Source organism: Apostichopus japonicus, chromosome 13 (assembly GCF_037975245.1).
Source record: "Apostichopus japonicus isolate 1M-3 chromosome 13, ASM3797524v1, whole genome shotgun sequence".
NCBI classification, from domain to species: Eukaryota; Metazoa; Echinodermata; class Holothuroidea; order Aspidochirotida; family Stichopodidae; genus Apostichopus; species Apostichopus japonicus.
The window spans coordinates 6,020,171-6,235,000 of NC_092573.1; the positions used below are offsets into that span (position 1 = coordinate 6,020,171).

At 35.9% G+C, this 214,830-nt stretch overlaps 7 protein-coding genes across 37 annotated transcripts; 2 read left to right on the forward strand and 5 right to left on the reverse strand.

Moving 5' to 3' along the window:
• Window positions 1-604: 604 nt before the first annotated feature.
• On the reverse strand, window positions 605-20,017 carry LOC139978378 (E-selectin-like). Of its 3 annotated transcripts, none has more exons than XM_071988561.1 (6): window positions 19,571-19,754; window positions 9,586-9,615; window positions 3,503-3,670; window positions 2,609-2,788; window positions 1,998-2,180; window positions 605-1,678 (listed from the first exon to the last, which is right to left on the reverse strand). In XM_071988561.1, the coding sequence occupies exons 1-6, from the start codon at window positions 19,620-19,622 to the stop codon at window positions 1,605-1,607; spliced, it is 687 nt and encodes a 228-aa protein (XP_071844662.1). In that variant the 5' UTR covers window positions 19,623-19,754; the 3' UTR covers window positions 605-1,604. The 3 variants fall into 3 exon arrangements, with proteins under 3 accessions (XP_071844662.1, XP_071844661.1, XP_071844664.1); XM_071988560.1 differs by lacking the exon at window positions 19,571-19,754 and adding an exon at window positions 11,300-11,466; XM_071988563.1 differs by lacking the exons at window positions 605-1,678; window positions 1,998-2,180; window positions 2,609-2,788; window positions 3,503-3,670; window positions 9,586-9,615 and adding exons at window positions 12,620-13,848; window positions 14,172-14,354; window positions 14,781-14,957; window positions 15,317-15,481; window positions 17,915-17,944 and having other exon boundaries at window positions 19,571-20,017.
• A 154-nt stretch (window positions 20,018-20,171) lies between these two features.
• LOC139978376 (uncharacterized) lies at window positions 20,172-42,779 on the reverse strand. 26 transcript variants are annotated; one of them, XM_071988533.1, is made up of 34 exons: window positions 42,505-42,779; window positions 41,727-41,756; window positions 40,617-40,781; window positions 39,543-39,722; window positions 39,062-39,235; window positions 38,375-38,542; window positions 36,891-37,067; window positions 36,061-36,240; window positions 35,363-35,530; window positions 34,578-34,667; window positions 34,154-34,198; window positions 33,710-33,805; window positions 33,292-33,336; window positions 32,851-32,946; window positions 32,433-32,477; window positions 31,992-32,087; window positions 31,574-31,618; window positions 31,133-31,228; window positions 30,715-30,759; window positions 30,274-30,369; window positions 29,856-29,900; window positions 29,410-29,511; window positions 28,998-29,042; window positions 28,570-28,659; window positions 27,783-27,965; window positions 27,292-27,332; window positions 26,664-26,828; window positions 25,847-26,210; window positions 25,434-25,621; window positions 24,714-24,881; window positions 24,183-24,280; window positions 23,660-23,922; window positions 22,887-22,956; window positions 20,172-21,682 (listed from the first exon to the last, which is right to left on the reverse strand). In XM_071988533.1, exons 1-34 carry the CDS (start codon window positions 42,563-42,565, stop codon window positions 21,181-21,183), a joined length of 4,422 nt encoding a protein of 1,473 aa, XP_071844634.1. In that variant the 5' UTR covers window positions 42,566-42,779; the 3' UTR covers window positions 20,172-21,180. The 26 variants fall into 26 exon arrangements, with proteins under 26 accessions (XP_071844634.1, XP_071844640.1, XP_071844638.1 ...); XM_071988539.1 differs by having other exon boundaries at window positions 33,716-33,805; window positions 34,572-34,667; XM_071988537.1 differs by having other exon boundaries at window positions 32,857-32,946; window positions 34,572-34,667.
• A 2,185-nt stretch (window positions 42,780-44,964) lies between these two features.
• LOC139978732 (uncharacterized) lies at window positions 44,965-64,883 on the forward strand. Its single transcript, XM_071989190.1, has 20 exons — window positions 44,965-45,559; window positions 46,058-46,087; window positions 47,741-47,905; window positions 48,221-48,400; window positions 49,351-49,524; window positions 49,841-50,017; window positions 50,381-50,551; window positions 51,583-51,759; window positions 52,979-53,155; window positions 53,408-53,578; window positions 53,723-53,905; window positions 54,100-54,140; window positions 54,576-54,737; window positions 54,992-55,361; window positions 56,447-56,679; window positions 57,371-57,538; window positions 57,739-57,854; window positions 58,203-58,471; window positions 60,349-60,418; window positions 61,648-64,883. The coding sequence occupies exons 1-20, from the start codon at window positions 45,475-45,477 to the stop codon at window positions 62,111-62,113; spliced, it is 3,585 nt and encodes a 1,194-aa protein (XP_071845291.1). The 5' UTR covers window positions 44,965-45,474; the 3' UTR covers window positions 62,114-64,883.
• Window positions 64,884-65,028: 145 nt separating this feature from the next.
• Window positions 65,029-84,247, reverse strand: LOC139978733 (uncharacterized). Of its 3 annotated transcripts, none has more exons than XM_071989192.1 (22): window positions 84,176-84,247; window positions 83,030-83,172; window positions 81,848-81,983; window positions 80,853-80,924; window positions 80,198-80,257; window positions 79,734-79,802; window positions 79,386-79,457; window positions 78,310-78,381; window positions 77,321-77,395; window positions 76,356-76,445; window positions 76,019-76,081; window positions 73,902-73,979; window positions 73,105-73,173; window positions 72,137-72,280; window positions 71,153-71,221; window positions 70,355-70,429; window positions 70,053-70,124; window positions 69,753-69,812; window positions 68,635-68,822; window positions 66,423-68,020; window positions 65,821-65,968; window positions 65,029-65,455 (listed from the first exon to the last, which is right to left on the reverse strand). In XM_071989192.1, exons 2-22 carry the CDS (start codon window positions 83,154-83,156, stop codon window positions 65,379-65,381), a joined length of 3,414 nt encoding a protein of 1,137 aa, XP_071845293.1. In that variant the 5' UTR covers window positions 83,157-83,172; window positions 84,176-84,247; the 3' UTR covers window positions 65,029-65,378. The 3 variants fall into 3 exon arrangements, with proteins under 3 accessions (XP_071845293.1, XP_071845294.1, XP_071845292.1); XM_071989193.1 differs by lacking the exon at window positions 84,176-84,247 and adding an exon at window positions 83,970-83,985; XM_071989191.1 differs by lacking the exon at window positions 84,176-84,247 and having other exon boundaries at window positions 83,030-83,496.
• Window positions 84,248-85,949: 1,702 nt separating this feature from the next.
• LOC139978413 (uncharacterized) lies at window positions 85,950-96,828 on the reverse strand. Its single transcript, XM_071988626.1, has 3 exons — window positions 96,555-96,828; window positions 94,662-94,803; window positions 85,950-88,417 (listed from the first exon to the last, which is right to left on the reverse strand). Exons 1-3 carry the CDS (start codon window positions 96,699-96,701, stop codon window positions 86,787-86,789), a joined length of 1,920 nt encoding a protein of 639 aa, XP_071844727.1. The 5' UTR covers window positions 96,702-96,828; the 3' UTR covers window positions 85,950-86,786.
• An 18,887-nt stretch (window positions 96,829-115,715) lies between these two features.
• On the forward strand, window positions 115,716-151,900 carry LOC139978415 (protein dead ringer homolog). Its single transcript, XM_071988629.1, has 7 exons — window positions 115,716-116,382; window positions 117,682-118,284; window positions 127,545-127,617; window positions 140,394-140,577; window positions 142,565-142,809; window positions 144,832-145,017; window positions 145,705-151,900. The coding sequence occupies exons 1-7, from the start codon at window positions 116,344-116,346 to the stop codon at window positions 145,878-145,880; spliced, it is 1,506 nt and encodes a 501-aa protein (XP_071844730.1). The 5' UTR covers window positions 115,716-116,343; the 3' UTR covers window positions 145,881-151,900.
• Window positions 146,315-199,550, reverse strand: LOC139978414 (transient receptor potential cation channel subfamily M member 3-like). 2 transcript variants are annotated; one of them, XM_071988627.1, is made up of 25 exons: window positions 199,002-199,550; window positions 191,885-191,970; window positions 188,186-188,336; window positions 187,666-187,879; window positions 185,758-185,900; window positions 184,964-185,138; window positions 181,505-181,676; window positions 177,471-177,594; window positions 175,959-176,031; window positions 174,903-175,003; window positions 172,441-172,575; window positions 170,546-170,608; window positions 169,610-169,756; window positions 168,809-168,838; window positions 166,323-166,558; window positions 165,460-165,682; window positions 164,684-164,833; window positions 163,748-163,906; window positions 163,077-163,205; window positions 161,571-161,834; window positions 160,344-160,518; window positions 159,477-159,606; window positions 158,002-158,189; window positions 156,599-156,731; window positions 146,315-156,146 (listed from the first exon to the last, which is right to left on the reverse strand). In XM_071988627.1, the coding sequence occupies exons 1-25, from the start codon at window positions 199,077-199,079 to the stop codon at window positions 155,915-155,917; spliced, it is 3,711 nt and encodes a 1,236-aa protein (XP_071844728.1). In that variant the 5' UTR covers window positions 199,080-199,550; the 3' UTR covers window positions 146,315-155,914. The 2 variants fall into 2 exon arrangements, with proteins under 2 accessions (XP_071844728.1, XP_071844729.1); XM_071988628.1 differs by lacking the exon at window positions 168,809-168,838.
• Window positions 199,551-214,830: the final 15,280 nt, after the last annotated feature.

A 214,830-nucleotide genomic window follows, 5' to 3' on the forward strand; every position in this document is an offset into this window, starting at 1 on the left:
TTGTCTGTCTGTCTGTCTATCCATCCATCCATCCATCTATATATATATATATATATAAATATATATATATATATATATATACATACATTTATACATATAGATAGATAGATCGATAGATAGACAGACAGACAGATAGACAGACAGATAGATATATAGATAGATGTGTATGTATATATATACATGTAAATGTATACATTTCCCTGTACAAATTAATTTCTTTGTGGGACAGGTTGGTGGGTTGGTAGAGATTTGTGGGCCTAGCCCCTCCCCCTTACCCCCCCCCCTCTCCTTTGACTAGGCCACTGGCATTAATTCTTTTGTTCTTTGTCCGTTGAGGGTCTCCGTGCACAGGTATACGAAGTCAAATATTTCTTCAAATTTCGTTATAGGTCTCCCTGGAGTGTAACACATACACATGCACAAGAAATTTAATGCTGGATATGCCAATAGAATGGACATAGAGTTGTTTATTGAGTGACAAAATCTGAACCATATTGCTTCATTGTATAGTCCACTGTAAGTTTGTACATCCAATCTAAGTTTGTACAATTGCGTAATCAGTTTTCGGCACACTTAAAGCAGAAGAAATACACAAAAAAGAAACTTTCAAATCAACCGGGAGGTTTTATTTTAAGAAGCTGAAAAAGTACAATTTGAATAAGATAATGAGCAAAATATACAGAAGTATACTTTAAATTTTCTTAAGCCTTTTTTTTTAAATTTGTTAGCTGGAAAGTTTTTATTTGTGGCTACTTTTAATGTTAACTTTTGAAATCTGTGATCAATATATGATCACCAAAAATACATTATATTGGATTAACGTGTATACTTTTATTTAATCCCGCAAATGATATTTATCAGTCACTATGCGGTACTTTTACAACATGTTTACATGTGACGTTAGCTTGAGAGAAGTTAAAGTTTTGAATGGGACGTTAGCCCTATATAGCTGCTATATGGAATGAGAGTATAGACACTTCTTGTTTTCAGGTTTTGTTTTAAGACTGTCACAAGTCACAGAAAACAAAATATTTACTCAAACTTACGGTTGATAAACTGTCAATTAACGCACAAGATGATACACTTTGTTGCATCGATTAGTTTCTCGTTGATTCTGAGAAAAAGTATTTAGTTTATAGATAATACAGCCCCAGAACCTCTTGAAGCAAATTTATATTGGACGTAACAATAGCTTTCTACGGTTAAAGCTTTAGATATTAGAATGTCCACCACCTCAGTTATACAAATATGATAATAAGGTATGTTCTGAATTAAATCAAGTTCATTGCGTCAAATCACCACTTTGATAGATAAAAATGAAATTGCGACTCAGTTTAGATTCAAATTCACGTAGTCCTCCGAGCAAGTTTTGTTAGGCTGCTCTTCATATGGACCTAATCAAACTTCAGTCTCTAAGCTACCTTGAAAATGCAGATAATAATTATCTATTCACTTGAAGTATACATAAAAAAAATATTAAAAATTAGATACCGGCAGACTACATGAAAACTGTGTAATACTAGAAACATACAAATATAAAATTATATGGAGCAACCATAAATTTCTGCAAGTTTCGCAAGGTATGCGGGCTACAGCTGGACCCGTTACATGTTACTCGTCACGAGGCCCATCGCGAGAGAGACTGTGACCAGATACAATGCACCAAAAAGGATATTACCTAACAAAGAAAGAAAAGAGAGAAGTTGCTATATGTTGTAAGCTTATCGTAATTAATATTCAAGTTTATAAAGCTCTTTGCACATTTCAAAGTGTTATTTATCTATCATATGATTATCATTTCGATGACAATTGGTCTTTGTAATCATGGTCACAAGCATTAGGGGATGGGATAGGGGGAGGGGGTGGAAAGGAGACCGGAATACCGTAACAAGAATTTTTCTCCTTATATCTTCAGAGGATTCGTTCATCCCTCATATTGATCTATATACGGGATATGTTGAATGATTGGTTATGTTTTGCCTTTGACTATCACTCACCTGCACTGCATTTTGGTTCGTTGTTCCATAAACCAGTATCCTGACATGTTATAACTTCGGTAGTGATGTCACCGCCATCTCCAATAGTGAAACCTTCATCACATTCCACCGTTGTTGTATCATTTGCGTAGACAAAAGCAGTCGGACCTTTCCCATTTTCAATGTCAAAGGTTCCACATATTACTAATTTAACAATAAAAAAGAAATCATTTTTTTCCCACACTGAATGTTATTACTGACTGTAACATGTATAACACAACGCGTGTAAACAATATATAATCTTGACAAGTGTTCCTTAAACCTTCACTTTATATAATTACGTTCCTGTTGCAGCCTTTTTACCATTATACGCTTTGAGCATAACTTTATTACTTATGCATACAGCTCTCTACCACGTGGAGTCCCTTTCTAGCCAGTGCCCAGGGGAAGGGGTGGGGTGCGTTGTACCCCAGGTTATAAGACAGACTGCTCGAGACTAACCATTAGTGGTGGTCCTATTTAGCACTATTAACCGTTTGCGTTCCTCGATGCAAGGTTGTACCTTTAGTGAGATGCTCCTAGACAGTTACTAAATGTATATTATTATTCAAATCATTTGCAAAATATCTCACCGATACACTTCGGCAAATCTACAGGATCCCATACACCTGGGGCTTTGCATGTTGCATTGGTTGGACGGCTTTGTTTGTTTTCACCACTGCAAGTAAATTGCACCACTACGTCAAAGTCAATCACGTCACCACTGGGATTTATCGTGACGTCATCACCGAAGTCACTTGTTGAGCAATTGCCTATCAAGAAAGGAATATTATTACAAAGTGAATGTATAATTATATATATATATATATATATATATATATATATATATATATATATATATATATATATATATATAAATATATATATATATATAGGCTATACACAGGCTATATAAAGCACACACACATATATATATATATATATATATATATATATATATATATATATATATATATATATATATTTATATCGGCGATCATCAGACAACTCGAGTTACAACATGCTGTAAATTACAGTATAGGTATACAATATTATATTTTCTATACATCTATGTAATGCGCACTATTGCAGCAGGAAGTGAATTGAATCTTTGTTATAAATAAGATATATATAAAATATACTATAAATATTATATATATATATATATATATATACATATATATATATATCATATATATATATATGTATGTATATATATATATATATATATATATATATCCGTTAAGATTCTATTCATTCGTATTGACATTATACAATTCGTTAACAAAAAATAAACCTCCTTATTAAACAGGGAAAAGTTGATCACATCATCTTGGCTACGTTTGTATGACTAAACGGCACGTGATTGTCGGCTCAGTACTATAATCGTGCAACATTGTAGTATTCTAAAATATCCAGGCTATGTTTAAATGTGTGTAATGATTACAACAGTAGAGTGACAATGATGTTATAAAGCTTATACTTACCACATGATGTGCTCAGGTTTACTGACCATGTACCTTCTAGACATTGTATGGGCACGACTTCGGCTGATACACCCCTACAAGTAGCATTAGCATTAGCTTGGTCGGCGTAACAAGCGTCAACGATTGGATCGAGCGTGTAACTCGAGTGTACAGCGGTCTTTGAACATCCTTTTCAAAAGGGGGATACAGAAGTTGGCAAAATGTTTGAAATGATAATGTATTTGACCATATTCTCTTGCCGACACACCATTGCATGTAAATTTTCGTTAACAATAAATCAAGGGACTATATGGACGCAATAAGAAACACAACTACCCTTACTCAAATTCCATATCTGGTTTTATATCTGGCTATATCTGGATAGATAAAGTTTGATATGGCCATATAAAGCCAGATATATCTTGATATAATTGTAATCCAGATATCCATATCAAGTTTGATATGGCCATATAAAGCCAGATATAACTGGATATAGAGTCAATCCAGATACGCATATAAAGTTTGATATGGCCATATAAAGCCAGATATATCTTGGTATAATTGTATTCCAGATATCCATATCAAGTTTGATATGGCCATATAAAGCCAGATATATATTGGTATAATTGTAATCCAGATATCCATATCAAGTTTGATATGGCCATATAAAGCCAGATATATATTGGTATAATTGTAATCCAGATATCCATATCAAGTTTGATATGGCCATATAAAGCCAGATATAGCTGGATATAGAGTCAATCCAGATGCGCATATAAAGTTTGATATACAGTAGCCATATAAAGCCAGATATTGGTATAATTGTAATCCAGATATCCATATCAAGTTTGATATGGCCATATAAAGCCAGATATAACTGGATATAGAGTCAATCCAGATACGCATATAAAGTTTGATATGGCCATATAAAGCCAGATATAACTGGATATAATTGTAATCCAGATATCCATATACATTTTGATATGGCCATATAAAGCCAGATATAACTGGATATAGAGTCAATCCAGATACGCATATAAAGTTTGATATGGCCATATAAAGCCAGATATATCTTGGTATAATTGTATTCCAGATATCCATATCAAGTTTGATATGGCCATATAAAAGCCAGATATATATTGGTAAAATTGTAATCCAGATATCCATATCAAGTTTGATATGGCCATATAAAGCCAGATATATATTGGTAAAATTGTAATCCAGATATCCATATCAAGTTTGATATGGCCATATAAAGCCAAATATATCTTGGTATAATTGTATTCCAGATATCCATATCAAGTTTGATATGGCCATATGAAGCCAGATATATCTTGATATAATTGTATTCCAGATATCCATATCAAGTTTGATATGGCCATATAAAGCCAGATATAACTGGATATAGAGTCAATCCAGATACACATATTAAGTTTATCTGGCCATATAAAGCCAGATATATCTTGATATAATTGTTAGCTAGATATCCATATCAAGTTTGATATGGCCATATAAAGCCAGATATAACTTGATATAATTGTAAGCCAGATATGCATATAAAGTTTGATATGGCCATATAAAGCCAGATATATCTAGACAATCCAGATAGGCATATAAAATTTTATCTGGCCTAATAAAGATATAAAGCCAGATATAACTGGACATAGAGTCTATCCAGATATGCAGATAAAGTTTTATCTAGCCATATATAGCGAGATATAACTGAATATACATTTAAGACTGTGTGCTCTTACATAGTGTATTTATACAGAGATATACCATGCCCTATGTTTAGTACTGCACATATTTTAATGGTAAAGCACCTACAGTGCACACTACTAGTCAGAGGGGGTATAAATTGGTTACTTGATCTATCTGGGTTGCTAGGCAACCACAGGATGATGGAAAAAGGATGACTCAGAGGGTAATTAAGCGTGAACATGGAGGTAAAAACAGACCTCCATGGTGTGAAAACCTTCTTTGGAACAAAGGACATATGTGTATTGATACTCTGGGATCGAGTGAGATAGGAAAACAGTTTACACATGGAAGGGGTAGAGAACAGAAGGAAATTTAATAGAAAGAATTGGAAGGGTGACTGGGTGATGGAGATTCGTAAAAAATAACCTATTGAGTTAGGACATTGGCAAAGGATTCTATAGTGAACTGAACAGTCAGAAGTAAGGAAGAATATTTTTGGAACGGATGGAAACAACATATTTGGGACTGATCTTCAATACTGAATGGAACATATATCGCCCTCCTGGAACTTATTTACTAAAGCAAATATATCAAATACGGAAAGAGCACACTGCAATTTAATATCAACCTCTACAGGACCACAGAAGAATAAAGAACTCAGCCTTCAAGTATTTTATTGAACAGCAGTCAGTTTATGACCATAGCAGTCGGATTAGGTAACAGCAAGGAGCTTTTTGAGCGATATGTTTGAGGCCAAAACTGCAGATTCTTAAGTCCAAGATAAGTTGATCTTTACCTCCAAGTAAGCCCTGCTTTTTTTGGTCTAATTGTCTGGAGATGGGTTTTTTCAGACACAATTTGAAATGATTTTGAAATCTCTCTCTAGTTGGAAGCATTGTGAGTCATAAATAAAACTATGTGTCACAAAAAAAAGTTATGTACACAATTGGGTTTGGAATGTGCTGGGAATAAAGTAATCCCAACTTTATGTCTACTCTTCGTCATTGTTTTGAAAGTTGTGTCGATGAAAAGGACTCGCAGACCTTGCAGAGACTGAAGACAGCATAGAGACGGCAGAGTGATGGGCATTTTGTCATGAAGCAAGCTTTCGAGTGCCAATTTATTCGTGGACCACTTTATCATGCCAGGATATTTTATTCTCTTAACCATGTATTTTTGTTCTGACGGTCATATTGCCTCAATAATCGTCTGAACAGAAGACCCTTTTTTAATATTAGTTTATTATTTGTAAAGGCTTGGACATACTGTGGGTAAGGTGAAACAAGAAAAAGAAAAATACCTGCTGATGGATCAAACAGGAAATGTAATTAATGGCCAGATAATTAAGCAGTAAATAAAGAGTTGCTTTATATGAGCCATATATTGCCCTTATTTGGTTTCAAATTATATTTCTTTACAATCGCCAGATGAAGTTCTGGCACGGATGAAGCCACTTTTTTTAACTAGTTCAATCTGGATTTATCATAATATGGGACAGTAATGGATTTGCCAAGGGCAATATATATGGATGTGGCATATATGAGCCAGATATGGATTTGCCATATATGAGCCAGATATGGATTTGCCATATATGGGCCAGATATGGATTTGCCATATATGGACCATATCTGGTCCAGATAAAAAGTGACCCATATAAAGTTTTATCTGAGGCAGATATGGCCTTTATCTTATATCAAGTTATATCTGCCCAATTCTTGATATGGCCAGATATAAATTCCATATATGGCACAGATATGGGCCAGATACAAATTGCAATATATGGGCCAGATATGGATTTGCCATATATAAGCCATATATGGATCTGCTATATATGGGCCAGATATGGATTTGCCATATATGGGCCAGATATGGATTTGCCATATATGGGCCAGATATGGATTTGCCATATATGGACCATATCTGGTCCAGATAAAAAGTGACCCATATAAAGTTTTATCTGAGGCAGATATGGCCTTTATCTTATATCAAGTTATATCTGCCCAATTCTTGATATGGCCAGATATAAATTCCATATATGGCACAGATATGGGCCAGATACAAATTGCCATATATGGGCCATATATGGATTTTGAGTAAGGGTATTTAATAATAAAACAACAAATACATGATCAAAAACCTGGCTTGTCAGACTTGTGTCACTGTAACAACAATTGGAAAGCAAGGTTTTCTCTACTTAAAAAAAATAAATAAATAATTAAATAAAACAAAAAGAGAAACACAACCACGACAAACAAAGACGAACTCAAATACACACAAAACCAAACGATGCTATATGTTGTTATACTGCTTCATCACACGAGGGATAAAATTATTCCGGGACGAATTGTCTTCAGTTTAGCATACTTATATAGCAAATTTAGTGGGCGCTATAATGGTCTCTCCAAATATTTCCTCTCGTTAAAGTCTCAATGTGTGTTTGCCAAATTTTTCCTTAGACCATTCCAGCTAACTGCACTGATTGCTCAGTGAAAATAACACCGTTCTTTGCAATTTTTATATAAATAATCCTTAATTTTATTGAGTTATTAGTCCCTTAATATTTTGAGCTGAATTAAATTCGCCAGATTATTTAACGAGTCCGTAGAATCTGCAATTTCAATCAAAATTTGCAAGCCCCGCCCAACAGATCATGCGCCAATCAAATCTCTCTGTTTTGTTTACGACCGTTATAGGCTAGGCTAATTTTAACTTTCGTGGTTAGTCTATGTTAGGTCAATTCTTTTGAATAGTATCTTTCTTTCGGTCTTTACCGATGTAGATTGAGAAATTGTGTCATTTCCTTCCATTGCAAGGAATAAACAGGTGTTTTCAAACGTTTCCTCCGTGAAATTGGGTCAAAACTGGACGATACGAGTATATATAATATAGGTTACATTTGTGTAATGAACATGCTGATATGGGCGGTCGCAGTGATCTTACCGTAAAACGTTCGCGCCATAAGGGCAACAGAAAATAAATTCCTTTCTTTCGATTGCGACAGCTTTTCTCCATTAAACCCACCTAGTCAGAGTGCATTAAGAATAAGAAACATTGAATCTGCTTCGGAAGTTTGTTTTCCGAAATTCATCAGAAAACACGTATTGTTATCATTACATTGTATAGAGACTGGATAATGTTAACGCAGTTCGAATCATATACGCATCATAGCCTATATATATATATAATACTTCATAGCGAAGAGGGAGTGGCCTTAAGGTTGCTGGAAAAGACTCCCGTATAGGGGATCGGGTAAGAGATCGAGAAAAGGGTCATCCGCAGCATTGGTTCCAAATTTATTGTAATTTTCTGTCTTTCTTTGAGCTACAAATGTTAGATTGTACGGTGTGAGTGGTATACGATGTCTCAGAACCGTGGAAATATAGTGTAAATTGACATGTTTGGTCGACATTTCGATTAACTTTGATGAAATTTCCGCATTTGATATGAAACTTTGTTTCTTCTATCCAAAAATTTTCTTTTGTTTGATCCCAAGATTTCAAAATTCTCCATCTCAAAAATTTTGGAATTTGCTATTTGAATTTTGATTAAAACGTTTGATCTGAAACTCTCGATTCTTATTATCTCGAAATTAAGAATAACATCTCGGAATGTTAAACATTTTTATCTCAAAATTCCTTTTTTCTTCTTTCATTCTTTCACTTACAAGTACATTAAAATCGAGCAGGTGATTTTGGTAAATTCGATGCTTCTAACCGAAGAATCTCCGAAAATTATCTTCCTAGTTACAAAAGTGGAGAAAGACTCTCCACTCTTCCCTAACCACCACCCCCCCCCTACCCTCGCTGCTATCCAGCCCGTGTCTACGTCAATAGGCAGGGATGGGATGATGTGTGAAAGTGGGGGGGGGGAGGGGCACCTGGTGTAGATGTTAAGAAGAGGGGGTGAGAATTGTTTGGATTTAATCAAGCCAGTATAAGATGTGATATGGTGCGATATTTATAGGTTATTTACCAGTACTATAGTTGTGTATTAAAAATGTAATTATGCTATCTGCATAAAAGTGTTGCCAGATTTATTAAGCGACAGAAAAAAAGTAACAAATGATTTTAAATAAGAATCGTCACAATGGGTCGATCATTTTTTGTAGCTTTTTATCGCAGAGTTGTCAGTATCGCTGTGGCATAACCAACCAACTAACCGACCGAATTGGATAACAAAGCCAACTCCAGGTCTTGGGGACATTGGGAGGGTAAAGTGCCTTGACCACCCCCCCCCCCTCCCCCCTCGTAATCCCACTTTCAGAATACACATTTTGTTGCAGTTATACCGGCAGATAATTGATAGTGCAGTTAGCTTAACATAGCAGCCTCTCGAAATGGTGAAATCCAAACTTTGAAGAAAAAAATTAACAAAGATAAAAGCAGATTTTGAGTGTTCCTTACCTCCATCTGGACAGTCTCCTTCACTGGTAGCTGTGACAGCAGAAAACAAAGCATTTATTAATAAGGCTCTCAAAGTTCAATACATAAAGGGGGAGACAAATTTCAAATACCCCGACCGAGTATGGAAGGAACTTGAAGATTTATGGAAAAGCCAGGGTCAACAGGAAGGGTGTTATGTGATCTTTAGTGATCCACCCCCCCCCCCCAAAAAAAAGAAAAAAAAAACAACATGAAAAGTTTAGACGTCAAATGATGCATACTGAGACACATTCAGAATATACATTGTACTAATAAATACTTTAGAATGTTTGAGTGAGATTAAAGGAGTTAAGAGGAGGAGGGAGGATCAACCATTGGAACAGCGCCTCATGGCGTCCAGGGCCTGATCGATGTCGAGGAGAGGGCGGGAGGGAAAGGCCATCTGCACTATACCTTTTAAGCATGTCACTGCAATGCCACTGGATATATCATCGTTTTTTTAATTTTCTTTTACTTTGATCTCATTACTTTTATGCAATCTACCGTATATAAGAATGACCGTTTACAACCGACCTTAACGGAAACGAATTTCCTAACATTTTTCAATGTCAAATATGTAACTATGCTAACCGAACGACGGGGAACTCGTCAGAATATGTCATGCGGGAAACATCAGCTTAGAACATTTTAGTGCCGACGTGTCTATTGCAAATTCCACATAGACCTTCGTGTCTACTGCAATCTCCATATAGACCTATGCTAAAAATGTAGCGGTTCAATGTGTAACATTCATAACAGCTGTAATGTCATTTTAAGCAGAAACATAATATTTTGTTTTTAATTTGATCCGTGAAGGGCAGCTGTAAATATCTGATATTAAAATATTGATCTGTTTGAATGCCTTCTTTTTTTATGGGGGGGGGGGGGTGGGGGACCACAGTAGATTGGCTAGTCCTTGACAAGTTTGATACTAAATAAACAGAACTAAAAAATGTGATTTTTTATGTAGAAAATTTAGAAGGTTTAATGACTAATTCATTTCGTCAATGAACTGAAAAAAAGGTAGGGTTATAGACTTATTAAGAAATTGAGATTTGAAAAATATGTGGAAACTCGAAACCTTATTCGTCAAAATCATGAAAATAGATCGTCAGAAAGAACTTGATTTATTAATCTAATAACATTTCATTGCCTTTTTATTCTTAATGTTCATGTTTGGCTATAAATATTATCATTACATGAAAGATTGAGTTTATGCAGTGCCCACCCCCACCCCGTCCCCCTCACAATCAACCAAACAAACACACGCACACAAGCGTTAATGACACGTATTCTTAAAACGTGTATCATCTTATCACCCATCTGAAACAGAATCAACGTTAGTAACATTTCCAGTGTAACCGCATAGTCGCATGGTGTATATACTATTCTACCATTTCTCTTTAAGTGCACAGAAACTTTCAAATCATCGTTTCATAATAACATCAACTATTTTCAAGCATGGTTCTATATTCACATCAACATTTTTAAAAATGACAGTCTTATCAGTGACCGGCTTTAACACTAAATATCTCGTTTCTAGTTTACACAACGAAACAAACCTGTTGCCATATATTCTATAACGTTGCTGAAGGTTGATTTTTTAACATTGGAGATTGGTATAACTTTCATAGATAATATCTATTAAAATCCATATCAAAGATACGAGAAAAAAAAGAAGGAATTCTTTACTCACCAAAAGTGCCGAACAGAATAAAGACGACGGATACACAAAACTGAAGATTCATGATTTTAATTTTATTGTTGACTTGTTTTGTTTTGTTTGAAAGACAAAAACGTGTGTACACTTCTTGCTAAGTTATTGCAATGCGTTCGCTCCTGATGTTTCGATACGAATGATTTAAGTTTCAATAACGCATTTACAAACCGTAGACGAATAATTTATAATAGGTTATTTTTGAATATGACATATGGATATATGGTGGCCGTGTGCAAAAAACAGGGTTAGTTGAGGGCGCAATAAGTTTAGACATCAATAGTTAAGATTTGCACCGAACAGAACTATCTATATATGTTTGTTTGTCTGTCTGTCTATCAAAAAACAGGGTTAGTTGAGGGCGCAATCAGTTTAGACATCAATAGTTAAGATTTGCACCGAACAGAACTATCTATATATGTTTGTTTGTCTGTCTGTCTATCAAAAAACAGGGTTAGTTGAGGGCGCAATAAGTTTAGACATCAATAGTTAAGATTTGCACCGAACAGAACTATCTATATATGTTTGTTTGTCTGTCTGTCTATCAAAAAACAGGGTTAGTTGAGGGCGCAATATGTTTAGACATCGATAATTAAGATTTGCACCGAACAGAACTATCTATATAAGTCTATCTGTCTGTCTGTCTATCTATCTGTCTGTCTGTCTGTCTGTCTTTCTGTCTGTCTATCTATCTATCTATCTATCTATCTATCTATCTATCTATCTATCTATCTGTCTGTCTATCTATCTATCTGTCTATCTATCTAGCTATCTATCTATCTGTCTGTCTGTCTGTCTGTCGGTCGGTCTGTCGGTCTGTCTATCTGTCTGTCTATCTGACTGACAGACAGACAGACATAAGTATAGATTTTCCCAGTACAATTTAATTTCTTTGTGGGAGGGGGATTGGTTGGTAAAGATTTGTGGGCCTAGCACGCCCCCTACTCCGCCCCACCCCCCCCCCCCTTGACTAGGCCACTGGCATGCATACTTTTGTTCTTGTCTGTTGAGGATCTCAGTGCGCAGGTATTCGAAACCAAATATTTCTTCGAATTTTGGTAAAGGTGTCTCTGAAGTGTAACACATACACATGCACAAGAAATAAAATGCTGGATATGCCAATAGAATGGACATAGAGTTGTTTATTGAGTGACAATAGCTGAACCATATGAACTTTTACGTGCATCTGCTTCATTGTATAGTCCACTGTAAGTTTGTACATCCACTGTTAGTTTGTACAATTGCGTAATCAGTTTTCAACACATTTAAAGCAGAAGAAATACCAAAAAAAAAAGAAACTTTCAAATCAACTGGGAGGTTTTATTTTAAGAAGCTGAAAAAGTACAATTTGAATAAGAAAATGAGCAAAATATACAGAAGTATACTTTAAATTTTCTTAAGCTTTTTTTTTTTTTAATTTGATAGCTGGAAAATATCTATTTGTGGCTACTTTTAATGTTAACTTTTGAAATCTGTGATCAATATTTGATCACCAAAAATACATTATATTGGATTAACGTGTATACTTTATACCTAATAATAAAATTGCCACTACAACAAAAGGTAGGAAAATACATTCAATGTTTACATGGTAACCAGTGTACTATTTACCAGTCGGTACATAAGTAATGACATTTACATCGACTTTGAAAACCTCATTCACTGCACCTTATTGTCTTCAATGCCTTTCAAGCTGTAAATTTTCTCTCAATTTTCCTTCTCATTATAACCGAAAAAGTTTAATGTACACTATTAACCTAAGAAATATTGGAAGAGTAATCTGACCCGCATAATATTCACCAAAGTATAGGCCTATATATATGTATCTATGCGCTGGACATTATACTATCCCACGAAATGACAAAAATGATATATAGTTCCATTGGTGTCAAACCAACTCACTTCAGTATCTGCCAGTTTGTCCCATGTAAAATGTCATTTTGTTACCTGAAACGAAGAGTGCATCAAGTCTGTCCCGCTCATACGGGAGAATTGGGGGGGGGGGGTAAGGAGAACGTGCCCCTAAGTTCATCATTTAGAAGTGCCATTTTTTTTAATGAAATGTACCTTTGTCCAGCACCTCATTTATACGAATATGATAATATGGTATGTTCTGAAATTAAATCAAGTTCATTGCGTCAAATCACCACTTTGATAGATAAAAATGAAATTGCGACTCAGTTTAGATTCAAATTCACGTAGTCCTCCGAGCAAGTTTTGTTAGGCTGCTCTTCATATGGACCTAATCAAACTTCAGTCTCTAAGCTACCTTGAAAATGCAGATAATTAAGTTATCTATTCACTTGAAGTATACATAAAATTAAAATTAAAATTTAGATACCGGCAGACTACATGAAAACTGTGTAATACTAGAAACAGACAAATATAAAATTATATGGAGCAACCATAATTTTCTGCAAGTTTCGCAAGACATGCGGGCTACAGCTAGACCCGTTACATGTTACTCGTCACGAGGCCCATCGCGAGAGAGACTGTGACCAGATACAATGCACCAAAAAGGATATTACCTAACAAAGAAAGAAAAGAGAGAAGTTGCTATATATGTTGTAAGCTTATCGTAATTAATATTCAAGTTTATAAAGCTCTTTGCACATTTAAAACTGTCATTTATCTATCATATGATGATCATTTCGATGACAATTTGTCTTTGTAATCATGGTCACAAGCATTTAGGGGGATGGGATAGGGGGGTGGGTTGGAAAGGAGACCGGAATACCGTAACAAGAACTTTTCTCCTTATATCTTCAGAGGATTCGCTCAACCCTCATATTTATATATATACGGGATATGTTGAATGATTGGTTATGCTTTGCCTTTAACTATCACTTACCTGCACTGCATGTTGGTTCGTTGTACCATAGACCAATATCCAGACATGTTATAACTTCGGTAGTGGTGTAACCGTCACCTCCAAAAGTGAAACCTTCATTACATGACACCGTTGTTGTATTACTTTCGTAGGCAACAGCAGTCGGACCCACTCCATTGTCAATTTCAAAGGTTTCACATTTTGCTAATTCAACAATAAAAAAGAAATCATTTTTTCCCACACTGAATGTTATTACTGACTGTAACATGTATAACACAACGCATGTAAACAATATATAATCTTGACAAGTGTTTCTTAAACCTCCACTTTATATAATTACGTTCCTGTTGCAGCCTCTTTACCATTATACGCTTTGAGCATAACTTTATTACTTTTGCATACAGCTCTCTACCACGTCGAGTCCCTGTGTAGCATGCCAACGGGAAGTGGGTGGGGTGCGTTGTACCCCAGGTTATAAGACAAGCTGCTCGAGACTAACCATTAGTGGTAGTTCTTTTAAGCACTATTGACCGTTTGCGTTCCTCGAAGCAAGGTTGTACCTTAGGTGAGATGCTCCTAGACAGTTACTAAATGTATATTATTATTCAAATCAATTGCAAAATATCTCACCGATACATTTCGGCAAATCTACAGGATCCCATACACCTTGGGTTGTGCATGTTGCACTGGTTGGACCGCTTTGATTGAATCCATTACTGCAAGTGAAGTTCACCATTACGTCAAAGTCAATCACGTCACCACTGGGATTTATCGTGACGTCAGCATCGAAGCTACTTGTTAAGCAGCCTATAAAGATAGGAATATTATTCCAAAGTTAATGTATAAATATATATATATATATATATATATATATAGCATATATATATTTATATATATTTATATATATTCATATATATATTCATATATATTTGTATGACATTATACCATTCAGTAACAAAATTTAGACATTCCTTATTAAACCAGGAACAATTGATCACATGCACGTCATCTTTGCTACGTTTGTATGACTAAACGGCACGTGATTGTCGGTTCAGTACTTTAATCGTGCAACATGGTAATATTCTAAATCATCCAGGCTACTAGTTTAAAGGTGTGTAATGATTACAACAGTAGAGTGACAATGATGTTACAAAGCTTATACTTACCACATGATCTGCTCAGGTTTACTGACCATGTACCTGCTAGACATTGTATGGGCACGACTTCGGCTGATACACCCCTACAAGTAGCAGTAGCTTTTTCTTGATCGGCGTAACAATCTAACTCTGGAACGAGCATGTAACTCGAGTGTACATCGGTCATTGAACATTCTTTTCAAAAGGGGGAAACAGAAATTGGCAAAATTTTTGAAATGATGAATGTATTTGAACATATTCTCTTGCCGACACACCATTACATGTAAATTTCGTTAGCAATAAATCAAGGAACTATATGGACGCAATAGGAAACACGACTATTTAATAATAGGACAACAAATACATGATCAAAAACCGGGCTTGTCAGACTTGTGTCACTGTAACAACAATTGGAAAGCAAGGTTTTCTCTACTTCAAAAATAAATAAATAATTAAATAAAACAAACAAAGAAACACAAACAAAGACGAACTCAAATACACACAAAACCAAACGATGCTATTTGTTGTTATACTGCTTCATCACACGACGGATAAAATAATTCCCGTGACGAATTGTCTTCAGTTTAGCATACTTATATAGCAAATTTAGTGGGCGCTATAATGGTCTCTCAAAATATTTCCTCTCGTTAAAGTCTCAATGTGTGTTTTCCAAATATTTCCTTAGACCATTCCAGCTTACTGCACTGAATGCTCAGTGAAAATAACACCGTTCTATGCAATTTTTATATAAATAATCCTTATTTTTATTACAAGTTATTTGTCGTTAAATATTTTGAGCTGAATAAAATTCGCCAGATTATTAAACGAGTCCGTAGATTCTGCAATTTCAATCAAAATTTGCAAGCCCCGCCCAACAGATCATGCGCCAATCAAATCTCTCTGTTTTGTTTACGACCGTTATAGGCTAGGCTTATTTTAACTTTCGTGGTTAGTCTATGTTAGGTCAATTCTTTTGAATAGTATCTTTCTTTCGGTCTTTACCGATGTAGATTGAGTAATTGTGTCATTTCCTTCCATTGCAAGGAATAAACAGGTGTTATCAAACGTTTCCTCCGTGAAAATGGGTCAAAAATGGACGTTACGAGTATATATAGGTTACATTTGTGTAATGAACATGCTGATATGGGCGGTCGCAGTGATTTTACGGTAGAACGTTCGCGCCATAAGGGCAACAGAAAATAAATTCCTTTCTTTCGATTGCGACAGCTTTTCTCCATTAAACCCACCTAGTCAGAGTGCATTAAGAATAAGAAACATTGAATCTGCTTCGGAAGTTTGTTTTCCGAAATTCATCAGAAAACACGTATTGTTATCATTACATTGTATAGAGACTGGATAATGTTAACGCAGTTCGAATCATATACGCATCATAGCCTATATATATATTATATATAATACTTCATAGCGAAGAGGGAGTGGCCTTAAGGTTGCTGGAAAAGACTCCCGTATAGGGGATCGGGTAAGAGATCGAGAAAAGGGTCATCCGCAGCATTGGTTCCAAATTTATTGTAATTTTCTGTCTTTCTTTGAGCTACAAATGTTAGATTGTACGGTGTGAGTGGTATACGATGTCTCAGAACCGTGGAAATATAGTGTAAATTGACATGTTTGGTCGACATTTCGATTAACTTTGATGAAATTTCCGCATTTGATATGAAACTTTGTTTCTTCTATCCAAAAATTTTCTTTTGTTTGATCCCAAGATTTCAAAATTCTCCATCTCAAAAATTTTGGAATTTGCTATTTGAATTTTGATTAAAACGTTTGATCTGAAACTCTCGATTCTTATTACCTCGAAATTTAGAAAAACAACTCGGAATGTTAAACATTTTTATCTCAAAATTCCTTTTTTCTTCTTTCATTCTTTCACTTACAAGTACATTAAAATCGAGCAGGTGATTTTGGTAAATTCGATGCATCTAACCGAAGAATCTCCGAAAATTATCTTCCTAGTTAAAAAAGTGGAGAAAGACTCTCCACTCTTCCCTAACCACCACCCCACCCCCCACACTTGCTGCTATCCAGCCCGTGTCTACGTCAATTAGGCAGGGTGGGATATGATGTGTAAAAGTGGGGGAGGGGCACCTGGTGTAGATGTTAAGAAGAGGGGGTGAGAATTGTTTGGATTTAATCAGAACCCTATAAAATGTGATATGGTGCGATATTTATAGGTTATTTACCAGTACTATAGTTGTGTATTAAAAATGTAATTATGCTATCTGCATAAAATTGTGGCCACATTTATTAAGCGACAGAAAAAGTAACAAATGATTTTAAATAAGAATCGTCACAATGGGTCGATCGTTTTTGTAGCTTTTTATCGCAGAGTTGTCAGTATCGCTGTGGCATAACCAACCAACTAACCGACCGAATTGGATAACAAAGCCAACTCCAGGTCTTGGGGACAGTGGGAGGGTAAAGTGTCCCCTGACCACCACCGGGCCCCTCCCCTCCTAATCCCACCTTCAAAATACACATTTTTTGCATTTTACCGGCAGATAATTGATTGTGCAGTTAGCTTAACATAGCAGCCTCTCGAAATGGTGAAATCCAAACTTTGAAGAAAAAAATTAACAAAGATAAAAGCAGATTTTGAGTGTTCCTTACCTCCATCTGGGCAGTTTCCTTCACTGGTAGCTGTGACAGCAGAAAACAAAACATTTATAAATAAGGCTCTCAAAGTTCAATATATAAAGGGGGAGACAAATTTGAAATACCCCGATCGAGTATGGAAGGGACTTGAAGATTTATGGAAAGGCCACCAATAAACAACATGAAAAGTTTAAGTCGTCAAATGATGCATAATGAAATACATTCAGAATATACATTGTACTAATAAATACTTTAGAATGTTTGAGTGAGATTAAAGGAGTTAAGAGGAGGGGGAGGATCAACCATTGGAACAGCGCCTTATGACGTCCAGAGCCTGATCGATCTCGAGGAGAAGACGGGAACTTTGGAAAGGCCATCTGCCCCTACCCTTTGGGCATGCCACTGCAATGGATATATCATCGTTTTTGACTTTTCTTTTACTTTGATCTCATTTCTTTTATGCAATGTACCGTATATAAAAACGACCTTTTGCAACCGGCCTTAACGGAAACGAATTTCCTAACATTTTTCAATGTCAAATATGTAACTATGCCAACCGAACGACGGGGACCTCGTCAGAATATGTCATGCGGGAAACATCAGCTTAGAGCATTTTAGTGCCGACGTGTCTATTGCAAATTCCACATAGACCTTCGTGTGTACTACAATCTCCATACAGACCTATGCTAAAATATGTAGCGGTTCAATGTGTAACATTCATAACAGCTGTAATGTCATTTTAATTAAAGCAGAAACATAATATTTTGTTTTTAATTTGATCCGTGAAGGGCAGCTGTAAATATCTGATATTAAAATATTGATCTGTTTGAATGCCTTTTTTTTATGGGGGAGGAGGGGGGGGGAGGTGGGGGACCACAGTAGATTGGCTAGTCCTTGACAAGTTTGATACTAAATAAACAGAATTTAAAAAATTGATTTTTGACGTAGAAAATTTAGAAGGTTTATTGACTAATTCATTTCGTCAATGAACTGTAAAAAGGGTAAGGTTATAGACTTATTAAGAAATTGAGATTTGAAAAAAATATGGAAACTCGAAACCTTATTCGTCAAAATCATGAAAATAGATCGTCAGAAAGAACTTGATTTATTAATCTAATAACATTTCATTGCCTTTTTATTCTTACTCTTCATGTTTGGTTATAAATATGATCATTACATGAAAGATTGAGTTTATGCAGTGCCCAACCCCACCCCTTCCCCTTCACAATCAGCCAAACAAACACACGCACACAAGCGTTAATGACACGTATTCTTAAAACGTGTATCATGTTATCACCCATCCGAAACAGAATCAACGTTAGTAACATTTCCAGTGTAGCCGCATAGTCGCATGGTTTATATACTATTCTACCATTTGTCTTTAAGTACACAGAAACTTTCAAATCATCGTTTCATAATAACATCAACTATTTTCAAGCATGGTTCTATATTCACATCAATATTTTTAAAAATGACAGCATTATCAGTGACGGGCTTTAACACTAAAAATCTCGTTTCTAGTTCACACAACGAAATAAACCTGATGCCTTATATTCTGTAACGTTGCTGAATGTTGATTTTTAACATGGAGATTGGTATAACGTTCATAGATAATATCTATTAAAATCCATATCAAAGATACGAGAAAAAAAGAAGGAATTCTTTACTCACCAAAAGTGCCGAACAGAATAAAGACGACGGATACACAAAAGTGAAGATTCATGATTTTAGTTTTATTGTTGTTTTGTTTTGTTTGAAAGAAAAAATCGTGTGTACACTTCTTGCTAGGTTATTGTAATGCGTTCGCTCCTGATGTTTCGATACGAATGATTTAAGTTTCAATAACGCATTTACAAACCGTAGACGAATAATTTATTATAGGTTATTTTTTAATATGACATATGCATGGATGTATGGTGACCGTGTGCAAAAAAATACAGGGTTAGTTGAGGGCGCTATATTTTTATTCATCGATTGTTAAGATATTCACCGAAAAGAACACAAACCGAACATATTTATATGCTACTGTACACTAAAGACTTGCATAAGTTAGCAGGCTGTGTAGGCGGTAGTTTTAACTTGATAAGAGATAAACCAATAAAAACTTGTTAAATGAGTGCAGGATTCATTACTCTACTAGTTTAAGGTTTTGAGATACGACCTTTTAAACATGAAAGGCTCATCAATCAACATGAATGGGGGTATCCTGTTTGACATTTAGCTTTTCATAAATAACTCAGTACAAATAAATTAAGTAATAAACAGACTTGCACGATCTCAACATAAAATGAATTTATTTGTAACAAAATCAAGTAGAAGAACTATTAAAACAAAAATGGTGTTTCATCACATTGTTTGGTTCATTATTTATTTGTGTGAAATAAGGAAAGCTTTCTGGAAAGTTAAAGCATAATGAACAGACATATAAGTGTTAGCAATTGACTTAATGAACCCTCGATACAACCAATTTGACATTAATAAATATTCCAGTTATTCCAAAGACGAATATCTGAATAGCCATGGAAACACTTCTTGACGGTAGTTCTTTTTTGTTTTGACTAAATAAACACGAAAATGCTTAGATTTAGTGATGGGGCTATTCATACATCTTATGTAGTGCTATATATATTTCATGCATTCCAGCTTGCGTAGGCCTATATATGATCCTATATGGACAACCCAATAGCAGATGTTCGCCCCAATTTTTCGCCAGCTTTAAACATATAATTTATTCATCAAGTAGGTTTTCTAATTGAGCTAAAGATAGTGACTATACATAATGTGCAATTAATTGTGTAATTATAGCAAAACGTTGCGTAGTTTGAATATTCATGAGTTTTCAGAATGTTTAGAAAGTGAAACCCTGCTTATAATGACAGGCGTTTGTTATTAACACCAACAACCTTATTTCACCATCAGGTCCGTACACACACACACACACATATATATATATATATATATATATATATATATATATATATATATATATATATATATATATATATATATATATATATAGATATAGATAGATATAGATATATTCATATCTATTTCATATATATATTCATATATATATTCATTCATATCTTTCTGAGAACTAGTACCTTTCTTATATAATACTAAAGTTCCCTTCACAATAAAACATTATAATCATATGCCATTATACGCATCATGTACTGGATTCCTTTGCCTATAGAACCATTAAAAAAAGGCTATGTAATCATAATAGATACTATATTAACACATATAGCTACGTTACTCGATTAACTCAGCAAGTTGGATTAATTACAAATTTTGGGTCTTGGAATCATTCCGGAACCAAGTTGATTCATGGGAATATGATCATCCATCGATTCCGCCCGTTCTGACCCAAATGTGTCGTCATCACCGTCTCTGACGTCACCTTGTGAGCCCGTTGCATTCACTTTCAAAACTTGTTTGCTATTTTGATAATTTGCAAAACAAAACATTATAAATATCGCAAGAGATTGTACAGAAATGGAAATGGCATAGAGATATTCCAACGCATAAGAATCGGGATAAATATAGACCGAGTAACCGAATGCCGAGGATAGAATCGTCATCAGCCATAGGAGAATTCCGTTACGTACTCTCGCATAAGTCTGCATGCGTCTCATGAGCTCTTTCTGTGACGTCACTGACAAAGATACGCGCAACCCTTTTCTAATGATAAAAAAGAACATGGCGCAGCTTAGCAACAGAAGGACGACATCTATTATCAGGAGACCAGAAATAAGGGTTGGACCATCCGAGATGAAACAACTGCAAGAAAGAAACGAAATACAAAAAAAAAAAAAACAAACAGAAATTATCAACTACGGTAGTGATGTTTCCGTTTGATATTTACCTTTATTATTTCTATTCACTCATTAGGCATCTATTTTACTGGAAATGGAAATGATCTCTTCTGTTTGAATTTTCTTTCTAAGCTTTCTCGTCTTAAAAAGTGCTTAAGTGTTTGGGCATGGAGATCCCGATCCCAGTTCAGATGTATTCATAGAATTGTTGCAACGAACAGGCTTCTTTCATTGATGGGTAAAAGTAATTCCGATCTTTGTACTTTTTGTAAAATTGAAAATGAAAATATTGAGCACTTGTTTTGGAAATGTCCTGTTACTGACTCTTTCATTTTAGATGTTGAAAATAAGTTGCTGAAGAAGCAGTTCTTTTTTTTCAAAGCAGGATATCTTTTTGGTTACAACAACGGGAGATGACATTCCTACAATTTTTTCATACTTCATGATATGAAATACTATATGATTGCAAAAGAAATGAACCTAATCCAATTATCGAAAAGTTTTTGTTTGAATTCAAATTCACAATAAGTATTGAAAGTTGCAACTATTTAAGAATTTGCATGTAAAGAAAACATTAAGTTACTTTTGTGATGGAGCCGTGGCACGCTTATCCCAATATTTTCTGATTTATTCAATAAGGCTTTTTTCCGATTCTGTTTCCTTTAACCTATCTGTTTGCTACTTGTACATGTACTCGAAAGTGTTGTTTGGTGTAATATACTTCAAAAATGAAGAATTTATGTTACAAATAAAAAGCAAATTTCTGATCACATTGATGAAAAACGATAAATAAACGGAGGAAGAATAAAATAATCTAAAATAAAGCAATCTTATACGCATCTCGGTATTGCCCTATAGTACCGAAATATTGCAATTTTTTTTCTTTCAGAAAACGAAATGCTTTTTTTGTACAATAACACTCTTAATTTTCTTCCAATTTAGATGCAATAAAATGTATATCATTGAAACAAAATGTGATTGAAGCTCATAAAGCTGACAAAAGTTATCACTTTCTTTGTGTAACATTATTTGAATATTAAGAAGGAGACTTAAATAACTTAAACTATGAAATAAATCAAGCTGAAAATATGTCACGAGCCAACTTAAATTTCGTACAACTATTATTTATCATTAGTTCCTTTTATTCTATACTATTTTCCGCTACTTACAATTCGGGATCAGTGGTGTTAAAAATTCGAGCGTAAACAGCAACTAGAATCACAGGCAGTAAAGGTAACCCTGTGTGAGGTGAAAGAAATGTATCCCATCACGTTGTCGTTTTCATGTTATTAAAACGAAAGAAAGAAATAAGTTAGAGGTTTAAAGTCTTGTTCAAGGCCAAGACCCTCTCACACGACTTTACAACTTAATCAGTACACGTATGGGTACTAGTACGAGTATGGGTACTAGTACGAGTACACGTATGTGAACTAGTACGAGTATGGGTACTAGTACGAGTATGGGTACTACTACGAGTACTGGTATGGGTACTAGTAAGATTACAGGTATGAGTACTAGTACGAGTACAACTATGGGTACTAGTACGAGTACACGTATGTGAACTAGTACGAGTACTGGTATGGGTACTAGTACGAGTTCAAGTATGGGTACTAGTACGAGTACAAGTATGGGTACTAGTACGAGAACAAGTATGGGTACGAAGATCCCAGGGGGACCGAAAATTCCGATTTACTTTCTAAAACTATTCTCCTTATCTGTCAATTATGAGTCATATCTTATTTCTCTGGTTTTCTGTAATAATAATAATAATAATATATATATATATATATATGTACACATATATATATATACATATATATAAATATATATATTTATATATATATATATCTCAATATATATATCAATATATATATGTATATACATATATATATATATATATATATATATATTTAAATGAATGTCTTAATTTGAGTAAACTCACCGTAGGCGATGAAGCATGAAACAGAGCTGAACTGCCTGATGGCTGTATAAGCAGGTCTGACGAACAGCAAGTACATATGAATTGAATCTACGCTTAACCATGTCACAGTAGCGAGGCAAAAGTAATGAACTGCAGCCGAAGCAACTCCACAGGCGATATCGTGAAGCACCGCTTCAAAACTTAGTATATATGAAATCAAAAGTCCCAGAAGGCAAATACAAATGTTGATGTAGATGAAAGTTGACTGTTTGAATCTCGAAGTCCTGCAACAGTTTAAATAGATGAATGATTCGTTAAGCTTAAGCACGGAGATTATGGATCTACGTTTAATATATCAAATACTAAAAATATACCAATTTGGCAAGCAGATCTCAAGAGGGGAAATGGTATCATATTTTGTTGATTGTGATTTGTTTAAATTTTATACATATACATATATACTTTAATAAATGGTGAGGAAAAAGGAACAAAACATAGCAAGGTCTACTAGCATATATGCTCATAATTAATTGTCATAACTTACCTGAAACATGATGCCAAGGTACAAACAGTAAGAATAAGCAATATTGTTGAAAATATAGAACCTATCAGAATAACCCAGTTGATTTCTCTTTCTACGGTCTACAAGCAAACATGAAACATAAATAACAATCATTATTCATCTTTAACATGAAAAAAATAAAAACAGATGTAATTATAAAGATCAATTCATACACCAACAGAATCACAGTGGCCAAGTGGTACGGACTTTGGTCTGTGAAACAACAAGCGCATATGTACATATATACGTATAGTTATATAAGTAAATAAAAAACAAACACCATTGTGATACCAGAATAGGGATGTTTGTTTTGAAAATGAAGAAATTGTAATAACCTTGGCCACATAAGACGTTTAGAACTATGTCAATCTCAAAGATTCCGTTTGAAAAACTCTACTATATGCACACATGAGTACTGGATTATCTATTCACTTGAAACTGATTCAAACTTTTCCGAAGGGTATGTGTACTTTAAACACTTTTGTTTTAGGCTTTGTAGCAAACTTTACTTACAGCTAAGATGGCAAAACTTGTAAGATGATCGCATGAACACACAGTTAGATCGAATTCACCGATATTAGTGGTGCAGCCCTCTACCGACCAAGTACCTTCATTGTTGTCGTTATCATAGCTCCAGAATACACATTTTCTAGATGTAATAACCTCCCGTTTCGTTAATATCTGTAGGAAATGAAATTATCTTTGAATATCTCTTTGAATATATGAACACTCGTAATTTTTGGTTTACAGATTGTAACTTCATTGTTTATCACCAAAGAGCCGTTAGTAGTGATTTTTATCGGCTGCCTTCATTTTGCTTTTAGTTTTGTAATTGTATCTTAATTCATTAATGAATACAAAAAATAGATAATCAGTAACCGATTCAGCATTTTTTGAACTGCAAAGGAGGAAGAGGGGGGGGGGGGGGGGGGCGGGGCGTGCGGGATTGTGGAAATATCGGTGCATAGGAGAGGATCAATCCAAAGTAAGGAATGCCTGGGTGGAAACTAGGTTAAAGATTTTCACTGTAGGTGCCTTAGTTGGATGGAAATGATGTCTGCATGTAAATTATGTTTAGTGTTAGAGGATTTTCAAAATGGTCCGGCACCTCTCTGGGTTTGCCCTTGCTATTAATAAACGAAATTTGCACAAGAAAAGTAACATATTTATACGATGAGAAAGGAATTAACAGTTTGTGATAAAACGGTATTCATCAAATGAACTTCCACAAACCACATTTGTCAGAAATTTTGCCGTGATGGTAGATGTTCTCGGAAGTTTTTCAATTTTCGGAGCTCCTTCAACTTTGGCTGAAATGATTTGACTAGCGATTCTGTCTTCTTTGGACATGTTCGAAGACATAAATAACTTTGAACTTGTGTAGACTGCGAAGCTTACAGGTAATTCCAATGCTGGCAGACCTGCACGGAAATGTAACAAAAATAACGTAATATACCTCATGTTGTAATAAAGAATATATATATATATATATATATATATATATATATATGTATATATATATATATATATATATATATATATATATATATATATATATATATATATATATATATATTGGTAGAGGTCTCAGTTATTATTAAACGTGTGATCTCAAGCAATGTAATACCTTGGTGTGAATGGTTTACCTGTACTTTCTAGGACAGATTTTGGAATTGATATTGAAGACGCAGTATTTCGGTCTGGCACTTTATCTCCACTGGCAAAAAGACGCGTATTGTCTCTTATCAAATCACCATCCAAGCTTGGGGATTGCTCGTCGGGAAATATGTAACCAAACCCAAAACTATCTCCGAAGGCATTCAAGTTCAGTTTAGCGGTTTTGATACCAATGTTGTTTAGTACCAAGCTATAGTTGCCACTTTCTCCACTGCTTTGGAATGAAGATATTTGTTGTTCTAGTGCATCTACGACTCTTCCAGAGATGTTTAGTAGGGAGCTTTCATCAAATTCCATTAAGTTATTCGCGATGTTTATGACGGGCGTGGTAACCTGGTGAGAAGATGTTCAACACATTTATGCAATCATTAAAAATCAGCGACAGTTCCTCCGGTAAAAATAATAGCCCACCCCCCTCTCCCTCTCCCCCTCATAACATTACGGATTGTATGGTGTATAGCTCTACATTAAAACCTGCTAGCAGACTTTGTTAACTGCAAATATTGATGGAAGTCAAACATGTTTCATTAGCTGTATTGATTTCAGTTTACTCTTTAAAAATGTTCTGTTTTTATAGAACTCTCCCTCAATTAGTTGCTCGGGGTTAAAAATAAACTGGAATACAATTACATACATTAAAAAAGAATAAATGGTTTTAAACTAATTTACTTTTCATGTAGCTTAGGTTTTCATTTCGTTATTGAAACGTTCAGAGTTCTCGTTATATTTTGTTTCCAGTTAAACTTAAACTTAATAGGTAATAGTTGTTGGATACCATGTACGTACGTTCATGGAAACATCGTTCGTGTCCACCACATTTTCTAGGGATTGGATAATCAGTTGTAGTCTGGTAGGGTCATTCCGTGTAAAGCTGTCATCACTGGTAGCAAACTGAATAGTTTCAGCTGCGTCTCTAACTTCTTCAGTAGTAGTATTTGTTGTAAAGGTTGTCTGTGAATGATTTACAATGTTTTTCCATATATCCTTTTTAATAACCTCATCAGCGGGTGTTCAGGAAAATCGTCTTTAGTAGTTATTTCATTCTTTAGACACTTCAGCATTGAATAATGGTCTTGCCAAAGTTGCCGTTACGGTTAAATTTTAGCACAATCTTGCAGTATCGTATACCTGACCATTAAGTACATGTGAAGTGCCATAAAATTAACCCTCATGGAAAATCAAATTTCCAAAATAAAATAAATGTAAAGTGTTACATTAACTATGATGTAAGACATATTAACATTAGCGTAGATGCGTTAGATGAATCAGAGGAGATATCAATAATTGTCAATAATGAAAATAATCGTTGTGTGAGTTTGTGATTTAAGATGTCGTTATTCGACAAAATATTGAGGAATCTAACAATTATCTAAAGGTTACACTATATAGTTCAAACTAATAAGTAAAATTCCACCTCAATGATTTCAATGAGTTCTTCTTCAACGGAGTCGAAAGCTGAAAACAGATTGAAGTACATAAGAAGTTATTGTTAACAATTTGTTAATGAAAACGAGGGTACATACATTTGTATCTGATGAATACTGAGCACCGCACCTACTTAGCATCGTGGTAACATTTGCATTCAATCCAAAATGAAACATGTTGTGTCGGTTTGAAACTATGGCATATTCCAAGCTGTCTCACTTCTGATCCATATTCAACAATTTCAACTAATAAAACCTCCACATTTTCAACAGGATGTTAACTAATATGTATTTATTTACCACCACAAATATAATAAGCTTGTTGAAAAATCCAAGCCCAGTAATATAAGTATTCACTCGTTTGAATATTGTGAAGTGATGGTACCCGGCGTCCGAATGTATTCTAAAACAAATTTTGTTTATATCAAAGAAAGTCTTCGCGATGCAAAGCGTGAGAATGTTTGTTAATCTAGCAACTTACCCACACAGGTGGGGTAGTTCTGCGAAACCCATATACCATGGACACAGGTGGAAGTCAAAATCCCTTTCAAAATGAAGTCACCGAGGCATGAGAAGGTAACAATGGTTTCATGAGGATATTCATCAAGCTCTATATCTATCCGACTATTTAGGTCCGTAAGAACTGGAGGAGGGCACGGTATCGCTACGAGGAAAATGAAAATGGTTTAAAACATTTTAATTAATCTCATTTTATTCATATTTTAAGATTAGGGGCGCCTTCTCGAGATGAGAAAGGTAATTTGGGCAATTTATGCAAATAAATGCAATGAAATGTCCAGTTTCTATTCATGACAATTGTACATTTTCCAATTTCAAAAAAACATACATATTGTAAACAAACAGGAGAGAATTGGAATTGGTTCGCGTGATGTTGATACATCAAACTCTAAATAAATCAAAAAAGTTCTAATTTCGAAGGGAATTTGGGTTATACATTGATAACATTAAAACAAAAACAATATTTATTAGGTGTGGAATGCTCGGAGACAAAATATCAACATTTAAGTCATATAATCAATATAAACCATCTGTATCATGTTTTATATCAATCTCTATGATGGAATTGTTTTACAGTACTCTTTTGATCCACGGAACAGCAACGGAAATGTTTTAAATCAATGTTGCCAATTGGAATTTTCTTAGCATGAACTGGTCAAGTCAATATGTTGTTTATCTACAAGGTAAAATTTCGAATATTATGACTGAGATATGTTGATGTTTAAGATAGAAAAAACTTGCACTTGTACCACGAGACGGCGTTGTTTCATTAGTCAATGGCGGTGTCCCGTCTGAAACCGTTGAAACTGTCGTCGAACCCACTGGACTACTACTGGGACCTACATGATAAAGCAAAAACAGTTTCATAAAAAACTTAATATTCATATTTGAATTTACATGGAAATCAAATACTCTCAATGAATCAAAGTTATACATTCTGTCGGTAGATGTAAAACGCAACGTACACGAATAACCAGTCCAGCTTATGCTTAGGTTATCAATGTCAACAACCAATAGTAACTCCGTCCGCATCGGTAATGCAAACATGCTCGTCACATGTGTCTACAGTTACTATAGTATATCTAAGTTGGCATAAATATCAAAAGGGTCATTGAGAAACATTTTATGAAGGAAATCAAATTATCTGCATTTATAATGCTAAGAATGAAATGCCTACCTGTAGTGACATCAGAAGTTGTTTCCATAGATGTAGTGACATCAGCTAGTTAAAATTATGGAGAGAGGTTGTGATATATATAAAACAATAATAGAAAAGATTTTAACGATAAGACTACTTCATTATATTTAACCGGAATACTCCCAAACAAACGATTTAAGGCCAATTCATATCACACAAATTATGTCGAATATTTGTATCAAGTTATCGCAACACTCATGGTGGAAATGTCTTTTGGTAGTACATTTTTAACAGACTTACGGAAACATTTTAACATATATTGTCCAGTTTGCTTATACTGGTATTTCCGTAATCAATAGCGAGAAATTGTCAAGTTCATATTTTTGTATGTACTATGGAAAAATTTTCATGACAAGATTGAGGTTTTGTTAATGTTTAGGATAGAACAAACTTTCACTTGTCCCACGAGACGGTGTTGTTTCATTAGTCAATGGCGGTGTCCCGTCTGAAACCGTTGAAACTGTCGTCGAACCCACTGTACTACTACTAAGACCTGTATGATTAAGTAAAACACCGTTTCATAAACACCTTGCGATACAAATTTGAATTTAAATGGAAATCATTTACTCAAAGTGAATCAAAGGTACATTCTGCAGGCACATGTGAGACGCAACGTACACGAATAACCGGTTCAGCGTATGAGTAGCTATTATCACTTCAACAACTTATTATTAATTCCGTCCGCTTTGGTAATTCCAGCATGCTCGTCACATGTATCTAAAGTTACTCTAGTATATCTACAGAAAGTTGACATACAAATCAAAAGAATCATTGAGAAATATTTCATAAAGGAAATCAAATTATCTGCATTTATAATGCTAAGAATGAAATGCCTACCTGTAGTGACATCAGAAGTTGTTTTCATAGATGTAGTGACATCAGCTAGTTAAAATTATGGAGAGAGGTTGTGATATATATAAAACAATAATAGAAAAGATTTTAACGATAAGACTACTTCATTATATTTAACCGGAATACTCCCAAACAAACGATTTAAGGCCAATTCATATCACACAAATTATGTCGAATATTTGTATCAAGTTATCGCAACACTCATGGTGGAAATGTCTTTTGGTAGTACATTTTTAACAGACTTACGGAAACATTTTAACATATATTGTCCAGTTTGCCTATACTGTTATTTCCGTAATCAATAGCGAGAAATTGTCAAGTTCATATTTTTGTATGTACTATGGAAAATTTTACATGAGAAGATTGAGGTTTTGTTAATGTTTAGGATAGAACAAACTCTCACTTGTACCACGAGAAGGCGTTGTTTCATTAGTCAATGGCGGTGTCCCGTCTGAAACCGTTGAAACTGTCGTCGAACCCACTGTACTACTACTAAGACCTGTATGATTAAGTAAAATACCGTTTCATAAACACCTTGCGATTCAAATTTGAATTTAAATGGAAATCATTTACTCTAAGTGAATCAAAGTTACATTCTGCAGGCACATGCAAGACGCAACGTACACGAATAACCGGTTCAGCGTTTATGTAGCTATTATCACTGTCAACAACTTATTATTAATTCCGTCCGCTTTGGTAATTCCAACATGCTCGTCACATGTATCTAAAGTTACTCTAGTATATCTACAGAAAGTTGACATACAAATCAAAAGAATCATTGAGAAATATTTCATAAAGGAAATCAAATTATCTGCATTTATAATGCTAAGAATGAAATGCCTACCTGTAGTGACATCAGAAGTTGTTTTCATAGATGTAGTGACATCAGCTAGTTAAAATTATGGAGAGAGGTTGTGATATATATAAAACAATAATAGAAAAGATTTTAACGATAAGACTACTTCATTATATTTTACCGGAACACTCCCAAACAATGGATCTAAGGCCAATTCATATCACACAAATTATGTCGAATATTTGTATCAAGTTATCGCAACACTCATGGTGGAAATGTCTTTTGGTAGTACATTTTTAACAGACATACGGAAACATTTTAAAATATATTGTTCAGTTTGCCTATACTGGTATTTCCGTAATAAATGGCGAGAAATTGTCAAGTTCATATTTTTGTATGTACTATGGAAAATTTTACATGAGAAGATTGAGGTTTTGTTAATGTTTAGGATAGAACAAACTCTCACTTGTACCACGAGAAGGCGTTGTTTCATCGGTCAATGGCGGTGTCCCGTCTGAAACCGTTGAAACTGTCGTCGAACCCACTGTACTACTACTAAGACCTGTATGATTAAGTAAAACACCGTTTCATAAACACCTTGCGATTCAAATATGAATTTAAATGGAAATCATTTACTCTAAGTGAATCAAAGTTACATTCTGCAGGCACATGTGAGACGCAACGTACACGAATAACCGGTTCAGCGTATATGTAGCTATTATCACTGTCAACAACTAATTATGAAATCCGTCCGCTTTGGTAATTCCAACATGCTCGTCACATGTATCTAAAGTTACTCTAGTATATCTACAGAAAGTTGACATACAAATCAAAAGAATCATTGAGAAATATTTCATAAAGGAAATCAAATTATCTGCATTTATAATGCTAAGAATGAAATGCCTACCTGTAGTGACATCAGAAGTTGTTTCCATAGATGTAGTGACGTCAGCTAGTTAAAATTATGGAGAGAGGTTGTGATATATATAAAACAATAATAGAAAAGATTTTAACGATAAGACTACTTCATTATATTTTACCGGAACACTCCCAAACAATGGATCTAAGGCCAATTCATATCACACAAATTATGTCGAATATTTGTATCAAGTTATCGCAACACTCATGGTGGAAATGTCTTTTGGTAGTACATTTTTAACAGACATACGGAAACATTTTAAAATATATTGTTCAGTTTGCCTATACTGGTATTTCCGTAATAAATGGCGAGAAATTGTCAAGTTCATATTTTTGTATGTACTATGGAAAATTTTACATGAGAAGATTGAGGTTTTGTTAATGTTTAGGATAGAACAAACTCTCACTTGTACCACGAGAAGGCGTTGTTTCATCGGTCAATGGCGGTGTCCCGTCTGAAACCGTTGAAACTGTCGTCGAACCCACTGTACTACTACTAAGACCTGTATGATTAAGTAAAATACCGTTTCATAAACACCTTGCGATTCAAATTTGAATTTAAATGGAAATCATTTACTCTAAGTGAATCAAAGTTACATTCTGCAGGCACATGCAAGACGCAACGTACACGAATAACCGGTTCAGCGTTTATGTAGCTATTATCACTGTCAACAACTTATTATTAATTCCGTCCGCTTTTTTAATTCCAACATGCTCGTCACATGTATCTAAAGTTACTCTAGTATATCTACAGAAAGTTGACATACAAATCAAAAGAATCATTGAGAAATATTTCATAAAGGAAATCAAATTATCTGCATTTATAATGCTAAGAATGAAATGCCTACCTGTAGTGACATCAGAAGTTGTTTCCATAGATGTAGTGACATCAGCTAGTTAAAATTATGGAGAGAGGTTGTGATATATATAAAACAATAATAGAAAAGATTTTAACGATAAGACTACTTCATTATATTTAACCGGAATACTCCCAAACAAACGATTTAAGGCCAATTCATATCACACAAATGATGTCGAATATTTGTATCAAGTTATCGCAACACTCATGGTGGAAATGTCTTTTGGTAGTACATTTTTAACAGACTTACGGAAACATTTTAACATATATTGTCCAGTTTGCCTATACTGTTATTTCCGTAATCAATAGCGAGAAATTGTCAAGTTCATATTTTTGTATGTACTATGGAAAATTTTACATGAGAAGATTGAGGTTTTGTTAATGTTTAGGATAGAACAAACTCTCACTTGTACCACGAGAAGGCGTTGTTTCATCGGTCAATGGCGGTGTCCCGTCTGAAACCGTTGAAACTGTCGTCGAACCCACTGTACTACTACTAAGACCTGTATGATTAAGTAAAATACCGTTTCATAAACACCTTGCGATTCAAATATGAATTTAAATGGAAATCATTTACTCTTAGTGAATCAAAGTTACATTCTGCAGGCACATGTGAGACGCAACGTACACGAATAACCGGTTCAGCGTATATGTAGCTATTATCACTGTCAACAACTAATTATGAAATCCGTCCGCTTTGGTAATTCCAACATGCTCGTCACATGTATCTTAAGTTACTCTAGTATATCTACAGAAAGTTGACATACAAATCAAAAGAATCATTGAGAAGTATTTCATAAAGGAAATCAAATTATCTGCATTTATAATGCTAAGAATGAAATGCCTACCTGTAGTGACATCAGAAGTTGTTTCCATAGATGTAGTGACATCAGCTAGTTAAAATTATGGAGAGAGGTTGTGATATATATAAAACAATAATAGAAAAGATTTTAACGATAATACTACTTCATTATATTTTACCGGAATACTCCGAAACAAACGATTTAAGGCCAATTCATATCACACAAATGATGTCGAATATTTGTATCAAGTTATCGCAACACTCATGGTGGAAATGTCTTTTGGTAGTACATTTTTAACAGACTTACGGAAACATTTTAACATATATTGTCCAGTTTGCCTATACTGTTATTTCCGTAATCAATAGCGAGAAATTGTCAAGTTCATATTTTTGTATGTACTATGGAAAATTTTACATGAGAAGATTGAGGTTTTGTTAATGTTTAGGATAGAACAAACTCTCACTTGTACCACGAGAAGGCGTTGTTTCATCGGTCAATGGCGGTGTCCCGTCTGAAACCGTTGAAACTGTCGTCGAACCCACTGTACTACTACTAAGACCTGTATGATTAAGTAAAACACCGTTTCATAAACACCTTGCGATTCAAATTTGAATTTAAATTTGAAATCATTTACTCTAAGTGAATCAAAGTTACATTCTGCAGGCACATGCGAGACGCAACGTACACGAATAACCGGTTCAGCGTTTATGTAGCTATTATCACTGTCAACAACTAATTATGAAATCCGTCCGCTTTGGTAATTCCAACATGCTCGTCACATGTATCTAAAGTTACTCTATAGTATATCTACAGAAAGTTGACATACAAATCAAAAGAATCATTGAGAAATATTTCATAAAGGAAATCAAATTATCTGCATTTATAATGCTAAGAATGAAATGCCTACCTGTAGTGACATCAGAAGTTGTTTCCATAGATGTAGTGACATCAGCTAGTTAAAATTATGGAGAGAGGTTGTGATATATATAAAACAATAATAGAAAAGATTTTAACGATAAGACTACTTCATTATATTTAACCGGAATACTCCCAAACAAACGATTTAAGGCCAATTCATATCACACAAATTATGTCGAATATTTGTATCAAGTTATCGCAACACTCATGGTGGAAATGTTTTTTGGTAGAACATTTTTAACAGACCTACGGAAACATTTTAACATATATTGTCCAGTTTGCCTTTACTGGTATTTCCGTAATAAATTGCGAGAAATTGTCAAGTTAATATTTTTGTATGTACTATGGAAACTATTACATGAGAAGATTGAGGTTTTGTTAATGTTTAAGTTAGAAAACCCTTGCATTTGTACCACGAGACGGCGTTGTTTCATTAGTCAATGGCGTTGTCCCGTCTGAAACCGTTGAAACTGTCGTCGAACCCACTGTACTACTACTTAGTTGAGTAAAATAACAGAAATACTCTAACATACATATTTTCCATAGCACGATTTCAGGGAAATATGTTGTTTAACTGTGGTTTTAATATATTATTCTCTTTTTCTTTTTTGTTTGGTGGTGGTGGGGATTTGGTGTGGTGGTGGTGGGGGAGGGTTGACAATAAATTGCTCTCTTGAACGCTGAAGAGTCTTTCTACTATCTAAGTCATTCGCATGATAGCTGTATTTATTATATTTATTAATAATAAAAGTTGCCACCAAAAGAAAATTTGACACGTGGAGGAACCCTTATCAATAACGAAAGCAGCGTCATTGCATTAACAGCATAATTCCCTGAAAACCAAATATCATAAAACACATGAACTTGCACAGAATGGAAACTAGTCAATTCGTTTTACAACATAGGATATATTTGAGAGAGTCAGTTTTTCTGTTAGCTTTACAGCCTAGCACTGTCATATTTTCTGAGAACAGAAAGCACTTTCCATCGTATTTTGTATAGAATAACCGGATCTGAAGTTCGTTTGATAATTAACTGCCATAGGAGGCCACAGGTAGTATTCAGTTTTCGGACGAATTTCATAATCCTCGCACATTGCTCAACTAATTGGATTGAATGTGAAATGGAACATTAACATGAAAGCATCAAGTTATCTTCACATAATTAAATTGCACAATAAAGGTAATAAGATGTTTACCATCACAGGAAGACACTATTTCTGGCGTCCAATTACCGTCGTCACACAAGGCTGTTGAAGGCCCTTTCAGCAGATATCCAGGATCACACGAGATGTTTACTGTTACTCCGTGGTACACACTGCTAGTTATATGACCGTTAGGTATATTTGCTACCGTTTGGCAATCGGCTGTTACAAGAGGCAAAGGAAGAATTAACAGCCAACCAATCGTCAACTTATTTAATTTGGTTTACATATAAAACCAAAGAAAAAAACAAGGCTAAACATCATGTTGTAATGTCCCTAACAGTATATCAGGCATAACGCACCCGTCCGCCTTACGACAATTACATGGATATTGTTGTACAGTTGTATAGTTGCACATATTTGTTGACTGCAACTGAATTTTAGGGCGGTTGGGGCGTTTGAGGTGATGGAATCGTTAATACAGAAATCAGAATCTTGAATACTCCAAGCACAGAGGTCACGTCATTGCAGTTGTCAACTACCTGTTTATATGCAAATTAGGTGATGATATACCGTATTGCCACTCTATATATCATAGTTGCATAATCGCCACAACCGTTTAGAAAAGAAGGAATGTTGAGGTAAGGGTCAATTTGACAATGATGACCTTGTGATTTTGGTTTAGTGTTCTGGCCAATTAATGGATGAAGCTCCTAGAAATTACACCATTCTGTAGTCGTATCTTAACTTACCGAAACATTTTATTGGTATTTCACGGCTTAGAGTACCATTACTACATTTGAGGTCAAAGCCACTTCGCCCTTCAAAAAAAGTGAATCCATTATCACATTCTACCGTTGTTGATTTGCTGTCTGGGAGCAGTGTACTTTCCGTCAAGTTAGAATTTGGAACTCCAGTAACATTGCAAGATTCTGTGGGAAGAAATGGATAATAATATTTATAGCGTGTCATTCATTACCAAAAACTAACATATTTTGTAAGCCACAGGTAAAAGTCCTAAAGAAAAGCTAAAAGAGAAAATACCCAAGTTGTTGCTTTATAATCAAACATTGCGTGATGAAGTATAATATGGTTGATCTGCTGAAGTAACTACTACGATCAATTAATCAATATACGAATCACTATCAACCAATCAAAGAAATTGTCAATCAATCAATCGGAGCACCAAAATTACACAACTATTAGGCACGCTTCACCAATGCTGATGTGTACAAGGAGCTGGTACGTAATTACCAAACATGTTAATCAAGCAACCGTCGATACAAGATCCCAGTACTATATACGTGTCTCGTTAAATGATTAATAAACGGGTTTTTCAAAATCTGTAATTGGAATAACATAAACAGCTTTACACAGTGTACTAAGTTTATGTCTAGTTGTTATGATCTGTAACATGCGATAATGAACCGAAAGTCATCATTTTATACAAATTTCGAAAGAGAATTTTAATTCTAGTCTGCAACATATATCACATTCGATTATGCACCGAACGTGGTTATTTGATACGAGTTAGACATCAAGTATTAAAACTCTATAAAATAAAACGAAATTTGAATTATACCAAGGCAGTCTGGAGAGTTACTCCAGTTCCCGTACAAACAGATAGCGAAAGGCTCGCCCTCGAGTCGGGAATCCCCTTCGCAAGAGAAATTTACAGTACTCCCATTTCGGTAGACATAATTAACTGGTTCGTAAACGAGATGGTTTTGTTGTTCAAATGATGGAAAACAAGGTTTAGCTTCGGGAAAGAATAAACGTAAAAGATATTTGGTTTAAATGTAAGCACTAGAGTTGTGCAAACAACATTGCAAAAGCACCCTGATATCGTTTACATATACGCATAGTAATCGACAATAATTTGGCTGTATGTAGGTCTAAAAAACGACTCTTTCCGTTAACCCACTATTAGTGAAGGTACCATAAAGAATATTATTTGTTCTATAAGAGACTTCGATTTTTCCGTCCTCACTTGAAATGTAACATTGTATACGGAGCACATTCATTTGCAAAAGATCAAGTGGTGAAAAACTATACTTTAACTTGTTATAAGGTGAATTGAAAAAGCGCATTTTCAATTTCATAATTCTCATATTTCCCATATTTATAGAAGTGATTAATAAAAAGCAATAAAAATAACAGCCTATCTAGAAAACCCTTCTGCGAAATCAACATTCAAGTTTAGGTTGGCAATGAAAATGGTATTTTACGGGCATTTAAGCTCAACGGCAACCTTTGAAGCATGAAGAAAACACCTTAAGCCAATTTACAATTTAATTTAGGTAGTGACAAAATACTCTTCTTCTGTGTTTACGCAAACTGTGTCAGCAGATTTGAATATGGCACCGCAATATCTCAACGGACGCATTAAAATTCACATAGCCACTATTTGGGGCTTTATGTATGAAATACCTCTGACTGTTCAAACAATGATATTGTACATCTTATAGCCTATTGGACTTTTAAAAGGTAATAAACTTTGGTCCTTATCAGGTGGCCAGTATGATAACAGTAACCTGCTGATCTTTTAACAATTATTGCCAAGTTTTTATAACCCATAAGTGTTGTCAGTGTAAGGGTGGAGTAATTCGTAAGACTTTAATAAACACGGTCTGTCGTATATGAAACTTGCGTATATCTGTTAGTGAACAAATTAACGTTTAGAAGCAACATACTTTAATATTACATAGTTTGAAAATGTCCCCGTTACAAGTTCTTAAGAAAACACATTGGTAAAATGATCAAACTTCGGGTTTCACGCCATCATTTCTCTCATTGATGTCCCGTTCACCCAGTCATATGATAATGGCTTGGAACTCTGAAAACACCGCTAGGTGGTTACTATAGCAGTCTGTCTTGTTGTGTGTGATACTGTATGTACATCATCAATGAACTTCCCCTTTACATGAGATGCTGTTGTCCCTAACCTTTTATGCTTTATTATAGTGTCTTTCAAAGTCACTCCTGGGGAAGTATACTATACGTACTTTCAGAATTGAGGAAATGGTATTAAATTGTTTCTTTTCATTCTCTTTGGAATTGACTTACCATCACAAGTTGGTGTAGTGTGAACTGACCAGGTAGCGTTTTGGCATTCGACAGATCTCGTCCCGTTTAGCTCAAATCCCCATTCACAAGAATAGTTTACCGTGATCCCTTGGGCCAAACCTGGTGAAACTATACCGTATTCAGGTTCTTCAAGAGGTTTGCATTGAGCTTGGATGGAAAAGAATATGAAATAACGCGTGAAACCATCTATATGAAGAACTAGTCTAGAACTGACTCCATAGCTTAGTTGTGACAGTAGAATCAAAATTCACATAGTCCGACTATTGTCTACAATCGCAGTGTTATCTCTCAAGGTGGAACTTCATATATAGACGTTTATCATACGTAGGATTATATATATAGTACGGTACCATTTGTAACGTGAAATGGCCTAACCGCGTGACTACGTAATGGCACGGTAGCTTAAAAAGGCATTTATCAATAAAGTATCCTAACGAAGTTTCATCCCAACATTAAACCAGTTATAAGGATACAATGCTTCTCACTATCATTATTAACGCATGCATACCGTTTAACTTTCCATCTTTAAAGTATTGCAACAACAAGAATGTTAAAAGAAGGCAAACAGTGCATGTAAGATGATCCTTGATGCCTTAGTATAGCACCCTTGGTATTATTAAAATGTAACATCAAACGTGGCAAAATACTGTGGGAGTTTATACTGACGATAACACGTGGGTATCGAGCTCCATTGCTCTCCGTTACATCTGATGAAAGGGTCCTCTCCTGCTGGGACTGAATAATTTGCTCTACAGACTATGTCGAGTTCATCTCCTAAGTCGATTTGGTCGGTACTGTTCACGTTACCATTAACAATCTCCGGCAGAACGTTACAAAAAGCTGAAAATGGACAACCGACAACAATGTTGACAGACAGTAGAAACAATAAAGCATACTAGTTCTTCTTTCTTCTTTTTCTTTGTTCTATTACTATTAAGAGTCCGATTTGGCATCGATCTGAAACCAAATTTTGACTTTCACTGTGTGTGTGGGGGGGGGGGGGGGGTGAAGCCACCACACCTTCCTCTCCTGTATATACGCCCATCAAGGTGGTATTTTCCTTATTTACAAAGGTTCATGTTATAACCACTGAAGGAATTAAATACTCCTTGCATACAGACTATATAAGGCCATTGTTGTGACTTACTCTCACAAACTGGTATCGTGCTTGGTTCCCATATTCCACCTGGTCCACAGGAAGCATCGCTTGGTCCGGTCAAGTTTAGGCCACCACATGAAAAACTGACAGTTTCTCTAGCAAGGTATGTGGTCTTATTTGGCGTTAAGATAACACTGTCTCCAACACTAGGTGGATCGCATGTAAATCCTGAAAATCGAAGTACATTAGATGACATGTCATACGAAGAAACCAGCAACCACCAAGATACACATTGTCTTGTCCGTCATGCTGTGGTATGGCTTCAAGTTGATAATGTGCAATATAATTATATTCTGTCACACTTATAAATAATAATAATAATCAGCAGTTAAATTTACGACGCTTAAGCGACCACAAATGTGGGAGAAACCTGCAAGGGCTTATGGATTACAACTTACACGTCGAGAGGTTTCCAGTTCGACTATTTGTGTTGTTGTTATTCCTGCAGTGCTGACAAATGGACAACTAGTAAGTCTCCATTTTATCATTGCTATAAACCGTAATGTCACTGTCTTCAAGTACTAGTATGATACTATATAATTTGTATAACAAACGTCCCATTTTGCCAGATCAAGACATAACGTGCTAGCTAAACACCTTACAAATATTTCGTCAATAACTTGGCATTATATTCCAAAGAGACTGACTTCGGCCAGCTTGCGGCTTTGATAAGCCAGTGATGACCTCTTCGCGAGTTCCAGCTTACAAGAGGATCTAATATTCACACATACATACATACATACGTTGCGGAAGGGAGCGCCCCTGTGCCATTTTGGCATGTGTTGGTTAAGTGGTGGTTAATTAAATCAATTATTATCTAGTCCTACAGAATTGATGACCGATGATACAAATAGTTTCCTGCATACCCTCAAGTACCGTGTATAAGTGGTCATCAACCACATTGTATAAACAACAGCATATACTGGTTAGGGTATATTTCTACTCTTGTAATGTGAACTGATAATTGAAATGTTTAACATCTCGAGGAATCAAACAATATATATCAATCTATTGAACAGTTTGGATATTCTGATAGTTAAATTAGTTGTCGTATGTACATACCATCGCACGAGGCCGATGGAAGCTCCCATGTGCCATTTTGGCATGTGTTAAATGGTGGTCCACCAAGTTTAACCGAGCAAGAGAGAGTAACAGTTGAATGATTCGCAAAACAATCCTGATTTGGTGTTATGACTAGATCAGGATCGAAGTAACTTGCTTCGCACTCTGATAATGGAAAGGTATATACGTCAACAATATTAAATCATTTGATTACAAAACAATCAAGTCCTTTATAGTTCACTCAGACATGAACCTCTAAAATGCTTACTTAATGAAACAAAATATAGATTTTCCTCAAAATTGATGGATACTTTTAACCATGCATGATGATAGATGTGGAAAGATTATTTTCATTTTGTCAACGATCATATTATTGACAGCGCTGGGAGATGTGGTAATTAAACATGCTTTTAGTGACACAATCTCAGTAAGGCGTTATTGCAATTCCTTTTCGTAAAATTAAAGCAATGGTGAAAAGATACAGTCTGAACACTTTCAAAAATATATGCAAAACTAATAAGGTAGAAACATGTATCAATGCAATGAACACGTCCTTAATTAAAAACAAATGATTCAGAGGAGAGAAGCAGACTTTACTCCGCCGAGGGAACTGCCCCAGATCTGACCAACACCCTTTCCAGGGATTAATGTGGTTACGACACAACCCGTTGACCACCAATGTTGTTAACCACGAAATAAATATTGCTCCAACTACAGCACCTGAATGATAAGAGTATTTGATTGCATAATGTAATCTTATATATAATTTAATGTCATGGTAAAGTTTATGTTATCCTTATGGACGACATTTTCACCTTCTTGTTAATTAGGGATTCTGCAGTATGCGGTATGATCAAATCAATGCATTTTCGAAATTGTGTTTGAACTCTCATGACCACTAGTAGAGAAACAAACATCATCAATTCGTTTGAACGCCTGTCAATATAAATTTTGAAGTCAAATAGAAGCAGACTTTACTCCGCGGAGGGAACTGCCCTAGATCTGACCAACACCCTTTCCAGGAATTAATGTGGTTACGACACACCCCGACACACCACATTCAATAAAATTGCGGATACTTTAAAATTCAAGTGGAGAATGTCTACTTACCTCCTGTTGAACATTGTCCTTTGGTAAGACCTGTAAATAGCAAAAAACAACAGCAGCGGAAAAAAATACTAACAAATTTACTTTTAGCAATATTTGATACTTTATAATGTCAAATGCAACATGAAAATGTTATGATAAGTTTCAAAATGTGTCGATCATATTTCGGACTAAATTAGTTTTGAGCTGGTTGTCTTGCATTATATTGCAAATTTCTTAGTCCATAAATATTATTTGTAAAAATAAGCATCTGGTGGTCGTTCATTTAAAAAAGTCCCTGTGGCTTACCCATCCAGAGGTACACCAATCTTGTTTAATTATTTTTAATTCTATATTTTAGCAATCAATAAGTATGTACCAATCCGTTCCATAACGCAAAAACTAATGCCATTTAACCAAAATCAACATTACGACACAATCATCACTTGATTAAACTTTGTATCATTTAATTCTTAAATCAGAATTCACCAAAATTATGATTAATATGTAAATAAAGCTTGTTTAATATTCATTTATGTTTGTGGCATTTTCACCTGTCGGTCTTGCGATTGCGTCGTTGCATGAAAATTTCCGAATTTAGTGATATGATTTGTATCCTCATATGATCGACTTGTATTTGGGTTGCAGATTATGTTAAGTTATGCAGAATATACTACTTAAGAAACCCCATTGAAATTAGTTATACAAATGCAATAGGCAATGACATATTTCCATATACGTTTAAATACATATTTTAAAATGATCTGTAATTGAGTTCATAAGCGATGCATAAATAACTCACCCAGCACTACAGACGACAACCAAATCCTAAGAACAAAATGAGTGAATACAATGAAAGACATCTTGTCAATTGGTAACTCTTCTCTATACCATATTCCTTATCCGAATGGCAACTTGGTATTATATCGTAGAGAGCACCATTAACGTTCCTTATAGTAATTTATCTTTGTCATGTATGGTATAAAAGTACAGTTTTACAGCATCTACAAACTGGCCGTGGTTTCAATAGTGTACTTCTAACATGATACAGAATAGCGTAGTTGACAAATCAAATATGGTCATAAAAAACTGGGTGAGGCGGTATTACAACGTTTTTATGGTATAAAGTCGAGTATGTTATTTGCACAACATAAGAGTTACTGATCAAAGCACACAATGTACCACTTCAAATCGTTAATACATCGTAACCTCACGTACTATACCACTCTTTGAGCTCAACTCGCAGCTTTTTGAGTTGAAGTTCACTTACTATTCGATTCTGGTTGAAACTGATGTGTAATAAAAAAAAAATATGTAGTTTATTACAGGTTGACGTTTCAATTTATGGTTCTAATTTTCAAAGTAGAATTGGCATAGTACATTTGCATATTAACTGCGTATACATGGATTATAATGTAAAGGTAAATCACGCCCAGTAGTAATAGGCAGTCATCTTTAGCCGACGAGTCAACCTCTTCTCTTGATGCTGAATCACACAGAGCTACGAAGAGTAAAATTTGTTGATTGTAGCATTCTCAATCGCGATATATGAAGAGCAAGCACACACTAAACATATGCCATTAAAGCCTTACAATTCGTTCGGTTGCAAATTAAGGACTTTTTTTGCGATGGTAAGTTTGAAATGTAAATGATAGTACTAAACCACTGCTAGGGATCTTTTTCACGAAATGAGTAAAGGAACATGTTAATCAATGAGAAATCAGTGATTTTATACCATTCCAAATGAGAAATGATCGAGAAAGCTAGCTACTCTCAATTACATCAGTGAAGACTGGATGAATTAATATCAACGGTATCTATCTAACAACATATACATTAGATGGAACATCTTTAAGAGCGAGTGTTTGGTATCTTTAGGAAACAGCCACTACGACTGCTTGCGTAACAACATGGATGAAGTGAGGACAGGGCCGAATCCAACATTATACGGGACCATAGGTCAAACATCGTTTGGGGCCATGTTCTTATATGACTGATGATCTTCTACACATTATCCTTTTCCTGGATTTCATTTTTGAAAAGTCATCAATGATTCCGTGGAAGTCAATGTGCGTGCACTTTACCTACACGCGGGACCCCAAACTTTACGGAGCCATAGGCCATGGTCTATCGTTGTCTACACCATAACCCAACACTTAGCGAGGCCGCACTTGATTGAAATAGAAGGAAATTTGTCCGGTACTACATGGAATGCGACAATTTGTTCTTCAATGCAATATATTGCACGTTGATCTTTGAAGGGGAATTCCATCTTAAAAACATAAACGTTTGGAGAATAGAATATGTAAATAGAAGTTCATGTAGGCTTTGCATAACTCTTCAAACTTGATGCCAGAGCAAACATACCGCATTGATAAGCAAACTGTGTGATGACATTTCTGATAAATTGATCTTCAAAATTTAGAAAATGTTACGGTACACGGTAATGACTACTCACTACACATATATAACGCCTACATCGTCAAGGTATGATTCTTAACTTAATGCAAATGTCGGTGGTCAAATTTACCAAGACCAAAAATTGCCTTTCTAAATTCTCACTACCAGTGACCACAGCCCTGTACAAGAAAAACAAAGAAACACAAATACACAATACAAAAAGAAGCACATGGATACACTTACGACATGGATAAAAACGAAACACCCAAAATGCACAAAAATGCAAGTCAAGTCAAGGCAAAACTAGAAGAAACTCAGAGGATCTTATAAACAGCAGTGTTTTAATAATAAACAGCCGTTATTTTTACGACACGAAAGCGATGTCAAATGTGGGCGAAACCCACAAGGGCTTATGGATTACAGCTAACACGTCGGGTGGCTTCAAATTTAATATTTCAACTCAAATTTGGAGCTTTTCATTTAGAAAGTCATTTCAGATGGGAAAACCATAGATTGCTCTTGGATGAAAGAACCCTCCTTACTATGACTAGGCCGGGTATCGAACCCGGAACCTCCCGATTGCTAAGCTTCATTGCTTCAAATGCCACCGCCTTTATCCACTAGCTGGGCTACAACACCGATAAAGTATTGTATTGACTATCCACCAGAATAAACAATATCTTCTTCCTTCTTCTTTGAAACTTTAAAAGTAACCACTTTGCAAACTTCATAACACTTTGATAAACAACGTCTACAATCTGATATTTTACTATATAGATGTACCAAATCCCGATTGTAGGTTTCCCGGAAAAAGAGAAAACTTTGGAGTCACTTTTACCGACCTTGCAAACTTGTGAGGGGGACCGAGTATTGCCCAAAAAACTTGACCATGAAAGCTTCACAAATAAAAAGCTTGACAAATCGACATCTGTTGGAATGTTTCTGATCGTTTACATTTGTATATCTAGAGAAGTATGTTGATTTAGAGATCGTTGTTCTTACATCCTTATTTGCACGCACAACACGTTACTCATAAAAGGTATATCATTGCTAGATCAAAGGTAGATTGACTACTACACTCCACTACTTGTAAGTGCACACTGCCAAACAGTCGCCATTGTTTAGCAGAAATGGTAAAGCTGGATTTACAACAAAATTATATTTGCAACCGCCGCGACTAGCTCTATTCATGATCACGGTGAAGTTTTCTAGCTGCAAGAACAAAACTGTAATCACAAGAATTATTACAGGGGACAAAATTCAAAAATACAAGGCTATATCATAGCATTCGTAGTCCAATAATTCGTCACGGAGACGAGAACGCCATAATATCCGTTCTACGATATCCACTGATGAGGAAGTCGGTACTAATATGAAGCACGATGCTGTTTTTCAAATGTCTTCGACAGTCTTCGTTCGTTCTGCACTAGGGGTTTTTCTGCTATCTATAGTTCTGGGTGAGTTATTTGATTGCACTGTTTAAGAATTCAGTAGATTTGTTTTACCTTTGCGATGTATGATTTCCATTGTTTCAATCATGGTTTTAACTCAATATTTGGCCTTATGCATAAGTGATTTCCTGTACAAAAAGTTAACATTCATGGTCATGCAAGTTCTACAGGTATGTCCTTATTAGAAATTGAATCCATTCACGACGAGTATTTAAAGCCGCAAAACAAAAATAGTATTAATCCATTAATTAACAGATTAATTTTATTATTGATCTTTTATTGCGAATCCAAGTTTATCTGAGTGGGTAGACAGCCGATAGAAATCTACAACCTCAGGTTTAGAAAGTCGTCTAAACATTCGAAAAATAAGCAAGACGATTAGTTCAAAAATATTTTCTGTTCTAGAAATGCGCTGGATAAAGTTTCAACTATTTCTACAATTTCCAAAACTGTGCTCTTAACAGTGTAACATATATGTGCCACTTTTCTTTTGTTTAACAACAGGCTTAACACAAGGGCAGTGTTTATCAATAGGTAAGAATTTTCGGAATATAAAGTTTACCTCTGCATTTAAATATATGACGACGTATTTGGTAAATCGAATGAATATTTAGTAGATTCAAAATCTTTCCAAAGGATGTTTATACAACGTTTGTCAAATATTCATATGCTTATAGAACATTTTTAATATTATTAGTATATAAGTGAAAGTATCAATTTAACAGTGAAATAAAGTTCACGTATCTCGTATATGCATGGACACTATTACAACTTGCTTATCAAGATATGTCCATTATATGTATTTGCAGAACAACATTGATTTTATATATGTAACTAATGTGTGCGTACTTCATATTTTCAGTAGGCAGGAGTGCGATGGGCTTTGGTTAGTTTCATCATGTTACAAGAAAGCTACGACCTGTGTTAAAAGAACATTTCATGATGTCAATTGTTCTTTAACCATCAATGCATATTAGTTTCGAATAATGATGCGTATATATACATTTTACGTAACACAATACATAGCAAGTTGTCACACTTGGCAGAGTTATACCTGAAAGTTAGAGACACAAACCTACCGCCAACTTATGAAGATTATTGATGTCCTACAACACCAATATACACAATTACTACTGTAAATATTAAAGTTTTGTACCAAAGGAAAAACTGGATCGTGCTATAATTCAGTAGCATGTTCTATTAAGATTACAGTAAGAACTGAAGATATGTGTAATTCCAACAAATCCAGTTGCTAGGATTTGTTGGGATAACACATATCCTCAGTTTTTACTGTAAACCTAATGCATGCATGCTATCGATTTATCATATTTGTTAGCGGCATCCAGTATTGATTGTGGTACAAAACTTTAAGATTTACAGTTGTTACTATATCTCTGTGTGAATCGATTGCCTATAACCAAATAAAGAACACATTAATAGCTACGCAAATATATTCATCGGCATCATTTGCCAGTTGAGCAATTTCATGCAATATCACATATTTAATAAGTTAGACTTTACATATTTTGAACGACATAGCCTTTATTGTCTTTAAAATTTGTATAATTAAATCTGCTTGGTATTTATTTTATTTTTCAATTTAGCATATTATCAATTAAATTGTACGGTTAATACATTGTATCTTAAAGCAGGATATTCTAATAGTTATTGATAAATACGCCAGTCATGTAAGTGACTAAAGTTTTGTCCTTCCAACAATGCTGATCACATACGCTCAAAACCTCTTTAAATCTTGCAAGTTGACTCTATGACGTGGGGTAGAACCGTGACTTCATCCCTGCAATATTTAGGAATCGTGCTGATTTTGAAGTGTAAAGTTTTGATTAACATCTTAACATATTTGATATAAACTGTAAAACGAATGACACGGTCCATGAACGACGATAGATTGAAACAATTCTATTCAGTTCATTCTTTATATTAAGTTGCGATATATTTGGATGCTCTGATGTACATTCAATGGAACATAACATAATGACTGTAATGTCAGCACACTGGTGTTAAGTTGTAACATGGTGATCTTGTCCCTGACATATACTACTCTGGTCACCTTACATTCTGAAACAGATGACGTTCTGTGGATAAGCATGCACGGTTAATGATAAGAACATGATATCAGTATAAGCGTGCTATTACGTTTTGTTGACGTGCAAATTTTATTACCAGAGTGTGAAGCAACTTACTTCGACCCTGATCTAGTCATTACACCAAATCAGGATTGTTTTGCGGATGGTTCATCGGTTACTCTCTCTTGCTCGGTTAACCTTGGCGGACCACCATTTAACACTTGCGACAATGGCACATGGGAATTTCCATCGGCCTCGTGCGATGGTATGTACATACGACAACTAATTTGACCATCAGAATATCCGAACTGTTCAATATATTGAAATATATTGTTTGATTCCTCGTGATGTTAAACATTGCAATTATCAGAGTTCACATTACAAGAGTAGAAGTATACCCTAACCAGTATATGCTGTTGTTTATACAATGTGGTTGATGAACACTTATACACACGGTATTTGACGGTATGCAGGAATTCTCTTTGTATCATCGGTCATTAATTCTGGAAGAATAGATAACAATAATAATTAAATGTGAATGAACCGTTTGAATATCATATATGGTAATCTGATTTCTCAGGATTTACATGCGCTCGACCTATTGTTGGAGACAGTGTTGTCGTAACGCCGGACAAACTCACGTATTTAGCAAGAGAAAGTGTTAACTTTTCATGTGTTGCCAACAACTTGACGGGACCAAGCATGGCTTCCTGTGGGCCCGGTGGGATATGGGAACCAAATCCGTTACCTGTTTGTGAGAGTAAGTCATGCATTTATAGTTGTTATACAATGGGTATTTTATGCTTTCATGTATATATTATGACGTGCATCATCCCAATCAGTGGTGACGACGCTCATTATCAAGCTGATGACACATATTTGGAAGCACACAAGTACCTTCTATTCATTATCTTCTATCTCTTTTCTATCACTGTGACGGGGAAATGTTTCGAGGTTTTATAACTGTTATGTCTTTGTTTTGGAAATATCAGCTGAAATGATGCAGAGTTCTAGGTATAAAATTAACTTATCTACATTCTAGTAAAAAAAGTATAAGCCTAAGCTACAGCCTACACACTAGCGTATATGTGTACCTATGTGACGCAACATACATTTCCACTATGACTATAACACACAAGCCACACATCGAACCCACGACATTGCACAGGATCCTTTCTCAAGTGAACGAGTTTTTGTTAATAACCACGGGTTATGCACACACTGAACGAACTGCACATTGTTCGTCGACGTAGAGGTGTACGGGCAGGTACACACAATACAACAAGCATCACAAACACCTGTCATTTCAGTGTTTTGCTGTTGATTATCATCGAATGTAAACAGTCTTCGAGGGAAATTTACATATTTAGATCAGACCATAGCTAATATGAGAAATGTTGTGCTTCATAGCCGTTCAGGAGGCAAAAATGCAGAACGACGCCAATAAATTTAATCATGAGACACGGCAATACACAGTTAGTAGATGAGGGCAGTACAATTTGACAATAATTACTGCATGTTTTGTCACGATCGATAATTTAGAATAAAATAAGATTTTGTTTTATACTATTTTCCCCTTTAGTTTTCGTGAGTTCATTATGTTTTGGATAATAACTTTGAAATTTACTTAACTTGTGAAATGGAATCTTAATAGGAATATAATAATGAAAGTAATATGAAATGCATTTATGTTCTTGTTATCAATTTCAGCTTTGTGTGATGTCCCCCCGGACATAGTGAATGGTAATGTGAACATTACTGACCCAATTGGCATAGGAGATGAAGTCGAAATAATCTGCAAAGCAAATTATTCAGTCCCAGCTGGAGAGGAACCATTTATCAGATGTAACGGAGAGCAATGGAGCTCGATACCCACGTGTTATAGTTAGTAAATATAAACTAACAGAGTATTGTAAATGTTCTTAAGTCACTATTAACTTATATCAGGTAATGAATGGTATGTCATGCTAAAACTACCAAGGAACGTATTAATATTGCTGGTAAATTATTTCTTGTATATTAAAAATGGTTTCAAGCAAAGTTGTCTTCATGACCGTGTTCCAGCAGTTAACCATAGAAATAGACGATTCCCATTGTTACTATATATTTGACATGTAGTTTATATTCATTCCAGTTGCTGATATTTTAGTTTCTTTAGCATTTTATGTAAAAGCTATTTTCCTGCATATTTGCAACACAGGTAGATGTTCTGTACCAGTTGTTCTCAACTCCGACTCAGAAGTTACTGATATTCTTCTCCATAATGAAAGGAAAGTTATTGAATGTAACATCAGCCATTCGTTTGACCAACAGAATTCATTCAATGTCACCTGTAATAATGGGTCAATTGAAGGACTATATCCCCAACAATGCTTCGGTAAGTTAACCACTTTTGTGTCATCATTGTCACCATCCTTTTTATTTTCAATGAAAACGTATCAGTTGTCTGTACGCTTACGTAACACATTACGTCATTCATTTTATGGACCAATTAAATGGACCCTGCATTAGTAATTCAACGAGAACAATCATTCATTAACGATTCAGTGCTAGGCATTTCCTCAAACATAGCTATATTTTGTTAATTGAACTGATTCGTGTGAACTTTTAATTTCCTTAACATTTCAACGATATTAAAAAACAGGAATGAGGACGTGTGTGTGACCTCCAAAGTAGTAACGAGATGGTACCGTAATGAAAGAAAAAAGAAAGAAAATGTAATAACTTATTATATTTTCAGCCGATTGTGAAGCCTTTGCACCTCCTTTGAACGGTACAATCATGGGTGGTAACCTTCACGGTCAAGTTGCTAAGATTTCTTGTGACAATGGGTACATCATTAGTGGCCCGGCGTTTACCACATGCATCGATGGGAAGTGGACTAATGATACCTCTGGGACTGCTTGTCTCGGTACGTAAATTGAATTTCGATACAAACTACAAGAATCTTGAATGAAAATTAAAAGCAAAGAATTATAGTAATGCCGGTAGAACACGAAATTACAAATAATAATAATAATAATATTGTCCTGCTTAGTGTTACTTCCGCACGATATGTTGTCACTCACCCGATACTCGTAGCTGGTACAGTAACTACTGTTCATGTCCTGTAACACTTGTTATCGTGTTACGAACACAAAGTAGAAATTACTGATGCACGGTTGTGTGACATGAATGGTATTTGCTATACCAAACATTTAGTGCAAATTCATTAATACGCGATTCTAAAATGAAGTCGTTTCTAGTCGTTTTTTATGATATATAAGTAGGTCTATGGATAAACCCGAACATGGCCTTTCTTCGTTCTCGACATGACGAATTGGCGTAATTTAAAGAGAGGTGTTAACTGGAACCAAGCGGTACCGCAACGCGCAGTTCTTTGTCTTACATGGGAACAAGTTAACATCTATGCAGTTGTTATAGTGCCACCTGTAACGCATATTACCGTGTTACGAACACAAAGTAGTTATTATTGATGCACGGTTGTGGGACATGAACAGTAGTCGCTGCACCAGCTATGAGTATCGGCTGTGTCACTGCTTCAACAGCTGTAAGAGAGTGCAGTAACCTGATAACTCGTTGTAAACCCCTCTTGACCTAGCCCACGTGAGACGGTAATGATATGTAAAGAAAAGCGTTTATTGCATAGCTCCTTGTCATTATATCATGAAAAAACATTAACCAAAAGAATCAATGGCAGCGACGTGATTAACGTCAAATCCAACGCTTCGTGAACATTTCCAAACGCAGGATAGGTTACTTTATCGTTAATGGTCTCATTGGAGTAGAGACCAAACCTAATCGGCCCAATATAACAAGTTATTCGAAAGAATCTTGTCCCGACACTTTACGTCATTCTCTCTGCTCCACCAACCCCCATAATAGAGGTTATAAGGCACTGCATGTTTTCTTCTTCCCACAATTTACGAAAATCTTTTACAGCTGCGTGTGATGAACCTTATATCCCGAACGGGAAAGTGGTAACTACGGGACCTTTCTTTGTGGGAGATACTGCTGAAGTTGTTTGTCTTCCGGGCAATGATTTCGAAAGTGGTGCTAATTCTTCAATGATGACATGCCAGAATAACTCTATATGGGGCACAACACCACAGTGCTTCGGTAAGTGGGATAGGCGCTAAATTCTAGAGTATATCCATCATGAGGTCAGACATCCTACCAGTTAAGTACATGAGACTTATACTGTGTTCGATTGACGTAATGGACACTGTAACCTCCACTTTTCAGTATTTCCAATGATATCGGAAGCTTTGAATATGTATGTATGTAGTTAAGATTCTCCTGAAAGCAGGAAATCGCGAAGAAACTTCTTCTTACAAAAGCCGCAAGCTGACCGAAGTCAGTCTGTCAGATTCATATTTAACGACCATGATTATGAATTGTCAATTGTCAACAACTCTGTGACTGGACGACATACATTAATCTTGGAGTGACTCGAACTGCAGTATGGGAACATTATGATTGGAAGGCACCGGCGTTAACCACTGAGCTAACACTCCTCAATATGATATTTCAAAATGACATTTCGATTCGAGATCTACTTAAATGTATTTAAATTAGATCTATAGCATCTTCAGATATGCCAGTCGTGTTGACCGTATTTACAAGCAATTTGGAACGCATAATCATTGCACATAAACCATTCAACTATGAGAAAAAACATAATATTCCGAATAACTACCTTAAGGCTTTTTGAGCAATCTACTTTTAAGATTGACGAAAATCTCAAAAGCTTTCGCTAAAACAGATAACTTTTCACGTGGTCACTTAAGCATTTCACTACCATGACCTACGGCAATAACTATAGTAAATGCAAATCATAACGCAAACGTAAAGACTTCTCGACCTTCCTTTCTAGCTTCATCTCCTTGTTGATGAATCAGTGAGGAATCAGTGACGAGGTGGGGCTGGGGGGGGGGGGGACTTCTCATGTAACACACTCTCCGAATCCACAACATAATTACCACACCCGTGTTATATTTAACATGTGTCTTTTACATAATACCAATATCCCATGTACGATGTTACATATTAGTTTAAAACATTTCTATCTATCATCACTTATGTATAGACTGGGGTAACTTTGTTATTTAGTTTTTTTTTTGAGATGGAAAACGGAACTAACACACATAAACCAAGAGCTACTTTTCTAGTAAGGTGTAAGATCCAGTATAAACATAAAACCTGCAGGGAAATTGTTAATGAAGTTCGGAAAAAAAAGGTGAAGGAATGACTATTGTTTAATACGTGTTCTTGGCAAGTATATAAAAGAAATGACTAATAATCACCGACGATTTCTTTTTCGTCATTTGAACAAAAGGTCGATGCCACTTTCCTGGCGTTCCATTTTCCAACTCCTCTGTCGCCGAAACCAGATTTCACAATGACCAAAAACTCATCATCTGCGACGTGGACTATACATTTAACCAGCAGAGGTCTTTCAGCGTTAATTGTAATAATGGTACAATTGAAGGGTTACTTCCATCTCAATGCTTCGGTATGTGTAGCAATCATCAGCAACTTTTCAATGTCATATAACGTCATGTGATAAATGATAATGATCATTCATATCTAGGATGATTTAACTACAATACAATCGTTCAGTTGGACTAGCGGAGACTATTAGTCCTTCTTCATATAGACAGTCATTTAGAAATTAAAGTAAACTCATGTCGTATCTTAATATTCCTAACGCTTGCACTCTCTCCTACTAAGGAAACGATAATTATCTCTACTTTCGTCTTCCCAGCTGATTGTGTGGCTCTTGACGCTCCTTTGGACGGCAGTGTTACAAGTGGTCATTTGCACGGTCAGGTCGCTACCTATTCATGTGATGACCGGTATCAGTTAGCAGGCAATGCAACCACAACATGCATGAATGGAAAGTGGGGAAATAATGAACCACCACCAGTTTGCGTAGGTACGTTCGGGTTTTCAACAATTTGCCAACATGTATGGATTCACGTGATAACAACGTTTGCCGAATAAATTAATACAGAGCAGATTTAAACGTCTGTATTCCATCTTGTTAAAATATATTGTTTCTTTTTCTTCTTCTTCTTAGCATTATTCTGCACAGTTCCGATACCCCAAGATGAAAACGTCAATATTTTACCGTTCAAAGACTTATACAACAGTCTGGAGACAATCGAATATTCTTGTGCAGATAACTTTGTTCTGAAAGGGAACTCAACCGCTGAATGTAAAAGGGGAACCTGGAACCCACCTGAATACCCAAGCTGTGAAGGTATTTTTTTTTTTTTAATTATACCTCTTTGAGCTGAAAAGAAGTTCTGTCAAACCAGGAAGAATAGTTGTAACGACTTATTTAAAACAATACGCAATTTTATAAGTTCTGGGACTATAGCAGTAGTAATTAATTTGACCCACAAAAAACTCATTTTTAAGCTCAAAGTATTGATGATGTTTTCTTGTTCGTAGCTTACGAAGAACTCACCCGGCAACTCAATGAATCTTCTAATGTGAGTGACTAATACATTGTCAGTATAACACCCAGTTAGCATAAGTCTTTATAATTAGTAGGTCTACTTTCTTGTATTAATAGTATAATCAATATGAATATCATCTTTCCAAACATACATGTCAATTGTTCTACAAAATTAAACTACGAATTGAGTAAGTTTATCGAAATCGACGTATAAGGTACTAATTTATTAATTGTGTATTAAAATCGGCTGAAACGTAAAAAGTAATCACTATTACAGGATGCAGTTGTTCTCTTAATTATTTAGCTCTACTTAATACCACAGTTTTATGAAGGTCATTGGATACGCTAATATATAATCAATACTCAAAGAATTTCGTATTTGTATTTTCAACCAAAGCTTAATATCGGGTTATACGGAGCAGGAAATTACATATGTTTTAACAGGATATTCTTATTCATTTGCCGCAAGATGCTCTCTGAAAACTCCACAAAAGAAGAGGTCGAGTCTGTTGCTGAGACAATTGAGTTAGCAACGACTGACGAAAACTTTGTACAAGATGAACCAGAGCGAATCGACCTCATTGCGGATTCCTTGGAAGCTGTTGCAAATGCTGGAGAACCATCAGTAGAGGTAAACTTTGTCTATCATTCTGGAAGTTTCGTTATTGGAAAAATGGTTTTATTTTTTTGCATCATTGTTACATGTGAAAGAAATGACAAATCTGCTTAAATATTGCCAGCAAAGATTACCTATAGGAATAGCCTTTGGTAATAACGATCGCGTAACCTCTTATTTGATTGTTTAAAAAATACAAGGCTCAGTTAGACTGCTTTCAAAATAAATCAAATTCCTGACAATGATAGTATGCATTCTTTTGTTTATAGATAACCGACCCAGTAGTTTCCTCTATAAACAATTTAATGGAATTTGAAGAAGATGCGCTCCAAAATAGCACTTCAGGAACCGCTCGGATTATTGCTGCGTTAGAACAACAAATATCAAATTTACAGACAATTGATGGAAACTATACTAATGTACTACAAAATATAGGAATAAAAGCTGTTCAGCTCAACACGGAGGACATAGGGGAATTTCTGAGTTTTGCCAATGTTTTTCCTCTTGGCGAAAGTCCCACGGTAGGAGCTACTCTAGAGGAGGAAAATACACAGCTTTACGATGATATGGATGACATTCCCCTGACTAGAACCGCAGCATCTATCTCAGTGCCATCCAGTGTTATAACCGAATTGAACGGTAAGTGGTATTACTCTATTAAACGGTAACATTTTTATAAAAGCAAATTATTTTACAGTGTTGGTGGAAAAGATCGTCTTAGTGGCTTAACCTGTGGCTATTTGCCTGGGAAGGTAAGCAATTTTGCCAAGTGCAAAGTTATAGTGTCATTATAGCATATGTTCTACAAACGTTTCACTTTCCTATTATAGGATTGGAGTTGATTTATCCTTGACATGTGATACAATTGTGATGTTGATTGATTGTAAATTTTCCCAATAATCACATTACCATGCAACTTTTTTGAGGGAATATTATCTTTCTGTTTGGGTAAAATATAAAATATGGGTAATATATATATATATATATATATATAAAGCGGGAGGCCCGGGTTCGAATCCCGGTGTAGGCTGAAAGTTTTTTCACTGTTCTGGATTTTCCTTCTCATTACGTTTTCAATTACATATATTCATTTGCCTTCGTCGTTTACCTCCATTTCATTAACATAAAGTCTGTTCAAAGTATCTCTTTGGAGATCCGGCTTTAGGAATCACAAACGATTTTCCAGTTGGTTAGCATCATGTTTGATCTCTAGAGTAGGGCAAAATATGTCACCAAAAACAGAACTAGTATTGTTCGATACAGGTGTCAAACGCCTACAGTGATATTACGACCTTCCTTACCTGTTTCGAACCTCTGGACATACAATATATATATATATATATATATATATATATATATATATAATATATACATAATAATAATAATACATACATAATAAAGCAAAACAAATAACTCTTCAGCTAAATTGCCATGTCACCATTGTTGCAAGTTGCATTTCTAAATTTTCTTTTCTAAATGTTGAAAAAACAAGATTTCACATGTACGATACAAAAAAACCAGAAGGATGTGGCTTTAATCAGACAATTTCCAGCTATTTTGCTAAACATTGAATTTCAGCAACTGGAATATCCAGTTAACTTGAGATCATGATATGTGACTTCACGGTCACTGATTATGTATAATTGAAAATATGATACTTGGTATATTGAAGTTGAAACAGTTCTTATCTTAAGATCGACATGTTATTTGGCTTATCATTACAGCAACTGATGAGTCTGGGAGAGTTCGAATCAGCTTCTTCATCTATGGGAACGCAGTACTATTCAACCCATCAAGAATGTATGAACCATTAAACTCGTCGAGCAGTAATTCGACAGAGTCTTTCACGGACACGATTGCAAGTCAAATTATTTCTGCAAGACTCGAGGGCGAAGGCCTATCAACATCCAACGAATGGATAAGTGAATCGAGTGTTCTTGCAAACTTCAGAACCAACGTTAGTTCAAATTTCATTTTTTCTCAGAACTCACACTCTGTAATAGTAGTAACCTATATACTATAAATTCAAACAAAACTCAACTCATGCCCTTTGGAAAGTAGTGCATGTGGTTTGTTCAGTTTATTTTGATGATCTGTTTTCAATGTCATAAGGTTATCGTATCTATAATATGTACACTAATAAACTCTAATGAACAGCTAAAGTTAAATTCTGAACGACATGATTCTAGAATGAATTATTTACGTAGCTTTCGGGCATTTATACGTACTACGCCCCCTTTCCTTATCTTATGACATGGAATTATTCAGGATGTTTAAGGTAAATGTGATAAAATAAAAGCGTAACTTTTCTGTAGAATATGCTTGATAGTTTTAACTTAGAGATCATTTCACATTAGATGAGGAAATGGCAGAAGATAGGAGTAGATTATCTTCATGAGTTTATAGAGGAATGATGATGCCAATGCCTACAACATTTAATTGATGTTACTAGCATGAATGGAATCTATGATGCAATGATTGACGTACTGTTTTCGTTATTTCCAGACAGTTCATAACCAATTCCATGTTGTTGTATTAGAAACAGGTCCTCAGCTGAAACTACATCTCATGACAGTATCTAATGTTTTTAAACCTATTGCATGGTAGGCTACATAGCATTACAGTCTTCCCTATCTATACCTTCTTAGTTGACAGATCGAAGCAAAGACGTCGTACTTAAAGAGTGTGTCTTTTGGAGCTATGACGATACAACAGCTGAGGGATATTGGTCTAATGAAGGTTGTAAGACTCGACAAGATGAAGATGGATTGGTAGTTTGTTCTTGCAAACGGCTCGCAAGTTTCGCTGTCTTGATTGTAAGCATACTTAAATGTTATTATATATGCCATATACTTTCCAACATACTCATTTATCTGTATTTAAATCAAACAATGTGACACTATACGAAACAACGAACTGTATAGTTTGATAAAGCAAATAGACGTGTAAAATGATTTTGATTTTAGCTAAAATATAAATCAATTTACACGCTGAACTCTTTTCTTGTTATTTACAGCGTCTACGCAAAGATGGGCCCCTTCCTCCTGAGTCGCTTTATTGGATCACCTTAATTGGGTCAATTATTTCAGTTTTTTGTTTAGTCATCTGCATAATTTCATTTCTGTTTGTAAAGTAAGTAAACTAATATGTTTCTTTTTATTGGTCTTCTCCTTCAAAAAATGTTTCCTATTATTAGTTGTCCACTCTTCCTTCGTAGATAATAGTAGGCCTAAGAGCTGAATAACTCATTACTCTTTTAAAGATAACCCTGGGGATTGAATATAAACTTCTATAGCTGTCGGTCAAGGACCCTTCAAGATTTCTAAAAAACCACGTACCTACATAAAGGATTTAATATTGTATCTAGGGTTATTTCAGTCCACACAGTTTTGCTTTTATATGATCAATGTACATATCATCGGGAAAGTATCTTTAAAATATTAACAGCTGCAATAAACATCTCGAATCGCATCGTTTCAGAAAAATGAGGGATCAACAACCAGCTGTGCTACATATCAATCTTTGTGTTTCGCTTCTTGGATTCTACACTGCGTTCCTATCAAGCGAAAGAGCGTTTGAAAAAACTGTTCGCTGTGCCGTTGCTTCGGCGGCAATTCATTACTTCTGTCTTGCAACTGTGGTGTGGATGACAATGGAAGCAGTCAACATGTACAGGATGCTAATTCAATGGACGAAAGGATTACCAAACATGAGACAGTTTGTACTAGTGTCATGTCTGATTGGATATGGTAATAATTCTTCCATGATCTCACTTTCCCTAATCACATCAATTTTTCAGCGGTTTCATTCCTTTTTGGCTATTTAGACATTCCTGAATAGTACGCCGAGTGTTTCCTGGCCAAGGCTGTAGTCGAGTCAATCAGATCCAAGTTGGAGTCAAAGTCCCAGAATTTTCCGAGTCCATAGCAGGTCTTGTAAGAGTCTACTAACAGCCAAAGTCCATTTTCAAAACCAGGCTATGTACACTTGACTTCGATATCTCTTACCATAGTTCTCCTCACACCACCACCTCATACCCATTTATATCGCATCTCTGTCCATGGTTTAACAAAACCTAGAACACGTTTGATTTGTTTCAGTTCAGTTGGGCAGTTATACATTCCCATACAGCTGTGCTACCTTGTTATTATAGTACACGTGCAGACAATTCATTTAAAGACCAAAATGTTTAGTCAGAATTCTTCAGGGTAATGCATGTTCGCTGTGTTAGTACAGCTGAGCAAGGGCGGCGGAACCGGGGGGGCACAGGGGGCACGTGCCCCCCCCCACTTTTCCTCAGGTTAAAAATGTGCCCTTTTTCTACATAAAAATTGGGGTGTCTCAAGTTAGCAAGAGGCCAGGGAACCAGAATGAACACTCGGGAAGGGCCGTTTCCGGCCATCTGAGGGGTTTGTAAAACCAAAAATTTTCTTGTACGCTCCGCGCCAACTGATGGTGGCGCTCCGCTCAGATAGTCGTGCATACAACTTTGCAAATCCTGGCTACGCCCATGACTTTTAATGAATTTCTGTGGGTCAAACTCAAGCTATTTCGAATGGAAAAAAATGGTTAAGATATTAACAAGAAATAAACTCTAACTCGGAGGATTCCTACATTAGCAACTAGCATGATTTCACCTCATTTTGTCTCAAAAGAAAACTTGTTCCTTGTTTCCCAATTTGCACATTGGATATTACAGTGCTAGTATGCATATTTTCCTTGGGGGGGGGGCGGCTGGGGCGTTGATGGAGTGATGTGTTTACGCAAATAAGATAAGACAATAAGAGTTATGAAGGAAACTAAATATAAGGCTGCATCAGTCCGATCGAATTTCTGCAAAGTGCCCTTTGATGTCGGTGCCCCCCCCCCCCAGATTAAAAGTGCTTCCGCCGCCCTTGCAGCTGAGGGTGGCTCTATAAGCTAACAACGAGCCCTACAACATTATAAGTTGGGGAAGAAGAGTATGTGTACACGTGTTATGGCTTTTGGCATCCAAATGTTCCCTGTCGAGAGTAGCTGATATCAAGAAGACAAACTCCCATCAAAACGTAATAACTATCCTGGCGTCGAACAAAAATTTCATTAGAATTTATTCCAAATACAATATATACACCCATTCTTATACTTAACGTTTTTTCGTCAGAACAGTTTGATGGGATTTTATTGCTGCTTTGACCAAAAATGGTACTATCAATAATGAGACGTATCTTACCGGCCATGTACTCGAATCGTGGCTCCATTTATAGCTGGGTCTACTCATTTCATATGCCATAAAAAAAAAACTATTTTGATATAACATATAGTTCAGTTAATTGATACTGACTGATCTATAACTCCAGACTGATTATCCGAAAACTTTTAGCAATACCATTTCTAGTAGAAACCTGATAACGAGAGGACTTATGTAGTAAACAATCTCGTTGTAAACTATAATGTCTAGATAGACAGAAATGATATAAGATATTGATGGATTCGCATGGACTGGATCGAAGTCCGAGTCTAGGACACTCAAGTCAGAGGAAAGTCCGATTCTACAGTTGGTCAGATACTACTCCGGTACTATACAACTGTTTTATCTTTAAAGGGTTAGACCTTCTCGAATCGATTTCTTCAATTTTCTTTTCAGGTGTTCCTTTGATTCCCGTTCTTCTTGTTTCATTTCTGGACCGGAAAATACTGGACGGAAAAAACGATTAGTGAGTTCTCTATACGGTTTGCGTTAGACTAGATATCAAATTGTATAAGTGACAGGTCTGTTTTAACAAGTATGGGGGTTGCAGGCTCCTTCCATACCTCATAGGTCATTCTCTATACTATAAGATCCCTCCTTGGCCTTTTGGCTAAGATCATGTGTAGTATCTGTTCCCTTTCGAGGTAAATGGTGATGCACACCCGACGATGATCACACACTCACAGTCCCGATGCAAGGGGACTGGGGCTGAGAGCGGATCAGTCGTTTGGTAGTTTGGTTTTCGTGCCCAGGTTCTTTCCTGTGCGACTTTTCCTTTAAAAAACTATAAGATACAGTAGAAAAGGACAAAGATTGAGGGAAAGAATAGAAACAATAAAGAGACTCTCTACATGCTTGAAAACACAGCCGATTCACACAGAGATTACAGTTACTACTGAAATCTTTAAGTGTTGTACCACAGTATTGCTGGATCGTGCTGATAAATATGATAAATCGGTAGCATGTGCTATTAGGTTTATAGTAAGAACTGAAGATATGTGTAATCCCTACAAATGCATCAAACTGGATTTGTTGGGATTACACGTATTCTCAGTTCTTACCGTAAGCCTAATAGCACATGCTACCGATTTATAGCACGATCCATTTTTTACTTTGGTACAAAACATTTAAGATTTAAATTAGTAACTATGTTCTCTGTGTGTATATCGGGTGCAAAACAAGACGCAGGGTCGTAATAGTGCTATGTTATTTGACTGTACTACTCGCCATTATGCATAGAATGTTTGGGGTGTGCTTGACAAGGCAATCACAGTTTGTATGTCAGTCATGGACTTTCACCGAATGAAGGTTAACGAGTTAAAAAGTAGTGATTATTATCATTTCTTCGCCCAGACAGGTTTTACGTTAGGTTAGTCGATTCCCAAATATCCGTCTTTCAAACTCTTTGAGATGTTTTAAATAAACTAAACCTTACTTTTGCTAACCTTGAGTTTTAATAAAATGTAATAATATTGTTTTGATGGAAATTCGGAAGATTTTAAGGGGATAAAATGTTCCTTGCAATTTATATGTAGATTGATATTCTCAAATAATCTTTGCTTAATTAAGATTTTATCATTTCCTAAAATTATGTAACAGTTTTTTATATTACGTTTATATTTTCGGTAAGTGTATTTGCGTGTCTGCATAATTATTTAATCTACATTATAGCTTGTTTTGTTTATTTATTCACAGTTGTTTCTTACAACCAGGGCCTTCTCTCTACTATGGATTTTTTGCGATAGTCGCTGCTCTGTTCCTCTTCAACATGCTTATATTCATACGTCTGATACATTATGTAACGTGCAGACCTATCCTAACTGCACGATCGCAAAAGGAGAGGCGAAGTGAAATACTTAGAAGACTACGACACGGGTTCACCTTCTGGATTATGCTGGGTTTATCCTGGGGTTCTGCATTTCTGACAGCTATCAAGAACGATTTGAACCTATTCGAATACTTGTACTGCATTTGTACCGCTTTACAAGGCGTCATGATTTTCATTCTACTATGTGTGGCTAATCCAGATTTTAGAAAAATATTTGGCAAATGTAAACCGGAAAGAAAAAACCAAGGGGAGGTTAACACCAGTACGGTTGTTAACTACACGAGTAAGGAAAGTTCAAGCACCATGGTAATGGGTGAAATAACCACCAATTGAAAATTACTACACTCTGCGGTAATAAGGACAATTCTTCCTTATAGCTATATGTAAATGATCAGGCAGGTAACTAACTGTCCATCCGCTATAACAGCCTCCCCCACCCCCCCCCCCCTCCTCGCCTCCCCACCCGCTCCCTCCTTCTGAAATTTACCAAACGTCATCATGACATGTTAATAAAGGACTCCAAAGGGTATTGTTTGGCAACAATGATGATCATTTAACATTGGTTATATATTGCTCGTTATTGTACCCATGAATATGGACAAATTACAGTAAGCAGTCATAAATTAACAAGTGTTTCTACGCTCATTGAAACAAATGCCGATTTTATCAAACAACTGACAGAAAATATATGACGCATGGTATTTCAGTGTAGTGACCAAATATACGCCAAATAATTTAAAATTTCTACTGCTTGTAATATCCTTTGAAATGACTACAACAGCAAACTAAGGCAATTTTCAATCATTAGCAAGTTACCTAAACTAACTCTAAATGACTAGGATGTAAATATTTATTTACACAATTCGTTTAATTGTGAATGGCCGTTTGTTAAAGTTGCAAAAGATTTAGACATTATAAAACTAATGTAGGCCTATATACGTAAATGTGTTAAGTTTATGTATCTTCTGCAAAACCTATTTTTCGCTCATTAAGGAAATTGCAATTTTGTTCAAAACTTTGGTGCAAGACTTTTTCATGTAATCAATTTTAATTTTGTTGCACAATGGTAAATTACACTTCAGAGCAATTCAAAAATTTATTACAAATTAACTATAAAACTTTTGTACACAATTGTGCTAAATTTATATAAATATTCATATTAATTCTGTTATTTGAGTCAAATGGTGAAAGTGAAATTGTGGAATTGTAAAATTTCTGCGCATTTGATTGTGACGGGCCGGATGCTACGTTCAAACAACATTGGGCTAAAATTGTTAATCACTTCACCGATTTTGATGATATGGTCAAAATAAAACGTTAAACGTGTGTGTTGACAGGATTGATTTAGGAAGAAAACAGCAATATTTTTCTTTTTTGGTCGTTATATTAAGTATACAAACATTCAGGGGATTTCAAAGTCTTTAAATATTCATATTAATATGTACTCATAAATTTTCTACAAATTGTTAAATTGCTCACTTGTATTCCAACAAAATGCAGAAAATAGTCGCTTTGATTAGCCTGTTTTGTCAAAATTTAACATCTTACAATTAGATGAGCAATTTCCCAATAGTCAGCTGCCGTGTATTTCACAATCTTCTACAAAAGGCACTTTTCCTCGTTCAATTAAGAACTTGTAATTTGGTTGAAATTATTCAATTAATACTATTTATTCGATCAATTTTTGTTTTGATGACCACACTCAACAACATCTATTAATCATTTTTAGAAGGAACTGTAAATATACTCCTTTGACGTTAAACCAACAATTTATTATTTTGCAGCAAATAATGTTGAATGGTTGGAATTCAATAAGAACTCATTTTGAAATTAAATGACGTGTTGATCACTTAATAAATGTATGGAATTGTATGGAATTGTAAATTATTAATGAAGTTAACAAAGTTTGATTGCATCGTAAAGTTAAGATAAATGAATGTCGAATAATATAAACCAGTGGTATTTCATTATAGTATAGTGTCTAGTATAGTACTGTATTTAACTTGTTTACTCATCATTTCTTTGATGAGAAACAACAAGCCGTTTCATACATAAACTCCACAAATAATAAAGGTAAAACTTAATTTTATAAAGAGAGTGATATTGAAACAGTTAGAGATAATTAAAGTTTGAGCTACTCTTCTTTATTGTGATTGAAGGTTTAGATTTTATATACAACAACAATTATTTTCTCAAAGTAAACAAGAAAATTAAAAAAAATCAATACAAATGTTTTGGCAAAAAAACTATTGCAAGGGGGCAAAAATGTCACAAGTTTAATTACACATTACATTGAGTTACGTACATTAGTAAGAAATAATACTTTATATAGTTATGGAAAATGAAGAATATCCTGACACATTTACAATATGGTTGCTAAAATTTCCAAATGATATAGTGTGAAGTCCCATAGAGACTCTGCTCGTTGGTGGTCGTAAAACCTAAGCCTATAACAGTCAGACATTGCATCTCCAATCAGCAGTACATTAATGCGCCTCTGCTACATGTAATATAAATGAATGTAAAACAATATAATATCATATAGGTAAATGAGCAACGAGAGACTTCTTATGAAATCATAAACTTGACAACGTCCAAAACGCAATATTGGTTAAAACCATAGGTTAATAAGCTCTGTGCTGTTGTTGAGTTCAAGTTACTACTTAATTAGAATAGTATGAAATATTTATCTTATTTTGCAGCTTACATCTTATATATCTATCTGATGATATATGTACATGATATTTTATGTCAAGGGAATTGCCATTATCCCCCAGTGTTTATGCATGATAAAGTTACTCTCTTACCGGCAACAACGGCATGCACTAAGATGACATTCAAGGAGGTGTTTGGCAAAGCCACAATGTGTTGAGGAAACTGTGAAGTTTTTTGTAGCCTAGCCCTCGACTATCTTTGGATTCACCTTGTTTCTTCTCCAAGCCTTTTCGTTTTGTCGAAGCCACTCATCAAAAGCCATGGAAAGAAGAACCAATGTGGCCCTCCTTTCCATTAATATCAGCTCTCTAGGAATTCTATGAGGATTTTCTGTACTTCGTTTAAAATATCTAATTTACAATATTGTCAATAAACCAATTACTCACTACACTGTGTACTGGACTTTTCCTAATGTGAAACTGTAGCGGATTGCATACAGGAGAAAGTTCTAGATGTTTGTAGCGGTGATTATTCGTAAAAGTGATGAGAGACGTCACCTTGGTGACGTAAAGAAATGTACTGTACAAACTCTGGCGTCCAGAAAAAATATTCTAAAACCCACTGCGTCACGACTAAGCCCCTTTATATGAAGGATAACACTTGAAATGACCATAAATGTATATTACATATCTGAGACAGTTCTACGTTTAACAAATTATAAAGAGTAGAAATTGGATCTGTACTTCATGAGAAAGAATATTGATATTAATTTGCTGTATGAAATGTCCGGTCAGAATGATAAAGAATTTTCGTGTCACTTTGTTTACGCGAAAATGTACACCTTCGACATCGATCGTCGCCGTCAAAAAACACCTGCATCAACAGCTGAGTATATGTAACTCCACCTTCCACTTGGCATCATACGGTACACCATCGGTCGTTCTTAATGACTAAGACATGTCATCTTTAATATCTTCAGGGCTTTACGGAAAATCCCGTACAAGGATATAACGAAATGCACTATTATAGAAAGAAACAGAAGAAAACAGTCGTGTACTAATAATGGATAACTTTTATGACGAAAACTTACGCAATATGTCACATAGCTGTTGATGTCAATTGTTTCTCTAATGACCAACCTTACGTTTATAGAATACCAAAGTCGACTTCTGTCGATAATGATGTAACAATTATTAGGGAACAATGTACGTTTTCTTTCTCTTAAGTGATGATGATCAAGAAATAGCAAGTGTTTTTTTCATTTTAACAGTGGTTGATATATAATGAATTAATATTAGTAATGCTTTGTTACTGACCTCTGCCACTGTATTTGCATCATGAAAGAGAGTGCATGGAATCATACAGATTAAAAGAGTATTGCTTACCTAATATAGCAGTAATTAAGAATGCATTAAGTGCGTAAAGCATCAGTATTAGGATTGTTTTAGTATTGGCGTCTGTCGTTATATTCTCATCGTAGGAGAGGCCAAAGAAAATGACCAAATTAAACGAAATAGCGATCAGAGAAAACACCTGCAAAGAAAAAGAATGATTTTCATTTCCTCACGTACTGATACATTTTGGGAGTGAAGAGTGAAATCTTTAGACCCATATATCCACAAAGATATACAATGCAAACAGTCGTTTAGTTAATGCATATTAACATATTAAATGTTTTATCCACTTTCATAATACAAAAAAGGGCGTCGGTATAAAAAAAAGCATAATATATGAACATATTATAAAACTCTTACTACGTTTTACATTAGTATTAGATTAAATTATAGATGAAGTATAGATTAAGTATAGATTCAAAAAGCGAAAAGTGGGTATATATTTCATCCTATATATATCTACAAAAAGCATAAACTCGCTAACAGCATTATGAGTTTTTTTCATTTGTTTCTACATCCCATTTATTGCAGGCTATTATCGTATATGTTATCTGCTTTTGATCAATATGAGCTAATTTTGGTGATTTCTTTACCTGTAACCAGTGTTCGACTTTCAGATGCTCTTGCATTGGCTTACTAGCAGTGTGAGCAATGGCAAAACATATCGATATGATAATTGTTATGACAAAGCATACTCCGCTTTCGGCTCCAAAGATCGTTAGGAAACAGATTTGAATCATTTTTCGTAAGATTTCCAACATCTCCCAATACCAAAATCTCGCTTTGTAGTTTTTCGTCAAGAATTGACACCATCTCGGATAATGAGATGTCATTTCTGTGTTATTGTTGTTGCTTGCAGTAGAAAGTAGAGGAGTGGTTTCGTTACAGGATAATTCAGTCTTTAAATTCCTCTTCAGCAGCACAACTGTTATGAGTGGAAAGGCAACTATACAAGAAAATCCAACAAAGAAAACTGTGTTGAAAATGTTATGATTGTAATTAAGATCCTCATCATCACACCGGAATCTTAGGTCAGATCTAACGAATTCAGCCGTCGCGTTGCTGTCTATGGACAAATTAAATGACTCACATGCCCAAGGAGCGATTTCAAAGGTAACTGAACAAAGTGATGGGTACAGCATAAACAAAACTAAAAATGTTACAAGAGAGCACCACTCCTTAATCTTCTGAAGAACTTTGGCATCAGCTTCCGAAATTCGCGAGATGCGGGTGGTTTTGTCTTTCCAGAGGAAATAGATGACTGACATATAGTGAAGACCAAGGAAGAACAATATAGTGGATATTGCAACTGCAAAGCCAAATGTGAACTTGAAATATGGATCCATTCTCAAATTGAAGACACAATACTGAGGTTTGGCAAAGATTTGAAAGATATTTAGTTCGACCAAATGGAGGAATCTACTGAATGCCGTTGAAAAAGGCCAATTTACATCATCTAGAGCTGAAAACAGACCGCCCATCACTTGATAAAACCCAAGAAAGATCTTCCCCTGCGCTATTAAAACGTCAAAAAATTCATTCAAAGATAACTTATATCGTCGAAACGCAAAGAGTCCAAGCGAAAAGACAATGCCTACCAAGAAAGCACATTCCAGTAGAAAGTTCCGCAAAGGATTCGATGGACACCGTAAACATTGATCAAATACGGGATAGTAGGTAGTGCTACATACCGTACATAGCCAGCCTTCATAACCGGGTGCACAGTGCGTTTCCAACCCATCCTTGGTTAGGCAACTTTCAGGCCGAGGACATTTATTAGCTTTCGGCATTTCGAAACCTTTGTAACTTACTTGTGTTTGGCTTGCTTCAATATCGTCTTTCATTAAGTTCTCGCAAACTAGTCCAAATAGTTCCTCGTTTGCGGAACGCAGAGTTGTGAAATTCCGTGCGTAACCGTTTTTAATTAACGGGATATCATTACTACATGAGACTCCTTCATCAGTACATATTTTACATGGGCCAAAACGGTCGGTTCGGTAGTAACCGTCTGCGCAATAACAAGCTCTAAAGCCTGCATGTAAGCTTTGATTGGTTCCGCTTGGACAGACTATGCAGTCACTGTGGGACTTGCCCCCTAAGTACGGCACGTAAGTACCATTGGTGCAATGTTTACAGCCAAATGAGCTTGAATACCTAGGAGCGGTCCCTGGAATGTCTTGATAAAATCCACCTAGATGAATAGACAAAGGCTAAACTGTTAACAAAAAACATATAATACAAACATCAAAATCAGATTTTATGTTAACAACAGTCATAACTTGTGTCTACCAAATAAGTCGGACGAAACGGCAGTGAAGAAGATAGTGACAGTGACGGCCTAGTCATTACCGTATGTTGTTGGAGAATGAAACTACTACGTAAATGATCGATTTATAGCTGTAACGGGCCGCACTTATAAAAAAAATGCACCCGATACACACAGAGAACACAGTCACTACTGTAAATCTTAAAGTTTTGTACCAGAGTAAAAACTGGATCGTGCTATGAATCAGTAGCATGTGCTATAAAGATCGCTGTAAGATCTGAGGATATGTGTAATTCCAACAAATCCAGTTTGTTGGGATTTGTTTGGGATTACGCATATCCTCAGATCTTACTGTAAACCCAATAGCATATGCTACCGATTTATCATATTTATCAGCACGATCCAGCGTTTACAGTAGTTACTGCAATCTCTCTGTGACTCGACTGAAATATGCTACTTCTTGCCCATTAGTAATAAGTTTTAGTGCATATAGAAAGTAATAATTGTAAATTTTGAAAACTATAAGCGAAACTTGATACCTGCCGGACATTTTAGACAACCATGATGCCTTCTGTTGCCATAAGTTCCAACTGGACAAGGCTGGCATAACCATCCAGCATGTCTTTTTCCCATTGCTGCATAACAGTCGAAGCCGTCATGACGAAATGCATCTGCGAAATACGGCGAAGCTGGAAAGGTTCCAACGAACGAATCTGGTACACACTTCCTAAGAAGGAAAACATGCCACATATCATGAGTCAAGTTGAAGGTATATTTTACTATACGCTACGAGTCTTGTCCATTATCTATGTGACTATAAAACTTTATACAACACCTAATTATATTCCGGCCATTTGATTGGTCAATTGCTCGGCGGTTGCATGCAAAATCCGCTCTATTGCACTCTATGAAATAGAACCATGGGTTATACTTTTTTGATAGCACTTTTTTCAATGGTAAGAGAGCAGAGAAACCTGTCTGTTCAAAACAATCTGTTGCATGAGTGCATTTTACATCCAATTATATCCAAATTTGAAGGTGTTGTATAAAACAAATAATGAATGGTTTCCATTCGTGCAATAGTGCAAATATTTCATTCGTTGAAAGATGTAATTTGTTCCATTCAACTCGGCTGCGCCTCGTTGAATGGAACAAATTACATCTTTCAACTCATGAAATATTTGCACTATTGCACTCATAACCATTCATTATTTGTATAATATCGACCGATTCATAGCTGCAATATCATGATGACTGACTAACATGTGGGGACGAGAATGTGTGTATGGGTCATGATCAACATATCGTGTTCTATCTCTGATATATATATTTGGAGCTACCAGAGTAATTTCCAATAAATGTGCAGTTCAATAGTATAAATAATACTTCATCAATATATATATGACATTGAATTTCTTTGGCGATTAATTGATTCCGGTGTTTTATTAAGAGCTATAACATCTGAATGATAATGAAAATGGGGGTGTGAATAAAAGACAATGCAACTCACGGTAGCGTGAAAACGCTCCATACATTGCTAGCGTGGACACGCTCCATACGCTGTTGGCGTGGAAACGCTCCGTACACTGTTAGCTTGGACATATGGGCACAATCCTTGCTCTATTATAAAACAAAAATAATAGCCTACGGTACTTACAACTGTACGTCCTCTCTTGTCAAAGCCGGGATCGATACTAGATGACCACAGGATGTAAATCTGAAAATGGGACAATATATATATATATATATATATATATATACATATGTATACATATATATATATATATATATATATATATATAGAAAGATATATATATAGAAAGATGCACCTCGCCCGCACGCATAAAGACACTTAGATAAAGAATCACACTTATTTTAGTCCCTACGCGTGATTTTGATATAAAGAGTTATAGCCTATAGGTACCATGTACAAATCTCCAATTTTATTTATACTTACATTGTCGCATTTTTCGTAAGGGCTTGGAGAGCTTCATCGGTGATATTTTCAATAGGATTTAAATACATGTGACTGGGAAAATAAGAATGTAGAAATTAATACAACGTTTACAAACACAACAGATTAATAATTGGATGAGGACATTATTGTTACTGGCTGATATAGCTAAATCCAACGTTTTCGGAAGAATCCTTAGAATTGTGTCCCTTATATTATCAATAATATTTTAGTACGATGTTTTAGGAAAATGTATTGAATATTATTCATTAGGCATTATATTACTTAATGATTCTTATACTTACATGTTATTGAGGGATCCTTCAGAGGTTGTAAATATACCACCTCCAATGGCCTTCAACCGATTTCCAAAAAGGTATCTGAAATATAGCAAAACATATTTTTTACAAATTTTTATAACTAAACGTTAATCTAGTAATTAGTAAAAATGAGGGCTGCGGTTATCAGTAACAAGGAATCCCATTCACTTGATAATTATGTTCCCCTTGCCTTTTAATGTTTTCTAATCGTTATTTACTACTAACTGGAATTGACGTTTAGTTATAAAAATTCACAAGAACCTTAGTCTGGTCCTTGAAAAATAAAGAATATAAAACATTTCCTTGAAAAAAAAACTCTTCATGATGGGCATCATTTTTCATACTTCTCTGTTATGAAGGAAAATTATATACGATAAAACAGACTGAATTATGAAATAAGGTTTATCCAAATATTTGCTCTGTGTCCCTTTCAAGCTTGCGTTGCTTCAAAAACTGGATTTTTTTACTGTTTATTTCAACTTTGTACACGAAGTAAAGTACCTGTATGTGAAGGAACAGAGGCAAGAAGTATGCCTCTACCCCCCCCCCCTCCTTCTCTTCTCCACACATAAACACATACTCACACACACAAACCAGTACACGCATGCACGTACACACCCTGTTCCAATCTGGGACGCAAGGTGTTGCCACATGCACCATTCCTGCAGTCTACTTTGAGCTGTTCCCGAAAATTAGGAGATTATTAAAACAAAATTAAACCTCAAATTATGTAAGAAACACCTTGTTTTACACCTATGTCGATCTGAAGTTTAAGATACTTACAGCGTTCTAAGTTTTGTGTTGCGAAATGCACCGTCTTCAATTTCTTCCAATTCTCCATGAAAGAGAGTCCTAACATGAAAGATCAAATAAGGGCAAAAACAAAATTGCTTCATAAATATATTTCCTCAAGAAGAAAAATAAAACAGGCGAGTTTGGCGTTTGGGATAATAATAAGAAAGATATTGCTGCCCTGAAAGAACAATTCTGATCATTTGCGGAACCGTTATGTGACTTTTGACACCCAGTTGAGATCCAATGAATGCTCATTTCCGTAGTGGACGCCATCAGCTCCCCTCCCCACCAGAGTCGCAACCATGTTTATTCCAGGAGGCTTCAGCGCCCGCACTAAAATATCAATGGAACTAACCCCCCCCCCCTCTGACCCTCCCCCACCCCCACTCAACGACGGATAGAATATTACGACAACAAATACTGTGATCATAATTATAAGCCGTTTGGTTTTTGTGAAGACATTGCTGTAGTTACAGTTTTATAAACGCGCCAATTGATATACGCTGGCTAGCAACCATAAAAAAACTGGTGGTTGCGTGCCCGCCTATACAAGATCACGCTAGCCACCCTTGGCGCATTTATTAAACTGTAACTATAGCAAGGTTTTGACAAAACTGACACGACTTATAAGCCCACAGTAGCGTACCTATAATAGTTGGCACCGAGGCGACTCTTTCCCTGTCATCCCGTCCTGGTGGAGGGGTCTTTGAGAGGGGTCCCCAATCCCCTTTGAGAAATGTTGGTTCATGTAAGGTAGCTTGGATACACGAAATGGTCCTATCTTTGGTAAAGCTTTGAACTGATAATATAATTAAAATGTGCATGGCGCACAATCCCCCCCCCCCCGACTGGTGACCGGGAGGACTTCCCCCTCCTCGCCCGGTTATTGCGCCATTGAATTCCCATAACGTATTCAGGAATAGTCCAATGCGATATGAAGTAAACTAATTAAAAATTGAAAAATTGATTTACAGTTCCATTAGATTGTTCAGGTCAGCAAATACAGATGCAGATATCGTCTTGAATTTGTTCCGTTGCAGTAGTAATGAAACGAGCTCGGTCTGATTCTTGAACAAATCTTCTGGTATCTCATACAGCAGGTTTTCACTTAAATCTCTGTGAACAAAATAAAAATGAATTGATGAAAATTAATTTAATGTATACGTACACTTATATCACTGCCCGTCCATTAACCTGACAGAAAACTCAGATGATTGAAGAAGCGAGAATGACCTCAAACTTCAACCTGCGACCCCAGCTCCATCGTATTTCAATAATAAGGCATTAACATATAAACGTTAGATCCAGCCTTTCCGTCTAATAGTACTGATCTTTTTTTTTTTGAATAAAAGTCACCCAAAATAGAGCCTGGTCACAAAAACAGACCATAGGTCCACTCTCAATCCCAGATCCCTAATGCATCGAGGCACAACTTGACCCACTCTCACCCAGGTCCCCTTATACCCCTAAATATTCCCTGAAATAATCAACAATAATCGTTATTTGTATTAATAGTTAAAAAGTGGGTATAGATATTCAATAGCAGGCAATCTTTTATCTGGAAAGAAATAATCCTCGCTATAAGTTGAAAATTCCATCCCAATAATCTTAAGATAAGGAATGAATTAATGTAACGTACAGTGGCGTAACGATGAGCCTGCCGGGGATGGGGCATGTTTCTATTTTAAATTTGAAGATTTCAAATTCTTTGACAAATATCCAATGCTGTGAGATTGGACTTTAACAAACGGAATATCACCTTTAACTGTTGATTCTACTTTTGTTTTATGCATTAACAACTGCTGTTGGTGTGAGAAGAATAAAATAAGCTCTTCATTTGGTCGGTTGATGAAGTCTGGCATATACAGTAATACAACAAATGTACTCATCACAGGTAAAACATCTACATTGTGGCAAACATGTGGTTTTAAATAACTCACGCTGCTCGAATGCTGGTATTTCTAAACAACATTGGATGTAACCTGTCCAGTTTGTTTTGTCCAAGGTTTCTGTAATTGGAATGTTAACAAGAAACGTGACGTATTATTGTATTATAGATGAACAGATAAACCGTTACTATACGCACATAATATGCGAATACTGTGACACATGATGTCTGGAAAGGTAATTGAGTAATATTAAACATTGAGTTTAAGAATATGTTGCCATATCACGTGTATGATGTGTGTTCGTGGTATGTAGAAATATCGTACAACCCTGATCCAACAGCCTTTCCTTTGACAACACGTTTCATTCCGTTGAAACGACATTTTATGTTTCTAACGATCCTAAATGATTTGAATGATACTCCAGCCAACTACTACTAGTTAATTTCAAGAGCCTGTTAAGGGCCTGACCTTGTCATCGGGGCCCCTTGTTGATGTCTTTATAAAAATGATTATATATTCATTCGTGGGCGTATGAAAAGAGACAATCTGAGCATGAGAATACATTATTTTTGTATCTTTCATATTTTCCAGAGCTCCCTATAATTGACCTTGATCTCGTGCGTCGTTCACCGTCCCCCCCCCTCCCCCCGACTCCGACCCCTTATCAGCAGGCCTTTCAGACTTCATGATCTCATGGCCACGTATCTGAATCTTAGTCGTCGATTTTCGGTTGGTTTTACCGAGTATATGTATAGGCAACGTTTCCGGTTATGACGTCATTCGACGTTGACATTCCAGCATTTCATTATATCACTCTAAAACATTGTCAAGGTGCCAAGTATACTTACAGCCATAGTATTAGTGTGGTTTTGGCAAAAGCATTTTCCCCAATCCATTCAAGTTGATTTCTGGAGAAGGTCAGTTGTCTGTAAAATTATAACGTATGGCATTTAGATGCTTTAGTTTATTGCATAAACAAATGTCATGATAATAATGCTTTTCATAGAAGTATAACATAATTGGACTAATAAAAGCTGCGCTACTACAGGAGCTGATCCAGGCTGGAATCCAGGCTACTGGTAGCTGTTCTGCATATTTTATGCTAAAACTATATTTAAAACAAGTATGGAGTTGCAGATCTCATCCCCAAAAATGTGGCCATATAAAACATTCATTCAAACAATGCAGTCATTAAAGAACTTCTTCATGGCTACAACACTTCACCTATTTTAACATTTGTAACATTTACTTAGCTGCCAAAAGAACAGTTTCTCTTACTAAATTTAAATTTCTATTTTTGTTTTAAAGTAATTAGCAATAGCTACCGGAATACCGATTTTGTCCATGAGCAAGTTTGCCCTTTACCTCCTTTGATCACTTGACCTTTGGAACTAAGGCGACATTAGTCAAACAGGTACTACAAACCTTCACCAGCCACATAATCGACAGGTTTGAAATCCATCCGTCATGTTCAATGAGTTGTTGGCGAAATGCTTATTCGCTTAGATTTGGACATGTTTGATCTTCGATCACATGATCCTTAGCGTTTTACATTACTCATTGCATGGTAGACATCAAGTCTGTCATAACCTTCTTGTTTTTAGAGGCTTGGACCTGATTGCTTATTTAGGAGTACGTGTAATGGCCTAATGCTGTTTGTTTTTATTTGACCTTTGACCCTATGACGTCATAGATCACACAAGTGCAATCAAGGGCGTAGGAACCGGGGGCTGGGGGGGGGGGGGGCGCCAGCCCCCCAGTGAAAAATATGGGGGGCGGAAGTATCGTTCCGCCCCCCCACTCCGCAAGTCAGAAAACCCCTTTTTCATTTCCAAATGAGAAAAAAATCTCATTTGAAGCACCAAATTGCCTCTAAGGCCAGGTGAAAATGCAAAATTCTTTACAAAATGGAGTGGGTGGGTTGAAGTGTGCTATATTGCACCAAATTGCATCTGAGGCCACCTGGAAATGCCAAAAAATTCCAAAGGGGAGGGGGAAACCCCCTACCCTTAGACCCCTCCCCCAGGCCGGCCATCAGTCTTCAGCCCCCCACTCAAAAGTACCTTCCTACGCCACTGAGTGCAATACCCTATGTCCGATCAAGTTTGTGAAGGAGTAGTTTGACTTTTTCCTACAAATTTAACCAAGTCTGCTTGTTTTGGTTATTTAAACTTCAACCTTTGACATATGACGTCATAAGTCACGGAGGCACTACAACCCATGCCCATACACACATGCACCAAGTTTGAAGTCAATCGGCTTATATGTGTTAGGTTTTACTGTTTAGTTGTTTGTGTTATTGTGTGGGATTATGGTACCACCCGCCCTCCCCCATTAAGGCAGACCAACCCACAAAGTTTCGATTCAGAACTTCAAGGGGTGTGAGGTGGGCAGCAGTTTTAGTGCCAATTTTGCCTAAATATGATAGAGTACAATATCTCATCCCCATAACACTGTGTGTAGAGCTGAGATAATTATATACATTGTGGACTGGCAAATATAGAGCATCATTTGCGTTTGGGCGTTCCTAATTCTACTTTCAACCGATTTTCTCTTGATAGCACCTTGTAATTTAACGTTCTGTCTTAATTCCCAACAACATTGCACGTATTAATTACGTTTGCTTTATTTATTTTTCAACAAAAGAGGACATTTCTCATTGTTTTGTTGTCAAAAAAAGGGCTTCTCAACTTTTACGAAATGTGCACGGTTAGTAAAAAAACTGAGGGAAATTTTCCGCTGGTATTCCATACCCCCCACTGGCCTCCCCCTCACTAGTATACTGATACCTCATCTTTCATTTATCTGACTAACATCTTTTCACCAGATCAAGGTGATAAGATAAATAGGACAATCAAGAACGATGGTTTGATGCGGTATCATATTTATGTCCATATTTGTGCGGCGGGAGACATTTTTGAGGAAATAATTGAAATAAAGGTTTCTTCCCGAATGTGTTACTTACGCTTCACGTACTCCGTCCAGAAAGTCATTCTCAATCCTACGCCATCGTGTGTTCTGAATTGTTCTACAAAGTATTTTAAATTAAATCGTTATTAAATTTAAAAAACAAAACAAACACGAACATTAATCTTCGTGATTGCAGCCATTGCAATGTGACATGTGAGGAATATTTGTTACGAAAAGGACAACAATATATATATAAATAAATATATATATATATATATATATATATATATATATATTTATATATATATATATATATTTATATATATATATATATATATATTTATATATATATATATATATATATATATATATATTAGCGGTTTCATACTCACAACTGGCGTATGTTTTGTCCGCATGTTTGGAAAAGACCACTTGGAATATTCTCCAGTGTTGCAGGGCCAAATTCGCCTTCGCCAAATTCCCTAAGTGGTACAAAATAAATGGGAAAACGCATTAATGTGTACTCTGTATCCAAATAATGTGTATGAATGGCCATGATTGGGTGATATCTTGGGCCACGGTTCATAACGGATCAGACGCCGCGACTGTTGTTCATTAATACTAATGTTGAACCCCAGCGTGTTTGCGTTAGACCACGTGCTCTGTATTAGTCCCCAAGTGAGCTATCACCGAACAGGAATATGAAACGAATGCCTACATATGACTTCAATTGCCTACAAATTACGTGCGTAGCAAGCAAAAACGGAATTTGACCGACGATCCCATTGTTGGACTGATGGACTAGACATGTCGCGTAAGAATTCCGGTGAAGTTTGCTTTTAATCATTTTGCTTTCAATCATTTTCGTTTATTACCATTGAAATGTACAGGTTTTGTGACAGAAGTGACCTTAAAGCAATCTCATAATTTGTTCATGTGACTTTCATCAACATTGGAATCCAATTCGCATTGAAATAGCTATATTAGAGGAAGAAAATCAAAGAAACTCAACGATTTCAAGAGTAATCAATGTTGTATGAGGGCATGCTCGTTAAACACCTTCCCCAAACAGTTGATGGCAAAATGTTAATGCATTTGGAAGATAACGATACAGTCCTCATGTTCCTTCACACTCAACATTCAAGAGTGAACACATGAACAATTTGGTGTTTGACGCCATCGAGTTCATATCATATTTTCTAATTAATGTAATAATTGAATTTAATAGCTTTTATTAATACTGATAAGGAATGATGTTGGATCCATAGTATATTTTCAAAGTTTCTTAGCGTAACCTTATACTGACATCAGTTTTCTCACTTGCGTAAGGAGGAATTATAATGATTAAACAACTTACAGCTCTACAAGACTACATAAACCATCGAAAGAGTTTGGGGCTATTGACTCTAAGCCCTCTTGACTGGTCAGTTCTCTAATATATAAAACAAATGAAAAGTAAGACAGATATTAATTAAATAAATGTGTGTTTTCATTTCTAATTTAATATCAAGAATGAGACAACGTAGATTTAATACCGTTTTGTAGCTTACATTTTGTCACATGTGTAGGCCTGAATTTGCTTACCAGTAAAATTGAATATTTATTTTCTATTTCGGCGAAAAATTCAATTTATGATGTTCCATAAATAAACAGATAGGGTTCAAGCTAGCTTGCATTTGGTGCAAATAATTACTGAGGTTCCATAAATAAACAGATAGGGTTCAAGCTAGCTTGCATTTGGTGCAAATAATTACTGAAGTTCCATAAATAAACATACAGGGTTCAAGCTAGCTGGCATTTGGTGCAAATAATCATAATCTGGGCAACTTCATAACAAACGAGATACTAGAGATTTGGAAACAATTTATATGTTTCGTATAAGTTCAACCAATCGTAATGGAAATATTAATGAGATTACAATCCTAACCTCATGGGATTTGCGAAGGAGACAATAAAACATAGCATTGAAACTATAATGGACACAATTTAATTGGCTGGATAAAAAACATGGTTAATTAATTGGTGACTGTGAGCAGTTAAAAGAAATGTATCAATAACTCACATTATTGGGTTGAACGGGTAACCAGCGATGACATATTTGTTTTACAGCTTGATAAGAATTTCATACAAAATAACAACCCGAATCAAACCGTGAAGATTTAGGTCCCCACCCAACCCCCCCCCCCCACCCCCTCCCCCCTCCCCTACAAGAGGGAATAGCAAAACTAATATGCAGATTAGACCATCGAATAAACAATTAGTGCGTCATGTATACATACACTACATCTATATCTGTGTTAAAAATGTAAAATATCTAATATGATATTAGGTCGGGAAATAACTTACAAAGTTAAAAGTGAAGAGAGGTTACCGAATGTTGGAGTTTGTATTGCCCTTATTGGATTGTATTTCAGATGTCTTCAGGAGAAGAGAAACAAAAACAAAAATTGTAATAGAAGAAAACAACAGAAAGATTTATGATTGAAGTTCATGACTAAATATTCATTGACATATCCTATATTATAGTGAAAGTATATGTCCGTTTTATTTAGGCAACAATATAAGGAAATTTGACCAAAACAACCCCCTACCACATGTTACGAAAGATCATAGAATTTTGTTTAGACTCCAACGGGATTCTTACTGCAGTCTAACGACCCACAAACAAATTACCTCTGTATTGTCGAATATCAAGTATCTAGCACTTATATATAGTTTCATTATGGCCTCCTTTCGCAATAGATTGTGTCATTTCATCGGCGGTTAAATCGGCTGCAGAATATATACCTCACCCTTGGAAAAGTCTCATTTTCATGTTTACCTGAGGTTTTAGAATTAAACCTTTCGGTGAAATTTGGATTTCATAAATAACTTGACGTTTTATTTCCAGACAACAATAAAGGCCTATATACTTATACTCCAGAGAGCGACAACCTTGCACATGGTTTACTTTGTTCAAGCCCATAACAACAACTTATTGTTTAATCACTGAACAAAATGCTTCTGGGCAAATTAATTATACGATTTCAATTAAAAAAAGCTCTTAGTTAGCAAACGAGGGATATTAATCCTTATTTACAATGGGAATACAAAGGCCTACAAGTAAAAACGGGTTAGAAGAGTTCATCCTGTGGCGTAGTAAGCAGTAACCTGGCTCCGGTCCAGCAAAATGTAAGGGCCCCAAAAGAGAGTCCACATCCTTGACACCGGGCCCGCTGGTTCCAGGGTCAAGGGAGTTTGTACCGGCCTTGTTTCACCACTGATTTCAAATTATCAATCGGATTGAATTTATGAACCGATCTCGTAGATAATTGAAACTATACCTTCATATTACATACAGTTTGGCAGAAAATTAGCTCTTCGTATACTTATCGTAATGGATCCAACCAAAAAGGGGGGTGGGGTGGGGGAGTAACACTCACAAGTATTTAAGCTTCCAACAACCCTGGAACGCTACCGGTGAAAGTTCACGAATACGATTCTCTCTCAAATTACTAAAATAAAAAAAAATCGAAAAGAAATGATGAAGACTAAAAGCAATACTCGAAACTTTTTGAAAGATATGGTCTCTGAGTTAGGTATCGTTTATATTATACCACCCCTGAGCTGCAATAATAATTGTTATCATCAATATTGTATAAATAATAATAATTATAGTGGCGTGTCCTTTAAAAATATGTTTTTTTTTAGTGGTAATAGCTTCATCTCATTAAAAATGTTCATAGCATATAATGACGAGGACAAAATTATATAAATGATCTTTAACTTACAGATATAGTAATTCACTCTTCCCTTTAATCATTTCGCCAACATCACGCAATTCATTGTGTGTGAGATCCCTGCAAATGAATGTGAGCCGCAAATGGATCAAAACAACAACAAGTATGGACCCTCGTATACAAAGATCACATAGAGAAGAAGAAAAAATGTGATGATAGTACTAATACTGTATCATATTTTACTTTCCCTTTTGAGTAACATTTAGGAAGAAAGGTGGCCTAAATCATTACTTTAAAATTTGTTGGGTTTATAGAAAAACAACTTCCCTTCCATCTACCCCCCCCCCCAACCCCCTCCCCACCTAACCCCTCCTCCCTCTTCCCTTCTTCCTCCTTCCACGACCCCGCGAGCTTCAATTAACCACCTTGTAACACTACAATGCTACCGTGACTTGTTTCCGCATGTAACTGTATTCACATAGTTGTATCGCGTTGAGGATGTACAAAGTACTTACACGTGTTTCATTACGTCTGGAAGTAAGAATATGTTCCCGATTTTGTTATGAGCTGCATATCTGTGTCAAAATTGTAAATAAGGTGAAAAACAAACTATACACAATGAGACAAATAACCAAATAGTTTCCTTTGATTAGACTGTCAGTAAACATCCGTGTATATTCAAACAGCCAGAGAGTGCATGGTGCGCCTATAGGGAGACGAAAGTCCTAAAATCGATATGTCGTATGCAGTTGGGATCGGTCAGTTTCTCGTGCTCTCAAGAAACAAAACCGTCATATACACGAGAAATAAACATCTAAAGATGTCCCCACAATTGACGGTGGTCTTTCGTGTTCTCATTGGCTCAGTGAAATTCTAGGGTTCTGATTGGAAGAAACTTATCGGCATATGTCGATTGAAATGATTGGTCAGTTTCTCATTGCAAATCTCTGTCACATGTGAACCTATAACGTTCTTGATTGAAACAGTAATATGTGACAGAAACAGACCGTGTGTAATTAAAAATTATCTGCTATATACACATATTTTGATACTTTATGATGATAGCTTTTAAAGAGTAACATATATGCTATATGTTTCTTGGCCTACTGTATACTCAAAACTCTTGTTTTAAATTTAATAGCGTATACCAAAAATAAAAAGATTCCTTACAAATATTTCAGTTGTGGTAACGCCATCAGTGATGAATATGGTATGTGGTCTATATTGTTGTCCTTGATGTTTCTGTAAAATAAACATGAAACAGTATACCTGCTAAAGTGTTCAAATATATATGTAAGTATGTAATCAAATGACCAACCACCGGCCACATTTGGCGTGCTGAGTAATACATCACTGATAAATGAATCAATATTATACGTCACTGCTTATGTTCTACGAAGTGAACCATTGCGTGATTTATAAATTATAATCTTTCTCAACAATTATTATTATTAATTAAAAAAAAATATGCCATCGTGCCGGTCTGGTGTGTGTAAGATACGATGAAGGATAACGGATTTCACCAAGAACCGATAACATTTGAGGGAACTGCTGATTCAGTTTCACATCTCACACTTTAGATTAATATGTTCTATGTTGAGGTTTACTTGCTTTATATTTAACATCTGTATAAGGATATTTGTTATTTTATATTATATATATATATATATATATATATATATATATATATATATATATAATTGGATATATATATATATAATTGGATATATATATATACATAATTGGATATATATATATATATATATGTATATATATATATATATATACTCATTATATGTACCTTAGGTCGACAGTTTATGGTAAAAAAGTGTACCTTAGGTCGACAGTGTACATATATATATATATATATATATATATATATATATATATATATATATATATATATATATATATATATATATATCAACATCAATTGTTGGCACAAAATCGTTCCCTTTTTAATCATCATTTTCTGTTACCAACTACAATATAGTAGAATATTCCAAAATGGTCGCCATAATAGCTACCTGATCTCTTATTTAATCTTCGTCATCCGGGCATTTATCTCATCAACAAGAACAAAATATGGAATTTCGTTTAGCAAATTAGCCGGAAACTTTGATGAAATATATCCCTCATACAAGTCACTTTCTACAGGTACTTACATGACTTCAGTCCATTTCGGAAAATTGGCGGGAAAAGGATTTGGTTGTTTCCCTATAGGCATGGTACAGTTGACGATTCTCCAAGTTTCATTACAGTAACATACGTCGCATGCATTTGGTACACCATTATACGTATCTATATAAAACGTAGTAGGCAAAGACCGGTTTGTGTTATACAATTAATCTATAGTATTTTATTTTTGTTTTGGTTTAATACCTGTTAATTGACTATACCAAGAATAAATAGTAAAAATAACTTAAACTAATAATTACCATTTCCAAACTTAACGACTTTTGCTTTAAACTTAATACTTCTGTTTTCTATTTATACATGCCAGATTACTTAAAGTTATTAATAAAACGTATCCTTCTTTTGAATATACAAGCAATTCCTATGTTTCATATTTGTTTTGTTGAACTTGTTAAAGAAGTATCTAAAACACGTTTAATAATATATATACCTTGACAAGATACGTGATTCCATGACGTCACAGTTAATTAACGCAATAACCGCGTCAGGTCATCAGGTGATCATATCTATACTGTTTGATTACGCACTTTAGTTATTTGTGATTTGTTCAGTACTTAAAAAGCCATTAAACATACCACATTCGTTTCATTTACGTTTTACTGAACATCACGCAACCATTATTGTTTGTTAGCCTAACGACATTGAAGCACATTTACAAACTAAACTTAGCCGAGTGAGCACAATCATTAAATAAATGTTCATTCATACTTAGTAAAGATTCCTAAATCTTATTGGTCCATTCAGGTCAGCTGACCGTGGTTAATCCTGTGAGTAACGCGAGGTAAAATTACGGGGCATCACTTTAATAAATCTTTGGTTAATGTAACCAAAAATGTTTTGTTTTATGATTTTCCCCCACAAAAATGGTAGTGTATAAATGAACGGGGTTAATCAACGGTGTAGCGTGCGTTACTCACATGATTAATGCACTCCGTGTGTTAATGCTATAGCTGGATTATCCCCCGATCGTGCATTAATCCTGTGAGTAACGCACGATAGACCGTTGATTAACCCCTTATTCAATGGTTTCAGTATATTCTTAATAAAAATCACAATTACCAGAAGTGATAACTTTTATTCAATGCAAATGCTTGTTGGTTGGAATAATCCTATGCAACATATTGGATGATTGATGTTACTTATATACTTACTGAGCTTTCGTTCAAATTCGAACTCTCCTTGCTCTTCAGATTTACTTCCCAATGGGTTCATCAAGTAAATAAGCATAGTAAGAAGAACGTAGTGAGACATCTTGATCTGCCGGACCGGTTTTAGCATCTGAGACCGATTTTTTCTTTGCCAATTGTTAAAATTTCGAAACAAATATAGAACAAATATCACATATATCTTCCAACAACGTGAGTGCAAATTACCATACCATATAAAGCTAGTAGAGATACGTAGGCGTAGTAAAATGGGGAGGGCGGCAGCAGGGGCAGCTGTCCCAATATATAAAGCTATGGGAGACGTATATGTTTCTGTCCTTTACACCTCCCCCACCCTTTGGTCATGAAAGATGCCCCCCCCCCACGACAGTGTTGTATTATTCAACTTGATCCTTTGCATCAGCATAAAGATTGCCTGACTACCAAAGATTTATGACGTCAAATTGTCGACTTCTTCCTGAAGACGTTTATGAAAATATAGACTTACGACATATTAAATCAAATTTTGCTTTAAACGCCGAAATTCCGACATTCCATGTGACCCTTTCCTTACCCTTGGTTGCCTTCTCTACCCTTCCTTCCTTAGAACCACCCACCTTACTTAAAACCACTCTTATTCCTAAATTTTGCAAGAGAAGTTGATATTTTAAGTTGAAATATAGTCACACTGCTTAGATGAAAGGCGCCTTTTTGAGAGATACAACGTAATTTTGACATGAGAAAGTCGTAATATTGAGGTATATACACTGTTATAACCTAAACAGTTAAAACTTCATGAATATAGTTTCCAAAGCCGAAATTTAGCACCAATTTAGCACCCTCTACTTTAACAAAATTTCCCAAGTGGGAGACCGTTCTCCAGGGACGATGTAACTTCTTAAATATATGGTTGTGCCGTTGGTTACAAAAAAAAATCATTTCTTACTGTCGTCAAGTTTAGGGCACTCACTACTTCCGAATTAGAAATGCAATTCTCCAATTGTAATGCAGCTTGGTTCGTCGATACTACGATAGTTTGTAACAAAATGTTTGCAATGGTATATATATATATATATATATATATATATATATATATATATATATAAACTATGTAGATATTAAATATATTAAAGTCGCGTTTATTCAACTTACCAACTGGAAGACGTAACACGGAGAGCTAGTAATGTTATTGTGACATTCTTTGTTCGCTTAACCATTTGTTTTTATTAAAACTGAGACTGAGTGTAAACTGGGAACTCCCGATGATATCCTGCAGAAACAACTTCCTGTTACGTGTTTGTTATATATCCGTCCCGTTATGAGATGTGTCTTGAACCAGGTCACACGTGACTTAATACATGCTACAATTATTGTGACCAAAATCCGAGCACATTTATATTTTTAACTATTGGATGCTTTAGTTCATTATATATAACATCATGGTTTATTTAATGGGTTGATTAGTCAAGTTTAATTTTCAACTGATGAAGTCAATTAAGCTTAAAAATTTGGTAAATCTCCAAATTTGTATTTTTCATGCATATTAACTTTAGTATAAAATAAAGGCTTCGGTCGCACGGAATCACTACCAGCATGTAACGTGTGCATTATAGTTTTATCAATTGCAAATTTCTTTGTTTAAGGTTTTAAAAGCATTTTAAAATTTGCGAACAATAAATCCTATAAGACTTTGACCATATCGTATGTCCAGCCTCCGCATATCTTTGACCGGAGGTCAGTTCTTAAATTTTCAAGGGGACACGGGACTTGCCTTTTCAAATAAACTATGTCACATTCTAACTGATTGAATTTACCGGGTTGCGCCATATATGCTTAATGTACACTCCACCCACCACCCCAACCCACTCCCATCCATACATTAGTCCAATGTATTGCAACTTAAAATTCAGTTTTCAAAGGAACTAACAAGAAAAAAAGGCTGCATATTTGCAAGCAATGCAATGAAACATTCCGAAAGTGAAATAATTTCATTAAGGCAATAGAAACCGCAAGGACACGAAAGTACAGGAAAAGCGTAGCTATCTTTGTCGCTTATAGTTTTCTATAAAGTTTAATAAGTAACTGTGAACACTTCTCGGAAAGGTTTTCGAGGCACTTAAATAAGGCCTTGTTAGTTTAGCAATGTCGAAGAGTTTTGCTTTAATATCAAAGTTTCTACTTTTTCACCAGGGAAAATGTTACAAAAAACAGGCGGTCATTAACAAGTTTGGCTCTGAACGAAAGTACGAGAAAAGAAAAACAAAACACTTTTATACGGTCGCGTATTTAATGTTCCTAGTAACGATGAGGAAATTCATATAGGAACAATCTATTATGTTATTCTTCTTGTATCCCTTTTGTTTCACAGCATAAAATACCAACGTTCGAACCAGGAAACTGTTAAAACAAAATGCTGTTCCCTTTCGTCTAGAAGGATCCACAAGTTTGTTAATTTTTTTAATCTATTTCATTTCCCTTTTCTCTATCTTATATTTACAATACGGATATATCAATGCCGGAACATAAGGTAAATCTAGTTTGCGAGAATGACTTCTCTACCTCCATAAAGGACCCAACGTGTATAACTAATTAATAAAACCTAAACTAAGCATCATGCGTTCATAGATTTTTCAAACAATGTTAAGCCCAATGTCTATAAGATTTACATATAGTAACGCAAATGATTCTGAAATGATTCTGAAAATATTGATCAAGATGGTTAATAAATACTCAGTTGATATATATATATATATATATATATATAAATATATATATATATATATATATATATATATATATATATATATATATATATATATATATATATTTATATCTATATATACATACATACATATATATATATATATATATATATATATATATATATATATATATATATATATATATATATATATATATAAACTGAGCATTTATTACAATAAATTTGAAGAAAAAAATTATTACAATAATACAGACATTAACAAACAGATCTACGCCTCAGGAATTCTTTCGTCATTTGTAACGGTCGTCGTCTGTGACATCGTCATCGGTGCAAGATAGTGACAACAGCAGGCATGTATATATGTGTCGTCTATGGCATGCCATGTGGGACAGACACCGCATAATATATCCGCGTATTAATTCGAATGTATACGCGTATACATATTACTGGCCAATCATAAGGCTTAAATATATCCACGTATTAATTCGAATATAAACATTTTTTAATTCGAATACATATGAGGCATAATTCGAATATATGCACGTATTAAAATTATGCTTTTGTCTAGATCAAGTACGGTACGTTTGGCCTGGGTGTACGTCAATTGAGACTAACTTTGTAATCTCTCATTTATTGATCTGGCGAGGCTACAATGTGTTAACTCTTGAAACTCGTTTGTGAAAGCTATAAGACATGCCAGTTATTGTCTGATTTAATACGCTTATATATTCCAATTAATTTCACTATATTCGTATTAATACGAGGATATATTATGCGGTATTTGTTCCATATGGCTTGCCATAGTCGTCGTATGTATTTGGTACATACAGCGCAATTTGTGTTTCTTGATATGATCTCTGAGGATGAAGGTCTATAACCTGTTATTTCTTACAGTAATTGGCTGGCAATGGTGACGATTATATCTTAATCGGCAAATTATGTACATTCAAGTTGTTTTTGTTGTTTTCTGGTCGGAAGTCTGTATTCATAGCTTGAAAAATCTGGCATTTTGAAAGTCACTTCACGCGTGTGCTCGGCATATTAACAAATATCAAAGAACTTCAATGCCATTGGAATATGGCCTTCTGATCTAAAATGACTGGACAATATGAGTGACACTCTGTTGTCATCAGTATGGGAAGCAAGTTCTTCCATTTCACGCTGGCCTATGACCATTTCTGTAGGACTTGGCAAAGAGCATCGTCTCTGATAATGTGATTCCTGGGCTAATGGAATGTAAAGTGGTGGTGGGTATTTTGACCTGCTTCCCTCATCTGTTCTAGAAGTTTCTATCTCAGCGATGTGCTCAATGGCGCTTCCCTCTGGGGCCTTTGTACGTCTTGACAACATTGGGAACTGTTCTTCGTTGGTGACACGCTTCGCACAGGAACTGTAGCGACAGACAACCTCGCTTTCTCCATCTACGACTGGTCGAATGTCGTCAAGAGATATGCTCTCGTAGATATGTTCGTTACTAAAAACGTCCTCACATGCACCTAAAGACAACAACGACATGCAGTGCGTAAATCGCTGGGTTGCATCGCTAGGTAACCTGCGGCTTCTCGTACGGCGATGGATGGAGTTCATTTGACGACTCTTTCTGCGTAGAGATCGCCACTGCGTTGCACTTGGGAAGATGGTTTCCCTATGAACCGACAACCTCGAATCGTTTCGTCGTTGGTTTCCTAAGGAATCGTACGGTTTCGATTTCATCACATTGGAAAGGAATCGATCACGTCCGTACGTAAATTCAGAGTCTAATCTATGTCTTCGTGAGTAAACATTGATGTCGGTATCGAAGCGAGTTGATAGTCTGTCGTAAGGTTGTCCAACACCAGGATCGTATGATCTACCACAGAGAGGATCCCGATAAACTGAGTATGTCGTCTCATTGGTATATATGTCACCTCCTAACGCTGATGTGGACAAAGGATGACTTGTGTTATGATACAATCCACCATCTGATACCGACAACTTTCTTTGCTGTGGTAGTTGAGCTGTAGAAAGAAGTTGTTCGTGGGGTGACCTTGAGCTGTTAATTAATATGCTTCTATCATAGTATGAATGTGACCTTTGTCTATCGAAGTTGACAATAACATTTCGTGACGTCTTACATGATCGAGTTGCCTGACCAATGCCATTCCGAGGATGTGCCACTACTTGCAGCTCCATTTCGTCGATCGGTTGGCTGCTCGGTCGGTTCTCATAAACGGGTTGTTCTCGTGTGATAATGCGACACTTAGACATAATGTATCTAGCATTGCCAGCCAGAAACGAGCAAAGAACAATGAAGAAACCAAAAATACAGAGCAATGTAACATTGATGGTTACTAGGTTAGAGCTCGCATCAGCTACGTCATACGTATTTGTGGTATTTGCCATTTTTGATGACGTAGAAGTAATATCGTGAATGTCTTTGTCTCCCAGCTCACCGTTCTGATATTTGTAGCCAGTAGGATCATTTGAACTCGCCGTCAGAGTAGATGATTTTAGAGTAGCTGAGACTGTTACGGTAATGCCCGCAGATCCGTTCAACTTCGCTGCTTCAGTTACAGCCTGGACTACTTTAATATGCGCACGTACAAAGCAGGAGCTACCCGAGCAGGACACCCTGCATTCAATGTTGGTATTGTTCGAAATAGTCAGAGAGTTGCTTCCTTGACCTCGGTAATCTGAATAAGACGAAAAATAAAGAGATGAATGACATCATTTTATGAAAGTGATCTAAATGAAATTTAAATTATCCAAAATACCTACACCTATACACATCCCACCTCCCACCTCTCTCATCCAAATTTCGTCAACACAATCAGAATAATTAGTATAATAAGTTGATTTATACATGTGAATGTTATAATACTTTTATATCATGCTTCTGCTTTGGTTGTTATTAATAGTGTATTATTTTTTTCATGCTCTTAGTTCGAACTTGATCCTTCAGCACTTGGTTTTTATTCAAGAAAGCCGTATATATAGATTTTCATTTCTTTAAATATACATGTATCATTAAGTTAAGCATGGAACTGTGGCCATGAAACATTGGTGTAAATAAAGTGTACATCACAGCTTAATAGAGAGAATAGGACAGTCCAAACGAAAAAAACCACAACAACAACAATTCAAAGACATAAGAATACATGTCCCAAATAAGGACAGATATGTCGCCATTTGAGGAAGAAAGAAGATAGGTCCTGAGAAATATACCTCCCAATTGCAACACTATTTGCCTATCAATAAGACGTACTATAAATGTAGAACAATTTTGTACCATGTTTATTAGCCTTTACCTGATTTTCATATCAGAAAAGGAGTTATTAACCCATTACGGTTATTATTACCCACTGAGGTTTTATTCAATTCGTAATACAATAATAGATGAAATACTTCGTTTAAAACTTCCCAACGGGCTATAGAGCATGCATGATATTCTGACATTAGAGCCAGTGGAATTTTACCAGCTAGAGTACCAATTGGAGAGAGAGAGTTAAAAAATACCTTTACTTTATTTGAGAAATTATATCTAATCATCTCCATTTCACCAACAGAAAAGAATGACTACACACTCCTTGTTTCCTGTTTCATTATTATCAAGATTTCAGTTACGATAAACACGTAAGCGTGCATGGAATGATATGTCTTTCCTGTGAAGAATCTACTCTCAGAATAAAACAACGATACATAGAACTTACATACAGAGCCACGATAGCTGTCAACTGTGGTTCAGAGCCTATACAGGCTTCATAGTTCAAGTTACGATGAATTAGATATTCCAGTTCTTTCCCCTTGTGTTCAAAACCGACTTCCATGGAACATGCACAACTTACTGAGATGGAACACATATAAAGCATAGCCTACACATCGTTTGATTCGAAAAGGTTACTCAATTGTGTTTCAATACGTTGACTGCATTAATATCTCTATCAATTCGAATACTTGATGTCCCATTGACTTATAATACGCAATCGTCCCTAATTGAAGTATCTATAACTCAGTTAATGGGTCGATGTGTTGTGAAAGTGTAAGTATGTAACGTCATCTCTATGCAAGGGTGACGAAATAACCATTAAGATAAACTGATCTTTATATAGGTTTAGTGTAGTATTTTATAGCTTAGCGAGCTAAAATTATCATAACGTATATACGCAATAATAACCCACTGAACAACACAATAGCAGAAGAGAAAAAGCATGCGGGGATCGTCAGATCACATTCGATATTTGACGCTAGGTCTCTGTGTATATCTAATCAAATGCCATATGTTGTAAATCAGGTTTAGCTGTGATTGAAGCATCCCACCATATCGACCTTCTTGGGTACGAGAAGATTGCAGATCAGATTTAGCTTGCCTCGTGTGAATGAAACATTACACCATATCGACCTTCTTGGGTACGAGTAGGTTGTAGATCAGGTTTAGCTTGCCTGATGTGAATAAAGCATTACACCATATCGACCTTGTTCGGTACGAGTAGGTTGTAGATCAGGTTTAGCTTATACCTCATGTGATTGATGCATTACACCATATTGGCCTTGTTGGGTACGGTAGGTTGTAGATCAGGTTTAGCTTGCCTCATGTGAATAAAGCATTACACCATATCGACCTTGTTGGGTACGGTAGGTAGGTTGTAGATCAGGTTTAGCTTACCTCATGTGATTGGAGCATTACACCATATTGGCCTTGTTGGGTACGGTAGGTTGTAGATCAGGTTTAGCTTACCTCATGTGAATGAAGCATTACACCATATTGGCCTTGTTGGGTACGGTAGGTTGTAGATCAGGTTTAGCTTACCTCATGTGAATGAAGCATCACACCATATCGACCTTGTTGGGTACGGTAGGTTGTAGATCAGGTTTAGCTTACCTCATGTGAATGAAGCATCACACCATATCGACCTTGTTGGGTACGGTAGGTTGTAGATCAGGTTTAGATTGCCTCACGCGAATGAAGCATCACACCATATTGGCCTTGTTGGGTACGGTAGGTTGTAGATCAGGTTTAGCTTACCTCATGTGAATGAAGCATCACACCATATCGACCTTGTTGGGTACGGTAGGTTGTAGATCAGGTTTAGCTTACCTCATGTGAATGAAGCATCACACCATATCGACCTTGTTGGGTACGGTAGGTTGTAGATCAGGTTTAGCTTACCTCATGTGAATGAAGCATCACACCATATCGACCTTGTTGGGTACGGTAGGTTGTAGATCAGGTTTAGCTTACCTCATGTGAATGAAGCATCACACCATATCGACCTTGTTGGGTACGGTAGGTTGTAGATCAGGTTTAGCTTACCTCATGTGAATGAAGCATCACACCATATCGACCTTGTTGGGTACGGTAGGTTGTAGATCAGGTTTAGCTTACCTCATGTGAATGAAGCATCACACCATATCGACCTTGTTGGGTACGGTAGGTTGTAGATCAGGTTTAGCTTACCTCATGTGAATGAAGCATCACACCATATCGACCTTGTTGGGTACGGTAGGTTGTAGATCAGGTTTAGCTTACCTCATGTGAATGAAGCATCACACCATATCGACCTTGTTGGGTACGGTAGGTTGTAGATCAGGTTTAGCTTACCTCATGTGAATGAAGCATTACACTATATCGACCTTGTTGGGTACGGTAGGTTGTAGATCAGGTTTAGCTTACCTCATGTGAATGAAGCATTACACCATATCGACCTTGTTGGGTACGGTAGGTTGTAGATCAGGTTTAGCTTACCTCATGTGAATGAAGCATTACACCATATCGACCTTGTTGGGTACGGTAGGTTGTAGATCAGGTTTAGCTTACCTCATGTGAATGAAGCATTACACCATATCGACCTTGTTGGGTACGAGTAGGTTGTAGATCAGATTTAGCTTATACCTCATGTGATTGATGCATTACACCATATCGATCTAATGTGTTAGAGTGTTGCTCTTCTGTTTTTAGTCTAATGGAATACCAAACGAGACTATTTTAGTTTAGGAAGAGGGCGATTCTTTTACTAGGAAAGAACTTAGGAAAGAACTTCCTAAATCTATACTGAGCTTCCCTTCTCAACTAACCCACCGGCACCGTGGACCCGTTACGGGTCAAGGCTCCTTGAAACGAGTCTTTAGACTTCTTGAAAGAACCACTAGTTCCTGGCACAATGCTGTGACATCCTTTCCTTCGCCTCTCTCCACCTCTCTCTCTATCTGTCTCTCTTATTTCTTTAAAGTTAGAAGATGGCTCATGTATACGTATAGATAATTTCAACAGCAGTATACTGTATACGTTTATACAGAAGTCACGGTAGGTATAGGTTAAACTGGAAACTTATGTCATTTGTATGGTACCACACAATTGAAAGAATACTTTTAGTTTCTGCAAGCATGGTCAAACAATATTAACTGAATATGAAAAATATCGTAAGTAATTGTCAGAACTGCATGGGCTGCACGTGCGCATTGTTCAGTCATCCTTCATTCCCTCCTATTCTCTATACAGCAATCTGTAAACGTACTCTGAAATTCAGTTATAAGACACTTATCTGACATTCCACGTGTCTTGCATTTACTAGGAAATACTCGTGGACAAGTTCATATTGCAAGGGTTACTCTATTGCAACTGTTCATGAAAAACAAACAGACTATTGTATTCAAATCAAAAGTAAACTGTTGGTTCCATTGTTAGATGTTAACCAACTGAAACTAAAACTTATTTTCTAGTTATAACTGAGAACACAGTTATATCAGAAGATAAGAAATTAATACGGAACCGTAGAAAGGACATGTAACTTGACGTTTTGATGAGATTCAGCAACTTTCAAAATTGACATTTTGACGACATATTCTAAAACGTCAAAATGCCGAAAATCTGAAAATTTACCTTTTTGTGGAGATGCATCAACTCCTCATGATGATAAAAATTGACGTTTTGTTGAGCTGCATCTCGCCGAAACGTCAATTTTCAGATTAGTGTCATTTTGACGAGTGAGTACCTCTCGACAAAACGTCAATTTTCAATTTTGTATCACTTTAATGAATTAGTATGATGTAGTCTAAACGTAAAATTTAAGATTTTCGCCATTTTGACGAGATAATGCATCATTCCAATTCCATTTATTTGATCATATTGATGATTTGATATTGGCAGACAAAACGCCAATTTTCAAATTTCTTGTCATTCTGTCGAATTGTTGCATCTCGTCAAAACGTCAATTGACATGAGCTTTCTACGCTTCCGTAGATTCAAGTGTAACACATCAGTTAAATAGACTGCAGTGAGCTCTATCCTTTCCCGTCGATATTACAATAACGTTGCCTTCACTTTCAATTGTTATCAAACTTTTACAAAGGCGGATTTACTACAGGCAATGAAATTGTCACGATAGAAACCGGAGGACAGCGTATACAGGGTCTTCCAGGAATATAACTATTAAACTCATTTCAATTGACCCATAAATCACGTGTTAGAAAGTTTACAGAGTTATAATTAGAGATGATATATTTTGAGGATCTATGCGGGCTTCGATTAACAATAATAATAATAATAATAATCCTTGTGTAACCCTTCTTTAGTACGTCTTCACTGAAGCCCACACTTCCGCGATCTTGCCTTAGTTTGGCACGAAAGCTCTGCAAACTCCAAACATTATCTGTTCATGGAGATATTTGTTTGTTCGACTTCCAATCACGCACTTAACTTATTTTTATTCCCCTACTTCGATATCCAGCCACTCTCTAAAATCAACATAGTCGATTTACGATGTTTCCGTTATTCCTATAGCTCTCCATATATAGGAAGTGTATTCGATAATCAAGTGCAGTATAAATATTTTACAGAATACGTATACAGGCCAGAGTAGCTGTGTATAGCTTTACTTACAATACAAGCGTTATGCAGTGATATCAATAACACATCAAGCTATTTCACATGATGTTCAACCACTTCCTCTGCCCCGACTGAATTGAGAGAGGGTGGGGACGTTAAGAGGCAGTTATTAAACTAAGAAGACAATGTCGTGCAAATCACACTTAAGCAATACCAGTGGCGTATTCAGCGGAGGGGGGGGGGGGCAGGGACAGAGTGCCACCAGAAATTTTTGGGACACGATGTGCGACGGTTCAAAATCAAAAGGAGCAATAAAAAAATCTAAATGTATTCGAACCTGGGGGATGGGGCCGATGATGGGGGAAGGGGGGACTACTAAAGAGAATGAACGATCTCCTAAAAATTAGGTGTGCTACGCGGGCGGGTTGCAGTGTCTCTCTGAGTGGCCATGTATTTGTATTCACATATATATTTTTTTTTACATATGTGATAACACCGGATGGTTTTAGACCGCAGGCGCGTACATTATTTTTTCGTTGTTACTCCAAAATTGGTAAAGTTTTTGTACCAAAAAAGGAAAATGTTGGCACACGAAAGTAGTTTAAAAATGGAAATGAGAGCACCATTTTCGAAAGACAAAAGTACCCCCTCCACCCAGGACGGCGATCCACCGCTATGAAAATTGGGACAGAAAATTGACTTTGCCCCTCCCCCACACCAAAACCCTGGCTACGCCACTGAGCCATACACTGCCTAATACGGTAAAAATCCGATCTTAAACCTTTTCATTTGTTTTAAGCTGGAGGAGGTTGTGAATTTATGATATGACGGGGCGGTGATGTGCCATGCCAATTGCATTAAGAACATGTAGGGTACCATTAAACTTGAACAGAAAAAAAAAAATAACTATTGCGATATACATAGATTATTTCTTTTTTTTTCAGCATGGAACGTAAACAGTGGTGGACGATTGGTGTACCCACCACATTGACGACCACATGCTTGTGTCAGAACGAGTTTTCATACCGTTCTTCATCAATGTTGAATGGTTAATATAGAAGGCCCTTTCAGTGACGTCCATTAACGTGGTGTTAAGAATATTTCTTGACACCTACCTTGACTGTCAACGGTGATTGTCGAAGTACAACCCTTCTTTGTAATGCTGCCACATGTAACATCGACAGCATTAATTTGGTCCTCCTCAACTGCACAATTTTCAGTTATAGCTGACTTTGATTGACTACTCTTGCGATGGTACTGTAGATAAACATTCAAACAATACATCAGGAATTAATAGAATAGCTCAGACGTTTTTTTATATTGATACGATGAAATTTAACTAAAACCTTTACTCCTATGGAATACTCCTTTTGTCCAGAATTTGCGATATCAGTTTATATAAATCGAAATATCTTAGCAAAATTGAGTTCCCGTTTTTAGTCCTGACGTCATAATTAGAAAAGGATTCTTTTAAGGCAAGCAATGAACAGCTAAGAACATGTGCAACATGTTGATGAACTTCAATAATACTTTGAACAAGAGGGGGCAACCACATGTACTTGTGGGGGGATCCATCCCCTCAGACCACTCAACTGAAGTAAATAGCATATTAGCACCCACATCCGTCACCCCAGCCCCCCCCCCCTCTCCCCCATCTTTTCCGCGTGTTTAAATTGGTGCGATCACTCATAGTTATAGTCAATTGTTAACCTATGAGTCGTGATTGGTTTTTAAATGTTTACGATATGCTTAGGTATTAATATTATATGAAAAATGCTTTATCAACTATATAACTTCCCTTTAAACTTCATTATGATTAGCCATTAAATGAATTTGAAGTAGTATGTCGCTTTTACGATAGGCAATTGACAAATGGTGAAAAGATGTTTACTGCTGGCACGATATTGGCAGTTTAAAGGAACAACACAGTAATTAAAACCGGATGAAAAACAGTGACTAATTAATTTCATTTTTGCTATAAATCATTTGTTGGAAGGTTAATTTGAGTTTTAATCTCTTGTGAAATTAAAACTGACCATTCTTCACATTTAGAGATTATAAGAAGTAATATAATGACATTTAAATGGACTAAGTCTGTATTGTGAAGGTGATTCTTTCGCAAAAGTTTCGAAAATATTTCTGATTCTTTAGGCGAAACCACATACTATAAGCAACGTGTTACGCGAAGATATGAATTTTTCAAGTGTTGTGATATATTGTCTAAACATCTGGCAACAGGATTATGGATGATGTCATCAGGGAACTTCAGCTGAAAATATCTTTCTTTTTTTCTTTACAATTTATCAATCATTTATCAACAGAGGGGAAGTGATATTTCTACAAAAAAGATACATTTTGATGAAATTCGACGTACATTGAACGAAGAAGCTAAGTAAGCATTTTAAATGGATCAAGTTTCAAGGTCAAATCAACAAGAAGATTGTAATAGCCAAAGCTTTTAAAGAGCATTTACTTTGATGACATCACAGAGCCCCTAATGTGATCCAACTTCCTGATGACATCACAGACCCCCCACTGTGATCTAACTTCCTGATGACATCACAGACCCCCACTGTGATCTAACTTCATGATGACATCACAGACCCCCTACTGTGACCCAACTTCCTGATAACATCACAGACCCCTACTGTGACCCAACTTCCTGATGACATCACAGACCCCCTACTGTGACCCAACTTCCTGATGACATCACAGACCCCCTACTGTGATCCAACTTCCTGGATAAGTTGTAGGTTTAAACAGTCAAAATTAGGTATATATCCAACCAACCAATAGTTAAGTCTTCCGCTCAAAGAAATTGGCATTCCTTCATACAAGGATACAAAACGATATTTTTGTCTTCTTAGTATAATTACAACATTGACATCAGTTCATGAAACATGTAACATATAGATATTATTTGTAAAATATTATTTGACTTATAATGCAGAAAAGCCTGCACACCAAATGAATATTGTAATCGACCAGTAAATGACAATGTTACTTACCTTGCATAACGATCTCTTAGAAGAGTCGACAACATTTAAGGCGCATCTGAAACGCTCATATTCAATAGCTAGTGATCCTTCATCTGTAAATAACACAACAGAAATAAGAAAATAAAACAGAATATTGTAGAGGAAGAGAGATGTCATTGTATCAGACCGTTCTCAGAGGTTTTTCTTTCTTATCTCCCGCCTTTAAATATAAAAACTTCGAATGGAAATGTCATAAGCTTTTGACATCAAGCGTCTAGTTGCAATAATAGCTTAACACCTCTGTTCAAACTACGTCACGGATTTCGAGTCCATTCTTTTAATGAGTGATTAATCAATAAATTAACTTTCGATTCGGTTGTTGTAAAAAGTTGACTTTCTACATACGTAGATTCTGTAGATAAAGAAAAAAACACAAGTTGATATTCCAAAATGCTGCTTTTCCTTTCACTTGTGTAATTGTAATTTAGTTTGCTGTCCTTCACATGAACAACATTGATAACTGTTTTTGCCTTTATTCGTTATTGCATTCCATTGATATGTTAATATTTTCCGACGTAATAGCTAATAGCCTTAAAAGCCCTAAACGTTTAGCCCAAAAAAACTTTCATCGGAGTTTTTCTCCAAAGCACTATTTTTAATTTTTCAAATGAAAATTGCTTTCGTAATGATATAATTTAGTAGTAATACGGAAGTAATATTTCTTATCAATTTAACATTTCATATCATTTCAGCATCTTCTCAGATATGTGATCAAAATATTCACAGAATGATGTTTTTTCCAGTTGGAACATAATCGCTAAGCAAATTCTCTGTATAAACATGCATGCAGTGTTTTACACTTATTTTACATTCTATTCACTTACATTTCTCGTGTTTCTTCTAATTATTTTCTCTTATTATTTCTCAAGCATACTATACTTATTAGGTATTATAGTCTATTTTCGTGTAATAACTGAACCATGTGATAGTATAATTCCCTAAATATATATATATATATATATATATATATATATATATATATATATATATATATAGTGTGTAAGTCAATGTAACTGTCGACCTAAGGTATGATCCATAGTTATATATATATATATATATATATATATATATATATATATATATATATACACATATATATATATATACATATATATATATATATATATATATATATATATATATATATATATATATACTTTGGAAAGGAAAATAAGCGAGCTATGGTATTCAATTTTGTAAAGATAGATTACATTTGATAGGCCTATATCTCCTCAAACACGTTTGTTTATATATATATATATATATATATATATAGTGTGTAAGTCAATGTAACTGTCGACCTAAGGTATGATCCATAGTTATATATATATATATATATATATATATATATATATATATATATATATATATATATATATATATACATATATATATATACATATATATATATATATATATATATATATATATATATATATATATATATATATATATATATATATATATATATATATATATATATACTTTGGAAAGGAAAATAAGCGAGCTATGGTATTCAATTTTGTAAAGATAGATTACATTTGATAGGCCTATATCTCCTCAAACACGTTTGTTTACTGGTCAATTCATTTCGTTTATGGGTCTTAACTCCCCTGTCATTTTGAAAACAAAAAACAACGATAAATTCCATGAAATAGAGAGAGTATAGGCCTGTATTATTTAATGATTATTTAATGATATACATTTACAACAGCCCCTGTACTTTAGCCTACTTACAACTGCATCAAGAACTCACACGTAATCGATTTATATCCGGCATAGGACAACTCAACTGGGAAATTGTCGGAGTCAGTGGCCGAGAGTCATTGGCATCCAACAACCTGCATCACACACCGTATTACTTATTAATTATTAACATACATTTCCGTAGCATTGGCGGGAAATGGCTGAAAGCGTGGGAATCCTCCAAACACGTTTCTCATTGTAATCTATCTAGTGATTTCAATGAATGGTTAAAATGAAAGTGACGAAAGTTTCCAAATCATCCTGATTTAACAAGTTCACACAACTACAAAATTCAAACTTCTAAATGAGACCGAGTCCATAAAAGGTTAATGACTACCGCCATCACTCTATGAATACTTCGAAGAGTATAGGTATCGCACCACAATTAGAGTGGCGCACGTCCGCCTGAGAGGTTAACCATTGTCGGAAAATAGCCCTAAAGTGCCCTACTATATTAATTTTTGTTTGGCATTTTCTGAGTCATCAACGTTCTTTTTGATGATTGAATGTTAAACAGGATGAAATAAAAGACTGGTGGGTCTATAAATCTGGAGGAATGGAGGTGATTTAAGGTGTTTTAGAAAATCTTGGATGAAACAAGAAGATTCCACAGCGACAACTGGCTGATGAGAAGGGGAGCACTACGATAAACTTTAATTCTAAAAGGTCATGGTGGCAAAAGTTGAATGTTTTCATGATAGCTCAAGCCATTATCTATCATATGGTTGGGTAAGACATGTCAGTTGAAAACTTCTATCTATGCTCTATCGGCCTTGGAAAGTGACGAGTTTAGTGTGTAAGTCAATGGGAGCAATTAATTGTGGTGGGGTACCATATGTAAGCCACGGAGGTAATAAATACTATGACCAGGCAAACATTCCCTCAAGATAAGAGTATTTCGGTCTCCTGTTTAAGGGGAGGAGGGGTAGATCCTTAAATACCGCTCTTAATAGCAGATGTTTTCGTTTGGTCGATAACTTAACCAGAACTTTATTTCTCAAAATAATTTTGCAATTTATCGAAGGATAAGAGACTCTCTTACTAGTCTTATTTAACCCAGTTAAAATTAATGAACCAGTCTAATTTAATGAAGCTTCTATTCCGTGCCAACATAATATAAGATCGCGGAAGCTTAGGAACTTCACTACTATGGGATATTAGTATTAAATAATTGAATACTTTGTTAAAGGTCAACTCAAACATACATTTCAAATAATGCCTAGTGTTTAAGAAAAAGTCACCCAAAATAGAGCATGGGTACGTCATATACTGCGCATGATCCGGTTATTAAAGGTTGGTGAGCAATCTACTGTGTTCTGGTTACACATTGTGACATGATGTACCTGCTTTGAAATGGCTATATGAGAAACACCGGATATATGGTTTTTATGCGGTGTATGTTCTTAACTATACCTCAAAAATGTTTATACTTTCACTTTAACATTTCAACACATTTGGCTTAACGACTACCTCCTATTTCTTGCATATAACGTTCACATGAACCTTGCATCATACTTGGTAATTTTCAAATAACCTAGTTTCATATATGCCATAGAGATATATAATTGCGATTCAACTTCCTTCCGTAGTGGTTTTGTATTCTCATTTTGTATATAATTGCCTATCATATTTGCAATTATACCATACAGGTCCATTGCATAGTAGCAATACGTGCATATCGCTGTCTGCATTCACTACCGTCCATGATCCAATACAAATTTACAACAAACAGTTTGCTCAGGATTCAAGAAAACAGAAACTCAACTATCATCTTAAGTTTGTAATATAGAGATCCCGGTGATGAATACCCCGACCCCCCCCACCACCCCTCACCCAACCAAAAAACGAAGAGAAACCTTTCTCCATTCAGTTTGGATATTTTTGAAATTTACTGTGAATCGTGTATTGGAGCTGTCTGTTCGTAGATCTGTGACGTCATAGTGCCACTAGTGTCTCAAGGCATTTACTTCCTCTTTGCTTTTCTTTTCATATTTCCAATGTAGAATGTCAACAGCCAACACACACACACGAATTAAACACATGTGGCTAGATGACGTCATACTTTAGACTTGATCAAGTCCTCGTCCTTATGTACTACGGTACATTAAATCTGCACCACTGTACCGCCATTAGTTTACTTCAACACTCAAGCCATGAAAATTATAAACTTCGATTATCTCAAATTATGTAAAAACTTCTGTGTGCAATTCCATTTTTTTTTTTTTTTTGCTAATCACTTACTGAGATAAACACTTGGGGCAGTTCGTTAGCTGAACTGAAATATATTCCACCCGATGTGCAATGGAGCTGGAACATAAACAAATATTGATTGGTCTTCTCATATCATAACGTAATATTTTCATTAACATATTCAGTTAGCTAAGATTATTCTCCAACAACTTCCATAAAGAGGACGCTCGTTCACTTTAATGTGCAGAGCCGTATATAGAGATATATACGGCTCTATATACGGCTCTGTTAATGTGTGCACAGCCCGTACACAGAGATACACAGAACAGCAATTACAAATAACGTATTGAATATGCTGTGTCCGGAACATTTTGTTAAACTGTCGCATGCAAGACTTAGCTGTGTTCGTATTCCGAAAGCCAGAAAATAATATGCGTAGTCAATTCAAACTGAAATGGCTTATATCGAAGCTACTATACAGAGCATGTCTCTCAACCTCCAACTTGTGATTTTTTACACATTGGGCAACGTAAATTGTAACGAATGGCTTTTTGAATCTTGAAACTCGTCGAACCCTTGCACACAATACCACCCGATGCCCCCCCCCCACCCGTCCCCATCCCGTCCTAAGATATAGCAAAATGTGATTGAGAAATGAAAACAACCTACGAAAGTTGACAAACGGGGAAATTGCACTTCACACATATTATTATTATTATTATTATTATTATTATTATTATTATTATTATTATTATTATTATTATTATTATTATTATTATTATTGATTAATAGCGCCATCGATTAGGACACAGAATACATGTAGGTACTGTATATGTTCATTAAGTTGGGCAAAACATTTCGTGTTCATGTTCAACTGATAAAGGTCATTCTGAAATATGAAGAGGTGATTATGAGAATCGATAGCTCCTGATTTATTCCGAGAGTTAAAGCTCAACAGAATTGCCCCCAAATTTAGCATGCTGAAAACTTACTAATATATTTCAAAATTTCTTTCCTGGGGGCACTTCCTCTGCAAATTACTCTCAGTTAATGAGGAATGTTCAGTGAGATATTCAAATGTGACCGTTTTCAAGCTTTTCTAGCATATATAGGTCTCCAAAGCCGGGGACCTCTTCAGCCGAAAAAAAGGAGTCCAGTTATGATCAAAAAAAGAAAAATATAATATTATTGTTTCATTAAACGGTCTTGCGAACTTGAACTCTGACCCTATCTATGGCTCTTCTCCATAATCAACATAAATGTACCTTTAATCAAAGGAATAACGAGAGATTCTCATTAAATGGCATTGCAACCGATCTCTGATAAAGAATATCCACGTAATTTGGGAAATACATTTCCTTTTGCTTGTTTTTTTTTTAATTTTGCTCTAACAAATGCAACATTTGACATTCCAACGAACTGCAATTGAGAAATAAAGGCGCTTGCATTTTGAATCTACGGAGGAGTACAAGAGACATTACTTTATCGACTTACACACGTCGTCGCCCTGAAAGATTATATGTGCGTATAATGTTAATGTTCATCACCGTTGTAGGTTATATACCAGCTCAATTGACAATATATGTAATAATTACAAATTCGCCGTGCGCATGCTTCTGGATGGATACCGTCTATGGGTGCTCTGTTGTCACATGTATATGAAATTTAGAAAACATCGCTTGGTTGAGTTATAGAATTTCTACCAAATAATGACTTAACAATGTAAATCTAGGTTCTGAGCAGCAGAGTTAGTTTACGTCATTATCAATATAGCCTTAAAAGAATATTCCAGACATTCGGCATATTTTAAAGATGAATATAATGAAAACCGGAAATATATAAGTTTAAGGCAGCAAAAGCCATAAAAGTTAGGTTATTTCATTTGATTGTGAAACAAAATCTTTCATTTTCATGTGAATATAAATCACGACCAAAAGGCTTAAAATGAGAATTTTCAACATTTCGATTTTACTTTCATTTGAAGTGACAATTGAAAACTACGCAAACTTAGTCGGATAAATTGCCCCTATCGAAAATGAATAAAAATCTATGCATTTGGGTTTTTTTTTTTTCTTTTTCGGCGAAGGTGAAACCGATTCTGTTGTATACTTTTCAACAACTACGAACTTTTTTCTTTGTGATAGGATAAATTTAGCTTTTACGAAGTTGAGTTCACAGGATGTATACTCCAATAACAAGGCCTACTTGGGTTATTACTGTACCTCTATTACTATACATAAAGGATCGTACTCCCTGCATGGACTACCTTTAAATAACTCCCATTTTACCTGATCGTTATAGGTTTTTTATTCAGAAATATGATTAGGTCATGACAGATTTCTCAACCGGGACTGACCCCCCCCCTCCCCCCATCCCCGTTAAGCTAACCTTGCAGGCCTGAAATAGACGGCACGAAAGACATTTGTTACTGCTTTATGGCTTTATGCATGATCAAGTTGATTATATTATTGTCAAAGTATGGATAATTTCCTTCATTAATCATGAGATATTTAAATCCCACATCAAGGAAAATAAGATAACATGTTACGGCGTCGAGTTCCGACCATTGATTGATTTCGTTTACATTTTCTTCATCGACAGCACACAACAGCACACAAAGATAATAAGACCGGTAAAAGTACACACACACAGACACACGCATACAGACACAAAGGAAAAAGTGTAAGCAAAAGGGCACAGAATTTCGCGGAAATGAATAATATAGAAAACCAATTGTAACGAACATTACAATTTGTTATGTCAAAGCAGTTTAAGATATATAGTCACTCATTATTTCTGGTTTGATAACGAAGTTCAAGGTCGCTACATTTTATTTTGTGATTCGTGCAAAATATACCAATTGTTGATATTTCTAGAGACTATAGGCTATCTATATGTACATCAAATGAAATAATCGATTTAGCAACATGCCATTCTAGTATATCTCTCGATTGATGGCACATTATGGCCGTGTATATCAAACCGAGCCATCAATAGAAATTCCACCCCCCTGCTTCTCCCTTCCCCACGTCTTCTCTCCACCATACACTGAAACAAAAATGAGCTTGTTTGATGGTACCAACATCTTAGTGCAATCTGTAAGTTGGGTTTGTGCAGATAAACAGATAAAAGTTCTTATATAGATGGGGACATGCTTTGCATTACTTAGATTTGCGTGCATGCACTGGTTGTTACTATACCCCCTATGGGAGGTCCCCAAATGGGGACACGTAAATGTTGTGCACTTTAGTGCCCTAGGGAGGGACTGTATCAATTCTGCGCAGATATGCATGTGTGGCTGTGACAGGACTTACCAATAACCAGATTTTAAATGCGGTAGCAATTGTCGTGTGAGAATGCCTTGCACGGCCTTGATACAAACTTTCCAATCTTCAACTTCAACTGTTTAACATTATCTTTCAATTTACGTGTATACCGGGCCTACTCTCATCATGACCAGCTTTCTTGCGTTCATGACTTTCGATACTATGTGATACTATACATTAATATGTTAGCTGATTGATTACCCGTATTTGATGAAATATCATTTCATCAAAGTGGAGAAAAAGCCGATAAGGTTAAAATGTTCATGTTTTCTTTTGCTTGGATTTTTTTTTATTAATAATATACAAAAAAATTATAAAATGTTGGGAATCGAACTAATCCAACAAAATATTTGCGCAATAATGAACGTTTATATTTCAAAAGGAGGACGAAGACTAGAAGAGATCTTCATTTCCACTCATATCTGCTCTTTCTTCCTTTAATTTTCTTTCTATTGTTTTCTATTCAGGGTTACAAACTCCGTAAATACAAACAGGAAAGCCTGAGAAATTTAACAACGAAAAACAAACGATTTGATGTATTCTGTACCTATATTGCGCAATTACCTTACCCTGTACAATATTATTCTTATATTTCTTAATTTCGACATTACATTTTTGCCTCCCTTTGTCCTGAACATAGTCAAAACAATTAATCCATCAAGACACCATTCAAATTGTCGAAAAGACCCGGCCATAAAACAAATCGCCAATTTTATCGTGACTTCCTAAACAGAAGTCTTTAATGATATTGTTGTTGATTTTATTAATCAAGTGTTGGCTTGACCTTTTCACCAAAGCACTTTCGATGGTATTTTGGTCTTTTGTATTTTAACATTGCCCCACTCGGAGGTAAGTTGCATGAGTAATGGTCCATTTTAATTGCGCGCACTCGTGCGAACAATGTGGTGCCTATTGTTTATAGTAGACGTGTACAGAGGGATGGGGAGGCTGAAGACAAACTAACAACAAGAAAACAAATACAAAAAGTGTGCTCTTTACAGAGCACGTTAAATAATGTTTGGCAATCTTTGCTCAAACTTTTTGTATACTTGAAGAACCTTACAGTAACTTTTGTATATCTTAGTACCGCGTTGGATTTTGTTTTCGGTGTTGAAAAGAAAAAGAACACCATTTTTCTCGACCACAACAATGAGTCAATTGCAACAGCGCGAACCCTCTTCCACTGAACGGGTGAAGCCGCCGTGTGATTAGGGAGCTGGTGCTTGGTGTAATCGATGTTGCTCCTCGCACGGAGATAGAGCGCCATGTTAACATTTATTCAATTGTAAGAGATATCTTCAATTTAGTTCGAGATATCTGCAATTAATTTCAGATATCTCGAATTAAATTGAAGATATCTCTAATTATTTGAGATATCTTTAATTCAATTGGAGATATCAGAAATTGCATTTTCGATAACTTGAATTTTAGATAAGATAAATCAAATTGACTTTAGGATATCAAGAAATAGAGTAAAGATATCAATAAAGGAAACATTATTTAAGATATCAAGCATTCGAATTCGAGATATCCAAAATTCAATTCGAGATATCAAGCATTCAAATTAAAGATATGCAACTGAATTGAATTAGAGATATCAAGAATTAGAATTAGAGATATCCAAAATTCAGTTTCCTGTACACGTGACTTTCCTTCTTAAATGCAAGAACGCGAATAAGTAGTCTTAGCAGTACTTCCGCTTTCAATGAAATTTTCTGATTGTAAGGAAAATCGGGCAAGTTAAGGTAGATATCAAAAGAAGTCCTTGACATAAGTGAAATTATGGAAACCTTCGGCGGAAATCAAAGAAAATTCATGAGCTGGAATTCTAGATATATGACGGATATGAAAGAAAATCAAGGAACTTTGTTTATACATGGAGCGCAGAAAAACCATTTATTTATATGATTGGCCCATCATTGCCATGATATACGCATTCATAACACTCTCCGAAGCCTGCCTCTGCTGCTAGAATCTGCATAATATGCCCTTTGTGGCCCTTTTGAGTTTAAGAAATCTTACAAAATCTAAAGAAATTGTCAGGTCTATCTTAAGAAATGTGATTTTGAATTATGGAAGAACTGAATATAATTCCCGCCACAGTGCCAGTCTGCCAGACGCAGTCGGTTGGTTCGTTAGTAGAAAGGAATCGCAGTAATAGTAGTATTACTATAGTTAGCGTTACCCGTAAGGCCTAGCCTTGAAGGATTGGTTCAGGTGTCTGACATGTCTATCTTGTATGAAAAAGCTTAAAAAGACAAACAGAATAGTGAAGAAACTACCATGGTAGCATTTTCTGTTAAGGAGATATCACACTTTGAAGATTTCAAAATTTCTTTGCAAATGACTGGTGTAGAAAGACTAACTGTGAGGGTGTGATGTCACATCCTCACTTCCTTAACATGTGTCAATATATTTCATTAAAAAATAATTACATTTTTTTTCACAAATCTAAAAAAATATAATCAAACATTCTTCAGATGTTAAATCTCAAATACTTCACTTGACACATATGAGATCTCCTGACGTATCTTTTGGTTGTAAGTCATAAAATCTTACAAAATATTTTACTAAAATAACAAAGACTTTTCAGGAATGTAAGGATATGACGTCACAGCTAGTCTGATTTCAGCAGTTTCTACACAATCAGATGGAACTTTAAACTTGAATATCTCCTAAACGGTAAAAGATATTTGAATAATTTCTTCACTATTGGGTTTCTTTTATTGTCCTCTTTCATATAAGATAAACATTTGTGACACCTGAACTAATCCTTTAAGTGTAGTATCAGTAGCCTAGACCAATCTAGAAGTAGCCACCGTAGTTGAATATGCCCCGTTTTCCTGCCATGTATTGCCGATTTGGATGGCGCTCTGGTTGTTAGCGCTACCATTCGAATTATTGATTTCAAAGTGATTTAAATTATATTCGCGATATCTCTAATTCAGTTTTGGATATCTCGAAATCAATTTCTGATATCTCAAATATGGTTCAATTATTGATATCTGTTAATGAAATGGAAATATTTGTACATGAATTAGAAATATCTGTAATTATTGAATAAATGTTAAAATGGCGTTCCATACGCGCGACGTTGTTTTCCTTAAAATAATACCATGGCCAAAGTACCCTAGCATGCTTAAATTGCCATCGCTATACGGGTACATATTTGTGTATACGAAAACTGAGGACAGAGGGACGGTAGTCCTCCGTTACTCCGGGCATAAAATCACATGAATACGAGGGGGTGGGTGGGGGTGGCGACGGGAGAAAAATTATTTGGTTAAATGTGGAGATTACTCCGAATGAGTTTGTTACACTGGCTCCTCTTCTAGCTCAACTTCGAAACGGTTATGACGTAGGAATTTGCAGGTGCCACGACAGGCCAAGCCCTCAACTATCATTCGGTGGGTACTTGGACATATCTGCAGTTGAAAGTTCTAGCTTTAGCGAGCCTTCAAACTGACGAACTTAGTGTGAACGTCAAAGGAACGATTAATAACGTTCATCGTGTACTGAATGAAGGATGTTGGAATGAACTGAGGACGAACAATTGCAACCAAAGTACTAGTATCCCGATATTTAGTGAGCAAAACAAATATACGAGGTCTTGTGGGAAGACTAGTCGTTGTTGTGTAGGCCGTTATTCTTAATAATTCTTAATAACAGTCTACAAAACAAGCTTGTGACCGTATAACAGGTTGATGAACATATAGGCCTATCTTCATTTATTTCGTTCATTTCTTGCATCTTGAAAGGGTAAATTAATGCGGTAAAAGAAGGAACCCGTCATAATATTGTAACGGTTTGGAACATGCAGGGTGAAAAATAATGGATATGATGTTTGAACGTGTGTAGTGCATAATCCGGTTTAAACAATATTGTAATATGTTTAGCGCATGAATGTGCCTGTGGGTGTGTGTGGGTGCGTATGGGTGTAATTATGTGTGCGTGTTTGGTTTTGTTTGTTGATACTGCTATTGTTCTTGCTTTTGATTGTGGTTGTTTTCCCCTTTCTTGATTTTTATATGCGTCATTATGAATAACTATAATGTGTGGTTGTAAGTATTTACGTATATATTGGATAGTCATATAATGCCGCATATAGGCTAGTTCAGGGTTGTCCAACCTTTTGCAGAGGAGGGCCACATGGAATGATTATGAAGAAGGAGGGGGCCGCACAAACCCTACGCTCGATATTTTGCCCGAAGCCCAAGGCAGCAAACTGTGAGCACTGCGCGCGGATCGCACTGATTTATTTTCCTTCCTGATAAAACAGATGAATAAAGTCCAGCCGCCCCCCCCCCCCTCCGTTGAGAGAGTGTCACACAAACTGACTTGTATGCAGTTTTTTGGACCCAGAAGGTTCGAATGATTGATTAAATAGCTTCAAATTGTTATCAATAAATTTGCTCACTAAAATTTCGCATCGTAGAGCATCTCTGACGGGCCGGACGCAACCCTGCGGCGGGCCGGACTGTGGCCCGCGGGCCGTAGGTTGGACAACCCTGGGCTAGTTGCTTTGAACACACACTCGCACGCGCACACATATACACAATCATTAACTGCTAATAATTAGTGAGATTTTTCAAGTGAAGAAACTTTTCTTAAATTTTGTTATTGTTATTAAATGTTAGGTTTGTTTACTTTATTTTGAAGTCATAACATCTTTCGCCTAATCTCATCGTTCCTGCTACAATTTTTTTTTCTACTTAAGTGAACGATAATATGGGCTACAATAGCATTATTTCTATAGCTTTTCTGGTTGGAGACATTTCATCTTTAAAATATGCTAATATCTTTGGAACGCTCCTTAAAGGTTAAATTGATAGCGACGTCGTGCTCCTATAGGTGTTGACCTTGAAATTACTGTTAATCTACTTGTTTGATTAATAAATTCTAATAATTCAACCAAAACATCTTCTTTAAACATGTTATGAACAAAAGATCACATATGGATTACATTCAACGCTAAATGTTAACTTATGAAACGGGAATCAATTTTGATGAGCTATCCTTTATTTATCACTTTGTCATTTATCGAATGATTTGTAAATGTACTTGCTTATGGATCCAAAGTTTGGAAATGTCATTATAAGCTTAAATATGTAGCCTACCTTACAACAGTATTGCCATATATATAGCCTATATTGTTACGTACCAACTTACAATAGTTTGAACCACAAGAATAGCTAACTATGTGAAACCTTTATCAAGATGGTTATTGTGACTATTTGCGAAGGTATATTCCCCCTATAAAAACAAAAATGAGAGAATGTAAGTTATGCGGCCTCACAAGGCCCGCGACACAGGAAGGGGCATGTGACACGTTTACACCCATCTGCCTATAAGCATAGTATTGACGTAAAAGATTCAGTCAGTATATCAAACGGGCATCCATCTAGATATCCACCAGATGGGCACTTTCTTTATTCTGCTGTCGGGCCCAGCAAAATGAAATGTCGACCAGTCCAGTAACGTCACGTAGGCCAATTGGAATTTTGAATCATTAAATGGGCCCTTTAATCGAATATCTAACATTCCGGCTAGGTCGGAAACTCTGAGTGTAACACACTCCACCACCGACCACCGCCACACATGAGACTAGAACTATACTGTGTATGTGCCTATACCTAGCTCTGACATCGTCCAATACTTGTGAATAGTTCCGTAGTTGCACACTCAAATAAGGGTTGGATTAAGCATATAACCTGGCACCTGCAGGGCTATACATATGGCCGTTTTGAGCAAGTTGATCTTTATTCTGTTACCAACGACGTGTGGGACACTGATTACAAACTCTTCTCGGTAATAGACCCACCCGAAGCTGCGGTCCACAGAGGAGTCGGGCCGGAAACAATCTAGGCGCACCTACTCCTACTTTTTTTCAGAAGCTACAACATCCAACCCTCAGCTTTTCGATGGAAAATATATAGACTATTATAACTTATGTCCTCATTGACAAATCCGTACTCTTTTCCTTTGATTTTCCACGTTGCTACATTTTGTGCAACTATAAACCCAACCCTGTTTTAATATTATTATAAATGAAAATTATTAGCTACGACAACACACAGGAATAAGCTATATATGCCATCATCTGCATACCTACAAATTACATGGTACTATCCTTTGGCCACTTAACAACTTAGCGATGTTGTATATATCATTGACAAAACAAAGGCTAAACTCAGACGCCAACATCTACAATATATATATATATATAGTTGTTTAACAGTTTTCCGTTATTCCTATATATATATATATATATATATATATATATATATATATATATATATATATAATTGTGATTGTATAGAATTGCAGTCACTCTAACCTTTGTCTACATATCATGGTATTTAATTGTCCATGTGTAGTTGGGGAAGTAGTTGACTCCGATGAGTCATCATGTTAACTTAGTGAAAAGTCCAATACAGAATGCTTGGCGCTCAACAGTTAAAAGCTAATTATCATTAGTTCACACTACACACGCCACAGTTCCAGAAACCGGACTAATTCAACTTTCATACTCCTGACAATTTCCTTCCTTAGATTTCGCAAACTAGCAAAATTATATAATAACTTTGTGGTGTCTTTCCTATAAAGGCTGGCCTACCTGTGGTATTGGTAAATATCACCGTGACCGTCATAGAACCGGTGTGACATTAGTAGAATCTCCCCGGAGTATTTTAACCCGGGTGTAATTCTTGCCATCTTATGGCAGTTGTTGACAGTTAACAGTCCAATGTTGTGTAATCACGAAGATGGGTAAAATTACTAAGACGGCACAGTATAGTCCATTCCCCTAGCAGACGCTTTCTTGTTAGGAATTGAGTCTCTTGGTATGATTTCAAGTAACTTTTTTTTTTTCAGGTGAACTGAAAATTGTTTAGAGAATGGCAATGGGACCAATGTAACGTGTGCCCTCTTATAGCGGTCGGAGGAACTTTGAAAACTGCTATTGGTGTTGTACGACTTCCAGAAGCTTCTTTTTAGCCAATTTATGCACATATTTTAAAGTGATAATTATATATATATATATATATACATATATATATCAATATATATATATATATATATATATATATATATATATATATATATATATATATATATATAAATGTTTTTTATTTGGGGGGGGGGGGTGAAGTGCATCATAATACTGAAATTGTGATCATTATTGTGAACTGCATATTCGCTTAATGATTATATTTGCATATATTTAGCATATTGCATTTACTTTCCTCGGCTACTAAAATTAGTATGATGCTTTCTTTAAGGCCGCTGTCTATACGTTTGGTAATCACTTTGAATTTCTTCAAAATGAAATGAATTATATAAAAGTTTGTACTAAATGTTTATCTTCCCCCATCCCTCATCCCCCCAACCCAAGCCGTACCCCATCCCACCCCCAGTTTTGTAACAAACCCTGAAAAAGACCCCTTCGATATTAACGAAAACAGCCCCACTTGGGAAAGATGTATTCTTTCCATTTTTAGTAATCCAGAATACCTTTTTACTTAAATTATAATTTTAAATTGTTAAGTGTTATTTAAACAAGAGTCCCGTTTTTTTAAACTTATGAAATCATGAAATTAAATTACATGGATGTGTTATAAACTGGTTCGAATATGCACCGTCTACCATCCGTTTAGTATGTATCCATTTGACACCAGATAGTTTAACTGTTTGTGTGCGTTCCCATCTCCAGCTGTTGATTTAGGTCGCCGGCTTTTGGAGGTAGTACTCAAGATATATCTTTGCCTATAACACTCTTTGGTGTTTTGTTTGTTTACGATGTAATTACAAAGTCGGTACGTTTTGCACATTCATCACATCTGAAAACATGTTGTCGTGCTGTGCTGAAGAACTTTATCAAGTCTAAATTCCTTCTGTCCCTTTAGCACACTTGGGTAAAGAGGATATTATATACAATTGGTTATATATGTTCTAAACTAACCTATAATACCCCACTGGATAAATTATTCGGGGTAGGGAAGGGGGAGTTTACACTATTACACCGGCAAGAAATGGAGTTTCACGAAGGGGCGCTGTACAAAAAGTGAACCCTCGGCTTGAAGTTGGATAACTTGCATTTTCCGGTTAATCTCTTTATGCAAGAAATATTACAGTGCACTTGCATTTGAACTTTGACGCCACGTGCAAGTTTTCTCAATGTAGTCTCCTCATACTTTTCGGACAGGTTGTTAAGATGCCAGAGAAATAGACGCCATTAATCTTCTGTGTGAAACTGGGCTTTGTCTGGTTTTGTAGCGAGGGAGAGAGAGTGCACTCTGCAACATTGTGCGTATAGGGCATAGGGGCACGTTTAGTGAAAACCCCTGCAGAAGTGTCTTCTTTTATAAAAAGGAAGTGATCAAAATTTAAAGTGCGGGATTAGTTGCAAACTGGTGCTAATACTGCAATTATTTTAACTACATTTGACGTATACGACTTTCTGCACGTGTGTTATAGAATGTTTTCATCATCATCATCATCATCATCATCATCATCATCATCATCATCATCATCATCATCATCATCATCATCATCATCATCATCATCATCATCATCATCATCATCATCATCATCATCATCATCATCATCATCATCATCATCATCATCATCATCATCATCATCATCATCATCATCATCATCATCATCATCATCATCATCATCATCATCATCATCATCATCATCATCATTAATAATAATAATAATAATAATAATAATAATAATTATTATTATTATTATTAATGATGAAAATCAAGCTCCATTCGACTCGCGCTACTTAGACTGAATGTGTAAAACATTGAAACATGACTTGTTCAGATATATAAATATATATATATATATATATATATATATATATATATATATATATATATATATACATATATATATATATATTTATATATAAACATTTAAATATATATATGTATGTATAAATATATATATGTATATACATATATACATATCAGGGCGTATCCAGGATTTTCAAACCGGGGGCGCGAATTACTATCTAAGCGGAGCGCCACCATCGGTTGGCGCGCAGCGTACAAGAAAATTTCGGGTTTTGATACCCCCCAGATCACCGGAAATGGCACTTTTCGGCCTTGAAAATGACCAACCAGATGTACACTTTTGCCTGAGAACCAAGTATTTCCCAATAGTTTTTTTTTTCCATCCATAACCATTTTGAAGATTGTCACCAGTCACACATCATGTTCGACCTCATTGCATGTCCTTTGGATCATTGCTTTTGTAGGTGATTCTACGTCGCGGCCCACAATATCCGACAGCCCCACTTTTGAAGGTTTTAAGCCCATTATTTGTTCAGAATTTGAAAATTCACGTTTCTCGTGAATGAACTCACTTCAAAACGTACCCATAATGTTGCAAAAAATTCATCTATGGACAACCAATATATAAAAACCTCATTGAACCCTAACAGACCGGCCAAAATTGCACGAGTAGAGGAAGTATGATGAAGAATGTTGGTCAGGAAATTTTCGAAAATTCAGACACAGTTAATTTATTGGTGTACAAATATTAAAACCTCTTATAACGGCTATTATAAAACAACGTTGAAGGAAATGAAACAAATACCAGATATTTCCGAAACCGAACACTACACACATAGGCGTAGGAGGCGGGGGGGGGGCTGCAACCCCCCCCCCCCCCAATATTTTTTTTCTGAAAATTCGGGCAATGTGCTAAGAATTTTTCGGGCACCTACTGAAAGAAAATAAATTGCAATACATAGCTACATCTAAAGGAAATTAATTAAAAATCATCTCCTTGGTAATTAAAATAAAGTTCTAAGCTTGGCCGACTAATTAGCCATTACTAATGTAAACAGAGTTTTGACACAATTGGACCTCCATGCTTTTTCTCCATCTACATAAGACATTTCGTTGTTTAGATGGGCATCCCGCGGTGTATTGCGCAATTTTCACGGACCGTACGGTACACGATGGCATGCGATGTAATAACCGATGCTTGCTTATATGATATTGACATTAACATGTTGAACGCGCGCAGAGCGCGCGGAAAATGTTGGTTATATTTTTCGGGCAAGTCGTTACAGCTCCCCAAATCAAATTGGTCTCCTTCGCCTTTGACTACAAACACAGACAGTTTTGAAGCTGTTCATCCTGGAACGCCATTTTCATGCTCACTTATATGATTTGATATCTGCTGTTTGCTTTACAAATTCGAACAGGCGCTTAGCGAGGAATTTGCCAAGGGAGGGGCGAAGTCTGTAGGCAAACTATCTAAGCGTAGCGCCATCATAAGTTGGCGCGAAGCGTACAAGAAAATTTTGGCCGAAAATGCCTCCCAGATCGCTGGAAATGACACTTCCCAGGCCTTGTTAGTTGTATCTAAGCATTTTCTATTTTGAAATTACTAGCGATATCATAAAAAAATATGCTCAGGGGGGAGGGGGGTGGTCGCCCCATTCCCGAAATGCGTCATGTTACCGACGACTCGGTCGAGTTCGAGACCAGCCACAGTTGGTTTCATAGCACAATTGTACAATTGTTTAAGGCGTCCATACACACACGAGCGTTATGATAGACCATATATAGTATATATATATGTATAGATACATTAGTGAGAGAGGAAAAATGGAAACGTCAAAAATGGATTTGTCGGTGTAAGGGGTAGGGTGAGGTGCACGCCCCTTCCGAAATCTTCGATTCGTCACTGGCTATCCTGTGTATATAATAGGGATCAGCGCTGTAATGATGTCACTGTTTCTCTTTCTCTTCCCGGTGTCTTGGCGTTTTTCTTTTACTCCCTCCTTTTTTTCTCTTTCTTCTTTTTCTTTTCCCTTCCTTCCTCTCCCCCTCCTCTTTTTTCCCCTCCTTTTTCCCTTTTTTCTTCTCTTTTTTTTCTCTCCTCTTTTTCTTACCCGGGGGGCGCCCGCCCCCAACGCCCCCCTGGATACGCGCCTGCATATATATATATATATGTATATATACATGTCATTCTAAAACCTAACAGTTATTCACCCTACGTAAAATATCATTCATGTTCTGTCTCTGTGAAGGATCCCTCGATCCTAGGGATATACAACAACGAACGGCATCAAGTTTAACAAACAATTTTAATTAACTGAATTAATATCGCATTTAACAGATACATTATTTCGAAAGTAACATCTTACTATAAACACAGAGACGGTACTGACAACCAATGCAACATTTGGTAACTTAACTTCGCTCATCACTACTTCATAAATAGCAGACCCACGTACGGACCTTCCCTTTCTCCCTTCCTTACGTGAGAAGATGATAGTATTACGTGCCGCGAGGGTGCCTATACCACTATAACTTCATGAAATGTCACAAAAAAAAAAAATTGATATTGACGCAACTGTTTTTCATCTAAACGCCCAAAATTAAACTAAATAAACTCAGGATGGTGTTCAATAAAATGATCCACTGTTTCAGAAAACGCGCCATCCCATAAGAAAGGGAGAAATTTGCAGACCGTGCGCCCAAACAAACCAGGAAACGTTTCGGTTAAATCTACTTTAGCTAGACTTTCCTACTTCGATAGAGAGTTATGTGCGGAGAATTATCACGGTAAGTATTACATCAACTGAAAAAAAATACAACAAATGATTGGCTAACTGTTGTAGTAGGCGGCTGTAGAATTCAACAACACAGGACTACTACTAATAGAATCAAATTTTGTTTTTTCAATGTATCATTGGCCTTCTAATGACATCCTTTCAATTCAAGCACAGACTATATATTGCCTTGTACGAAGGGAAGAAGTGGGCGGTAATAATCAACGAGTTTAAACCACGCCCATATCGACGTTTATTCTGGCCTATAACTTTCGTGATTGGTTTGATTCGTCCTCTTATAAAATATATCCATTCTCGGTGTTGAACTTTCTTGAATGCGCCTAGGGCAACAGTTACTTTTCGCTTCTGTCATAGGTGCACATACCGATGTCATTGCAGTTGGCAACATTTTTGTAGCCAAATTAAAGCGAATAAATATACAAAGTGTTGTACCTTTGTGGGAGGTTTCTTGATCAAAATATATTTCAATCTGGACATTCTAACGATATCGCTATAGGTGTAGGATAGATCCAATACCGGTGTGAATCAAGAACTTGCCACCGACAAATTTTCCGATGTTTTGTTCTATAAAACTTTCTTATCGGTTGAAAACAGAAGCACGGGTATTTCAATCCTTTAATAATATTGCTGTATATTGTTATTCAGTCCGATTCGCTTACTAGACTATTTCCGGACTAAAGGGACAGTGTTGCCAATTACCCTTGTCAGACCGTCACATCGGCCCGCTTTACAGGTATTTTCAACACAATTTGAAACAAGGTAACCAGCCACTTCACATTGCAACGTCGGACAGCTGACATGCCTTTGCCGTACAATTAGATTTCGTAATTTCTCATAATTGGATGAAGTGAAAATACGTTTTCAGTTGTATAATCTCAAGGAAAAAGTTGTCGTCATGGAGCCTAAGATAGATGGATCAGAAGGTGGACAAGTTGTAAGTTTCATTTTTCTTGTAAACTTCTAATTTTTCGAAATATACCCGATGCAGTTCACTGTGCGTAACATCGGTTACTATGTTGGTTCATTTTTAACATACTGTAGCCTAGGCCTAAATTAATTTCTGCAAATGACCTAACGCAAGAACTACAGCAACTCAGGCTAAGGTCGTCTCTCTCGTACAATATAATAATTGTTAGGCTCCACTAGACGAAAAATTGCGGTATCTAGCTGTCGCTAGTATGGACCTTCCAATTTAATTTTAACCAGAAAAAGGACACGACATAATTTTATGGTGAAACTGAAAAATTGGTGGAACGAATGCGAAGCCCCATACTTCTCAAAATCTGTACTTACGGTAGACTGAGTGTTCAGTAGGATAGTTTTTAAAACCACTGTAATTTATGGGAATAGGCCAAAAATGTACTCACTCATATTCAAAACGTTATGATAACATATATTCCATAGGCCAAATATTGTAGTAGGTCTTACTAGTAATTTGTGTGTTAAAAAAAAAAGCCCCGGTCGCATGCCTAATAAAGTAATATTATATATAGTAAATTGGATCCAACTTTCTAGACCAACTTTGTTCTTCAGTTGTTCAATATAACTGCAGGCCTAACTTTAATCTCTATTTTGAAAGAGAAAATTCAAAAGAAGAAATTTAAAGGAACTATAGATGAACATTGTTTTCTCTTCACCCCCACCCACCCACCCCAACACCACCCTCCTCCTTTTTTCCTTTCTAAAATATCCCAGTGTGTTGAAGGTAAATTACATCTTATTTTTGGATTGTTTTGTGAATATAATTGTAATGAAATTACACGAAGCCATGATATGTAATATATATGCATGGCTGTTACACTGTAGCTACACTGAACTAGCAACTTGGAGAAATTTCAATTTTTGTTGCACATGTTGGGAATAATAATTGCTAACATAATTTGCATAATAATTTTCACATCTATTAATTTTCTTAGTTATAAAATACTGATTTAAAATTATGGCTATATGTGTACCAAAATCTGCCCTACGTTTTTGGATTTGTTTTTAACAATTCAGTAATATTTGCATAGTAAACTACACATTGTAAATTACTTTTAATGACCTTTAATTTTTGAAACTGCATACATTTTTTTCAGTTTAAACATAGCATAAAAAGAATAGCAGCCATCTCACCCTTACTTGTTTACCCTTCCCCTTTAAGACAAAAGAGTCAAAAAGGAAGGGAGGAAGGGAGGGGTTGACTGATTGAGGACAAATTTTGGATTTTTGCTGTTGAATGTTTCTTTTGCAGACCTACAAGCCAAGACCAATATATACCAGACCATCTTCAATGCATCCCTCATATCGATTCCCATACATGTACTGTTACCAAAATGGTATTGGTGACTACCTCAACCATTCCGGCGGTGAATCCGACGAGGCAGTCGAAGAAATGGAAGTCCAGACGGAAAGAAGATACCGTCATTCAGATAAATACAAAACAAGACATCTAGACAGATATATAGACAGACAGAGGGATAGAAATAGCCACAGACTCGCAGACGAAGATCACAAAGAAACGGAGAGAAGAAGCCCAGAGAGTCCTTCCCGACTTTCTAGAAAGTCGACAAATTTATCGAATGATCACGAGAGACCGAGTCAGTTAGAACTGAGAGACTCGCCCACGAGGGAGCCAGAGGTAGCTTGCAACGGAGAAAGCAAACTTGCTTCAATTCCCGAAGATCTAACCACAAAGTCTCCGAGAACATCACCAAATTTGTCGTCGGATCAAGGGCATGAAAAGGATGCATGTGACCAAAGTACCGACGACGATGAAAAATTGCAAGTTGATCAAGAAGGGAATGATGACGAAGAGAGGAAATCAGAATGGTCGTTTGAAGAACAGTTTAAACAGGTACTGTAAGCAACATGTTCTTTGAGTTTTAGTTTTTTTTTCCCTGCTATTTTTCTGTCTGTCTCTCAATATTTCCTTTTTTCCACAACAGTACTTGAGAACCAAGGGAAAACAATAATAACTCAATGTAGACCTCAAAAGAATAAAATTTTCCCAATAAATGGATTTATTTGACAGAAGTTGAAGTCCTTAACAACTGTGAACAATTTGTATAGTGAGAGTTTGCATCCAGGGAATTAGTTTTGATAAGTTTATCTATGCCATTGACTTTAAGTGCATGTGTTGAATTTCAGAGCCTAGATTCTACTCCATTGTTAGCTACAGTTCAAACATGTAGTCCTAACCTACAGTATCGACATGGTATGTACATTATGCATATCCCTTTAAAATTGTGTGTAATTACTTTACTTTACAAAGGAAGAATGAAAATGAAATTGCATGATTGTTTTTTGCTGACCATACTTGGAATTGAACAAATTGTGGAAGCAAAAAAGGATTATAAACCTGACAAATAAAAAATTTAAAAAAATAGCACACGGAATTAGTATAGCCAGAACAGAAATTCAAATGAAATTTCCAACAATTTATGTGAACTTTTTTTTGTCTCTTTTCTAACAGTATAACTTTGTTTTTCAAAAATTATGTTGTTCAAACTCAACGATGAATAACGAGATAGATCCGATTTTTGCACATGTATGCAGTTACTTGAATGCACTGGAAAGCCTAAACTGTTAGTAAAAATTGCAAAGACTGTACATAGATCTGTGTAAACCGGGCTTGAGATATCTTAAAAAGTTAGACGATAAATTTCTTCTTCACCTCCAAGTTAACTAAATCCCAATCCCCTCCCTACATATATAGCCACCCATCATTCTCTCTTGTTACCCCTTCTTCATCACCATCTGAGCTCTCTGACCCCCTCTCAGTGTTATTTACATTGCCATGGTAACCTCATCAGACTCCTCCCTCTTTTAAGACCAGACCTGAGCTCACAGACCGTTTAACATTCATGGGCAGATTCAGCCAGTACACACATTCATGGAATGTTATAGTTTAAATGACATTTTTGTTGTGCATGTAGTTTAGCAAGCATGTTCTTGGTAATATTATGAAAATACTGACGTGCTGTGCTCACAGACTGCACTACACTATACTGTATGTTTAACATCAATGGAGCAATTTTGGCCATAATCCAGGTATAATATTTTGTTATGTTATACCTTTTCTAACTTATTCTGTATTATACTCAAACTTATAAGCCTGGACCGGTACTTGTATTGTAACATACAGTAATTGCCTGTACACGCACCTGTGTGGGCGTTGTCATTGTACAGTGATATAGCCAAGGTTGGAATCTAGTACTTATAACATAGATACTAGATAACATAGATACCAAAGAGCTTTGTACCCCTAGTACATGGTACTCATGCTGTTTGTGCTTGTACTCAAATTCTGATGATAGAAAAACAATATAATGTGAAAATAATCTTATAAATATGTTGATCTACTCTACCTGTACTAAAAGGCCTTGATAAGATGCCATTGTACGCAGCTGAATTTCTTTCAAACGTTGAAACTTGAGTGTCAAAAAAGTCATGGATAATTCACATGCAAATTTGTACAAGTTGCTACAAATAATCACAGAATTTCCATTTTTTTTTTTTCAACCTCACTGTTCACCTATACTACTCACTCTTTTTTGTTGTATTTTTTTTATTGTTTTTACCCAGACAACTCTGGTGTCTTTCTTCATACCTACCAAGTTTCTTTCTTGTTTGTTTTCAATTCTCATATCTAACCTGAATTCTTGCCTAAAAGGGTGATTTTCAATGTATATACATACTAACCAGAGTTTTCAAAAAAAAATCAATTCTTAATAGACTTTGAGAGGAGATCAATAGCTTGTCTATATACTCAAGACGTGACATACTTATTACTTGATTACTTAGTGAGGAGGTCTCTCATAAAGTACTTAGTGAAAGAGTATCACCTTTAATTAAACCATAGGACTGCACTTGGGTTCCTGAGTGGAGAAAGATCCCACCCTTTTGTGTAACAGTCTTCCATAGAGGAAATTGGAATCTGACAGCCTGATGACTTAATGGCATCTAATCAAATCGCTAATGAGACTTTCAGGGCTCTATTATCCGTGGTTATTAACTCCTCTCTTCAATACAGAAGTGAAGCTTAATTAAACTTAAATATCCCTGGCCTGTGTTTTGTGTTTAACAAAGGCCTGATTAACATGTATACACACACTACTAGGCATGATGCAACCAATATTAATCTTCTTTCTTCTTTTTTATATTTTTTCCCCACTCTTCTTTCATTCTTTTTTTTTATCCTATTTTTAGTTTAACCTCTGACATATGATGCCAAAGCATATAGAACTAGATTGAGAAAGTTTTGTATAATTCAAATCCTCTCTTTGGCATCGTCTCTATACAGTATTGCTATCATATTGGAACTAAATATGTATCATAAACTTGACAGACAATATTGGAAAGCCATATGTGCAAAAATCTATTTCCTTTTGGGAAGAAACTTGACAAATTTTGATTGAAAATGCATTTACAGGGAATAATTCATCCAGTATACATCGCATCACAAAATGCTATGTAGATTGATCCAGTTGCTATGTAAAGGTTTACACATATCATATACAGTTTTGTTAAGTTTTACATAGGATCCATAGGATTTTATATGGGACAAAATTCAGGTCTGCCAACAACTGCCAAACTACCCAAAATTTGAACTCTACGGTATTCCCTGATGCCATCTACAAAGATGGTCCAATTTATTTTGACAGTACAGTAAAGGGTCATAATGTTGTCTATAACTTGCATTCTTCTGACCATTGGACCTAATAAACTGAACTTGCAATTCTCGCCTGCATGATGTCTGTTTACACAAGTTCTAAATCAAAAGTTTGAACTTTGAAAAGAAGAAAATGAACTTCAAACTTTATATTTTGAAAGCAGTTTAATCAACACACCATGCATATCGAACAATTAAACTATAAGACTATATTTACATTTGACCAAACCCAGCAAAATCTAAGGGTATTCTTTTCCCCTATCAATTCATAGACATCAATTAAGAAAAAAAGAAAAAAGTTCAGTATTATTAAAAACATACCGCACGGTAAGCATTTGCCAGAATTGTATTGTTTGGAGGTTCTGGTATATAGCCAACAAGTTAACAATTTGAATACTGTTTTGATAAGCAATTTTATATAGATTTGCTAGTGCCTGGAGAGTGGTTCTGGGTGGATGAGTTTAGGGAAGTGCCCTGCAAATTCTGACAAAAGCCCAACCTTCCTAAATGCACAAATGACGCACAATACTATGAAAGGTTGCTTATTATATTTATACGTCATTGTTAGAACTTTGATATACATATATATATATATATATATATCAATAGTTATATATATATATACATATATATATATATACATGTGTAATTAAAGGTATGCTTAAAGGTCATGTACTTATAGGTATGCTAAAGGTCATATAACAGTCATACAGGTTGGCATTGAATTTCAGGCTCAGATTTGCGTTTATCTTTTTAATTGGCATGATGCCATGGGAAGTCTGCACAATTAAGTTTGCTATTTTCTGCCAGCTAAGACATCAAACGGAATATAAACTGCATGACCAGTCGCATAACAATCATCATTAAGCAAATTAGATAATGAATTCAGTACTACCAGTCCTGTTCATATCTTAATATCAACGGTCTTTAACATCACTAATTAGGCACCATTTTTCTAATTAATATTCCACTCCTCCTTCTTTTGGAGATAACCGATCTAATTTTTTGAGATAACTTAAGGCATCTGGGCAGGGACAAGTTCTGAAGTTTTTGGTTACTTTGGAAACTTTTCTAGCAATTTTTATGTCCTAATATTTTAGACCAATATTTTTGACGTTTTTTTCTGTTAGTTCAGATGTCAGTTCATTTGCCGCAATGAGAGACAAAATTTTACCAATTTAACAAATCTTTGGAAATTCCCCAAAATCTTTGTCAAATTTTATGATTCTACTTTAGACGTGACTAATATAAAGGCTTCAATAAGCTTTCCTTTTCTTGATCATAAAGAGAAATAGTGTACATTTTCAGAGAACCAGCATTTTAATTTGCAAGTTGTAATTAACAATATTTACTGTTTTGATAGATTCATCGTAGTTTTCTGTAATCCGTTGTCAGATGGGCGTTTAATTGGTTGAACTTGAAAGAACATTTTGTTGAGCACAAATTCCAAATCTATGAACTACTATAGTTTCATTGTTTGTAAAGAATACAAAGCATAATACGACAGTAGTACCTGCTGTTGCATTTCTGTCAATAAGATTTGTCGACGTGGCACTTCTATTGAAAGGAAATTCTGTAATTTAGCCTTAAAGTTGGTATCTGCAGCCTGTGGGTCGGTTAGTAAAATTAGAAACTAATTGTATGAATTAACAAGTATCACGTATCAAAAGGTTAAATTTTTACTGTAATTATTACCGTACATACTGACCAGCAAAGCTGTGTGTGTGTAATCAACTAAGGTTTCATGAAACGGAGTTCTACGAGTTCTTATTGATATACAACACACACACAGTTTATACTTTCTTGCAGGTTTTTTGTTTCTTTATTTCTCTCTACAATATTAAAAGTTTGAGATAGGCTGGGCCAAATTCTAAACAGCATCATCTAAACATGATCGCTTGAGCCTTTACAGGAATACATGTAAATAATTAGTCTTTACACCCAGCCACGGTGACACTCCCTCAGCTGGGATCATCATATAAAACTCAATAAGAAAACAAAGTCTCATATGAACATGTTTTTTTTTTTCGTTGGTTCAATCGAATGCAATCTACAGATTAGTCAAAGAAATGCTTTTAATTGAATGATCAGGAAGGGTGCTCACCTGGTGCTTACGTGTTAATTTATGAATATAAAGGAACAATGTAAATTACTGTAGTTATACAAGAGTTAATAGGATTTATAATACCTTGGATAATTAAGATTATAAATTTGGACCTGCACTGCAGCATATTATTCCAAAGATTTAGCAAATTTTAAAAGCTGAGTATCATCTATGATGGTACGTTGAATGTAGTTTGAATGTAGTTCAGCAGTGTTAAACTTATTAATGTCATATGCCTAGTGTTGTCAATAACCTGTACTGCAACAGCAGTCTAGTTCCCCATGCACACCGTCTCTAGCTCTTTAAGTCAATCAGCTCAGGATCTCTACTTTAAACTTGATTTGAATTTACTAATAGGGATGGACTTTCCTTTAATTCCCTATCAGCTCCCAATGTAGTCTTTAATTCATTCAAAGGTTTTAATCAAGGCATATCAAAGCCATTTCAATTAAATGGACAATAGTGTGCTGTGGTGTGTTTGTTTGAGAGGGGGGGGGGGGGGTATTCAACAGTGGTAGCAGACTGGACAATGGTATTTATTAAGTGCTGTAATTCTTTGTTATCTAATCAATATACTTGACCTACAATAGAACATCTGCTCTAAAAGTGTTCACAATTGTTACAACTATCAGGACGCCACATTAAAGGGAAACTAACCACTAATTATTCATTCAGGTTTGAACATTGGGAGGATTTGGCTAATTTAAAGGTCAGCTGATGTCATTGGCCTTGTTCTCAACATGCTTATGAGCATTGTACACTGCATGCTAAACCGAGGACAGGTATATATGATAGACTATATATACTCAGCAGCTGAAAGTAATTATCAAACTAGTTGCGATATTTCAACCGATATGTCCCTAATTCCCTTTAAGCTATGTATCCAAGTCAAAGCAAAAGTTAATCCAAAGTATAAATATTCTCACCATAAATACTTCCTTCTGCCCTTGCATTGAAACTGCTATTTTATCATGTTTTTGGCCTTTCACAATTTCACCGGTCATATTACTGAACAGGTAATATATTGCCAAAGGCAAGTTTTTTTTCTATCCAGTCTTTATAACTAAGATATAAGAGCTAGACGGACCAGCTGAACTTGTTTTTAATGTACAATGTATTATTTAGCCACCGTAGGAACGCACCTTATGATCTAACCTACAGCTACATTTTGGGAATCTCATGAAATCTGCCAGATTTTACAAAATTGGTTAAATTTTAATGAAAAGTTCAAAATAAGAAGGATCTGTGTAATCATTATTTTCTTGGGAGAAAATTAGACTGCTGTTATTTATCTTCACAGAAATGCATGACATTGGTAAATTACACTCATTTAAAGTTTATTCCGTTACAAATTGTGACATGTAAATTCTATCAAATTTTTCATACTGTATAATGTTTGACACAGTCTGTCTGTTATCATGAAAGACCCGAGATTTAAGACTGAAATGTAGGTTTCTGTGTCACCCTGGATAAACCCAAACTTTGTTTTCTGTAACTTCTCAAGGATTGCAAAGCAAAAGTAAATCCATACAGGATGTCAACTATACCAGATCTAAATGTGACCATATGTTATTTTGTGGTTTGAAACAATTGTCCTTTCATTAATCAGAACAGAAAAGACAAATAAAATTTGTGTTCTTAATTTAGCTCTACCAACTAGGAAAATATTAAATACTCATTAAGCAGCCGGAGATCATGGGAAGCTGATCGCAATGATAGTGGTATCAAAACACTCGCTGGACATTCTCGAGCAATAAAATCTAATCCACACCTTCCACGCAAACCCGGCCGAATGTAGGGTGTGCGTGCAGAGGCATTAATCTCCAAGGCGACAGATATCAAACCAGCCCAATAATGGTTTCCAAACAAGAATGGCGGTGTAACCCCGGGAGGACATATTTTATTTATAAAGATTAATTCCTGCATTGGTTTTTGTTTTCACAGTAGGAACAATCAAGGTTATTAAATATTCTCCTTATGATATCGCAACTAGTAACAAGCCAATTCCAGGAAGTCAGATTTGCCTGTTGGGAAGTGAAGGAGATCCCTTGGGCACTGATAAAGTTGCTGCTGTTTGCCATTCTTTTTTCCTCGATTTGTTGTTTTAGAGATTACCATTTTTCCCTTTCTTTTTCTTGTTTAATATCCCCCATTGTTTTTTGATGATCAGGTGCCGCCAATTGTAAACTTGCACATGTTCAGAAACTGGGTTTCGATGATGCCAAAGCTAGCATCACATGCCGATGTTATTTAACCAATTCTGTTTCCTCCACCGAAATATAAATTATTCTCTGTAATATACAGTGAACTTCCACACTTTTTCTTTCCACAAAAAGAATGCACTAAGACAGCCACACCGTAAATATGTACAATGAAGTGCTGTATAAGCTACATGTTTGCCACAGTTTATATATCATTACATATATACTGTAGGTAATGAACATGCAGTATATACATAGGCCTACATATATAAATATATATTGTCAATTAAAAGAAAATATCTTCAGAAATTTCAGTGTATGATTAGCTCTCCCTGTGAAGATAAGAATAAAAATAGTTAGAAGATAAAACCTGAACACTAAGGAAAGGTTATACCAAACAAAAAACAGAAACAAAACGTAAGTCAAATAGTTGCTACACAAGTTTCTTATTAATACTGTAGTTTAATCTATGTTTTATGTTTTACCTATAGTTTTGATATCATATATTACACTTTGCTTACATGTCTCTGCACAACTGCAGCATAGACTCTCTCTACCACTACCTCTACTGTAGAGTGAACTGTTATTCTATTTTACACTGCATAAGCTGCTTTTAGTGACCGGCCAGTACTGCCATGGGTATGTTTAACCCTACCCCTCATCCTACCACAAAGTGCTTCAATAGTAGGTTATTTCTGCTGGAGTGTGTTAGCTATTCTAATCCTTGTGTTTGGATTACATTGTGTTTGTTGGCCACAGAATAATATTTTCTGATGTAAAAGGTGTGTATTGTTAGTGATGCTGAAGATGGAGAAGTATATGTACAAAAAAGCCTCAAAAGTACAGATCTGCATGTAAAGGGAAAAGAGCCCCCCCTTGACCCACCCACCCCCACCAACCCCTCTCCCATGCCCCATACTACATGTTTATACAGATACAGGGAGTAATTTCATTTTCAAGTTTTGTGTAGTAGCTTTGAAGGCAGATAAGACTCTCTTATAGAATACTATATAGTATAAATCCTGTCACATATAAAAACCTGCTCTTCATCTTTGCCCTTGTATTGAGGTTTTTCACGTGGCATCATTCACTAGTTTTCACACCACGTGATCAATTTTTCTGCAGGGGCAAAATCACCTCTTCCCACACTGACTTACTACGTAAATTTGAATTCAAACGATGGTTTCTAAATAACTGTAACAATATTTCAGGTAAATATTGCTATATTTGGTTCAGCAGACATCAAATCAAACCCTAATATCTGCATATATTTCAATTTTTTTTGTTTTGCAAATGGAGGAAAACCAGCAAAGTAAAGGACAGTATAGTCCATTGAGCACATTGAGCACAACGATAAAGAGAGGCTCTTTTGACCGTCAGTCACTACGCATGATTTGCACTAAGTCTGAAAATATGACATCAGTGAAAAACCTCTATAGCACTTTCTCAGTTTTCCATACAGTAGCATTTTGGGATATTGGATTAGTTATTCCATTATTATTAATTATTGTTGTATTTCTCTCCCAGCTATGTTTTCTTCCTTGTGATAAATTTTGCCAACATTCAATATTCCTTTGGTTACAGCAATATATGTTTGATCTAGCTTTAATGCATTACATTATTAACAGTATTATATATACAGAGCAACTCAGTGTTTAATGATAAGCCAATTGTAAATGTTTCCTTGAGAGGTCATAGGCAGACGAAGGATGGCACTTTCTGTACTTTTGTTTACAGACGTGGAAGAAGATAGTTTTGATACTGTTTTATTTTATTTTGTTCATTTATATAAGCAATTCCCCCTCCTCCCCCTTCACCGTAAAAATAGAAAATGGAATCTCATTTTTTTGTTTAGTCCATAATTACAACTGAGCAAAAAATAAATTAAAAGTGAAAAAAACCTCAAACAGTTTTGTTTCCTCATCTCCATGATATATATTAAAGCTTTTTTTTTTTCAAACTATATAAATGATAACTTTAATTTCAATAAAAAGAATTGCTTTCATTTCCATGTTTCATTATAATCACACTGCTCAACTTAAATTGGGCATGACATTCTAAATATTCTAATAAACCCAGAATATATGGGGGTTTTTTGTGACAGATATTATGTTTCTTGTTTTGTTTTCTCTTTTCAGCTTTATGAGCTCTCAGACATGGCAGGCAGGAGAGAATTTCTGGATGATCTGTTTTCATTCATGCAAAAGCGAGGTAATGTACTGAAATTTAGCTCTTAAGTTTTGCTTTCCCCCAATAATAAGTACTGTTAATAATCATATGTTTAATCCCTCTCTATATTTTAAATGCTCCTCAAAATCTCGAACTGTCAAAATGCACTTTTATGGTATCGAGTTCAAATAGTAATTCCCTGGATTCCTTATCGTCTCAAAGCTGCAGTTGTCAATTGTTACAGTACTTGCTGAGACAGAGTAACATGAAAAAACAGCTTTCAATTAATATTAACTGATATTGATCTTATACAGTCTATGTATATATGTCATGTTTGTGTGCATTTTCCTTATTATTTCCTTCCATTTTTTTTGGGGGGGGGGGGGGAGAGGAGGGCTGGGGAAAAGGGGAAGAGGTGCAGATTACACATTTCTCCTATAGGTGTCTTCTAAATTATAACTTCACATATTAATATTCACTGATGTTTATCATGTACAGTCTTATGTTTGTGTGTATGATGTACGTGTGTGCATTTTGCTCATTATTCCCTTTTTCCTTGGGGGCGTGGGGGGGGGGGGGGAATGGGCTGCGGATTCCACAGTTCCTTAGAGTTCCAAAGAGGTGTCTTCTTGTATCAATTCTAACATTCCCATCAAATAAAAAGTGCGGTACCGTTTCATTTAGCATCAAAGAGAGATCCCTGAAATGGCTTCATTCCAGGCCACTTTACAACAGGATGGCATTCATTGGTGCATAGTGCATCTAATCAGTATAAATTGCCAACACTTCTCAGAACAATGTCGACCTAATTCCGATGAATCTACCTGGCATTCCTGCGGATTGTAATTGGCCCGCCTCTGATCATAATGTCGGTTTTATATGTGCATTTGTGAGGCTTCTAAAGCTCTTCATTCAATGAAAACAGAATCTCATCTCTCCGATTCTCAAGAGCCCATGGTCTAAAGATGAGTGTGTTTCTGAATGGACCACCAGGCATTAGGACATTTGTTCGTCTGATCAGGTCTCTTTCTTCTTCAGAAACTAGGTTTATGTCACAATTCCCCCTTTTGATACTGTCCAATGGCTCTCAGAGGTTTTTTTTCTTTTCTTTTTTTTAATCCCAGTTTTCTTTTTCTATTCTTCTTTCTTGTAACAATTGGGAGGTCTAATTACAGATTTTAGAGCTGGGAGTTACTTGCCCTTATTATAAATTTGTGGTCCTCCCAGCAATCACTTTATGTGGCCTTGTTAAAGAGATAAAAGCTACTACTTGACACCCATTTTCAAAACATCCTCGTGGGCCCATTTCTATGTATACTGAGAATGTTAAAACGTGGTGGAGTGTTTGGCAAACAAAACTAAGGCAGCGAATAATATCAATGAGCGCGATAATCAGGCGCTTTGGGGCAAACTGGCAACGCATATTAATGAGATTGGAGTAGATCACTTCAGATTTGGAATCTACTGTTATAAAAAAAAATGTATAGACTTTTCGGTGAATTAGAATAAAGATGGTATGTTGAAAAGGGATTTAAAGAAAGGCTACATCTTGTTTGTGATGGAGTTTCCACGATTGACAGGATTCTCAAAATACTTGAGTCTTTCTTAAAGCCAAAGAGAGAGAGAGAGAGACAAGAGTTTGGATTGTAAAAGAATGTAAAGTATTAGCTGCATGATCTCTCACTGAGTGTGTGATCAAGACAGATGTTGCAAAGAGGGAGGTCACCGTTGAATCAGTAAGTGGATGTTACTCCCAAGAGTCGCGACTGCTTAGAATCTAAGCTTGGACCTAGCAGAATTATTACTCCTTTGGAACTGAATAATTTACATCAGTCCGTTCTTACCTCCTCTGATTTGAGGTCTTAAAGAGACAGAAATGTAACAATAGCTTCTGATGATAGTTGTTAACCTTGTGATCATGTTAGTTTTTATTCCTATGAGACTTCTCCTTTAAATCCAGGGGGGGGGGGCATCCACTCACACGCTCACAAACTTACTTGGTACTTATTCATTGCAGCCTATAGGATCTGAAATGACTACTTTGGACAGATTCTAATTTTTATGTCAAAGTCTGAGAAAATAAACAAATTTCAGTACTAATACCCAATAATTTTCCTTGGCTTTACATCAGGATTTAAAGATAAATAAAGTCATTGTTAAATGTCTGGAATGCTCCTTTAAGGCTAAATTGAGAATGAATTCAGCTTCTGTGTGTCCTTATTGTTAATGACACGCAACATTGAGTGACTTAGACTTAGCTGTCCATCCACTTTAAGTAATGTGCCTCAGATTTTTAAAGGGGATCATAACTTTCAAACATGAAATGTGTACAAAATCAAAGTATTTACTTTGTTAATGTAGATTTAGAACATTTTACTGGTAGTCCAAAGTATCTGTCACTTTGTTCTCAACAAGACAAAACTTCCTTTGTTTTGCGCTGGCATTTTGCCAAAATTTATCTAATAAATTTACGAGGAAGCTTCCATAAATTGAGTTTGTTTTCACTGGCTCACATCACATGAGCTTAATACAAACTTTTGGTTTTGGCAAAATATGGAATTTTCCAGATGAACAAATATTGACATGGATAGCAACTATTTTCTATCAGATATTTTATTACAATGTCTCACAAAATTAAAATTGTTTTCACAGTGCTGACAAGTTTTGCTTTCTTCTGATTTTTTTCCAGTTCAAATGTTTTGGAAAAACCAATTAAACAAGCAAAAGTCAAAGTGGAGAAATATACTCAGATATGGATAATTACATCTAACCTTGTCGAGAGATAATTGGTTTCATTTTCAATGCATATTCAGTGATATCTTCTGTGGGAAATTGCAGTAAATATGATTTGCTAGCGAAAGGCAGCGAATTCATTGTTTGATTGAACATCTGTCAGCTATCCCCAACTGCTTAGCTTATTAAATATACAGGTGTTAAAAGCACCCAGTAATTATAACGACAAAACTTTAATATTGGCTCAAAAGAGTGTAATTTACAGAATATAACTCACTTCATGGTATTTCAGTTTCAGTTCATTGTGTAATATAACTTTCAAACAATTTTAAATATATTTAAGAAAATGATTGAATAACAATAATTCTAGTGAAAAAAAAGCAAAAAGAGAGCAATAAAAATAGCAGTGTAAAACATAACAGGTAAATCATGTGAACATATCGTCTGTAAAGCGCTTTGAGACCTATTGCTGGTGTAAAGCGCTATATAAAACTGGAATATTATGATTATTATTATTATGATCATGAAGGAAAGTGTTTAATTTACATCAAGTATTAAAGTATAGCCCATGCATCACGAATCCTTCCAAAAGCGACTAGCTAGATTGACATTCAGGAACGGCTTCACATTTTCATCTTTCCATTCGAAGCACAGTAACTTGATTTCAAAAGAGATCTTTGAGGCCGGTATTGTTCACTCTTCATGTTGTTACATTTCCTGTACATTGTCTACAATTCACGAGGGAGGAAGGATCATGGAAGGGAGGCTGAGAATCAGTGAAAGAGTTATATCCGGAGTTTGTATTTGAAACATTTTGATCCTTGGTGATTCTTTGTCTGCCTATCAATGACCCAAACTTATTGTCCTCTTCAAATTTAATTCAAGAGGTGTGAGGAGAGGGTGTTTGATGCTTCTCTGACATCTGTTAATCTGCACGAATTATTGATGAGATTCCGTCCCTAACATCTGTTTTCCTTTCTTGTTTTCTGTTCCGAGATTGATCAGGGGGGGGGGGGGCTAAACTTGTATTATTGTGCAGTAGATCTATGGGTCTAGTACTTCTTTTGATATCTACTGCATTCGACATGCAAGGGCCTTTGTGCTAAGTGCCTGGTATCAGTCAGATTACAAGGTACCGTTTGTCTCCATCTTATGTTTTCCATTATCTGTGTGATGTTGTTGGAGAGTTTATACAAACCCTTTGATGAATAATTGATGATATCGGGGTTTTATACAAGTGCGTGACCATGTGGATCGAGAATTAAACGTTATTGGGTCCTACGATCAATACTGTTTCTAGTACTGTACAAATGCTTGTTGTTAATAACACTGTAGCCTAGTATAAAAATTGAGTTATTAGCCCCCCCCCCCCCCTCCTTATCCTCCATCTGTCAGGAATTCAGGTACTTAATTTGCTAAATGTTATTGACAACTTAAATATTCTGTCGACCTACTGTGGATCCAACAGAATTGTGGGAACTAGCTTTTCAGATCTGAATTGCCTTCGATTAATGAATTCTGTGTCAATAAAGAAAGCATTCTGTAATTGACATTACAGCTTTGACTAAAATTAACATTAATACTGTGCAACAATTCTTTTTGAAGAATAATATCGAGAGCCATTTCTCAGTCATACTGTACATACACACATTGACAGCATATATATTTTTCATGAAATAGAAGTTTCAGTAAAAGTTTAATAAAACTAAAAGTAAGCAATAAGACATCATACTATATTTACTGTAATTCAGGTGTAAACAGCAAGGAATATATAATAATATGTGTACACATAGAAAACTCACAAGTAATACATAAATGAGACGCAATATGGTAAAACTATGATGCAACATGCTAATGTCAATAAATGTGGTACTGTAACCATCTGGTACAACGTAATTATTTAAATATTCATAAATAACGATAAAAATATAGGTAATAAAAATATTTAAAAAATAAAACATTAATTGACACACACACTCAGAAAAGAACAGAGCAAAGAAACATGAAACAGAATGTATACACATGACATAGTTTGTGTAATGTATACACATGGTCCCATATTTAGGCCATTGCATCACAAGTAACATTAATAGTTTCAGATTATGTGTCCTACTCAGGGTCATATTATAGCTAGACTTTTTTTCCTTTTTTTTGGGGGGGGGGGGGGGGTTTGGGGGGCGAAAGCTTTTCCAGAGGATAAGCCAGAACCTGCTTTCTAAGAAACACTTTTTTCAGACCATTTCTTTGTGGGAGGGAGGGCAGAAAAGTTTTTGGGAAAGGCTTAAGGCCCATCCTCCTCCCCCTCCCCCTGCTCCTCTGGCTAAGCGGTCAGTCTTAATTTATACTAGGCAATCCAAATTGAAGACCATCCTTAAAGATAATTCCATTGGGTGGTTTCTGTGCCTAAAGTTGCTGTATGTGTAGCCTGTAATTACTATAGAGCCTGAACTATGATCACCTTTTTGTGTGGGGGGGAGGTGGATGGGGGGTGTGGGAGGGGGAGGGTTACACAGACATTTTGCCACTTTAAGAACAGTCATCAGTACATTGATTGACCTGGCCAAATTTTAGCACACTAAAAATTGCTAGATTTCAAAATGATATATTCCTTGAGGTTCTGATAATCTTCTCATTTAGCACAGACATCATGCCGGAGGATGTGTCAAATATTAAATATTAATAAGTACCTGAACAGTGAACTGATAGTAAAAGTAAAGTAAAGTAAAACTTGATTACTCCATAAATGGAAAAAGGAGAGAGAAGTCTATTAAGGCAGTAAAAATGATGCTTGTAGAAATTTAATCATGGGTGACTACTATCTAAATTTCTAGCATATTTGGGGCATTAAACTAATTGACCGTTAACTTCAGCACTTATTTATATTTGATGATTTATAATTGTGTGAAAGTCCGGCTTGGATTTGGGTCACTTTATTTACCAGGTCAGTTCAGTACAGTCCTATGACCTTACAAGACCACGGTGTCACCCAAATAATCACCAGACTAGAAGAACTTGATCATTGCAGTTTAAATCTATTGATTACCTAATCTAAAGAGCAGTGAACTTGTAGGTTTTATGCTGGAATGAACAGATTCCTAATAGCTCTTTAACCACATAGGCATATAACATGTAGGATCAATTTAAAGATCTAATATCATAGTTGAATAGGATAATACAATATGACTGTTTTTTTTTGTTTTTATAAATAGACTGATTAACCTTGTAGGATTTATCCTGGTTTTTCTCAGTTGCTTGCAGCTTGAGCTTGCTATTTTAACCATAATGCACAAGGGTCATCATGGCATAGATGGGAGAAGTTATATGTCAGGAAATGAAATTTCAATAAGGTTCATTACCAACTACAGTTTGTCATTATTTTAAAATGCTGTTTATCTATATGGGTTTGTTGGTAAGTTGCTGTGGACTATAGTTCATATCTGATTGGAAATACAGAGTAGGTTGTAAAGAAATCAAATGAGGTCATATATGCATGTGTATGATGATGACATTGCCTTCGTTACCGTGACAATTAATGACAGTAAGTGTACATGAGTCAGCCATCCACTCAATCAACCCTTCCCCAATCCCCATACAATCAGCTGATTCTTTGTTCAAAATTTGTGTTAGCCATTATTAGGTTCTGAAATGATCAACAAAACCTCCATAAGTCTTCCTGATCAAAGCATTGTGATGATAGTTTGGCTGTATACGAGAGACAAACATAGAGGGATAAGCTGGAAATGTAGTAGTTTGGATGAATTAACATTCTCCCATAGGGCCCTGCCTAACCCCCTCCCCTCCCCACTTGTTTTCCTGCACAGACCTCTCCTCAAGATGTCAATGCATCACCAGAAATGGAACTGCATACATATGGTTAAGTTGCACAGTCAGACTCAACAAGATGATTCATTTCAAAATTTTCTATTGCTTTAAATCTTCGATAAGATTCTGACAGCTCATATCTGTGCAAGATGCCTTCATTGAGTTGGCCTAGTTACACCAGCCCTGGACAACAAAAAAAGGCACACTTGAGTTGAATTTAAGGCTCTGAATCAAATCTGTGGTGATGTAAAACTTTGATCTGAAACAGTCACTATACCATGACATTTATTCTGTATACAGTGTATCACAATCACTATATACACATATCAAGTTATCAGATCCAATTGCCTGGTCCCCAGACAATTGTTAAAGGATTGGTTCAGTTGTCATACATGTTTATGTTATATGAAAGAGGACAATGAAAGAAACACAATGGTGAAAAAAACTGTTCAAATATCTTTTTTGGTTAAAGAGATATTCAAGTGTAAAGTTTTATCAGATTGTGTAGAAACTGCTGAAATCTGACTAGCTGTGATGTCACATCCTCACATTCCTGAAAAGTCTTTGTTTTTTTTCTCTAAATATTTTGTGAGATTTCATGACTTTCAACCAAAAGATATTTCAGGAGATCTCATATTTGTCTAAGGGATTATTTGAGATTAAACATCTGAAGAATTTTTGATTATATTATTTTCAAATGTGTTAAAAAATGTAAATAATTTTTAAAGAAATATATTCACAAATGTTAAGGAAGTGAGGATGTGACATCACACCCTCACAGTAAGTCTTTCTACACCAGTCGTTTTCAAAGAAATTTTGATATCTTCAAAGTGTCATATCTCCTTAACAGAGCATGCTATCATGGTAGTTTCTTCACTGTCCATTTTGTCTTTTTGTGCTCTTTCATACAAATAGACATGTCAAACACCTGAACCAATCCCTTAGCCATTCACCCTTCCCTTCTCCTCCACTTATTTGCACCCGCACCTTCCCCACCCTGCCCTTACAGTATATAGTAAACAGGATACAATCTGCATTTGGTGTGTTACAGCTCCCTGACCAGTGTAAACAGGTCCCCCATGTAAATGTGTTGAATGCTTTTTTGTCTCAATGACTGTTACAGTAAGCCGACTGTTAATCTGTCCTTGTAGGTACTATGCCATAGTGTCCTTTCCTGTTAAGCACTATTGTGTAAAAGAATAGTGTCCCATACAATAGTGTCCAAAGGAAGGTGGTTTTACCTTTGGTATTTGAATAATGTTTATTAATATAAATCTATGTAAACTATTGTATGAACTACACATTTTACAATTAAAGGTATACAGTGTTGGTTGCCAATTAGTCCTAAACATCACGCTTCAGTTAACATCATATATTTATGATATTAATTCGATCATGCCATACAATGATGGGAGACATTTTAATTCGGATATTTGCATTTACAAGACCTACTTTTACCTTACAGTTAATAATTAAAGAATATTTAGTACATGAACAATTTGCCTGCATCATATTTTCCAAGGACATCTCACTAAATTAATTAGGTGCACACGAATAATGAATGAGAGCTTACAGTAGTACCTTTCTGGAGTAAATAATTTACAATTAAGTGCCGTTTCTGCTATAGTTTAATATGCTCATGGATTAAACCAGTTCTGATGGATACAGCTATTGCTCAATATTAACAAGTTTTGCCATACAGCTGTAATGGCAAATATAATGTGAACTGCATGTCCACACTGAAACATAAATATTCATCCTCTAATCAGGTTTTAACTCCTCCCATGAAAGCCATTATATATAATCATGTATGAAAGTTATATCTTCAAGTGTGTCATCATTATACACAAGCAGATCTGCCCATCATCTGTTCTTAATGAAATTAATTAAAATTGGCCATTAAGGTATTTTTTTGGTGATTAAAAACATGTATCTTCTAATTCCTGTCTGACAGGTATTATCCAAGACCCTTCAGTACCTTCAAATTATTTTGTATGTTGCATAACGTATACAATGTGTTTGCGTTCATGATAATATATTATAGGGCAAAAGTAAAAAATAAATTGATCAAACGAAAAACCATAAATTCCCACAGCTGGATAATCACCCAATTCATTGTTAACCCGCATTGCACTTTTTGATCACTCCTCTGTACTTTTGATTCCTCGCAGATGACGTCACTTCCCACCCCCCTCGACATGAGTTCACATTTTTCGATAGTAAAAATCATCCTAATACGATTTATCACGCCGACTTATACCTCTATTAATAGTTTGAATTGAACTTAATCACGCAATGAGAGCCCCCAAAAAAATCTTTATGACTTGAATACAATTCACATCATTGATTGATTTTTAATTCCTTTCTTGTTTTCTCTCTACCCTAATCTTCACTCGAAAAGAATTTTACCATGTCGTCAAACAATTTTGATAAGGAAATACAATAGCAATCGTATCGTTGGGTGACGGCAGTACGGATTCCTAAATCCCCATTTGGTACTTTGTGAAGTTGTACTAATATGTTCCAATTGAAACAGGAAAACTGTTATTGTTCATTATTACATCCTATATGATTGTATAATTTTGAAGTTCAAACTGTGAGAAAATTGTATTATCTTAGGTGACCGCGGTTTTGATTGCACTTTCAGACAGGGCAGTCGGAGACCCATATGGCTCCTCATATTACGAGATTATTTCCTGCCATGACAGTAATTCCTGCATTCAAAGCATTCTATAATGAGTTAGAAATGCAAGATATTTGATTCACAACCATTCCAAGGTCTCATAACGTCGCCACGGGTTTTCATGAATCGCCGATATTTCGGAACTTGTCAATTTATTTGTACAGTCCCTTTGGAAATTACAAAAATTTGTCACTGATTATACGCCCACTTGGCATGGATGGTGATGTTACCATCATTAGAAGTGAAAAAACAAACATGTTCAACTTTGTTATCGCAACAATGTTGTCTTCTCGTTAGGATAGAGCAGTATTACTGAAAATATAATTATTAAACTGTCCAATTACAGGATAATTTATAGTCAGGTCCCTTCAGCAATCATCCAAGAACGATCGAGTCTAGATAAAAGAGATGTGTATGTGGATGAGGGGGGAGGGGGGAGGGGGGATGGGAAGAAATGTTTGAACAAGATGAAATGCAGATGATAGAGAAAATAACTTTGGTACTAGTTCACATATACAGTACAGTAGTACTACTGGTTTTGCATGATCTAATTTGCATAACCCTTGACCTATAGTGTGCTTTAGTTATATATGTACATTAGTATGAAGCCTACAGGAAACTTTTCAAAGGATTATTAGACTTAATTAATTAATTAATGTAATAGAAATATAATGGTTTTATTAATTGTAATAATTACTTGCTGGTTGTTTTGAATTATCCTTGTGATCATTCGATAGCGTGACTGTAAAAATTGTTAGCAACTAATATCTAATTCAGTCAAGAGTTATTGGATTCCCTCTTTGTTATTTATACAATTACAGGACGCTCCTATGGAAATGTTACGGTCCTGTCAAAAATGTTAATTTTATAAATATTAACTTTCCTTCAACAAACGTATTTTGTAACATCTGTAACAAAATGGTTAAATCCTGAGCAATTCAACATTTTGCAACAAAATGATGCATAAAATTATCAATTATCATCAATTTAACAATTTGTAGTAAAATGATACAGTTCACATTAAAACCGAATGCTTCAGCAATGTCATCATTTCAACGTTTTGATGAATGCAGCAAAATTAAATTACAAGCAAAAAAAGATGATGACATTTTGACATAGATATTGTACCAGTTAAGGAATGTTAGCCAGTAAGGTTACCTGTGTTTTACTGTAGGTATTCATTTCAAATTACCTTCAGACAGTAAGTGACTGGTTTGTGGGGATCTCCTTGTCCTATTTCTATCCCTACCTGTAGTCTTATCCTATACTATATTAAACAGTACCCATACACTATAAGTTATGGCAGTGCTCAGTATACAGTAAATGGTCAGTAGAAATTATCTCAATATATCAACAATGGACTATTAAGTAGTTCATTCCACTAAAAGTACAATGACTTTCATATTTATCCTTTTTTTTTATCTTTGTTTTTTTTTATCAAATAATATTACCTTTAGAGTTATATATCATTGACAAAGTTGCATTTTTTCCAAGTCGACTATAAATTTGATTTAATTGTACTTACTTGTATTATCAATGAATAGACTATAGAACTCCATTAATTGATCGACGAAGAACTTCATGAGATTTAAAGGAAAGTATAGATACTGGTTTATTAAAAATTTGTAAATTACGGAGATCGGCGAGGTAGACAATGCTTTATTGAACTCACGAAACTAGTCATGCTAGCAATCTATTGTTGTAGAACTGCAATAACTCTCTACCCATAATTTGAAGTCAAATAATACCAAATTGCAACTCGTATAAATGTTGATATCTTTTAAAAATTTGATATAGGTCTATAATCAGGCATATCAGGGTACTTTTAAGCTGGTGTATAACTGAATATTATAGCTAGACTGTACAGCAGGTGTGGGCCAGTGATTATTTTGCGGCCCGTGAGAAAATCTCAAGGAAAAGAAAAAAAATGAGGTAGCTGCTTAGAATTTATCGGCACTAATGTTGCTGTCAGGTAGGCCTATTATCCCCATAAATTATCAACTGTACTGTATTGACATTATGTTTTTGTGAATACAGATTATTAAGTACACACCCCTATTGCTTGAAAGTCCTTGGAATCAAAGGTATGAGATCAACAGCAGGTCGTTGGTTAGGTGCGGCCCAGTCAATTTTTCACTCCTTATATCTGGCCCATTCATTCAAAAAGGTTGCCTACCCCTGCTGTACAGTGTACATGTATCCTGAATTATTTGTCTCCTCACCCCTCAATCTAGATCTTGAATATCAGACATGAAACTGTTTATACAGAAAAGACAAAGACAATTGATCAAAACTACTGTAGGAAATGTTTCCGAAAGGCAATGAGGGCGGCATTGAAGAACTTAGCATTCATAGACTCCGGATGTCTGACCTGATTAATTCACATTGGCTTTGAGTACAACATTTCTGTATGCTGCCGTGTTGGACGAATCTAACTGTACTAGTAATTACCGATCTTGCAATCGGAAGTCCCCTCGTAGCTTTGCAACGTCACTAAGAGTGACTTCATAGTTTTCCACTTGGGGAAACCAAACATGGAGGTTTCTGTAATAATTGTCAGGAAGTAAGTGCAATTTAAAAATTTGAAGGAATAGATTAGGACTTTAAGAATTAGGAATTTATGAACTTTAATCATAAATAATATGATGTGTGTCACAATTATTCTATCAGAATGTGTCTCTATACATCCTTGCAAATTTTCATGTTTGCATGGCATGAAATGAAATAAATTGAACTATGATCTCATGCCACAGTGTTGTGTTGCTTAGGGAAATACACAAGATTGGCATAATATAGATTGAGTTCTAATGATTTTTGTATGCAATATATATATATATACATATATATTTAAATATAATATATAATTGAAAACGTAATGAGTTGGAAAATCCAGAACAGTGAAAAAAACTTTCAGCCTCCACTGGGATTCGAACCCGGGCCTCCCACTTTATATGCGGACACCCTAACCACTAGGCTATGCACGCTGATTGTTACATGTCCAGAGGTTCGAAACCGGTAAGGGTTCGAAGATCGTAATTCCACTGTAGGCGTTTGTCAGCTGTATCGAACAAATACTAGTTCTGTTTTGGTGACAAATTTGCCTTACTCTAGAGATCAAACATGATTCTAACTAACTCAAAGTCATTTGTGATTCCTAAAGCCGGATCTCGAAAGAGATACTTTGAACAGACTTTTGTTAGTGAAATGGAGGTAAACGTCAAATATATATATATATATATTCAATATATATATAAATATTCATATATATTACAGATGTATCTGGGGTCCCCAGAAGTTTAAAGTGAGTTTCAGACAATGAGAAGTTTTTTGTTGCTAGTTACTCTTGAGTTTACAAATGACTTAATGCATACTCAACATGTTGTAGTAATTAAGAGGCAGACTTGAATGTTTAATGCATTTCCTCTTTCTGCCTGTTTTTTTCAAGCAAGATCTGCTGACAGTCTATTTCTTTATTTAGATATATTGTGCATGAATGTTTGTGAATGAATATTTTGTGAATGAATATTTTGTGAAAGAATGACCCTGTCATAACCCTTTATAACTTTCTAATCTCTTGCAGGTACACCTGTCAATCGGATACCAATCATGGCTAAGCAGGTACTGGACTTATATGAACTCTACAACCTAGTGGTAGCCAAGGGTGGCCTGGTGGAGGTCATCAACAAGAAACAGTGGCGTGAAATTACAAAGGGACTCAACTTACCAGCCTCCATCACCAGTGCCGCCTTCACACTAAGAACTCAGTACGTTAACAATTTTAAATTTTAGAATCGTTAGAATTTTTGGACCTATGTTAAAAAAAAAAATATAGAAAAAGGCTCAACTCTTGCTTTGGCCTTTTGGGATGTAAATGAAACCTTCAGGTTGGCGAGTTAGTTTACATTCTGATTGTTTATAGAAGGTCAATAGTAGTCGGAGTCAATTTATAAACTCAATTTAAAAGATATTGTTACATACTTTGCTAATTATCTTTTCTGTTGATACAGTATCTTCCATAGCCTTGTTTATCATTTGTCTCAAAATTACACTTTGAAGCAAAATTAATTATTACCATTTCATGAAGGTCATATTGCCTCCATACAATCAATTCAAATTGTTATTACCAGACCTAATGGGGTACAGACAGGCATTGTCTTCTCAGTTTAATCACCCCACAGTATGACGCGCAGTGATGCTACATTACATCATTGAAAGCTTGCACAGTGGGACCAAAAATCAGGCACTCAGTCAGTACTGAGATTGGCCTGTTAGAATATCAAGCATTTCACCCTCTAAAAACTGTAAAACACCACAAAAGTATTTGAGAAACCTTATACATTAGCTGACTTTCACATTCAACCAATAATGGTGCTAGAAATGTCTATAGAAGAATTGCCTACCACCAATAGCTACACATTCCACACCCCAACCTTGAAATTTGAAACCTTTTGTCATGGTCCTTGACTTACAGTTGATCACATTTTGTTACTATTTCAAGTGCATACCCACAGACTCACTGGCCGTTTGTCACTTTTGCACCTGGCAAAATGTTGCAGCTAAATTTTATAAAGAGGTCTTTGAAATTAACACTTGGAAACAGCTCAGTTCCTTTAACTGGTCATAAACAGTATCCATTAAGGGCAGTATGGCAACCACAACCCAAGTTTTGTGATGTAGACTATAGATTAGGGTGGTACATGGCTTCATTGTTAAAGGAAGAGTGTCCAAGGGGGGGGGGGGGGGTGGTTCAATACAAATTGGGTACTACTGTAATTTCCATTTGCAACTTCTCTAACTATACTTTTGTGTAGCACGTACATGTTATTCAGTTTGTCCATTTTTTGTTGTGTGTAATATTAAATGTAAGTCATTGAAAAAGTGTAAATCTTAGGTGCTCATCCCGTTCCCCTCTCCCTCCCCTTCCACCTCCCCATTCTCCCATGGCCATAGCCCTGTATAAAATTAATGGAATTTTTTGAGTTTCCATATGTAGTAACACATAACTGCAAGCACCATCAGTGTGCTGCTTTCAGTAGTGTTAACTTACATGTTGAATTATGGTGCTTTACACCATAACTGGCAGCGTTCAAGAACAACTGTCATTAGTACTACAGCTATTAGAATGGTCTGTAGCAGACATAATAGTCTTTCTGAGCAAACAGTTACTCAATATGTCAACCCATTTCACAAAGCAACAAATGTACATGCATGAATAAGACCATCCTATTTGATTTCAGGACTAAAATAAGAACATAACAGGGATATACTCTGTTTGTCATGTACCACTATCCCAGTTAGTCTGGTAAGTGCATGCTCAGATCAATGAAACATTCTATAAAATGATCTCAAGGTCAAATGGACATTATATGTTGACCTTTACAAAAATAATTTCATAGCTCAGGTTTAAGTGTTATTTTACACATTTTCCGAATTATCACCCCATGAAATATGTGGGATCTCTGAAATGCCCTCTTAAGGTATTCCATTCTGTCGTGTACACCCTTTTAAATGTCCAGTGTATTTATTCCATTGTTTTATCAATTTAATAGCTCAAGAAATTTACCTTCACAACTTCATATACTTACAGACCACATCCAACACTGCCTAGACCTTCTGTCCAGCCTGGACAAACTGTATAATAAGTTTTGCTATTTTAGGGGGCATGTTAGCTTCTTATTTTGCATCTGCAAAAGCTATCAGTTAGCTAGACCTTTCACATTGAATAACTTGTATTCTCTCATTGTCTGGCAGGTATATGAAATACCTCTACCCATATGAGTGTGCTATGAAGAACCTGAGCTCCCCGTCAGAGCTCCAAGCTGCTATAGATGGCAACAGAAGAGAGGGGCGGAGACCGACGTTCCACCCTCATGGACCGATGTCGTACGGTCTTCACCCATCACCGTTATCTCCATCGCCCACCATGATTCCCCACCCTTCTAGGATACCAGTCACCCAGCGATTGTCACCAAGGTCACCCATTATGTCCCCATACGGTGAGCAAATAAACAGCGTCAGTCTACAAGACTCTAGACTGATATTTATGTTGGTGGAATTTTATCATTTTAACGACTTTGTTATCCCTACCATCCTTCTTTTTTTTTCCACCTGTGGCTCAGCTACAAATTTTCAAACCATGAAGGTTGATTAATGACATTCTAACTAATTCACCTACTGTGCAGATCCAGAAATATGCTTATGATATTTACAGTGTTGAATCAAATTGCATAGATATATGATAATCATTACACTATAGGCAGTTGCATGGCACAAAAGCCTTCCCATTTTGCAAGTTGTACACTTTCTTTCCCCACCTTATCTGTTTGTCTCCCTCTCTCCCTTCCCTTTACTTCCATCCTGTCAGCTGCATTGATATTTGAAGCAACTAAAAAAACTAAAACTGAATTATAGTTTTGTGACTCAATATTGACATTGAATTAAGCTTTAACATCTTGTAGGAAACATTTGACAAACTAATATATGGTCATTGGAATGGATTGTGTACAATTTAATCGAGTTCTCCTTGCCATATGGTTCTATTATGCAACTTCACTTCAACGGTAACAACTTTTGAGTAATTTCTGTACATGCTCAAACCGATGAAGTTTTTTTTTTTTTACAACGACTCATACCATGCCACGATCTATAGTTAGGATAGAAGTAGAATAGAAAACCCTGACCAGACTAAAGTGGTTTTAACTGGGGGAAAAAATATGTGTCTGCTCTGGAAATGTGATCTCCAAATGTATAGGTTATGTCAGTAATTGTCAGGCATAGATGTTAAATTATCTAGTTACAAATGGCTATATCAGTGATGCTCTCTGCATGAGTTTGATCATATAAAGTACACCAAATAAGTTGTTAAGCCAAAATTGCTTTCATTAATGATATTAAATACAATGCACTAGTGCATATATTCTCACGTTGAAGGTTACTTTGGGGCTATATTTTCATCACAGTTGTCGTATGTGGTTTTGTTCATTCCTAGCACGTCTATTTACTTTTGATTCAATATGTCAGCCTCATTGAGATATACGTTGTTTGATCCCTTCATATTTAGTTCATTGAATGCTTGCATTTAGAGCCAAAAAAAACAACAAGAAGAAAAATGATATTAACGCAAAGTCAGAGCGATGTGTGAATTTGTTAGTATTTAAAGACTAAGTTCTGCAAACGGCAGAGTGATTCTACATAAAAGAGCCGAACCTGTTTATCCAAAATTATCTTTCAGCTATGATAGAATTCAGATTAATATTCTTGCCATATATTCACAATTAAACCTTTGATCCATTGTTCGGCAAAGGATGAATTCACCGACCGGGGGAACTCAGACAAAACCCACTTGAATAGAAGTCTGGCTACGAAGTTTGATTAAAGGAATGAGATTATAGGCAAAGAAAATAAAAATAGAAGCAGTATAGTCTACTAGGAATTATACAATGGAATTTAATTTAGATTGTACCAATATCAACAGGCTAGTGCAAAACTGAAATTATGATTATTATTCCATGTATAAAGGAGTACTGCGATGCAGTTGATCAAGCGCAACCACAAACTCATTTCAAGATGTTAGTCAGTCTCGCCACCACAATATATTCAAATTAAGGAACAATAAAAAATCCTGGTGTACCATAATATGAGAACACAGTTTCACTTTGAACATGGCAAAATTTTGCGATAAGACCAGATTTGGTACTGTCAGTTGCAAAAGGGAACCTTGATCCATGGTTCCTCGGTGCATGTACATTAACTAAAGTACCACATGTTGTAAATCAGCAGCCCCACGAATTATAATGACGCTTTAAATCGACAAAGTAGTTATTGAGCTGTTGAGAAATGAAGGGAAGGTGTTTACGTATCGCATCCGTTAAACATTCGTCTCATTTTTAATTTCTTTTATTCTTCTTGTAATCTTATTTTATTGTATGTTTTTTTTCTTCAAAAGTAGGCTTATGTTGTTGCATGTGGAAATGAAAGAATCTTTTCAATTTGAATTTGCTCTTTCTTTTTTTGTTAAGATGACGAGCATTCCCTGCCACACCCTCACCCATTGTTGAGGAAGGCATCTAGTCACTACTCCGACCATGACAGGGAGACCTCACCGCCTCTACCCAAACGGCCCTACCTCATGGAGGACGAAAGGTTGTTGTTACCACAGCAAATGATACATCCATCCGCACACATCAAAATAAGTAGCCATAGGGGTAAGTTGATGACAAATTTATATCCAAATTGCAATTTTTTTATTCCCTACTTCTTCCCGGCGGTGGATGGGGATTGCGGAGAGGGGATGGGGGAAGTAAGGTGGCAAAACAATGATGCATTGTGGTAAGGAAGATTTGGCTGTGCTGTGTGCAGGCGTGTAGCCAAGGGGGGGGGCAAAGGGGGCAGCCCCCCCTTGAGCATATTTTTTAATTTTTTTTTTAATGTTTTTATGATATCGCTAGTATTTTCAAAAGAGAAAATGCTAAGATGCAACTTACAAGGCCTGGGAAGTGCCATTTCCAGCGATCTGGGAGGCATTTTCAGCCAAAATTTTCTTGTACGCTTCGTGCCAACCATGGTGGCGCTACGCTTAGATAGTTTGCAATGCCAATTCTACAGTTTCGCCCCTCCCTTGGCAAATTCCTGGCTACGCGCCTGGCTGTGCGTGGGTTCATTTGTGAGCCTCACTTCTGCAACAATGATGCATTGTGGTATGGAAGATTTGGCTGTGCTGTGTGTGGGTTCATTTGTGAGCCTTAGATTCTGCAAGTTGGATAAGTACTGTTATTACAGAATTGTGGAATTGTCGTTGTTCACTGGACTACCATTAATTAACTGCACGCTGCAGGGATTGTCTTGAACTCTATTTCAATGTTGCTCTTTCTTTCACATTGCTTCTCCTGCAGCTCAACCAGAGACTGGTTTTCCGTTGTTTGAAATCAGGGGAGACAACACCTTAGTCGTTAGCATAGAGCTCAACGGACTTCTCTACCAGGGAGTTCTGTATCCACGGTCGCTTTCTGGCCATGCTCTGCACTCAACTCTTTCCTCTCGCCAACCAGTGGCCTCACATGACCACTGAGAGTCAATCTGTAGTCTAATTTAACAGCTTTCTCTCAAGTAGTGGGCCCCACTTGAAAAAACCAACAGTGCGAGCCTGCATAATTTCACTATAAATTGATACGAACTTAATTTTAATAGGTTTTGGTCACACAGCATTCTCACATGAACACACAGAGATAATAAAATATATGAAATGCTTCTAGCCTTACTGATCAAACAAAATAGCAGCACAGATTTGTACAGCAATGTCTTGTCTGTTAGGTAAATACCACAGACTTTTAAATTTAGTCATGTTATTTATGCAATAGACCAAGTTAATAATATAATTCTATTCTATGATCAACTTTCATAATAAAATCCTCTCTGCTCCTAAAGCTCCAACAACAACAACAACAACATTGTGCAACATGGGTATAATATATTTGTACTTTGGGTAAGGGATTTTCAGCTAAACTTCTTGTGTCCTGATCTTGTTAGTTTTATCCATCTTTTTGTGTTTTTACTGGGTATTTTTATTAATTTTTTTTTACTGATCCAAAAGTACAAAGATAACTCTTTCTTTATGAAGAAAACACTACAATGCATTTTTTAAACTTTTTTATATACTTTTTACAGGGTTCATCTTAATGCAATAATTGCAATAATTAGAAAGTACTAATCGTTGGTCAGATTTAAATGTTGTTCCTGACATGTTACACAGGGTATATTACTAAATTACTTCAAATCATTCAAATTAATTCAGGAAATGATGACAAAACTGGTCTAGGGGGGTCAAACAAATGCTGCACCTTAACCATTCTTTCCTTTTGCAATGAGGAATGTTTAGGTACCTTAAGATTTTGTCTGGAGGTAAAACTATATATGTTTTTTTTACACTATGCACTGTTTATACAGTCTTTCTGATCATATGCAAGATCTGTAAAAGTGTGTGAAAAAGAACAAAATTTGAACCCTCCAAGTTAAAGATTTATAATCTGATTTTTTATCATAAAGTTGATTTAATATTTGGTTCATAAAGCATTTTTAATAATACCTCTATTGTTATAGCATGGTCATTTAATGGTGATATTTGTCTTTAGTCAGTTTTGAAAGAAATTTCCATTGTCCATTTTGTTTGTAAATACTCAAGTAAAATTTTGATTCCCTTTGTTACAAAGTAACACCTCAGAAGGAGTACTAAATGTGATCCAGTTTCAATTCATACATGAATGCACGGTAGAGTTTTCTTACCTCGTTTTAAAAAATCACGTTGGGTTTTATACAGATTTCATCATTATAGGAATATATTCTACAAATGTTATAAATGGGGCATGATGGTTGTCAAATGATTTTAAAGGAAAAAAAAATACAATTTGGTGTCAATTGTGGAAGTATCTTACATATCATGCTATTTAAAAAAAAAACCTATCTTTGCAATTATGAAATGGGACTAATCTCATTTAAAGTTTGGCAAACTTTGTACATAAAATTCTTACATTTTCTATAAAAGGTTGTTTATTCCAATGTTCTGGTCTGTACTTTAAACATTTTCCTTGCAGCTGTAGTATAGGATCTTTATATGTATAAAATCATTGCAAATAGTTCATGGTCTCAATGTATTAAATCAAAGCTGACAAAAGATGTTGCTAATTTGTCCAACATAGAAAGATATTTCATAAATCAGATATCAATAATCTTCTGGCTCTTATTTTTTCAATTTTATGTTCTTCTTTGCAGCTGAGTTTCTTTCTGCTTTTCAGCATCCATTACCAGATATAAATATGTTTATTATTTGTTTGTGTTTTTGATAAGAAATGAAAACAAAGTTCTTTGTAATGTGAAATTCACATAATGAAACCTAGAGTAAGAAATAACCTTGTTTCATGATATGTAATATCCCATCATTTTTATATTATACTATTTAAAAGCAGCTTTCTGAGTAGATTGTGATAAATTTCAAAATGGTATTTGATGATCAAAATTCTGCAACAGATTAGACCGTTAGGTGTTTCATAGGTTGGCCTACCAGTGTACTGGCTCAAACCTGATGCCATGATGAGGTACCAAAGAATTTTTTTTGATATTCCTTTGGTTGCCTAAAGGTGCTTAATTAAGCTTCCTTCTAGTTGGTACTTTCCCGATGCATTATTTTTTCTAAGTTCTTGTGAAAGAGTGAAGTACTAGTTAAAAAATTCAGGCATTTTCCACTTTGCTTCTAAAAAGATTGATACTGAAAAGTATCATAATGGCAAAGAATGTTGAGGGTTTGAATCAAGTGTGTTAATATATCACTTTAATGTATATTTTCATTTGTTGAAGACATCTATAAGGTTATAGTATAGTGTTATCAATTCAGACTTTGATATTTTGAGAACTAATACCTGGAAGGTTAATTTGGCAAAATTATCAACAAACTACCAAAAGTTTCTTTGAAATATAATAATATCAATAAAGGTCAAATTTACTCTTTATGGAGCTAATGTGTCGTATCAGGAAACTGTTATGAGTATTTTCTAAATTGATGTGTAGGCATGATAAGATATTTCAACCAACCATTCTTTGTTTTCTCGCTGCTATGGGGAGGGGTGGCAGAAGGGTACTACATGATACATTGGCCTGCAAGGGGAGGGGGGGGGGGCAGACGTAAGCTAAAGTTCTGGGTTTGGCACCTTTTCACGGAAGTTTTTCCTTTTTGCTTATTGGTCCCCAATAGGACACTCAGGCAGTTTCAGCAGTCTCGTGGCTATTTCTTATTTGTTATCAAATAGCTTGGTTTATACTTCGGTCACACAAAGACTATATCTTTATATAATTACTTCAATTTTTATGCGGGTTTTTACGAATGTAAAGGTTGACCATTTGATAGTCAGGTACTCATTGTTAATTGAAAGGATGCAAGTGAATGATCCAACCATTGCATTGATGTGCATTTCTAGTGGTAGGGGGTAGGGCATATGCCTACTGACTTATAAAGTGGGGGGGGGGGGGACTTGCAAGTCTTCTATGTGTTACTGAGCAGACTACGTTTGTTCATTTTCCAGTACATTGGCTCATGAATGTGCTGTACATTAAATGACCTATGATTTGTGAGTCCTAATGTAACATTCCATTTGTCTGGTCTTTCATGCCAAGTGAACAATAATTTATCTTTCATAAATAGTTTGTATAATTTTCTTTGATAAAAATATTAAAAGACAAAAAAAGTCCCCATGATGAGAAAAAATATTGTAACAAGCAGTTACGAAATATGAGCAATGTTTACTAATTGACTGTCTTCATAATTTACTGCATTATGTTAGTTTCAGTAGTACTCAATGTGGAATGTCCTGTCACGATAACACGTGACCAGAAACAAACTGTCAAATCTGCCGCATGCATTAGTGGTCATAACATATATGTTACATAATATAGGACAAAGACAATTGTTACTTTTTAAAATATATATTGAAATTTCTTCATAACAACCTTCACTACTTTTGTAAAATTCTGTACCTATAAGCCTTACTTTTTTTTCCTTCTTTTTTATCTGAAAAACTATTGGGCTGAATATGCTATTGTCCAGCTAACTAGTATGCTATTGCCAACTGTTTGCACCAGTTCAGAATTAAAAGAGATATATGTTTTCTGTAGTTTTGACAACAGACAATATGATGAGTCCAACAGGTACAAAGCTTTAGTACTCTACAGCAAAAATACTTGGAGTACCACTTTGGGTAGACCCAAGAAGGGTGAGTACGAGCACACTAATTAACTATGCACGAAAAAAGATTACAGGGTACACATTACTCAATAGAATTCTGTTGGGAAACAGAAAATGCCTGTAGTTAGTATAGGGCCTAGTGGCAGTCAAAATAACTTCATGTGATGAAAAGTTACAGTAGCCTGGGATAAAAGCACTATAGTGCAAGGCATTGCAGTAATTTGTTCAACTTTACCTCAAATAATGAGAGTAGTAACGTTCATAATAGTAATACTAAGGAACTTTACAATTAAGTGCATTTTTGAAAATGTCAGCCATTATTCATACCAATTGTGGTTTGTAGAACACGCTATGGACTAGTTCTGTATTAGAATTCTTTTAGGTATTACAAATATATCAATCAATAGTGCGAGATGCTGGGGTAAAACAAATTCAGTTATTGTTCACAAAATGTAGGTGGGGTGTGTCACATGAGATTCATTCAATGACAGAAATGTTGAAACACCTTTAAACAATAAATGTTTTGATAATAATAGAACTGTTTGGTAAGCTGTAAAGGCTTTCTCACAAGCAAGTGAATTGAAGCGAGTTAAAAAGAAAGAAAAAAAAATCCAAATTGTCTGTTTTAAATCACTGTATCAACCAGTGGCGTAGGAAGGTACTTTTGAGTGGGGGGGGGGGCTGAAGACTGATGGCCGGCCTGGGGGAGGGGTCTAAGGGGAGGGGGTGTCCCTCTCCCCTTTGGATTTTTTTTGCATTTCCAGGTGGCCTCAGATGCAATTTGGTGCAATATAGCACACCTCAACACCCACTCCATTTTGTAAATAATTTTGCATTTTCACCTGGCCTTAGATGCAATTTGGTGCTCCAAATGAGATTTTTTTCTGATTTGGAAATGAAAAAGGGGTTTTCTGACTTGCTGAGCGGGGGCGGAATGATACTTCCGCCCCCCCCCCATATTTTTTACTGGGGGGGCTGGCGCCCCAGCCCCCCCGGTCCTACGCCCTTCGTATCAACAATGAAATGCCAGATTGGAGCCATTTCCATAAACCATTTAATTAAGCTGTGATATATACGATAACTATATGGGGAGCATATGGCACGATACAGCTAGTTTGAGAGTAGCAATTATCAACAAGGGTACAGGACAATTGCCCCCACAGTACACTCCAAATTGAACACTTGTTTGAAAATTTGACCGGTGAAGCTGTCAATTTTCATCAATGCATAATAGTTGTGTCTAGTTCTACCACTTCAAATCTTTGAGCAAGAGTCCCAAGGAGCTGGGAAAGCAGGGGAATTGGGGGGAGGGGGGGCAGGGGGTGTTGGACAGAGAAGATACAACCAGCATTGGTTTGTATACACAAGCTGAACGTAATACAGTATTAATGTACATCAATTACATTACAAGGTGAAATTAATAGATTGTTTTCATGATAATGTACCCAATTAATGAGAAGTAATGTACAGTATTATAATATTTGTGTATCTTTGGCAAGATAAACTTTTGCTTATTTTATATGTGACTTTGTGGCATTGAAGATAACACAAATTTTTGAATCAATTTATAAAAGCATGGGTTAAAAGAAGCTGGAAATTTAGTCGAAAATTGTTGGAAATAATTAAATGTGTTAATAAGAGTAAACTTGTCAAACATTTGACATAAATGTGGTGTAATCGGTATGTTTTTGGTTTCAATTTACAAGACCAGTATTTCTTGTTGCATTGATAATATTTACTTGATAAAATGAGGACTGGTTATGTGTGGAGTAAACTTGATATCCAAAGCAACTTGATACATATTGATGATAACATTATATATGCAGTTTGAAGATATTTAAGAGTAAATTTTGTGTCCATGATATAGTTGGTTTTCTATTAGAGAATACTTGATATCCATCATAACTTCATATTCGAGTTAACTCGATATCAGTTATAACCTGACTTCAGAATTATTTCATAACTTTGAAGTTTACAAATACTTTAAGCTAGGCTGTCTCCTATTTTTAATGAGAAGTTGGGCGGAGCAAAGTAGCTACACAGATGTTGTTATAATATATTTTGATTATATGAATCATTCTGAGGAGTTCTTCTCTTTGGTATAGAGTCACAAGGCTGTTTTGATTACATTATATTATTAAAATTAAATGCTACATATAACTTTGTATCTAATGCATTGTTTTGGTGATCGTTATAATCCTTCACAAAATTCAGGTTTTTCGGACAATCAAACATTGTCTGTACAATTTGTCTGTACAAAGAAATATTGACCGTTTCTTTTGTTGTAATTCTTATCATTGTACATTTTTTTATAGCAGATCTGTTCATCTTCTTTGGGAATAATTAAACGAAACAATGTAGTTTGTAAAGTCTTGTCTTTCTTTGATATTTTTCTGGTCTATAGACAAATCAAAATTAAGGCGATCCAAATGAATACAAATTAAATGATTTTCGAAACATAAATATTTCCCTCACCCTCGTCGCCTCCAACCTATGAATGCAATAACTTCTGATATTTGATGTACATATATATCTTCCCCTCCCCTCCCCCCCCCCCATCATTTCAGCCAATCGAAATTGCTACAAGACTTTCCGTTCGTTATCACTATAAACGTTAACAGTAGTCGTGACAGAGGGATGGGGGAGGGGGGGGGGGGGGTTGGGCGGACACCAACAATTTAAGGAGGGATACAATAAGTGTTTTCTGTAACTTTTTTCAGCTTTTTTTTGTACACATGGTAGTGTTGGATGGTGGTGGTAGCACCCATAGGTGACATTACACTAGTCTTCAGTACGTGGGTGCCGGGTATACAGGTGCAGGTGCTCCTGCCTGAATATAACACTGCAAAGCTGTTCGTTAAAAATTACTTGATCAAGTTTTCAGTATTAAATTTTCAAATCCCAACATAACGTGATAAACATATAAGGTTCCTCGCTCTCGCACACGGAGCTGCATCACACCACGGCCGATTCCATCAAGGAAGCATCGTTGCTCTCTGCAACTTAACTTAGGCTGGCTTCTTTAGTCACGCACGAGTACTGAAATACGTAGTTATTACAACACCGATAGGATCAGCTTTTATTGGAACAATAGTTCCTCTTTATCAATGATCCAAGTAAAACTTCCATTCCCGCATTTACTACGGAATGCGATATGTATAAAAAATGTCCAAAACAATATAAGTATGTCCAAAACGATATAAGCATATCCAAAATAATATGAGTGTCGAAAAGTTATATGAGCATGTCGAATGTAACTGCTAACTTCATTGTAGTGAACATTTTGACGTTGGATTCATGCCATTTGCAACTGTCAAGAACAATATAAGTATGTCCAATGTAATATAAGCATGTCCAAATTTTATATAAAAAAACATGTCCAAAACAATATAAGTATGTCCAAATATGATCATGTCCAAATTAATATAAGAGAGTGTCGAAAAATTATATGAATATGTCGAATGTAACTGCTAACTTCAACTTTGTAATGAACGATTGCAGGGCGATTGAAGGGCGTTTTCATGGATCTTTATAACTATGGGTGGGGTGTGGTAGTCCAGCATCAGGAATCAGTTTGATTGTACAGTAGGGATGATTTGGGGGGGTGGGGCTGCAGAACGGTAGGCATGAGAACGAGGGCATCTTATTTTACTTTTTATTTACCTTCCCGAGTTCTTGAACGACCATTACTTAGTATAAAGTCAGAGAAATCTACGTACGGACAAAATTTCAATCGAATATACGATTTCAAATATATTTAATTTAAATATTCAATATGTAGTGTTATTAACACACTTTTATTTAAACTGCGACACCGTACCAAGTCAGACTAAATTCTGTTTAACTTGAAGACACATTAAACGAGTGCGAAATATTTATTTACAAAAAAAAAGTGTGTATTCCGCACAAATATGGTTACCTCATTCTTTACACTATAGTATAGCGGATAACTCGAATATGCCCAATTTTGACTGAAGCAATTACTGACTTGAAAGCATGTTGTAATGTATGTATATATATATATATATATATATATATATATATATACCGCCAAATCAACTAAATATTAGTAAAGTATATTTACCAGACACAAGTATATATATATATATGGTATAACTCTCAGTATGTGATGATAGCAAATTGGTCATTTAATATATCACTTATGTTAAGTTATGACCTCGGATATAGTTACGGTCGAACTTCTATTGCACGATAATCTGTATAGTTATATAGGAATGAAACCACTGGGGTGAGATGGGTGGAGGATGGGTGAGAGGGTATAAATATCGTCTCGATTTACCAAAGTGTGCCTTGATGGACCCCTAGTTTTCAAAGGGAGTCGCGACCCTTTTGTGGTCACCAAAGATTCGGAGGGAACAAGAAATTGCCCCCTTTTTTTTGGGGGGGGGGAATGGAAAAATAATTAACATAAATTACTTAAAAAGTTGAAAAATATAATACCGTTATGCAACTAAACACCACGAGTTTCGCAGAGGTGAGGCGTATTGCTCCCCGTGAACCGACTCTACCCTTTGTCGCAACATCCGCCAAATATGACGTGAAAATTGACGTGAAGATTGTGGTCACCAAGCCAGATGAGGTTAAATATGGTTGGACAGTATTTGATCTCAGAAATTAGAATGCCCCGGGACTTTTTAAACGAAAAAACAGCATCTAGTCATAGAGGTAACTATCTAAGGAACAAGGACATCTGGACTGGGTTGGGGGGGGGGGGGGGGCTTTAATCGCATTACTTAAATGAAAGGAGAAATGGAACCATTCAATTTGACTTATTTTTTCAGACTGGATACATTATTATGGCATATATTATCATATACAAAGAACACCGGTAGAAAATCTTGAAAAATTGAAATTGAAAAGCCATTCATACCAAATTCAATAACTAGTATATAGAAAAATATGATTAATATGACAAATAAATACCAAGTTATATCAATTTGCCTGTTTTTTTTTTTATACCAAACCAATTACTTCACCACGTAGTTGTTGTAATACCATTTTTAAAGTTTCTCATATAACATTTGTAATATAGGAACAGAAATAACAAATAAATAAATAACAAGAAAATGTAGATATGTGCAAGTGTAGATAGGCCTATGTGAAAGTGTAGATATGTGAAATACGTGCCACAATTAGCCATTACTTGGCCCATGCAGAGAGATTCATATTCGAACACCGTAAAAAATATTGACATCTCTTTTCTCACTTTCTCTCTTCACTGTGGAGAAATGTAGCTATTGAATTTGATGATCGCAGATCTAGTACCTTGATGTATGCTTGTTGTGAGTCCGTGTACTCGTATGCTAGCATAAGTACATATTATATACTTGTACTCTCCCCCATGGCCAGTGGCGGAGCGTCCATACAGTCGGGGGGGCGGATGCCCCTCCTGACGGACTCAAATGGACTGCCGGCGCCCTTTTCAGCTTTTTTCCACTTTTTACTTATTCGCGATTATTGACTTTTTTATTGAGCTCTCATCTACCTATTGACATTTGTCACATCTTGTTGGCGATGACACCTATTTATTCTTCGTTTATCTGCAAATTAGCAAGGCCTGGAAAGGGTAATTTCCGGCGATCTAGGGAGTATCTTTAATCAAAAAATTTCTGTACGCTCCGTGCCAACCTGTGGTGGCGCTCTGCTTAGATAGTGTCGAAAGCGCCCCTACTGACCATTCTCGACCCCCCTGACCAATACCCAGCTCCGCCACTGCCCATGGCTATGTACTCGCTCTCGTACTCGTGACATTTTGGACTCTAGTTAAAGATACTAATGCCAAATTAAGAACCCATACTCGTGCTTACGGACCGTACCTGTGCATAAACTCATACAAATGGAAATGTTTACTTTATGAAACCTTTTTCATTCTGTTTCTAGTTGTTGTGTTTTACTTCCATAGTTTTCAACGTGACAACAGTGTTGATATTGAAACCATTCACGGCCAGGGTTAGGTCGTGTAAGCAAAATGTTTAGATGCAGCAATTGCAAATCTTGTTTCCCATAGCAGAAAATATAGATTATAATATATAAAGATTATCATGACAGATTGAAGCATATTTGTTTCGACGACGTCATATTTAGACTTGTTCAAGTCTTTACTATCGTGTATGTAGGAATATTTAAAATGAAATATCTTCCATATGAAACAAGATTTTTCTTAGCTATTTTTGGGAAGCCATTCATTTCAAACATTTTTAACTCGATGAACACGGCTAAAGTCCTTTAATGACCAAGTACCTTAACGTACCAATTTCAATATAAAAATTTTAAATCGTAATAGTAGGCCATAGAGATCATAGCAAAGTCGTAGAACTAAATCATGCCAGGCCTTTTGTTTTGTTTCTAAATTCTCATTTTGATTTTCCGAAGCCTATCACCTTGCTAATCTTGCGTGTCTTTGACGTGATTCCCGACTCCGTGTTAGCAGTGACGTCACTCTCTTGGCCTCCTTTCAATGTACTCCGAATATCGTAGAGTAAAGATGCCAGATGTTCTACGTGCTCCCCTAACATCTTGAGTCTTCTTCTGGTATCGGCCTCACTCATTTGCAACTGCTCCAGATGTGAAACATTTGAATCCATCCTAAGTATGTACAGAGGAACATTAAAAGTGGGACATGTATACATCGATCAAGCATTGATATCGTTATCTTTCTTTTACAATGGTTCTGTGCATAACTTTAACAATTTTTTTTTTCATCTTAGAGATATCTCTAATTTCTTTCATTTTCTTTCAGTTTGTTCTTAGTGTTCATTTTTCTGTCGTTTTGTTTTATTTTTTTGAGTGTTGCTTTAGGTTGATTGACACTATATATGCTTATTCATTTCCATAAAAATGAACATACGCTAACAAAGTAACAACCCCATTGTTTTCCTCACCTTCTTTCCGTGGTTATATAGGAGCAACATTTGCGCCAGCAACAGATAGTTCGCCTCAATCTGAAGTTTTAAATCGGTCTTTACCCCCCTTCCCCCCCCCCCACACACACACGCATACACCCCACCCAATACTATCACACAGTGTACACGTCTTACCTATCACTGGTTCTCTGTACCATGCCCGCAAGAGACGCCTGTTCGTGTAAGGACTGCTGTCGCAGATAATTCTCGACACACTCATCTTCAAATGTACGTAGAAGCTGAATGGCGTCATCGTCCAGTTCAATTTCTGGAGATTGGAAAGAGGATAAACACAAAGGCATAAGGTATGGACAAATCCCTCCGACAACTATCTATTATTATCTGTGAACTTTACTGGTATTTCGGCATTCATTTAAACTGTTCTTCTTTTCTTAAAAAAAAAAAGGTTAAAAAAAGTGTAGAAAAACGGAAACATCCAAATTCATTTTCAAGAGTCTTCTCATGTTAAGTCAGAACGACCGCTTCTGGAATCGTAGTAGGGTGCTGGGATGAAGTGGGGATGGGTGAATCGGGGAGGGCATATATTAGATAAATTCTATATATCAGCCGCAGAGTAATAAGTCACTGCCCTAAGAAATTTTGAAAGCCAGTTGTTATATCTTTCTTCTATTAGAGGAGAGCGCCCGCTATATGAATGTATAACATTGATGTTTCCACACAGACAAACTAAGAGATTAGCTTAAAAAACTACTTCCACTGTCACAGATATATGTCATGTGCCAAGGGTGATCAAGGGAGTGAGTCACAAGAAATTAGCTACAAATATTGTTTGGATCAAAAGCAGCATATAGTTTTAAAAAGCAGCAGGCCCCTGTTGCGGGTATATAGATGCACCACTATTTCGATACAAATTTTGGTATAGAAACTCCCCCCCCCCCCCCTCAGTATGTGTAAACACAAAGAATATGCTGGCAACAAACCAAAAATACAAGCTTAAGTATAGAGATTCATCGTGTGGTTAATGAAGCTTAAAAGTCTGTCTAACAGCAGATTGATCTAACCCATTGATCTCATGCTAACATTGCTTATGCACCAGTGTATAGCTAACACGTTATCCATTGCGGTCAAGTCATGTTCATGGTTACAAAGAGAAAATATGTTTGATGTTCATGATTATTTTGTAAACAAAAACAAACTGAATTCTTTTAATAGTGTCCTTATATACGTTATTTTGAATTTAACACCCATTAAGATTCCAATGAATCAGCTATGATAGCGTGTAGCATGTGTAAACCATGTTACGTATAGTATAAGCTATACATAAAAAGTAACTGCTTCTTTCACAATATTAATTTCTGTTGTTACTCTACAAATTGCGAGTTGTTTGAGAGTACTAAGAAGTGCCAAATAACCGGCAGCAAAATATGCTTGCTTTTTTCATTTTTTTTTCTCTTTTGTAGGTGGGTGGGTAAGGGGGGGGGTGGGGCCGGGTTGTATTTTAAACATGTACACGTTTGAGGCTGTTATTACACCCTTTATTAGTAATTCAATAAATGAAAACTGAGAAATTGACTCACTCATTGTATTTTTTTTCGCTTTCACATTGCAAACTGAATAGACCAACCAGCGAATCATCATTGAAACATGCATTATGAGGGTCAATGGTGGTGGCAAACAAGGTCTCTCGCTGTATTCCATAATCAGCTCATATCGATGAAATTTCCAAATTTCGTTGGCGTTTTCAATCACTTTGCTGAACGTGTTGCTTTACAAGAAACAGAAAAACTTATCAATCAATCAGTCGAATCAGAAGGCGTACGCAGGTGGTTCCCGTTTGAATTATGGCCAATATGGGGGGGGGGGGGTTACTTAATTTTGATTATAACAAGTTCTTACCGCATTGCTCAACGTTCAACGGCGCTTTGCTATGTAGCTCTATCTCGGTAGTCAATCTGGTAACCCCCCACAAACCTCCAACACCATCTTGTAATTCACCCTACCCCCATACATCTCAACATCATTATCGTCCAAACCTAAGCAATTATTCTCGTTTTTACCGTAAAGGCCTGTTAAAGTGTCGTTCTAATGTCTACCACACTTTTATCGCTTCATGTTGACAAAGGGTTAAATAGTATGTTAGAAGTACATAGGGTGCACGTCACATGACTCTACATGGTTGATATGTTTTCCAACAATGGAGCGAGACTTCCAGATCATATGTGATTCGATAATCGTAACTGTTTCAAAACTGGTGCAAGTCTTTCACTAATCAAAGTAACGTGAATACCTACACCGTAGCCTTACGACAAGTTGGTAGAACATGTATAAACCTAGTCTTATAGTAAATTTGCATGTATTATTCGGGATGCAGCTGTTATAATTATCACATCATTGCACATATTTTTACGGTTAGAAATAATTGCTAGTTAAAGTTAGGAACGAAACCCAATGAACTGTTCTTTGTCATCTAAAATGAGGGCGCATGTACTAAATGTTTCAAAGTTGGAGATCTAACTGGACGGAATATTACACTTTTGATTCTTCTTTGTTTTCTGAGTTGAGCTTTATAAAGTTTTGCTATTCGGTATTAAATTCTGATAACAATGTTTGCCATTTAGCTTAATTAATGGTATCTGATTGCGAATAGTAAAATAATGGATCAAATTTTCATGTTGCTTTTATAGTATAGTGCTTAATGATATGTACACCAAAAAAAAAGAAAAAAGATCGAATAGTAGGCTATCGTTTCGAATTCAGTATTTACTTCTGATTAACTCCATTTGCTGAAAACATGCAAAAGTGGCGTCTTAAACTGGACATATAAACTGCACATGATGCTATCGTTATATCGTTGAAAAGCCATCTACATTGTATACTGTGTATTTGAAGACTACTCTACACAATCATGTGACAACTCATTTGGCAAGCTCTACACGGGAATGTAACTAGGAGGGTTCAAGCACAAAACCTGCTATTATGTTTCAGACCATAGACATCCATTAATAAGGTGCGAAATGTATCTAGTGTAGAAAACATCTACTGTCAAACTTACTTGAATATAGCAATCAACAGATTGAGAAGCAAGACATTGGCGATGAGAAGATAAACAGCCATGATGAGTAGAACTACCGCATACGCTGTCTCACAATGTTGGCCTAGTGGTGTATCCACAGAACAGTCAGCTGTCAGGACAAAAAATAATATATATATAGCCTATATATATATATATATATATCTATATATATATATATATATATATATATATATATATATATATTATATATATATATATATATATATATATATATATATATATATATATATATATATATAGTAGAAAAGATAATGACAACATGTAATGCCTTAATAACCAACAAAATATTTAGAATAGATATAACTACACGCTACACAAATTTTAAGACACCCTGGTCCTTCGTCAGGTGTAAAAAGAGTGATTGAAATCACGTTAGTCTACCGTAAGTCCCGTACCACTCGACCACAGTGATTCTACTGGTGTGTTAATGCGTATAAACTGGCTTTCTATATCTGTTAATGAGGGCGTATTACCCATCATGTGTTCAGAGCCGTATTAAATATACGGCTCTGCAAGTGTTATGATTGTAGGGGTGCACTCTGTAAAACCATAACAGAGGGGGTGACTATACAACACGAAGTGCAAGTAAGTCGAAAGTTTGTTAATTGGCACTGAAGGGTCACATCTATTCTATTCTCTTATAAAAACCCTAAATATATTCTTTCCATTTTATTCCAGACCTATCGGAAATGGATATATTATTATTTTGCAACTTCTGAAGACGCAATCATACAATTTACCATCAGATTTCGACAATATACCTGAAACATGATGACCGTGGAGTCTGCTCTTTTATATTAAAAATTAGAATATTACATAACATACGTAATATTTCCTCCATGAAAAGTTCTCCGAAGATTTGCCAGTAAGGGTAAGAGAAGATTTCTTCAGCCGAATTCAAACTTAGCTCCTTGTTCGGGTGAAGAATGGCTCGACTGGCGACACCGTAAGCAGTCACAAACACGAACAGTAGAACAGTGAATGTAACCGTATCCCACAGCTGAACAGAGAAATCAATAATTACAGAATGATTTTATGAGATATCCGAATAATATATCATACTACAGATACAAGTATTGTTTTAAGGAAGCTATTCAAATGTTCAGTTAAAGTATATATATTTGTAGGAACAAAATGATGAATTTCTTATCCCTATCAAGTGACGAATTCAACACTGTGAAACAAAAATGTCAAAATTATTATTTATGTAATGTATCAGTATTTTGCAAAAATATGGTAACTTGATGCCTTAATCTTGCAACAAATGCATGAATTATGTTTCAGAAATCCTCATTAAAAAACAATTGTAGCGACGATGGCGTGTGTGGAAGAAATAACATCAGGTGTTCGATTCTTAAGTTTGCTTCAGATTTTAAAATTGATATTAAGTAACTATATTTGACATTCTGTACCACACTTGTCTATTGATTTCCTCAATTAATATATATAAGTAATTCATCATTTTGTTGTAAATTGTTAAAATATCACTAAACAATGAATCATTTTGTAAAAAAAAATAACGTTCGATACAAGTATTAAGAAATATCTTACAATTTCAATCATGGCACCTTAGCGGATTAATAGCTGTCAGTAACTATGTTTAGTTCTCATATGTTTATAGCGCCATAATTATCGTCCTCTGAAAAGTAATGTCTGGGTTTCACTTTTTATAGTATCTCAAATCACTTTTAAGAAGCAAAGATGCACATAGTAATAAGACGTTTAGCATTTAGCATTTCAGTGCCAGAGAAGTCATAAAAAAAAATTAGCATAATTAAGGGGAAAATAATTCAAATTAAATCTCACGCACGCGAGCCCTGGGAATGCTTGGATACGGTTTATCGTAAAGTATGTTTGGCAAAAAAATCAAAATGTACATATCTTTCCTAACATTCATTCCAAAACAGTAACTTGGAGATGAAGATAAAATCGCTTATCACAGAAAATAATACGAAAATACTGAAATTCATATACCCCATGGCCTTTTCGGAATTGGGAATTTCGCAAACAGTCAATGCTTTTGTTTAAAAGACATGCGTGCCATATACTTACCATTCGTCCAACCATATTGACGTAAGGACCCATGAAGTTTTTGACACTAAGAATATCGAGCACACGAAGATACCAAATAATGATATCGAGAGCGTAAAATATTCGTCCCCAGAATGGTATTTCTTCCGTCTCCAAATTCCTCGCAACGAACCCAGCAAAGAAACAGAGCACCCCTAGCAAGTCGACTAGGTTCCAACTTTCCGAACTCCACCGTTTCAACTTCTTCGCTAGGCTTAGCCCCTCGCTGTCCCCTGCCATTACAATCTGTAGGAACCAAAAAAAGGACCCAAATGACGCAATTAGAGCATTACGGATAGACAGGGCTGACCCTGCTGTCCATGTACTATGTATATATCAATAAACTATGGGAACATGCATGACCGGTCTTGTAATATCATCAATTACGGAGTACTCTCCCTGTAAGCGCTCCATAAGTCTCCTAATGACGTTCGTTAGGTTCCAACGATGTTAAAGAGGGCGCTGTACCACAAATCAAAGTAGGCCTACTATCGATGTAACGTGCTCCCTAACACGTCACACTATTGGTTAATCATTGCTTCAAACAAACTACCAGAATTATGGAATGAAGTTACGAAGGAAGACACTTTGTTCCTCGCGTAACATATCACATTAGTGTAGTTGTACCTACTGAACGCTTGTGCACTGCTTTACTGGTCGACACATCATATTAGCTCTTTTAAAAAACATTACTGAAAACAATAGAAATATTCATTTTCATATTTTCGTAATTTTTCCATATAGAAGTCTCGATTTTATTGAAGTGGGGTGCTGAGAGTAAAATTCAGTTTTCTGAGGTGCGAGGTATACATGAAATGCGAAAACCAACGGAAAGAATCCTTTTTCGTATGAATTACAGAATAAGAAATGAAAAAGTTACACACAAGGGAAGTTCATATGGAGCCACGTAAAGTTTTCATCTAACTCCATCCTCATAGAATAAGATGAAAGTATTTGTATCCATACAAAAATGCAAAAACGATATGCCCAGTGTTGAATAAGGTAATGGTTTCACACATGAATAATATATAAAATGTTCATATATCTTCTGTAAGAAAACATGCACAACTGTGTTTAAATGAATCCCTTGAAGAATTTGGATCCTGCAGAAAACGTCTCAGGTCTAGACAATACATCTCCTGCAGGACAAGTATATTGTATTTGATCTTATCTGGCCTAGATCCGTGACAAAACCGTAATTAGTTTCAAATGAGCACGATAGCCGTAGGCTTATTTTGTTGAAGGTGTTGATATTGTGGTTGAATAATCATACTACTGAAGACATCATCCTTCTAAATATAAATGTCCATTTCATCATAATGGAGAAATATTTATAAGAAATCTTTGAATAACGAAATATAACGAATGATACAAATCTTGAATATTTATTACAGCTAAATGTTTTAATTAAAATGAATCAAATTACTTGTCAGTTTTAAAGATGAACAAAATCGTAAATAAACATGTGGAATGTAAACGTAGACTCACCTGTCTTATTTCTTCGGTGGTGAGAGAAAGTACGGTAGCCACAACGATCCATTCTGCTATACTGATTTGCTGTGTCATCTGTGTCATGACAACGTAACTGAATAACGCCAGGAACGCAAAGAAAAAGAACTGTGGATAAATAAAGAAGAAAAACAAAGTGACACCGATTGGGTACAGAGAGGGGGAACCTCATCAACTTTTTCACGCCCCTCTTCCACCCCCCCCCCCCATCTTAGATTAGGGTACTCGAAAGAATTGGATTGTTCACAGCTATAGTGCGGTACCCGATGTTGTCTTTGATGGCATAAAACGAATCGCTTTGTTAAACTGAAACTTTGCGTTGATTGTGCGATCATCTATGTAAAGTATAGTGCACTATAGTGTTCTTCGTTGCCAAGGTAACGATGAGGTACTTGACAACTTGATATATTGGACTGATTTAAATTTATGCGAATTATGTATTAAGTTTTGTTTATTTTCATCATAACGTAGAACAATGTAAATGTTTTATTTTTATTTTTGAAATACAGTAAACGCGAAAGAATATGTTGCCACTTTATGGAAGTATGAGCGTGTACGGTATGCGGTCCGTCCACTAAAACACAAACAGCTGTTAAAGCTATTAGCCGATGCACCGTGGCTGCTTCAACAGCGATATACAGAGTGCTCACCGCATTGAGCCAGAACTTGACAACGGGGGCCGTAGCAACCAAAAGCAACTTCTCATGTGTGGAGTAGTCTAATGCATCAGACATCGTTCCTCCTGGAACCAAGGACTGCCGTCTCCAGCTCGCAGAGGATGGTGCAATGCTGTGATTGTGATCTCGTTTCTAATAATAAAAATGATTATGATTATAAACATTAACTGTACTGTGTGAATAAGTTAGATTGAATATTGAATCTAAATCATTATTAAATTTTCACTATTATCCGTTCAAAGTAACTTACAAAGTAACATCACGTTACAGAGAGAAACTAATCAAACTATTTCTGAATCAGTCTAATGTTTAGATTTGAATCACACAAATTAAACTGTTAAGTTTTCCAATATAGTTTTCCGTTTGTGACTTTTTTAAACAATTTATCTCTTTACCGAGTCAATAAAAATTAAAATAATTATCAATATTTGACTCAACGTCTGACTTAATCTTCAAATGATTTTTTGACATTTGACGTTTGATATCCTATACCGTCAGTTAAAATTTCACTGAAACGTTTCCTTAATTTTACGGCGTGCTTTATATATATATTACTTGGATATTAGACCAAAATACAGATTAGTACAGCACTTAAATGTCGATAAATGGATTCTCGTTTATAAATCTCCTTCGAACTTTTTACAAAAGCTTTCTGGGAATGAATTACTGTAACATATGTCAGTTCGAAATCTAAAAATGATTAAAATAGTTTATTATTTTCTTAACTTATAATTGGCTATTTGTAAACCTTACAGACATGTGCTCAGATCAAAACTAACCAAAGTTGTATAATAATAATATACTTATAATATATAAGTCAGATATCCATCTACTTATTCATTTCAACAATTATACTACAAACAGCCTGAGTCTGTCCTCGTGATAGGAAAAGTATAATAATTTGTTTACGCTTTTCCTGCCGTTGTAGTTCGGAGCGAAGCTCCATCTTCTTGAGACTGCGTGGCGGGTGCTGTAAGCGTAAGCACTGTTCAGTATCGTTGTACTAGTATCGTCTTCTGTCGAACCAGAAGTGCAACAGCATAACCAACAAACGAGTCCCTGAAATGAAACACAATGCTATGGATATTAATGGTTTCATGTTTTCTGATGACGATCGAATTTTTTTTCTAAGAACCCTACAGATTATTATCATAATTTTCCTGTTGGCATCTTGTACCGTTGAAGTTGTCCTAAGGTAGTAATGCTATCAAACACAGTTTACGTTCGGGTAAACTGAAAGAGTATTGCTTTTGGCACTATATAGACGTGACTGATACAGCATTAGGGGAAAAGGAAAACATTTGATTACATAGTTCACGGAAATCAGGAAAGCTAAATTAGACATAATCTCCAATGGCTTGCCAAGGAGACAGTTATTCAAGCATGTAATTAAATTTGGTAGACATTTTTTTTGTCTGTTGGATTATGATTCGGTATCGGTGCATGATTCAATCATTATGAGTAAACATATTATCCCTGGCATATCTAAGTAAGGTCACGGGGTGATTACGGGTTTTTGGAAAGCTCAAGGCTGCACCTTCGTGCGGTAGGCGGGGGCGGTGAGGGGGTGTAAATAAGGTCTTCGTTTATATGGTCAATCAAAGACACACTTTAGCCACTTGTTTGGTATAAAGTGCTCCGGAAGTTTATCCGCTATTTAAAGAGATGACGCTCTATTACATTACCTTTAGACTTGCTGTAAATCTGAATATTCCATACCACTGGTCGTTGAGCAAGAATTGTACCGCTGGATGAGCAATGAACCCGATGTGATGAAAGCGAGCAGCCATTGAGAGGCAGGTCATAGAGCTCCAATTCTGTAACTCTGCGCAGAGAAGGAGGCGAGTGTACAACTGATCGTCCTCAAAGCTCTGGGTCAATAAATCAATTGATTTGATGCGATAGAACCTAGGTTAAGGGAAGAAGTAGTTAGTAGTATCAATAACGTTTGTTAGGTAAAATATAAAATAAAAAGTTTGGAAGGTTAACGTTGTCGAAATCTGAAATATCACATTTAATAAAACTGACAAAACAATGATTATCTTCTCATTCCTTGCTTGTAAAAGAAGATATTAAGTTGAAATATTACAAATAAGGAACTCACAAAGGAAATTGCTCTGATTTATATTTGATTAAACTTAATAAACAAACAATACAAATGACAATTAGTTTTATTAATGTTTGAAAATGTGGAGGGATGGATGGGGCGAAGCCTGATATTAGCCCTCTTGAAGCCAAAGTGAATGTTCAAATACTAGTTTTATGAATGTTTGTTATCTAAAACAAAAGTTAACGTTTGGAAGGTTGATGAAATTTGAAAAATCATATTTAATTCTTAGATAAAGATTCGGTTAGTATAATTATCCAATCAATCAATCATGATCAAACATTTAAACAGTTAATCTACCAATCAATTAATTACGGAAAATCTCTGTTAAGTGTTAGGAATTATTAATCTGTTTATTTATTGAAACAAGTATAACGGGTTACGATACATTGATTAAATCGAATATTAATCATTTCATCGGTGTATCACTTAATCACTTACTCTGCTTGTTTTTGTAGGGCATTCGCCGCATCTGAGTTGTACCTCTCTCGTGCTATGGATGCCATGGAAGTATTCAAATGGAAGGCCACTATAGCCTTTGCAAGTGCTTCGATACCCCGTTGCCAGAGCAGGTAGGCCATATCATACTTGCAGGTCAGTACCGCCCAGATGAACAGGTCAGTGAGAGGAGAGGCAATGGTGTTGTTACTACAGCCAATGTGGTCATCATGCATAGCCTATATGCGTGATACACACAAGAAAGAAAGATGGTATAAATCAATGATAGATAGAAAGATGGTATAAATCAATGATGGATGGATGGATGGATGGATGGATGGATGGATGGATGGATGGATGGATGGATGGATGGATGGATGGATGGATGGATGGATGGATGGATGGATGGATGGATGGATGGATGGATGGATGGATGGATGGATGGATGGATGGATGGATGGATGGATGGATGGATGGATGGATGGATGGATGGATGGATGGATGGATGGATGGATGGATGGATGGATGGATGGATGGATGGATGGATGGATGGATGGATGGATGGATGGATGGATGGATGGATGGATGGATGGATGGATGGATGGATGGATGGATGGATGGATGGATGGATGGATGGATGGATGGATGGATGGATGGATGGATGGATGGATGGATGGATGGATGGATGGATGGATGGATGGATGGATGGATGGATGGATGGATGGATGGATGGATGGATGGATGGATGGATGGATGGATGGATGGATGGATGGATGGATGGATGGATGGATGGATGGATGGATGGATGGATGGATGGATGGATGGATGGATGGATGGATGGATGGATGGATGGATGGATGGATGGATGGATGGATGGATGGATGGATGGATGGATGGATGGATGGATGGATGGATGGATGGATGGATGGATGAATGGATGGATGGATGGATGGATGGATGGATATTTAAATAGATAGTTTTCACAAATCATAACCCCTCTCCCACCCTTCCTTACACACATGATCTCCATCTCAACAATTTCCTTGACTTTAGATTCGATTAAATCCAGGTGTTGATAAAATCTGTCACCGATGCGAATCGCTTAGCGAGTCATGAAACTTTAGTAAATGATGTTGAATTATTGTAAACTGTAAACTTCCGCAAGTCATGACAGACAAGAAACGAGAAAATATCTAGAGATGGTATATATAATGCTATATATGGCCGCTCGAAGCCAGAGCAATTCAAAAACAGCAAGATCCATAAATTACAGTTATACGTTAGTAGGTAAACGTGTATATCTTTCCTTCATGAACGCAATTTGAAAAGCTAATTTTCTCCGTGAATTCCTTCCCAATAACACAATAAATTAAATCAATTTAATCAAGATCACGCCATCTTTCGGAAATTAATTGTCTTGCAACTGGCTTAAGTGTAAATGAAAGTGTGAGAAATGAAAACCATATCATTGAGAGTTATTTGCATCACGTGACTTCCGTAAAGCTTCTTTATGACGTCAGACGGAGAAAGAGAGTGTAATAAAGTGTAATGCATGGTGTATTAATACAGTGTTACTATTATTTGATAAGACAACCATGCATTTTGTATACTTTTTCCTTATTTATTTTTATTAAGTTTGAATGGACTTACCTTGAGCTGTGCTGAAAAAAAGTAGTTGGGGGTGAAGGGGGGGGGGGGTGCATGGTTGTATGTTACCGCCATATGAATAAACAGCATTACAGATGTTTCAAATAATTTGATTTCATTCAAACAAAGAGCATTAGGAGCATGGATTATGGAAGGAAACGCACAGTACGTATCAGTAAAGCTTTTGCACCCGCCAGCACAAAGACAAAAACAAAAATCTCATATGTGTTGAATATTCATGTATATATATATATATATATATATATATATATATACCGTATATGAACAGTTTAAGGATGCATGGTGATGAAGGGCACCAAAGGAGTATAAGCGTATCAGTGACTTTGAGTGCCTTTGCAGATAACTTATAAGCGTTGTTGTTTTCATCTCTAATGAATAAAATATCTCATTTAAACTGTATGATGTCTTTATACAACTTGTTCTCCATTTGGTCCAAGCAGAGGCACCCTTCACCACGCCTTCAAACGTTAATCCTACCACGCATCATGAAAACCGCATTTACAACAAACAGTAGCAAATCAATTGTTTATCAAAAGCAAAAGAAAAAATAATAAAAGAAAAACAATGAGAAAGATAGAGGAAGCGAGATATTAAGAAGTCAATAAAAATCAGATAGTTTTGCATTTTCCAATTTTGCAAAATATCACATGCAACCAAATCATATCCAAAAGGTATAAGCAAATGAACGAATTTAAAGATTCTTTGAAAGAATAAGGCAAATTGTAGTGTAACAGCAATAGTTTCCTTTTTTAAAAAGTGATTAAAGCCATGCAAATATAGCCTTTAAGAAGATTGCATTATTTGAATTTATCATATCTTACTGTCATTAGTGTTCCTCGATCGGAAGGCGTCTTTAAGTAAAACAAAAAAGAGGGAAGAGTAGAAATCGTTTGAAATATTTTTCGTTCTTCCGAAGCATTAGGAAAAGAATACCTCTCAAAGAGAGTACATTCATCGGGCACTACAACTTAAAGTACACCGAGCCCAATGGTTTGGCTTCTAATCATGATAGGCAGGTTCAAATGATTTCTACAGATTATCACGGTCTAAACAGCAGGTGCATGCGTGTCAGGAGGTAGAATCACTTCGAAATTCAAAATGGCGTCCAGGAGGAAACTTATTTTTTTTCCTCCCTTTTTTGTTTCTATTGTCTGTTTGAAGTGTTTTATTTATATTTAAGCGGTTCTACGAACTGATCTCTTGACTTGTGTCTATCTTTGAAATTTGCATTTTTATAAATATTATTTTGTATAAGGCCATTTATTTGTAGCACCATACGAATGGCATTATACATCTTCGTTCGCTTGTCACAGCTATATACATGCTATTACCATAAATATCAAAGGCAACAGTGCACCATTCTCTAAGCATCGATCACTCACTACAAGATGTTATTATGAAAACATAGTTAGAAAGGAACCAGGGAGAAAAACAAGCCCTTGCCAATATTATGAATATTTATAATCCCAGCATAAGAATTGCAAATAAACATTTCAACCATAGTTTCGTCGAATCACAAAGCACATTAACATTATATTTACAATATTTTTTTTTATAGAACTTTTATGTCAAACATTTGAAGAGAATGTTGACTGTTTGATCTTAACTTATAGGTTACTGACCTTTTTTCGACAGCATAAACATCCCTTTTTCTCTTTTCCGTTGGAGTTATCAATCCGAAGAGTGTACGTAGTCCGAAAGCCATTACCAATGATCTGTTCCAACAGTAAACCGACTTGATACAAGCTAACTTTAGCTTGCTGTCCAGTCTGTATAGAGAAAGAAATTATGCATGTTAAATATACCTGCAACATATATACTTGCAAAGTCCCTGCTAACTAACTCTGTTATGTCGTATGTCATATGTCAAATATAAAGTTACTGACTCAAGATTCCGACTCGAGACTGGAACGAAAGATAAGTATATGCTTCTTGTATGTTAGACCTGACTAATATAAAAGACCTAATTTATAGTTTACTTATACCTCAAAATGCACCGTTTGACTTTTAAAATTTGAAGAAAAAAATGTGTGTGTGTTGGAGGGGGGGGGGGGTCGGGGGGCTGCATGGGACAAGAATCAGCAACCTGCATTACAACACCCCATGTTCGTATTTTTTTATCAGCCTACAGCCCGTCCATAAAGGGTTCATGGCGCACACCTACCGAACACAGTAGATGGAAATGTGGTTATCCTCCACCCCCCCCCTCCCCTAACAACAAACACAATTGAATTCATGTCACTATAGGGAGAGGGCGGTCAATTGAAATCCTGCTGTGAAGCCACTGATGGGGTGAAATGCCAAACCTGTGTTCACCCATTTGTGATGCTTCTCCATGTCACTTGTACTATAAATTTCATAATGATATATGACTTACCACGCTATGCTCAAGAAAAAATAAATCGGTCGAAGATGTAGCATATAGATGCAGACAGTTATTGCCGGTTTTATGTATGTGTGTTATTATAAAATATCAGAGACCTATCGTTTTATGACGTCATAAAGTTGAATCCTGTCGGATAGTTCACAAGAAAAGGTAAGAACGAAATAGTTCTTACCTTGGAATCGGTTGGATATCGCTTGGCCATTAACACCGAGAATGTCGTAAACGTATCGTCATCCTGTATAAAAAATAAATAAATAAATATACATAGAAATTAATATATATATACATATATATATATATATATATATATATATATATATATATATATATATATATATACATCCGTACTTTAGACCGACGTAACTTGTAACGCGCTACCACATAATAAATTAAGTTCCATGCATGACTTTAGTCTTATAATATGTGCGTGTGTATATATATATATATATATATACGTGTGTATGTGTATATATATTGTCATGATAATAACTAACTGTGCTATTGGCAGATGCATTCGTCAAATTTTACCCTAAGTTTAAAGAATTGTAGCTCAATTTTTTTCAAAATGCTCTCAAGATGTGAGTTTGAGTTGCCATCAAGTTTCTTTAATAATGAATAACAGCCACCGGAGTATCCCTATAAGCCATGCATCTATATTTAACTTTGCCAAAGCAGACTTGACCAGCGGTAGGTTACCCTGATAATGGTTTTGGTAAACAATGTTCTTTACCTTACAGGTATATAGCAAACATTAATGCCAGTTCCCAATCGAGCCTCACACACTTTTCCTTTGAATTTATACCATAAGGTATATCTCCCTACTTTGATCAACCAATTTGATCACGAGAGGAAACAGAATGGATACTAACGATCGCCGGAAGGCTTTTAATCTTTTAGAGAAACATTCTCCCTTCTGTAAGCCCGCTGTTAGTAAGATAGTAACATAGAATTTCGTAGAATTCTCCTGCGGTAAAACGACTTTACTTATGTTTTTATGTTCTTTCACTTGCTCTGGGCAAAATGAAAAGAAAACGATAATTGAAATGATGTCATGTTGATGTTAGATTATAAATAGTGCATCCGAACGGTGTGAAGAATAGGAGCAAATTGAAGTCACGGATATTATTTTGGGGTTTGAGGGTTTTGCTTGACTTTCTTTCTTTCTTTCTTGTTCGTATGTAGAATTGTAGGTCATCGAGGCCTGAATGTCATACCTATACAACTATTTGTAAATGAAAAAATATAATATGTATACGAAGAGGCAGTACTTGCAAGAATCTACTATAATGAAAAGTCGGCAAATAATTGGCAGAAAATATGCTAGATGGTCAAATAACGGTCACTCATGATTAAACACTATTAGCATTTTATTTTGCATTATCTCTCAAAGCCTTTGTGAACCAACTGATTTAAATTAAAATTCTCTAATTGAACAGATTCATAAGTGCATGAAAACAATTGATAGATACTTTGAAGGCAGCGATGGTGACCTTTAACCAACTATTCTTCGTCGAAGATTGTACCATCTCATCCTAAAATGGCGGTATCAAGGCTAATTATAACAGGCTCAATATATTATCCAATATATCCTAATTATGGAAAGAATTGTAATGGAATTGTCATAGAAACGGCATGTTTACTGCCCAAGTGATTTCGCAGTGGCCAACTGCTAACATTCCATTGTTTAGTTAAGCATTGCCTCCTCTGCGCTCCCCCCCCCCCCCTCAACTCCTCCTTTATCGCTACCACATGCCCCTTCTACCTTCACTCATATTCGCGTGGGTACAGTCGCACGTATACCGTGATTCACGAAAACACTTTCATAAAAGGAAAATGCAAGGGTGGGTAGGGGGAGGGGGGGAGGGGGTTGACTGGTCTGGGTTGATGTAAGATGCATATGTACATCTGCAAAAGCAAGTTAACGTAGAAGTTTTGCGACAGTTACATTTTTAACCCAAGATGAGGGAGGCATCGTTATGCTTTATCTGTTGACATATAAACGTCATAACTACGCTATCGCTACCATCTTCACGTACCACATGTCGATAGCGATAATGATTGACTTACTTTAGCATTGTAAAGTCTTTCGAGCCGTGATGTTGTTAAAAATCCTATCACGCAAACATGTTCGAGTAGAAGCTTCACAAAGTCAACTCGATTCTTCATCAGGGCCAGTTCTAACGCATTTTCAATTTCCTTCACCTTGAAATGAGAAGAGAAGAAGATTGAGATATTAACTTCAGAGTCATACTTTCACCTCTCTAACTCCCTCCCTCTCTCCCTCCTTCCCTATATATAAATATATATATATATATATATATATATATATATATATATATATATATATATATATATATATATATATATATATATATATATATATATTTCTATACGACACAAGAATACGTTAATATACAAACTCTTTTTACTGGGCGAAATCCAAGGTGAGCTAAAATAGACAACTTTAATTTGTGTAAAAATATCCCAGGATATCGAGTAAGTTATTCAAACCTCGTGGCCATCCGGGCAATCTTAAGAGTATAGCCTATCATCTCAAACGCGAGTCAAGATATGTCTCATACCAACGAAATAAAGTCACTCGGACGTAAAGATGACACTATGGCCTATTTCGAATATAGCTAAAGGACTTTGTTTAATATTCATCTGGGTTGGATAGCGAGAGGCAGACTAATTAAGTAGAGGTACTTATACATAAATCGCTATTAGTGGTTACACGTTCCGCGAGACATGGTCATTTTGTGAATTGGTAAAAACATCATTGTCATTGAGTTTTGTTTGTTCAACATGTATGTAGAACATGTATATGCTTTATTGAACATGATATTCGCTAATAGCATTGAAGTTTTTTTTTCTTTTCTTTTTTCTTCAACAAAACTTTCGGTATAGATAGCAATGGCAAAACCTATTGAGCACAAGCGATGCTAAACTCAATGGCATTAACCGAGTTTCTTGCTCGCTAATATGCAATACACGGTAGGCCAAATAATAGATGGAATTTCTAAGTGAACTTTCTAGTTTATAATTTAACCATAATTTAACGTTGGTTTTGAGAGTAGAATTCAGTTGAATGCATGTGTTTTTACAATATCTTATATGGTGTCATATGTTAAGCATAATAATTTATTTTTCTATGAAGCCTTCCATCGATACTGAAAATCATAAAGCGCTTAATCAAAGAGAATAGAAAACAGTTGTAAACCTGTAAAGTGAAAAGAAAATACCAACGAGAATGGCAAAATAAGATAAGGAAATGAACGACTATAGGTACCTTCCAAAACCCTCTATGTTATAATGACAACGTTGCAAGTAACTTTAAAACTTGACATAACAAACGCCCCATTTATTGCGCCATCAATACGAATAAAACCTTCGCAATACAGATAAGTTGTAACACAAACTTAAACTAAACTAAGTTCTGCACGACACTGTTATTCTTTAGCAACACCATATCAACTCTGCTTCAATTTCCGGGTCACACTTTTCTACACATAATTTGCGATGATGGTTGTATGTTCGCTGTCATTATATGTGTGACTGTATATTCCACAACGTTATAAAAAAGAAAAGAAAAAAGGCTGTAACTGGTTTGTGAGGTGAGAAGCCTATTTGGGCTTCGTTTTTCTTGGGATATTTCTAACCTTAGCAAAGAAGATGAGTAAATACCACACGGTCGTGACAATTTATGTGGAGTTTTTGAACATTAATTTACGAGTGTGAGAAACATTAAAGCTAGGTATGTTTATACACAACTCGATAAAAGACAGTTATAAATCATACGAAAAAACAGTCTTAACTGCCAGAATCAGTCAAAGGCAAAACGACTTAAAAGGTATTACTTCGCTCAAGGGAAATGAGTTTTGTGCTGCGGTATAAAGGCTGTGAGGCCTTAACTAGGAGAGCTTCAACTATACCAACTTACCGAAAATTAAAGTTTTCGTCGCAAACATAAACTTAGCCTTTCAGCTGACATTATTTGCAGTATTTGTCCTTTAATGAACGAGAGACACATTTAGGTCTCATATCTGTTCTGTTATTTTATTAATGGTATAGATAAGGGAAAAGCATATATACGGAAATGCCTTGTGCTGAAATTCTTGAAGCAAACATGGGAACCATTGATTACTATTGATCGATGATATTAAATTAGTTATGTACGGTATCTTATATTGATAACTATTATTATGATTTAGAACGTGATACTATTTCATAAAATAGGTAGACTTTTTATTATTATCATCATCATTATTATCATCATTATTATCATCATTATTATCATCATTGTTATGATTATAAACATAAGATGAAATACAGCACGCTTCGCAGGAACAATTTAGAACAATATTACGTCCTCATATTACAACCACACAGTAATGATAGAGGTTTTCACTGAATGTTTCGTTTCATGATTTTAATTATTATATTTTCAATATGATGTAGAACATTTAATAAAACAATACACTAAAATAACATACGTTTTTAAAATGAATAATGTTGAAAACAATACTTACATCCCAGGTTTTACTCCCGGAAAAGATAGCTTCCTTTGCTATGTCGACTCTGTTCCATATGAGCGCTAACTTCAGCTGGGATGAGGATCGTAAGTTACTTGCTGAAAAATGAAATGTATATGTAAAAAAAAATAAAGCAATTTACTAGAACCATGAATTTAGTCAATGTTGACACTGACATCATCGTACATGTGTCATTAAAATTTCTCAAATATGTCTGGAAATCATTACTAAATATTTGTTCCTTGAAGTGCGCAAAATCTTCGAAAAGCGTCATTTGAACCGATAATGTCAGCAGAATTATTTGTGGCACTTGGCATGTGGGTACACGTCTTGGAGTAGGCGAGCGAGCAAAAACTGCACACTTAATATATTTCTACTGTATATCTTGGTTACCAATCATTACAATGTTTAATTCTCAATATTTTCTAAACAGTAGTCAAATATCACATTAAAATATTCTCAATTTAAGTTAGTTTAAGCTAGTTGGCTTCTACATTTGTGGTGAACTTCATCTATTTCACGTTACCTGTTGATGTAATGTACCCGTATGTTAATTGCAGAGTACCTATAGTAGTCGTTGAGTACAACAGAGAATTGATGTGAGAGCAAACCATAAAACGTGAAGTTGGAAATTGGAATTTGGGAAATCTGCGCATAATTTATCAATTAACTTGTACAAGACGTTTGAAGATTTTTTGGGAATTTTGACAGCATTTTGATAGTAAGTGTAAACAAACTATATAAGCGTTGAACCAATAAACACACGAACACAAGCACATACTAGTGGAGTGGAGTGTAAGCTTTACGAATTGTAGCAGATTTGTAGTAAGTATTGGGAAAACTATGAATAACTTTAGTATTGAAATTTACTTGCTTACGTGGGGGAAACTTCGGGCACGATAGAGACCTAACATGATGCGGTAAAATTGATTACATACACTTGTACTTTATCTGTCACATAATATTACGAACAACTTTACGAGCTTTTCATTTTTTATCGTATTCCTTTTGTTACAGTGCGCGTGCGCATTTGGAATGAGAAGAAAATCAAACCCTTAAGAAGTGCAAGTAGAATAGAATGGTCTATGTCCTCAGTTTCTGTCGAGTCTGCGTTGTAAATTGTAACCTGCGGAAAAGAAAGTAAACCATTGAGTTATTGGATACAATTACATACTTTTAGATGTTGTCAATGTTTACAATATTTTGACCACATCCATGTATGGCCTATATCGTAAAGTATAGTTGCTCTGCTCATAATCCTACAACAGTTTAAAACTAAACACAACACAAAACAACCATGAACACACCTGTATACTTTATTATGGTTGCTCATAATATGAACACACCTGTATACTTTAAGCCTGTTACTCATAACATTGAAAAACACCTGTAAACCTTAACATGGTTGCTCATAACATGAACACAACTATACTTTAAGCCTGTTACTCATAACATTGAAAAACACCTGTAAACCTTAACATGGTTGCTCATAACATGAACACAACTGTATACTTTAAGCCTGTTACTCATAACATTGAAAAACACCTGCAAACCTTAACATGGTTGCTCATAACATGAACACACCTGTATACTTTAAGCCTGTTACTCATAACATTGAAAAACACCTGTAAACCTTAACATGGTTGCTCATAACATGAACACACCTGTATACTTTAAGCCTGTTACTCATAACATTGAAAAACACCTGTAAACCTTAACATGGTTGCTCATAACATGAACACACCTGTATACTTTATCATGGTTACTCATAACATTAAAAAACACCTGTATACTTTATCATGGTTGCTGATAACAAGAACACTTCTGTATACTTTTAACACGGTTGCTTATGACATGAAAACACCTGTATCATTTAACATGGTTGTTCATAATGTCGACACACCTATATAATTTAACATGGTTTCTCATAACATGAACATTCCTAAATACTTGATAACCATCCATTCTTTGATCACACCAACCATACGATGGTTGCCCATTACTATAGCACACCTTGTTCATGGCAACATTGTCGTGTTCAAATATATATATATTTTTTTTATCTTCAAATGTTTTTATTTTTGCTGTGTCTCACTGTTTTATGATGAAAACAGACACGAAGATCACAAAGTTTTGTATATAATGTTTATCGAAATATTAAATGTTTGATTGATTCTTTGCAATGGTGATTTAAGACCATTTGCAATGCATTTAATGAACCAAAAATTCGGGAGTACGAAGTCGTTTCAAAGAAAACGCTATACACAAATGTTATATTGCTGTGTAGGTGTATGCATATGGGGAAAAACACTCCCAACGGGTCAGTTGGAATTCAAAATACACTTTGTGTGATGAAGCGATTTTCGTGAGAAAGGTATACCTATATATCTTAAAGCCACGCATGTACCTGTTGTCCTTCTATATACCTTGTTCTACTCCCGGAAATTAATGACAGGGTACAGGAAGAACTTTTGACATCCTTTGTTAAGCCTCGATCTTCAAAACTTAAAACATTGCTCTAAATAAACCAACAGCAAAAAAAGAGAGAGAAAAATTAGAATTTACCAAATTCTTTCGGTAGGCAATATTGGATATGTCCCTTAGAAGATCCTCGTGTTTCTGTGGCAAATTAGGAAAAACGGAAACAATTTTCTTCATCAATCCTTCTTCCATCTCGTTGGACAAAGTTCTGTGGAGAACAACGTTAAATAGTGACATATAATAGATTTCTCATATACAAAATTTGAACTCAAACTAAACAGAAAAACAGGTTTTTACAGTGGTTAACCCTCGCAGAAGTTCATGGATCGAATCTGACCCAGTTTGAAGTCAAAATGTAAAAGGGAAAAACAAACTGAGTTTCCTGGACCAAAATTACATAATATCGTGTCTATAGTGGAATCAACAAAATCATAAAATGATAAGAAATTATGAGCGAACAGTTTAGTCGAGAAATATTGTAGAAAATAAGTACCTCATCCTTCCGTGCTGCATATATGCTGTTGGATATCAACGTACTATGATAATATGTAACACAATGTTGCTTTAATAGGGACACAAGTAAAACTATCATATTTAGCATTATGTGACAAAGGCCTTTATGATGAAAGAAACACTAAAGTTGCTACGGGAAAAAATACCCATCTTGTTCCGTTTGGAAGATAACCTACCTTAAATGTCGTTTCTGTGTGCTGTCATTTTAGATCTCGGTGAAGTCCTTTTACTTTTTATTTTATTTTTATTCTTGTCACATTCTAGTTTTGGCAATTAAACCAATGCCGTCAGTAGATTATGTTGGCATTTGGAAAACTCTCCATCATAACGACATAGAAAACATAAATAAGATGATGTGGTAAATAAAGGGTATCGAATCATGCTGGTCGATATCTTGTGAAGTTTTGGTTCCGTCTATTCCGTGACAAAAATGAATTCGCGGCATCTCGAGTAGTCGTTGGACTTGCTCAAGCCTTCAAATCCTTGATTGTGATTGACTGTTTATTAAAGATATCTTCCAAAACGAGTACGATCTTTCTTTTTCTTTATTGAGATGTTTGATTAATTGTTCATCAAAGCCATCTATATTGCATGAAAGCGATCATGATGTTTCGCGTTTGTTGTGTCTTCTTTAGAATGAGCGAGAGATGTAGCTCTATGCGCCCAGACTCACATTCAACAGTAGGCTATAACGGTCGTATTACTGTATGGCCTTGACATACAAGTAGAGACAAGCCCGCATCTGTGTTGGCCAGTTACATGCCATTGTTACTCTTACCTTTACATTAGGTTAATTTATCGTCAACAAAGTATACCTACCCGATTCCAATAGATTAAATTTAAAGGCTTTTTTTACATATGGTTCCATATTTCTATATTTCCATACCATTTTTTCCTGCTCTTAATGAAAGATGAAATATGCCATCCTGCTATAGGACAGACTTAAATCTAGCTTGTAAATTCGTATGAAATCTAATACAACCCGAAACGGCATTTTCTGTTAATATTAATTGCAAATTTTCTTGGAGGTTTTAAAGGTTTATACATTAATGACGAAACAAATAAATGGATAATAAATCCATATCAGAGAGAGAGAGAGAGAGAGAGAGGTGGAGAGAGTAAAAGAGTGAGTGTGAAAGGGGCAAAAGGGGGAAATGGAAGAACTAAGAATCAAAACAATTCTCTTAAGATGCAGAGTAGTGAGGTATTTGGAGAAAAGTTTCTTACATACATCTGTATTAAATATTTGGTTAACTTTCTTGTATTATTTTGCTTGTAATTAGTTTTGAAAGTTTTTTATCATCGTCATCGTCGTCATCGTCGTCGTCGTCGTCGTCGTCACCGTCATCGTCGTCGTCGTAATCGTCGTCGTTGTCGTCATCATCGTCGTCATCATCATCATCATCATCATCATCACCATCATCATCATCATCATCATCATCATCATCATCATCATCATCATCATCATCATCATCATCATCATCATCATCATCATCATCATCATCATCATCATCATCATCATCATCATCATCATCACCATCATCATCATCATCATCATCATCACCATCATCATCATCATCATCATCATCATCATCATCACCATCATCACCATCATCATCATCATCATCATCATCATCATCATCATCATCATCATCATCATCATCATCATCATCATCATCATCATCATTATCATCATCATCATCACCATCATCATCATCATCATCATCATCATCATCATCATCATCATCATCATCACCATCATCACCATCATCATCATCATCATCATCATCATCATCATCATCATCATCATCATCATCATCATCATCATCATCATCATCATCATCATCATCATCATCATCATCATCATCATCATCATCATCATCATCATCATCATCGTCATCATCGTCATCATCGTCATCATCGTCATCATCGTCATCATCGTCATCATCGTCATCATCGTCACCATCATCATCATTGACGTCGTAGAAGTCATCATACATCGTCATCGTCGCTGTCCACATCGTCCACATCTATTACGACATAAACACTTGCCGCTGATACAAACACTTACCGATGATATGAGTTCAATGTCCTCTTGTCTAACTGAATCTACATGTAACTGATTTGTAGAAATGAGCTGTTTTTGTCATGTCTATAGTCAGTCAGTCAGTATAACATGCAATGTGTGTGCAACCTGATCAAAACATTATCCATCAGATTATGTGTCCTATTTGATAATATAACTTCAGCTCTCACTCTCTCCACCTCTCACTGTCTCCACCTCTCTCTCCACATCTCCACCCCTCTCTCTCTCTCTCTCTCTTAGTCTGACCAGCTGACTTAACATGCAGAAATCTCAATAACATCATATGATATCAAATCATCAGGCTTCCACTTGAACCTGCCATTGTTTTAACAAGATAAACAAATTCGTAAAAGAAAAATGAGAATGATCGGAAAAGCAAAGCAAAAGTGGACCTACATTTCATGATTCTTTTCAAAAAAAAATATCCTGTAGTAAGCCCCAAGGATAAATATTGAATGAATAAATTAAGAACTGAACACCAACTAAACTTTAGCTGCGTGGGAGGATTGTGCGCTCTTTTAAATTTAATTTCTTTTCTTAATGTCTTGTTATATGTTTTCCTGTATTAATATGATGGTGCAATATTGCAAGTTTCGCTTTTCCCCGATTAACATAAATACCTACGTTAGCTTCAGACGAAGCTTTAAGTTAATTGCATGATTACTCTCTATATAATGAATGGAATACACTTATGTAAAATTATCATTATAATCCATAATTATACCAGAAGGGGAATATAAATTCCTTGGAATTTAGTTTCATATGCAAAATAGATTCTAAAAACGACATCCGCTCCCCCCCCCCCTCCCTCCTCTTGAATTTCCGTCCTTAGAATTTTTCGAATAAAACCAGGACGAGGGAATCCCTGGTTTTACGGTACATAAGGAGGTAAGAGGTACTATTACAAGGGCCTCCGTCAGGTAAGAGGGCATAGATGTAAAATGCGGATATAATTTCCATTATTTGACTACATTTATTGTGATAAAGCTTTAAAGAAGAAATTCGCGATTGTTTTAAAATGGAAGCCATTTGTATGTTTTAGGGGAAGGGGGGGGGGATACCCCCGTGGTTACGGCCCTGCACACAACTGCAGTGCAAATGGTTCTGCACATTCTTGCTGTTGCTGATTTCGTTATAGAGAAAGCTGAAATCTGGTTGTGAACTTGAAATGTCTTATCGGACTGGGATATTAAATTGGCGGATAATTTAACAGTTATATCTTAGTATCTATTGAAATACAACTTTCTTGTAGGAATTTTATTTTGCATTGGGTACGTTATATCTTATTTATATAATATTAACTAATTTACTTTCATAGTCACTTCAATTACCCACGATGACAGTATCGCTCTGCTCAAATTGAAAATATGTAATCACAAAATATGATCAATTTTGAGATCATCCTTGATATAAATGACGATATGAGAAATAAGTTTTTTTTTTTCCTTAGGTGGATTGATTAACGATATTAAAAGTTACAAGCCAAATTCAAAAATGCTTTAAAGTCAAAATACCTTACCCGTTGGTGCTAGTGTTAGAGAGGGCATATGCGATTAAATCAGCTGCCCGGCCACTTCCCTCAACAACGACAATAGGAATGGGCGGATTCTGCGACACATTCTGCAGGACGACTTTAATGGTGTCGATTCCGCCCTCCAAAACCAGGCACACTATGGGAACAGTCTGATCACCTGTTTGGATAAGAAAGCAGAATAAGATATGACACATAATTGACAAATAAAGAATAAGATTTGACTCGCATGTAAAAGGAAATATTTAAAGTGTAGTTTACATCATATGAGCATAAGGGTTGGCTCTTATACCCCCGGGGCTTCTCCTTGTACATTTTTATGTGTCTGCATTTGATCACCGCCCCCCCTCCCTTCTCATTATCGAAGTATAAACCAACTTTGCAGTTTCGGCCATACTTCCCCGTACTGATCTATCCGCTTGGAATAGCTACACACATTGCAACTTTTACGGTGTTAGTTTCACCTCATATATCCACACAGCTTCCGACAGAAAGGTTTATTTAAGACAATAAAGAAGCAACAAAACTAAATACCATGTTTAGGCTAATTGAATTAATATGTGACTAGAGATGTTCTCCTAACAGCTAAACAAAATCTTATTCTAATTGCAGATATCACAACATGAAATATTACTTCACGAATAACATTGGAGAGTAAGTCTAAATAATTAAAACAGCGAGCCATATATGATTGGAGGTTTAAATGATTTTTCTGCTATTACTTACAGTTTTTTATTTTTTTTTTTGTTTTTTTTATCTGTAATAGAAATCGGTTTTCTAAATACTGAATCTAACATAGTGAAGGTATTCTGGACATGACTACGATCATACCGGCATTGGTCTCCATGTCAACACTGTTTACGGAATTGTTTAATGGGTGGTTAGATTTGCTTCCCCTTTAACTTAGTTCCGATCTCATGTCATATTTGAAAGTCACCCCCCCCCTTTCTAATCTCCCTCTCTTACACAAGAGACCCCCCGCGTTAGATAATTCTATGACTTTCCTGACTACTCCCTTTTTTTTCTGCTAGTTTTTGCTTGATTGCTTAAGAGGGTATTGCTCTTTTGGATATCATTGGAAGCCTAAAGAATCAGTTCCTGTAAAAACCTCGTGAGGGCTCAGAGGAGCTGAGTATTCATGCTAGAAGCTGATGAATATCAAATTCTCGACTCTCTGACTAAATGTAATGTTTTTCTTCGTTTTTTTTTGTTTGTTTTTTTGCGATAGAGAAGCGAAGAGGTCGTTGGAATTCTGCAGGGGTGCGTATACTAACACAGAGTTTATCTAGTTCGTACATACAGACTGTAGTAAAGACATGACATTGTCTTTACATACTAGCGGCTTGACCCTTTAAATCTTTGGCGTATATTGCTGTCTTTGACTTTTCATAGCGTGGTATCGTGTGCATTTCAAGTGTTTTTGTATATTTTTGTATTGTTTTTTAAAGTTGCCGATGATGAGTTCCATAGTTGGGATAGAGGCTGGAATTGTTCACCGACGGTGCAAAGAGCGTCGTTCCCGTCAACTATACATGTAAGCATCGAGAGGCAACATTCCACAAATATGAGAAACTTGAATGAGATGTCACCAGACTTTCCAGTCTGGGAGGGGGGGCACAGGGGGGGGGCACCAGCATTTGATTGGAAAATTTTCGCATACGGAGGATGGGCTAGATGCAAAATGGTGCCACATTTGATGCTAAATTCGATCTGAAGATATCTCCAGAAATTGCTATTTTTGAGGTAATGATTTTAACATCGCGCAGAATTTTGCAGAGGATATGAACCATATGCTGTCGATATTATGCCTAACCCTATCAATAGAACCTACATTTTGTTGTTGTCGTTTTCTCCCATTATCTATTAATATGTAACAGGTTCCAGCATCGTTATTGGCTCCTATCAGGGATCTCACCATGCAATTCAAAGTTTGATCACACATCGAGTATGGCTCAGTATGCAGGTGTAAACATTCGCCATTTGTTCCTACAAGCATCTGACCTCAAATGACCTCTGCACCCCCTACACAACAGGGTTAATATATGGGTCCACAAATATAGGCAAGTATGGTGCCTGCGGACCCTCACATTCTCACACTGACACGTTTAATGTAAATATCGACACCTGTTGTGATGGCGCGGGTTACGACTTCGATACCCGACGGTCAAGGATAAACTTTTTCATTTTTTTTCGCAGCTTATTTGAAAAAAATACGAATTACTGTGCTTCTTTGTCCTTATGAAAAACCAACTCAGATGATGGGAGTTGAATATAACAAAATATATATATATTTTTTTACCAACCCAAATCTCAGATGGGAGGGCACTCGGGGGGCACTAGGTTTTCCAGGGGGGCACGAGCCCCCTGCCCCCCCCTTGGCGACGCCACTGGATGCCAAGTGCTATATATATATATATATATATATATACATATATATATATATATATATATATATATATAATATATATATATATATAATATATATATATATATATTATATATAGCGGAAGGCCCGTGGTTCGAATCCCGGTGGAGGCTGAAAGTTTTTTCACTGTTCTTGATTTTCCAACTCATTACGTTTTTCATTTATAAATATATATATAGGGATATATATATATATATATAGGGATATTAGCATAAAATAATTAGCAATTTACAGTATGATATAACTATGACCATTTACACATGAGCTTGTCTAACCAAGGACCTATCATCTCAAGCCCTCAATTCCTCTAACTTCGACAAAGGTATGCCTTAGATATAGTCGATAATACCGGCATAAGAAAGACCAAAGTTACAACGAAGATAGGAAACAGTACATCTCCGGCGCTCTAGTATATTAAAGAAATATTCTGGGAGATTAGACGCCATTTGTACCATACATGTCATAAAATATGTCGCGATAGATATAAACATGTCTCAAGTTAATATCAGTATATTGCAAGATAAATTCACCTGTAAGTGGAAAGTAATAAACGGATATTCCGCAGACAGTATAACAATTTGACAATTCTATTAAAGAAAAAAATTGCCAACACTGTCAGTTGAAATCCCATCTCAGTATCTTGCTCCTAGCTAGAAGTGGTTGCGGGTTGAATGTAAGCTCTTTTTGACAGGCTTCACACGTGACTCTTGCAGTAAGTACGGTACATCGCGGTATGTTGTCTGTAATATCATAACGGTAACTGATAATCAAATCTTTAATCCTTTATCACAATGTACCTCTTGATTTAAACCTTGAAATCTACCTACATTCGGAATGTCTGCTTAACCCTTCTTTGCATTTTTTTGGTAAAGCAATAAACTTCCACCACAAGAAAATCTCTTGAATAATATTTCAACTTGTAGGAATGCGGTTTTGTAATTTATATTTCATTAATAAAATACAGCTAGCAATGCTTTAAGGCCCGATAATTTTTATGTCAACATTTTCTTTAAATTACTTACTGCCCGGAAAAAGAGGCTGCTCGGAAATCAATTTTTCGAGTCTCGATCTGAAATTAAATTCGACGCCATATTTATTGACAGTTCCGTTGTCCACCAGAATGAAGTGAGTATGGTTTGGATCAAGAGGAGTGCCCTCACTATCCACCGAGCTCGTCACACGGTAGGACTTTGCTTTCTAAGAGAAGAAGATATATAGCCGGAGTTTATTAGTTTAGAACATTTTTACGACTGAGTTATGACACTCAACCCTTTATAACGTGCAGTACATTTTTAATTAAGGAACATTATAATCACCCAACTATATACGTCAGATATAGACGCATAGCTAATCGTCTTTTACAGTCATTTGCAAATGAGAATCACTCCTTAATCGGACAAATCAACAACTGTGATCGTGGATTTAATTTCAGTTAAACTTAAGTGTATTTTTTTAATTGAATTTAAGTTAAATGGTGAAACAATGTTACTTAAGTCATATTCTATTTCAGTTGTGTAGAATGCACTTTTACTTAAGTTAGATACAATTTAGCTTATATATACGTCAAATGCTATTGGTCAATCAATTTCACTTATATAGAATACATCTCAGATTAAGTGAAATGTGATTGGTCAAACTGGTTCTCGCGTCACTAAGTGCATTTAGTGAGGTGTTGCATATGCATATCCTGACGTTATGTTGGCGATCATTCAGTCTTGTCCACTAACAATGTTGTAGACCCACACTTTAAAAAATGTGAATGTGGTTAAGAGACTAACTCTACCGAGAACCCTATACATACGGCACTACCACTTACGTTTGCCGTGGCGGTCCCAACCTCATCCACGAGTGTGTCACGATTTTCGACAATACCCCACGGAGTTATGCCAATAGCAACAATTTTATTCCGGGAACGTCTGGCATGGTCTCTTAAGGCCTCTCCCACGTACTTCATTACTCCTGCAGAGAAGAGATCAGATCATAAGGTTGAATAACAGTTTCATGCGCATTACAATATAACGCTGAATTCTACGTTTCATTTGCAATTACACTTTGTGTAAAATTGACAACCCCCTCCCCCCCCCCTCCTCAACCCAATAATAAATAAATAGTCCTATATACGCCGCATCACCCATAGCTCATTCGAATACCTTTGAAACGTATGTACCTCACAATTACGTGGTCTAAAAGCAACGTTCATTAAAATATGTGCAGGGTGCGACCCAAAACTGTGTCCCGGATATATTCCCCTTAATTGGTTCACGGGATTTTTTAGACGTTTGAAAATTTATCTAGACTTTTCGCAGCCTGTTTACCGACGGTTATTTTTCTTTAACGTCAGCTAGCTATCATGTAATCTAGGCTGAGCATCGATTCTGGTTAGTCAAGACTCATTCCTAATGGAAACCATTCAGAAGCTGTGGGCTAATTATTTCAGAAACAATAATTTCCACCCGAAGAAGTGCACATGATTTTAAAGGTGTGCAAAAATATACCCCACCCCCCCTCACCCACTAGTGTAGTTGGTGTATGAAGCTTTATGGAAGGGTGTCGTGGTCCAGATAGTGTGATAATCCACTGAATGTTCTCCCCGAACTGACGAAGGCACTCGGGCCCATGTCACCCGTCTCATCTCACCCCCCCCCCTTCCCTTGCGCACTCCACTTTTTCGATTATCAATCCCGCATATTTTGAATGGGCGTCAGTGACTCAATTTTCATGAAGTTGCCATCGAATACAACCATGGTCAGTCATGATTAACTCAACCAGGTGGCGAGAGACAAAGCCAGCGAAATTAGAATATAGTCAGTTGGCTCACAAAGGTTAATTCAGTAATAAACGTTAATTTGCATACACTTATAGACCGTTACTTCATAGTTTATCATGAGTCACCGCTCTCAGACATACCGTGTCTGATGATACTGCAATAGTATAAACAGGGTTATAAACTGATCGGATAACAATGATGGATAACTGAAACGGTTTTTAATATATAAAAAACTTATACCAAGTTTCACAGAAGAATCCTTCGTTTCTCTTTCTAGTCTTGTTATGTTTTTATTTTTTTATTTTTTTATTTTTTATAGACTTTTTGTCAGGCAAGCCACTAGAATCACTGTTGTCAGTACTTCAATTATACCGGCAACCGAATAATCTATGTAAACTCTGACTCTCACAGAAATGAGGCGGTATATTGTGTTATGCTTCATATATTCACCACGTTTATTACTTCGTTCGTATGCAAAATGAAATCTGTCTTGGTTCATGATAAGTACGTAAAATACACAACACTGAATTGGATCCTTAAATTCACTGCTAGCAGCTCAGGTTGCATTTCTACACCATCTTATATTTGATACCCCTCTAAACATGAAAATACTCATTGATCAATGTAACTGGACTAGCTAGTCTAGTACACAGACATCATCCGGTCAGCTTTACAGTAGTGCCGCTAAAGCTCAGTAGACAGAAGGACTGTTTGGCATCGATTTAACATGTTTATAATGCCATAGAGATGACAAATGTTGCATGTAAGTGGTTTCAGAATATATAAAACATATATCATTGATTAAAACCTTAAAGAAGCATTCAAGATATTTGGCGTCTTTTCATGTAGATATCTTGTTTCATATGAGGTATCAACACCAACATGCAACTGTAAGTCACACTTTAAATGTTTATAAGGAGTCATATCTCTCGCGAAACAAAAATGCTACAAAATCACCTGTATGTGTTCCACCCGTCAGAATCCAGGCGCCGGTCGTTGCAGCAACTTTAACGATACTCTTACGGAATTGACGGCAAAGTTTCGGATGTAAGTGAAAGTCATCAGATCCGCCTGTAACTTCGATCAAGAGCTTTGGGAGTTTTAAATTCCAGACATCGGTTATCAGTTGCAAAGCATCCTCTGCAGCGGCATCATGTGACAATCTCAAGTACTAATGAGTAGCGAAGAAAGATAAGTGGAGATTGGGTATATATATATATATATATATATATATATATATATATATATATATATATATATATAATATAGCTGTATTTATCTTTTGCAACTCTTATTATTCTGAATAATCCATTTTATGCTCACGTATAACTTGACTTGACATCTCTCAATGTTTTTAGCTCGGTTTTCTCGGCTTAAGTTCGTACCATGGGACCGATCAGGTAATATGGTAATCTCTTCATCACTATGGTAATGTCTCATAAGGTAAATTGTATTAATTATCATATTATATGAATACCTTTGCTCGAGTAGTGGTCCCTTGAAATTCCACTTCACCGTACGCATTTGTCCTGGAAATGGAGGTGTGAGTCTCTGGGGTCCATTCTGACCCAACATTGGAGTCTGTTAAACCAGGGACATGGTCTTCACGTGCTCGGCCGCACTTGCATCTGCGGAGTAGTATTGGTTTGTTGGTTGTATCACATTAAAAACGCAATGACAAAAGTTACAAAAATTAGTTTACAGCTTTTACGATTTATAATGGAGGAATTCGATACGAGCAATGATAAGCTCCCCCCTCCCCCTCCCGACATCCCGTCCCAGCTCACACCCACTGAGTAATAGTCTGCTACTCACAGAAGGTACCATATATTCTAAGAAATTCAACTTTAATAAAAGGTACTTTAAATTTCATGTAGACTACAGAACACCCACTGATGATATCCACCACCATGCATCTTTAAAAAGTGGTAATGCATTGTAAACAGGTTGCTTGAAATTACAAATCTCTTACGTAATCCTTCTTAGGAGGTAACTTCAAATATTGTCTGTGTAGTTCATCCGCTTTGAAATGTTTTGGAGGTTCGCCAAAAGTTTGGGAGAAAAAAAGCCACTGCCAATATTCATAGATGGTTATACCTCCTGTCTGTAGGGCCCTTTTCTCAGGCCACAACGAGATGATGAATGTGAAAATTGATGTCACCAAATAAAATAACTATATATTAAAGAAACAGGCTCTGTTTACAATAACTTGACCTTTCATTACAAGTTTTTTGTTTCGATGATAATCATAACCTTTGTAGCCATGGAGGCTGATGGGTGGGTGCGTGTGCGTGCGAGTATGTGTGTGTGTAACGCCTTGCTTGTAAACACGTTATCTCAAGTAGAGAGGCTTGGACCAATCTCATATTTGGTGGTTAGGAGTACCACATTGAGTAGAAGAAGCCTGATGTTTTTGGTGGAGGTCAAATATCATTTGGAGTCACCAGGGGTCAAACTGTGGAAACCTTGTTTTATAATCTACCGTATCTCCCAATGAACAGCCTATTAGATAACATGTGCCTTTCGCCTCATAAGAAAAGGGGTAGATGCTGTTGGAAATATGAAATTAGCTTAAGGGCATCCGTAGATAAGAATAAGAAGTCTCGACCAAATCTCCATTTTCTAAAATGTGTCAGTGACTTTGGGAGCTGCCATGTACGTCGCTGCATACATTCCTGTGCACAAAGGTGAACGTTGTACATACGTTGCTTTTGGATTTGGCGATACCATAGTGAATCATCGGTATAATATCTTTGCTTCCGTTTTTGAAGCTTTCCGTCGTATTTCTCAATTGTCGAGATTCACTGAGTGCCCTAAAAAACTTCACTTTGTATGTAGTAACGTTGGGATATGACCAGGTGCCGTTACGAAAAATTAACTGTCACCTAGTTAGCTTAGTTAGTTTTATGTTAGATGTTTTAAAAGCAAACCAGTCGCAAAGTCTTGATGGCCAGGGGATTAAATCGCCTGGCGCCTGTTATATGTACGGCTTGTAGGTGTACCACATTGAGTAGAAGAAGCTTGTTGTCTTTGGTAGAGATCAATCTGTAAGCTGATTACAAGATTAGTTTCTATCTCGGTCATCTGCTGCCACTGTGAGCATTGCTTGTCATATCTCAATGCGTTTTGCTGTACTACTTAGATTGAAGTATGTTGTTCTTCCTGGCTATACCCTACAGCCTACTGTGTCACATTCATATAAGACTATTCATGTAGCATCATTGAAACCACACTGCAGTTTTGTTGTCTGTCTTTTTTAGTTATGGAGACTTCAGCACATGCTCTAAATATCACATGCAACGGAAATTACGCAAATAACAAAACCATGTTCACACTCCAGTGTGTATAACAAACAAACACATGCATTAATAATTTATTGAATTGGTAGGTGGTTTTCAATCACTTTCCTTACTTAACACGATGTATATGTCTGTCATGAGAAACATGAAATATGTTCTCATGATTTACAACACAAGTGCTCAATCATAAGTTGGTATGACGCAAGAGGAAGCAGATTATCACAAAATAGTGGCTTGAAACATCGCCTTGGCGTGATTCAAAGCGACTTAAACAAATTAATTTTGAGATTTTTTGTAGGTTAGGTTGATGCTACATTAACCTCGGCTTAGAAATTAAAAACAAATACGGATAATTAATGTTTTTGGCACGGTTTCATAAGATCTTAGCCCAAGGTTAAATTCACTCATAAGAGAGATTCAGCGTAAAATGAAACATGGTTCTTTTCACAGATTCCGTACGGACATTCTTAATACAATATCTTACAGGATCGAATGTTCCCATTGGTTGCCATTGATAGCATATAGATTATATACACAACTTGGAGATATGAACCTATAATGCAGTATGTGGCATACATCAAGCAAGCAACGAACCTCTAAGGGTACTGCATAATGCAAGAGAAAATTATGATTGAAAGCTCGGTAGGATCCATTTATCAGGAAACTAAACAGGGGGGGGGGGGGGGGGCTGGCGACAGAGGTAGGGAAGGACTGGATCCAAGTGTATGGATCCGACAGGAACCAGAGTTTCCAAAAGAAGATGATATCAGTGGGGTGAAAAAAAGAGGAAAATAGAAAACTTTACTCTTTATTCGTTACAAATCGTCAAAAATGTGAAATTATGCTAAATATTGGTTAGCGTGAAAAAGGATATGGGCACCATTCATAAGAAATTCGGCGCAGCTTCGTAAAAGTATCGACAAACCCTGGCGTGGACAGAATCTTCTCTGCCAGCATACTCCTGGGCAGTATGTTTTTACTTTAATATACCAAAGACCATGCGTGTATATTATACACAGTTTTAATCGCATGACCCTTTATCTGGGTATAACAATGCATACGGGGCACAGTATGCGTTACACATATACACTGCCGTCGGTCCTGAGAAGAGAAATCGATTAGTTCATTACAGAAGCAACTTTGATGGGCTAAAATAACTACTATCTTCCAACCCCGGTACCCAAATCCTTCTCACAAATGTTGTCTTTTTTTGGTCCTATGGTGCGATATTTGCCTTCTCACAACAATCGAAATACGTGGATCGCTCTCGTTTTGATATATATGATATACGTGGAACGGACCCTGAAGAACCATGGCAACCACGTAACCCGTATGATGAAATACGACATCCGGGATATTATACCAGCAACAATACTTTTTGGAAGAGATTGGAAGAGATAGCACCGCTAATGTTGCCACACGACCCCCTGTCATTAAAGTCGACTATTAACACGCAAATTTTAAACTCAAGTGATGATGATTGGAAAGTTAAGATTAAGGGCTAGTCACAAAATGGAAAGTATCGAACAGTTTGAAATTGCTTTTGAATGAAATTTATTTTTGTTGATATTTGAAAATGATTGGGCGACTTTATCCTTCCAAGATTAAAATATTTACTACTCGCAAAGTGATGATCATTTGATGAATATATTTAGCATATGGTATTAATTTGGTCAATGGCAATCTTACAGGATTGATAACAATTCGTGGCAAGTTGAAAATTAATTGTCCAATAATTGCAGAAATGATATCTTAAAGTAGCCTTCTGGCTTAACTTATAAATTTTAAATTAGGAAGGTTATCAAACCTAATCATACCGCATTACCGTTTAGCATTCATGTCAAACCTTTAATAGAGACGAAGTAAACAATACAAACCTATTTTCTTCATTCTCTTCAGGGAGGAAGAAAATGCATTCTCTTCTTTGAAAAGTCTCTTGCAGCCAATCAAAGTCATCTTTCCTCTGAAAGTAACAAGAAATTTTGATAAAAATTTGATCATGATATTATTCCTTACAATTTAATTAAATAACATTGTATTAAATTTCAAAAGTTTTCTCACACACAGGAAAGGAACAGTCATATATATAGGGGCTTGCTCAACAAGATAAACCGAAGCAAAAAGCCATATACGTAGAAAGCATCCGACCTAATACGTGTCCCTCTTTGTTCAAAGTTTGAGACTTGAGTCTATACGGTTACAGCGAAAATGAAAGTAAATTTATGAAACTTGGTTGGTTTGATTTGATACAAACACATAAAGGTTAAAAAATACGTCAATAGTGGTCACCCATGCCCAAGCATCCGACAAGCAACACTTTATAACAGGACAAACATATTTTGCAATTTCTCCCTTTTAGTGTTTGTTATTGTTTATGAGAAAACAATTTCGAACTCAAATGTTAAAGTTAAACTTCCTGTTGAAAGTTTCGTTAATCAAAAACCTGCTTTGCATATAGTCTGTGATATAGATGAAAATTAATACTAAAACAAATATACTATTTTTGACCTTTTTTTTGGCTTAAAAGAAAAATGACTAAAGCAGACGTCACATGACACTATGTGAACATGAAACTTTATATAAACACATCTATCACATAACAGAACATGATCAGAAAGGAACATGATCAGTTCTATGTGTCTGGAGGTAATGAATGTTTATGAGCTCTCGTCATTCTTTCCTCTTTTCTCAGTCTTGAAGTTACTTTATATCCTGTAGAGATATAGTACTCTGAACTTCCTGCGATAAACCTCCATGTACAGTCTGTCAAACTGTAGACAAGAACACATCCTTGAAAAAGGGATGAATGTTTGTTTTTCATCATCATACTGACAAAAATGAAGGATTTCTCGGGGGAAAAAATAGTCGTGCACGTTTTGTAAATGGACTATCACAAAATAATAAATAACGACCATAACTTTAAAAAGAAATAGTGTAAAAGGAAGGAGAGAAACATAAAATCAAGTAAATAAATTAAAGCTAAATGTACCAACAATTTTTCCAGGAAACTAATTATCGAAAAGGGTGCAAAGGCTGGCAGGGGGTGCGACTAATCCGTTTCAGCTGCTAACATTTACTGTGAAGATGAATAGTGGCAGTAGCTTGCCGGGCCGGAGGCGGGCCAAGGTGTCATCTTATCCATCCCTCCCTCTCCTACTGCCGAGGACGGAGATGCATTTGCAAAGAAAGTGATTTTAACCAGAAATAGCAAACAGGCACATAAATGATTTTAGAAAAAAAGGAATTTAGAAATGAGTTAGGGGTTGTACTTCTGAGATCGTTTACCCGGATCCCATAGAGGTTGGTTTTGGGGTTCAACAATCAATTTGTAGTAGGAATCTTTCACAGGGAAGGGAAGGGAAAATCTAAATTATAGTAAGTCCTAATTACTCAAACAATGAGCGCTACACCTAACTCATTAACAGCTTGTAACAAAGAAGATATGATACATAATTTTCCTAGTTTAATAATTTGCATTCTTATAGTTGCTAGGGTCACACTCGGTATATGTTTACCTGAAATTATTATTTATTATTTGACATAAGGAGACAATAACGTGGCTTTGAAAGTCTTGTGTATTAAACAAGGGCGTAGGAACCGGGGGGCTGGGGGCGCCAGCCCCCCCCCCCAGTGAAAAATGTGGAGGGCAGAAGTATCATTCCGCCCCCCCCCCCCCCGCTTCGCAAGTCAGAAAACCCCTTTTTCATTTCCAAATGAGAAAAAAAGTCTCATTTGGAGCACCAAATTGCATCTAAGGCCTGGTGAAAATACAAAATTAAGTTTACAAAATGGAGTGGGTGTTGAAGTGTGCTATATTGCACCAAATTGCATCTGAGGCTACCTGGAAATGCAAAAATTTCCAAAGGGGAGGGGGACACCCTTAGATCCCTCCCCCAGGCCGGGCATCAGTCTTCAGCCCCCCCCCCCACTCAAAAGTACTTTCCTACGCCACTGAATAGCTCTCTGGTTTGCGTAACCTCTGCCTTACTAACACAAACTTTCCATTAGCCTATGCAAGGTATACAGTATTTCTAGAGACAAATCATGATAATATTTGGGAAGGTTTCATGATATATAGTGTGATATATCTTATGGCTGTTCACGTTCATTAGAAATGGCCGTCATCAATAAGTCATGGGAAACAAGTGCCGTATATGTAACATATGATATATATATATATTATGATATATGTTTCTTGATGCTTAAACTATCCCTCTTGAGAGAGAAGCTTAAGAGGTTATGAAATATATTATAAACTATACTGCATATCCCAATGAACACTACTTTATTTAGGATTCCTTCTCCGTTAAAGGCATATAGGCTAGGACTGAGAGAACCGTTGTTTACATGATGAATTAATAGCCTACAGTATCTTGCAACGTTAATTTATCAGTATTCGTTAAACGCGATTGTCAGCAAGACAATAACTTCTGAGGTACATCTTGAGGTATAAGGTTACTTCACCACAACTGTGTTCATTGGGGATAATAATAATAATAACTTCTGAGGTACATCTTGAGGTATAAGGTTACTTCACCACAACTGTGTTCATTGGGGATAAACGCGCTCGTAATAATAAAGAAAGCAAACAAATGTATTTTGGAATATCGTGATCTGATCAAAATGCATTCGTGATCTGATGACGAGCGCGTTCTTAGAGGAGCATGCGTGCCTCTATTTTCCTCGGAAAGTGAAACGTATTTACATACACTGAAAATTCCCTAGCGAAATCTCTGGCGTTTGTATATATAAATGTATACATATTTATAAAATGTATACATAATATATATATATATATTTATTTATTTATATATATATATATATATATATGTATATATATATATATTTATATATATATATATATATATATATATATATATATATATATATATATATATATATATATATATATATATATATATATATATATATATATATATATGTAACAAACGCCTACAGTGGAATTACGACCTTCCTTACCGGTTTCGAACCTCTGGACACACAATCAGCGTCTATAGCCTAGTGGTTAGGGTGTTCGCGTATATATATATATATATATATATATATATATATATATATATATATATATATATATATATATATACATATAAAAAGCAAATCCAAACTATTTGAGTTTTGGAAAGTCACACGTGTTTTAGCCATGCAGTTGCGTGGTGAGAACTGTCTGGGTTTCTTGTCAAGATGCAAGGAAAAAAGTTAAAAAACGGTTATTATTCAGTAACCAGAGTATCTTTAAACTTGTTTACTCGTTTGTTTACCAGTTTGGGACTAATACAGTTGAAGTGCGCAAAGGTGCGCAACAGTAGTACGCAGACAATTCTTTCCACCTTTCCCCATATTTTCATATACAAAGACATACGACATTGATTTAATGAACAAACTCTCTGTAAAAAGATACATAAGTACACAACTCGACACATGACTGTTCACGAAGACCTAACAATTCCTATCTATTAAGTCTTTGACCGAATAATCGCCGCCCCGCATATTGGTAATTTATTTATTGATTTGTTGCTATTCTATTTTCAATAACCTTGCACTGAAGGTCACGGCGAGTTCCATTTAAGTTCAGATTGAAAAAGTGTACAAGTTAAGTACATCGGAGCCTTGAAAGAAGCAACTTGACCTTGCGATATTTTGAGTAATACAACACTTCAACCGTCGTCTATAGACTACTAACTTATAGTTGATTGACCATTTACACTCTCAATAGCGTAAGTGAGAATGTTAAACAAGATCTAAAAACAAGGTCTCGCATAAATCGGTTCAAATCGTTTTAATGAATGTACCGACAGAGGTTACCGTGACAACATAGATAATTTAACATTTAACACAAAAAATGATTATCTTCATTTCGTTTAAACTCATACCATTCCATACTTTCACCAGGAAGACGAAACATGTTTCATATTCAATATTATTCACTTGCATTTGTAATCTTTACTTCGTCCTCATCTGCTCAACACACCACTTAACCTTGGGCAAAGAATTTTTGAATTTTACCAATCTAAGAACGCCGAAAAATGACAGAATTGTTTTGATTTATGGCAGTTTAATTTATCACAAGACAGAACCAAGAATCTGTTTAATTTCAGCACACGGATAAGAAATTGGCAAACCTGTCATAGCAAGTGACTGGTAGATGCAACTCACTGAAAAAAATATATATAATCAAGAACGAACTCAAAGATATGACTCATAAAATATTACTAAGGCCAAGATACATATTTTTGAATGATCTTCCTCAGGCATGGGGGAAGATTTCTAGATCATGAAAAGATATAACTGAACTTTTTACTTTCTTTATCACATTGCCGGAAAAACCCAGACACTGCAGTAGTCCATACTTAGGCCCACCATTCCCATCCTACAAAACTTGGAAACTAGGCAGAAAGCACACAGAAAAGTGCAACCAAACTGACTATAGATTTTGCGTCAGAACAAGCCTAACATCAAATGCAATGTCAACTAGAACAGCTGTATTTGTTTACAAACACTTGTCATTGTAGTGCGCGGTGAATGTTAAAGTAAGTTAGTTGTTCATATTCAATGGAGGGTCTTTGTTACTGCAACCATTTTGAAGTTATTTCGGTCACGAAGAAGCCAGTTCGGCGTTTGGTCCTTTAACGTAGACCAAAGCTAGGCTTTATTGTGTAATTTTTATAAACAGTACTCTGGCTGGCGTGCGCCTGCGATATAAACGAAGAAATGGTGACTAAACCCATAACATATTAACAGGACAACCCCTGTCGATCACGAATCACACCTGTTTCGGACGTGACAGAGAATACACATATAGTCCTGTACACTGATTGGTCAAATTGAACAACATGTGAACGTTGCTATATCCTCGTTACTAGATGGCGAAATTTTACTAACATACGGGGGTTTACACCCAAAGGCTCTTATGCAATATCTAAATAATAAAATGTACATGTCTAGTCTATGTCATGCACAAATGTAACACTGCTTGGTCGATTTCCTAGCCCTGGTTGGTCGTCATCTAAAACACGTAATAAACGGCCAACCTCATACATCCAATAACAACGTTACACAGCCTATGTTGCAAGAGCTGAATTAGTACAGATAACGCCGAGTCGTTGCGGGTAAACACGATTAACATTTGTTGCTTGTACCTTTTTTTGCAGGATGTTGTTAACTCATATGCGCTCAAATGTTACCTGCCTTGTTCAACTCGGGAATGACGAACCAAAGTAGAGAATTTTACGAATTGTTTTGAAGAAGTAGGCCTATGCAACTCAGGGAGATCTTTTTTCTTTACGTGTGCAGAATTAACTGTTCGCAGCCACAATTCTCTGCAAATCTGGGTCTGGATTTGTTCCTGCGTAGCCAACCTGTGAACTAGAGATTGCTATGAAGAGTGTATGTTCAGCTGGCATTCACCAACCAGCCATGTAGATGATGGAGCGGGCTAGTAATCCCAGTATTGTAGCGCGCATGCGCACTTCAATAGTAATATAGGCACGTTTTCAAGGAAATCAATTTTGTCATCAGCCAATACTTCTTACATAATGAAAGCATTTGAAAATCTTTCGCTGTCGCTTCCCTGTTCCATTGTTGATAATTTCCCAGTTGATTCGTACACTCTTCAATTACTAATGAAACTATAACACTGTATATTATGGTAGTATTTATGTTCGTTTCCTAACACAGTTTACCCGTCCTATATAATCCCTAGGAAATTAAAATAGTATATCTGTCATTATATTTATGGCATAAAACAGAGCGTTGTCAAACTGTAATGAAAATGCAATTAGATTGTGAATTATTAACCTAAACAAAATTCAGGAATTCTATCGAAAATGATTTTATGATATATGAATGCTCTGTTACTTGCTTTCAGATAATTAAGAATTAAAAGAAACCCCTTACTTGTTAGGTTCATTGATATTTATAATTTACAAAACAATATATTAATCTTTTCATTTCAGTTTGTGCATCCTGATGTCACTAACTGTGACCTAGGAAACTTCAAAGGAACATAGTCTTTTCCACAGATTATTCAAGGGGTTTCACGAATTGGCTCGAAAGTAGTAAATTACCTTCAATTCCGTGAGATGTGTCCTTTAACGATATTGTACTTGATTAACCTATAGGGGAATGCCATACAGTTCTCTCAGACTTATTTAACCCACACTTTATACAGAGACTCTAAATGCTATAGTCTAGCTGTTTTATCCCTACAGGCCTACGTCAAACGCATACTAATTCGTTGCGTGCATACCTCTTGGTTACACTTGTTCCCTCATCGATTAACATTTACGTGTATTTACAGAGGGAGTGGCAACTACACCGGAAACCGCGTTTTTAGCGCACAAGGGAAGACAGTATAAGTCGTAGACTTTGGATCGGTTTGAACTGATGCGACCCTTGCAGAGATTGTGTTGGGCTAATGAAAGCCTATTTGGGGATACTCTACTATATTTGAGCAGGTTTAATCTTTCAAATTATGTCTAAAGTACTTCATGTTGTATCAAAAATGGCAGGTAGAGACAATAAACCCCCAAATGAATATAAAATTATTTGAAAGTTATGCAGGATCACGAAAATGGCAATCATACATTTTCCTTTTACCATAAGTGGAATCAAATCTTCACAAATCTTTCCATCAATAAACTTACTCCCTGGTGTATGTTCCGAGCACGCCATATATGCACCGTTACATCGTTCTAGCACAGAAGGTCTCATTGCAAACATTTGCAGATACAACATTTGAGACCCCTCCCCCTGCCCCCTCCTCCCACTCATTATTTCAGAATATTAGTGTCACTTCATATATAGTAAAGATGAAACCAATGATTGCTATTTACTATATTTGAACATGAAACGTCTCGTTTACTTAATAGATGCTTATCTGTGAAGGCCTATACCTGTTAGGCTATACAGAAGGGCATACATTTCTACTTAGCCTAAACTTTCTTAGACGGTTATAGAATCAGATGTTTGAGTTACCTTGCTCTGTTCGTCGTACACACTGTACGCTCGGCTGAACTTCACGGTTAGGTTATTTCTGTGCAGCTCTGGTCCCATTCTATAAGAAATATTCTCAGGATAACTTTCTTTCTTCTCTCTACGAAGCGAAAAGAGTCGATGATATCTGTGACTTGCTGCTTCCTATTACATCCAAATTACTTCATCTAAGGTGAGGTACCAGCCAACGTGCCCGCAGCCGGCTAAGTTAACCTCAAACAAAAATAGTCAATATCAGATATAATTTCTTATGATAGATACATTAGTATTTACCATCAAACAAGATACTTCAAACCCTTCTTATGCATTTTGAAGAAAGTTTCAATCTCACTAGTCTGTAACGAAAGAAAACGAAATGTTCCTTTTACTTTTAAAAGTTTCACCTAATACATGAAACATTCAAACGATTCGAGCTGAAATCGAAACAAAATCACCCATCAGCTTGTGTTGGTCAACTGCACAAACCCACAACTGGCTACATATATGCTTAGTGCAAACATATACACAAATGGCGTCTATCACTATAATGGCTTTGGTAATTGCATGTAGAGCTTAGAAGCCCTTTGTCCTTTTTGGGGTTTTGAGAGTAACTCAATAGTACCTGTATCTTTTTAAAGAGCTTTGGTTGTTTCTTTCTGATTTCTCACGGAATAAGAGATCACTTGGTTTTTAACAGCTTATCGACCACCATTAGTGTCAGTTCAATCGATGTACTGTAGGTATTGAATTTATATATATATATATATATATATATATATATATATATATATATATATATATATATATATATATATATATATATATATATATATATATATAATTGAAATCGTAATGAGTTGGAAAATCAAAAACAGTCAAACAATTCCAGCCTCCACCAGGGTTCGAACTCAGGCCTCGCGCTTATATGCGGACACCCTATAACCACTAGGCTATGGACGCTGATTGTATGTCCAGAGGTTCGAAACCGATAAGGAAGGTCGTAATTCCACTGTAGACGTTTGTCGCCTGTATCGAACAATACTAGTTCTGTTTTGATGACATAGATTGCCTTACTTTAGATATCAAACATGATGCTAGCTAACCAACTCGAAAATCATTGTACATCATATATATATATATATATATATATATATATATATATATATATGTGTATGTGTGTGTGTGTGTGTGTGTGCGTGTGTGTGTGGGTGTGTCTGTGTGGGTGCGTGTGTGTGCGTTTGTTTTGCTATCTGACCGAGGACTTGAACAAAAGAATTTCAGGTCCTCGGTTGTGAATTCTAAAGAATCACCACGTCCTCGGAAGAATTCTATTGTATGGGGTATTGTTAAAGTTAGGGTATGTGGATTTGAACAATGGAAAATACAATGGGGTCCTCGGTCTGAATGAAACACAAGCATGTGTATGTGTGTGTGTGAATTTGTCGTTACTTGCGGTTTAACTTTTACCACATGTTATCTTCTACTCTTCTTGTACTTTTCTAAGAGGTTCAGACTTACCCCCCATGCCGAATGTAAATGTGCTGTACTGATATAATCAAGAAGAACAAAAGAAAAACAAAGGTGTTTCAGCCAGAGTAGAATCTACGACTTTACGCTAGCCATTGAGGCTTTAGAAGGACATCTTCGTCCAACGGTGACCGTCGTTGCCGAGCATTACATGTTTCGGCAACGGGCGCAACTGCATGGGAGAAGCTGTGGACACTTACAGTTCTGCCGTGTGGGAACTTGCGTCCACATTTAAATTCGGGAAATTTGCAGACCAGATGCTACGGGACCAGCTGGTTGAGAAGACGACATCGTCCAAAGGACGGGAATGTCTTTTTCATGGAGCCGAAGGTTACCCTTGCCAGAGCGATAGAAATCGCGACGAACGCAGAGCAAGCTCAGTGTGAAGCGCGCTCGATGTCTCGTGAAAGTAAACCCTTTTTCCACGTCTCAAATTAAAGATACTAAATCGTCTAAATTTGAGATCAAGACGTGTATATCGCTGTGTATTTGGAGGGCATCTCGTCAATTAGTCGGCCTGTGAAGCTGTCCAAGCTACTTGCCGCAGGACTTGCAAAGAGAAAGGACATTTTGCCTGGAGAGGACAAGTGTTCGATATGTTGAAGACCCATCCCTAAATACCAATTCTACAGCCACTGCTACCAGTACTGCTAAGACGGATCAACCCACAAGTATTACAGATTCACCATGTGTTTAATATTATTACTAAGCATAGATAAAACATATGACATATGACAAAGCATATGAGAATTGCTCCCTGTGGAGCAATCCTGTTACATTACGATTTCAAGGTTGAATATAAACCACGTGATCAGATCAAAGTATCTGATGCCCTTTCGAGATTACCACTTAACGACCTTATAATAACTGCTTCTAAATCCTAGTATTATGGTGATATCCATGTGCTTTTTGTGAAATAATGCTTACTAATATGTGTATTACTAATTCGTTGCAGGAGGCAACACCCCCTCCCCTCCTTATTTTCTTAGTTGGCCAAACAACCCACTAAATATTTATTTGAGGAGTTATTATACCATTCTACCGAGTTCCTGATAGACTGTCTAGTCACGGTGACGTCATTTTCAAGAAAGAGAGAGAGAAGTCGTTCCCTTTCGATTTAATTTCAAAGATTGTTAATTTTTTACTCGCAGGTCATCGGGGTATTGTAAGAGAAAAACATAGATTGCGGCAGTTATACCGGTACCCCAGGATGGATGATATATAATGCAAATGGTTAAGGACTGTGCGGTTTGTCAAAATCCGCACGAGTACGTATACACGCCCTACATTCAAACAGTTCCTTTGTCAAATTCTTGTTGGATATCGTTGGCCCAGATAATGCTGCCCCACGAGACTGTCCTTTTGCTATTAATTTCTCTGCAAATGTTACTGTATCAGATGTTCTCAATGTACTTACAAACTATATTTTTACAGGAACGATTCCCAGAAGAGATTGTGACAGATAATGGTCCGTAAATTATACATGTAATGAATTTGAACGTTAATATAAAACGTCTCTAATTCTGCTGTTTACTATCCCCAGGGTATAACAGTGAAATTAAAAAGGTTAAATAGGATACTAGATGACAGTGTCCAAACTACTAAATTAACTGGACGAATCGTAAAGCAGGCTACAAGAGAATGTTTAGCCGTAGACAGGTCTCCTCCTCACATGCTACTATGCAGGGGAAGAGCCAAGGGCGTAGGAACCGGGGGGCTGGGGGCGCCAGCCCCCCAGTGAAAAATATGGGGGCGGAAGTATCATTCCGCCCCCCCCCCCCCGCTTCGCAAGTCAGAAAACCCCTTTTTCATTTCCAAATGAGAAAAAAATCTCATTTAGAGCACCAAATTGCATCTAAGGCCAGGTGAAAATGCAAAATTATTTACAAAATGGAGTGGGTGTTGAAGTGTGCTATATTGCACCAAATTGCATCTGAGGCCACCTAGAAATGCAAAAAAATTCCAAATGGGGAGGGGGACACCCCTCCCCTTAGACCCCTCCCCCAGGCCGGCCATCAGTCTTCAGCCCCCCCCCCCCCACTCAAAAGTACCTTCCTACGCCACTGGGAAGAGCCATCAATTAAAACAAAATTAGATATTACAGGAGTATCCAAAGACCCTTAGTTAACTACTCCTCTGCATGAATTAAGCCAAAGAGATCAGCCAGCGTGAGCAAGCATGCAGAGAGTAAAGAATATTTTGATAAGCCGAAGGGTGCTCAACATTATAGATAATTCAAAATATAGGTGTCTGGGTTCGAATTAAGAAACCAGGATTTACACAGAAAGGGTACTCAAAATTTAGGGAACTTATATTTAGATTAAAAAAGGATATTGCCGCACATATTTATGAAATTTCTGACGGGAAACAATGGAACATTGGATGACTTGCAAAATACCAGGGAAAAGCACATGCACAGAAACAACGTTAAATATTATTATAATAAGGGGAACTAATAGACGAGGCTGCATGCATGGAAGGTGCTGGTACTTCAACCGCCCAAAACTCTCACGACATAAAACGTTAAGTGTTATATTCCATTCTTGGGCTTCGATATATAATCCCATGGATAGAGCTATATTGCCTATACACACCCCATAGGTAGTCTACCCACAGAAACACTGAAGTCGCATTTCGTGTTGTTACAATAACCCTGTGGATTTATTTCTTAATTTAGAACCTTCGAAATAAGATATCAAAGTTTTATTCAAACCCCATACGAAAAAAAGACATTAAATTAAAAGTCGTGTTGAGTTGCTTATAAATACTCTGTAGGTAGAGAGGAGGGAGGGAGCCTGTTCTGAATATAGAATTATACAAAGGTTCTTATAGTAAAAGACGAAATTTACCCGTTTAGGACTGATACAATTATTGAAGTGGGCCAAAGTGCGCAAAAATAGTGCGCAAAAGTGGTACGCAGACAATTCTTTCCACATTTCCCCATATTTTCATATACAAAGACATGTGACATTGATTTAATGAACAAACTATCTCTAAAAAGATAAATTAATTAGTACACAACTCGACACATGACTGTTCACGAAGACCTAAATGATTATCTATAGTCTTTGACCGAATATTCGCCGCCCGCATATTGGTAATTTATTTATTTATTTGTTTTTATTTTATTTTCAATAACCTTGCACTGAAGTTAAGTACATTGGAGCCTTGAAAGAAGCAACTTGACCTTGAGATATTTTTAGTAATACACCACTATAGACTACTAACTTATAGTTGATTGAACTTTTACACTTTCAATAGCGTAAGTGAGAATGTTCATCAAGAGCTCAAAAAAAGGGTCTAGCATGAATAGTTTCAAATCGTTTAATAAAAGGACAGGCAAAGGGTACCATAGGAAAACACATGGCTAGTGTTGCCTACAACCGTTACAATGACCATATAGTGTGAAGATCCATAGCAGTGTGCACGATACCACGTAGGCATACTAAGACATCTACAATTGAGCCTAACGTGGACTGGTTTACTGACCAATGACATCTACTGTGTATGAGTGTACAACCATTAATTGCACCTTTGCAGGTTGACTTACTTACTAAATTGGTCACTTTCCAATGCCGCTACAGCATTGTCAATTGACATGTCATACCCATCATAGGATAGCTGATGACGTGGGCTATCACAGTTTGCCACCGTTGACCGTTCAGATTTGAGCTATCAGAGCTCAAAGGTTCCCCCAACAAATCTGCCAGCATTCGCTTCGGAATCTTCTTGTTTCACCCAGGATTTTCTAAGATCACCCTTAAATCCTTCAGATGTTTAGACCATCGTTCGCTTATTTCATCCTCTTCAACATCCAAGCATGAAAAGAATGTTGATGACTCAGAAAATTGGTCCCCCCCCCTCCTCCCCCCAAAAAAAATCACTGCAGAAGGTAAACCTTTAGGTGGACGTGCACTACTCTATTTGTGGGTACGGTATACCTGTAGCATGGTGTATACCATGGTAACTTACTATAGTTTGCGCAAACGAAAGTTATAAATGATCAGTCTGGATACCGTGTAAGTTCTTTCCGAAATAAAACTTAAAATAGTTTGTAATACAGTACGACTCTCTACAAAATCCATTACTTTCTGTTTCCTGTTTCCTGCCTCCATTTTAAATTCAATCACTGTATTTATAATGAATTTGTCTGAAAGAAACCCCCGCAATTCTATTTAGCTGAAAGTTTAAAAAAAAACACTTTACAGCTAATTTCGCTCTGATGATTGGTTATTGTTTGAATATTGAAAATGTATGAACGTTATGACGTTTGACAATGCCAAGTTTTGCATGCTCTGTCCGTGAACTGATATTTTGCACAAAACAACAACCTTGGTAAGAAATTGGTATGCAATTTAATTATGATACCGGAGATGTTTATTTTATGATTACTTTAAGGATGCGCATGTGTAACCATTGTTTGTTTGTTTAGTTTAGTTTATTAAGTAAGGCCATGTTTGTCAATTTGTCATTGCTTTGAGGTCAAGACAGTTCACGTTACGCATAATTCTAGTGCTGTTATGTCATATCGTGCAACAGAGTAAAGCCCCGTATTAATACTATTATTGCTATTTCGGTTTCACACTATAATCAGCTTTAATATATTGCTACGTCAAAATATCCGGTAAAAGAACTTGGTAAGAAATAATGTTATTCTGTCGTTGAAATTATTATAGGAGGGTTGGGGGGGGGGGAGGTAATATCAGATTTATGAAAAGTAATTTGTAGACAGTTGTCTTTCCCTAAAATGTCATCCTTTCATGTACAAACACATGCCAGGTTTAACGAAAGACTCTTGTCTACACTGCAGGTATCTTGCGTTAATATGTGATAAGATATGAATAAAATATTCAACGTTAATATAAACAAGTTTGCCCCAAAGTTTGATAGTATCCGCTACACAACATTGGTAAGATTTTGTTATCTATTTATGGGAAGAGGTGTTACTACCGTGATTTGTTATGGTAACGGAATTTCACTTGAAGACCATTGTAGTTTGGCTTTGTTTCTCAGTAAGGACAGGTTGGCCGTGGCCGTCAGTTTAGGAGTGCCAACGTTTTGAGTACAAGGCTTATTTAAAGAGTTTCTCTACGCAGAATGCAAGTGCTGATATGCTAAGGTTCTGCCCCCCAAAAAACAAAACAAAAACAGAAGAAAAATGAATAGGGCTATTAATGTTTGAATTGCTGTCACAACATATTTCACCTTTAATATTTTGTGAACCCCAAAATATTCGGTTAACAACTTTGATAAAAATAATAATTCAGGTTTAAGGGATAGGTGATTCTAACAAATATTTGTATCCTGTTGTTGGTGCAACACCACGGGTGTCCGTGGGGGTGGGGATCGGGTGGGTGGGATGGGGTGGGGAGGGTGGGGATCGGGTGGCATGGGATGGGACAATTTAATTTAGAGTAAACAAACGACTGGATTATCTCTATGACGTAAGTTCCTCGATCTTCTCTTGAAGTGTTATTTTTATCCATTTATTTTTATTTTTATAAATCATCGTAAAATGTGGTAGTGTCGCCAATTAAAGTTCATACAAACAACAGGTTTAGAGTGTCTTTACGACTTAGCATTTCCTATTGGGATTTGTGTTCCTAGGGAGGCATCTGTGGTACCCTGACTGTGCTGAGCCTCTGATGTTTAATGGCTTTTTTTCATTCAATAATCCCACCCTTACTCCCATCCCCTCCCCCTACCACCCCCCTCCCCAATGAGTGAAATTTCACCAGGAAGCCTAAGAGTATGTTTCTCTTTCACCAATGACATATGATCACATATCATTTAAGTTCAACATACAGCATAAACAACTGCCAGCATGCCTATCTTCGATGTTACCTCTTTGTGATCGCAAATAGTTATTACCTATGAAGTGGTCATAGTCAGAGTTGACAGCAACAGACAATGTGATTTGTTTGATTTGTGAACTCACGGAAATACATACCATGTTGAGCTATTCAAATCATATTCGGTTTCTTGTTCCGTTGCCCTGACATTGGTATCAGGTTAAAACACCATTTGTAAATACAATTCTTACGAAATACGATCACACTAGCCGTCTGATACTTAAAGGAGCGTTCCTTGTTACAGATCATAATTTAAAGTTCAAAGAAGATGTTCAAAATAGCGGACTGTATGCGGCACCTTCCCATACGCTCATAATATCTTAAGAAAGTTTTATACGTTATCAGGTAAAGGAATTGAGTAAAGAGTTGGTGTTAATTGTCTTCAAAGTACGAGAACGGAAGGGAGAGACCCTGACTATGATGAATGACAGACATCATTTTCAAACATGATGAAATCCGGTAAAAATAATATTTGGCTTTTCCTTCTCGAGAACAACAAAATAGAGAAATATGTAAACGATAACAGAGACTGACTTCGGTCATAAACTGACTTCGGTCAGCTTGCGGCTTTCATAAGCCAATGATGGCTTATTCGCGAGTTCCTGCTTGCAGGAGGATCTAAAATACATACATACATACACCCATACATACATACATACATAACATACGCAGCTGAATAGTATTTCACATTGGATGACAACAAATCATACAAGCGCATGAAGGAGACCGATTGATCTGATGCTCGCAGCCCAAAAAATGGTTAAGAAAAATCCCAACTATAACAAGATCATTTTATGAATTTTGTGTTCCAATGCTTCATGTTAATGCTAATCTCAATCTTACTTAACATCCGCCAACATAACTATGAAAGTTTGTGATTTTCCAGGATTTGTTTTCCCTTCATATTAATCGGTTTTGGTCACATGCGTGCACACGCTTGTGTGAGATGATGTCGATGGCCTTTTCAAATCTAGTCTTTAAAAATTATATTTCGTTATTTTGACAAGTGAAATTGAACTCCAAAATTTTTAGCTTTTTCTTCAGCGACGAAATGCTGCAAATTTGATTACTCACTTGCTCAACAAGTTGGAAATCTAGCAAAATAAGAAATGTATCTTAATTGGTCAAGTATCTTATTTTGAGTAACATTTTAGAGGGTTTGAATAAAATCTTGACCAAAAGCCAAAGAAAACAAAAAGATCGGATTTGATGTCCACAAGAGTGTTCGTCAGCTGTGTTATCTCATAGAACACACTTAATCCAGTCCCCTTGCTTCTTGTTACGTTATTTGAATGTTACCATGGGAGAAAAACTCGGTTCAACTACCCAGTTTCGACCTTTTTTATGTTATTCGTTATTCAAATCAATATTTTCCTTATTTACCAATTATTTTGACATTCTTGAGCCATTGTCATCTGAACTATTATTCAGTCTATAGTTAATGTTTACTAAAAAACTTGCGGTAAGAAGAATATAATATAGTTATAAATATAATTAATAAATATATTATATTTTCCGACATTAAGGCATCATAATATTAACCTTTGGTCAGCCGCCTCATACTGACAAAGATCTTTCGACCGATATTTTTCTTTCATATTTGTGACCAGTTTTGATATGTCCTGGAGCTCTTAAGCTTCCAGGAGCTCTTAAGCTTCCACTTGGTTGAGATAAGCCATTAAAAGCTGATCAATAAATAATTAAATAAATAAATAAAGAAGATTGTTATATGAACTTAACCAAATAGAAGAATGGGCATATTGTTATTTTCTATAATATAGAATATTTAATATTCTGATATCCTGATATTAGCTACGTCTCCTTTGGGGATTCAAAATTTGCTCACGTGATGCAAAGCTAAGCATCAAGCAAACACAAGTTTACTTCCAAAGAATAATGGAACCTGCTTCAGCGTTTAAGCGTTATAATTGAATACATCAAAACTAGCATATTCTAGCATTATATATCCTCTGAGCAAACACGGAACAATGCACAAAGGCCCTCATATGGCGCCTACCGTTGGAAGATTCTCTACATCTTTATTGATATATTTATTACATTCATTTTGTTTATATCTTTGATTAATGTTTATCTTTAATTGCTTAAATTTGTATACTAAGAAATATTTTGCGTGGTTGAAATCGTTGATGGTAATCTTAAATATTTGAATTTATACTTGAATAAGTTAATGTCAATGATGGTAATTTATATATCACTATTGTCTACTTGTCTGTAATAATTTGCGAAATCATCACGAATGTCGCCTTGATTTGTTAGAAGGCACTCGATTATCAATCGTAAATAATATGATCATCCCGGAAGAGATATTCATCTACAAAGAAGATATATGCAAAAATGCTGCTTGGTGTCATTTCAACACCGGAGGGGAGGGTGGGGGGTTCATGCTGACAGTGGGTAAGCTTGTTTCCCGCGAGTGTGTTTTGCCAGTTCTGGGGCAGCCCCCCCCCCCTCCCCAATGAAGTCAGCATTCCTGTTTCAGTACGCCAATACTCCTCTTGTATGTCTGCGCTTTCATTATTTTCTGCCCAATTTATTTTTTCTTATCATAGAAATTGGTCTCATTATACCCCCTTATATTTATCCATCCGAAATGTTGCTTGTTAAGGTTTAATTTGTCCTGACCTGTAGGAGTTTTGCGACAGGAGAGGCCCCAGTTAAAATATGTGGCATTTCAATTTCAGGCTCAACTATGTCACCCTTTCAAACAAAAGGGAAGAAGAAAAATGAAAAGGTATCTGTTATCATGGAGACAAATTTATAAGCACTGTAAACGATATGAATGCTTCCGTTGTTGAATTTAACCGTCTAGCCCAGTATGACAAACCGCTGCAATAACGTTGATTTTCTTCTCCTATAACACACCTCGGAAACTCTTTTATATATTTTTAAACATTTACTGCTGCAAATTCTGGCAATGTTTCCCTGCGAGAGTCAGGAAAGGCTCAATCTCTTTCAAAATTTCAAGTCAAAAATTAAATGTCATCTTCTTTGCAACAATTCCTGCCACATGAGTCATTAATCTCATAATCTTTGGAATTTGGTATCTTTCGTACTTGACTTTTCCTATAACCTTTGTCTCTCTCCCCCCCCCCCCCCCCTCTCTCTAGATTATACATTGCGTAGTCCTACTTGTTAAAGATTATAACTACGTTGTTAAACATTTATATTTCCTATACTGTCCTTCATATGTTATATTCTTTTTCCCTCACTTTTTTTTAAAAATATTTTCTGTTCAATTTGCATATATGAGAATAAAGTTGAAGTTTTGAACTTGTTCTTGCCCTTGACCGGAAGTGACATCATACTCAATTCGATGGAAGTTTCGGATACCTAATGTGATACAGTTGCTATTCATCTTAATATCCTTTCATTTTTATAGTAATATAGGTCTTTGGCTTTGACTGTACGTGAATTGGTGCAATGAATGCTTAAAGCGGCCCTTTGTGTTAATTTTGATAAATCTCGATATTCTTTCGAACGATTCTAGATCCTAAAAGACTGCAGCTCATTTTTGCATTGTTTTGTTTTTGTTTTGAGACAAAATTAACAACAATAAACAAACGTTTGATTAGATCTCTGATGCTCTTTGTATGCAATAATATTAACAAATAACAAAGGTTCTGGGCGGACGAAATTTTAGGTTGACCCTACATATCGGCGTTGATGAAAGGTGCAATTCATTTCACAATTTTTAGAATTTATACCAATATTTAAAAAATTTCACATTTTATCATCTAACATTTTTTTCTGACATACGGATATTTTAGTATAACATTTCAATATCAAACATGACATGCTGATGATAGTTTGTAACACCCTGATATGTTTTCGTATAAAACGTTGATATTATTTCTTAGGCTAACGACTTCTGATATTGGCTAATTTGCCAATCGATCCAAAGCGCCCGTGGATACTACGGGTGGCCATTTTTATGACGCTGGATATCTGTATGTAAGTATGTGGGCGTAAGAACGCATGTGTGTGTGTCGGCGGGGAGCTATTTTGGTGACATTTAAGGTTATGCGTGGGTTTATTAGACTTATATTTCATGAATATTAGGAAATTCTAGATTACGTGTTAGAGTGATTAATGTGCGTCACGTGTCACACATATGCAGACACTATCACGACTTAAATCTTAAAAAGTTTCAGAGGTCCCAAATTTAGTTAAAATACCACTTTTTCTTTTAAATTCTGGAATAACTTATTAAACAGCATAATTTAATATCAACTCGAGAGGTTGTATTTGTCAGTAGATGAAATGAACTCAGATTTTGTATTTGTTTGTTTTTTTGTTTTTTGCAGGACTAGAATTTTTCGGATTTCTACGGTCACTGTCCCAAAAGGGTTGCACAGACCTTTAAATCGTATTAAACTGAGAGGTAACTAATCAACTATTGTTTTAAAATTGATTTTGTATAATACCGAACACCAGGAAAATTGTATTTTTTTTTTACTCAAAATTTCTCTTCCAATATCTCAGTGGAAAATTTACGATCAACGCTAATTTAATCTTGTCTCGTAATTAAGAGTTAGTATTACAGGACATTGTGTCTTATTGACCAATATTTCTTTTCATAGAATGAATGACGGAATTTGCTTACACTGAGAGTAAGGGTTTCGGAAGAAAAGGGGGGGGGGGGGTGTCTGGAGTTTAAATGTTTTCGGAATGAACACAATGAATCCTTTCTTTCGAAGAAACTGGGTTAGGCAACAAAGTTCAGCTCCCCAACGATACTTACAAATCTATGGTTATCTTATGGTTAGCAAGCATTGTACAATAGACTATAGATTTACATTCGTTGGGTACATAGGACAATCAATGTTATACGTGATGTTACGTACCATCAGTTTACAAATATCTCTATATATATACTCTCGTCTGTAATGAAAATACCACCCACAATTATGAATACTATATTTGAAAGATATCGGCTATGTTAATTTGATCCATCACCAGTTTGTATAGTATATATGCATATTCATAGGCTGTAAGGTGGATTTCTGTAGCCGTCTCCATACCCATTGTGACGTTTTCCTTTGTGACGTCATGTAAACTCGAAATACTTAATTTAGTTTAGACATAGTAGGCCTATTAAGCTGAGTTTGTTCTTATTGTCTGTCGAGTTAGAGTCTGTATATGCCGTAAGGTCGGTGAGGTACTTTAAATGAATTTTGACAGTTGCTGGGTGGGTTTTAGCATAATTACGGTTGTTTTTATGGTAACATACGTAATGCTAAGTTCATAGAACCTTTTTTCCCCTTTTCCCCTTAAATTAAATATGATCAGCGGTAGGATTAGGTTCGCAAACTTAATGCATATAACCTTTGGCAAGATTAGGTTATACGTTTGATTCTCTTATCTTGGATTAGTCTATGGAATATATTGTTTATGTTTTTTATGTTTTTTTATTTCTGTGACCACCCACTCTACTATTTTGATAGCATCTCATCTTATTTATTCATTAACCAAAATCTTTGAAACAACTAATCGTTCTAAACAATGGACATTAAGTCTTGAAAATAGTAGAAGTTATTAAGTTTATATGTTTCTCTCTTCTTTATCAGTTTATCAGTTTATCATTTATTCATTCGCATGGGCGACCATGGAGGAGGAAAAAATATCAGGTAATCGAATAGGTTATTATCAGTATGATTTTTGTTTTATTTGATTTAGAGAGAGAGATAGAGGGATAGGTGGAGAGAGAAACTTAGAGACTCAGTGTACACAAATATATAAATGCACACATATATAACACAAGTGCACAAAGAATATAATTGTATTCGCAAAATATTGAAATATAAAATTATTTAACGGGTATGGTTCGCATTGAATATCTTAACTACAGTAGAATAAAACCATCAGTGAATCTCCTTTAGAACCCTTAAAAGTTCGCAGTCTTTTCCCTGAAGGCAGGAATTAGAAATAATCAATTGCAGGGTGGGAATCATTTTTCAATATACTATCAACTCGTCTCAATGAGCGTTCCCTGGTAAAGTGAGTGAAGGGATATGCTGCATGGCCTGTACTGATGATACGCTCAGCATTTCTTATGACAGATTCTAGTTTCCTATATGATCATTCTGATTCGCGCGACCAAACCAGACTAAAATGTTAGTAGTTAAAATACTTTCAATAATAGCACGATAAAACATTAATTTAAATATTTTCACTAATAGGATTTAAGAGTTCGCAACAAGAATGGTCTCTGACGTCCCCTTTTCGGTATCTCATCTGTATTTGCGTTCCGCCGATCAGTTGTCCATATCATAAACGTACCTAGCAACTTATAAATGCGTTTACATGTTCCACAACAGATCATCATTAAAAATAAGACAGTCATTTGTACTTTTGTTTCGTCTGAAGTCTTCAATTAATTCCATAGTTTTGTTCGCATTCAGAATCAAGTTTGTTATCGATGCACTATTTCACAATGAGATCCACTTTGTCACGTTAGCCCCTTTCATCTTCGTTGATAATCAAACCAGTCACTGTAATTTCGTCTGCAAATTTAATGATTCGTGAGTTCTGGTCGGGGGCTTCACAATCGTATAGGTGAACAAAGAGTAGGCTACAAATAGCGGCAGCGGTGACGATACGCAAACCCTGTGGAGTACCTACTTCTGAGAGAATGCTACTTACTCACTGGCGTATCGGAACATTTCTTTTGACATATGAGCCAAAGTTTCAAGTATCCTTATAAAAATAACATTTTCAACTGATCTGTTTGCGCGATAGGCAAATTGGAATAGATCCAAATCGGCAGGTAAACGAATTTCCAGAACGGTCAAAATGATGAAGCATTCGAACGTTTTCATTGGAACAGATGTAAGAGAACTGGTTAAAAAGTCATTGAAAACATGATATGTTTCCTTCTTTGTAACCTATTATTGCTCTTATTGCTCCTATTATTGCTTTCTTAAATGACCTAGAAACCTCTTACTAGCTCAGTAACCAATTAAACTTCAACTAAGCAGCTCGGCATATGTCTTCACCAGACTGGCGGTGATACAATCCGGTTCAGCATGCAGCTTTCCGTTCATTTAGCAGCTCAAATGTATGTTTTTTTTACCGAATTTCCGTCGATATACGTCAGTAACATCTCCGTTGTGCGATGGTGACGGCTGCTTATTATTTTCTCTGTTGAAACGCGCATACAACTCATTGAGCTTATCCAGTAATTCTGCGTCGTGGGTGTCTATATTTTGCTCTTTACCCCTTTATATTGAATTAGCTCATACCACTCCCTGTTTCTCTCGATTTAGTGGTCTGAAACGTTTACTCAATGCGATCCTTCTGAGCTCTTTTAGCGATCTTAATGGCTTTCTGGAAGATATACTTTGTGCGGTGGCAAAGATCTGGATTGGGTGGTTTTAGTCCGATACCCTTCATCCACGATGTGCTTTAAATTTTTTAATTTTGCCAAAACAGTTAAATGTTTACAAATAACAACAACATGAAGTAACAGTGATGAAAATCTGAAGTGAAGGATTGTAAGAAGTAAATAATTGGCACACACTATATGAACTTTACTATCTTTACTCAAAAGGGGCCCATGTTAAAATAAAAAGAAACACAAAAACAAGCACTGGTCCCCAGCAAATGGCTGCTAGTTTCGTTCGCTTTAGGGCCCCATGTAATCTCCCTAGACCCACAGGTTCCAAAGTTAATTGTTACGCCGCTGGTGATGTATTATGACGTGGGAGGTATTAGATGTTGATCGAAAACAAGTTAATACAAAACATCAACTCTAAGAAATGTAGTGTTGATATTTTTGATTGACTTAAAGCCTCTTATTTCTTTTTAATCTTAGCGACAACCTTAAATTCTAACGATGGGTATCCTCACCGGGCTCTTGAAGACGATATTATATCACTTATCTCGACAGGTAAGTCGTTCATGTCAATGGAACGCCTAAGGCCAAATATATTGGTATGGTGAAGATATGGTCAAATTTAAATAGAATTGCTATATAGTAACATTACCTGCACTCATTTAATTTTTAATTTTATTAGTATTATTATATTTTTTTTAGGGAAGGGGGAGGGGGTGTTATTTTCTTGGAGCAAAACAAATCAATACTAAATTGATGCCTAAAGTCATCATCAATTAAACTCTAAAGGTACTACTCTAAAGGTTTCGCTAATAATTTCGTCCACAGTTTAAAGGAAGTGGACGACACTTTATTGCAAAACGCTATAAATCTGCAATTTGAACCATTTTTAAAAGGCATGTACTTAAATGTCAAATATAGAAGGAGTTGTTTATTTCCTAACCAGTCATTAGTTAAAACAGCCTTTGAGTAATGAATTCGTCGGTAGTATAGTTTTCCACAATAGCATCTGCTGACAGATCTAACATGCTTTACGGTGTTATAACACACATCAGTTTATACTGATTAAGGGCTGTCTTATTTGCAATTCAAACTAATC

What these genes read in the sequence shown, in the direction of transcription:
- LOC139978378 (XM_071988561.1), bottom strand. Translation starts at nt 19,622, where the DNA reads ATGAATCTTCACTTTTGTGTATCCGTCGTCTTTATTCTGTTCGGCACT. An exon ending in AAACCTGAGCACATCATGTG is followed by an intron (nt 2,789 to 3,502) that starts GTAAGTATAAGC and finishes CTTTCTTGATAG; the next exon opens with GCAATTGCTCAACAAGTGAC. An exon ending in CGAACCAAAATGCAGTGCAG is followed by an intron (nt 1,679 to 1,997) that starts GTGAGTGATAGT and finishes TTTCTTTGTTAG; the next exon opens with GTAATATCCTTTTTGGTGCA.
- LOC139978376 (XM_071988532.1), bottom strand. Translation starts at nt 42,565, where the DNA reads ATGTCTTTCATTGTATTCACTCATTTTGTTCTTAGGATTTGGTTGTCG. An exon ending in TCCATCGGCCTCGTGCGATG is followed by an intron (nt 39,723 to 40,616) that starts GTATGTACATAC and finishes TTCGATTTTCAG; the next exon opens with GATTTACATGCGATCCACCT. An exon ending in ATCTGTCCTAGAAAGTACAG is followed by an intron (nt 25,622 to 25,846) that starts GTAAACCATTCA and finishes ATTTCCGTGCAG; the next exon opens with GTCTGCCAGCATTGGAATTA.
- LOC139978732 (XM_071989190.1), top strand. Translation starts at nt 45,475, where the DNA reads ATGAAGCACGATGCTGTTTTTCAAATGTCTTCGACAGTCTTCGTTCGT. An exon ending in AACTCAATGAATCTTCTAAT is followed by an intron (nt 54,141 to 54,575) that starts GTGAGTGACTAA and finishes ATTTGCCGCAAG; the next exon opens with ATGCTCTCTGAAAACTCCAC. An exon ending in CTGGAGAACCATCAGTAGAG is followed by an intron (nt 54,738 to 54,991) that starts GTAAACTTTGTC and finishes TTTTGTTTATAG; the next exon opens with ATAACCGACCCAGTAGTTTC.
- LOC139978733 (XM_071989192.1), bottom strand. Translation starts at nt 83,156, where the DNA reads ATGCTAAAACCGGTCCGGCAGATCAAGATGTCTCACTACGTTCTTCTT. An exon ending in CCGAAATGGACTGAAGTCAT is followed by an intron (nt 80,925 to 81,847) that starts GTAAGTACCTGT and finishes TTTATTTTACAG; the next exon opens with AAACATCAAGGACAACAATA. An exon ending in ACCACACTAATACTATGGCT is followed by an intron (nt 73,174 to 73,901) that starts GTAAGTATACTT and finishes TTCCAATTACAG; the next exon opens with AAACCTTGGACAAAACAAAC.
- LOC139978413 (XM_071988626.1), bottom strand. Translation starts at nt 96,701, where the DNA reads ATGACATCTCTCTTCCTCTACAATATTCTGTTTTATTTTCTTATTTCT. An exon ending in CTAAGAGATCGTTATGCAAG is followed by an intron (nt 94,804 to 96,554) that starts GTAAGTAACATT and finishes GTTTATCTACAG; the next exon opens with TACCATCGCAAGAGTAGTCA. An exon ending in AATCACCGTTGACAGTCAAG is followed by an intron (nt 88,418 to 94,661) that starts GTAGGTGTCAAG and finishes CGTCTTATTCAG; the next exon opens with ATTACCGAGGTCAAGGAAGC.
- LOC139978415 (XM_071988629.1), top strand. Translation starts at nt 116,344, where the DNA reads ATGGAGCCTAAGATAGATGGATCAGAAGGTGGACAAGTT. An exon ending in TTGAAGAACAGTTTAAACAG is followed by an intron (nt 118,285 to 127,544) that starts GTACTGTAAGCA and finishes TTCTCTTTTCAG; the next exon opens with CTTTATGAGCTCTCAGACAT. An exon ending in TTCATTCATGCAAAAGCGAG is followed by an intron (nt 127,618 to 140,393) that starts GTAATGTACTGA and finishes AATCTCTTGCAG; the next exon opens with GTACACCTGTCAATCGGATA.
- LOC139978414 (XM_071988627.1), bottom strand. Translation starts at nt 199,079, where the DNA reads ATGGGACCAGAGCTGCACAGAAATAACCTAACCGTGAAGTTCAGCCGA. An exon ending in GCCCTACAAAAACAAGCAGA is followed by an intron (nt 165,683 to 166,322) that starts GTAAGTGATTAA and finishes CCCTTAACCTAG; the next exon opens with GTTCTATCGCATCAAATCAA. An exon ending in TCAAGTTCTGGCTCAATGCG is followed by an intron (nt 163,206 to 163,747) that starts GTGAGCACTCTG and finishes ATTTATCCACAG; the next exon opens with TTCTTTTTCTTTGCGTTCCT.